Genomic DNA, 253,726 nt, shown 5'->3' with positions numbered 1-253,726 from the left:
CTACAACACCTGCACACACAGGAGTGGACCCTGGGTGGGCGGAGGGGATTGCCCAGGGACGCTGCAGAGGGGAGGTCTAAGAATAGAGGCTCCTCTCTTTTTGTTTTTAATCCTCACCCGAGGATGATTTTCCATTTATCTTCACATAGAGTATGAGGGAGAGAGAGAGAAACACTGATGTGAGAGAGACACATCGACTGGCTGCCTCCCACGTGATCCCAACCAGGGCCAGGGACCAAACCGCGACCCAGGTACGTGCCCTAGACTGGAATCAAACCCGAAACTCTTTGGTCCGCAGGGTGATGCTCTGACTACTGAGCCAAATTGACCAGGGCAAGAGGCCCCTCTTACAGGGTAGACAGAGGAGAGCTTGTGGGGCGAGGGGGAAACACCCCGGAGGGACCAGGAGAGTGTGGGGTCGTAGCTCAGAGCCGTTGGGAACGGCCACCATCGTCACACAATACACACCAACCAAGTGAGGTCCAAACAGCTCTACGCCTGGAGTCGGCCCTGCGGAGGGCGTCTGCTGCCCCGGGAAGGTAGAGGCAGCGACTAGACAGTGAGTGTGTAAAGTCCTCGTTCCAGACACGCACGAAGGAGGGGCTGTGTCAGAGCCATAGGAGGGGACGTGAACGGGGGACGGTTTTTGATGCGAGTCACTTGAGCATGTTTGCACTCGGGACAGGTGGCGGAGACGGAGATGTCAGAGACACTCAGGGAAAAGGACGTGGAATTAAGTCCTTCGGGAAGACAAGGGGAGCTCCAAGTCCCTACAGTTAACAGGCAACAACACTAGTTCCGGTCGGTGGGGAAGATGGTTTTCATCATCCCCATTTTAAAGACAGAAAAATGAAGCCCACGGGGAAGAGACTTGCCTCGCGCCACGCAGCTTGGGCTCGGCAGGGCCAGTCCTGCACAGCAGAGGACTTTCTGCCCCAGAAAGCGGCCCTGTGCCCGTCCACAGCACGGCCAGCCCTGCGGGAGCCCGGGCGACGCGGGACATCCGGGCTCACAGAGGGGAATGCAGGGAGGGTCCCGGAGCACATTCTGGGGGGGCTGTGGGAGAGGCGCTGGGGAGGAGAAGGCAGGGCCAGGAGGAGAGCGAAGGCATCTCCACCCAGGCAGCAGCTGCTCCCAAATATGTCACAACTTGTCAAAGAGGCAGAAATAGAAGCTGTCCAAGGAGAAGGGGGTGGTGTGGCCTACTCAGGCTTCTGAACCCACAAGGAGGACAGAACGGGGTGGCTGGAAGGGAGGGGGCAGGAGGGGGTTGGAGTCCAGAGGTAAGTGGGACAGTTGGGTGCCAGGCAGGTCTAGGTGGGCCGGGTCCAGAGAGCCACCCGGTGGCCTTTAGAAGATGGACAGTGGGGGTGGACGGGGAAGGAGGAAGACACCCAGGACACGGTCCTCACTGACCCCGTGAGTCCACGCTTGGGCCAGGCCTGGCCCAGACCATTCTGCACGTCCTCGTACTGGGCCCCACAAGCACTGATTCCCAAATGGGGAGACCACGAACCAAAGAGGAGAAAGGACAGCAACGCACCGGGGTCCTCGTCCAGCGCCCCTTTCTCCACTGGCCTTCACCCAACTGCTCACCTCGGCCGCTGAAGGCCCAGCCCCGGGGACCACGCCAGTCCTCACACACCTTCCGAAGCCCGGGTTCGCGCACACTCTGCTGAGCCCTGTGGGTCATTCTGAACCTCGTTCTGTGCTTTGTGACCACCGCCCCCTCCCCAGACCCCTCTTCCCAAGGACCCTTCCTTTCTGTCTCCAGGCTTCCTCACCTGCACCAGGTAGAGGCCCAGAGATTGTTGGTGAGTAAGCCCAGCTCTGAGCTGCAGAGTCCAGGCAGGGACGGGGTTTCCCTGTGGTCATCTGATGCTTGTCCTCATGGGAACAGTGGGGCCTCCAGGCCCCTGCCCTCCCTGCTCCTCACCTCTCTGCCCCCACCCCAGTTCCCACTGGCCTCCAAATCCTCCTCTGGTCTCAAGCCCTCAGGCTTCCATCTCCCCGGCCCAGGCCCCCTGGCCCTGGTACGTCTTCTTCCCATCCCTCCATCACTGCTTCTCTGACGTCTCCCTGAACTGTCCACAGAGCTCCTCCAACACCCTGCCGCCTCCGACCTGTACCTGAGCCACCTGGAAAGCATGTGCTCACTGACAGCTGGGCCTTCTCCACCTGTCAGCCTCAGGGAAGGAGAGGAGGCACCTGTCATCGCCCCAAGGCTCAGCTCAGGCTCCGAGAGCCAACACCCCTCACACGTCTGACACCGCCTTGTGCACCCTCGGGTGAGCCACTTGCCTGCCCTGGGCCCCAGGTTCCCAGTGTGTAGGAGAAAGGAGGTGGACAGCTGTTCTCAGGGTGCACCCAGCTCAGACTGACTCTGTGCTCTGCACTCTCTGCAAAGCTGCTGCCCCAGGGGCTCTGTGCTGGTTTGCTCTGGCTTCTCGGGCCTGTGGCATTTCCTACCCCCAGCCAGGGCCCAGCCCGGACAACAGAAGCTCGGGGTTGTTTTCAGCAGGCAGAGACTCTCAGCTTCCCAGCCTCCCCAGGTCCCAGCACGGGAGACTCTGGAACCTGCGTGGATGTAAGTCGGTCAGCCTGGCAACCTGGGCCCGCGCACCTGAGAGGCTGGCTGGACTGGGAGATGCTGGGAGTCAGAGAACCGGTCTGGGGGAGCAGAAGGGGGAGGAAGGAGCAGGGAGCACGTGAGGGGGGTTTCTGAGATCATGCAAGCGAGGTCAGCCCAGCGCACAAGCTGACCGTCAGGTAGGGACAGTGGGTTGGGGGCAAGGGCTTCCTCTGAAGGAGGCTGGACTGCTGGAGCAGGAGGCTGCCGCGGGGCAGGGGCCTGTGCCCAGGCCAGTAGGGTGGGATTAGGGCCCGACGCCCTGCTGTCAGGTTGCGGCTGATGGATCTCCGCTGCTGGAGCACAAAGACCGCTCTGTGGTGGCCCCAATGTGTTCCTGTCCATCAGAGGGCACTTGCGGGGGGCGGGGGCACAGGGGAGGAAGGCCAGGCCTCCAGGTGCCCTTCTCCACCGCTCGGCTCTGAGAGGCGCAAGGTCAGCAAAAGGGACAGTCCCCCCATCGGGGTGTTGAGGTCAGAGACACCTGAGCTGCCCTGTCTTCTCAGTCCTAGGAGGACCTGTGCCCTGAGCAGGGCTGGGACATGGTCCCCAGGCCACTTAGCCAGACGCACAAACACACCTACCGATGCATTCCCTGAAACGCAGTCACGCAGAGCACCCTGCCCTGGGGAGCTGAGCCCTGCCGGCCGGGAGTGAAGAACGCACCTTCTGGTCCCGTCACACCTCCCCGGGCTCCCGTCAGCACCAGACACGCTCTCCCTCGGTGAGCGGCTGCTGGTGCTCCTGACTCCACTGTGAGCCCGTCGCAGGCGTGTTCATGTCTGACTCACAGCACTGACCCCACACCAGCACACAGTGGGCAGAACGTGTTTCTTTTTCTCTATTTTTTTTCTTTGTTGATTTTAGAGACAGAGGAAGGGAGAGAGAGAGATAGAAACATCGACTGGCCGCCTCCTGCATGCCCCCCACAGGGGATCGGGCCCACAACCTGGGCATGTGCCCTGGCCGGGAATCGAACTGGTGACCCCTTGGTGCAGGGTCAGTGCCCAGCCGCTGAGCCTCACGGGCCGGATGAGACACGTTTCTGGGCGGAGTGAAGGAATGAACATACACCGCAGGCAGGACGGACCAGGCTCCCTCCTTCACTCCTGCTCGGTGTCCGGGAGGCCGTGAGGTTGGCCAGGGAGACAGGTCAGGAGAGGCCAGGAGTGGAGGACAGGGGCTCCCATGAGCTGCACGACAGCATCGCTCTGCCAGCTGAAGGGCCTGCCTCGCCCGGGCAGCACCCTCCTCCTGAGTAGGCTGTTCACACAGGACCTCGGCGCCCACTCCGAAGGACCGAGCCTCACGGTCTTCCATGCGCTGTCCCTGCCTCAGCTGTCAAGTCCCTGCATGCCAGCCGGGTGTCCCCTACCTGCCGGCTTCTCCTGGACCCTGAGCTCCATCCAGACCCGTCCACCCTTCCCCGTCCATCCGGACCCTGCGTATCCTCCCCAGCCCCCGTGAGACTTCCTGCCAACCCGCCACACCTGCTTGATGAACCCACTCAGGGTCAACCCACGGCACCCGCGCTTGCAGCGGAAGTAACGTAACTCGCTCCCACTGTAATTTATCATCGCGTTTCTGTTCAGGTCCAGCCACTAGAGAGCAAGATCCCGAAACCCCCACGGGCCACGCCTGGGTCCGCTGCCCTGTTTTCAGAGGGTGTGGACATTTGGAGGCACGCTGGCTCCCAAAAGGATACAGTGATGCAGTTTCTAGGTTTCCATGGTAACTCCAGCATCATCCCTGTGCTCAGAGCTCACAGGATTACTCTGTAAACTGAGGCCAAGTTTTCTGTTTCTTTTTTCCTTCTTGGTGTGTGTGGGGGGGTGGGGATGTTAGAAACATTCTTCCTTGATCCAGCTGGTTGGGGCAATGCAGGGTTTGAGCCCACGGCCCCCACGGGGTGCTTTCGATCTCACTGGTGAGGCCAAGAGCCAAGGGCTGACCTCTCTGCTCCCCCTCAAAAGCCGGGGTTTTGTCTCCTCCTCATGTCTGTTCCCCACACCAGTGTCTTCCTGGCTCCTCCCCACAGACACAAGCGGAAGGGACGCTGGGTCCCTCAACCACCCTTCAGATCCTTCCGCTGTGACGTCTCCCCAGAGTCTCCCCAGTTTCTCTTCCTCTGTCCTCACTCCCATTGGGGACTGATGGCACCAGCCTCATCTGTCACAGAGGAGGGATCAGACTTGGGCCACGGGGTCCTGGAGAAGAAATTGGGACCAAAGGATCCACGAGACAAGGGGCGGGTTGCAGCTGGGAAAACCGAGGGCCTCCCTGTGGCCAGAGCTGGGGTCAGCAGAGCTGGACAGTGGCCACCGGAAGGGGATTCTGGTGTTGGGGGCCGGGCAGAACTAGGTGACCATCGGGGTCTACTGGACGGCATGGTCCTTGGCGAGGCCTGTCGTGGGCATCCTGCAGCCGTGCACACCTACACCGTGAAGCTCCACGGCACGGAGCACGGGTCCTGTCACACCCCACGGCCTCTGCTAGACGGGACCACAGGCTAAGCCCAGAGATTAACTCGTCCCAGCCTGGCCACTGCGGCTCAGCGGCTGAGCGTCGACCCTGCACCAAGCGGTCGCCAGCTCGATTCCCGGTCAGGGCACATGCCCAGGCTGTGGGCCCGTCCCCAGTGGGAGGCGTGCAGGAGGCGGCCAGTCGATGTTCTCTCATCGATGTTTCTGTCTCTCTCTCTCCTTCTAAAATCAATACAGAAACTTGACTCGCCCCCGCACCCAGCGACTGAGACCCACAGTGTGTGCACAGCTGGAGGCGCAGAACCAGGGGGCGTTGAACTCAGTGGACGGCTCTGTGCCCCACCCCCACCCTGAGTCTGGGCAGAAACAGGAGCAGATGACCAGGAGGACCCAGACTGAGTGAGGAGGAGACGCAGGGCTCATGGCACCGGGACTCCCCACGGAGGGGACCGTGGAGACGCGTCCAGAGTATCCGAGATTCCCACTGACCTGCCAGAAGGGAAAGCAAGACCTGAAAACCCCTTTCCTCAGTTTACCCCCCTCCCAGGAGCCTGAGAGACACGGTGTGGAGGCTGCTGTGGGAGCTGGAAGGGGAAGCCACGCGCCCCCTCAGTTTCGGCCCTTCTGGTGCCTGGACAGAGTCCCCACACCTGCCCGACGGGCAGCAGCCTCCCCTGGGGAGGGGCCTCGTGGCTGGTGGAGTGTCCCTCGAGTCTCCCTCGGGAAGCCCGCGAGGAGGGACTCACGTCAGACCTCTTCCAGCCCACACCCGCGCCTTCTTGCCCCCCAACCCTACTTCTTTGGGACCAGCAAAGAAAGAGCAGGCAGGCTCCCCGCCAGGAGTAATTGAAAGGAGCAGATGAGAATGTGTCCCCCACCACCTCCCCTGCCTGCCCCGTGGGGTCTGCTGAGAAATGAAAACTAATCAAATTACACCCGACAGCCTCCCTCCGGGCACAGGAGCCGCTGGCCAGGGCCGGCAGGCTGGATGGGTGGGTGGAGGCGGGGGTTCCCGTCTAATCCACTGTGAACGTCTTGATGTGCAGCGACAGCTTAGAGGGGCTCAGGTTTCCGTGGCGTTGGCTATATTTATCTCTGGTTCCATGCCAGCAGGGAGGGTTTAAATGGCACCCAGCAGTTGGCGTGAGGGGCTGCAGGAGCTCAGGGGCCGGTGGCAGGAACAAGCCTCTTCCGACCCCATGGAGCTGTATGAGACACCTCCCTACTTCTACCAGGAGCCCCACTTCTACGACGGGGAAAACTATCTGCCCGTCCACCTCCAGGGCTTCGAGCCAGCAGGCTATGAGCGGACTGAGCTCAGCCTGAGCCCCGAGGCCCGGGGGCCCCTCGAAGACAAGGGCCTGGGGACCCCCGAGCACTGCCCGGGCCAGTGCCTGCCGTGGGCGTGTAAGGTGTGTAAGAGGAAGTCAGTGTCCGTGGACCGGCGGCGGGCGGCCACGCTGAGGGAGAAGCGCAGGCTCAAGAAGGTGAATGAGGCCTTCGAGGCCCTGAAGAGGAGCACCCTGCTGAACCCCAACCAGCGGCTGCCCAAGGTGGAGATTCTGCGCAGTGCCATCCAGTACATCGAGCGTCTGCAGGCCCTGCTCAGCTCCCTCAACCAGGAGGAGCGTGGGCTGCGCTACCGCGGTGGGGGTGGTCCCCAGGCGGGGGTAAGTGGTTGCCCCAACCTGCCCCCAGGGGGGCACAGCCTCAGGCCCCCCTGTGAGGCTCGTCTGACAGTCCTGTGTCCCAGTGTCCTTTCCAGATAGGACCGAGGCAGAGGGAGGAAAAGCAGAGATGGGGGGGCAGGGGACAGAAGGAGGGGTCAAAGAGCGAGTCCAGCCAGCCAGGTGCAGTGCATGGGGATGGGGCCGAGCACACAGGTGCGGACAGCTCCGCCCCCACCCCACCCCTACCTGGAACCCCATCACCTGCACAGAGAGGCCTTGGTTGGGCCAGACACCCTGACCCCAGGGTCAGGAAAACCATACACCCCTTTAAACTGGTGTCCACTGAGACAGAAGCCAGGAAAGGCCTGGAAGCCGGGGCCCTATGGCCAGGTGGGGGCAGAGAAGGGGCTGATTGTGAAGATCCAAGGTTGGGGTGTCCTGGGCTGGGGGCTGCGGCCTCAGCACAGGAGCTTCTGCCCAAGGCACTGGACAGAGGACACCACCAGAGACACTGCCTGACCTTGGGCCTCGGCATCTTGCAGGTACCCAGTGAATGCAGCTCCCACAGCGCCTCCTGCAGTCCAGAGTGGGGCAGTGCCCTGGAGTTCGGCCCCAGCCAAGGGGGTAAGTGAGGTGGGACCCTGGTCAGCTCAGCTCAAATCCCTCAGCCTGTGTCCAGCCCAGGTGGCCCCTCTTACCTTATTCCCTGCCCCTCGCGTCTTCCCTTGCCCCCTGCAGGGACATGCGGACCCCAGGGCCCCAGTGGTGGACTGGGGGGCCCTGTGCCTCTCCAAAGCCCTGACCAGCTAAAGAGGCCCCGGCCTCCTGCAGCTCCCAGCTGGGGTATGGTGGCCGGTGGCCGACCTTCCCCAGGGGTCCCTGGGCGTCACTGAGTCAGTACTGCTGAACTGGCCAGCAAGGACAGGTCCACCTCCCAGGACATGTCACCCAGGCTCCACCCACCTCCACCCCACCCCCACCCCGACCCTGACCCCACGAGGGGGCAGCTCACAGAGGAGGCACAGGTGTCGCAGGCGTCCACCGGGAAAGCACAGACCCCGAGCCCAGCTGTCCGGTGTGGCCCAGGTAACACCCTCCCACCTCTCCACAGACCACCTGCTCACCGCCGACCCTGCCGACACCCACAACCTGCACTCGCTCACGTCCATTGTGGACAGCATCGCCATGGAGGACGTCTCTGTGGCCTTCCCAGACGAGACCATGCCCAACTGAGGTTGTCTGCCGGGCCGGCGTCCGGGGGCCCACAGGCTGGCCGCAGATGCCGCCGCTTGTCTAGCGGGGCTGCCTGAGGTCGGCTGTCCTGATGCCAGAAGCCAGCCTGGCCCCCCTCAGCCCAGCAGGCTCACTCGCCGCCTGGGTTGGGAGCGGATGCTCTCACCTAGCTGACTGCTCAAGCACAGGCCCGCGGCTCCAGGGAGGTGACGCTGGGACCAGAGGGCCCGCGGTGCCCGGCTCAGGGCAAACCCCGGAGCTTCCCCTTGATGATCACTCAGCCTCAACTCCACCCTCTGCAAAAAAACAAAAACCTTTAGATGAAGACAGTGTCCTGACCGGGACACGCTGTCCGTGTCTCTTCCTGATGCCAGTGGCCGGGCTGGGCCTGCCCTGAGGGGAGAGAAGACGAGGACGGTCCTCGGTTCCCAGTCCCCGGGGGCCAAGCTTCTGCAGTGGACACTGGGAACCTTCCAGTTCTATGTTGTTTGTTCTGCGTGTTGTTTGTGACGCTGCGATCTGACCAAGGTGTCCCGTGCGAAGTTGCCAGGGACAGGTGGGGGTGGGGGGCAGGAGCTCTCGGGGTGATTTCCTTTGATAACTAAGCATCGTGTGGTTTTGCTACTGTTTTGTAACTTTTTTGCTAACTTATTTGGATTTCTTTTTTAAAAAATGAATAAAGACTGGGTGCTAGATGTCTGTGATGTAGGCAGAGGGGTGCCTGCTGCTCCTGCCCCTCCCCCCTCAATCCAGACACCCCCAGGGACGGGGCTTCCAAGCCTGTGGCTATCGGTCACCAGGCCCCGGGACTCCTGTTCCTCCTGCCACTACAGAGACGCCGGGTCCGGTCCACAGGCCTGGCACAGGCCAGATCCCACAATGCTGCGGGACATACAGGGAAGCAGAGTGTCCGCCACCCTCTAATTCATGACGCCGCACCCACTTCACCTCCCACCAGGTCCCCCAGTTAACGGAGCACATGCCTAGCGCTCAGCCGACGGCCCAGGGCAGGGTGCAGCTGGAACTGTGGGTTTCCCTCCCGAACCCCTGCCTCTCCCTGGTGTGACCTCAGCTGGAGCCCCAGGTGGAGGTGGAGGTGGTTAGGTCAGGCTGGCTGGAGTCAGGAAGCGCACCTTCTGCGCAGGCCAGCCTCCCCCTCGGGGCAGAGGGCTCTGGCCTGGAGGAAACTCCGCCGGCTGCAGGTGCTCACCTAGAACCACCACAGGAAGAGAAGCCCAGGCTGCTGTTCTGCAGGCTGAGGTCCCGAGGGAGCGAGATTCTGGGCAGATCACACAGGGGCAGCTGGGGAGGCAGCAGGCACTCGAAGCGTGAACATCCACTAAAAACCTTAATTCCAACTCCTTCAGGCTAAGTTTATCTGATTTATTGCCAATTATGAGCTTCAGAACCTTCACAGAAGTCTGGGGATTCAGAATGCGGTACATTCCAGACCCAACTCAGTTCTTTAGGGCCCGCAGGGGACAAAACCCAGAGTTACCGACACGCTTTGCTGCCCAGGCCCAGCCCTCCTGACTCATCCTGCAGAGGGGCTGAGCCCCCAGACAGAAGCCGCCGGGGAAGAGGAGGCCACCTCAGAGCAGGTTCAAACTGTGGGGAGGGCGTCAGGGCTGACCTGCCCCGTGAGCGGGTTCTCCTCTGAGTGTGCATCATGGTGGTTAGTCTCGCCTTCTGGGACTGGGCTGCAGGGAGCACCTGGGTCATTCCCAAGGCTCCCAGCCCTGGCCTTGGTGAGGAGGCCTGCTCAGGCCCTTTTCCTCGGCCCTAGCACCTCCCAGGCGCCGAGGGGGACACGCCCTTCACCTGTCCCCTGGCTAGGGGCTGGCGCTGGCCAAGAAAGCTCCCCCACCCCCATCTGCATTAAGAAGCTGGTAGGCTTTAGGGTTGCTGGATATTTTTTAAAAATTTATTTCATTTATTGATTTTTTAGCGCGAGAAAGGGAGAGGGAGAAATAGAAACATCAATGAGAGAGAACATCGACTGGCCGCCTCCTGCATGCCCCCACCAGGGATCAGGCCCACAACCTGGGCACGTGTCCTGAACAGGAATCGAACCGGCGACCTCTTGGTGCAGGGTCGACGCTCCACCACTGAGCCACACTGGCCGGACTCTGGATATATTTTTTAAGTTTATTCCTCTTCAGTTATCATATTCATTGGAAACTGAAGTTCATGTTCATGCTCCGGTAAGAACAAACAGTCCTTAGCCACAGCTCTTCAGGTTGGTGGTTCCCGGCCATGGCCAGGCGTGGCAGCTGCCCTGGGACTGTCTCCCACCAGGGAGAAAGCAGCTGCTGGATGTCACAGGTGTGCTGGCCAGCTCTGCCCAGCCTCACAGCGCGCACCCTCCTCCAAGCACAGGCAGCGCCCGGCCTCCACAATCACATTACAGATAAGGACTAACGACTAACAAGTGTTATTCTTTAGGGAAATTAGCTTAAGTTCCAGTCTCCAGTGCGAACACCTGCAGTAACTCAAACCGTTAATCAAATGTTACCACATAACAGACTTGGGGAAACAGGCCAGAAGGACAAGACAATTGCTGGGAAGAGGATCAGCCTAGCAAGTCAGGCAGCTCCCGCCTGCTTCTCTGCCCCAGGGCACGGGCAACCCAACAATCCTCTCTCCAGCCCGGGGATGTGAGTAGACAGGTCACTGACCGGCCAGTTCTCACAATCTGGTACTTACTTCCGAGAGCGCACTGGCCCTGAGGACTGCGGAGGAAGCTGGACATGTCAGGTGAGCTCCAGGTTAAAAAAGGGCCAGAGCCATTGTTAAGTGGTCTTAAAACCAGATTGTTTATTGGCACGAACACACACGCCCACTCCTGGTGCACGCAGCCAGCACAGTACCGGAGGGGCCTAGGAGACAGGAGGCTGGTGAGGGCTCAGGTCGCTGATGACTCTGCAAACACACATACTGACCGAGACAATGGGACTCGTCTGGTCAGCAGACAGCAGCCTCCCATCCCTGGCCAGGCCTCTCTCCTCCATCACCTCCCTGAGACTCTTCCAAGATGCCCTGAAGGGATCCGTATCCTGCCAGCTGCTGCCTTATGACACACCCACCTGCAGGGTTAGGGTGCAGGGACGGGCTGGGCCCATCTCCCACTTACTAGCCCATAGAGTCCCCTGACAGTCACGTGGCCTGTGGTCCCCAACTCTACCAACCTAGGGATCTGGGGTCTCCAGATCTTCATGTCTCTGGCCCAGGCACAGGGAGGGCCGGCACAAGAGGTGCCACCCACCCCCCGCATGGAGACCCCTCCTTCACAGAGAAGCTGCCCAGGCGCTGAGCCCTGAGACAGCCCCAGCGGCCAGCCTGACCTCACTCAGAACCCCGGTCTCTCGGGTCAATGCCAGCCATTCGGACACCTGCAGGGCAGCGTAGCCTTCTACACAGCTGCCTCCTTCTCACCGGATGAAGCCCTGGGTTCCATCAACTCATCCTGAACTTGGGTCCCAAACACTCCCAGGCACCGTGATGGGGAGAAGAGGACCTCTCAAGAGTGGCATCTGCACCACACCAGGGCCTGCTCCTCCGCCTGGTGGCCACCGCGCTGCTGGCACAGCTGGTGACTTGGCGGAAGCTGGTGGGCCTCAGATCTCGGGAGGGGGCCGTCCCTCTACACCCAGAGCCCTGAGCGAGGGGCGGGAGGGACCCACCTGCCATAGCCTGGACCTGGGGCCTCACTCACCTAAGGGGAAGCGTTGCCTTATTCCCAGGAGGTCAGCGGAAGGAAGCCTCCGCCTACCTTTCTCAGGTTTGGTGATGGGGCTGGGACTACTCTAGACTGGGCCGGGGGCCGGGGGCCGGGGGCCGGGGGCAGGGGGCGGGAGCAAACTGGCAGTGCCTGGTTGGTTAGCTCTGTTCTGTGCCAGAGCTGAGGCCCCCAGAACCCCCCCACCCAGCACCTGTGCCCCAGGCTGGGCAGGAGGCATCCCCACTGCCCTTGGGGGTGAGGCCACCACAGACCTCTGGCTCCTCTCCAGCTGGCTGGCCTGAGCCTCACTGAGTGGGGAGCTAAGAGGTCCCCCACCCAGACCCTCAGCCCAAAGCTCAGAGGCTCGTTTCTATTTCTCTCAAATTCTTGACAAACTCACATGTGGGATTCAGCTACGCCAGGGCCTGGGATCATCTCCCCAGCCTCACCTTCCAGGGGGACAGGCCTTCTGCAGCCCCCCAGCCCTGAGGTGGTCCTGGAAGCAGACGCCACAGGTGTCAGGCTGCTGGGCAGGGACAGGGACCAGGAGGCCCACAGCTGAGGCACAGCAGGGCCTGAAGTGCCCTTTTCTTGGCAGGCCGTCCCCAGCCCTGGGCAGTGTCTTGGTCGCCCGTGGCGGTCACAGTGTAGCCCAGGCCCGGACCAGGAGAGGGAGGCGGCTCACACCCACCTGGGCTGCCGCGCTGTCTGCTCGGAACCTCTATGGCTCCGGAGGCCCAGCCACACCCACGGGAGACTGACCAAGGACACGCAGCAGACCGGGTGCTGCCGAGGGGTGGACGAGTATATTCTGAGGTCCAGGGCAGCTGGAGAGTCGCCGAGGAGGCTGGGAGCCATGGAGGCAGGGGCCAAGCAGGAGGGGCCGGGCTGGCGGAGCCTGAGGAGCCGGGGCCGTGGCTAGTCCCGGAAGGCAGAGAGCATGTGGCCATAGAGATAGTGGGAGTGAGCTGAGGGAGAGAGAGGGCGGTGAGCGGGCAGGCGCAGGGCAGGCGGAGGGCGCTGGCAAGCCAGCGTGAGTGCCAGGCGGGAGGCACGCCCCAGGGCCAGCCGGGAGGGCACGGGGAGGCCTTGCAACGGGGCCTGGCCCACTTACCCCGCCACAGCCCACTGGCCGGCCCGGGCGGGAGGGGTCAGCAGGAGTGGGTCCGGGCGGTGGCGGTCTCTGGTCTCTGCCCCGGCCATCCCGGCTGGGAGAGGTGGCGGCCAGCCGGGGGACACACAGGGCGGGGTTAGTGTGAGCTCGTGCTGGGGCTGTCTGGCCTCGGCCACAGCGGGGCCCCCCGTGCAGCGCAGGGAGCCAGCCAGGCCACAGCCGCCACTCACCTTCTGGGGCCATCTTCTTGGGCGGGGCTGGCGGAGGCTGCAGGGGCCCCAGGGCCGACACGCTGAGCACGCCCCCTGAGAGTTCCCGAGGCCGGAAGCGCTTCCTCCAGGAGGGGGCCCGGCGGGACACCTTGTCCTCCCCCTGCAGCGGGGACACACTGGGAATGTGCCCACGTCCACACCCGCCCTCCGGCACAGAAGGCTGCCCCCAGCCCTGAGGTCTGGTCTGAGAGCCAAAGACCAGGTCTGATGTCCCAGGGAGCCGGGCCTGGGGTTGGGGCAGGGCTGAGGAGGCTGTGCCATGAGGAAGGGGTTCTCTCCATGCTGCTGCTAGCCTCCCCACCCAAGGTCCTCCCCTTGCATGCCCCGCCCCGGCCACCCACTGACACAACCCCGCAAGCCAACAGAACAAATCCCCAGGCCCCCAACCCGGGCACTCACGTCATCCAGCGTCCGGTCTGTGCCCAAGGCCAGCAGGTTGTTGAACTCTCTCTCCATCACCTGGCGAGCCTGGAACCACAGGTGCGAGGGGGAGGGGGGTGCTGCAGTCAGTGAGCTCCGGGCCCAGGTCCAGGGCAGACATGGGTTTTCCGGGAATGTAACACACTAACCGGTCTGCCCCTCACGCCAACCTCAGGGCCCTCCTACAAGTCCCTGTGGACCTGGGCTCCTTCCCATGGAGCAAATCAGGAAACTAACTTTTAAAAAAGTAGGATCATAGAACATACTGATGGACAGGCTTCACCTGTTGGGGAAAAGAATGTTTTGTATTAAGTGGAATCATGCTTTTCTGGGGGAGACAGATGAGCATGCAGGCCATGGTAACAGGGACTCAACTTATTTAGGTTAAAGAAACATATTTCTCATGGCTCCGCCTCAAAAGCTTAACTTTGGAAGACAGTGCAGCCATGGATTCTGGGAGTTTAACTCGAGAGATTAGGAAAATGCCAGGAATAAGCATGTTTTCAAAAATGCCGCCAGATATTAGTGACCATTTTTAACGACGGGTCCCATTGGTTCGGACCCCATCTCTCCCAGCAGCTAAGCCATGAAGGCATCAGGCAAACACGAAAGGCAGGACCCTGCTCCTGTTCCAGGGGAACTCTGTCCACAAAAGCTGGGCGCAGACAGGAAACCGAAGTTGGGGACGCAGGCCCCCTCCCGGGTGAAAACAGTCACCACGCTGCTCAGAGGACAGTCCTTCTCCGTCCTGGGAGCACAACCTTTGTCTAAGGGACCAGGTACAAGTGGGGTGACTTTCCGGCACCCAGATGGCACTTGCTCTGGACAGTGGCAGGCGAGGCCACACCCAGATGGGACACGGGGCAGCAGACCAGGTCGGAGGTGGGCAAGTCCAGAAGAAAGTGCATCTCGGGGAACCCCAGCTCCCCCAAGAAAACAGGGGCTGCACCATCCGCTGAGACCACAGAGAACCTCATGGACACACTGGCCCCATGCGCTGCCATGACCCCAACAGGCCACCCACCACCCAGAACTCCGGGACCACGGAGCCCCACCCTCACACAAGCCGAAACGCATCTGCTCCCAGAATAGCGCCTGCGGCTCTGGGGCTGAGGCTGGGGCTGAATTTCCAAAGGCCGACAGCTGCGCCCGCCCAGACGCCCAGACGCAGGCGGCTAAGCGTGAGTCTATATGCGGAAAGGCTGAAGGAATTTAGAGTCTACAGAGACAAAGGCTAGGGCCAGAGGCTACACAGTCAGAGTTATGGAATCACAGAACCGGTGAATGAAACGCTGGAGACTGGGAGTGGCCACTCCCTCCCCTGGGGCCACCGGGGCATTTTCAGGACAAATACAATCAGGAAGCACTTTGCACAAGAGGCAGCACTTCTAGAGTCCATCATCCACAGGGGTAGGAAGGCTGATGCACCCTCAGAGGGGAGACCCAGGGTGCTGACGACATGTGACTTACGGAGAGGTCCAGTCTCCGAGCTGTTGAAGGGGAGGCAGAGCCCTGGCTGGAGAGGCTGGGGGCTGGGTTATTGGTCTGTTTAGTTTCTCAAGCTGGGGGCCCAGAAACACACCCTGAGGTGAGAGACAGGAGCTGTGGACTGTGCAGTCCCTTGGGCTCAGGGCAGGTTCTCCTCTAAGAAGTCAGGTCAGAAAACCACACTGAGGAACAGGAAGGAGGAAGCATCACTGAGCTGGGAGGATGGTGCCTGTGGCATCAACACGGTGCCAGGCTCTGTGTGCCGAGCACACCTGTCCCCTGGGGCCTGGTGATGCGCAGGGACCACCTGGAAGTGGGGGGATGTGATCCCTGGAGACGGGCCCCAGAAGAACCCTCCACACTCCCCAAGCCTGCACGAGAGGAGCAGGAGTGGGGTGACTGAGCGGGACACCAGTGACGCGCACCTGGGTGTTCTGTGTGGGAATCTGCAGGACCAGGGCCAGAGCGCTGTGGTCGAAGTTCTCGTCCAGGGCCAGCAGGGCGCCGTGCACACCGCTCTCCTGCAGGTTCCCCGCGTAGTCCCGGAGCCCGATGGACTGGACCCAGCGCACCACCTGCTCGTTGGTCCAGACCAGCACGTCTGGAGGCGCAGAAAGAAGGGTGGACGGGCCTCCAGGAAAGCGGTGGTGCTCCCCAGACCGGAACCTGCCTCCCGCCCTCGGCTCCCCGGCCCTGGGCGCATGGGCACCGGCTGTCCTCTGCTGCAGCCCTGGCAGCCCACAGGGCTCAGGGAGAGGCCCGCAGGCTCCTGACTTCTCCCCAGAGCCCTGACTAGGCCACACCCCTCCCCCAGGGCGCAAAGGCATCTTTCTGCCTTGCAGGTCTCTTTCCAGTCCAACCCCACCCAGACCACAAGCTCCTGAGCACTTCCTCACCCGGGGCCCCAGGACTCCCTGCATTAGTGTGGGTGGGCCCGTGTGTCTGGTGTGGGGGCGAAAGCTGAATGGGCAAGGGCGCCTCCTTCTCCACCAGAGGGCAGCACCCTTCGGCACGTTCCGTGTCTCCCTCAGTCCTGGAGCCCCACCTCCTTCCCTCTCAGCTTTGGAGGGAGGCCCCCCAGGCCACATGCTCACCCCTGATCTCATGCTGGCTCTCCTCCCGCCTCCGCTCCAGCTCCTTTCGGTCGTAGTTGAGCCTCTTCAAACACATGATGCCATACTGCAGGCTGGTTCTGCAGGCAGAGCCCCAGCCAGCCTCAGGGGCTGCGCGCCTGCCCACGTGCCCACGTCCACACCCGCCCTCCAGCACAGCATGCCACCCCCACGGCCACTGTCCTCTCTGCCACGTCCTCTCAGCCTGGTGTGGGCCTGGGGAGAAAGTTCTCAGGATGAAAGCGTGCGTCCCTCCCTCTCCAGAGCTGAGGGACAAACACTGACCGCCCACCAGTCCTGGGAAAGCATGAACAAGATGCATTCTGCGCCCCCATTCCACTCGACCCCTCACAAAAGCCTCTAGATGCTACGGGTCTCCCCACGGCGCCTGAGCCCCGATGACACTCCCTGCCCTCAGCTGCAGGGGCACAGGCGCCTCACTGTCCACAGGCCTCGGGGCCTTTGCACTGGCTGCTCCGCGGCCTGGAGCCCTCCTCCCAGTCTGCTCCTTTCCATCTTCGCTCCCATGTCCTCATGCCCACCGGACCACACGACCATCACCACCCCAGCCCACACTCCCAGCCCCCGTACCCGGTTCTCATTTTTTCCTACCACTTCTTGGGAGCTAGGATGTGCCCTGAAGCTCTGTGAGGGCAAGGACCTCTGCTGTGCTCCCTCGTGGGTCTCAGCCCTAGAACAGTGCCCGGCACAGGGCACATCCCAAATGCCTAGTGATGGAAGGACTGCAAACACCCCTGCAGCAGGCACTCCTGGAGCCGGCACTGAGCTGAGCCCCAGTCCGAGCCCCCGAGACCCCGGCCAGCACTCCTGGAGGCGGCACTGAGCTGAGCCCCAGTCCGAGCCCCCGAGACCCCGGCCGGCACTCCTGGAGCCAGCACTGAGCTGAGCCCCAGTCCGAGCCCCCGAGACCTTGGCCAGCACTCCTGGAGCCGGCCTGAGGCAGGAGTCAGAGCACCTGTGCCTCTGCCCTCTGGCGACAGGACTCACTGCCCTCAGGGCAGCGACCAGCAGCCGGCTCCTCCTCAACCTCAGGGCCCTGTCCCGAGGCCGCATCATCAGCTGTGAGGCTGAGGAACAGGGAAACTCCCTACCACCCCAGCTTCTCTTCACTCCACTGCTGAAGCCACTGCTTCGTGGGAGTGGGTTTCGTGGGAGTGGGTTTGCGGACAGCTCCCTCCTCTGCCCCTCAGCTCCTCAGCCCCCCTGCCTGGAACGCTCACCTCACAGCCCCCACAGAGTCGGGAACTGCCGGCCTGCGCCCTCTGAGGCTGGTGTTGGAAAGGACTTCCAAAACCCTGTCCTTCCTCAAACCCTTTCCAGATGCCAGCTGGGGCCGAGCAGGTATTTACTGCAAAGGGCAGGAGGCTGGCGGGCAGGGCTGCCTCACCCTGGGGGAGCCGTTATCCATGCTACAATGTATCCACGGAGCTTTCAATTTTCAAGGAGCCAGACATCCAACATTTTGTGTAAAATTTCCTAGTGCTTAGAAACTGGCAACTAAATCCATAACTTCAGGACTATCATGTGGGCCAAACCAAACACATCCGGGCCAATCCACCCGCAGTCTCCACAGCAGACACCTCTGAACAGGCCTTCCCAGCCGCAGAGGGGAGGCTGCCTGACGTCCTGCAGCAAAGAACACGCGCTCACAGCTGAGCTCCGACCTGGGACATGGCAGGCGAGGACCCAGCAACACCCTTCCTCCAACGCAGGAGGAATCGGCCCCCTACACACTGGGTTGTTGGGTCTTCCCAGGGAAAACAGCTCCGCAAGCCCAGGACAAGCGACGACATTCAGCCCCGGGAGAAACCCCCAAGAAAGTGACGCTAAAGAGAGATGACTTCTGGTGTCTTAGGGCTGAAGGGCCGTGGAAGCCGCAGCCCCTCCATGCTGGAGACAGCGCCCGGGGCAGCCTGGGCCCCGCTCACCGGTGGAAGCTGTCCACCACCTTCAGGTGCACCCGCAGGTCCTTCTTGGTGAGGTGGTCCAGCATGCGCGCGTCCACCAAGCACTCCATGAAGTAGCTGCGGTACTGGGGCAGCCCCAGGCTGGGCAGCCACTCGTTGCCGATCCACTCGTGGTTCATGTCCCCGTAGGCCAGCGTCTGGGGAGGAAGGCAGGGCCGGGCTGCAGGGGCCTGTGGCTGGCGGAGCAGGGCTCCCCCACAGCGGCTCAGTCCAGTCCAGCTCACTTCCCTCAGGGCCGTGGGGGAGGCGGGGGTTTTAAATGGAACTTCTCAGGGTCCAGAAACCACATGGCTCCCCCCAGGTACCGACTCTCTGCACTAACGACAGGGCGACTGCCCAGAGCAAGCGATGGACCCTCGTCCCCGGAACGTGCCAGGGGCTGCGTGGCCCCAGGGAACCAGGGCTGAGCTGCGTGCCCCTCGCCAGAACACAGCGTCAGTGGTTTCTACGAGCACCATGTGCCTCTAGGGCAGTGACCGTCGACCTTCCCACCTCACGGCACAGGAACTGAGGGCTGCCGGCCGTGTGGCTGAGCATCGTCCAAGCACCGAAATGTCACCAGTTCGACTCCCGTTCAGGGCAAACGCCAGGGTGGTGGGTTTGGTTCCCAGTCGGGGTGCATGCAGGAGGCAACTGAGAGATGGTTTCTCTCTCACACTGATGTCTCTCTCTCTCTTCCTTTCCCATCTTCTCTCTCTGAAGTCAATCAAAGAATATTTTTAAAATACTAATTACTGCCCTGGCCGGTTTGGCTCAGTGGTTAGAGCGTCGGCCTGCGGTCTGGAGAGACCCGGGTTCGGTTCCCGCTAAGGGCACATACCGACCCTGGTTGGTCGTGCGGGTGGCAGCCACTCGATGTGTCCCTTTCACGTCGATGTCTCTCTCTCTCTCTCTCTCTCTCTCTCTCTCTCTCTCTCTCTTCCTCTCTCTCCCTCGAGGCCACTCTACCTGAACAAAAAATGGAAAAATGTCCTCAGGTGAGGATAAAAAAAAAAAAAAAACTAATTACTAAAATTCTGTGGCACACCAGAAAATAGATTGTATTTTTTGCAGCTCTGACGGAAACAACGGGTATAACTGTGATTCGTTCACCCTGGGCGGCTACCGTTGTGCTGGCTGTCGTCATGTTTCATTTGACAATCGGAGGGGAAATGGCTGCTGAATCGTCAGGCAGTGCGCATTTAAAAACCCTGCGGAACACCGGATGAAAATTGCTGCCCTGACCAACATACTGTTAGTTTTGCTTCTTACTGAGCTTCAGTACAACGTTCTGACGCCGTATTTCTAGGGCGCAGGCACCCCTCTGCGGCTGCGGACGGGCTTCCCGGGAGCATGGCTGTCTGCCCCGAGCCCCACTGCTCTTCAGGACGCCACCGGACGCCCTGCCCGGACACAGTGGTCTGTTGGCTGCCTGTCTCCCCAGAACAGCTCCCTCCCGGCCCGAGCGCGGAGCGGCTGGTGCTCCGCAGCTGCTCAGGGCATCTGCTCACAGAGAGTGCACAGGAGGGGGAGCAGGAGGGGGCGCCGCCCTCAGGGCTCCTCACCTGCCAAGGAGGAGCCAGGACAGTAGCTAAAGGAATGAGGAGTGAGGGTCCTCCGCGGGAGGACCACCTGCCGGGACAACACTGCCCTGAACTCCCACGCCCAAGACGAGGGGCATCTTACCTGAGCCCAGCTGCCCTCCTCACTGTCCTAGCAGGAGCCGTGCAGCGTGAGGGGAAATGGGTCACGTTAAGCACCTGGCAGCATGCACCAGGCCCCACAGGGGAGCCAGCACCCTGAGGCTGGGCGGACGAGCAGGGTGGCAGGGTCAGAAGGTGGGTGTGTGCCACGTCCCGGGGGAGGGAACAGAGGCCGTGTGGCGGCAGCACAGTCCCCACCTGCCCTGCACGGGGAATGAGCATGAGGCAGGACCCAGGCCCAGGCCCAGGCCCAGGGCGGCGCAAAGTTCTCTCTGCAGCTCAAGCCCCTGCAGCCTGGGCCGCGCTGTGACCATGGACTGGACACCCCCCCCCAACACACACACACACACACACACACACACACAGCTCCATCCCATGTCAGTCACACATCAGGGATGCTCATCTCACACTGGGTCAGCTCCCACAAGCCTCCCCTCACCCCTGGGGACATCAGCCCTCACCCAGGTCCAGGGCCGACTCACTGTTTCAGTGGATGTTGCCAGAGTTTCCATCTCTTCATGGGTGACCCAGACATTCCCGGAGGACTGTAGGCAGAGAGGAAACCTAGCTGGTCCTGAATGTGGGTCCCCAGGGGTTCCCGTCAGGCTGGGACCCCAAGGACAAGGACAAAGCTCCCTTCCCGAGTCCTCCTGCAGGCCCGGCCCAGCGCTCTGCTCACTGTCCAGCTCTGTGTCCCATGGCTTAGCACAGGGACGTGGTCACTAGCACCCAGGTCACAGGGAGGGCGTGGAGAGGTGGGAGGACTGGGCATTGCCCACAAACACCGTTCCCTCCGCCACCGCCTTCCGACAAGACAGAGCCCAGAGCTCCGTCGTGGAGGCTCTGCCAAGGCTCCTGGCAGAGAAGGGGGGAGACAGACCCCAGTGGGGTGGGAGGCAGAAGCTGAGCCTGCTGGGACCCCAGAATCCATGTCACTCCCCCTTCGTGGGGATGGGAGGTGAGGGGAGGACACAGCTACCATCTCCCCAAACACCTACAGCAGACTCTGCGAGCTATGCCAGGGCCTCGGAAGACACCTGGGCAAGGGCGAGGCCACTCACAGTCCTGGAGGTGGGTGGGGCGGAGGGGCTGGTCAGCGACACCATCTCCTGGATGGCCAGCCGCAGCTTGAGCCGGTGCAGGGCGTTGCTGATGCCGATCTCCCGCTGGATCTCCGTGTCCGACAGGGCTGACATGATGGCCCCGCTCTTGACGTTGGCCCTGCACGCGGCCACGTACCAGGCCGGCATCCCCACCCAGAGCTGCGGGTATGGGCCGGGGTCACTCGGCGCCTTTCCAAGAGCTTGCAGCCCCCAGGGCAGTGTCAGGCTCCAGCCAAGCTCTCAGAAGAGCAAACGGAGACGCCCAGCATCAAGCCCATTTCCCATCTACAGCGGAAACTCCGAGGTCCGGGAAGAGGAGGGTTCCCCAGCACTGCGTGGGTGGCCAGCTCCCAGGGCAGCCGACAGCAGAGTCAAACTGCCTGTGGACATCCCTGGCCCAGCGATGACTGGCTGCCCTTATCTATCGAGATAACCGCTGTGTTGCTGAGCGTGGGGGAGGGCGGGCAAATGCTAGGTCACGTGTGCTTGGCAGGGGAGAAGCATGCTGGGGAAGGAGTGCCCGAGGCATCCTTGCCCCACCTCTGGACCCCTGCATACACCCCTCTGCCTAGCTTACCTCTAGCCAGGAGACCACAGTAGGGCCGTCCCACTGGGCAAAGGGTGTTCCTTTCCTGCGGGCATCTTCAAGCAGCTGGTGTCTTGCAGGAAGAGGAACAGACTCAGCAGTCCTTCCCGGTCTCTCCTCCCTACTGACTCCCAGGGACCAGGGGCTGTGCCCGGGTTGATCTCTGCTCCCACCCCCGGACGGCCAGCTCTGCTCTGCACCTGAGCAGTGAGACACCACAACACACAGGAACCCTCTCCAGCCCAGACCCTCGGTCTGCTCGGCCAGGACCACAGCCCCGACCTCCGTCCTCGGCTCGCCCTAGGAACCAGCTCCCAGCCCCTCTGACCACACGACACAGGCCGTCCCCGGCCAGAAAGGGCCTTGCTGGGCTCTGGCCACCTGAACTCAGTCCCGTGGCAGCCCAGGGGACAGGCAGTGGACGGCACCCAGCCTGGCCCGTGGCTCTTACTTCTTCTTCAGCCGCCGGTCCTTCTCTGCCTGGGTCCCCAGCTTGGCAGGCACCATGGGCTCCTGCACCCCGAGCTCGAAGTCTGTCGGCATAACTAGAAGGGAAGCAGTGGCATGTCAGCCAGACCCTCTGCTGGTCCCCCTGGCATGGTCCAGGACTAGGGAGCAGACCGGAAGGTGATCCTCAGCACATCAACCCAGGCCTGACAGGACCACCCACAGTGCCTAGACCTCAGCACCCGGGCCCTGGCCCTCCCAGAGCGGCTGCGACTGGAGGGCCCCTCGGCCCAAACGGTCTTCCTGGAGTCTGCTCTGGGGATGTTTTCGGAGCCAGGATGTGTGACCCTAAGAGCGGCAGAACCCTAACCAGGACGAGCCCCTCCACCAACCAAGGTGCAAAGGAGACCGAGAACCGGACACAACGGGGCCGAGGCTCAGAGAGGATTCTCCTGACCCGGGTCAGAGGGCGAGACGGGCTCTTTCAGGGCCTCACTGCCAAACCACAGAGGGACACGCACACATCTGTCCTCTTCCACCCGTGGCCTCCCGAGCGAAGGCCAGAACCTGAAGCTCGGGGCACCGGGTGGGGGGGTGGGGGGCTGCAGGTGTGGCTGATCCAGAAATCTGAGATGCCGTCTTAGCTGTAGGTGCCGACACAGTGGGAGGAACACAGGAAACCAGAAGCCTTTACAGAAGCCTCTTGCACTGAGCGGCCTCAGCTCCGGGCTCCTGGCAGGTGAACTCCCCTGTGCAGGAGGCAGGCCGCCCACACGGGCTCCCGTGTTCTGATTCACACCTCCCCGGGGTGCAGGAAGGCATAATTATGCAATTATGCACTGGGTTCTCTGGGATCATGCAAGTTCTTCCCCTGCATGAAACGTCAATGTTCCCACTGCCCTGGGGGTTCTAAACCTCTCGGCTGATTCTGAGGAAGCCGCACCCACGGCCCCCCAGCCCTGGCTCAGTCCTGCGTCCAGAGGCCCTTTGGCCCTGCTCCTGTCTTGGAATGTCTCCTCCTTTCTACCTGTCCATCAGAGCTCCTTTATTTTTTTATTTTTTATTTTTTTTATTTTTCTTTAATCCTCACCCGAGGACTTTTTTCCATATTTTGTTCAGATAGAGTCGGAGGGAGAGAGAGAGAGAGAAACATTGACGTGAAAGGGACACATCGAGTAGTTGCCACCCACACGACCCAACCATGGCCGGGGACAAACTACAACCGAGGTATGTGCCCTTAGCGGAAACAGAACCCGGGTCTCTCTGGACCGCAGGCCGACACTCTAACCGCTGAGCCAAACCGGCCAGTGCCATCAGAGCTCCTTTAAAAGATGGGCCTAATGCTGGGACTGTGTCCAGTCACTCAGTGAACATCTGCTGAACGCAGAGCAGAGGAGATGCGGGAAGGAGGGAGGGAGGGAGGACAGCTAACTCGGACCGCGTGCCCACCACTTGCCCGGCGTGGACTAGGGCTTTACACATCATACCACGGTCGGCCACTCACTTGAACACTGTCTACAAAGCCACAGCGAGGTATCCAGAAACGTGGAGTCCTGCAGGCCTGACCAGCTACAAGTAAGTTCTAATCAAGAACAGACTCTCCTAAAGAGCCGAGAAACTTCTAAAGGTCCCGAACACGGAGTGTCAGACAACCTCGGAACTGGAAGAGACCACAGAGGCCCAACCTCTCACTCAGTGACGCCGAGTGGGCGCCCCACGGGGGGCAGCCGGTCCGCTGCCGGACAAGCTGACAGAAGCCCTGCCTGGCTGTGGTCCCTGCCGCCGCCCCACGGAGCCCACCCTCCTGCCTCTGGCCCCCCAACGCGGACTTTGCTAGTAAGGGCAGAGACCGTGGCCCGCAGCTCCATCCCGGCTCAGCTGGCTCAGCCTGCCCTTCTCCTTCTTCCCAAACAGGCGGCCAATGGACGACTTGATGCCTTTGCGCTTGGCAGCCTTGTGCAAGGAGTCCTGGCTGCTGTTGCTGCTGCTGGGGTCGCTGCCCTGGTCCCCCAGAGCACTGCAGGGCGGCACCCGGAGGGGGGACACTGAGAGCACAGCCGAGGTGGAGACCTCGGGGAGAACTCACAGTACCTCTCGGGAGGGGGCCGGGGCGGGGGCTGGGGGGAGATTACAGCCGAGGTGGAGAAGACCTCGGGGAGAACTCACAGTACCTGTCGGGGGGGGGCCGGGGCGGGGGCTGGGGGGAGATTACAGCTGAGGTGGAGGCCAGACTCGGGGAGAACTCACAGTACCTGCCAGTGGGGGGGGGGGGGCAGGAGGGGGGCAGAGGAAGGGAAAGGGAGGCGGGACTGTTCTTCCCTGACGGTGTTTCAGAGCGAAGTGGGATGTGGAGACACCTGGACAGGTGAGGTGGCCTTGGGGACGGACAGCTGGGGCTGGCTCCCCTTACCTCTTGCCATCCTCCTGGCTCAGGGCTGGGTGGCCAAGCTTCTCGGGCCGCAGGGTCCTGGGTGAGGAAGGAGGAGAAGTCTCACATTTTATGGTGGCTTTATCCTCCCGGTCCTGTTCCCGAGACACTGGTGACTGAACAGACAGTGGGACCATCAGGGGTAGAGGGAGCCTCTGGGGCCCTGGGGGGAAGCTGGGCGAGGGGCTGGGAGAACTGACCCAAAGGACCTGCGCTCAGGCCACACCCACCTGCAGCTTCCTCCGGTGCTTCCGCAAGTCACTGGGCTGGAAGAGAGGGGGACGGTGAGCTCAGACTCACCCTCTGGAGCCCGCGAGTCCACCCCAAGGGGAGCCCAGGCCTTGAGGGGGATTCAGGGGCCTGCACAGGTCCAGACAGAACATCACAGAACAGAGCTGGCCGGAGAAACAGGTCAGGAAGCCTCTGGGAGGGAGAGGGGTGCGGGCAGCAGGTGGGCTTCCTGACCTTATCGCCCTTCCCCGAACTCGGACCTGGTGCCTGACACGGGGTGCGCGTTGGCCGCAAAGCCGAGCCCGGCAAGGACGGGGCTGCTCCTCCACTGTCCCAACACGCTTACCAGCGTCATGACCCCCATGCGGTCCAGGTCCTGGGCAGCGCTGCGGGAGGTGCACCGCAGAGTGGAGAGGCCGCTGAGCGCGGGGGACGCACTGGCCAAGGACAGGGCTGTCAGCGAGGTGGGGATGGGGCCGCGCCTGTATGGCTGGGTCAGGTTGAGGGCCTCCATGCTACTGCTGGTCACTTGCGTCTCGATCTCCTCCGCGCGGAGCTCCGTGGACTCCTTCTCCTCCTGGATCATCCTGCAGGTGCAGCCCAGCATCAGCCGGGCCCCGGCAGCCGGCAGGTGTTGCCAGGCATATCCTTCCACAGCTCAGAAACATTCTCCTCTTTCTTGTGAGCCGAATGAATGTAACAAAACTTCCCAGTGTCATAAAAGCAGCGGCTGGGAAGGAGGCAGTCTTGTCGGAATACAAACCACCCCGGGCGTCAGAAGCCCTGACCAATCACCAGCTGAGGGCTGACCGTGAGTCAGGCTGCCGCTCTGGCCTCAGTTCCCCACGTGAGGAGGGGTCTAAGTCCCCAAACGCAGGACCTTTCACTGCCGCTGACCGATGGCGTTTTCCCTGTCCTTGGAAAAAGGGGAATAGTGCCCTGGCCGGTTTGGCTCAGCGGTTAGAACGTCGGCCCGCGAACCAGAGAGCCCGGGGTTCGGTGTCTGCTTAGGGCACGTACCTCGGTTGCAGTTTGTCCCCGGCCCCAGACGGGGTCGTGTGGGTGGCAACCACTCGATGTGTCTCTCTCACATGGATGTTTCTCTCTCTCTCTTCCTCCCTCTCTCCCTCCCGCTCTATCTGAAGATAAATGCAAAAATGTCCTCGGGTGAGGATAAAAAAAGAAAGAAGAAGAACAGTGGTAACCGTGGAAGGGGCCGGTTCCCAGCGAGGTGTGTACACGCTGCCACACATGCACTGAGGCAGAGACACCAACTCAGAACCGGACTCGCTCCTGCCTGTGGAGCACGCCTCCCGGCGTCGGGCATGAAGCGCCGTCTGTCGCAGAAGGAAGCCTTTCATACTTGGTGGTGAACAGAAGCCAGCGGCCGGCCAGCACCGTGTGTGTGACGTTTGTGGTGAACAGAAGCCAGCGGCCCAGCCAGCACCGTGTGTGTGACGTTTGTGGTGAACAGAAGCCAGCGGCCCAGCCAGCACCGTGTGTGTGACGTTTGTGGTGAACAGAAGCCAGCGGCCCAGCCAGCACCGTGTGTGTGACGTTTGTGGTGAACAGAAGCCAGCGGCCCAGCAAGCACCGTGTGTGTGACGTTTGTGGTGAACAGAAGCCAGCGGCCCAGCCAGCACCGTGTGTGTGACGTTTGTGGTGAACAGAAGCCAGCGGCCCAGCCAGCACCGTGTGTGTGACGTTTGTGGTGAACAGAAGCCAGCGCCCGGCCAGCACCGTGTGTGTGACGTTTTCCTTTTAATGGGCCTCTGATGGCCCAAGCGTGGGAGCCACTGAACCACAGGCCCTCCGTGGCCCTGAAAAGCTCTGATGCTGCCTCTCTTGCCGTGGGTCATGCACACTAACACACTCTCTAAGAGCAGTGAGTGCATCCGTCCCGGCCACTCTGTGGGGCAGGGAGTCCCAGCCTGAGCCCTGGCTCCGCCACTCGGGCGCTGCCTCGGGTGCGTCGGCTCTGGTTTCTGTTCCTGTCTGTCAAGTGGAGGTGATGCTGCCGCCCACAGAGAGTGGGGCAGGACTGGCAACAACGGCCTGGCTGAGCGAGAGCTACTCCATCAGTGTCCACAGCCTCCCGGCCCCAGGAGGTCAGTCTGAGATCCTCCCTGTTGGGCCCAGGGCTGGGCCACACCGCAGGGTCCCTAGACGGTGGCCCTCTACGGAGCACTTGTCAGAGACACGCACACACGCAGACTTTCCCGCAGCACGGACCTCACCTGATCTCCTCGTTGATAGCATCCAGCTGCTCCTGCAGCATCATGGCCAAGGTCTGCGCATCGGAGTGGTTGCCGGGGGAGACAATATCCACGGAGCCCGCCAGACCCCCTGGCCCATCCTCGTCCACGTCGGATATCTCAGGGTCACTGTCGAAGGCGGGCGCAGCCATGGGGGCCAGCATGCCAGACAGCGGCGACGGCTCCCAGTCCTTGGCAAAGGGGGGAGGAGGAGCAGTCGGACCCCCGCCCAGAGCAGCAGCAGTAGCGGCTCCTGGGAGCCCGGAAATGCGGTCTCAGGCCCGGCCCACACCTACGGGTGTGGAGCCTGCACTTCCACAAGGGCCTCGAGTGACTTGTGTGCACATCACAGTGTAGGAGACGCTACTGGACTGCGGAGAAGCTGGGCGGCAAAGCGGTGAGCAAGGGCTCCAGACACACAGGCTCCAGCGACCCTGTGTGCCGTGGAGAAGCCGGTTCACCACCGAGCTCAGTCTGCAGAATGAGGTCGTCACAGCACTTACGCCACAGGCAGCTGTGAGCCCCGCAGCCCTCAGCTCGGTGTCTGGCACAAAGTAAGGGCCAGTAACCCACACAAACGGGGACGAGACCCAGGGCTGTCCTGTGTCCCACCATCTGCTCAGAGCAGGGCTCTCTGGTCAACCCCGAGGGGCAGCTTCTCAGAAACCAGCCTGCACACCTCTCCGGTGCAGAGGCCGTAGCGGGCACAGAACCCGGCTGGGACAGGGGAGAAGAGGAGGGGCCGGGCAGCGGCTGTGTCCTCATGAGCGGAAGGAAGAGTGAGGGGAGAGAGGAAGAGGCGCCTTTGGACGGTGACTCCCCTTCACAGGAGGAGTTCCTTCCTTCTCCACCTGTGTCTTCTGGTCCCTGGGGCATGTGGAGGCCTGGGCTCAGGTAGCAACCAGACTGCCCTGCCCTTCCTGCTCCCTGCAGACTCGGTGAGAACCCACAACGGCTTCTCAGGAAACTCCCAAGAGCCAGCGAACCTGCCACCCCTCCCATCTCCCCCATAAACCACAGCTTTGTTCCATCCTGCCCCCAACCACAGGCCCGCACACCCAGGCACACGAGCGCACGCCTCCCTGGAGCCCCAGGGACCGGGAGTCTGGGGGGACAGCTGCTGCAGCTGCCGCGGCCCCACCCAGGGCTGCAGCTGTCGCTGACACGGGCGGGGGAGGCTTTGCACCGCATGCCAGCCGGCGGTGCAACTGGAGCCAGGCACGCGGCCCAAGTGACCCCACACTCCCAGGAGACCCCACCCTCACCCTCCACCCCTCACCTTGGCAGGCTCTTCCCGCAGGGAGTAGCGGCGTCGCAGGCCGGGGGGCGCCGTGCTCAGGGAGAACCGCAGGTCCACGGCGCTGCCCGTGTGGGACCTTACGTGGGGGCAGGGAGAGAAGATGGGCCTGAGCCAGTGCACACCCATGGGCCCGGAGTCGGGGCCCCGCTCAGAAGAGAAACCTCTGCAGGACACGGGGCTCCCGTCAGTGGTCTTGGGGCTGCTACGTAGGCCTGAGCGTGATCTGTCTCTGGTGCTCCAGGGACCAGAACGAGCCAGGGGAGCAAGGTCAAGGGAGGCAGCTTTCCATCTGACAAGAAACCCCTTCCGGGGCGAGAGTCGGCTGCGAACAGCGGGCAGCTTCGAAAGCTCAGGTCCTCGCCAAGAGGCTGCCGTCTGAGGCGCTCGGGCCCCGGGACAGGGAGCTTGAAGGGGTGATCTCTTCCGAGCCTTGCAACTCTGAGGGTCTCTGCTTCTTGGTCCCCTCCCCAGCCGTTTGCCTTGGGTCTCCCCATAATCTGGACTGAGTCTTGGCTGAACCTCCACCCAGCATGAAGCCCTGACACTGCCCAGGGGTCTGCTCCTACCCTGAGAACCCAGGCCCGGGACGACGCCTGCGTGTCTGGCTGCCGACCCGGCCTGTGCGCCTCGAGTGCGCCCACAAGGCAGCTGCAGGGAGAGGGGTTCTGCTTCCCCCACCTGCTCCCCGGCAAGGCAGCCCCGGTCTAGAACAGGCCCCGGGTGTCTGTCAGAGCCCAGGACCCCAGCCAGGAGGAAAGCAGCCTGGCGCACCGCAGGCCACGTTGCGCTGGTTGGAGGAACGGGCTCCCCTGAGCAGCCTGTGGGACAGCAGGGCCAGCGACTGTTCCGCCACAGCCACAGAGACGCCCGCGGACCCCTAAAGACGGCGTCTCAAAGGAACGGGAGGGAGTCGGACACTCTCCATGGGCAGCTGTGGGCGGCTGAGCACGAAGCTCAGCAGGAAGCCAGAAGCAAGGCCTGTGCCCACGGCCTGGGGAAGGGCACCCCTCGGAGGCCAGGGGCTCCCTTCTGCACCGCCCAGTGAGCTGGGTGGCTTTGACCCAGCTCCCCGGGCCTCCGTGTCCCACCCTGGATGCAGGACGCTGAGGTCCTGGACGGTCTTTCGGTAGGAGGAGGTCTCTCTCCTCAGGTCCACCCGGGGTTCCTCCCAGCACACCAGCCTCTGTGCGCCAGTACCTGGAGCGGACGCCCTCCGCCAACGGCCCCCCACGACCCTTCAGCTGGTCCACCTCTTGGCGCAGCTTCTCAATCTCTTCGGACAGGCGGTCCTGTGCCGGGCAGACCCGTGGGGGGAGGCCAGGGAAGGAGCAGAGGGGAGAGAGGGACAGAGAGGACAGCAGCGTTGGGAGAAGCAGCAGGGACGCACCAAGAAGTGCAAAGCCAGGCCCAGGCCAGGCCCACAGGCCAACAGAGACCAGGGCCAACTGCAGAGCAGCGAGCAGAGGCCAGGCCAGGGCCAGGGCAGGGGTCTGCCTGGGGAAGGCCCTGGAGCCCTCACACCTGGCAGGGTCGAGCGGGGCAACAGAGGGCCTGTGCCCTCCAGACCTCCCAGAACCACCCGGTCTGAGGCCTCACCACACCCTCGGTGGACCCTTCACTGGGCCTGCGTCATGCTGCCCACTGTGCCCTGCGCTGGGCCTCGGTTCCTTCTCCTCGTGCAGGATAGTGTGCCTCCCAGGCAGGCTCAGGAGAGGGTGCGAGGACCACCGTGCACACAGGGTCCCGCCAAGGGGCAGGCTCTGTGCGAGGACCACCGTGCACACACGGTCCTGCCAAGGGGCAGGCTCGGGAGAGGGTGCAAGGACCACCGTGCACACACGGTCCCGCCAAGGGGCAGCCTCGGGAGAGGGTGCGAGGACCACCGTGCACACATGGTCCCACCAAGGGGCAGGCTCTGTGCGAGGACCACCGTGCACACACGGTCCCGCCAAGGGGCAGGCTCGGGAGAGGGTGCGAGGACCACCGTGCACACACAGTCCCGCCAAGGGGCAGGCTCTGTGCAGGGACCAGGGAGCTGCACCCAGCAAGGCCGCCCTCCCTGAAGGTGGGCAGCTGGGGGCAGCTGGGTACCTTGTGATGGTGCTGCTCCTCGATCTGCCGCTGGGAGCTCTCCAGCTCCTGGATCAAGGTGTTCTGAGGGAGAACAGAGGTGAGCCAGGGACCCTGCTGGACCTGGCCCTTGAGTCTGCCCTCCAGGGACCCAGCTCCCCCTTTTCCAGCCGTACTGCAGGCCACACACAGGCGCCTGGCCGGCTGGCCCCTGCCCCTCTGCAGGCCCCGCCCCGGGCCCCCGCACCTTCTCCTCCAGGGCTGCCATGCGCTCCTTGAGGTGGAGCTGCAGGCGCTCATTGGACTCGCTCAGCAGCCGGTCCACGGTGTCTGCCAGCCGCTTGCTGTGGTCCTCGTTCATCCTCTCCCGCTGACGCACCTGCACAGCCAGCCTCACAGCAGGCGCCCAGGGAGCAGTGGGCCACACGCTCACCCGTGCCCAGCTCTGCTGACCACCTCCTCCGCCCTCTGCGGCTGTCCCCAGCCAGGGCCTTCCCCATGCCCAACCCCTCCCTGCCCCATCCGCACACAGCCCCGGGGTGGCAGAGGGCCTCACCCGCGCCAGCTCCTGGTCCCTCTCCTCCAGCTGGCCCTCCAGCTGCCGCAGCAGCTCCTCCACGTTGCCGTGCCGCTCCTCCGCCTGGGGGGGCAGCAGTCTGAGACGTCTGCCCGCTCGCCGCTCGCACTGCCTGCCTCGGGCGTCCTGGTGCCAGGGTGGTCTTTGGGGACCAGCGCCTCAGGGACCAACAGAGCTCAGCCCTCCACCTGCCACCCTGGGGCAGAGCAGCCAGCACCAGGCCTTTCTCCCGGGCACACGGACCCTGCCAGTTGCCCGCTTCCTGCTCAGGGCCTGCCTCAGAACATCTTGGCCCCGGCCAGTGTGACTGGGCTGAGCGGCATCCCCTGCACCAAGAGGTCACAGGGCACATGCCCGGGTTGCGGGCTCAGTCCTCAGTGGGGGCGTGCAGGAGGCAGCTGATCGATGTTTCTGTCTCTCCCTTCCTCTCTCTCTAAAAAATAAATATTTTTTAAAACTTAAAAACATCTTGGAGCTGAGATCTCAAGAGATTGGAAATTCTCTACACGCTTCCAGAAAACACTCCACTCAAAGATGAGCGGCACGTAGGTGCATGGACTTGAGACGGGCGGCCGGGCGCACAGCCTCTCCTGCTCCCCGCTGTGTGGCCCTGAGCCTCCGTTCCCTCGACTGCGAAAGGTGCCCCAGGGCAGCTCTGAGGCCCGCTGCCTGCCAGGATGGCACAGCGAGGGCTACGACCTTTGTCATCAAACCCACCAGCTCCCCCCATTCACGTGTCTCCAGAGATGGAGCCGCCCTGACTTCTGCTCCCAGGATGTTCCAGACCATCCCTCAGCGTGCAGTCAGGAAGACCTCCTCAAAGCCTCCTACCACGACTCACGGGACACACTGACCTCTCGGTCAGTCCTGGGCACGCCGGAGCTGACCGCTAGCACCACGCATGCCCTGGAGCACGTTCCGCCCAGCCCTCCACCCGCAGACCCCGAGTCCAACCATCACAGAGATGGTGCCGTCCAGGTGGTCACCCTGCACGTAACAACTCTGGTGTCTGACCAGGCGGGCAGTGACTTTTCCCTGGTCACAAGCCAGGCAGAGACACCTAGTCCTGGGCCTGCCGAGGTGCAGCCAGACTTTGGGTTCCACCCCCAGAACTCCCCCCAAAGCTCCCAAGCTGCCACACAAGCAGAGGCCCGGGCCTGAAGCTCCCGGTACTGGTCCCCGTCTCCCCACGGGTGGGGCAGCTCCGCCCGCAGGCCCTGGACCAGTCCAGACACGCCCATGGCGGGCGCTCTCCCAGACGGGTGTCCAGGCTGCACATGGCTCACGAATCACCTTCCAAAGCTGACTGTCCTCTGGGTAAAACTGTACCCCCTTCTCTTCATCCTGAAGCTGTGCCCCTCTCAACCAGAGTGGCCCCTAGGCCCAGAGGGCTTCCACTTGATAAAGGCAGACAAGCTCGGCCTGAACCCCACCCCCTCCTCTCAGATCTCAGCTTTCCAGAGGGAAGTCCTCCTTCCCTCTCCAGACACAAACCGAAGCGCTAACCACATGGTTAAATGGTCAGTAAAGTGATGGGCATGCGCACAGCGTCCTCCACCTCTGAAAAGGGCACACCCTTCCAGGGGCTGTCCCCCCCGTGGGGAGATGAGGGCAAGGACAGGTGGGCTCTCTGCAGGCGCAGTAGGGGGTGGGGACAGGCAGACTCGCCTTGGTGAGGGCTGCGATTCTCTGGGCCAACTCGACCTCCACCTCCGGCAGCGTCTCCGCCCTGCGCAGGGTCTGCTGCAGCTTCTGCTCCGAGAGCTCCAGTAGCTCCTGCAGGTGCCGAGCCTTCTCCTCACACTGGGGGTGCAGCAGGCAGCACGGTCGGGGGGGAGGCACTGCAGCCCCCGCCCCGCCATCTCCGCCCAGCGCCAGGCAGGCGGCAGGAAGCGAGACAACCCTGGTCCTTGGCTGCCCAAGGCCACCTGCAGGACCAGGGGCGCCTGGGCCACCGGGGTCCAGCACAGTGCCTCCCCTACCTCCCCAGAAGCAGCTACCTGGCGGTGCAGGGACTCCTTATTGGCCAGCTCGTTCTCCAGTTTGTCGTTGAGGTCATGGATGGATGTGGCCTCACGCTGAGCCGCCAGGTAGCGCTTCTCCAGTGTGGTGATTCGCTCCTCCATGTCCTCCTTCTGGGCCAGAGCCTGGGCAGGAGAGTCATTAGCTCCTCCCGGCCCCCACCCTGTCTGTGCCTCCCTCCCCACCAATGCCTGGCCGGGGTCTGACCTTAACTCATCTGCCCCAGCGGACCCCCCAAGTGCTCAGTCTTACACTCCCCAGCACTTCCCCGGTGCCCTCTGCACCCAGGGCGTTGAAGCAGCTCCCCTCCTGAGCGGGACACCCGCACCCAGCACCGGGGCAGCAGGCCCTGCTCACCTCCCGGAGGTCCCGCTGATGCTTGCTGCTCAGCTCCTCCGACTTGATGAGGTCCCGGCGGGCTGTGCTGAGGTCTTCCTCCAGTTCCAGCACAGCTGCTGTCAGGGTGGCCAGCCGCTCCCGGGCCTGGCTCAGCTCAAAGTTCTGCTTCTCCAGCAGCTCCTGCAGCTCCTGCAGCCGGCCTGCGTCATCCTGCAGAGACAGCAACAGCGAGCTGTCAGTCTCTCATCGGAGCCCACGAAATCCCACTCCCCGGTGCCACCCCAGGGAGGTGGGAGGAGGGACAGCTCTGCCCCAGCTTCTGGGCACACCTCCAGGTACACCGGCCTTCCTCCGGGCCCCGGAGCTCACACCCGACAGTGCCCAGACACCCTCGCTCTGCTGTGCACCACTTGAAAAGCAATGGTTTCTCATTTGACCTTCTGTCAGTGTGTGTGACCTAGAGAGGGTGTGGCTGCACACGGGCAGGCGGGCCCTGGCACTTCAAGCAGATGAGCACAGTGCCGGCAGTGTGCCGGGCACGGAAACAAAGGCCTAGACTTCTCTGCAGGGGGGAGGGGAAAGCAGGACAGACCAGCGGGAATACTGGAGAAACCCCAAATGTGCTTCGAGCAGTTGCCCCACAGGAGGGGCCGCCGGGGGACACATGCCCCTGCTGTGCGGCTCCCATGACCCACCTTCCACAGGCGCTTCAGTCCCAGGGGTGCAGTCCCCTCTTCTGCTGCTCCGTCCTGGCCCCCTGCCCCCTGCTGCAGGGCAGACACCTGTGGCACAGCCCAGCACAGTGCGTCAAAGACGAGAGAACCTCCCACACCCTCCAGACCTGCTGGGAGCCCAGCTCCCCTCAGCCCGCGTCTGCAGCCAGGACAGCAGGCAGCAGGGAGCACCGACCACCGACGGGGAGCCTTGGCTTCCAGCTCAGGCACATTCGAAGGGTGTGCAGGCGCTTACCTGCTGGTGGGCACCTGCCAGCTGCTCCTCCAAGGTGGTGACTCGCTCCAGGGCGGCCCGGAGCCGCTCTCGCACCTGCCCGAGGTAAGAAGGTGAAGGGATGGAGGAAGAAACCGAGGCTGCACTGGATGCAGCTGGGGAGCCTGGGCTTGGCCACCACTGTTGGCGTGGGGCAGAGAGGCTCTGCCCAGCAAGCCACGGAGCGGGGCCACGCGGTCACAGGTCGGGAGGAGGGGCGTTCCCAGCTAGAAGGCAGCTTCCCTCAGCACAGGGCAACAGCCACACAGAGGGGTGGAAGGCTGGTACCTTCTCATCCAGGGCCTTGTGGTGCTCGAACAGCGACTTGAGGGCCTTCAGCACCTCCACCTCACTGGAGACCCCCGATGGGGACTGCGCCTGGCGCTTCACCACCGTCATGCGCAGGGACCGCTCGTGGCGGGACACCAGGCACTCCAGGTGCTCCAGGAGCAGCTGGCAGTGAGCAGGGGGGAGAGGAGGGCTGTGAGCATGAGTGTGGGGTTCCTGGGGGCCACACCATCCAAGGTGCACACGTGTGCGGCCATGTGCGGTTAACACGTGGAAACACCTATGTTCTACGCACCTGCTGTTCCAGCCGATGACTGCCCCGCGCAGCTGCCCTGGCCTCCCCCAGGACCCTGACCCCAGGTGAGAAGCCCAGCATGGACGGGGGAATGATCTGACTGTCAGGGATGTGCCTGGGCTGCCAGGGCCTGTGCCCATGCACAGGTGCGCCGGCCCCTCACCCGCGTGTTGTTCCGCTCTGCCTTCAGCTCTGAGATCTCTTCCTCCCGTTCGAGAAGCTGCTCGCGACACATGCTCAGCTCCCGGGTCAAGGTGGCAAATTCCTGAAACCCACAGCCCCTCAGTGTGTGGGACTCGCCCCGAGAAGCCTGGGGAGCCTGGCGTTCTGCCCCAGCCCCCTGGTCGCTGCCTCTCTATCAAGGCCACGGCCAAGGTGGCCAAGTATCTCACACCTGGCAGGCCTGGCCCTGGTGCTGGCTCACTCCTCAGCTCTCAACGGGCACACCCGAGGGGCGAGGGGCGAGCCGAGGGGCTCGGAGGTATGCCCCAGTTAAGACAGAGGCCTCCCCTCACACGGGGCGCTGCTGGGTTTCCCACCTTTGCTCCATGGGCTCCCTCCCCCAGAGCCCAGCCCTGTCACCACCTGAGGAGATCACATCCTACTCAGGGCCTTCCCAGGCTCCCCAACTCAGAAAACTCTTCAGAACAGCAGTGAGAGTACCTCCCGGAAACCCAGCATTCGCCCACAAGCACTGTGAGCAATACCCCAGACCAGGTCCTGGGCTTGTCTCCAGGAACACTGACCCCTGCCTCACAAAGCTCCCAGCTGGGCTGGGTCCAGTCTCAGCTCTGCCCCACTGGTGTGTGACCTTGGACAAGTCACCTAACCTCTTCGAACCTCCACCCGTTAGCCTGCAAGACAGGGGCACAGTCCTCGGGTGTCACTACAAGGACCCGACGAGCCGATAAACGAAAAGCACTCAGCCAGGCCACGAAGGGCAGAGGTCTGCGTCGCGGACGCTGCTGACAAGCCTCTGGGACCCTCGTCCACTGCCTCCCAGTCACTCGGTTTCTCGTCTGTGCCCAGGTGGGACGGGCGACCTCCCACCTCACTTCTGCTCTGGAGCCCCATCTTCCCACTGGCAACACTGCCTCTGAGCCTGCGTGGTCCCCCACACGTGGACAGGCCCACAGCTGAGTCCTCAGCGCCTCCAACTCCGGCAACCCCACAGCGGGCGGCCATGAGCCGCTCACCGATCTCCAGCTTCGGGGCCGTCGTTTTCGAGACAGAGATGATGATGGTGAAGTGCCAGGTCAGAGCTGTGAGGATCAGGGGATCCCACCCAGAGTGCTGAGTGTGCAGAAGGGACACCAGCATGCTGGTGCTGGGGGGCCCAGGGGCAGGACAGGGGTGCGGCTCCTGCCTGTACTTTTTTAGGGACGCCTCTCGTCTTTTCATCTGAGCAGTAAGAGGGGCGCCCTACCCGCCACCTCCAAGAACAGGGTCTGGGGAGCAGCAGCCAGTCTGGGACGCCACCTGCTGGGCAAAGGGGCTCACTGCACTGGCCCACTAGGGCTGGTTTTCTTCTGCACCAGCTCCATCCTTCCTCCAGACGCTGGGGGTGACAGAGAAGGGATTCTGCAGGGAGGTGAGGGGCCATAGAGGCTCTGTGGGTTCACCTGTGGGTGTGCCACTGCGATGCCCTGAGCTGGTGCAGGGCCCTGAGGATGCTGGGTTCCGCAGGGCTGCAGGAGGGGAGAGAGGAGTGCGGAGTCTTACCTGGGGGAGGGCAGAGTTCAGGTGGCGCTGCAGCTGGTCCCGCTCGTGAAGGGCGTCCTGGAGCCGGCCCTGGGTGGCCACCAAGGTCTCCTGGCTCTCGCGAAGGGACTCGAGCAACTTCTCACGCTCGTCCAGCATGTTCACCATCAGCTGCTCGAAGTTGGCATCCGCATCGGCGCCATGTTGGGGCCCCAGAGGGTCCCCCTCGTTGATCGTGGGCATCACCTCACACATGGTGGGGGAGGGCAGGGCCTTCTCAGCATGGGGGACAGGGGAGGGGTGCGCAGGGCTGGCACCTCTGGGGACCCAGTGCACAGGACTCAGAGCAGGCAATGCCAGGCCAGCAGACAGGTGGGCCGGGCTTCTCCCAGGCCATCAGCCGCTCTTGCTCTGCAAGGGGCCCGGTGCCTGAAGCGCTCCTGTGGGCTGGAGCCAGAGGACACGGCTCACCCCCTCAGGGCTGGGGCTGGGTGCCCTATGTCCCCAGGCGGGCGGGCGGCAGCTGAGTGTGGCCATGGCACGGGGCGAGTAGGACAGGAAGAGGGCCCTTGGCTTCGACTGAGCGCTAGGGCCTGGCAGAGCCCCAGCTGGGTCCAGCGACGCCCATGGTTTCTGGAGGGCAGTGGTCTGCGGGAGAAGAGACTGCTGTGAGGCCGGGCGGAGGGGAGAAGGGCACAGGGAAGGGCGCAGGACGGAGAGGAAGGTGTGGGCACACGCCCTCTCAGCTTGCTCAGTGCTCCCCAGGAACGCACCGCCCACCACAGCCTCGTCCCGCTTCCCCACCCAGCTGTCAGAAGTGCAGCCGCAGTGGAGTGGTTCTCCCACCCACGTGGCTCCCTGGCCAAATATAGAAATGATTCAGTCCGTGGCAGGCTGCCCGGAGCCCTCCTGAGACCTGAGGTAGGAGAGCTCGAGGGGAGGAAACAGAGTCTCTGGCCCCTCTCCCACCGCTCTCGCCCCCACGCAGGCCGAGGCAGGCAACGAAGGGGTTAAAGGGCTCTAAGGGCCTCAAGTCCCCCCCGGGTGGTCCTGCCCTGACCACTGGTATAACTGGGCTCCTCGAGAGGCTCCCTGGTGAGGCCCGGCTGGCACTGAGGCTCAGCACTCAGGGAGGAGGCCCTGGCTCGTCACCCCGTCCCTGAACCCTGGCACACAGCAGGCGTCCGTGCTGCATTCGCGACTGGATGATTCGAGGAACTGGAGGAACCCAGGAAGCGCAGGGTGGATGTGGGGTGGGCTGTCACTCTCCTGGGCAGGGCTAAGAGGTGGGGCCTGCCCCAGGCTTGGCATCGACCCCCATGCGCCCCCCACGAGAAGGCCCGCTGCTCAGCAACGCCCATCAGCAGTGCTTCCCTGCCCTCTGCCCCGCCCCTCGGCAGACACAGGGACACGGGTGGCAGACCGGAAGAGGACAGGGCACGTGGGGACCCCGCACAAGGTCAGAAGTCAGACACTGGGCTAAACCAGCAGAACCAGAGAAGAGCCAAGCCTCTTCCACCTGCACCCACCTGTCAGCCCCGCCTCCAAAGTGCTGATGCTCTGGGCGGAGACGGGCAGCTGAGGGAGGCTGGGAGCAATGGGCCTGGACCCATGGAAGTCAGAGGGCTCCCGGCTCACGCCACAGCCACTCTTCGAGGGCCCAGTGCTCCAAGCAGGCGTGTGGGTATTACCCACACATAGGTAGACGCGGAAGCAGAGACCTCAGACATGCCTACAATGTGGTCACACATATTCCCAGACACTCTGACCCAGGGGATCCTGTCAGCCACCCTGGAGGTAAGAAGTAGCACCCTGGTCTGCACCTGCCCCCCTCAACATCCCTGCCCCCCAGAACAGCAACAGCCAGAGCTGCTATCTCACTGACGCTAACAGCAATCCTTCCCACCCCCCACCCACTGTGCCTGGGACCCTGCACCCTGAGTGCTCCGTCCGTGAGGCTGAAAGGTCACAGTGCCCACCCTCCAAGCTCAGCACAGCCAGGCCCTCATGGCTCCCCGCCATGCCCACCCCAGGAAGAAAGAGGAGAGCAGAAGAGGACTCAGAAGAAGGGCCCCTGGTGGCAGAGAGCATGTGAGGAGCTCAGGGACACTGATCCCAGCAGCCTGCAGGGACTGCAGAGGGATCCAGAGTTGGCCCTGAGGCGGCCAGCTGGGGGGTCTTGGGCTTGTCACCACCCACTGAGACCTCTGCTGTGAGATGGACCCCACGACACTTGTTTGCCCACCTTGGAGGGATGAGCTTGGAGGATAAACAGAGCCTGGAGAGCAGAGAGCACCCAAGACTGCAGGGGAGCACGAGATACCCAGTGGTGGGCGAAGCTGAGCATGTGGCGGGTTCTGTAGCTCCTTACCGGAAAGGGCTGGGAAGGCCTCGGCCCACCCCCTGTGACATGCTGGCTACTTGGTCCAACTTGGCCTCCCCCAAATCCTCCTGGTCATTCTGGCAACTGAGAAGCTGACTTCACTGCCACCAGACCTTCCCTAGCCCCCTCCAAACCAGGTGCCAGGTAGCAACTCCACTTCCCCTGGTGAAAGGCCATCACAACGCATAGAGCCAGGCGCCCTGCTGAGGCACCAGTGTAGTTGGCAGAAGGGAGCCCTGGGACAGGGACACCTGCTCCTTCTGGCTCCGGGGCCATCTTTAAATAGCACAGTTAACATCTCAGCCTAACGAAGCCTCCTCAGCTCTTGCACTTCTCAGTAACACACACAGGGACTGATTCAGAGGGGAAAGCTAGCCGCCCCCAAAGCAACCTTTTGTAGGGGATTTACCAGAGAGAGGTGTGGGCAGGCTGTGAGCCGGAAGAGGGCTCCCGGTCAGCAGGGGTGTGTGTAAGGACAGAGGGGTCAAACAAAACCTGGCCTCTGGGTTCACAACACAGAACATAAAAACTGAGGCCTCCGGCGCGTCCCAAAACTTACCCCATCTCTTCCTAACAAACAGGAGGGATGGGCCCTTGGGTCACACAGGCAGGCTGCCTCCCCGCTGCCCTACCAGATGGCACGCCCCACCACTGCGAGAGAGCACAGCCAGGGACAGGCTGCTGCCCCACAGAGGCCACAGGGCCAGGGCCAAGCTGCCAGTAGGCGCTCAAGTCTCAGTGCCCATGAGCCAGGCCCAGAGGGAGCCTCAGGGTGGGAGCCCCTCAGAGCAAACAGGTAAGAGGAAGGCCATCCACCCAACTCGACCACAGAAAATGGGGAGGGAGGAGTCACCCAGGAAAATAACAACTATGATAGCAGGTATGATTTACTTAGCGTTTACCACTGTTAGGCACTGTGTTGTAGGTTGACATATCAACTCACTTCAATCCTCATGACTTCTTGAAAAGAGACATAATTCCCGTTTCACAGATGTCAGCATCGAAACGCACATGGTTATGAGACTCCAGGTTCCCGCCTGGAAGGGCTCTCTGGGGCCTGCACGCCAGACTCCCACAACCACGACAGCCAGTCTCTACTTACCATCCAGAAAAAGAAACTCAACACTAAGTGAAGAAGCCCTCTGGCTCTCTGGAAGCTTCTTACATTTAATGGAAACCTATCTCCCCTTTGAAAGAACAGTTATCTGAAGAGAGTGGCCATGAAGTTACATCATAATGGTTTAATTTACAAGATCCTAAATGCAAGCCAGCTACTTCATCTAACAACTAACAACATCTACTACAACTAACTAACATCTACTACACCTAACAACACGATTCTATTGTTCATTCGTACTCCTTTAAAATCATGGTAGATGTTAGATATTTATGTACTGATCTACAGTGGATACTGTTTCTGTATATTATCTGTTATAAATCTAAACCCGTACACATGTTTTATGAGAGATTGGGGGATTTCACTGTATCTACTGCCCACAGAATGCAATTCCCTGCTGAGATGTACCACCACTGTACTGGGTCCCCAGAGGCTCCTCTGCTCCCGGTTAAACAGTTCCAGGTACAAGGAGGTCCTGCTTCCCTGAACCCCAGGGATCAGAAAGCAGACCTCTTCAATGCAATCCAACAATTCTGGATGGAGTCGATTTCCACAACGCCAGTACTGAGCTAGGACTTGTTACGGCTATGAAAGGCATGCAAGATGCGGTCCCAACCCTCCAGGAGTTCACCGTCTACTGCAGAGAACAGATACGTAAGTAATGGTTGGACAGGAACACAGACCGAGTAGCATGTCCAGCCACAGGCACAGCCAGGGCGTTGGCTGAGCCCCTCTTGCAGTCTGACCCACTGACTTGACTCCTCCCACTCACTCAGAATGAAGCAGCACCAGCCAAGGCTGCCTAACCCTGGAGCTCACTTCACCTGGAGGAACAGAAGACCCTTGAGGAAGGCAGGGGCTGCAGTAGCCAAGATCCCAGGGCAGAGCCACGAGCCCACTGTGTGACTGGTGAGCCAGTGGCCCGGTGGGTCTTCAGGCTCTGCCTGGCCCCAGAACTACACCACCCCCACCCAGAGCACCTCCCCCCACAGCCCTGCCCCACAGCACTCTCAGTTCCCGAGACTCCTTTCAGTGCAGCAAAGGCTGAGGGAGCAGCCCCCAAGTACACTGATGGCCACCCAAAGGGCCACGTTTGTTCCTATGAGCCAGCACCGTATGCCTTCCAGAGCTAATTATAGGTCAGTGAGCCAACAGGCCAGAGAGGGACAGATGGTGACTTCCTGTGGCTGCAATGCCCTACCCCCTCCCCTCCATTTCTCCCAATTCTCTACCTGGGACTTGGGGCCACTTTCCATCCCTCCCTGTTCCATGCCAGCCCATTCTCTCCAGCACACACATTCCACACCACACCGGGTTTCTACAGCAACCCATCCAAGGGCCTAAGCCCCAGGGGAGAGTATCCCTGGCCTGAAACAGCCTCACATCCTAAAGCCCTCGTGGCCCCCAGGTCCCTGGCCCTGTTGAGCCTCACTGCCACCAGTCTGACTGCCTGTCCTTTCCCCAGTGCACCATTACGCTCAGAGGCTCGGAAAAGACCACAGAAATCCCTGGCAACCCTTTCCAACTCCTAAGATTTTAGCAATCAAGAGACCCATGAACCTGGCCTACCTGTCCCTCCAATGCCTCCTTAGCACCCTGTTGCCAGGTCACACACCCCTCGAGGTTCTGACGTCACGGCGTGAGCATGTGCCCACACGGCACTCACTGGATGGGCGTTCCTCCCACACCCTGCCCCACACTCTGCTGTCTTCCAGAGCTGGTCTCCCACTGTGCCAGGAGTTTTCAGCCCCCAGTGACCACTGGGCTATTCATCATCTCATTGAGATACCATTTACCCAGGCAGCCTCCTCAGGCCTCAGGACAAAGTCCTAGAAAACAGCCAGAGAAACACACTCAAACTTCCTTCTGCTAAAGCAGCTACCCCTGGGAATGCCAGGCTGCTAACAGAGGTAGGGGTGGACTCACTGGAATCCAGACCAGACAGCTCTGTCCTTTTCTAATACAATAGTCCTATAACAAGGGGGGAGGGGAGCTGTTAACAGAGTGCCTACTGGGTGACTGTGTGTACCTTTCAACTGCCCCATGGCCCTAAATTGCCTTCAAAAGACCCAGCACCTAGCATCATCTGGATACAGTAGGTGCCCGATAAATGAGTGCTGAATGCCAAGCAAAGTACTAAGTACCAGTTCCAACACCTCTGGAAAGACTGAGGGGAGTCCCTGAAACCTGGCTGCTGGAGGGACCCCTGAAGCTCCCCCCAGGACAGAGTGGGTCCCCACACCAAGTAGAGCCTCATTAGCCTTGTGGGCACCACGTACAGCGGCGGGGCAGCAGCCGCAACTCCCCTGCCCTGGACACCACTCGGATGTTTCTCCTCAAAGGTGACATCAGCACCTAGTGGCACCTTGTCCTCCACCCCCCATCCTTCTCAAAGGAAAGCACCTACACCGCCTTTCCAAGTCCTCCGACCGGACTAGGCCACTCTCTTCCCACACAGCACCAAAAGCCGCAGGATCTGCCCTGGAAAACAAACTGCGTGGTGGCAAGTCAGCTCCGCACCCTCACCCTGTCTGCGCAGGAATCTCTATTCCCGCCCTCTTTTTCGGGTGCGCGCACCCTCGCCCCCACCTCAGTAGACCTCGGGCCAGCACTGCGGGGATGGGCATCTCAGGCTGTTTGCAGCTGACAGTTGGAGGATGAAGGGCTAGCGACATTAAGGGGCACTGTGAGCAACGCAGGAAGGTTGAGGACCCCCCCCCCCAGGGGAGCGCAAAGTCCTCAGCACCTCTGGTGCCTCCTGTTATCTCTGGAGCGGAGCTGGCCCAGGACTTGCGCTTCTTCTCTGACTCCCAGGGTGGGGGTGGGGGTGGAGGTAAGGGAGGAGGAATGGGGGCCCAGTCCCTTCGGTATCCACCAGACCAGGCAGCTCAGCCCCCTCCTCCGAGGCCCATGGATGAGTGCGAACTTTATCCCCCACCCCCGCAAATTGGGCATCGCCTCCATGTTCACCCCAAGGGCACAGCACTGAAAAGGCCAGTGAGGGGCGGCAGAGGGGCAGAATCTATGCCCGCGGAGTGGAAAGGGGCTGATGCCAAAGGCTCCAGAGACCCCTCCTCAAACTGCATAAGCTGGAGGTGGTAAGAGACATCTACCCCCAGCCAGGGCTCTGGACGCTCACCTGCCTGCAGTCCTCGAAGACCCGGCTTGGCAAGGAGCCGCCTGGTCCGCGGAGGCCCACGGTCCCCAGCCGGACACCGAGCGGCTGCAGCCTCCTGGGCACGAGCCCCGCCTCCTCTGCCGGGGCCACGCCCCTGCCCGGGCACTTCCCACCCCCACGCAGCCAGCCCGCAGCAGCCTCCTAGCGCAGGGCTCCGCCCCCTCCTTGGAAGGCCTGGTTCCGCCCTCGGAGGCGGGGCCTGCAGGCCCCTTGGCCGTGCCCCGCCCCGGCACGTGACCCGAGCCACGGCTGGGAGGCTGCGTAGTCTCGGCTTGGCCCGCAGCCTCCCTCCCAGGTGGCACCGCACCGGGGCCCCTCCTTTGACCACCCAGTCCCAAATCCAGCCACCTGCTCCCCGAACCGGCTCCAGACTTGGCCTTGTTGCCAGTGGTTGGCCACCTTTCACACCTGCTCCCTCGTGCCCATTTATTATTTTCCTTTGGTCACACCCATTTTTCAGTGGAGCATGAAAGCGCGAGCCTAGGGAATCCGCCTGCCGCACTTGGGGCGCCTGGCAGCGCTCACTCCAGGAGACAATCTCAACCCGACACTGCCGCCTGGCACAGGTCCGAACGCTCTCCACCTCCCGAGCCCTCCCCCGCCCTCGAAGCTGTGCGCACCCGCAGTGTCCCTTCGCAGACGACAGCCCAGGCGGTAGTTGGATCAGCGGCACATAGAATCTTTTTTTCTTTCCTTTCCTCCAATAGAGTCACCATTTGGCTTAGTTTCCAGGTATCTTTGGTAGAAAGCAAGAAAATCCTAGTAATCGTGATTTTTTGGGGGCTGAGAAATGAAGCTAAACCTATGTTTTGTCTGATGGTCAGAGCAAAATCAAGGTATGTACTTAAGGGAGTGAAAATTACAAAACAAATTTTACAAAAGTAGTCTGGAAGAACCCAATTCTTCTCCAAGCGGTTTGGGGGTCCCATCCGAGAGAAGTCCCTGAGACACGCCACATGCTTTCACTGATAACCCCGATCCGTCCCAGAAAAGACAGCTCAGCTGGTGAGAAAGCTAATACCAAGTGTATGTCAACACTGTGCTGAGAACAGCCCAGACAGCCTGTTCGATCAAGCACCACACACGGAGTCTGACACAGAAACGCAGAAAGTGAGTCAGAATGCAAGTATCACGCAGACGCACCTCGCTCCTTTTCAGACTCCTACAGTGCAGCAGGAGCCCCCCCCCCCCCCCCCCCCGCGGGCTCTGTACGGCTCAGGGAACCAGGGATCTGTGACTCCCTTCTGCCTCAGAAGCAGCATCTGACTACAGATGTGCAGGGTGCATACTGTCTTCGGGTCATGTTTGTTTTTACCATGTAAATGCCCAAACTGTTCTCATGGACCCGGGCTCATTTCCCTTGTGAGCAGTGTTAGTGCCACCCTCCCTCCGTGTGGGCCGAGGTTAGCTGTCGGCAGAAATATTCAGCAGTTGCTCCTTAAAAACAGCCCTTAAACAGCAGGGGGCAGGGAGGATGGTAAGGAAAAAATACACCAATTTAGCAGGCTGGCAGCAACTGCAGCCACAAGACTTTCCTACCTCGTGGCAATATTAGCTTACGGTTAATCTGGGTTATCTCGTTAGCAGAAATAAAACAAAACATCCCAGCCATGATGTTCTTCTCAGAGCACACCAGCCATAGCAAGTCCTGGGACAACAGTATTTCCTCAGGAACGACACCCAGGGTGACAAGCCACCTAGGGCAGAGCAGAAAAGTCACAAAGTGCTAGCAGTTCAGGAGGCTGGTTTCAACATGGATGTATTTCTTTAATGACCTTTCGTATAATAAATGCCCTTCTAACAATTCAATGAAAATACCATCTTTCCTGCAGTAACTCTCCAGGTACGTTTTATATTTTACTTGGAAACACATATTGAACAGATTCTTTCATCAATCGTATGCAGCTTTAGGCTGAATGGGGATAAGGCATACCATAATCAGACGTTTACTCACCTTGACTTTCTCTCTGTGTGCACTCTGCCTACTCCCCTTCGCCATCATCTACAAGAAAAACAAGACTGACCTTCTAACTGTGGGAGACCCAGAGTCCTGGGTAGGAATCTTGCCTACATCACTGGTTCCGTTTCCTCAACCACAGAATGAAAACAGTGTCACCTATCTGGCAGGGCTGTGAAAATCAGAGGCATGTCAAGCTCCTAGTACAGGACCAAGGACACAAAGTCATTTATCATCACTGCTCTCAGCCTTGTGCAAAACATACCTAACCTCCAAAATTGGCAAAAGAACATTTATGTGATAAATATCCAAAAATAATTATTCTTTAAATCCTCACCCAAGGATATTTTTCCATTCATTTTTAGATGAGTAGGAGGAAAGGAGGCGGGAGGGAGGGAGAAAAACACTGATGTAACTGGTTGCCTCCCACATGACCCTGACCAGGGCTGTTGACCGAACCACAACCAAGGTATGTGCCCTGGACCAGAATCGAACCCTTGACTCTTTGGTCCTCGGGCCGATGTTCTAACTGCTGAGCCAAACAGGCCAGGGCCAAAAATTATTTTTAAAGAAAAATACACGAGTCAGTCGCATAAGATTCTGAAAACCCTGTCACCTGCTTTATTTCTGAAGGAGGGTCAAGGGGGAATATTCACTTTATTTTGAGGGGCTGGTAAACTGGAGCAACAGCAGCAGCGATTCTGTGCCTCTACAGAGCCTCTGATCCACAGGGAAAGCTTAACTTCCATGTTTGATTCAAGAGTCTAATTTTTTCCTAAAGCAAGATCATCCATTTTCATTGGGGTAAAAGAAGAAAGAACAACAAACTCAATAGCACCAAATGGGGTTTAACGCAGAAAATAGGGCCTGGTTTCTCCTTTCGAATGAAATTTTTACATTAAAGTGTGTTTAGAAGTCAGAGTTGTTTTTCCTCTTGATTCAACCCTTCTCCTTCCCCAACAGGAGCCTGAAACCTAGAGAGCAAAACACTCCAGCCGCCCCTTCCACACAGGACTCTGACCACCAGTGGGTGGCCCAGCTCAGCCTGCCCACAGCAACAGGACAGTGACTATGCTCTCAGGGAGAAGGGGTACTGAGGATGCCACCAGTCAAAGAGTCGGACGCTGTGCACTGGGTCCAGGATGACCTGCACACCCTGCTCATGGCGCAGTTTCCGGCCACCGTGGACAGGAGAGTCTTGGAACACCAGCCTCACTCGATGATGCCGCATGTCCGTGCTCACATTGATCGTAAACTGGGAGAGGAGAGTAAATTATATTACATTCCCAAATTAAACAACCTTGTTCTCCCACAGCCCACTCTGAAATGCAAATCTAGACACAATTTACACTGCCAAGACCACAAGATCATCTCTAAGTAATACCAAAGCCTCTGCAAAACCATAAAAAAGTAAGGGTAATTTTATAAGTTCTTAGCATTGTATATTTAAACTATGCTAAGGAACGCCTCTCAAATGGCTAAATCTGGGTACACGCACATGGATTACCCCCAAAGCCAACTTTTTCTTTAAATATTTTTTTTTATTGATTTTAGAGAGGAAGGGAGAGGGAGAGAGATAGAAACATTGATGAGAGAGAACATCGATTGGCTGCCTCCTGCATGTCCCCACTGGGGATCGGGCCCACAATTTGGGCATGTGCCCTGACTGGGAATTGAACCGGCAACCTCTTGGTGCATGGGTCGACGCTCAACCACTGAGCCACACCGGCCTAGCCCCAAAGCCAACTTTTAAATAGTGGGTTAGAGCTAGATGACTTGAATGAATTTTGATCAGATATTATTGAGCAAGTCAAAGCAAGATTCATGAAACACAAATCATATCCCCCCCGCTGTTTTGTAAAATACACCACAAAATCTCTACATATATCCATGCATGTGTAGGTCCGTACAGAACTGTGTGAGTATGAAGCACATGGTGTGAGTATACACAACTAGGTAAGCAGGGTGGCCTCGCCCAGAGGGAGGGAGAGGTGCCTCCAATGAAAGCGTGAGTGTGACATAATCCCCAGTATACAGGAGGACTGCAGAGCGGTGTGCACACGGCACACTGACACACAGAGAGCGATTCCCAAGAGGTATGTTGTAGTTGCAGGATATCGGAAGTCTAAGCCACTTCTCTCAATGTATCCATGCATTACTTACATTCTTTAACAAAGTATGTAATATGTTACCATTAAAAAATAGGTATTTTGGCCGGGCCAGTGTGGCTCAGTGGTTGAGTGTCAACCCATGCACCGAGTGGTCACCGGTTCAATTCCCGGTAGGGGCGCATGCCCAGGTTGTGGCCCAGCACCCAGTGGGGGCAGGGGGGTATGCAGGAGGTGGCCCTACTTACCAGGGTGAAGATCATTCCCATGACAATTGGAATAAAGATGAAATTGAGGGTGGTGACCTGCAGGAGGCAGCAGTCCTGGTCAGGGTTGGTGTGAACATCCTGGTACTGAACAGGAGGCTGCAGCCCTCCCATGCGCTTGCTCTTTAACCTAGGAGACTGAGGAGAGCGGGTATCAATCTCATGGTTTGGAAGACCTGTTTATGGCTCTGAGACTCCCCATTGAGAATTAGGTGGCTCGAATGATGCCATGCTGCTCTGTTACTTCCTCTCTCTATACACACACTGGTTTCCATGCAGATTAAGGAAACCTGCCCTTTGAAAGAAAGGTGACAGCTCTGGATGAGCAATGTGGCAGTGGATGCAATGCTTCCTTCAGATGGGGTTTCCCGCCACCTAGCAATAAATGGGGACACACAGCTCTATCAGAGGCTCTCCAGCTTTTGGAAGACTGCACATTCCCTGCAACCTGTCAACTCGAGAACACGTGCTGCACAAAGGGGAAGCCCAAGACACGGTGCACGGCTCTGGACTCACTCCAGGGTCACTCTCTGCATCGAGCTGCTGTGTCCTGTGTGTCTGTCCTACGAGACAGCTCCTTCTCCATTTTCTCTTCATGACATTATAAACTTTGACACGTATTTGATTTTAATAAGTCAACTTTATGCCTAGTTGAATTTATTAGAGCAAAATATCATCTGAAAAACAAGAGGAGATACAACTACATACTTGTTTTTTGAACTTGAAGTTGAACTCCCACAATGGTTCCTGCCTGTTCCCAACGATCTTTCTGCACCAGAAAAGTAAGCACTGTAAGAAAGTAGAAATAAACAAAAAATAAGATAAGAAAAAAACAAAAGATAACAAAAAATAATCATCAGAAACCTTTCTGTTTGCCAGCGCTAAAGCCAGCCAGACCCAATGCTGTGACTTCACTCTGGCACAGAAAGAGAACCCCGCCCCCGCCCCACATGACTGGTGCAACATGAAGAGAGACAGTGCCAGGGCGATTCAGCAACGAGAAGAGGGACCAATGTGAGTCAACCTCAGAGGCTGTGAGGTTGTTCCCTGCTGTTCTCATCTTTAAAGACAGAAACATGGTCTTTAGCGACTGGGGCCTTCCGATTTGGCAGGCCACTCTTCTACATAAGTAGCCCAGGCAAGATGTTAACAGGCAGGCAGAGAAGGCCAGCCCTATAATAGACAGGAGTCAGCCACTCGGGACCCTCTGGGAGCAGACAGCGGTGTGGACGCTACAGACCTGGGCTGAACCCAATATGTCCCTCAGTGAAAGGCAGGCTACAGCTAAGGTTAAGCACAAGAAGTCAAGTACCTCCCGGGGAATAAGGGGTGGGTCGTCCGCCGTGCCAGCTGTCCTGCCCTTCAGACATGCCCTGTACGTCCTGATGTTCCATCAAAAATAATGGGCTGGGCTTTAAGGGGCAAACACTTCTGCTGCCATCACAACGGCTCCAGTGTCCCACACAAGCTATGCTACTGAAACGAGAGAGAGGGAGAATCACATACGAAAAGCTGGAGTCCGGGAACATGGGACCGCTCCTTCAGGCGTGCTGGCAGCTCCCTGAATGCCATGCGGCTGTGGCTGCACAAGTGGCAAGGCCACGCATGGGACAGCTGCACTGCAGGTCCCACGTCTTCTTCAGAAGACCTCAAACAACAAGGCACGAAAGCAGCAGCCAGGTGGCCTGGGCATCTGGTTAAACATTAGCTATCATTCCACGCTGGGCTTTTAGAATCCACTTCAAAAATTACTATACAACAATAAGAGTGAGAAGACACGGGTCCTTTAGGGTTGGGCACTGGAGCCGCTACGATGTGTCAGCACAAGTTTGCCGATGCTGCTCTGCTTCCAGCAACCGACCCACGCCTGGCTGCTCAGCTCTGGGATGATGCCCTCCCTCATCACAGTTTCTCTGACACTATCACTGCTTCTGCGGGCAGGAGCTGTAAATGTGACCCAGTGCACTGTCCACTCACGTTCCAAGCAGCAACAGCTGCTGGGTGAAATTCTATCCCTGCCCTGTATCCATCGGCTGGTGTGGTATTAAACTGAGCTCAGGCCATGGCCCTGACCACCTCCATTTGCAACCCTGGAAGAAACCTGGATAAATCAGCAGTACCCTCTAGTCAATATGTACCAGGTGATATTATCCTATTTGGGCTACACTAGGGGAGAAGAATCATTGTACCATCCTAAACATAAAAACAAAATACAAAATAGGAAGTGCTACAGAACACCAGATTTTGTGTAGGCTGAGAGTAATAACCATTACCCACAGAATCAAAAGATACAAAATTTAAACAATATTAGCTCAGGGGAAAAAAAACAACAACGCGATGACAACGTGCCTGAATTGTCATATCTGCTACACTAGCCTAGCTGGGCGAAGGGGCATTTGCTAGAGTTTCATTCTGGATCAGGGAAGGAAGAGAATGGACACAAGGCTAACAGACCTGTGTACAGATCAGAACGCCAGCAACTTGAACATGACGTGTGACTATAAACTACTGGGGTATCAGAAGATACGAGATTCAGTGTCCGCCTAGTCTCTGAAACCATCTACTACTACAGGCCTCGCAGCAGTGGGTACTCAGCAGATGCTAAGGGGGCAAAGTCTACACCAGGACCTTACAGGAAGCCAACAAGGAGGAGGAATCCCAGATGTCAATGTCACAACAGAAAGAGAAAACTAGGAAGCTGTTCATGTTAGATTTTTGCATTATGATTTAAAGCACCTCTTAAGAATTACAGTTTAGCCAGGCCGGTGTGGCTCAGTGGATTGAGAGTCGTCCCATGGACTAAAAGTTCTGGTTCGATTCTTGGTCAGGGCACATGCCTGAGTTTCGGACTCAATCCCCAGTGGGGAGTGTGCAGGAGGCAGCCGATCGATGTTTCTCTCTCTCTCTCTCTCTCTCTCTCTCTCTCTGCCCTTCCTCCCCCTATAAAAAAAAATTAGCCTGGCTGGTGTGGCTCAGTGGTTGAACATCAACCCATGCACCAAGAGGTCGCCAGTTTGATTTTCGATCAGGGCACATGCCCAAGTTGTGAGCCCAATCCACAGTGGGGGGCATGCAGGAGGCAGCCAATTGATGTTCTCTTATCGATGTTTCTCTCTCCCTCTCCCTCTCCCTTTCTCCCTCTCTTAAATCAATCAAGAAAAAAAAATTAGGAAAAAAAAAAGAGAGAATTACAATTTAGACCTACCATTTGAGTTGTGTTCTTCCTAGCCAAACCATCAGACATCTAACGTGATCCAATGCACAATGCATAGAAATAAAGTTAAACAGAGACTAAGGAATATGCCAACAGCATGAGGAAGACGGGCAGGCATAGCAGGGAGTCTTGGGGAAGTGAAGGCCCTGAGCCCTGGAGTTTACGCTGGTCCCCTAGCAGCATGGCACCCGCAGCCCTAGTCCTCTCCATCAAGGAAGCTGGAGACAAGTCACGAGAACAGGCCAACCACACATGAGCCCAACACCAATTCTCACTTACTTTGGAATTCTTTAATGTGCTGGGCGTGCTCTCTGGAATGGCTGGGTTTTTGGAGATTCGGGCAGCAAAGGGCTCATACATATGGTACAGAGATCGGATCACACACGCCCGGAGGCAGCGAAGCTTCTCCATGGACTCTGGTCGCAGGCGCAAAGGCAGAGAGGCATCCAGCGTGTAGTGCCTGAAACACGACACATTACCTACCAACATGTGGCCTGTCTCTCCTGCTCCAGGTCAGTCTCCTAGGACTCCTGGTCTCTGTGTGACTTCACTGACCAGTAGTTAGCTTGACCCCAGTGCTCTTACACACTCATCACCTTCTCTTCTCAGCTACTTTTGCATCTTTGCTGCATGCAACCCAATTCACATATATCTTATAATCCTATACTTCTCCATTCTTTTTAAAATTTCCAATCCTCAGCATTTCACTCTAAAAAGGGAAAATCTTTGCCTTGACATGAGAACAATATCCTGCACAATGTCCTGGGTGGGAGCCACCAGTTCTCCTGCCGCACATCTCGGCCAGTTCTTCACGCCCTCCCCACCATCCTCACTGACGTTCATAATCTCACTGCACCTTCGCCCCAGTACCAAGAGCTTGCCTGAGTGATCCCACTGCTCACCCTCTCCTCACACAACTGTATACAGGCAGCCTAAGTACAAAAACAATATGGTACCTCAAGACGACTAGCAACTAATCCCATTGGAAAGGCAAATGACAGGCATCTGAAGCTTTTGAAAATTCTAGCTAAGACAACCCCCTGAGGAAGAACCAAAGACAATTCTTCTGGAACCTGAAGAAAGACTTTTTGCTGCAAGTGGATACTGGATCAGGGGAGGGACAATCCCAGGGAAGAGTTACCTGGATGAGTTAGTAATATCGATTTTAAATGAGAGAGGGACTCAAGGAGTCCAAAGCCAGGCTCATGCCAGGCATGGAGTAGAGAAAGTGCAAAGATCACCATCCCGGGAGCAGGTCCACATCACAAACAGCATGACATCAGCTACACAGACAAAAGTGAGCTCCCCGTGGCCGCACCTTCGGTACAACCTGGTCCAAAAGGCAGCAGTGCAAGTGACAGTCCAGGCATTCTTACAAATCAGGGAAAAATTCACAATGTCCTCAGGACGAATGTAGGAGGCCAGCAACAGCCAAATATCCATGGGGTATTCTTCCCCTCCAGCCTCATCCAAGTCTTCTGAAACAGAAAAAAGAACTATAATTTCTGACCTTTTTTTTTCAAAGTTACATTTTATTGGAGTGCCATTGGTTAATATGGTCTTACAGGTTTCAAGTGTACATTTCTAGGACACATGATCTGCATATTGCATCGTGTGCCCACCACCCATAGTCAAATCACCGTCCGTAATCTCTGACCTTCTATTACACACATATCTAAACATCCCCCATCACTTAAATTCTCCCAGGGCTTGCACAGCTAAGAAAAAGGTTTTATATAGGTCCAAGACAGCCTCTCAAACTCATCATTTCCTGCTTCCCGTTGCCCCAGGGAACAGGTCTTGTTTTTAAGGCCTTTAACAATTATTTACATGCTATTTTGAAGCTTTCAAAGTAACTTTACATACATTAAGTCGTTCAATTCTAATAATTCTTTAACGGAAATAAAAAAAATGTTATTGTTCCCATTTTACTAATAGGAAAGCATAATCTCGCCATTTAGTCAAGGTAAACAGAACCCAGGTTTTCTGACTCCAAATTCCAGCTTTACCCTGGATTTTCCTCATAGTCCCCATCTACCAAATATTTCCTTCAGTTCCGTCATTTAAAAAAACAAAACAAAACTAATTTTTAAGATGGTCAAGTGCAAACCAAATGAAAAATTAAATAGGTCACAGTGTTATCTTCATTACTCAATACACATATTTCTTTTCTTCTAGTTTTTCCCTGTTTCGTTGCCACTCTGGCCTATGATCCTGGCTAAAGGCATTCAGTATTCAAACACTGTAATAATAAGCCCCACCTCTTCCTCCCTCAGACCTCATTAATGTTGATCCTCCTGACTCTGAGGTTCAGTATACATCTCAGGTTCGAGTGAAAACTCACACTCCATTCAGACACTTGAATCTGAACTAATCCTAATGCTAACCTTTAACTCTGACCTTGTCATATACTATCCAAAACAAGCTTTTTTCCTTCTCTTTCCTGGGGCAAAAGCCCCTACACCACCTCCCCAAAGCTGCCTCTGCTGTTCTAGGTAACCGCTTTCAGCAGTTCTGTGACTCGAACAGGTTTTGCATTGGGTTCTTCATACTAGAGACCAATGCCTCTAAAGTAACATTCCCTTTTATGGTTCCTATCCTTTCTTGCAATCACTTACGGCTCAGTCTACCATGTTTGGACACCACCCCATCCCATATTAAATCTCTCTCTGAGCCCAGCCAGTGTGATACAGTGGTTGAGTGTCAACCCATGCACCAAAAGGTCGACAATTTGATTCCCGGTCAGGGCACATGCCTGGGTTTCAGGCTAGATACCCAGTAGGAGGGTGTGTGGAAGGCAGCCAATTGATGTTTCTCTCTCATCAATGTTTCTATCGCTCTCTCCCTCACCCTTCCTCTCTCTCTAAAAATCTATAAAAACATTTTTTTTTTTAAATCTCTCTCTGAAAAAGAAGGCAAATGACTACAGCATTTCATCCACTAAGACCCATCAGAACTTTTCCCAAAACAGTACTATTAAAGTTTGTGTTTAGTCCTAGCTAGTTTGGCTCAGCAGTTAGTGCACTGGCCTTAGGACCAGAGTCACAAGTTCGATTCCAGTCAAGGGCACGTGCCTTGCTTGTGGTGCGGTCCCGGCCCTGGTCAGGGTTGTGCAGGAGGCAACCAGTCGATATGTCTCTCAAACATCAATGTTCCTCTCTCTCTCCTCCTCCCTCCCTCCCACCCTTCCACTCTATCTGAAGATAAATAAAAAAATATCCTCGGGTGACGATATAAAAAAATAAATAAAAATTTTGTGTTTAGGGTCAAACTTCAGTAATTACTGATGAACTGTGTTTTAAACATAATTATTAAGGAATTTCAAAACGTAGAAAACAGAATCAGTAAAAAAAAAAAAGCTTCATGGTATATAAAACCCTGCTCTGTTACTGAGATCCAACCTTGGATTCTCCACTGCTGTCACCTCTGGTGACATGAAGAAAGTGACAGCTTCAGGTCATTACCACACGAGGGACAACACACCAGAAGAGAGCAAGCCTGTACCTCTGTGCCTCTTGCCTTTCTTTTTTCTGGAGACAGGTCTCTCGTGGATGCTCTCCTCCTGCGCATCCACCTCGTCACTGCTGTCGACATCACAGGGCTCACCAGCCCCAGAAAGAGCTTCCACTGCAGGAACCTGAGAGGCTTCCAAGCCACAAAGAGACTTTACTAAAAGGAAATGAGGGAAAAGTGAGAAGGCAGAGTCCCATCCAGAAATACAAATGGCTTAGACAGGACATTATCATCCATGAAGAAAAAGAAGAAATCTGCTGAGGAAAGCTGAGACTCTGGCCTGACTGGTGTGGCTCACTGGTTGAGCGTCGACCCTGCACCAAGAGGTCGTCAGTTCGATTCCCAGTCAGGGCACATGCCCAGGTTGTGTGCCCAGTCCCCAGTGGGGGGCATGCAGGAGGTGGCCAATCTATCGTGTGCGATCTCTCTCTAAAGTCAATAAAAAAATATATTAAGAAAAAATAGCTAGGACTCAAAATAGAAAAAAAACTGAGCATTTTAAATACAAAACAATTGGAAAACAATGGACAAACTGACCCCTGAAAAGTGCCAACCTCAGACTTGGAAAACCAGATTGCATTTTTCTCCCACCCTAAACCCCATGGGGCAAAATGAAAGGTGAATGCTGTCCTCATTTGCATAACTTCTGCGGACCAGGACCAGCGTTTGAGAGACATTGAATTCAATTTAATCACGTTCCTGGGTTGGAGACACTAGAAGTCATAAAAACAGGAGTCTCGGGGATACATGAGTACAAAGCTTGAGAGTAAGAAAAACGTGGGAGAAGGGAAAAAACACTTCATGGTTCTTACACTAGAAGCAAACTGCACGGCACGTGGAGGACACGTGTGAACTGCAAGAAAAGGACCAAGAAGGGAGTGGGAACGACAGAAGAGCGCGCAGAGGTTTTTGTAACGCAGAGACACAAGACAGACATTTCCGCTCCTGAAATTGCTAGCTCTCCAGGCTACCCCGCGCCCTCCCCGGAATCCACTGAGTCCCACGGAGGAAAGCAAACACGTTTACGTAAGACGCCCGAAGGGCTGCAAGAAAAACACTGACGAAAGCCCGGGAACAAAACACCCGGTTCCTCTCCGCGGCCAGGTGGAGGCTCATCGGAAGCCTACCTTCCTGCTGAACGGCATTGACGACGGCTTTCTTGATCCGTCCAGACCTCACGACGGCCGGGTCCGAGTTGGCATAATCCGCCACGGTCACTGCAACAAGCATAACCATGAGAGGAGGCGGCCTTCGCCCGTCAGCGTCCCCCGCCGGCCCCGCAGGCCCCAGCCGCCGCCGCCTCAGCCCCCCGCCTTTCACCGCCCCAGCCCCTCGCCCACCTCGACCCGAGCAGGCGTCGTGGGCTCGGAACTTGAGCCGCTTCCCTCGCTTAGGCATGGCGGCCGTGTCGGGGCGAGGCCGGCCTAGCGGGCCGGGACCCCGGGCCATGTCTCGGACCCCAGAGCCGGCTCCGGGAGCCGCAGGACAGCTCCGCCCGGCTCCGTGGCCATCCCGCTCCGCTGGCCGCCGCTCTCGCGATGACTCAGTCAGGGCTCCGCGTCGCGCTGGCGGCTACGTCGTCTTCAAACGCCAATCGCCGCCTGGCGTGGTGATGTCATCATCCAGCGCCGACGCATCTTCGCTTGGGATGCACGAGGTTACGGGGGTGGGGGGCCGTGTGGGTCTTCGCGATTTGTAGCCCCTTGCGAGGGGTTTGCAACCTCAGGCCCGGAGCCCACACCGCGTGGATTAGAACTGAGTTTTCAGCGTGATCTCCGGGTTTTTCTGATACCGCCCGTGTCCTCGCTCCAAGTTCATTCCCCCCAAACGCGCGTCCATTGTCACCTCCGTGCTGCTCAAGCCTCATGGACGGAGTGCCTACTGCCCCCACGAGTAAGAGTTTTCACTCTCATTTCTCCTTAAAACCTATAAATTAATGAACTTCAAAATGGGGAGAGGGGTTCTTAAATTGTTCTACTTATTGCCATCATGCAAACAAAACAGTAGAAGGATCGATGAGGAAAGAATGTTCTTTCGCACTTGAGCGAAGGTCCCAGTGAAGGAGCAGATACTGACTGCTGTCGCCCCCGGAATAAGAAGTTACTTGGTGTCCTGAGGTTCGTTCTTTCCTGCTGGGTCCAGCACAGTTCCCCCTTTTTTCATCCAACCGACCTCATGATAGAGAAACATTGATTGGCTGCCTCCCATAGGCGCTCCCACCGAGAATCAAACTCACAACCTAGGTATGTGCCCCGACTGGCAGTCGAACCCGCAACCTTTTGGTTCAGGGGAGGATGCTCCAGCTAACTGAGCCACCAGCCAGAACAAAAGTGATGGTATTCTTGCCCTGGCCGGTTTGGCTCAGTGGTTGGGGCGTAGGCCTGCGGACCACGCTCGCCGGTGGTTCGATTCCGGTCAAGGGCAGGTTCCTGAGTTGCGGGTGGGCCCCTGCCCTGGTCAGGGCCTGTGGGAGGCAACCAATCAGTGTGTCTCTCCCATATCTTGATTCTCTTCCTCCCTTCTACTCTGTCTGAAGATAAATGGAAAAATATCTTAGGGTGAGGATTAAAAAAAAAAGTTATAGTATTCTTGTTGCTATGTGCTGTTGAGTCTTACTCTTAGAGACCCAAAGAATGAGTAGTGTCCTCAATGTCTTATCCTCACAACCCTGCTTAGCTCCTAGAGACTCAAGCCTATGGCTTCTTTTATTGAGTCAACCCATCTCATATTTGATCGTCCTTAGTGACTAAATGCATATGTTATTCAGAGCAGTCCAAGGTGGAAGGGAGATGAGGGGTTGGAAAGAGATTTAGGAAAAGATAAAGAGGAGCAAGGTTTTTAGGGGAAAAGCATGTCTGGGATAAGTGGGAATTGGAAGTTGCCTAAGGAAACTGATTTTGGTAAGTTTGTAAAGATAAGACTTACCTATTCTCAGACAGAGTCATAATTGGTAAGTTTTGTCACCTAACCAGATGTTAACCAAAGATTATTTTTAACTATTGGGATTTTGAGTAATTCTTACTTTTTTTTTTTTGGTAATTGACTTGGTGTTTTACGTCGAATATATATTACATTTATATTTGGGAAAGTATGTATAAAACTATTTTTATTTGGAGAGAAATGTGGCCCAGTTACAGTCCAGTCTTAAATCTAGGTCAGAAACCCAGGAGCTTGATACCTAGGGACCTTCACCATGGAGCCCAGCGCTTGGTGTGAGGCTGAAGTGGTAGGGAGAACAATGGTTGTCAGGGAATGTGTCATATGAGAGCAATAACCAACTTTGTTTTGCCTCAGAGGCTGCATATTCTGGCCCCATCCCAGTGCGCCCGCCCTCCCCCCCCCCCACACACACACACATATTTTCTTCTTCCTGGCTTTGGAAGTCACCTTGTGACCAGAATCTTTCAGCAGAATGGATACATGAACTGTGGTACATTCATATAATGAAATATTATTCAGTGCTAAAAACAAGTAAGCTATCAAGCCGTGAAAAGACATGGCACTACCTTAAATGTATCTGACTTAAGTGAACGAAGCCAATATGAAATAGCTAAATACTGGATAATTCCAACCATGTGACATTCTGGAAAAGGCAAAACTATGGAAACAGTAAAAAATAAATAAATAAATAAGTGGTTGCCATGGGGTTGGGTAGGAGGAATGAACAGACAGAGGTCAAAGGATATTTAGGACAGTAAAGGTACATGTATTATAATGATGGATCCATGTCATGTCCAAACCCTTAGAATGTACAATACCAAGTGAATCCTAATGTATATGATGAACTTTGGGTAATGATGACGTGTTGATGTAGGTTCATCAGTTGTAACAAATGCACCAGTTTGGTGAGTGGTGTTGATAATGGGGAGGCTGTGCATGTGGCAGGGGGGCAGGAGGAGTGTGGGAAATCTCTGTACCTTCCTCCAATTTTGCTGTGAACCTAAAACGTCTCTAAAAAAATAGTCTTTTAAAAAAGAATGGTATATGTAAAAGTAAACTGTACTTCCTGGAGTCATAAAAAAATGACTGTCAAATTTAAACTTTACTCAGGTGCGTGTAATTGCAGACACCTGAGTGCACACCCCAGCTCGCAGATTACGAAGCAGCTGTACAAGTTCCTGCTCAGCACCATGAAAGATTTCCTATGGGTGCTCCTCATCACTGCAGGAGTGGTGTTCTCAATCTTCTTTTTTATCACTGAAAACCCTTTTGACACTACAAGTTTTCTGTCTTTGGTGAGTACCAGAAGGTATGGGTCAGGCAAAGTTGAAATCCCTGGAATGAAAAAAGGAGACATTATCTAAGTGTCCATGTGTGTGAAATTGTCACTAACGTTGTAGACACTCAAAGAACACAACATATTTTCCTGTGATGAGGCAATAAAGGATGTCGCACTCTGGAAGAGAGAATTCAGGACTGGGAAGAAATTATAGTTATTTCCTATGGTTTCAAAGTTACACATTTTATCCCCATTTCATACCATAGGATCCTGAACCTCAAAGAAATTAAGTCATTTCTCCAAGCCAAGAAGTTTTGAGGGGTTGAGAAAATTCCACCAGAATGCAGAGAAAGCAAAGAAAAAAAGGGAGAGGGGTAAAGGAATTTGGAGGGTGAACAATTTAGACAGGCATGGGGTAGCATCACCTCGTCTCCTCTCTTCCATGTCTAACACAGGCTTTGCCCTTCTTGGGATTAAGTGACTCATATCAGACTAATCAGAGAGATGCCTCTTGGGGGGTGGGGGGGTGGCGTGGACTGATACCATCTCACTCCCTACATGTATCCCAAAACCCCCTTTACCTCAGGACCCATAACCTGTACAAGAACCCCCAAGAACTTTCAGAAGATAAGGAAGAAACTGAATTGAGCCCTGAGCAACCTGCCCTGTATTCTGGAGATATTTTATTATGCGATGCAAAGGGGAACCCACCCAGCCATTATTCCCAAAGGGCAGGACTCAGAGCTGAAACTTACTCTTTTCTCAGGAGGAAAAGGAGCTGGTAGCTTGGCAGAGAGCCCGGATGCAGCTCATCCCTGGTAGAACACACCACCTGCAAGCCTTCAAAGATATGCAGAAAAACTCAGAAACACTAAAAAATGTGAACTCCCATATCTTGATTGGAGCTCCTCCTGTGGAAAAAAGTGAGTGTATAAAGGGGTCTAGACCATGAAAGGGCAGGTCAGGCAGGTGGAGAGCAGGGACAGCAACTGACACCGTAGACCACTCTCTCCAGTTGCTTCCAGGGTCCCCAACTCTGGTTTTCCTCCAACCTCACTGGTAGATCCTCAGTGTCTTCTGCTGGTTTATCTTCTCCAACATCTGGATGTTGAGGTGCTCAGAACTCAGTCCTTGTCTGGACTGCCTTGGTGACCTCGCCCAGTCTCACAGCTGTAAGTAACATCTGTATGCTGATGACTTTCAAAATCTCAGCTCCAACGTAAATCTGTCTGTGGTCCTCACCAACCCCTGCAGTATCCTTTTGCCTGTGTTGGTAGCCATGCTGGTGTCTGTAGCTGAGATCTGTGTCCAGATGATCTGTGGCCTTTAACCTGTCAGTTCAGTCAGACTTTGGTTCTCCCTGCTCAGCTAGCTCCCCTTTGGCACTGCGTACCCTCCTGAGGTCCAACTGTGACACTCATTTGATCCCCGTGAGTTGCAATGGCATTTGATTAGAAAAAATAAATCTTAAGACAGAATAACCATTGTCTGACTCACATAGTTTAAGAATTCAAAACACAAGACTAAGCTACTATGTTAAGAAAATACAGTTAAGTTCAAGGGGGCTTAAGTATGTTGGCCTTACTAGCCCAGGCCAGTTAGAACGTTGTCCTGATATCAAAGGTTGCAGGTTCAATCCCCAGTCAGGAGTAGCCAGTGAATGCATGGGTGAGTGGAATAACAAATCGATGCTTCTCTCTCTCTCTCAAATCACTAAATCTAGAAAATGATAATTCAAGAACTCAATAAGAAAAAAACTAGTTTTTTCTTTAAGTTTAAAGAAAACATTCCTTTCTTTTGGTGGCTCGAACTTAGACTCCTCTGAGGTTTTGTATGAATGTGCATCTGTGCACTTGTTTTCTCTGTATGTCTTCTGGACTGTGAGTTCTTCTCAGACTTCTCCACCACGCCCATTCATATTCCCGCCTTCCAGGGAATCTGCAAATATTGTGGTTGTCTAATGGCAACCTTTCTGGTTTTTCAGTGGGATTTTGGGTGTGAGGAGGCATAAATGCAAATGTATTTAGTTTATCATCTTAGTTTATTTCTTCAACAATAGTTTCTCAAAGGTAATGATTTTTTTTTAAGACTCACAACTTATGATATATTAACTCCTAACATAGTCCATACTTAGGCCTGGGGGAGAGAAAATGTAAAGTAACAATAGGAACACATTAGGTTGACATATGGAAAGACCTGAGAGTATTATAACCTTACCCATAGCAACTATTTTTTTTACTTCAGTAAGTTGATAAAGGTCCTCTCTTCTCCCCCACCCTAGAACTGCTGACCATAGGGATTTCCTCAGTGCAGCATCCCCAAGGGAGAGACCTCGTGAACACTCTGCAGTCTCTCTTCTCTGCTTCCTCCTCATCTGAGCGGAAACACTTCACTGTTCTGGTCCACCTGGCAGGTCCTGAGCCCAAGTGGCTTGTTCAAATGATCTATAATCTCTCAGCCCTGTTTAAAGCACACATCCAGGCCAGAGAGCTAGTAGTGATCACTACTCCTCTCAAAAGCTACCTTCCCTTGAGGGACCTTAAGAAAACCTTTTATGACCCTACCGCCCGTGTAGCCTTCCACTCCAGGCAGAACATGGACTATGCCTTCCTCATGAACTTTGCTACCCACCACTCTGACTATTTCCTGGTGGTAGAAGATGATGTGAAATGTGCCTCCGGATTTGTCACCCAGATAGCTACTGCAGTGTCTGCCTGGGCAAACAGGCCTTGGGTGACCCTGGAGTTCTCCCAGCTGGGCTTCACCGGGAAGCTCTTCCGCACAGGAGACTTGCCCCGCTTTACCCACTTCCTTCTCCTCTTCTACCGAGAGATGCCCTGTGACAGCCTCCTCTCCCACTTCCATGACCTCATGCAGCAGACACCGATCCAGTTCCTGCCCTCCCTCTTCCAGCACCTGGGCAACTCCTCGTCCTTTGAGGAAGAGGATGTCGGCTCTCCCAGCAACCCTGCTGCCTCTGTCCACACCAGCCTTCAGGTTGCCAATGACTCTGTTCCCTCAAACGCATACAGCCTGGATGAGAATTTCTTTTACACCAAATCGGCTGAGGCTGGCAGCCATCTGACTGTGGTTTTGGACGTACCTGCCCAAGTATCCCGAGTTCAAGTGCTGACTGGCTCTGACCTGAGAGATGAGAATCAGCTGGAAGAGGGACAGGTGGAACTGGGCTGTGATTCTACAAATAGGGTCAGTGACTGTGATGACTACATTCTGCTGGGGCTACTGGTAAATGGCATCCTGAATCAGCAGGTGTTATCTCACAAGTCTGGGAAGAAGGTGAAGTGTGTGAGATTGCTCGTGACCGCCACTGCACCCTCTGGGATAATGGTCAGGCACATCAACCTCTGGACCAAGTGATATTTAAGTGACAACGTGGAGAGGCCCCGGGAGTTCTGGGAGTAGTCCGATTAGAGGTGAGTCCACAGAGGTTAGAAAACAAAACAATACATTAAAATGTTGAAATTGGTGGGAGCTTTGAGGATTCTTAATACAGAATACTCAACATGTTGAAAGGCAGAGTAGTCCCAGAGCCACTGGTGCACGAGGTGGGCTTGTGAAACCCTTCTTGGTTTTCTCTCCAAAAGGTCTGTCATTCAGAACTCTTCTCTTGGGGCAGGAATACCAGACTCCCAGAGAAAGCAGAAGCACGAGGGTGGAACTGAGTGATGCTCATATCACAAGGCTCTAGCCGTACACTACTGAAGATGGGGGTCCCTCCAGCAGCAGAAATGGACTTATTAAAAGCTGAACTTCCTGTGATGCCTTATGGTCAGACAGAGTCCTCTTCTACATGATCACCCAGTATGCTTTTTATGTTGTTGTTTATCCTAACCTGAGAACATTTTCCCATTGATTTTTTTTTTTTTTTAACATAGAGTGGAGAGGAGGGAGGAAGAGAGAGAGAAACATCAATGTGAGAGAGATGCATGATATGAAAGAGACACACTGATTGGTTGCCTTCTGCATGAACCCCAACCAGACCTGGGGATTGAACTTGCAACCCAGGTATGTGCCCTTGACCGGGAATCGAATCAGTGACCTTTTGGTACATGGTTTGATGCTCAACCACTAAGTCACACCGGCCAGTCCAAGTGTTCCTTTTTAAATAGCCTCCAAATTACTGAAAATCATTTGCTCTGATCTCTTGTAGCTCCTATCTGCAGCACAGTCTTATCCCTGGGACTATAAGGTAACGTGGATGTTTCTGAAGGAAAAACTTTGGATCTTTCACTAACTTTTTTAGCTCAATTTGGTTATGAGATCTTCCCAGAAAAATCCGAGCCCTGAGCTCAGCTAATGTGCAGTGTCTGGTCCTCACTAGCTTGAGAACTTTGATCCATGAAGGCAGGGAGAGGAGAGAAGGAAAGGCCAGCTCTAAGAGTGTTGTTGGGAAGAGCCCAAATCAAAAGCCAGGCAATGTGTCCAAATGAGCTGAAATCCAAGCAGATACAGGGACTAGAGAATCTGGAAGCAGGATGGCAGGACATACACAAGGAGAGGGAATTGGGGGACCAAATGAGTTGGGAGGGAGAAGCTCTGAGCATCAGGCAGGCGTGACAGCATGGTCAAGTCTCCTGCCACAGAATCCACCAGTGTTGGTGGCAAGGCCTGCTCCCCGCAGAATGCTCCCAGCCAGTGGCTAACCAGAGGGCACCAGCAGGGCCTATTCTTGCAAGATGGAGGGTGCCTCTGACAGGTGACGTCAGCCTTTTTGAAACTCCCTGACCCACACTGCAGTCCTAGGCTTCCTGGTCAGTCCTTTCTCTGTCACCTTCCACCCTTGTCAGACGTTGACGGCAATCTGAAAACTCTCCCTGCCTCCTCCCCTCCACTAATGAAGCTCTGTGATGTCTAATCCCATGTTTGTGTCAGCTCCTTGGCAGGTGTGAACTAACATGAGGGTGCTGAGAGTATTCTGAGGAAACTAAGGCGGAGATTTGGGACTAGCTTCACGATGCTCAAGTAGTTGTGGAAAGAGGTTAAAATAGGTTCACAGCACATCATCACTATGGGAAAACAGGCAACTACAGCCACAGAAAGCAAAAAGGGAGGAGCAGGAGGTTGAGGACAGTCATCCCCATAAGTCAGCCCCTTGCCAAGTTTCTGGACCTGAGCCAGTTTTCAGGTCCATGTGCATTGATGTGGGCAGGTCCCTAGAAGGAAGGACCCCCACACCACCAATCCTGGAATACTTCCCAGACTGCCTCCCCAAGGCACCAGAGACATTTACTTGGGTAACTACAACTGGGAAAGGGAAGTGCCAGACATTTAAGGAATTTAGGATCCATCTAGGAATGTAGGTTTGGGCCACACCTCCAGGGAAGCCACAGGACCCTCCGAGGTGATTGATAGCTGAAGGTTATAAGGGTGGGCCCATTCCAAGGAGATCAGGACTCCCAGTGGGTTCCCCACAGGCCTGTCTGAAGCTATCTTGAAACTGCATGTGCGTACGGTACCCTTTCTCCAGCCCCTCCCTTCCCCTTCTCCATTCCTACGTGTCAAACCTGCATTGTGGCCTCAAAGGCTGCATAACCCCCCCACACCCACACACTAAATCCCTTGCACATCTGATCCCATCTTGGTGTGGGATTTGCGAGTGGGTTCAGCCGATGCATGCTGCGCTTTGGTACAAACTAGAAGAAGGCACTCCTTCCTAAGGTGGGTGGCTTCCAAGGTGAAGAGCCCAAGCCGGGGCTTATAATGGCGACTTTAGTTCCCACCACTCCCCTGTGCAGAACACAGTCTGCGCAAGCACAGAGGTTCAGTTCACAGATGGGGTGAATTTCTGGTAGAAAACTGGGTCACTCCACCAATTCTATTTTAAACAAATGAATAGATCCTAGTCATGTAAAAAGAGCACTGGGCTCTGTTTCACCTGAGGCAGTCACTTGCTCTTCCTGCAGGGTGGTGAGACCCAGCCCTGCTGCAGGTGTGCCAAGAGCACAGGTCACTGGCCAGGGACTCAGCTGGTGGGGACGTGGCCCTGTACACCAAAAGGTTTCGGGTTCGATTCCCAGTCAGGGCGCAACCAATCAATGTTTCTAGCTCACACCGATGTTTCGCGCTCTCGCTCTGTCTCTCTCAAAAAAATCAATAAGGAAACGTGTCTTCAGGTGAGGATTTTTTAAAAAGTTAGCCAAACTTCAAGCTCAGGTGCCCACAGGAGGAAGGGTACAGCTTGCAAGGAAGGAGAATTGTGGGTTTATGCCATCAAGGGTGCCTGGGCCTCGAGGGCCAGTCAGAGCCAGGCCCTACCCAGGCTAGGGTTTGTATAGGCAAGAGAGTGGTGAGCTTAGATAGCCAAAAGGGCAACTCTTTGAGTCAGGGGTGACAAACATTGCCAAAGACAGGACTGACAAGCCGGAGACCTGGATCTGCTTTATCCAAGGAGTTATCTGGAAGCGGAAGTTGGAAAGTCCAGATTGGGGTGAGGTGGGAAGACTTCCCAATAGTCTTGTGTGGTGACTATTGAGTATTGGAGGGTGACCCTGTTTAAAGGGTTGTGATCATACAAAATACACCCTCTAGCCATAAAAAGGAATAAAAGTAGAAACAAATAATTATGTATCTAGAAAATCCACAAACATTTGGAAATTAAGCAACATTTCTAAATAGCTCATAGGCTGAAAAGGAAATCACAGTGGAAATTATAAAGTATTTTGAACTGAATGATAATGAACACAAGTCTGAATTACTTACCCTATAACATGGATGATTTCTTCAGGGATCATCTGTGGGGCCTCTAATAGGGGAAAGGTCGTTCAATATGCACCTTGTCAGTCTGATTCAGACTGACAGTTAACTTGCAGCTTCTGGTTTGAGATAAGACTAGAAAACTGGCTTTGAAACCTTATTCCCATTGTATCCAGAGACAGGTGCTTGATGTGAGCAGCCCCCATTCAGGGTGAACAATGGTTGTCAGGCAGGGCCTCCTAGGAGGGTGGTTTCTGCCACCTCAGAGGGGCCACTCTGGGCCCCCAGCCTGCAACACTGAACTTTTTTCTCTTTGGTTTCAGAGGAATCCCTGCTCTCTGATGGTTTATGAAACCACATTGTCTGTTAGACAAAAAGCCTCCAATTATTATGGCTCTGTAAACATGGTCAAGATTTCCACAGGATTAGAAATTTCCAGTCACTTCTAGGTTTCCACCTTCCTACCTGTCCAGGGTGGGGAAGACATATAAGAGTTTCCCTTTGTCCCTCTGACTTGATTCAAAACCTTGTAATCTGTCCGGAATCCCACGTGGAGACTTTAGCTAGAATTTGGATTTCGGGAAGGGCACGACTAACCCTAACCCTTGATTTTCTCTTCTTGGAAACACATCTCTATAGTGGGGCCTCTGTTCCAAAAGTGGACAAACAAGAAGCTGTTCCAGTTTCACCTAGAAACCCAGGAAGAAGGTGAAGAAGGTAGAGGCTGAACAGAACCGGAACCAAAATCCATGACATTTGTCTCTCCTTAAACGGTTTCAGTGGGAGAGGCGAGGTCAAAGTTGGTGGGAAAGGGCGGCTCGGGAAGTCAGTTGGCTGAGGTGTCCAGGACGCAGGGCGAGGGGAAGTGGGGAAGCCTCAGGCAACAGGAGGACATCCTGTCTTCTCTCACTCAGGGTCCAGCTCCTGCTCACTTCCTGCCAAGCGGCCAGGCCCAGCACCATGTCCCTGTGGAAATACGCTGTCATGGTTGTCTCCTTCATCTCCCTGAGCTTGTTCCTCCTGGACAATAAGAAAGAACTCGAATACAGCATATCATTGGTACGTTCCAGAAACTGAGGCTGCACTACTTGCCAACACGTCAGCAAGGAGAATGTTTCCATTATGTAGACACTCGAGTATTACCACAGAAGTTCTAAAAGGAGGGCACTTGGCCCTGGCCAGTTTGGCTCAGCGGTTAGCGTGTCGGCCTGTGGATTTGAATAGGGGAAGGGAGGAAGAGGGCATTTTAAGGGGGCAGAGAGCCTTGCACTGACCTGGATTGCCATGCTGATGGGCAGGCCCAGCGTGGGAGGAACTGTCTGCCTGCTGCCCTCCTCCCACAAGAGAGAGGGTGTTCCTCCCATTTGCCCTTCAGAGACGAGACTCAGAGCCCTAGGATGACTCCTCCCTGGTGCAGAGCATCTGCAGCGGAGAAGGCCATGCTCAGGTTCCGGGGTCTGTGTTCTTCCAACGTGCCTCAGACCAGCTAGAGCAGAGCGTGAGGAAGTGCGAGGTCAGAGCTGAGCCAGAGAAAGGGCTTCAGCATTGAGGCACCTGCAGGACAGGACAGCTTGGTCTTTAGCAGCTGTCACAGCACAGTCCAAGGCAGAGTCAGATGCTCTGGCAGCCTGTGATGGTGGACAGTTAGACATGGAGCAAGGTGGGACAGGCAGGTTCTTACTCTGCAGAAGCCTGCACCTTCCCATAGGCATTCCACACAGAACTGGAGAGCCCCACTTCCCTGACCCCAGGGCCCACCACTCCTAGAGCCACGTATTTTCCCTGGACCACAGGTCAATGCTGTAACTGCTGAGCCAAACTAGCCAGGGCCACATATGTTCTCTTGACGAAGTGGAGACAGTGCTTCACTGGATCCTGGGGCTGGCCTGGCCTGGCCTGTCCCAAAAGGAGGATTTGCCTTCATTTGTGTCCAGAGCAGCTGAGGTGAAGCTCAGGGCTGATGCTTATCCATCCTCTGCAGGAGGAAAAGGAGAAGGTACTGCAGCAGCTGGACCAGGAGCAAATCAGCTCTGAAAGCAAGAACCACATGGAGACCTTCAAGAAGATGCAGATAAACTCCCCTATGCTCCAGCACGCCAACTACAAAGTCATGGCAGGAGCCCCTCCGTGGGAGAAGAGTGAGTACATGGGAGGAGGGTCAGACCGGGCGTGAGTAACCAAGGCATCCCAGCAAGAAGACAGGAGGTGGGAGCAGAGGGAGGCCATGCTCTGGCACTGGGTGCAGGCTCTAATCCCACCTGCCATCTTGCTTGCCTAACGAGGTGGGAAGTCCATTGTGATCCACTAAGGAGCCATCCCACAGTGAAGCTCACTGATGCCAGCCTCCCAGGGAGAGGGAGGGAAAGGGCTCAGAGGGAGATGAGTTCACTGGGCACAGGACTGTGGGAGCCCTCGAGTTCCTATAGATCCTCCCATCCAGGTCTGAGGTCAAGGCCAGGCTAATTTGCCATGCCAGTAAATTTCCGTTTGGTAGGTGGCAGCCTCCCCATCAGAGAGCCTTGTCCTTCACAAAGTTTCCCCCAATGGCCTTGCAAAGTAGTGATCAAATAAAACCACTTCACAACCTCTGACCATAGATTAACCTCTTATCTGACCACACTCCAAGGGAAAGGAACTGTGAATTTGTCCCAGGTGTTCATATTAAGGGGAGAGTGTGTGTGTGAGGGGGCGGGGGTCTTACCACCTCTTTCAAGTGCCAACAGTGCTGTGTCCCCTCACCCTCAGAACTGCTGACGGTGGGGATCTCCTCAGTGCAGCGTCCTCATGGGAGGACCCTCTTGCGCACCCTGCAGTCCCTGTTCGAAGCTTCCTCAGAGCCGGAGCTAAACTATATCGTGGTGCTGGTCCACCTGTCAGATCCTGACCCTCAGTGGCTCAGCCAAACAGTTGCCAATATTTCAGGCCTCTTCCAACCTCATATTGAGGCCCAGAAGCTGCTTGTGATCCATGGTCGTCTTGGTGGCTCTTCTGTCCCAGGAGATCTGGGTAACACTAATGACGACTCGCCCTGTGAAGCTGTCTATTCCAGGCAGAAAGTCAATTATGCCCTCCTTATGAACTTCGCTCTCAGCCTCTCTGAATACTTTTTGATGATAGAAGATCATGTTTACTGCATCCCCGGATTTGTTTCTACCATCTATTGGGCCCTGTCAGCCTGGAAAGAACGACCCTGGGTGACTCTGGAGTTCTCCAGCCTGAGCTTCTCTGGAAAGGTTTTCCACAGCAGTGACCTCTCCCGCCTGGCTACTTTCCTCCTCCTCTTCCCCAAGGACACACCTACTCACTTGCTTCTCTCTGAATTCCGTCTTCTCTTGGCCCAACACATTCCCATTCGTTTCGGTTCCCCAGTCTTCTATGCCATGAGCAGTTATTCTGCTGAGGACACCTGCTTTCCTGTGCAGAAGGAAATGGTCTTTGGTGAACCGGACAACCCCATAGCCAGTGTTGTCACTGACATGATGACAATATCAGATGTGATTCCCCAATACGCTTATGTTCTGAACGATGAGTGCTATTCCACCTTTGATCCCTTAAGAGGCAACTACCTGACGGTGATTTTGGAAAGGCCACAGAAAGTCATCCGCATACAGGTGCTGACAGGTTCTGACGAAGAAAGGCTGTACTGGCTGCAAAAGGGCCAGATAGAACTGGGCTACAATACCCTGGAGTATTCTGAAGGCTGTGCTCAATATACCCTGCTTGGACCACTGGTGCAGGGAAATCTGGATCAGAGGGTATTTTATGGTGAAGACGCTGTGGGGGAGTTGAGCTGCATACGACTGCTGGTGCTGGCCTCTCAAGACTCCTGGCTCCTAATCAGGCAGATCAGGGTCTGGACTCAGCCCGAGGAAGAGAGCTAGAGGCACAATGGGAATTCTGCAAGGACTGGTCTTGGGAATGCAGTCTGCATGGCTGGCAAGTAATAAAACTAGAAACTGGTCAAGGCCTGTGCACTCTGACTGGGGTAACCATGTAGGTTACTGTCCAAACTGGGGTACGTGTGAATGAAAGGAAGCACTATTGCCTGACCAGTGTGGCTCAGTGGTTGAGCATCGACCCATGCACCAAGAGGTTGTAGGTTCTATTCCTAGTCAGGGCATATGCCCAGGTTGTGGACCCAATCCCCAATGGGGGGCATGCAGGAGGCGGCCAATCAGTGTTCTCTCTCACTGATATTTCTATCTCCTCACTTCCTCTTTCTCTAAAATCAATAAAGAAAAAAAAAAAAAAAACACGGGGGACCAAAAAAAGGAAGCACTATTAAAAATCACAGTACAACCACAGATGTAAAGCAGGCTGTCCCAGGCAAGCAGAGATGTTCGTCCTGATTCTAATTTTTGTAGGGCACTTAAAATAGATGACAGTCTGATGTGGGAAGAGAGAGAGCCTTTTGGCTTCCAAGGGCCAGAGAGAGAAGTCACCACGAACTGTGTTGGTTCTTATCTGCACACAAATGTTACACCCTCAGATCTTTCCATGGAGTTATTGCCCTACCTAGAGTGGCAACAGTCTTGATGGGACCATGATCACGGAGGTGGAGCTGACTTGGGCTCACATCTATGCATCTGTCAGGCTGCTGTAATGGAATTCCACAGGCTGGTGGCTTATAAACAACAAATTTATTTCTCACTGTTTTGGAGGCTGGGATGTCCAAGATCAAGGTGCTGGTAGTCAGTGTCTGGTAGAGGCCCAAATCCGGGTCCATAGAGGGCTGTCTTTTTGCTGTCCTCAGCTGGCAGAAGTGGGTGACGCATTCACAAGGGTTCTATTCTAAAGGCCTAATCATGTCCCAAAGGCTCTGCCTCCTAACACCACCTGGTGGGTTAGGATTTCAACGTATGAAGTTGTCCGGACACATGCAGACGACAGGACCCAGACCGCTCATGTGCCAAGGCTGAGATCTTGCTGCAGCAAAGTTTGCTTAGCCATACTCATTTGTTTATATATTGTCTAGGTTGCTTTCATGCTACAAGAGCATGGTTGAGTCGCTGCCACACAGGCTGTAGAGTTCACAGTCAAAAATATTTGTGTAATAGCCACAACTTAGAAATAACCAAACATACATCGGTAGCAGAATGGGCAAATAAGCTTGGTCTAGTCACACAACGGAACACCGTGATAGAAATGAACAAAGTACCACTAGCACAACCGCGTGGAGGAAAATCTCACATAATGCAAAAGAATACATATTGTGTGATCCCATTTGCATCAAGTCCTAAAGGAAAAAACAGATTTGTGGCGTCGGAAGTCTGGGCTGTGGTTATGCGGTAAACGAGAGGCTTGCGTCCCGGGGCGACCCCAGCGCACGGCGGGGACAGGGCTGGGGCTGCGCTCTTAGCAGACCCGCTACAATTTTTTTAGCAAATGCGTCACAGCTCTCCTTCGGCCGCCTCCTCACCGCCTTTCCTGGCCGGCTCCGCCCGGGCTGCACAGTCTTCAGCCCCCTTCCAAACGACCCCTTGCGCCCTGTGGCCACTCCGCAGGCCCCGCCTCCTCCGGTCCCCTACTGCTGTGGGCCCGCCTCTTCCGGCACCTTCCCGCCCACACCTCGCCCTTTTATCGGCCCCGCCCCTGACAGCCTCGACCCCTCCGGCCCCGCTGTTGACAGGTTCCACACTTCCGGCGCCCTGCTCCCGTCAGACTCGCCTCTTCCGGCTCCACCCTTGTCGGTCGTCCCAGCGAGGCCCCGCCTCTTCCTGGCCCACCTTGGCCGACCGCTCCTCGCCAGGCCTCCCCTCTTTTTGGCCCGCCCCCCTCTGTTAAGCCCCGCCTATTCCGGCCTATCTTTTTCGGTTCTGCCCTTTGGGGCCAGCCTTTTTTTTTTTTTTTTTTTTATCCTCACCCTAGGACACTTTTTTCACTTTTTGTTCAGATAGAGCGGGAGGGAGGGAGGGAGAGAGACATCGACGTGAAAGGGACACACCGAGTGGCTGCCTCCCGCCAACCAGGGCCGGGGACAAACTGCAACTGAGGCACATGCCCTTAGCGGAACCGAACCCGGGCCTCTCTGGACCGCAGGCCGGGCTCTAACCGCTGAGCCAAACTGGCCAGGGCGCCCCCTTTTTTTGGAGTCAGCCTTTTCCGCCTCCGCTAGTGCCTAGCCCCCCACCTTTCCTGGGCGCGCACTAGCCCCGCCCCTTTGGGGCCGCCCCTCCCATCCTGGGCTTTCCCCAGGCCCCGCCTCCTGCCCGTCACGCGACCTGCTGTGGGAGCCCCGGCGGCGCGCCGGTGGAGGACGCGGTGCGCGGTCATGGGGTTCCAGCCGGTGAGACCAGTGCTCCATGTCCTGCCCCAGGGAACTCCGCTCCAGCTGGTTCTGGCCATTGAGCCGTGGACCTGGGGACTTCACTGCCGCCCTCGCCCTGGATGCTGGGGTCCCGGCCCTGGCCCAGGGGGCCCCTCCGGCCTGAGCACGCTCCCGCGCTGGAGCTCGGGGTCGCCTCCCTCCGGGCGGCTGGGCGTCCGGGACGGTCACCACCTTTTCCCCCGGGTCCTCCCCCGCGGGGCCGTCACACCACCCCCTCTCCCCACAGAGCCCAGGCCTGCTGGCCTCCCTGGGGGCGGGGCTGCTGACTCTGCTCGGCCTGGCGCTGGGCACCTACTTGGTTCGGAGGTCCCGCCGGCCACGGGTCACTCTCCTGGACCCCAATGAGAAGTATCTGCTGCGACTGCTAGACAAGACGGTGAGTTGTGCAGGAAGGGGCTGGGTAGAGGAGGGACCAGAGCGCCCCTCCTGGTATGAAGCCAGGGCACCCACTGCAGTCGGGGTGTGCTGGTGAGACACTGTCCTCCATTCTCCAGACTGTGAGCCACAACACCAAGCGGTTCCGATTTGCCCTGCCCACCGCCCATCACACTCTGGGGCTGCCCGTGGGTAAGGAAAGTGTGTGCTCCTTTCCCTGGCATCCTAGGGGAGCACTTCCCCTTCTGGAGTCTCCTGAAACATAGGCTTTAGTCTATGCCCTTCACACTCTCCTCCCCTTCCTCGCCGGCTGGATCCTCCAGGCAGTGAGGTGCCACTGGGCCATTCTAGGGTGTGGCTTCTGTGCCCCAGACATCTTTAACACTCAGAAGTCCTCCCTCCTTCCTGCAGGATGTGCTCGTACCAACCCCTAGGCAAACACTCATTTTTTTCCCATTGCCCAAACTCATCTCACCTGCTGCTGCTAAGGTTCTGCTGAAAAGGGTTTCCCCAATGGGGCACTGGAGAGGGATCCAGCTGGGGGCTCAAAAGGGTAAACCCTCCCTGCATGGTAGCTTATTGGGACCACAGTGGGAAGCAAGACATCCTTGTTCTCTCAAACCTTCCTGGGTGTTTTGAAAGGTCCTGGAATGCAGCACGTCCACAAGCCACCCTTACATAGTTCTCTTCATGGTCCCCAGGCAAACATGTCTACCTCTCTGCTCGAATTGATGGCAGCCTGGTCATCAGGCCATACACTCCTGTCACCAGTGATGAAGACCAAGGCTTTGTGGATCTTGTCATTAAGGTGAGAAGGTAGGAAGGAACCCCAGGAGCTCCTTACCCTACTCTTTTTGGGATTTGTAGAAACTTCCAAATTTTTGTTGGCAAGCAGATGTGTGTCTTTTGTGGATATGGAGAGAATATGTGGACTGGGGAAAAGATAGCACGTGCATATCTTGGCCCCAGCTCAGGGAAGCTCAAACAATGGGGCCTCAGAAATCAGTGACAGTCCATGTAAAGTATTTTCCATACTGTCTTATCAGGTGTACCTGAAGGGTGTGCACCCTAAATTTCCTGAAGGTGGGAAGATGTCTCAGTACCTGAACAGCCTGAAGATTGGGGATGTGGTGGAATTTCGAGGGCCAAGTGGGTTGCTCACCTACACAGGGAAAGGTAACAGCCCCTCTGCTTCTTGAGCCTCTCCCAGTTCCCCAGGCCCACAGTCCTCTGGGCACACATGCATGTGTGGAAGGGCCGAGCTGCCCTCCCTGTACACATAGCTCTGACAGTGTAGAGAGGCAGATTTCTTAGACCCATTTGTCACTGGGTTCAGTTAGCATCCACTTAAATTCGCCAACCATGACCGTCTTGGAGATCAGTAAAGCAGCCCTGCCTCACAGATTTGCCCCTCAAGCTGAGCTGTTTAGACCAGAGAGAGCTTTTAGCCCTTCCCAGGGGAACAGCTGGGCACATTAGCAAGCCTCAGGCTGCTCTGTGCACTTGGAAAAGTAGATTTCACACTGGCCCCAGGCCTCTCGCCCTCACTAGAGGTGACCCTTTGCCAAAGGCAGCTGCTGACTCACTGTGGGCCTAAACTGACGGACAGTTGATAATATAGGGCATGTGGTCCTGGTCCTATTGTCCCTCGTGTGTATTACTCAACTCAGACGTTCACCCAGGCTCCAGGGTCAGATTTCACTGCAGCTGCTAAACTGACCTGGGACACGTTTGCAGTTCTGCTTGTTTTCTTAATTTCCTGTGTTAACTTCATTCTTCCATCCCTTCTGCACTCGACTTCTCAGGGAATTTTAACATTCAGCCCAACAAAAAGTCTCCACCAGAGCCCCGAGTGGCGAAGAGACTGGGCATGATCGCCGGCGGGACAGGTGTGTGTTGCTTGAGGCCTGTTCTCTCCCACCATTGTTGATGTTACCATGAAAGCTTCCCAATGGCCCTCGAAAGGTTTGGGAATCATGACCAAGCTGGTAATCGGGATTCCCAGCAATTCCTAGGGCTCCCCAGTACCTGAAAAACAAAATCATAATCCGGTGGAGACCAAAAACAATTTAACTGATAGAATAAGAAATAATTTGTGTGCGCTCTCTCAACACCTCACACTGAATGGCTCTCTTAGTTTTTAGGTGAGAATAGGGAAGCAACTAGAAATGGGGTACTTAAGAAGGAAGAAAGTTAACATTGGCCATTTCTATAATTTAGACTCTATGCTAGTCTTTCTTTTTTAAATATTCACTCAAGGGCATTTTTCCATTGATTTTCAGATAGGGTGGGAGGGAGGGAGAGAGAGAAACATCTATGTGAGAGAGACAGATCGATTGGTTGCCTCCCACATGACCCCAACCAGGGCCAGAGATTGAACCACAACTGAGGTATGTGCCCTTGACCGGAATTGAACCTGGGATTCTTGGGTCTACGGGCCTACGCTCTAACCACTGAGCAAAACTGACCAGGGCAGACTCTATGCTAGTCTCTCTATGTCTGTATCTATGAAGTAGGTACTTGCTTTCTCCTTTACAGATGAGAACATGCAGCCCTGGCCAGTTTGGCTCAGCGGTTGGAGCATCAGCCTGCGGTACAGAGAACATGCAGGTTCAGAGAGGTTAAATGGTTTCCATAGGGTTCACTGGTAAAGGATTAGTATCCAGCTCTGCCTGGGTCCAGAGCACTTGCACTTAGCCTGCAATCCAGTGTTCAACACTGTCACACTGAGCACCTGTGATTTCTGAGTCCTAGCCAAAAAAGGGTATTCAGAGGAAGAGTCTTAGAAGGATTTTAACAATATGAACTTAATGTGGTAGTAAGCATGACTATAGTTTGCCTACCAGATAAGAAACTTTGTGAGCTTAGGGTAAAAGCCATATCTATCGAGAATTGTGGGTATTAGAGAATACACAGGAGGAGATTAGATGATTTGGACACTGAATAAAAGTGGGGTGCAGCCCTGGTTGGTTTGGCTCAGCGGTTAGCGCGTTGGCCCGTGGATGAAAGAGTCGCAGGTTGGATTCCAGTCAAGAGCACGTACCTCAGTTGCAGTTTGGTCCCCGGCCCCATTTGGGGTCATGCAGGAGGCAACCAGTTGATGTGTTTCTTTCACATCAATGTTTCTCTCTCTCTCTCTCTCCCCCTCCCATTCTGTCTGAAAATAAATGGAAAAATAGGCTCAGGAGAGGGTTTAAAAGAAAGAAAGTGGGGTACAGGGGTGAATGGATAGCATTCAGATGAAGGCATTGGTTGGCTAAGGAGCTTGGACAGGTACACTGCAGCTACCACTTCTCACTGTGGGGTATCTTTATGCAGGAATCACCCCAATGTTTCAGCTGATCCGGGCCATCCTGAAAGACCCCGGAGATCCAACCCAATGCTGTTTGCTTTTTGCTAACCAGGTTGGTTTGCTTTTCTCAATTCTGGGACTTTTCAGTTGCATGGGTTGGCTCAGAGATGTGGCACCAGTGGGCAGAAATGGGCCAATACCTGTTCTGCCCTCTGCCCAAGGTTCTCCCACCCCGTAGGTAGAGGACTCTGCTACAATCAGAGGACAAAGCCCTGAGCCGAATCCTTCCTAGCCCCAAGGAAAGAGGAAAAGAAAACATTTTTGGAATCTAGTCTTGAGCATAAAAACTTGCCCCTTGGGTTACCTTGGTTAAATGTTCCATCTTTATTTCTTCATGCTGTTGTAAATAAAGGTTGTTCCCCCTCCTTCTCCTCATCCTAACAACCTTGAGAATCATGCTTATTCCCTAAAACAGAAGACATTCTTTTTCTCGCGTGGTTGGAAAGTATTATGTGGGGCTGAGAAGGCTCCTGAAGACTTTGCTTCTCCTTTTCCTCTCAGACCGAAAAGGACATAATTCTACGGGAAGATTTGGAGGAGCTGCAGGCACAATATCCCAGTCGCTTTAAGCTCTGGTTCACTCTGGATCATCCCCCAGAAGGTACCCTCCCCATTCTGGATAGCCCAAAATCTGGTTTCTAGTTTCAGTGGAACCAACCCTCCCCGACACTGCTAAATTCCCAAGTCTGCATGCAGGGACACAGTGGTCTCCGGCCCTTTCCTCCAGGTTCCTGTTCACCAGGGGAGTGGCAGGAATGGCTGTGCTGCTGAAGCAGGCTGAGTGGAGCCATCCACCTGCTGCTACAGCTTGATACTTTTTCAGGAGCCTTTTGGAACCTCCCTACCTTACGGCTCTATTCCCCTTGCCAGCATGGGTCTGGAGTGACAGTTCTCTCCTCTCCCCCATACTTCAGATTGGGCCTACAGCAAGGGCATCGTGACTGCAGACATGATCCAAGAGCATCTCCCTGCTCCAGGGGATGATGTGCTGTTGCTGCTCTGTGGGCCTCCCCCAATGGTGCAGCTGGCCTGCCACCCCAACCTGGACAAACTGGGCTACTCACAAAAGATGCGATTCACCTACTGAGCATCCCCTGGCTCCCCTGGTCCTGTTCCCTGCTGTCGTCCCCATCAGTACTCAGATACTGTAAGCTCTAGATTTCTTTCCTGGCAGGATCAGCCTTTTTGTCCTTGGAAGCTGAAATTTGATGGTGCCTACAGGAACAGCGTCCTTGCAGCCCTGGGAGAAAGCCGAGACTGAGTCGTTCCCTAGACGGCCCCCAGATCTCCCTGTGATAAAAGGTCCAGGTCAGGCCATGCAGTTTCTTCCATGGGTCTGAAAGAAGGAGGCATGTATGTTCACTCCAAGTCTAGCTAGTTCCTGGGTAGCATCACGCTCTTCTTTGTGTATGTGATGAAAGGGACAACCTGTGTAATGGGTTTTACTTACTACTAGGTACTTCACCCGTTGCAGATTCTGTGTGTGAATGCAAGTTGAATAGACTTTTGCAGGAAAGGAGGAAATGGTTTCTTCAGACCTACAGACCTCAGAGAGAGGAATCTGAAATATGTATTTGCGTGTCTGTCTCTCTCTGCCCAGCCCAGGATGGAGGGAAGTAGCTGTCCACAGTCTGCTTATGGCAGGGTCCTCTGGCAATGCAAATAAATTGGGCTAAGGCCCCAGTGTTACACCTAAAGAGCTGTTGTGTCTGGGGTCCTTGTGTTCACACCTGATCATTTTGGGAGGACAGGTTTCCCGGCATAGAATTTCTTCCAGGTCTTCCAAAGAACCTGTGAGCAGTTGTACCGTGTGTTGAGATGTGAGCTGCCACCAAACAGTGATCATCGTAGCAGCTGTCTCAGCAGAACCAGAAGCTTAACTTCTCCCTGGAGGCTTTTCAGGTGGGGGAAGGAGTACAGATTAGAGTGGATCCTTTTTGGGCCCAGGTCCCCTAAAGTGGTCCTTTGGTTTAGCCACTCTTCTCTTCTCCCTTCTGATCCTTCCTTCACCACATTCATCCTTCAGGGTACCTGGCAAACAAATCAAAGTATTGTCTTTCTGTTTTAAAGAGAAGCTTTTGCTTTTAAAAAGTAACATGATATCACCAGCCTCAGCCAGCCTTGTTGGTACCTGGACAGAGTTGGCCTCCCCAGCCCATCCATCCTGACTGCCCTCTACTCTGTTGTGATATCATGACCCAGTCCACTGCCATCTCCCAGGGTGGACCAAAGCAGCTTTTTTTTTTTTTTTTTTTTTTTTATCCTCACCCGAGGACATTTTTCCATTTTTTGTTCAGGTAGAGTGGGAGGGAGAGAGAGAGGAACAGAGAGAGAGAAACATCGACGTGAAAGGGACACATCGAGTGGCTGCCACCCGCACAACCCAACCAGGGCCGGGGACAAACTGCAACCGAGGTACGCGCCCTTAGCGGGAACCGAACCCGGGTCTCTCAGGACCGCAGGCCGACGCTCTAACCGCTGAGCCAAACCGGCCAGGGCCCAAAGCAGCTTTTTAAAAAAAATTTTTTATCTTTATTGATTTTAGGGAGAGGGAAAGAGAGAGAGAGAGAGAGAAATATCCATGAGAGAGAGAAACATCGATTGGCTGCCTCCTGCATGCCCCCCACTGGGGACTTGGCCCACAAACTGGACATGTGCCACGACCAGGAATCGAACCGGCGACCTCTTGGTGCAGGGGTCGATGCTCAACCACTGAGCCACACCAGCCGGGCCTAAGGCAGCTTCTTGAGATCTTTGTTTGCCCCATTGAGACAGACAATACATCAGTCTTAGGAGGAAAAGTCAACATTGCTTTTTACATGGAACCATAGAACCATATATGTATTGCTTTCTGTGAGGCCCCTAAAAGGAAGGCTATGGGACCCTGAGAATTCAGCCCTCCATGGGGCAGAGTCACTGGTAAATTGTGTTATTGGCATTCTATCAAACATGTCTTGATCAGCTAAGGATGTGTGTATCACTAGCTGTGTTAACAGTGACAGACACTTCGCTACCTCACCTCCGAGGGGAAATCTTGCTTAGGACTGTTGGGCTCAAGCAGTGAAGCAGCCCAGCAGAGAGTTTCACACAAGTTCACCATTCCTTGTCTGCACGGGTTTCTGTCCCGTCGACTCCGTGCACAAACGTATTAAGGGCTGCCATGTGCCAAGCACGGCTCAGTTCAGAATACAATTGTGACCAAGACTGGTCTTAGACCCCAAAAAGCTCATAGTCTAGAGTAGTATAGACACGTGGTAAAGAATTACAAAACAGTGATTCATACAGAGGTCCAAGGTGTGGATGGGGGCAGGACTCAGGAGGGGACGGAGAGAGAGAACCTGCTGAGCTCATCACAGCCATGGACCCGCACTGGCCAAGTACTCGCGACTAACTCCTTACCTTAGTCCTGAGTTTAAGGGTGAGGACTGCCCGGGGTCTGCAGCTGGTCCTGCCGAAGAAGATTAAAGTCAGCCCTGAGGGTCTCAGACAGGGGGCGACACCAGCAGCACTTGTGAAGCATTTGCCCTGTGCCTGGCATCACACGGGCCTGCGCACGTCATCGCGCTCAGTCCTGACAAAGACCCGGTGCGGCAGCGCCGTTTTCCTCCCGGTTTCAGGTGAGGCCATTACCCGGAGGAGCTCGGCAAGGGCTCAGGTCGGAGACTGGCCGGGACGGAACCTGCGTCTGTGACTCCGAGCCCGGGCTTCTCGGCGGCGCCGGGAAGCGCCCCTGCGGGAGGCGCCCGGACCGGCACCAGCGGGCACCGTCCCTCGGACGGAGAAGGCGGTACCCCAGACCAGCACTTTCCAGCCGTCTCCGTCTCACGCCGTATAAACCAATTGCTGAAGTTCTGCCACACACCATAATACATGTTTTGCCAACCCGGCACACCCCTTGGGGAATCGCGGCTTCGGGTCCGTTTCTGTGGTTCAGAACCGCCCGTGGGCTCCCAGACGCGCGCGGGCCACGGTGGGCGCAGGAGCGGAGCAGAGTTCCCACGCGAGACCAGAAACCAGCGGCCAGACTGCAGCCGCCCCTGCACCTCGCGCGGCGGTTCCGGGGTTCCAGGGTTCTGGGGAAGGGACCGCGGGCTTGGGGAGGGGGACTAACGCGTGTGAGGGTCAAACGCCGGGCGTGGGTGCGGGTGCTGGCCCGCGGGAAGGCCCCGCAGGGCTCGCTCTGACCCGGGGGCGGGGCCTCGGGCGGCGAGGGGCGGGGCCTCGGGCGGGGCGGGGCTGTGACTGACCCTCGGGAGGAGGCCGGGCGGCGGGCGCAGGGAGCGCAGGGAGCGCCGGGAGCGGGGCCGCGGCGCGGAGGTGACGTAGGGTGGGGGCACCCTTTCCGGCATCGGGAGCCTCGAGATCGGGGCCACTCGGCCGCAGGCCGCCTGCCGCGCCGCGGAATGAAGCGCGGGGTCCGCGGGGTCCGCGGCCGCAGCTGAGTCGTGCCCGGCGGTGAGTTCCCGGGGCTGCTGCAGCGAGCGAGAGGGCAGGGGTCGGTGGAGCGCGGGGACCCCGGGCGCCTCGGCCCAGGCCTGCGGCGGGGCCCCCGGAGCCGAGCCCCCCGCCCTGGAGCCGGCCGCGCCCCCCGGCTGCTCCGCGGCCCGTGTGGTAAACATTTCCGGCCCCTCCCAGCTGCGCGCCGCCTCCGAGGCGACCTCGGGAGGCACTGAGGGGGACGGCGCTGCGCCCGGCTCTGCCCAGCTGCCGCCGCGCTGGTGAGTGCCGCGTCCTCCGGCCCGGGCTCGGGCTCGGGCTCGGCGTGGGGCCTGCCGGGCCGCCGCGCAGCCTGGGCTCGGGCCGCCCGTCGCCGCGCAAGGCAAGTCGGGGCGGGGGCGGGGTGCGTGGGGCCTGGCTCGCGGGACCGCCGGCCCTGGCGGGGAAGCCCTGCCGCGGTGGGCCGGGAGCCCGCGCCCGCCTTGGTGCCGGCCGCGGGGAGGCTAGTGGGCCGTGCGCTCGATTTACGGCGACGCGACCGCCGGAAGGCAGCGAGGTCTCGGCTCCTGCGGGGAACCGGGATGTTGCTCCCTCGGAGCCTGGTCGCTGCCCGCCGTCCGGTGTGGAGGTCTGTTCTTAGCAAAGGGGGCAGACGCGGGCCCCTCGGTGTGTCCTGCTTCGCAGGCAGTGGGCACGCAGCGCACTTCCGTCTGCACGGGACCGGCGGCCCCTAGTCCTTCCCTGGGTCCCCCGGTATGTGCCCCGCAGTCGAGAGGACGGAGGGCACTGTGTGGAGGGATGTGGACCAGGGCGCCGAACGGAGGCCTGTCCGGTAGCAGTTCCAGCTCACAGCGCTCAGGTTCTTCGTTCCAGGAGCCTGTCCCCGGTCGTGGTTGGTGCTTGGGGACGAGTCTGAGACGCCGCGTGCTGCCCGCGAAGGGTCTCAGAGCCCCGCCACTGCGCCTGCCCGCAGGTGGGAGCTGAGAGCACTTGTTCTCAGTGGCCACGGAATTATGGGATTCCCAAGCGATAAAAAATGTATATGTTCAACCACTTTCCCTGCAAGTAGGAAGGGATCTCAGGCAAGTGTCAGGAAGCAGTATGAATCCACTGGGCTCCCCACTGCTAATGCATAAAGTGCATCCCCTTAGGCAAGCCTAGGGCCACCTTCCGTTTCTTCAGTCTGGCCTCATTTTACCTTTCCAAGAATTCTTTATGGAAAAGTGAAGAGGACTTATAAAAGGAAAGAACAAAAACACAAGAATTTGTTTCTTTCCAAGCAGTGACTGCTCTCTCTTTCCCTGGGAGGTCTTTACTTGTAACCTGAAGCCACACTGACATTCCTGATGCATCCGGTTGTTCTGTCGCATCTCCTTGTGATCACACTGTTGAGTTAAACCATCATCTTTAAATCTGAAGCTTTATTAATTATGGTGGGGGGGTTTTCTGGTGCTGGTGCTCATTAAAGTCATTACATTTTGTTGTTCATGTCCATGGGTGGCTAACGTTGCCCAGTTGGCTTTCTTCCTCTCTCTGCACTGAGTGGATTCTCTGCGTGCTCAGCAGTGCTGGGGGTGATTACTGTTTATGAAGTTGCTATCTTGCATTTAGAGGTCCCTGACAGTGCCCTCTGGACAAACCAGTTTCCAGTGATTGGCTCCTAGGCACTTCGTTTGCTTTCGTTTAATTGGGGCTTCTGGGACACACAGTCTAAGGTGATCAGTGCTGTGTAACTACTGACCATGTGCATCTGGAATGTACTTGCCGGCCAGGTGTTAAACACAGGGGCTGGCATGAAACTCCCGGGTGCCTGTATAACACCTACTTCTTTTTTTCTCATCATGGCATTTGAAAACTTACTGTCTGTCTGAGTTCAAAAGAGACCTCTTCTACTGGGATTGCTTTAACTGGAGAAGAGCCACAAAGGACATTAGCTTGTGATTTTCCACTTCAGACTCTAGATCAGTGATTTGGCGTCAAGTAGGGAAGATGAGGCCGTTACTACGATTTGGTAATTTTCAAACACAGGCCTTTGCCTGGGCTCATTTTTGCCCCCCGGTGCCGTGAAGCCACCTTCTCTGACAGTGCACAGAGGAGAAGATGGCCGTGTTTTCTGTTTGCTGCTCGACGATCTGGCTTTGAAACAGCCGTGCTGCTTTGGCCGCACGTGTGCTAAACCTGGGACGATACAGAGCAGGGTAGCATGGCCCTTGTGCGAGGATGGCATGCACATTCGTGATGCGTTCCGTGTTAAAACCAACAGTGAGAGTCAGGTAGGCCAAGATAGGGCCTACCTGTGGGGTGTCTGGGGTCCAGGGACCCCAGGCTAAGAACTTCTAGTAGCTTGTACCTTTGGCTTCAGGGAAGGGGAGTGTGCTTTATCCTGGAAAATTTGGAAACTGGTCCACAGAATAAATTTCTCAAAAAACTGTGAGGAAAATAAACTCGCTAGCTAGCTGGCTAGTGATACAGAAGCAGTCCTTTCCCAAGGTTGGCACGGGGTTCTGGTTTAGAGGAGCACAGACACCTGCCTCCACAGTCCTGTTCTCTGATGTAGGTTTATTCAGTTAGAAAGCTCAGTGTAAAGACTTACTCACTGGAACTGAAGAAATCCCATCAAAAAAGCACTCTGGAGTTTGGCCCACTTTGCTCTGTTGGGTGTGGTGAGTTTGAGGGGAAATGTTTGCTCTAAAATACATAAGGATATAGCTGGCTGAAGTCCTGAGCACTCCCAGAATCTGTCTTGACAATTTAGGGATTTATGCTGATGTTATATCATAGAGACTAAGACTTTAATAATTCCCAGTTGTTTGTCAGTGGTCTGCCATGTCAGAAATTATATTTTTAGGTTCTGATATTACTTGCTCTTCTTTCTTGCCAGACTCTTGGTCCCTCTTTCTCCCTTTCCTATCTCTGTGTTGCTACGGTTTAGAAAACCAAAGTGGACAGTGGACTTTTGCTCGCGATGATGGCCTCCGTTGTATGTATTTCATTGCATGGTGACATATCTTGTATGATAAGTTGTAGCTGTTGGCGGGTTTGTGAGTTAACTTAGGTGTTAGGTTTAGTGACCTGAGTCTAGGAAATAATGCTGAGGGCGTGGAGGAGGGTAGGAGCCAGTAATAGAAGAGATGGAGAAAATCCAAAAAATTGGCAGAAAGTGATTTGAACAGAAAGGGGAAAGACTTTGATGATGGCCAAGAAACTGAGATCATCCGAAGAGAACACTAGACTTGAGGGCGTCGAAACTTTTGGATCGAATGAGGAAATTATAAGAGTACAAGCTGGGTTCTGCGTCTGATCTCTTGACCCTGACTGCCCAACTTAAAGTTTGACTTTATTATTCTCATTGCTTCTAGTAAAATAGTTACACGGCTTTCAAAATAACTGAACTTTGTGTGTGGGCGTTCAAACTCAGGGGCTCTCCCTCCACTGCCCTCCTAGAGCAGTGACATTATGCCACTGACTCGTACACCCCACAAGTTGCCTTGTGTCCTCTGACTGTAGGCTCTTTGAAGAAAATGAGTTAACTTGGTATTTTGCACCTTAGGGTGCAGCACTAAGTCTATCTGTTAGATAGTCAGTGAAAGGAGAAAGCACAGAAAGTCATAAACCTTTAGAGAGTGATGGAAAGTTAATGCATCCTGTGCTTGCTGGCTGGCAGGCTGTCCCATTCATCCATTCATTCCTATTGAAATGCGCCTCTGACCAAAATCAGAAATATGTATCCATTTGTTACCTAGGTAGTATTGTAGCCCACACCGAGAATAATTTTTCTGGCCTGCCTCTGAAGTACTGGCAGGCGTGTTCTGAGCTAAGTGTATTCCCCTTTTGAGACTGACTTCACCAAGATGCCCAAAGCTATTTATATTTTTCTCCAGTATAAATGATTTCTTAGTAACGCTGTTGAGTAGGTAGCACTTCACTTTGAGGAAACATGGTTTGTGCAGCATATTAGAAATGATGCCCCAATGATGTCCCAACGTTTCTTCTCACGTGGGTTGCCTCCCTCCTGAGGTTTTCAGGGGCCTCCAGTTTCCTGTTCTTCATGGGCTCAGTTGTTGCCTAACTGACACCGGTCTTGTCAGTCTTGCACATTTGGAGGAAGAGGAACTTTGTGTTGACTCCATGTGAAGGTCTGCTGCACAGTGAATTTGACCCAAATCTGCCTGCCTCTTTCAGCTGTGCCTGTGAGTTGAGCATAGATGACTTTTGAAACTTGAAGATTGCCCTCACCTGACTACAGAAACCCAATTATAATCCCTGAGAAGAAAGTGTGATTACTCTTGGATTAAAAAAAAAGAACTGGGTCCTGGCCGGTTTGGCTCAGCAGTTAGAGCGTCGGCCTGCGGTCTGGAGAGACCCGGGTTCGGTTCCCGCTAAGGGTGCGTACCTCGGTTGCAGTTTGTCCCCGGCCCTGGTCGGTTGTGTGGGTGGCAGCCACTCGATGTGTTCCTTTCGCATCGATGTTTCTCTCTCTCTCTGTTCCTCTCTTTCCCTCCCACTCTACCTGAACAAAAAAATGTAAAAATGTCCTCGGGTGAGGATAAAAAAAAAAAGAAGAACTGGTACAAGATATCACAGAAGTATGTGTAGTGAACAGCAGTGGGGGAGAGAGTTTCCCTCGGGACCAGTCATGCCAATTGCTGGTATACAAGATTTAGGTCCCGCCCTGGCCAGTTTGGCTCAGTGGTTAGAGTGTCAGCCTTCGGTCCAGAGAGACCTGGGTTCAGTTCCCACTGAGGGCGAGTACCTCGGTTGCAGTTTGGCCCTGGCCCTGGTTGGGTCGTGCGGGTGGCAACCACTCGATGTGTCCCTTTCACATTGATGTTTCTCTCTCTCTCTCTCCCTCTCCCTCCCACTCTATCTGAACAAAAAAAACTAAAAAATGTTGTCGGGTGAGGATTAAAAAGGAAAAAAAAAAAGATTTAGGTCCCTAAACGTCAGTTTCCACGCCTTAAAGCAGCTTGCTCCGTGGGCAGGTGTGACCTGGCCCTCTCAGCATGCCCTGTGGTTATTGAGACACAGGTAAGCAGTGCAAGAAGATGCTAATATTCTGGCTACTTTAGTTGCTATGAGTATTAAAGTCCTTTGATTTGGGGAAGGGGGAAAATTAGTAATTTACAAGATAGTGGAAATCTTTGGGCACTTTTCAATATTATTTTCATTTCCCAGAGGCCTGATTAAAGACTACTTCCTGAAATCTAACTCAGGAAAACCTGAAGATTTTGAGACTTCCTAGAAAACTGAGTTCTAGGTTTCTCTGGTTTTCCTAAAGCATCTATGGGCCTGTCTCTGGCTTCTGAAAAACTAATTTGAGTGGGGCTTAAGTTATGATCTGTGCTGGTTGGCCAAGCTTTAGCTGAGCCAGTTGTTTGGTATGTGTGTGGCAAAGGGCATGGCTACCTCTTGTCTTCAGCTTCCTGCTTCTGGGTAAGTTAATGGTTACTTTAAGGGAAGATTGTGATGAAGCTTGTTATCCAGGTGTTGAACCCATGCTCTAATCCTATAACAGAATCAGTAGACCTTGCAGAGAAATTCACCACCGGGCATCTAGCCACAGCAGGCCCCTTTTGCATGCAGGGCACACTGCTCAGAGCAATTGTAGGTAGAACCCAGCTGAATTCAGTTTGCATTTAATTCCCTTCTAAGCCTGGGAGGTCTTGTAAGTTACAGCCAGATGTTGACTACATAGTTTTGCTCCACAATCACAAAGCCAGACCTTTCTTGGGCAGAATAGCTTAATTTGGGGAGGATGGACTACTTCTTCTCACCAAATGGGCTCCATACCTGTGGGAGGGAGTTGAGGATGGATACTTGTTTTTCTGTGGTGACAGTTTGGTACAAACACCACAGGTGCTTTGAAGACAAGGAATCAGGTGTTCTGTTTTCAGCCTTACCTGTGAGAATAGCAGGGCTCTGAGTAAGGGGTGGTATTAAAGAGGGAGAAGGAATAGATTTCATTTTAGCAATTAATTGGCCTTTAGACTTGGAGACAGGATGTGAGTTGATTAGCTGGTATCTTAGTATTAACTTGTGGAACTGGAATTATAAGAGGAATAAATTGTCAACACCCTTCATGTTTGTGTTTGTTTTAGCGTTTACCGTCACAAGGAGATCTCTGCCCCCTGGGGCTGAGACCCTCAGCCCTTCACCAAGCTGAAGCTGCCGCGTATTGAGGTACCAGCTAGATGTCTTCTCACAAAGGACCTGTGGTGGCACAGGGCATTGGGGCTCCTGCCAATAACAGGGAGACGGACACAGTGGAGCTGGCTGAACTGGGACCCCTGCTAGAAGAGAAGACCAAACGGGGAATCGCTGACCCAACCAAAGTGAGTTGTCTTCTGGGAGCCATTCCCTCGATCAGCATTTCTCCTAAACCTCTGTTGGTCTCCGTTTTTTAAGATCTCCCCAAAGGAGGAACCAGACACCCTGGGAATGTCTCGTCTCAGTCCTTATCGTGCTGTATCACAAGTATCTTTGTTTGTTCACTGGGAGCTCTGATGAGTTCACTCATCTTTATAACTCAGTGCTGAACACAAGGCCCGAAACCCAGTAAGTAATTAGCACATGTCTGAGTGAATGAAGGATGCAGTTAGGATCAGGTTTGCTTCATATAACACAAAAACCCCTGTGACTCCGGCAAGACAGAAGTCTGTTCAGTAAGAGAATTCTAGAAGGAACCAGGCCAAGGTGTGTGGAGGCCGCACCCTGTCAGGCACCTGTCTTGCTCCTCTTTCATTAAAAAAAAAAAAAAGTGGAGTTTTTTTGTTTGTCTTTGTTTTTTAGTTTACTGGGTGATGTTGGTTAATAAAATTTTACAGGTTTCAGGGGTACAGTTCTATAATACATCGTATATCTATTGTATTGTGTGTGCACCACCCAAAGTAAAGTCTCCTTCCATCACCATTTATCCCTTCTTTACCCTCGTCTACTCCCCACTTTCTTCTGGTAATCACCGTGACTCACAGACACAAGAGAGTAGATTGGCAGGTGTCAGAGGGGAGGAGGTTGTGGGACTGGATGGAAAAGGTGAAGGGGTTAAGCAAAAAAAAAAATCTCCTTCTTTCTTAATGTCACCCATTATGCCCACACACCGGCCACCACAAGGGGGAGGGGAAGGAGAAGGACCCACGCTCTCTGGAAGTGTCTCACAACACTGCCATCTGCATCCCATTTGCAGAGCTCCTTGTGTCGTCACATTCATAAGTGGAGGTTGGGCAGTTCAGCCTTTCACTGCACAACACCACGGACTCTGCTGCGGGGACAAGAGAGTGTGTGGCGCTTGGAATAGGCCAGCAGGGGTCTGTGTCACACGGTCAAAGAGGGGCCATCTGCTTATCAGGGACCATCGACAGGAGAGAGAGGATAGCTCAGGGAAGGAGCTGAAGTATCGGGCTCTCCTCCATGGTTTGGAGTCTTAGGAGAGAGTTGGGAAAAGTTGAGAACCACTGTCCTAGAGACTGGAGAGGCAGGGGGAGCATTCAGACTTAAAGAACATTTGGGACTGCTGTACTCCTCCGTGGCCGGTCTCTGTCAGCCTGTCTCCTGCATGCTGAAGTGAACTTGCACTCTGGCATTTACACAATATTAGTACACCTTGTTGTTAATAACTTATTAACTATCATGCTTTTGGAGAAGAGGCCACAAGGCCCTGTGCACAGTGTTGAGTTTGGGTTTCCCTGGATATGTCTGATCTGAAATATTCAGCACGGTTGATGAGAGAGCCACTACTATTGGTGCGTGTGTTTGTTCCTGCAGGCTGAAGAAGAGCAAGCATGCCCAGGGCCCCAGGAGGAGGAGGAGGAGGTCCGGGTGCTGACACTTCCCCTGCAAGCACACCACGCCATGGAGAAGATGGAGGAGTTCGTGTACAAGGTGCGTGCGGCCTGAGGACTGTTGTGCTGGAGGGAGCTGCGGCAGGCTTACTGGGCATGTCCCGGCTGGTGGGCCTGCTGGGCTGAAGACCTTTTACTCTTGTATGTAGACTTCTTTTTGCTTAAGGTGCAGTCAGTCAGTTGAGGGCTAGCAATTTTTTATTGCCTCATGTGTTAAACATTGCTCAAAACATATCCTAAAACAGGAGATCTTAATTTTTTGCTATGGATCCCTTTGGCAGTCATCAAAATATTAAAATGTGATAGAGTAGCCCTGGCCAGTTTGGCTTAGCAGTTAGAGCGTCGGCCTGTGGTCCAGAGAGACCCAGGTTCAGTTCCCGCTAGGGGCACGTACCTCGGTTGCAGTTTGTCCCCGGCCCTGGTTGGGTCATATGGGTGGCAACCACTCGATGTGTCCCTTTCACGTCGATGTTTCTCTCTCTCTCTCTCTTTCTCTCTCTCTCTTTCTCTCTCTCTCTCTCTCTCCCACTCTGTCTGAACAAAATACCGAAAAATGTCCTTGGGTGAGGATTAAAAAAAAAAAGTGATAGAGTAGTGTGGGCTCCTTTATTAATACATTAAATATGCATTAATGACAAGCTATAAAATATTTTATTAAAATATATTTTTTTACTTATTTATATACTTTTATATTGATTGATTTTTTTTTTATTCCTCACCTGAGAATATTCTTCTACTTATTATCAGATAAAGTGGGAGGGAAAGAGAGTGAGACAGAGAGAAACATCAACATGATAGAGCCACGTTGACTGGTTGCCTCCCGCACAGCCCAACCAGGGCCAGGACAAGCCGCAACCGATGTACGTGCCCTTGACCAGAATTGAACCTGTGACTCATTGGTCCGAGGGCCAACGCTCTAACTGCTGAGCCAAGCCGGTCAGGGCTATTTATTGATTCTTTTAGAGAGAGAGAGAAAAAAATATGGATTTGTTGTTCCCTTATTTATGCATTCATTGGTTGATTCTTGTCTTTGCCCTGACTGGGGATCAAACCCACAAACAACCTTGACATATTGGGACAATGCACTAACAAACTGAGCTAGTCGGCCAGGGCAAAATTTATAAGTTCTAAGTAGTGATGAATAGAAATATTTTGATATCTGCAGAACTAATGTATGAAAGTAACAGTGATTTCTGCTGGTGATAGAGTCACAGTTCTAATCCTAGTGTGGTATGTTGCTTACATTTATAATTGAGGGAAATGTTAAATTTTAGTTACAGGTAAGTAAAAATGAAGATAAGTTTTTTCCATCTACTCCCTGATTCTGCCCACTGTCCATGTGTCCTAGGTTCAGAACCCCTGCTCTAAAAGACATTATTTCAACCTGGTGAGAATTTAGAATCTGCTGGGGGGATAGAGCAGGGAACAATCAGAATCTCCAGGAGAGGGGCCAAGGAGGGCTGACATGTATGGTTTTAAAAAGCCATATGTATAATTTCTGTTTCTTTTTATTCACTGTATTTACTTAGTTTTGACATTTCAAGTAGCTTAAAGGAGGCCCTGCCATATCTTCTTCCATGTGGCCAGGTGAGCTGCATGGGACGGGAGCACTGCTCACTGAGAAGGTGGTCGGGTCAGTCAGGGCCCTGGACCTCCAGATCCATGCCGGCTCCCCTCACCTAAGCCCATTCAAAGCCTGGCCGATGTCCTCCTCCACCCTGTGTCGTTAGGAAAATTAGTGTTCTCTAGGGCCCTGCTGAAAGAGCGTGTGTACAGTTGACCCCTGAATGACAGGGGTTAGAGATGCCCACCCTCTGCAAAGCTGAAACACCCACGTATAAGTGGACTTGTACATTTCAAACCCACATTGTTGAAGAGTCAACTATTCTAGGTCTGGGAGGGACGCTGGAGGGTCATCCCGTATGATGTGCTCCCTGACTGGCTGAAGGACAACGACTACCTGCTGCACGGCCACAGGCCTCCCATGCCCTCCTTCCGGGCTTGTTTCAAGAGCATCTTCCGCATCCACACAGAGACAGGCAACATCTGGACCCACCTGCTTGGTGAGTCGTCTGTGTGGGATTAACCTTTGTTTCTGGGAAGGAAGAACCAAGTTGTTCTGATGGACTGAAAACTGGCATTGTGCCTCCAAACTGCCAGCGGGGTTGGTTGACTCTTGGTCACTGGTCTTTAAGACAGGTGGCTGGGAGGGGGAGCTAGAAATGGGAGGAGAAAATGCAACTAGGTGTTCTCTTGTGAGACCTGGAAGAACTGTCCAGCATGGAGGTAATTCCTTCCAGTTCACGAATTCGTAGCAAAATGCCAACTTTTGTTTTACATGATCATTTTGTCTGGGTTTATGTGACTGGTGCCATTTTCTCCTGACATATTGGACTGCAGCGTGCACAGCCCGGCCGGCGGGCTCAGCCCTGACTTAACGCCATCGGCTGTCGAAATGCACACATTCTTCAGCTTTGTTTCTTCCTCCTCAGGTTTTGTGCTGTTTCTCTTCCTGGGAATCTTGACCATGCTCAGACCAAACATGTACTTCATGGCCCCCCTGCAGGAGAAGGTGGTTTTTGGGATGTTCTTTTTGGGTGCAGTGCTCTGCCTGAGCTTCTCCTGGCTCTTTCACACCGTCTACTGTCATTCAGAGAAAGTCTCTCGGACTTTTTCCAAGTGAGTGAGACTTGACATCACGGGAGGTGGGGGGTGGGACCAGGCCCTGTTGTCACACCCTGTGATCTGACTGCCGGAACCCTGGAGCCCAGTGACTCCTAACGATGCCCTGCAGGGTGATGAGCTTCCCTCATAAATTCTTCAGGAAACTGCCCTGGCCGGTTTGGCTCAGCGGTTAGAGCGTCGGCCTGCGGTCCTGAGAGACCCGGGTTCGGTTCCCGCTAAGGGCGCGTACCTCGGTTGCAGTTTGTCCCCGGCCCTGGTCGGTTGTGCGGGTGGCAGCCACTCGATGTGTTCCTTTCGCATTGATGTTTCTCTCTCTCTCTCTGTTCCTCTCTCTCCCTCCCACTCTACCTGAACAAAATAAAACGGAAAAATGTCCTCAGGTGAGGATAAAAAAAAAAAAAAAAAAATTCTTCAGGAAACATTCCCGGCAGCCTCCTCAACAGCTGGAACCCAGTTGTGGAATATATTTCCTACCTGCACAGTACTGTCCTGTGTGAAACTGGGTGCCAGTGGGCTGCTCTCGGGGACCAAGTGCCTGAGCCAAGCAGGGTGTGGTGCCGTGTCCTGGGCTTAGGTCTGCGTTGCTCCTACCCACAGCCATGGAGCTTATCTTTGCCGCCCACACACGGCTGGAAGCCCCAGATGTCTGTCATCTGGAGCCTTCCATGACCCAGCTCTGAGCCTGCGGTTCCATGCTGCCTGTTTTTGTTGTTGTTATGGGTTTTGGTGGTGGATTATTCTGTTTTTCCCAATAACACCAGTGACAGGAATACACTTTAATCATCTAAAAGTCGATTAAAACAGAGCAGTACCCCTTAACACTACTCTCAATTTAAAGTTTTGTTTTTAGAACTCAACCTGTCAGAACTGGGGTACATTCAGAGCCCTTCCTGAACATAAAGCTGGGAACCAGCTGGGCTGTGATGGAGCTCCTGATTTTAAGTGCCCTCTGGGGGGACATGGCTCTTAATGACTGAGGGAGAGAGAAAGAGTTCTGTGACTGGGACTCTTAGCAAAAATAAGTTCTTGACCTTGTGGGATTTCAATCCAGGACATAGACAGGAGATGGGATGGTCAGATGTGCAAGCAGCTGAAGAATAGGAAAGAAACAGTCAAACAAGCCATGGGAGGTCTTCCTTTATCCAGCTGATGTGACTCCATGTTGTGGCTCTTTTCAGACTGGACTATTCAGGGATCGCTCTGCTGATTATGGGGAGCTTTGTGCCCTGGCTCTACTACTCCTTCTACTGTTCCCCGCAGCCGCGGCTCATCTACCTCTCCATCATCTGCGTCCTGGGCATCTCCGCCATCATTGTGGCACAGTGGGATCGGTTTGCCACTCCTAAACACCGGCAGACACGGGCAGGTGGGTATGAAGACAGTGCTAACCTCACAGGTATTTCAACCTTAACCCTAGTAGGCTCAACCTTAAGCCCTAAGGTTTGCAGTTTGAGGACTCCATGCAAACCCTGATTTGTGTTTAGAACTCTGAGAGCAGTGTGGATTTTTTAAAAATATGTTTTTGTTTATTTTTGAAGGCAGGGAGAGAAAGAGAAATGTCGATGTGAAAGAGAAACATCGATCGTACACACTCCCGCAGGGGATTGAACCTACAACCTGGGTATATGCCCTGACTGGGAATCGAACAGGCCACCCTTTTTCCCCCTCTTTATTGATTTTTGGAGAGGGAGAGAGAAGCATTGATGAGAGAGAACATCGATTGGCCGCCTCCTGCACGCCCCCCACTGGGGATCGGGCCCACAACCTGGGCATGTGCCCTGACCGGGAATCAAATCGGTGACCTCTTAGTGCATGGGTCAGTGCTCAGCGACTGAGCCACACTGGCTGGGCAAATGACAACATATTTTAAATTGACTTAGGCTTTTTTTGTTATTTTTTTAATGTACCAAGCATGGTCATTTTAGTGACCTGAGTCCTAAGCACTCAAAACAAGGAGTTAACATGAAAACACCCAGAGTTGTTTTACTAGCGAATAGAAGGCTTGGTTTGAGCATAAACACTGGTCACAACTGTTGTAATGGCTACAAGCATGAACATCTTTTTTTATTTTTATTTTTTAATGTTTTACTGATTTTGAGAGAGAGGAAGGGAGAAGGAGAGATACATAGAAACATCAATGAGAGAGAAACATTGATCGGCTGCCTCCTGCTCACCCCCTACCAGGGATCAAGCCCACAAACTGGGCACATGCCCTGACCAGGAATCAAACCAGCAACCTCTGGGTACACGGGTTGATGCTCAGCCACTGAGCCGCCCTGGCTGGGCCAAGCATGAACATCTCTGGGCTGTCCCATCTACATTCTTATTTTAAGCTTTATTATTTGCAGTAACACCAGTGACCTCTCTAGATTTCTTATTACCTGGTGTATCATAACCTTCAGTTAAAAGAATTAAATGTTCACCAAGCATCAACCATGTGTCGGGGATGGTGCTTTAAGCATGGCGTATCTGCAAAAGTGAAGGTGCCCCTGCTGTCCCGTCGTGTGCGCTGCTGTGGCGTTGGGACAGGTGCCCATTTTTCCCTTCCTCTTATCTCACTAGTCTGTCTCAGCAGCCACGACAGCTTCTAAGCTGGGTGTTTCTGCCTGCTCAGGGGGTCAGAGTCTTGGGAACTTAAGTCTTTATGCTCTTACTGGGAAACTTGTCCACTCCTCTCTGCTTGAAGCCACCGGAAACTTTGCCGTCTGGGTTCTGTACCCAAGTCAGCCCCTGGAAGCTTTGGTCTCATCTTTGCCCAGCAGTGATGGAGAGTGTGAGTGTTTGTTCTCCGAGCCGGTTGGAGGGTCCTGGTCATAGCAGCACTGGCACAGCCTACTTCCCATCCCATGTGTCAGAGAACTCCCTGCTGACTGTTCTCCATTTTGTGGCCAAAATTCCTGAATAAATAGCTAATTATCATAGACACCTGAATTTCAGAGTGAAGCAACAGTGCACCGGTCCCCTCCCTGACAGTCTTGTGTGCGCTCTGTGCAGGGGTGTTCCTGGGCCTTGGCCTGAGCGGCGTCGTGCCTACCATGCACTTCACTATCGCCGAGGGCTTTGTCAAGGCCACCACTGTGGGCCAGATGGGCTGGTTCTTCCTCATGGCTGTGATGTACATCACCGGAGCCGGCCTGTATGCTGCTCGCATTCCTGAGCGCTTCTTTCCTGGAAAGTTTGACATCTGGGTAAGAAATGGCTCTCCCGGCAGTCTGGTCAGGGACCAGCCCCAGTGAAAGGTGTGCGCAAAGGCAGCGAGAGGCGTGGGCTGTGTGGTGTTCGGTACATACGTGTCCAGAGGAGGTGGGGCTGGGAGCAGCCAATGTGAGCATTTTGGTGCATTTCTGATAGAACTTTAAAAAAATTTTCTACAGCAAATATATCACTTTCATGATATAAAACAATGTTTAAGGAGAAACTAGATAAATGAAGAGCTTTTTCCTCCTTTCCGATCCCTCCTTGCCGTTACCTAAGGGTCATCTCTTGTTCTTACAGTTCCAGTCACATCAAATTTTTCATGTCCTGGTGGTGGCAGCAGCCTTCGTCCACTTCTATGGGGTCTCCAACCTTCAGGAATTCCGCTACGGCTTGGAAGGCGGCTGTACTGATGACTCCCTTCTCTGAGCCTCCCGCCTGAGGCTGGAAGGGGAACTTCCCAAGTGCTTTCAAAAATAACTTCTTTGCTGAAGTGAGAGGAAGCGTCTGAGTTGTCTGTTTCTAGAAGAAACCTCTCGGAGAACTCAGTGCCGGCCTGGCTTCAGCCCACTTTCCCACCTCAGGGTGGGGGATGAACTCTCCACATCCCTCACCGAGGAAGGGGGGTCCGCTTGGCCATGCCCCTCCTCAGCAGCCCTTCCTCAGCAAGGCAGCTCTGTCCCCTTGGCACAGAGTACTTTGAAGCTCATGTTGAGATTTTACCCTCCTCCAACCATTTTGGGAAAAAATGATAGACTGGGACTCTTCAGAAATTCTGTTTCTGGAAGAAAATGTCCCTCCCTTACCCCCGTCCTTACTTTGTAACCTGGCTTAGAACAGGCCGTACATTTTGTAGCACACTTTTCAGAAACAATGGTAACCCAGGCCCATGCTCTGAGGCCTGGACCCACTGACAGCAGGAGGACAGTCACCAACTGGGACGTAGCTGGCCAATCATGGAAGTGTGTCCAGGCTTCAGACAGCCTGAGTTTTAATTTTTTTCTTGGCAGAGTAATGTAAAATTAAAATGGGGAAAGATATTTAATATTTAATACTAAGCTTTAAAAAGAAGTCTGCTATCATTGCTATGTATCCTGATGCAAAGGCTGTGGCGATAATAAAAGGAAGTACAGAAGACAATTAGCATTCAGAGATTTAACGTGTGGTCTCAACTATCTGCACATAACGCCAAAGGATTAAAACTGGGAAAGTAATTTCAGATTCTGCTGAGGCACAAACGGAACCACAGGCTTTGACAGGCTGGCATTTGGGAGCCAGTGAATAAGCCCAGTAGAATTCCTAGCATCAATTCCATACAGCCTTAGTTTTCTCTACTTGTTGCACAGAATTTTACTAGATAAGTGATTATGCTAAAAATGATTTAATTAGAAGATTTTCAAAGGTGTTGGGATATATCCCTATGAATATCAAAGGTCTACTGCATATTACTCTAGGGTTTAGTTCTTTTAAGACTGCCTTGTTTAGGGTTGTCTCATCAAGAGATCCCAGCTGGTGTGGCTCAGTGGTTAAGGTCGACCCTATACCAAGAGGTTACCGGTTCGATTCCTGGTCAGGGCACATGCCCAGGTTGTGGGCACATGCCCAGGTTGTGGGCCCATCCCCAGTGGGGGCAGGCAGGAGGCGGCCAATCGATGTTCTCTCTCATCGATGTTTATCTCTGTCTTTCCCTCTCCCTTCCTCTCTCTCTAAAGTCAATAAAGAAAGAAAATAAGAAGAGGTTATTCCCTGCGTTTCCGTGCCTTTGAAATTACCTTCACCCGGCATGAGTTGTGTGCATAGTGTGTGGCAGTCATTTCCAGCTAACACAGGCAGTGAGAGGGCAGTCTTCCCAAGTTAGGTTTGTTCAAGATTGTACAACTGGGAGAATGGATGATCCTGTTGAGAAGTAATCCAGATAGTCTGATGAACAGGAAAACATGCTCAATCTCAAATGGTAATTGGGGAAATGTAAATGAAAACCAGTGATAAACCATTTCACCACCACTGGATCAGCACACATTAAAAGGCCTAACACTGAGTGTCATGTTGATGTTGAGAAGACCAGGAACAACGTTGGTGGGACCAGTTTTGTTGAGGTACATAGAGTAGGTGCATGTGTTGCAACATCCAAACACTACCTTACAATGAGATGCATCTAAAATTCATCCTAGCCCTGGCCGGTTTGGCTCAGCGGTTAGAGCGTCAGCCTGCGGTCCAGAGAGACCCGGGTTCGGTTCCCGCTAAGGGCACGTACCTCGGTTGCAGTTTGTCCCGGCCCTGGTTGGGTTGTGCGGGTGGCAGCCACTCGATGTGTCCCTTTCACGTCGATGTTTCTCTCTCTCTCTCCCTCCCACTCTATCTGAACAAAAAATGGAAAAATGTCCTCGGGTGAGGATTAAAAACAAAACAAAATAAAATTCATCCTAAATTCATTTTTTAAAAATGTCGGTTCTGGCCCTGGCTGGGTAGCTCAGTTTGGTTAGAGCATTGTTCCAACACGCCAAGGCTTTGGGTTCAATCCCCAGTCAGGGCACATACAAGAATCAACGAATGCACAAATAAGTGGAACAACAAATCAATGTTACTCTAAAATCAATATATAAAAGGGGTTTTTTTTGTTTGTTTTTATCCTCACCTAAGGAAATTTTTGCATTTATCTTGAGATAGAGCGGGAGGGAGAGAGAGAGAAACATCAATGAGAGAGACACAACGAGTGGTTGCCACCCACATGACCCCAACCAGGGCCAGGGACAAACCGCAACCGAGGTACGTGCCCTTAGTGGCAACCAAACCCAGGCTTCTCTGGCAGGCTAACGCTCTAATCGCTGAGCCAAACCGGCCAGGGCAAAAGGGTTTTTTGGTTTTTTTTAAGCGAGTTCTGACCCACTAAATGGTTTCATAATTCATGAATGGCTCACAATCCACACTTTGAAAACCACTACCCTTGAGAAATAGCTGGCATCAAAAGATTCACTGCAGCCCTGGCTGGTGTGGCGCTAGTGGATTGGGCATCGTCCTGTGGACTGAGAGATCCCAGTTCAATTCCCAATCAGGGCACATACCCAGGTTGAAGGCTCGAATCTCAGAGGGGATGTGCATGAGGCAGCCAATCGATGTTTACCTCTCACATCAATGTTTCCCTCTCTCCCTCTCTCAAAAAATCAAAAACAATATAAAAGTCCAGCCAGTGTGGCTCAGTGGTTGAGCATCTACCCATGCACCAAGAGGTCCAGTTCGATTTCCAGTCGGCACATGCCCAGGGTGTGGGCCAAATCCCCATTGGGGGTAATGCAGGAGGCAGCCAATCGATGTTCTCTCTCATCAATATTTCTATCTCTCCTTCTCCCTCTCTCTCTCTCTAAAATCAGTAAAGAAAAAGAAAGTTGCTGGTTCAATTTCAGATGACACATGCTTAGGTTGAGGGCTTCATCCCCCCAGTGGGGGGCATGCAGGAGACAGCCTATGGATGTTCAATTCAGCTCTTACACCTCACATTGATGTTTCTTTCTTCCTCTCTCTAAAAATCGATAAAAATATTTGTTTGTTTTTTATCCTCACCCGAGGACATTTTTTGATATTTTGTTCAGATAGAGTGGGAGGGAGAGAGAGAAAGAGAAACATCGACGTGAAAGGGACACATCGAGTAGTTGCCACCCGCACAACCCAACCGGGGTCGGGGACAAACTGCAACCGAGATACGTGCCCTTAGTGGGAACCGAACCCGGATCTCTCAGGACCGCAGGCTGACGCTCTGACCACTGAGCAAACCGGCCAGGGCGATAAAATATTTTTAAAAATTCATTGCCGCTTTATGTAGTTGCAACGAATTGCAATGAAGCCAAATGTCCCAAACTGTTGAACGGAAAATAAATCTTGGTTTATTCACATAACGAAACACTAGCAGTGAAAATTTAATTACAGTGACAACTTACAGGACCTGTCTGGTCTGATTGCATTTAAGTTCAAAATTTTCAAAATTAATGATAGTATAAGGATACAAATATGGTAAGATTTTAAAAAGGAAATGCTAATTCAGAAAAAAATAGTTACTTCTGAAGAGGTGAGAAGAGCAGGAGAGGAGTACACAGGATATTTCAGAACTGTAGCTTGTATATATTTTTAACTAGACAGTGAGGGCCCAGGTGTTTCTTAAACCATGATTATTTTTCTTGCACATATATAATAAGTATGTCCTTTAAAAAAATTTTTTTTTCTTTATTGATTTTAGAGGAAGTGAAAGACAGAAACAACGATGAGAGAGAACCTCAATTGGCTGCCTCCTGCATGCCCCCCACTGGGGATTGGGCCCACAACCTGGGCATGTGCCCTGCTGGGAATCAGGGCTCTTTGCCCAACCACTGAGCCACACAGCCGGGGACACACACACACACAAGTATGTTCTTTTAATAAAATACTTTTTTAATCCCCACCAGAGGATTTTTTTCATTTATCTTCAGATACAGTGGGAGGGGGGGAGAGAGAGAGAGAAACATTGATGTGAGAGAGACATGGATTGGTTGCCTCCTGCAGGTCCCCAAACTGGCTGGGACCCAACCGCAACCCAAGTATGTGCACTGGACCTGAATCCAACCCGGGACTCTGGCCCGCAGACCCATGCTCTAACCACGGAGCCAAACTGGCCAAAGCAAAACACCATCTTAAGTTTTTAAAAAGACGCAGGCTGATAGCGGGAGCCCCGTGGTTCCGACGTGCTCGGGCCTGCGGCGGGAGTGGGCAGCTGCGTGCTCCCCGGAGGGTGCGCGCCCGGCCCGCGGAGTCCCCGCTTCGGAGCCATCCGTGCGTGTCCCACGGGCGGAAGCGGAGCTTGGCGCTCAGGGGCGAGGCCCCGGAGGACGAGGCCCCGACGGCCGCAGGGGAGAACAGCTGACACTCCGACCCTGGCCTTTCCTGTCCGTGAACACAACGGAGGGGCGCTAACATCCGTCTACAGAGCATCCTTCCCAGTTCTAAGTTAGGGCGCACGACACATCCAAGGAAATGGCTGAACGCTGTCGGTCCGGCCGGCCGGGAGGCCACAGCCCAACGCTGGGGACGCTCGCGGGGCCGGGGCGCGAGGGCGGACGTCGGGGCTCCGGGACCCGGGCCCGCCCGAGGCCGCAGAGAAACGGCCTCCGTGCACCGCAGGGTCGCCGCGTCCCCGGCAAGGATGCCACCGCCACCTGTGCCGGGAGGCTCGCCGCTCGCCGCTGCGCCGACCTCCCCTCCGGCTCCGGGGGGCGCGGCCGCGGACGGGCGCGCCGCGCGCTGACGTCATCACGTCGCGCGGTCGCGGGGCCGACGGAGCCTGGCCAGCGCGGGGACGGCTCCGGGCCACCGAGGGCGGCGGTGCGCCTGGCTCCTCCCGAGCCGCCTGTGGCCGCGCGCCCTCTCCCCCCACGGCGGGCGCAGGTGAGCCGACGGGCAGGGAGCCGCCCGCCCTCCCCACCCGGCGGGCCTGCCCTCCCCCCACGGCGGGCCTGCCCCGCGCTGTCCGCCTCCGCGGCGCCGAGCGGCGGGACTCGGCTCAGCCCCGGGCCTCCGCGGCGCCGCCCGGGTTCGTCGGGCCGCCGCCTCCCCCGCCTGGGCGGAGCGGTTCCCGAGGCGCCCGCGGCGCGACCCCCGCTCCGTGGTCTGGGACGTTCTGGGGGGTGTGACCAGCTGGACCCTGAAACGGCGCAGCCCGGTGCGGGCCGAGGCCGGTGGGCCCCCGCGGTCCTCACGGTGAGTGCGCGTGGCCCCGACCTGCGGCCTCGCGGAGTCGCACCGGGTTGGGAGACGTGCGCGGTGGCGCTGCGCCCGGCCCGCCGCGCTGGGGCGCCCGGGGTGCCGGCCGCGGGCCCGCCCGGGACCCTGTTCGCGGCTCAGACCTCGCGGTGGTGGGTCGTGGAGTCTTGTGGTTTTACTTTCCCTTGAATCTTTTCGGAAAATGTTGGACGGGATGCCAAACCAGATAGTCTCTCAATAACCACCCGTTTCATTCCCCGGAAGTTGTTGTTAAAGAAAAAGAAGTGGCTCCAGCCTGTCAACAACCCAGAAAGCACTTCTTAGGGTGATGTGACGGGTTGCTGAGCTCGTTCGACGGATGCATGCGAGTGACGACCGGCAGGACCTGGGCAGTGCCTGTCCTAATGAGGCTCTTTTCTGATTCTTCGTGTAGAAGAACTTCTGCAAGTACCGATTTGCTGGTGTTGATGGACGTCTACTAGTGACGTAGAGGGGAAGACCCTTCTGTAGAACTGCAGTAGCTTAATCCAGTGAAAGTGCACAGACCAGCTTGCTTGGTTTCCGTTGCTTAGGGTAGGTGCTGTGTCCTCACTGGGTCAGGTGTATTTGGAAGTCTTCACAGATCATTCTCTGCATATTTTTTTAGAAAAAACGTTATTTTCACTGACTCTGGCTGTACTGCCCTAAGTTGAATACACACTTCTTTTTGCATTCATTCACTACAAATTTCTTACACCTGCTATGACAAAATATATATATATATATATATACACACATATATATATATATACATACTACAGATCACTCTCTAAATACCCATTTAATCTACTTATGGATGTTCAGTATAGTGATACACACATTTAAGCAATTTTATTTTTACATCACATCATTTCAGACAACAGCCTGTGAAGGTGGGCAGAGCCTGATAGTTTCTATGTACAGTGCAGTTGAGTGTTGATGACGAGTAGCAGGGGACAGGGGCACTCTATTGGGATTCAGAGACGGGGAGATCATTCCTACTTGGGACAGTTAGTGGCTGGATTGTGGTGGTGCCAGGGATAGGTGTGCTCTCTGTTCCATGTTTGACTCCAAGGAAGCCTCCTTCATTTGTAAAGCTACTTGGAAATGTTCCATTTCTCCAGTCCTTTGAATACGCTTATTGTTTTTTCTTCTTGTATTTCCAGAAACCGAGGACCCCTTTCCTTGTGTCTCCACATTGCTTAATGGGAGGCATTATGGCCCCCAAAGACATCATGACAAACACACATGCCAAGTCCATCCTCAATTCAATGAACTCCCTCAGGAAGAGCAACACCCTGTGTGATGTGACTCTGAGGGTGGAGCAGAAGGACTTCCCTGCCCATCGGATCGTGCTGGCTGCCTGCAGCGACTACTTCTGTGCCATGTTCACCAGTGAGGTAAGACACACACCCTGGTGGTGGTTTCATAGCACTGAATAAAAGGAGAAGTTTGACAGGATGGTGGTCAGTGGGCAGGCTCTGGCACAATCAGCCACTTGCTATGCCTTATTAATTCACCTTAAATTTGGGATGAAGTCATACATAATAGCATTGTTATTGTAACAGTTACTTGGGAAAATTACCCGCAAATTGCTTAGAATAATGTCTAGCATGAGATGAAACACACTAATGTCAGCTTTCAGTTTTAATTACTGCTTTTTAAAAATATGTTTTTATTGATTTTTTTAGAGAGAGAAGAAGGGAGAGAGAGAAAGAAACATTGATGTGAGAAAGAAACATCAATGGGCTGCCTCCTGCACACCCCCAGCAGGGATCGAACGCACAACTTGGGCATGTGCCTTGACCGGGGATCGAACCAGAACCTCAGTCCACGGGATGACGCTCAGTCCACATCAGCCAGGGCTTATTTACTGCTTTTTAAATGCTTTCCTGTTTTCGTCCTTCTAGAGTTTAATATTTTAAAATGAGTACTGGTGGGAAGTAGGGAGGGAGAGAACGACCAGGAGTGGGGTCAGCATTCACTCTGCCAGTGTGGACTGTGAAGTGATTCCCAGTGAGAGGAAGAGGACTCGAGTGACTGTGCATGTGTATGAGTCTCTCGTGGACAGATGCTGACCTGGGCATCAGCAGTTAACAGAGGGGCTGGGAAGAAGCTGGCTTGACCAGAGACAGGGCAGTGCTCACGAAGTTTGAGGAAGGCTGTCAGTGATCGAGAACACTCAGCACGTGCAGGAGGCGGCTGGATGGAACAGGTGTTCTTAGAAAGCTGAGCAGAGGAGAGCACTGCTGGGGAAATCTCCCTGGACCGAGAGACCAAACAAAGAAGCTGGCGACTCTGTCGTTATCAGTGTTTATTAAGGGACCTTACGTAGACGTCCTCCACATGGCAGGGCTGAAAGGGTCTAACGAACAGGCAGCATGGGTCAGGGGAACACACCTGCCCCATGGAGGTCTAGAGCTATAACCCACAGGGTCCTCTGCAAGCATGAAGTCACGTTACAATGTTGAGTTTTACCTTGAAAGTTCACGGGCACGAGCGTAGCGTTCACGGCGCTGCCGCATCCTGCTCTGCGCTGCATCTGTGGTCCCAGTACAAAGCAGTGCTCAGACTATTCGCTGCTGAAATTGATAGTCCAGCCCGGCCTGTGTGACTCAGTCATCAAGTGTCGACTGGTGCTCCGGAAGGTCGCCGGTTCGAATCCCAGCCCGGGCATATGCCTGGGTTGCGGGCTCTGCCCAGTAGGAGGCATGCAGGAGGACCTTGATGTTTCTCTCTCATTAATGTTTCTTTCTCTCTCTCTAGAATCAAAACCTTTTTTTTTTTAAATGATACTCCAAGATGTCACCTCACTGTGCTCTTGGGTTACATACAGTTCTTTCCCCATTGGAGCACTGACAGACATGTGCCATGTTTGCTTTATACAAATCAAACAGAGCAGACCATGCCTTTTAGAAGATGTGTATTCAGTTATTATTTTTTAATGTCTTTATTGGTATTTTAGAGAGAGGAAGTGAGAGGGAGAGAGAGAGAGAACATCGACTGGCCGCCTCCTGCATGCCCCCCACTGGGGATCCAACCCACAACCCGGCATGTCCTGACCAGGAATCAAACCAGCAACTTCTTGGTGCAACTTCTGGGTTGACCCTCAACCACTGAGCCAGACCAGCCAGGCTTCAGTTAATATTATTAACATCCCTTCAGGCTCTTGATTATGAGGTGCTACCTTTATCTTGGGGAATTATAACCACCAGTATTTCACACCCTTTGAATTTCCAGCTTTCAGAGAAGGGGAAACCCTATGTCGATATCCAGGGTTTAACAGCCTCTACCATGGAAATCCTGCTGGACTTCGTGTACACAGAAACGGTGCATGTGACAGTGGAGAACGTGCAGGAACTGCTCCCTGCAGCCTGTCTGCTCCAGCTGAAAGGTACTGGTGTCACTGTTGTTCGTGCCAGGGTGGCCCTGGCACGTTTTAAACAAAGGGTGTCAACTTCACCATGAGCCGATGGAGAGAGCAGGCACTCACACTGACTGCCCGTGGCACAGAGATCGGGTGTCAGGTGTAAGACAGGGCCGCTCCTGATGTGAGTGCTTGGCTCCAGACCATTCGCACCTGTTCTGTTCTCAGAAGAATGAAGGAGGAGACGACAGGTGCATTTTCACGCACACAGTGCCCCTGCAAGATGACAGGGGCCCGATGCTGTTCGTTGCCACGTAGAGGAGGCAAGGTGCCCAGGGGAGTAGGGAGGCGAGGGGGACTGTTCATGGGAAATCCTTTGTACCTTTAATTTTCTGAACCATGTAAACTGTATTAAAAACCTGACACACAAAAATGAAGATGTCAAGTTTTCACAGAATTAGCGATGAAGCCCCTTCCAGGGCCAGTCTGCTTTCTCCGCCTCCAGTGAGGTTTCTGTTTTCACTTTCACGCCCGGTTGGAACAGTGATGGTTTTCATCACTGCACAGCCATGAATTAGGTTCATGCTGTGATTTTCCCAGGTCGAGAAATAGGAGACAAATACCAGTATCCTACTTTTCTTCGCTGGAGTCTTTTAGTAAATTTAAAATTTTTTTTTCAATCACAGTTGACGTTCGATATTACATTAATTCCAGGTATGCAGAGTAGTGGGCTCACACTCATGCAACTTACGAGGACATTGTCGTGTAGAGTAGAAATTAGGTACATTGTGCTGAATCAGAATCAGTTTCCCAGCCTGATCCTCAGCAGTCTTTTTGTTGTTGTTGTCGTCCTCACCCGAGGACATTTTTCCATTTCTTTTGTTCAGATAGAGTGGAAGGGAGAGAGAGAGAGAGAAACATCGACGTGAAAGGGACACATCGAGTGGCTGCCACCTGCACAACCCAACCAAGGCCAGGGACAAACTGCAACCGAGGTACATACCCTTAGTGGGAACCGAACCCGGATCTCTCCGGACTGCAGGCCGACACTCTAACCGCTGGGTCAAACCGGCCAGGGCCTCAGAAGTCTTATCGGCAGTTTTGCTAATGGCCTGTGTCTGCCGAGCTTGCGCAAAGCTGGAGCAGAGACTGGCGCAAAGGCCTGTCAAGGTCCCACCACACAGAGCACGGTGTAGGATCTGAGTTCCTTAAGCGTAAACTGTCTGATCTGGTCTGTAGGTTTTGAACCAGGGCTTCTCTGCCTCTGTGTAGATAAGATGTGATCAAGAATAAAGCCCAGCGCACCCCTGCTCAGTGCCCCACGTGTCCGTGTCCGTGTGTCTGTCCTAGGTGTGAAGCAAGCCTGCTGCGAGTTCTTAGAAAGTCAGCTGGACCCTTCCAATTGCCTGGGTATCCGGGACTTCGCCGAAACCCACAGCTGTGTCGACCTGATGCAGGCCGCTGAGGTTTTCAGCCAGAAGCACTTCCCTGAAGTGGTGCAGCACGAAGAATTCATCCTCCTCAGTCAGGAGGAGGTGGAAAAGCTCATCAAGTGCGATGAGATTCAGGTACAGCTCTGGCTTTGGACTGGGGCTTCTTCAGCATGGGCCATTATAGCACATGGGAGAAGCAAGGTGGAGTTGTTGTGTCCATAGCACGGTTCTTAATTAGCTGTCCATGGTGACTCCACAGGTTTTATGAAATTCCCCTGAAATTATATGCCAAATTTATTTGCATGTTTATGGGAAGGAGTTCACCATCTTCCTGAATGAAGTGTATGGTCCCAGTGGTTAACGACCACTGCTCTCCAGAGTGGATGAAGCAGAAATTGGAAAGAAAGTGGATTTCTCTGTTACCTATTCACTTATCTTACAAACACCTATTTCGAATATCTGCAACAGAGCAGTCCATGTGCCAGGGTCTGTGGATCCAGAAACAAGATACAGTTGTTGTTTTCAGGGAAGTCACAGTGCAGTGGCAGAGATGACAGAAAACAAAAATGACTATCGTGGGATGTGATGAGAAAATGAGCCTGTTCACAGTGAGGACGTTGTGTAGAAGAAAGAAGAGTAAACCTAGATTTAAATCAGATCGAGGAGAAGGGGACAACGGTTGGAGACCGTGAGCAGGAGCCAGGTCCTGAGTGCTGTGTGGGGGACGAGAGTATGGGAGGAAGGGGCTTGTGACCTGGGCAGTAAGGCACCGTTCAGTGCGGAGCCCTGCAGTCCCAATCCTCAGTCGTAGTTCCGCTACTTCTGTGCAGTTTTTATTACACGTACATACAAGATTTGTGAGAAATCCAGCATAGAGCCGGTCGATGTCAACAAGCCCAGCCTTTGTCTCCTAGCAGAGCTGCATGGTTGGTTTTGTTCCCCCAGTTAGAAGAATTCGATTCTCCAAGAAGGCTGAGTTCATTTATTTCCCCTCTTACTCTCCTTGAATAGTAATTAAAAATTAATTTTAAATTAATGGGTTCCTAGACATTAGTGGCTCCTCCATTCAAAGGGCTCCCGGCTCTGGGCTCTTCTGAACTGCTGTACCCATGGTCCTCAGAGTGGTCTTTACAGTCGTGGTGATCTGATCACTGGCCTGCTTGGACCCTTTTCATGGTTCCCAGTTGCTCTAGGAGTAAAACCGTCTCTGGCGCTGTGACTGGCCCTCCTTGGCTTCTGCAGCTGCTTTTACACTGGCATCCCCACCCCTCCCCCATCCATTCCACTGCACCAGCCCCTCATTCCCCAGGTGGTCAGTGCTTCGCTCTGGGACAGGCCTTGAACACAGTACCCTGTGAAGAGGGAAAGGACCCGTGTCTGAGCTGTTCAGCTCACTCGCCACTGGAGCACTTGAAGTGTGACTAGAGAGAAGCTGAGTTTGGGGTTTAACTTAATTAATGTAAATGCAGCTGCCACACAGGGCTGGTAGCTCTAGGTTTGTGCTATGCTTATCTGTCTGGTCGGAGGGCTCTTGCATCCTCCCTGACAAACTGATCTCTTGCATGTACTGGGAGGCCTCCCTTGACCCCGGGCTGGAATGAAGAAGTCTCATGAGTTTCTGTGTCACGACCACTGGCTCCTGTGCCGTGTGTAGCTACAAACAGGATTGTTCCTTTCTGCTTTAACAGTGGTCATCCCACTTAAGATCTGGGTCATGTCTGACTTGTCAACACTGTTAACCAGCCTCCAGCACAGTGCCTAGCACTCTGTAGGTTTTTGGAAAGCCATCGAATGAGTGGACATTTGGAACATTTTCTGTATTTTCAGTTCTTAGGGAAAGTTCACAGAATGGTTTCTTTTCTTTTTTTTTTAATCCTCATCCGAGGACATTTTTTGGTATTTTGTTCAGATAGAGTGGGAGGGAGAGAGAGAGAGAAACATCAACATGAAAGGGACACATCGAGTGGTTGCCACCCACACAACCCAACCAGGGCCAGGGACAAATTGCAACTGAGGTATGTGCCGTTAGCGGAAACCGAACCCGGGCCTATCCAGACCACAGGCCAACGCTCTAACCGCTGAGCCAAACCGGCCAGGGCCAGAATGGTTTCTTTATGTAGGTGCTGTCACACTTGGAAAGGTGTCTATCAGGACAAACACACTTGGTGTGGGAGAGACACAGGACTGTACTCTGTGCTCTTTGGAAGGCCCCAGGTGTTGTTATGCCCGGTGCTCCTCATGGGAATAGTACTGGTTTCTTAGGGTGTCTTACCTGACCCAGTCTGTCATGTGCAGGCTCAGCCCAGGTTCCCTGGTGATCGTTATGCGTGCTGTCTTGATGCCCGATGCAAACAGTGGCTTAGTGCTGGCCCCACAGTGGTGCAGAGAAGCCTGGAAGTCGTTCACGGCACTTGGGAGTGAACGCGTTCTTAGAGCCGGTTCTGACTAGGGCAACAGATTCTCCCCCACGCCCCGTAGAGGTTCAGAAATGACCAGGAAGAGTTCAGGAGTGGGGAAAATTCTGAAGGAAAAGCCAGCCATCTTAGATCTTTCACCCAGTTTAACCGTAATCTTTTTCTTGGACATAAGCAGTTATGTGTGAAAAGATTATTTTCCCAAGAACCTAGCTATTTCTGGAAGATGGGAAATAGTGGTGGGGGGTGGGGAACAGGAAGGAAAAGTGGGTGTGGCTCCTTGCTGAGCACTCTGGGTGATGGACAGAGCAGAGATCTGTGACTGCGCACTGACAGGTGGATTCTGAAGAGCCAGTCTTCGAGGCCGTCATCAGCTGGGTGAGGCACGCCAAGAAGGAGCGAGAAGAAGCCCTGCCTGACCTGCTGCAGTATGTCCGGATGCCCCTGCTGACCCCTCGGTACATCACAGACGTCATAGATGCTGAGGTGAGTCATGGAAGGCGCACAGGATCACAAACCTTGAATATCTCTCACAGCTTGGTGTCATGGCCTCAAGTTTCTTGACTCATTTCTGGAAACCCACAGCGTAGTTATTACCAGCAGCTTCCTAGAACCACAGAGTTTTAGGAATTGGTTTCTATGTTAAGAAGTTAATTGCAGCTCAGTCATGAGCGTGCTGTTTACACTTGCAACATGCGCTGGCCTGTGGCTCTGTCTGTGTTCCAGCCCTTTGTCCGCTGCAGCCTCCAGTGCAGGGACCTCGTCGACGAAGCCAAGAAGTTCCACCTGCGGCCTGAGCTGCGCAGTCAGATGCAGGGACCCAGGACCAGGGCTCGTCTCGGTGAGCTGGCATCTGGCAGAAAACTGGCCCTTCCCAGGTGGCTTGATGTGGTTGAAACAAACATTCTATAAAAAATACAAAGACCGCCCTGGCCAGTTTGGCTCAGCAGTTGGAGCATTGGCCTGCAGACCAGAGAGTCCCAGGTTTGGTTCCTACTAGGGGCATGTACCACAAAAAGAAAAGAAAAAAATAAAAATACAAAGACCTTATTTCAACCTGTTCTTAATCTTTTATTTATTGTGCCATCTCGGACAGGTCACTTTACCAACCGAGCTTTCTTCCTTATCTTACACAACTGTTTGGAGGGATAATTGAGATAAAGTGTGAGAAAGCATTATATGAATTGTCAAGTATTATTTCAACGCGTCTGGAGTCTATGAGTTGGGAATTTTTTATTTTTTTTTGGTACATACCCCTAGTGGGAACCGAACCCAGGACTCTCTGGTCTGCAGGCCAATGCTCCAACCGCTGAGCCAAACGGGCCAGGGCAAGGGAATTATTTTAAAAATTTTTTAAAAATATGTTTTCACTGATTTTTTTTTTTAGAGAGAGAGAGGAGGGGAGAGAGAGTTAGAAACATCTCTTGGCTTCCTTTTGCATGCCCCCTACTGGGGATCAAGCCTGCAACCCGGGCATGTACTCTGACCAGTAATTGAACGGGACCTCTGAGTCCACGGGACAACGCTCCATCCACTGAGCCACACTGGCTGGGGCAAAAGCCTCATTTTATGATTACCTGGCAGTTTTGATGAACTGACAGGGAACATAGTCATATTTAGTTGGCTAAATTGGGAAAATAAAGGTTGATGGAAAAAAAGATGTTTTAAATTTAATCTTCAATTAGAGGCTATTTAAAGTGGTGGTATTGTTTTTTTCTTTATTGATTTAGAGAGAGGGAGAGAGAGATGGAAATATTGATGAGAGAGAACGTCGACTAGCCGCCTCCTGCATGCCCCCCACTGGGGATCGGGCCCACAACCTGGGCATGTGCCCTGACCGGGAATCAAACTGGCAACCTCTTGGTGCAGGGTCGAGGCTCAACCACTGAGCCATACCAGACGGGCTAGAAAAGAGATTTTTAAAATTTACCACTTGGTGCCTATGCCACAACTCTCAACTTTTTTGAAGCAAGGTTAGGAGAGTGGTCTTACATTACCAAAAAACCCTCCTGTTTTGAAGTACAGGCTGGGAAGGGCAGGGAGCTCTGCCAGGCTGTTGTCAAGAAATTAAATTTCAGAGATTTGGGTTCTCAAGAGCTAGAGCTTCAAGAAGAAATCATTATTAGGCAACCTGACAGTGAATCTTATATTTCAGATGCAGTCTCTGGGCCACGTAAAACAAGACAGTATAGAACTGTTTCTACTTTTTTTTTTTTTTTTTTTTTTTTTTATCCTCACTCGAGGACATTTTTCCATTTTTTGTTCAGATAGAGTGGGAGGGAGAGAGAGGAAGGGAGAGAGAGTGAGAAACATCGACGTGAAGGGACACATCGAGTGGCTGCCACCCGCACGACCAACCAGGGCCGGGGACAAACTGCAACCGAGGCACGCGCCCTTAGCGGGAACCGAACCCGGGTCTCTCTGTACCGCAGGCCGACGCTCCAACCGCTGAGCCAAACCGGCCAGGGCGAACTGTTTCTACTTATAATCCCTGTGAGCATTTACCAGCCAGGGGTGGAGAGTGACCTGCCTTTTCTCCCTGTCTCCTCAGGAGCCAATGAAGTACTTCTGGTGGTCGGGGGCTTCGGAAGCCAACAGTCTCCCATCGACATAGTAGAGAAGTATGACCCCAAGACTCAGGAGTGGAGCTTTTTGCCAGTAAGGGTGGAACCAGTTGTGGGGAAATACTCACCTGTCATCGGTCCCTGGCACTAGGTCAGAAATAGCCTGGCCATAAAACGGGGAAGCCTAGTCACTGCGCAGTGTCCCCCACAGCAGTGTCATGCGCACAGTAGGTGCTCCGTGGACAGCGGACTACTTACTCTCTATTAGACATCAGAAATGGCAGTGGCGTGTCAGCCGCCACCTACTTCAGCACTTTCCTGGGCTGTCTGTAACTCCCAGCCTGCTCCACTGGTCGTGCTCTGTTACCCTGAGCTCGATGTGAAGTTGTGTTAAATTGAGCTGAAGAGTGTGTCTTTCTCACTTGGTGTGTCTCTGTTTCAGTGGTAAATGAACAGTAATAATTCTGAGAAAATGTGGAAATCTTTCAATCAGTCCTCCAAACTTTTACAGTCGTTGAACCCTGGCCCTTTGATTAACAGTGCAGGGAAACTTCCACTTTGTGGGAGGATCTGTCTCTGGCCCAGAGCCCTGTAGACTAGAAAGGACAGAGACGCTAGCTATCAGAAAGGCTGGGAATGAGGCAGTGTGCAGTAGGCTTGATGTTAGGGCATCACAAGCAAGAGGGCATTTGTTCAGCAGGCAGAGAGCTGGCGGCCACTGAGGATGAGCCACTGCCTGAAGGGTTCCTGCTGGCAAGTGAGGAGGCAGAGTTGCCGATAGAAACAGGAAGGAGAGCCAGAGGGAGGCCTGAGGTTGCGGTACTGAACTGCTCTGTACTTCTTCTCCTGAATCCACAGAGCATCACTCGGAAGAGACGTTATGTGGCCTCCGTGTCTTTACATGACCGGATCTATGTCATTGGTGGCTATGATGGCCGTTCCCGCCTCAGTACAGTGGAATGTCTGGACTACACAGCAGATGAAGATGGGGTCTGGTATTCTGTAGCCCCCATGAATGTCCGACGAGGCCTTGCCGGGGCCACCACCTTGGGAGGTAGGCTGTGTGCAGGGCGTGGTTTCCATGCAATTAGGCTGCATCGGGCTCATCCCTCCGTTGTTTGGCAGTAGCTTGAGACATGGAGGGTGCTGGTGAGGTGAAGTGCTCCTTCTGGCTTTGGAATAGCGGTGCCGCCAGAGCCACGTGGTGCCTGCACTGCTTCCACAGGGGCAGTGTCTGGGGCAGGTGGCAGCTGAGTGCAGGTCGGTTCTGGGCTCCTGGGACCTGCAGCTAATCTTTAGGGTTCCATCCAACCCGTTTGTGCGTGTCTTGACTACGCTTCCTATCTTATTGATAAAACTTAGTTGAGCCCTGGCCAGTTTGGCTCAGCAGTTAGAGCATCAGCCTGCGGACCAGAGAGGTCCGGGTTCAGTTCCCGCTAAGGGCACGTACCTCGGTTGTAGTTTGTCCCCTGCCCCGGTTGGAGTCGTGTGGGTGGCAACCACTCAATGTGTCTCTCTTTCTTCCCCCTCCTCTCCCTCCCACTCTATATCTCAAGATAAAGTGCAAAAATGTCCTCAGGTGAGGAATAAATAAATAAATAATAAATAAGTCTTAGTTGAATTATTCCATTAGAAATACTTTGTGTTTGTTCCCAAATATTTGAAGGACTTGTGGGAAATTTTAGAGAAAAGAATGATTAGAAATCTTTCTGAGAATTTGTGATCTGTTTATTCTGAGCAGATATGATCTACGTTTCCGGCGGCTTTGATGGGAGCAGGCGTCACACCAGTATGGAGCGCTATGACCCCAACATTGACCAGTGGAGCATGCTGGGAGACATGCAGACAGCCCGAGAAGGCGCGGGGCTTGTGGTGGCCGGCGGAGTGATCTACTGTCTAGGTGTTGAGCCCGGGAGGCAGAGATGGGAGAGGACATAATGGTGGCAGCCTTTGGGGGAATCTCTTTTTACCAGAATTAGATAGCCTTCAACTAAAACCCTGGTCTATCCCAGTGTAGTTCCATTAGCTGGAATTATCCTTTTCGTGGAAGCAGAACATGGGATACGATTAGATTTCTCTTTGGATTATTAGAACTCTTGAGGGAGAACTGAGATTAAAGAATTAGTAAGGCCCAGCTGGTGTGGCTAAGTGGTTGAGCATCAACCCATGCACCAACAGGTTGCTGGTTTGATTCTCGGTCAGGGCATATGGCCAGGTTGTGGGCCCGATCCCCAGTGGGGGCTATGCGGGAGGCGGGCAATTGATGTTCTGTCATCGATGTTTCTCTCTCTCTCTCCCTCTCCCTTTCTTTCTCTAAAATCAATAAAGAAAAAAAAATTTTTTTTAAATAATAATAATAAATAAAGAATTAGTAGGGCCCTGGTCGGTTTGGCTCAGCAGATGATCATTGGCCCACGCACCACAGGATCTCGGGTTCAATTTCCGGTCAAGAGCATATAGCTGAGTTGCAGGTTCAATCCCTGGCCCTGGTTGGGGTTGCGTGGGAGGTAACCAATCGATGTGTCCCTCTTGCATTGGTATTGGTATTTTTCTTTTCTCTCTTTCTCTAAGAATTAATGGAAAAATATCCTCAGGTGAGGATTAACCAAAAAAAAAGAATTAGTTGGAACACTCAAAGAAAGGTAGGCTGGGAATGAGCGTCAGGATTTGTTGTTCTTTCTGGAATGGCCTCTACTTTGTCTTTCAGGAGGATACGATGGCTTGAATATCTTAAATTCAGTTGAGAAATATGATCCCCATACAGGACACTGGACTAATGTTACACCAATGGCCACCAAGCGCTCCGGTAAGACACATCGGATCTCAGGGAGGGTGGTACTGCTGTCACATCTGTGCTGTGTGGCGGTGGCTCAGTCATAGGACCGGCCCGCTCAGTCAGAGTTGTAGATCCTCTACCTGGACTTCAGCAAAACATGAGTCAGGCTCCATCCTCCTTGCCTCTGTGGTGAGAATGAAAACAGCTTTTCAAATAGAGGAGACATTTGAGGGTAGAAGCCTTCTTGGTTTATTTGTTTTTTTATGTTCCCGTCCCCTCCCTGCATTGTCACGTCCAGTACAGTCTTGTGTGTTCAGCACATTTACATGGACAAGTGCTGATAGTCTAACACACACCGAAGCTTCCTGGAACAGAGTAGCTGGGCTCTAAGACGGGAGAAAAACTGCTCCAGAACCCAAGTTAGAGCTCCTTTCCTTCCTCCTACCCTCATTGCCTTCTTTTTTCCACTTTCCTGCTAATGAGGGTTGGGTTCTGAATTGATGAAAGCGGAGGTGAGGACCATTTTGTTTTTTCTCGTTTCAACTCCTACCAGTGGGTTTACAGATGGTTAGCCTGTGCTGACTGACTGCTTCAGGCGTGTCTGCTCTAGTGCACACCCCTGAGTTACCGAGGATTGTGATCACGTTTTCTTTAGAACTCAGAGCCTCAGTTCAGTCATGGTGACTTGCTGTACCTTTCTTCTCAGGAGCAGGAGTAGCGCTGCTGAATGACCATATTTATGTGGTGGGGGGATTTGATGGCACAGCCCACCTTTCTTCCGTTGAAGTGTACAGCATCCGTACCGACTCCTGGACAGCTGTCACCAGCATGACCACCCCTCGATGCTACGTGGGGGCCACAGTGCTTCGGGGCAGACTTTACGCAATTGCAGGGTGAGGATTTAAAACCAGGCTGGAGCCCTGGCCGGTTTTGCTCAGTTGTTGGAGCGTTGGCCTGTGGTCCAGAGACCCAGGTTTGGTTCCTGCTAAAGGCACGTGCCTCATTTGCGGTTTGTCCCCGGCCCTGGTTGGGTCCTGCGGGAGGCAGCCACTCGATGTGTCCCTTTCACGTTGATGTTATTCTCTCTCCTTCCCACTCTATCTGAACAAAAAATGGGAAAGTGCCCTTGGGTAAGGATTAAAAAAAAACCAGGCTGGAGCCCTGGCCAGTTTGGCTCAGCGGTTAGAGCACTGGCCCGCAGACCAGAGACCCGGGTTTGGTTCCCTCTAAGGGCACGTACCTCATTTGCAGTTTGTCCCTGGCCCTGGTTGGGGTTGTGTGGGTAGCAGCCACTTGATTTCTCTCCCTCCTGCTCTATCTGAATATAAATGCAAAAATGTCCTTGGGTGAGGATAAAAAAAATAAATAAAACCAGGCTGGAGCCCTGTTAGAGCATCGGCCCATAGACCAGAGTCATGGGTTCAATTCTGGTCAAGGGCACATACCTCAGTTGCAGTTTCGTCCCCAGCCCTGGTCAGGGTCATGCAGAAGGCAACCAACTGATGTGTCTCTCTCACCAATATGTCTCTTTCTCTCCATCTGAAGATAAATGGGAAAATATCCTCTGGTGAGGCTTTAAAAACAAAAACACTCTGGAGCCATCATACATCAGGGCAACGTGATTCGATCTGCACTGCTGAGTGGAGACAGGGTGTAGGTTGGGGAGATGTCTTCGTAGCAGCGTGGGTGTAGGAGGTGCTTGGAGAGGAACAGAAAACTCATCTCCCTCTTGCTTCTTCCCCACTCAGATATGATGGGAACTCCCTGCTGAGCAGCATCGAGTGCTACGACCCAATCATTGACAGCTGGGAAGTGGTGACATCCATGGGAACCCAGCGCTGTGACGCCGGCGTGTGTGTGCTACGGGAGAAGTGACCCCTGTTGGAGCACCATCTAGAGCTAGCGACCAGTCCCGGGCCAGTTGACGGAGTATCAGGGCCCGTTTCCAGAATGTTTCCCACTGTGTGCTCAGGGTGATTACAAGCACCGGTGCCGTGCTGATGGTCTTTATTTGACACATACTCCCCCTCGCACTAGTACTTGTCCCCGAGTTGAGTGGTGAATGGACGCTCACAGGAAGAGAATGCACTCAGTGGATATGAGGCCAGGTCCCTTCTGGTCTCCGCAGCACTTTCTGGTCATGTCTAACTTACTGTGTGTTTAGGAGGATAAATGTGTATGTTGCCCCTCATGTGTTGCAGAGTGAAGGTGAGTGTAACCTACTAGATTGGGCAGTATCCAACTTACATCTGGATTGGGAGGATGCCAACTTGAGTCGGCCTGATAAAATCCAATTATTGTTTTCCAGGAATACATTTCCTAGTCTGCAGGTAGCTAGTGGCAACATAGTTCCATTCTGGAGGGAGACAAAGGAAAGCTCCCTGTCACAACTTTGAGGCTGGGGAGAGAGCTGTGTGACACCCCCAAGTGTGGACAGAGCTCTTGTATCAGAACTGGGCTTAGAGTGAGTGAAGTGGCCTGACTCAGATGGACTGAGCAAGCCTAGACCTTCACTGCAGTGTGACCGAGAAGACTGAGTTATCTGAAGGCTCTTCTGATTTCACCACGTCTCTGGACTGCACTGTGGCTTACCGGGGCTCCGGCGCCTGTGCCAGACAACAGAGTGAACAAGTGTCAGGTGGGCGGAGGTGGAGTCAGTGTGGCAGTGTGAGTGCCTATGATTTCATATCCTCTTACCTCCCTGCCAGGTTTCATCGCTCTAGGGCAAGGTTCGCCTCCAGGGGGTGAGAGATTTTCTTTGTTGAATCGGATACTACTATGCTGTTACATTTCCATACTATTTATTTGGGGATGGGGTGGGATGCAGCAGCCTGGAAGTTCAGCTACTTGATATTGTTCCATTCCCCCATCCTTTTAAATGCATACTTCCAGTAAGGGGTGGTTTCTACTGCTGTTTGGTACATTTCATCCTTTTCCTACTAGAGGGTTCCCTATCTGTCCTTAGAGTGAATTATATTCATCCCGGGACAGAATAATCAAGACAACCAGAGTTCCTGTGTTATGGAGTGAAATTCTTGCTTTGTGGGTGGGGGAATGTGACACCCTGAACAAGGAGGCACTTTCCCTTTACTTTGAAATTCCATGTTTTCCTCCCTGAATTGAATTGATCTGAAGAGTTCATTTCCTTTGTATTTTTTTAAGAAAATATTAAAAACAATCTGTCTCAAATGCCTTAAGCGAGTTTGTGGCGAACCAGCACTGCCCTCACATCTGGGGGACCAGGCACAGAGAGCAACCATGGGTCCGAGTCGTCAACCCGTTCACCTTGTGTTTGCCAACCAGCGCCACTGTTTCTGTTAGACACAGGTAGGAGTCCCACCAGGAAAATGTTTATCTGAATTTGCCATATTCATTGACCCCCCTCTCACACTTGGGGTGTCCTTGGAAACCTAAAAGGAATCAAGAAGAGGTTCATTTAGTACTCGCCTCAATTTCAGGGTTTTAATCACTCAAGCCCTTCTGTTTGCTTCAGTTTGTGGCACATGATAGAAACAGCTATGCAGGAGGCCTGGCCCGTGTGGCTCAGCAGTGGTTAGAGCTGGGCCTGTGAACTGAAGGGTCATGGGCTCAATTCCCACATGGGTTGCAGGTTTGATCCCTGGCTGGGTTGGGGTCATGTGGGAAGCAACCAATTGATGTGTTTCTCCCATGTCCATCCCTTCCATTCTAAAACATCAATGGAAAAATATCCTCCGCTGAGGGTTTAATTAGTTAAAAAGTGGTCAAGATGGTAAATATTTTTAAAATGCAAAAAATCCAAGATATTCCCAGAGTAAAGGGAAGGGGGAGTCAAAGAGTTGTGTTCACTAAAGCCTGTCAATCTTTCTTTAGCAGAGGACTGTGCCTGCTAATGAACTACGGCTAAGAAATAGGTACCTGCTTGGCCGGTGTGGCTCAGTGGTTAAGTGTCGACCCTGCACCAAGAGGTCGCTGGTTCGATTCCCCGTCTCGGGGCACATGCCCGGGTTATGGGCCAAACCCCCAGTGGGGGCATGCAGGAGGCAGCCAATTGAAGTTCTGTCTCATGAATGTTTCTATCCCTTTCTCCTCCTCCCTCTCTCTCTAAAATCAATAAAGAAAAAAATTTTTTTAAAGAAATAGGTACCAGCAGCAGCCTGGGGGAGGTAGATGGGTGGCCCCCAGAATGAGCGTCAGACCAGGTTCCCAACAGTCCTGACATGACACCCACAACCGAGGGTCACACCCTGTCCACTGCCCCCAGTCACGTAAGCATCGCGCAGTCGTGGGCAGGGGCCTGATGTCCTTGCCTCTTGTCTGTCTGCCTGTCCAGCCCCTCCATTTGCCGCGTGAACATCCCAAAACACAGGACAGCTACAGTGCCTAACAGCCGACTTCTCAGGAAATGCTAAGCCACCTGGTCTCTCAAGCCCCGCGGGTCCCTGCGTGGGCTGGGGCCCGGCACCGCGACCTCTGCCTCCGGGTCTGCGGCCTTCGCCCTCTCGGGCACGGGTCCGGGCCACGGCTCCGCGCCCCTCCTGCTCTGTCCACGGCCTGGTCCCCTTCCGCCGACCCGCGTCGCCTTGGAGGGCCCTCCGCGCTGCCCTTGGGCGCGGTCTGCGGCTGCAGAGGCGACTGGACGGCCCGGGCAGAGCGGAGGGCGGGCGGGTGGCAGGCGGGCGCCGGCGGTCCTGGGACCGGCCCTGGGACCAGGCTCAGAGGAGACGTGGGGACAGCGATGCCCGGCGCGGGCCCGGGTGGAGCGGCCCGGCGGCCCCCGGCGGCCAAGCGGTGCGTGCGCCGAGCTCCTGCCGCTCGAGCCGGGCCGCGTTCCCTCTTCGCCGCCAGGAACGCCCCTCGCACTCCTGGCGCTGAGTGCGAACCTCGGGAAGCGCAGTCGGGCCGACTTGAAAGACTCGATCACAGGGGAAGCCGGGTGACGGGAACTGGTCGCCGCTCAGACACCGGTCCTGTCACAAAGCCGCGGACGCCTGCCACTCAGAGGCCGCCTCCAGTGCCTGCGCGTGCGCAGTAGCGTGCGGGGCGGGGCAGCGGGCGCCTGCGCAGAAAGGGGTGGCCGTCCGCCCCGCCCTCTACGAGAGCCGCGCCGCCGCAGTTGGACAAGACCGGGCCGAGTCGCGCCTGCGCGGTCCAGGCCCCGAGGCTGTGGCGGCGGCGGCGGCGGCGGCGGCGGCAATGGAACCCGCGGCGCCGCGGAACGAGCTGGTGTCGGCTGAGGGCCGGAACCGGAAGGCGGTGCTGTGCCAGCGCTGCGGCTCGCGAGTGCTGCAGCCGGGGACGGCGCTCTTCTCCCGCCGGCAGGTAGAGCGGCCGGGGCGGGGGGTCGGGGAGGGGCCGGGAGCCGCCGCTGGGACCGGACGGTGCGGGACGAGCCGCACTGCAGGGCGGGAGCCTCGGGTCCTGGGAACCGGTTTCTCTTCTCTCCAAGTCACGGACCTTAATACCCCTCCTTCCGCCGTCACCCCGACTGAGAAGGCGGAAAAAGTGCGTTGGTGAACCAGCCGCAGGACAGCGCGAAGTGAATCCCAACCACGTGCGGGCCCGTCACCCAGGCTTCTCCGCAGGGGCCCCGCCCCGGGCCTCACGCTGGCCCCCGGGGTTTGGCCCAGCACGAGGCGCACACAGCGTGTGGCGGGCCAGGTGACACCCCCGGGGGGAGGCGGGGCGCTGAGCGCTCCCGCACCTGTGACCTCGGCTCCTCCTGTGACATGCGCCCTGTTCTCACCGCCAGACCCGAGGCCTGTGTGCTGCCGGCTGCCTGTCCCGAGTCGGCCTGTGGGCGGGGATTCAGACGCCTGAGCAGGGCACCTGGCGCTCGCTCCCGGAGCAGGTGTCCCCCCAGGCTCCCGGAGCAGGTGTCCCCCCAGGGCGCCGTCCTGGGCCATCCCCAGGGCGCCCAGGCTCCAGGGCGCAGGCTCCACCCCTGGGTGGGAGGGTCGCGGCAGAACTTGTGGACCAGAAGTACTCAAAACGGGGGGAAACTGCAAACAAGTTTACCCTGTACTGGAACCGTGTCTGTTAGAGAGAAAGGAACGGAGAGGCAGAGAGAAATATCGAAGAGCGAGAGCTCCTGCACGCCCCCTACTGGGGATTTGGCCCGAAACCTGGGCACGTGCCCTGCGTCCAACCGGCGACCTCCTGGTGCCTGGGGCTGGTGCATGGGTCGGTGCGCAACCACTGAGCCGCGCCGTTGGAGCTATTCTCATCCATATTGTATCATGCTTGCCAAGTTTTCTACAAAAAGAATGTATTTTCTACGAAGAAAATATTCTTGAAAATGCGACCCGAAGCATCAATAGAATCTCACTGAGCTGTGTTTATCTATCCCTGAGGAGCCCATTCAGCATTAGGGGCACAGGCTGGGGACCCAGAAGCAAAGTTAACACACCTGGTCAGAGAGTTGACTGCAGTTCCCATCCCAACGGACTTCGGACTGTGTTGGCTGCCTCAAATTAGATATTACTGTATTGATTTCCACCCTAGAAATCTATCCAGAAAACCTCCTCGTGTTCCATGTGTTACACCCCAAACCTGACCCTAGCAGTTATCCTTGGCATTGCAGTGAATGCCGAGACCCTGCTGTGCAGATAATTATGCTTGCTCACATTCATGTAGAGTCTTGTGGGTCTGGCAAGATTTGAATATGGGTTGGGCCAAAGTAGACTTGCAGTTGTAATACAAATAAGTAATGTAATAATTAATAAATAATAATACAAGAATAAACTCTGGCCCAGCTGGTGTGGCTTGGTGGATTGAGTATCATCCGCGGACTGAGAGGTCCCTGTTGGATTCCCGGTGAGGGCACATGCCCAGGCTGTGGGATCCATCCCCTGTAGGGGGCATGCAGGAGTCAGCCGATCAGTGTTTCTCTCTCACATCCATGTTTCTATCCCTGCCTCTCTCTAAAAAAAAATCAATAAAAATAAATAAACTTTTATGTAGCCACAACTGTAAACCTACTTTTGCCCACCCCTGTAAAGATGGGAATCTGGGGGAAGAGAGGGAACAGTTCATTGCTATTTCCCTTGACACTAATCAAACGAGAGATGAAGGGGACCTAGCAGAGATCACTGGTGCCCCTTTGCTGGATGCTTCCTGAGGGCTAATGCTCAGGTGGTCTTTGATTTTCTCCCCTTAGGTGAAGCTGTGGTGTGATCACACTGACAGGACAGGGGATGGGCCAGAAATACTGTTAGGGAAATTTATATCCACAGGAAGTTAGAGTTGGGACTGGAATGCAAGTTTCCTGGCACCTGAATTTTTATCCCTAACTTTTCCCGTCGAGGGTAGAACAAAGAACATCATTACACATCAGATGAAGCAGGACTGAGGAGAATGACAGGAGGAAGGACTGTCTTGTTCTGTGATGTCCTCGGGTGCTTCCCTGGTGGCACAGCACAGATACCTGTTCCCATAAGCCAAGTGTTCGGAGGACGGGGAGTAGGGATGTTCTGGGTTGGGGTCCCTCTTTCCCATCAGGGTTGCCCCACCAGCTGCACCGTGGTCCAGACTTACAGTGCAACTCCATGGTGGGCGAGTCACACTGTACCATTGAGGGAGGGGCTTATGCATCTCTGCCAAAGCCTTTAACTTTTCTGGACTAAAGTTAGTCTGTTTTTATGTTTGTTTGTTTGTTTGTTTTTTAAGAGAGTGAGTCTTGGCCTGTTTGGCTCAGCAGTTAGAGATTGGCACTCAGACCAAAGGGTCATGGATTCGACTCAGGTCAAGGGCATGTACCTGGGTTTCAGGTTCATCCCCAGCCCTGGTCAGGGTCAAGTGGGAGGCAGCTGGTCAATGTCTCTCTCTCACATGGATGTCTGTCTGTCGGTCTCTCTCTCTCTCTCTCCCTTTCTCCTTTCCACTCTCTCTAAAATTCATTGGAAAAATATCCTCTAGTGAGGATTAACAAAAAAAAAAAAAGAGAGAGAGGAACATCAATTTGTTGTTCCACTCATTCATTCATTGCTTCATTCTTGTATGTGCCCTGACTGGGGATGCAACCCACAACCTTGGCGTATCTGGACAATGCTCTAACTAACGGAGCTGCCCAGCCAGAGCCAATTTTTTATTTTTGTTATTTTTCAAGCCACCCTAGCTGGTTTGGCTCAGCGGTTGGAGCGTCGGCCTGCGGTCCAGAGATTCCCGGGTTCGGTTCCTGCTAGGGGCACGTACCAAAAAAATAAGTAAATAAATGAATGCATTCTGCTTTTGTTGATTGCCAATGCCAGACTGACACGTGGAGGCCGTGTATTTTGTTAAGAGTTTGGGGAGCCCTGGTGAGGTTGGTTACTTGGTTAGAGCGTCATCCCAATATGTCAAGGCTGTGGGTTCAATCTTGGGTGAGGGCACATATAAGAATCAACCCATAAATGCATCAGTAAGTGGAACAACAAACTGATGTTTCTCTCTCTCTCTCTCCCCCCCTCCCCCCCTTATAAATAAGTAAACAATAAAAATACAGTGGGCTTTATGGGAAGCTAATTCAGATCGTTTGGTTAGGAAAACTTTCCTGAGGAGGTTACTTCTGAGCTGAATGTCAAGAACGAGCTGACTTTGCCAAGACCTGAGGGCAGAGCAGACTTACCCTGTCTGAAGAAGGCAGGAAGGCTCGTGTGGCTGGAGCACAGTGAGCTCAGGGAGATAGGAGCAGGTGGGACCTTGAAGCCCAGGGTCAGGATAGCAGTGAAGCCAAGTTACCACCACAGCTGGTCAGAGTTCCTCTTCCGTGTCTCTTACGAATCAGGGCATGGACCACAGGCAAGAGGGGAGCATCTCGTCTGCAACCTGATAGGCCTGCGTGCTTTGTTTGCGAGGGCGCCGTGTGGAGTCCATGGTGAGCGGGGTGCCGGTGACGGGCACTCAGCGTAGCGTTCCATGTTCTCTCCCCTGCAGCTCTTTCTGCCCTCCATGAGGAAGAAGCCAGCCCTGGCTGACGGCAGCAGCCCCGATGGCGACCTCCTCCAGGAGCACTGGCTGGTAGAGGACATGTTCATGTTTGAGAACGTGGGCTTCACCAAGGACGTGGGCAACATCAAATTCCTGGTCTGCGCAGACTGTGAGATTGGACCAATCGGCTGGCATTGCCTTGATGACAGGAAGAGTTTCTATGTGGCCTTGGAACGGGTTTCCCACGAGTAACAGGAGAGGGGGCTCAGCTCCACCCCAAGTACAAGAGCTGCTGCTCACAGGAAGTGGTATCTAACCTGGTGTAATGGTTCCGCTGCTGCTTCTGTGTCCTAATCATGAGCACCGATGCGTCCAGCAGAGCGTGCAGAGGCTAACCCTGCTTCCTAGATCCTCACATGCGTCCTCTCGCCTACTACTCTGCGTCACATCTCCTAAGCTCCCTCTCCCCCAGGTTAGGACACTGGCACACGTCCACACATCTCAGCTGCCATCTGCTGGGCTCTTCTGCCTGGGGCTCCCTCGCTGCCTGCTCTGGAAGAGCGTCACCCCTGCAGCCACGGTGACACATGACGTGATGCTCGTGTGCTCGCAGTTGAAGCTCCACCTTTTCCTCTCGTTTACGAAAGCACACAGGTGTCTGAGAGTGACTGTTGTGTGGCTCGCTTCACAGGAACTTAATCTTTTTAAGAGTATAGCACTCACAAGCTCTTGTGTTTGAGCTGCTCGTCCGAAACACTGCCGGGCACCTCTGTGCCAGGTGTGAGCGCCTCGGCTCTCGGCTGACAGACCTTTTCTCGTGGAGATGAGTGTGGCCCCTTTTCCCTTCGAACCCTGATGAGCTGTACCGAGATTCAGATTTTCACACCCATCGGGAGCCCCCCAAGGAAAGCTCAGCCTGGGCTTTCCCCAGGATCTCCTGGAGGATGTGGGGCGAAGGAGGAATGGCCGTCGCCATATGACCCAGGAGTTTGCAGGTGTGTCTGATCTGAACAAGTCAGTGCTTCCTTTGTTCTCAGGAAAGACTTCCTCGTGGGTAATGTCATTTACTGGGCCTGCTGAGCGTGGTTCTCGGAAGTTTTGGTTCATGTGGAATCTACACCAGCCCAGAACACTAACCCCGTCCGATGCCTCTGCTGCTGCTGCAGCCATGGGGCTGCTCGAACAGCGCGTGTCAGCCCTGTTCAGAGGACCTGTGCTGTCTGTCACTTCTCTTCTGAAATGACTCACCAGAAGGGATCTGTGTAACCAGGTCCAGGTGTCCTTCCCACACCCCACCTCGATCCAGGACGCCTGGCATTGCAGCAGGACTGACTAGAGACCTGGCACTCTGCAGTCTGTCTGCTCCCCTTCTCCCACGGCTCACTCTAAGGGCTCCCCAACTAATGTGCAGGCCTGGGCATGGCTTTGCAACCAGCCTACTTTCTCCATCCCTGGTCAGAGCCCCATTGAGCTCTGGCAGAAATGAGAGCTGTTTTCCAGACCAGTGGTCCAGAGGCCATGATTATGGCCTTTGCGGAAAAATAGCTGTGAGCATTATCCACTCAAGTCAGAAGGAGCAAAGCCAAGTAGATGCCTCTGGGGCCAGCGGCCCCTCCCAGCACAGCCCAAGCAGGCAAAGCGTTTTCTAAAATTAGGCTTTGACTTTTCTTCCCCTTTTTAATCACAGAAATAGTACACATTCATTGCAGATAAGTACAAAAGTGGGTATAAAGACTTTTTTTAATTCCTTGTATTTCCACCATCTAGAGATTGTAGTGATGATGTGTTTTCTGTGTGTATATACACGTGTGTTTTTAAAACAAACATGAGCTCAGACTATTCTTGTTTATAACTTGCTTTTTCCATTTGACAACATACTGGCTTCTCCCATATGTAGCTATTCCCATATGTAAGCCTTGTTTTTAGTGTGCCCTTGTATTTGTGTTTATTTAAACAATCCACTGTTAGGCTGTCTCTAGTTCCTTACAGACAATGTGACAACGTGCAGCTTTGTGATTAAATCTGGACGCACATTCCTAGTTGTTTCCTGGGGCAAAAAGTGGGATTGCAGCTGTACTGCTTACCTCCATGGGAACACAGACTTGCTTCTCTGAACCTTTCTGACACTGGGTGTCTATTATCATTGAAAGACTTTGGCCCTGTCGCTTAGAGTTGTCCAAATGCACCAGGTTGTGGGTTCGATCTCCAGGACATTCACAAGAATCAATGAATGCATCAATATGCAGAACAACAAATTGATGTTTCTCTCTCAAAAAAGAAGAATATTTTGCCACTTTAATAGAAAAAATAGTATCTCATTGTTTTGATTTGCATTTATGTTATTTCTAATGAAGTTTTTATATACTTACTGATAATTTGTATTTTTTTGAGAATTGCCAAACATTGTTGCCCAGTAGCCAAAAATATCAAGTTGTTGTCTTGCCTTTTAGTTTGATTTGAAAAAAATAAAGACATTTAAACATTGGAAATTAGATCCCTGTGTGTCTTAGAAAGCCACAGGCATGAGAACATGCGGATGAGGAGAATCGGGCCAATGGCAGCATCTGCGGCTTCCTTAGACGCCACTCAGCCCAGTTGCCCTGATGTGTCTCTTCCCTTGGATTGCCATCAGGGCAGGGGCAGTGTGGTGCCCTCCCATTCACACACCAGGGACCAGAGGGCAGGCTGTGGAAGCCCAGGAGGGCCTGCCATTCAGAAGGTGTGCATGGAGACCCTTCTGTGAAGTACTGAGAAGAATTTGTTCATACACTACGCTTTCATCAGTTCACATTCCCATAGGCTCCTGGGCCTGTGACCCAGTTTGTTTTATGGGTTTTGTTCCAGGGTGAGGCCAGAAAGATGAAAGGTGCAGCCTGGCGTTCAGAAAGCACACACTCCTGCCCTGTTTTCCTGCTGTGGCCATGAGCACGGCAATAGGAGGCAGGGACCCCTGATCACGAAGATAATAGCTGCTGAAGGGCAGTCCTGGAGCACAGAACAAGACAGGACGTCTGGTGGCTGACTTAGTTTCCTGGCTCCGTGTTAGGAAAAAGGTTCAGCTGCCAAGAGGAAGAAGGAGCTGCCTTCGGGAAGCTGTAAGCTTGCTGCCCTTAGAGGCATGAAGGGGAAGGTGACCTTTTCTAACCCTGAAAGGAAACATTTATATATTCTGAGTAAAGCAATGTCTCAAGGTGGTTAGTTTATGTACAGGAGATTGTCACGAGGTTTTAACTGTTAATTGTCAAAACTACAGGAAGTAAAAGAAATACAGTTCAAACCATAACCCATCACTTAGGTTCAACTTCTGACTCTCCTGTGTTGCCTGAGTTTTTGCTTTGCTGACCCATAAACCTCACTTTAGCTAGTATGTAGCACACAAATCCATTTTTGTGCCTAACAATTAGTAGTATTCCAAAATGAGAATAGCTAATCAGTATTCAGCCTTCGCCGGTGGCCACAAATGTGTTTTATAGTCAGTTTTTTCGAAGTTAGGATGTAATAAAAAACCAGGCCCCTTTCCGGCGTCCAAGATGTCCAAGCAAGGACGTGGTGGGTCCTCCGGGTCGAAGTTCCGGATTTCTCTTGGTCTTCCGGTAGGAGCTGTGATCAACTGTGCTGACAACACAGGAGCCAAAACTCTGTACATCATCTCTGTGAAAGGCACCAAGGGACGACTGAACAGGCTTCCTGCTGCTGGTGTGGGTGACATGGTGATGGCCACAGTCAAAAAGGCAAACAGCTCAGAAGGAAGGTACATCCAGCGGTGGTCATTCGACAACGAAAGTCGTACCGGAGAAAAGATGGTGTGTTTCTTTATTTTGAAGACAATGCAGGGGTCATAGTAAACAATAACGGCGAGATGAAAGGTTCTGCCGTCACAGGGCCAGTTGCAAAGGAGTGTGCAGATCTGTGGCCCAGGACTGCATCGGATGCTGGCAGTACTGCATGATTCTCCAGTGTATTTGTAAAGAAAAAAAAACACATTAAACATTATTTCCTCCCCCCCCCCAAAAAAAAAAAATAGGCATCATGTTTTTTCGTCCCTTAAATCTTTTAATATAAAACAATCCACTCTTTTTTTTTATTGTGACTTTGAAGAGACTCATCTCATCTCATCTCGAATGTCCCACATTCTGACCCATTTCCGTGTGGTGGTTCATTTGTTTCTCTGTCCCCGTGTTTCTTACGGACTGACAAATGCCAAACACTAGGTGACTGCCCCCCAGGGAGCACAGAAGTAGGCCTTATGCTATGGCTATTTCCCCTTTCATTGGCACCAGCTCCCAGCCCCCACAGGGGCACCTGGGGACTCGCCCAGGGGCAGGGCGTGGTCTGCCGGCAGAGGCCTGGGCCTGCCCACAAGTTGTCTGAAGTGCACTGGGATCTGGGGGAGGGACCTGGCCTCCTGGAGAGGGACGGTAAAGGGGGTGCAGAACCTGGACAGCAAGGATAGGACTGGGGTATTTTAGGAGTCCTGCACCTACTCTATCCATCTCTTATTCCACTGTTCCCCCAACACCCCACAAATGCAATCCACGTCCCACGTGACACTGTGGGCCTTCTCTCCCTTCCGCCAGTGATTCCAGTCAGCGGTTGTCCAGTCTCATGGGGGGTCAACCCTGCTGTCCTGTGTGAGCAGACCACCCCGACCAATACTCAGGGGCTCAGGCCCTGGGCTTGGTGCTCCGACGTCTTTGGTGGACCCCAGATACCCCTGATCCCCAGCGCACTTCGTGGATTGTAAGCCTTATGGAGGTGGTGCTGGTGAAAGCATCCAGGACAGGCAGTCTCCATTTCCACGTCAGCGAGCAGCACTTTGCCTGTCCTCCCGCCTGCGGCCAGCAGAGGGCAGTAGAGGCTGAAGCCCACAGGCCAGTCTGCAGGGACTGTCTTCCCAATCAGGGGTCTGCCCTCATGCTGTCTAGTCACAGGGTCCCAGAACCAGGCTTCTGAAGGACAGGGGTCTTTAGTCTGGGGCTACAGCTACGAACATCGGTAATAACTTTTTTAAAATTTTGTTTTTATTGATTGTTTTAGAGAGGAAGGGAGAGAGAGATGGAAACATCGATGTGAGAAACATTGATCAGCTGCCCCCCACCACCAGAGATCGAGCTTGCAACCCGGGCATGTGCCCTGACTGGGAATGGAACCGGGACCCCTCAGTTCATGGGATGACGCTGGCTCCGCTGAGCCACACCGGCTGGGCTGAACTTACTTCTAAAGATCTTCATGAGCCATTGAGGCAAGAAGGTCTAACCCTCTTATTCTCAAAGGGGTCCCCAGGGAGATAAGACCTAGCCTAGTGTCTGGCTACACGTCATCCTTAGAGATCCAGGTGTCAGTCAAAGGACCTGCAGCAGCTAAGAGCTGACTGTGTCGCCCTGCCCAGCACAGCTTGGATACAGTGGCTTTTCTCCCATGTGCTTGAAAAGGCCCCTCAGCCAGGCTCTGTATCTCCCCAGGGGCCAGGTTGCTCCTCTGGCAAGACCCCACAGGGCCTGCCCAGCCCCCACCTAGAAGGTAGACTGGGTTGGCCTGGACCTCCCTGCTCTGATTCTTGGACAATGGACGCTAGCACGTGACTCAGGATGTATCTCTGTTCTTTTGAAACACCAGTGAGCCTCAGGGCTGCCTGGGGGTGTCAGCAGGGGACTCACGGTTAGCAGTAGCCTGGGAACTGCTCCCAGCACCCAGGGCTCCTGCGTGATGCATCCCTGGGAGGGGCTGCTGAGAGCATGGAATCGGGAGCCCATCAGCACAGCCCAGACCCTCGGACTCAGACCCCTCCATGGAGCCACCTGCGTTTCACAGGGGCAGTGGCCTGTCTCTGGGCTTCCATCACCTGTGTCACGGCAGCTCTTAGTGTGGAGGCCCGACTGTCTGCAGCCTGGCTTTTCCCCGTTCTGTTCCCTCAGCCTCGTCGTCCCAAGAAGACAGGCCCTCAGCCTGCACCGTCTGTCTGCATTTCTCACCAGCCCTGCTACAGCTATTGGCTTTCTGTTTTATTTTTTATTTTATTTTTATCCTCACCCGAGGACATTTTTCCATTTTTTGTTCAGGTAGAGTGGGAGGGGGAGAGAGGAACAGAGAGAGAGAGAGAAACATCAATGTGAAAGGAACACATCGAGTGGCTGCCACCCGCACAACCGACCAGGGCCGGGGACAAACTGCAACCGAGGTACGCGCCCTTAGCGGGAACCGAACCCGGGTCTCTCAGGACCGCAGGCCGACACTCTAACCGCTGAGCCAAACTGGCCAGGGCCATTTTTCCATTTTTTGTTCAGGTAGAGTGGGAGGGAGAGAGAGGAACAGAGAGAGAGAGAGAAACATTGATGTGAAAGGAACACATCGAGTGGCTGCCATCCACACAACCGACCAGGGCCAGGGACAAACCGCAACCGAGGTACGCGCCCTTAGCGGGAACCGAACCCGGGTCTCTCAGGACCGCAGGCCAACGCTCTAACCGTTGAACCAAACCGGCCAGGGCTTGGCTTTCTGTTTTAGAATCTTTGTCTGCAAAGCTGTTTGTGGCAGATGTCACCCCCCCAGGTCCCCAGGACCCAAAGGGCTCGGGTGAGAGGTGGGTTCTGGAGGAAGGGAAGGAGGTTAGGGAAACTTGTCCGGTGCGTATTCAAGGTTCTGCATGTGTCTGTTCTGTTCGGCGTGTCCAGCCAGCTCTGCTGGTGCTTCCCCCAGAAACCAGGAGCTGACGTTTCTTCCCTGTCTTCCCTGTGGATACCACCTACGGTGAGGGAGGTTCCAGTGGGCGGAACAAGCTGAATTATGATTTGCATACCTTCTCTCAGGGCCCCAAATCAGACAAGAAGTGGAGACCAGGAGGCTGCTGAACATTCTACAAGACGCAGGACAGACGTGTGGTCCGAGGCAGAAGTCCAAAGTCATCCACGACTCCCTGTCCATGTAGGTCACGGTCACTGTGGTTCCAGCCCGTCCCTCCCATCCTGACTGGGGCTGAAGCACTGTCCTTGCTACTAGTGCCTCTGTCCCCCCAGCACTGCGCCTTGACCATCCCCTGATGGAACCTTCCGGCTGCTGCCGCTGAGCCATCATCTAAGGCCAGGTTTTCCATCTCAGTGCTACGGATGAAGATGGGGGGCGGTGCTTTGGTGCTCAGGATCCCTGTCAAATCTGACCGCGACAGGTGGGGAGTAGGGCCCCTGCTTCTATTTCTTACGTAACAACTCGTCTTTCATTCACATGAATGGGAAGAAAGGAGCGAGATGCTACTCAGGACTTTTGATCTAGAAAGAAGCATCTCAGGGGCGACAGACCCCACCAGGCACCCTTGAGGGCACAGTGAGTCTAGAAGCGGCCAGTTCATCAGGCAGCACCCCTCCCCAACTCCAGGGCCCTAGACCCTGAACACGGCCCCTGCCTAGGGGTCCTGTACACAGCAGGCAGGAAGCCTCCTGCCATGGAGCCTGGAAGGGAAGAAACAGAGGAAGACAGGTGACCTGACCACAATACAACGTGACACACCTGAGCAGAAACATGGAGTCCAGGCTCCGTGGTGGAGACGCTCACCGGGAAGGAAGGGTGGAGGGCACTGCGTGGTGTCTCAGACCAGGCTGGTTTTCCCTTGCTGGGGCCAAAGCCAGGTGGCAGAGAGTGGAAATGGGTCAAATCCCCAGAAGAGGAACATCCTGACCCAGACAAGAGGTCACGGGGGCCATGGGAGGAGAGCAGGGTCTGTGTGTGTCGGGCACACGGAGCTGCCCCGAGGGTCCGGAGCTGGCGGAGGGACTCCAGGGGGAGGCAGGAAGTGGGAGCTGCTCTGCCCAGCTGCGGGCACAGAGGTGGTGACCACCTGCAACCCCAGGAGTCCGGGAGTTTGGGTTCAGGAGATGGCGTCCCTGCAACCTGACTTCACCGCCAGGCTCATTCTTACCTCCCAGGGACGGAAGGAACAAGGAAACGAAGCCAGTAGTTGGGTTCCAGGCCTCAACCTGGAGCTAAGAAAGCCTCTGCCGCCAGCTCCGGGAGGAGGAGAAGACGCCCTGGGCCTTCGGGTGGGAAATCGGCCCTTCCCCACCCTCCTGGGGCGGGGCCAAACATCCTACCTGCCTGGGTCCGTCCTGTCTGCCTGGGCCTGTCCTACCTGCCTGGGCCCTTTGAGGCTCTAGGGCAGGAGGGGGAGGCGCACTGGTCCGTGGGCAGAGTGTGTGCTGCCCCCGGGGCCCCTGTGCCAGCTGGGAGCAGCCCTCAGGCAGTGAGCTGCAGGAAGCGGCGGGCTTAGCCGCGTGGGCTCTCCACTGAACCTCATTACCCAGTGGACAGAGCGCGCTGCCCACAGAGGCCTCCTGCAGATGAAGTTGGCACTGAGACCCTCGCCCCAGGTGTTCCAAACTCGGTGGGGACTCAGGGAAGGTTTGGGAAATGAGAAGCCTGGACAGAAAACAGTTGCTGGTGGGGGTGGGGCCCAGGGAAGGCAAGGATCTCAGCTGCGGCCTGGGGGTAGGGTGGGCTTCTCCCAGCTCCCAGGAGTGATGGGCGGCAAGGCCTCCAGTCTCACCTGACCTGCCAGACCCTGGCCCCAACACCCCACCAATGCTGGACCGAAACTGGCTACCAGGACCCCCAAATACCATTCCCCTGAAAGGCAATTTGAGAGGCCAGGAAGCATCTGCTTGTGCTGAAGGCTGTGGCAGACGCAGGGGGAGAGAAGGAGTCAGCAAGGACGACCTGGACCAACCTGAGGGCCTCCAGGAGGGCCAAGAGGGTGGGGCTTGTGCTCCTCCTTCTAATCCTCCCCACCCCCAGCGAGCCCCCTGAATGCCCCTGGGCCAGGTGAAACCACCTCAGGGGAAGGCAGGCTGGCACCAGCTGGGTGCGCAGGTGGGCGCTCAGGTGGGCGCTCAGGTGTCTGGGGTTCTGTGAGCCAACGGCTGGGCCCAAGGGGGCCGAGGTCAGGGAAAAGGCTGGGCCCAGCTGGCAGCTGGGTGGAGACTTCGTGAGTTTCTCAGACGCCTTCTGTGCACCGTGCCCACCTTTGGCTGCACAGAGAAGACCAAGGCCTAGGGTGTGGCATTTGGGGCTACTGCAGTCTCCAGGTAATCAACATCTCTCTCTTTTTTTCCTTTAGAGAGAGAGGAAAGGAGAGGGAGAGAGAAATAGAAACATCGATGAGAGAGAACATCAACTGGCCGCCTCCTGCATTCTGCCCACTGGGGATTTGGCCCACAACCTGGGCATGTGCCCTGACCGGGAATCAAACCAGCGACTTCTTGGTGCAAGGTTGATGCTCAACCACAGAACCACACCAGCTGGTCTCAATCTCTATCATGTATGCTTTTAATCTGTAAAACAGGGATCACCCCTCGAGCGTGTGTCCAAAGATTAAATTACATGATGGATTCCTATGAGCTTTATGAACTAAACTTTAGTTCTCAACCTGTGGGTCGCAACGCCTTTGGGGGTCGAACGACCCTTTCACAGGCGTCGCCTAAGACATAATGGTAGCAAAATTACAGTTATGAAGTAGCAACAAAAATAATTTTATGGCCCTGGCCGGTTTGGCTCAGCAGTTAGAGCCTCGGCCTGCAGTTCAGAGACATACGGGTTCGGTTCCCGCTAAGGGCGCGTCCCTTGGTTGCAGTTTGTCCCCTGCCCTGGTTAGTTGTGCGGGTGGCAGCGACTCAATGTGTCCCTTTCACATCGATGCTTCAAAAAATGGAAAACTGTCCTCAGGTGAGGATAAAAAAAATAATAGTAAGTAAAAAATAATAATTTTATGGTTGGGGGTCACCACAACACGAGGAACTATATTAAAGGGTCGTGGCATCAGGAAGGTTGAGAACCACTGAGTGACGGGGAAAAGCCAGGGTCATTCACTCGTTTGACAAACAGCCGCTGAATTTGAGCAACAGATTTGGAGGTTACTGTGCAGACAGACCCAGCTCAGAGGCCCTGGGAGCTTTCTCAAGGGCAGCTGAGTGGATCTGGCCAGGGAGGGGGGCCGGCAGGCAGAGGAGTGGGGGGCTCCGGGAACTCTCGCGTCTTTTGTCTTTTCTCTCTGTAGTCACACTGGTGATGGCTGGCACTTGCCCGGTGCTCACCTGTACCAACCAGTGTTCCAAGTGCTCAGCGTGCTTCCCACCCCTTCATCTTCACAGCAGCCCTCCATGTCACCCTCACTCCAGATGAGACACCTGAGGTCTGCTGTTCAAAGTAACTCCCCAAAGTCACTGGGCAAGTCCATGGCGGCTGAGCTGTGTACCTGCCGGGTGGTCTCTGAAAGCCAAAGTTGTAACCACTCACCAGGAGACCTCCTTTTTAAAAAGCCTAAAGAAGTTGGGCCGGGCCCCTGTGGCTCAGTGGTTGAGCGTCGACCCTGCACCAAGAGGTCACCGGTTCAATTCCCGGTTAGGGCACATGCCCAGGTAGGGGGCATGCAGGAGGCGGTCAGTCAATGTTCTCTCTCCCTCACCCTTCCTCTCTCTCTAAAAAATCAATAAAGTAAATAAGTAAATAAATAAATAAAAGTTGGGATTTCCAGCTTCTCCCAAAATAGCCAGACCTGGCAACACCATGTGAACATCCCTGCCTGACTCCCAGAGAGACCTGGGCAGGAGCTTGCTCTTCAGATGGGCATTCAGACCTCTCCCCCCTTCTCCCAACACGGAGGCTACTGAGTTCTTCCGTGTGACCTGAGGTCCCTGGTGGACACGCGAGCAAGGCCCCAGCCGCTGTCCAGGGAGAGGATGCCCCATGTGACCTTGGACCCCTGCTCACCTTATTCACCCACACTTTTCTGTTTTTAATGTTGTTTCTTTATTGATTTTAGAGAGACAGGCAGGGAAAGGGAGAGAGAGATAGAAACATCGATGAGAGTGAACATCAATTGGCCACCTCCTGCACGCCCCCCACTGGGGATCAGGCCCACAACCTGGGCATGTGTCCTGACCAGGAATCAAACCGGCAACCTCTTGGTACACGGTCGACGCTCAACCGCTGAGCCAAACTAGCCAGGGCTGCTTTTTTTTTTTAATGGACACTTTATTTTATTTATTTATGCTTCAACAGTTTTTTGAAGAATATCTGCTTTATTGATATAATTCACATACTACAACATTCACGCTTTTTGAAAGTATACAGTTCAAAAGTGTTTAGTATATTCAGATTCGTGCAACTGTTACCACGATCAACTTGAGAACATTACATCACCTCCCGCAGAAATCCCGCACCCACGAGGGCCGTGTCCTTCTCCAGCCCCGTTCCCGTGGTCCCCGACCTGCTTCTGTGTCCAGGCCGCCTTCTCTGCACGTGGACATTCGGCTGAGAGCACTGTTCTCTCACCTCATCTCAGGGAAGGATTTGTGTGTTTTGTGTCCTGTCTCAACGCCTGCCTGTTCTCTGGTCTGTTCCTGTGACCGGAAAATCTTCCTGCCCTTCTTTCCACATCGCTTGCCTGCAGTCCCTAATTATCTGGTAGCTCTAGGCTCAGATGTCGCTTCTTCCACAAAGCCTTTTCCAAGCCCCCAAGAATGTTTTAGGGCCCTGGCCAGGTAGCTCAGTTGGTTAGAGCATCGTCCCAATGAGCCAGGGTTGCAGGTTTGATCCCTGTTCAGGGCACACCCAAGAAGCAACCAATAAATGCATGGAAAGCCCTGGCCAGTTCAGTTCTGTGGTTAGAGCACCGGCCCATGGACCAAAGAGCTGTGGGCTCGATTCACGGTCAAGGGCATGCACCTCAGTTGCCGGTTCAATCCTCGGCCCCAATAGGGGTCTTCCTGTGGGAGGCAACCAATCAATGTGTCTCTCTCATATCCATGTTTCTCTCTCTCTCTCCCTCTCTCCTGGCTTCCTTCCACTCTATCAAAAATCAGTGGAAAGCCCTGGCTGGTTTGGCTCAGCGGTTAGAGCGTCGGACTACGGACCAATGAGTCACGGGTTTGATTCCGGTCAAGGGCACGTACTTCAGTTGTGGTTCGTCCCTGGCCCTAGTTGGATTGTGCAGGAGGCAACCAGTCAATGTGGCTCTATCACATCAATGTTTCTCTCTCTCACTCTCTCTCTCCCTCCCTCCTTCCCTCCCACTCTATCTAATGATAAATGGAAAAATATCCTCAGGTAAGGAATTAAATAAATAAGTAAATAAATAAATAATCAATGGAAAAATATCCTCAGGTGAGGATTAAGTAACTAACTAAATAAATAAATAAATGCATAGAAAAGTGGAACAACAAATCAATGTTTCTCTCAAATTAATTTTTTAAAAAGAATGTTTTGGCCCTGGCCAGTTTGGCTCAGCGGTTAGAGCATCAGCCCTCAGACCAATGAGTCACAGGTTCGATTCCGGTCAAGGGCACGTACCTCAGTTGTGGTTCGTCCCCGGCCCTGGTCGGGGTCCTGCAGGAGGCAACCAGTCAATGTGTCTCTATCACATCAGTGTTTCTCTCTCTCTCTCTCTCTCTCTCTCTCTCTCTCCCTCCCTCCCTCCCTCTCTCCCACTCTATGTGATAAGTAGAAAAATACCCTCAGGTGAGGAATAAAAATGAAAAAAAGAATGTTTTAGGAACAGCAGGTCTGTGCTCCAGGTTCGTGCTCCCTGTACTTAATGCCAACGGGCTTCTTCATGCCTGGCTCGTGGCAGGCACTCGACAGCAGCCAACAGGAGGACAAGTGTTGGAGGCACGAGGAGATGGTTTCGGGAGGAAGACCGATCACACTGTGTGTGGCTGCAGAGCCGAGGAGGAGGGGCAATGCGGCTGGGCCTTCATTGGCCCCCCTCACAGGTCGGGAAGAGCCCAGCAGCACCGGGCATGGGGATGCCACTGGGGGTGGGGGGCTGAGCTGGGTGAGAGGGAAAGTCTGCCAGGAGAGGCGGGAGCTGGACTGGCGTGACGGACACAGCTGAGCGGGCTCGAGTTAAGGGGTTCGCTGGATGGCTATGGGTCCATCTGCTCCTTTCCTGAACGTCACTGAGTGTGACTTCGAATGACAGTCCCTTTCTTGCCTTGGCCATCATGGGTGGCAGCGTGGCTAGAGCGTCAGCCCGCACAACGGAGGGTGACGGGTTTAATTCCGGTCAAGGGCGACCCATCAAGGTGAGATGTTTCTCTCTCTCCCCTTGCACCCCTCTCCTCCTCCCCTCTTCCTTCCACTGTTTTTAAAAACCGATGGAGAAACTACCCTCCGGTCAGGATTAACAACAAAATGAATAAATAAGCTAAGAGAGTCCCTTTCTTGGCTTCTTGTAGCGTCAACCCCAGGGATGCCCCGTGATTCCCAGGTTCACCCCAGCCGCCCTCACGCCACCTCTGAGTGCGTGTGGCTCTGCACACGTTTGCAACATGTTTGGTCGGAGCTCAGCGTCCCGAGACCCAGATTCTGGGAGTGACCAAGGCTTCCCCCAAGCTGGGCTGAGGTACGTCTGCCCCAGAAAAAGGTACGTTTGAGTCGCTTGTGTGGGTGCAGAGGGGAAGGGACAGGCCTCCTGACATCTCTGAGGCACCGAAAGCATGACCGAGTCTCCTCCCCCTGCCCCTCCTTCCCTGCACCCCGTCCCTCAGACAGGCCGGAGCGAGGTGGTGTCCAGGCTTTATTTCCCGTCCCTCGCTGACCTATCTGCGCTGCTTTCGGCCTTGGTGTGCTCCTCCCAGAGGGAGATATGCCTGACTATGAGCCCGCCCGGCTGGTCAGCATCCACCACCAGCTTCACGCAGCTCACTTGGCACCTCATCCGTCTCAGAAATATCTCCTGATCCATCTGCCCTTCCAAGAGGCGGCCCAGCACGGTGAAGCTGGTGCAGGACTGGGGCACCCCCTCGGGCTCGTAGCCCAGCTCCACGTGCCCCCTCTCCAGGGTGTACTTTCCATCCATGATGGTGCCTGTCAGCACTTGGACTCTGCTCAAGTTCGCTGGGTGGTTCAAAATGACTGTCAGGTGGCTTCCTGCACGAACACTGTGCGTCCAGAAGAAAGATGCGTCCAGGGTGTAGGCCTCCCAGGGGAAGTGGACACTAAAAACCTTCATGTCCGTGAACACGGCTCCGGGCGGGTTGTCGGGACTGGAGGGGGCCTTGCTCCGAACTGCCTGGCCCGTGCGGCTGCCCTGGGCGCTGTAGTAGACCATCCGGTGGTAGAACAGGAAGGGCCTGCACAGGACCGGGTCTTTCTGGGCCATGAGGGTGCGGAAATGAGGGATCAGCCTGTGGAGGGGCTTCTCCTTGTAGAAGAGGAGGAGGAAGTGGGCCAGCACTGGGAGGTCCTTGCTCCGGAAGAGCTTGCCCAGGAAACCCATGTTAGAGAACTCCAGCAGCACCCACGCGTCCGAGCTCATGGCGTTCACCTTCTGACGAATGTGGCTCATGAAGCTGGGGGCACAGAACACGTCGTCCTCCAGCAACAGGAAGTAGTGAGAGCGCTTTGCAGCGAAGCTCAGGAGGAAGGCGTGGTCTACATTCTGCTTGGAGTACACCTCCCCCTGATAGGCCTCATCCCTGACGTCACCTAGCGCGGGGTAGGCGTCAGCCGGGGCGTGGATCAGGATCAGCTGCCCTGCCAAGATCTGTGGGCTGAAGAGGTGTGCCATCTGGACAACGGTTTCTCTGAGCCAGGTGAGGTTAGAGTCAGCCAGGTGGACCACCACGGTGAGCTGTCTCCGCTTCGCCTTAGAGGAGGCTCGGAACAGGGAGACCAGGGTGTGCGAGAGGCTGTTCCGATTCGGCCCTGGCACTGAGGAGATCCCCACCGTCAGCCACGCTAGGGAGGTAACAGAGGGACAGTTGTCAGTGTTGGACGGCGGTGAGGATGGTTGGGGGTTGGGGCGGAGTTGTTCTTTGGGACCCCTCTCTTCCTTTCCTCCCTTCCTGTTTTCCATCAAGTCTGCCTTCTGGTGAAGAGGATGCTGAGTCCTTGCTACTGAAGTGCGATCCTGTCCCGGCAACACCAGCCTCAGCGGGAAGCTCACTGGAGATGCAGTTAGGGCCCTGACTCAGATCAACTTAAACAGGATCTGAACTTCTTTTAAATCCTCACTAGAGGGTATTTTTCTATTTATCTTCAGAGAGAATGGGAGGAAGAGCGAGAGAGAGAAAAGGAGAGAGGAGAGAGAAACATCGACGTGAGAGGGACACATCGACTGGTTGCCTCCCGCATTACCCTGACCAGGGCTGGAATGAACTGAAACTGAGGTATGTGCCCTTGACCGGAATTGAACCCAAGACTCATTGGTCTGTGGGCCGACGCTCTACCGCTGAGCCAAACCAGCCAGGGCCAGAATCTGGACTTTACCAGTATCACCAGGTGCCTGGCATGTACATCTCAGTTTGCAAAGAGTAAGTAGTGTGATGCTGGGTCCCTGTGGGTCCCTCTGAGCTTCTCTGAGCCAGAATTTGATGGCACATGATTCAAGTGCTCAATAAATACTAGTTTTTGGTTTTACCCAGTCATCTTCCCAAAGCTCTCCTCTGAAGATGTATTAGAAAAAGCCCTCCTCCTAGAAATCAGGAGCCCAGGCTCCCACTTCTGCCACTGACTGTGTAACCTTGAGCAAGTCCCTTTACCCCTGACCTTTGTTCCTGATCCATAAAACTGAGGGAGTGGGACCATGTGGCTAAGGCTCTGTCTAGTCCCAGCGTTCTCTAACCCAGTGATTCCGCTTCCCTATAACTGGTAACTTTATCTTTCCCGCCTTCTTCACTCCTGATGCACAAGTGTTTCGGAGAAAACTGCTTGCCAGGTTCAGACAGTCCAAGGACAGTCCTGCCTCTTCTCTCCCTTCTTTCCTTCCTCAGTCCCTTACTTCCCTGATGTCCCTGCCTCCCCGGGAGACCCAGTTCCCCTCCTTGGAACTCACTCTTTCTTCTCTGATGGACTGTGTCCATATACTTGAAGTGGAGATCCTGCCATTCTTCTAGTGGTCTCAGGTCGTTCCTTCTGCTGTGATTGTCCTGGGGCATTGACAAAAGCTAAACATGTACCTCCTTTCGTGAAAAGAACAAGGTTCAGCCCTGGTGGCTTCCTGGAAGCTTCTCTAGGGAAGGGAGAGGTGGAGTGGACCACTCTCCCTCGGGGAGCCCAGCACATTCTCAAATGCCTGACCACGGCCCCAGGACCCAGGGCTCCAGCGGTCTCTGCTGCCTTTCTTACCTTGGCACATGGGGCGGGGGGGGGGGGGGGGTGTTGCAGATTCTTTTTTTTTATCCTCACCCGAGGACATTTTTCCATTTTTTGTACAGATAGAGTGGGAGGGAGAGAGAGGAAGAGAGAGAGAGAGAGAAACATCGATGTGAAAGGGACACATCGAGTGGCTGCCACCGCACGACCAACCAGGGCCGGGGACAAACTGCAACCGAAGTACATGCCCTTAGCGGGAACCGAACCCGGGTCTCTCCGGACCGCAGGCCGACGCTCTAACCGCTGAGCCAAACCGGCCAGGGCAGGGTGCAGATTCTTTATGGACCAGTGGGTCCAGGCCCACAGCCCAACTCCCTTTGGAGCCCCTGCTCCCCGCAACAGGCATGCTTGAGAACCTGCCTGTCCACACCACTCCCACCCTCTGACCTCAGTCCCCACGCTGAGAGCAGGGGTTGCTACGTGGCCTTTGGTGGCCTTCATGTTTCGATCCGCTTCGATTTCCCAGGGGGCCTTCAAAGTCACGAGCAACCACAGGAATCCGATGGCCACGGAGGCTACGAAGCAGAGCCTGATGGGACAGCGCATGGTGTCTGCCGGGGTGAGGTTCCTGCAGCCAGAGGTCAACGTGCACACTGGGGATGGCCCCATCCCCACCACCCACTTCCCCTTGTCTCCTGAAAGCCTCCCCTGAAAGCCCCGGGACTAGTCTTTCTCTTCATCACTGTTCATTACTTCCCGAGCCTGCCTTTTCACTGAGCTGGGGACCTGATGGAATGTAGCCCTACTGTCCTGGGATCTCTGCTCACTTCTCTTTCGAGCTTTGCTTGGAGATCTAACTTTCCTGAAGTTTTTCCCTTTCAGAATGGCGAGTGTTGGCTGGGGCTTTGGTGATGAGGCCCACTGAGCTCAGAAAACAGATGGTCACCAGCACCACCGGCTCCTCCAAACAAAAGTGAAACTATTTATTAAAATAGCTGAACTTAAAGGGTTGCTAAGAGCTAAGCAGTTTTGGTGTCTTTCTTTACTTTCTAATAAATAATATCCTTGATTTATTCCAAGCTGTACTCTTCTTCACAGACCTTGATTAGAACAGGATTCTGTTGACTAGGAAAGAAAAACCCTTTCGTGAGGGTTGGGCTATTGGAATTCAGGCTGGCTCGGCCTCAAAAGCATTTGTTTGCTTTCTTCCTGTGTCTTCCCTCTGGAGGGAATGTGTTTCTCTGTTTCTAAATGATCAGAGGAAAAGCCTTTAATGTACTTGTCACCAGCTCTTGATTCTTACCGGGCATATTTGGGGCACAAAAGCAATCGCAGTCTGTAATTTCTATGCTCCCGAGGCTGCGACATTCTCTAATCTCCCTCATTTTCATGGACCCTGACAGTTTAGAATTTCAGTGGAGCCTAACAAGCTTCTTTCCCTTAACCATTTAGCTTTAAAAAAAAATGTTTTTTCTTTATTGATTTTTAGAGAGAGAGAGCGAGCGAGCAAGGAAGAGGGAGAGAGAGATAGAAACATCAATGAGAGAGAATATCGACTGGTCGCCTCCTGCATGCCCCCCACTGGGGATCAGGCCCACAACCTGGGCATGTGCGACCGGGAATCAAACTGGTGATCTCTTGGTGCAGGGTCGACGCCCAACCACTGAGCCACACTGGCCAGGCTTAACCATCTAGCTTTCTGATAAGAGTTACAAAAAATAATTATATCAGTAGTAGGGCTTCACAGATTAAACTTTTCTTACCTGGTTTCCTTAAGCTAGGGCTTGTAGTCAGGGGTGATTCAAATACAAACCACTTGATGTAAAAGAAATGGTCCTCTCTGCTCTAGAACAGACATGCATGGGTATACATACTGCATTAAAAAACTCCGCTATTACACTTGGAGGCATTCATCACAGTGTGGCTCTGTCCCCCTCGGCACCTCCTGTTCCCCTTTCCAGTCACTTTGGAGCACACCCTCATTCAGTCCTGACCTCCACAGGCGTCTGGAACAGGTAGGAGAGAAATGGAATCAAGGAAGTGAGTGCTGAGGACCAGCTACTGCAGGTGTCTGAACAGAGAGGGGAGGCCAGAGACTTGGGAAAGCACACAGAGGCCTCCCCAGGTCTCTGCCCTTGAGCTAAGCTGCCTCTGTGATGTTACTCTTGTGTGCTGCCTACCTGCTCATCATCACAGGTGCGCACGGACAGGACTCACATGGCGCAAAGCATGCGCAGTGACTGGCACTGCACACTGCGATGCTTCCAGACAGGCAGCACCGGCATCAGGGCTAAGAGACACCAGCACTGAGGAACACGTCATCCTGCCCCCGCAGGAGGTGCCCGACTTCCCTCCCCTCACCTCATTCTTCACCCTGACAGTTACCCTCTTCTCCTCTGCAGTATTCATCCCTCCCTGAATTCATGTTCTCTCCACATTTTGCCCCTTTTCTCTGCAACCCTACTCAGCATAACTCCCTGAAAGCATTGTTATTAATTAGTCCCCTTCATCGAACATTCCCTCCCCTTATCCTACCCAACCTCTCTGCAACTTGGACACAGTCTGCCTCCTCCTTGGAACACTTTCTTACTTTCTTCCCTGACATCACCTGCCACACTGACCATCCTTCTCAGCTAGCTATTTTTTTTTTTTATCCTCATCCGAGGAAATTTTTGCATTTTTTATCAGATAGAGCAGGAGGGGGAGAGGGAGGAAGAGAGAGAAACATCGATGTGAGAGAGACACATCGAGTGGCCACCACCCACATGACCCCAACCGGGGCCAGGGACAAACTGCAACCTACGTACGTGCCCTTAGTGGAAACTGAACCCGGGACTCTCTGGTCCGCGGGCTGACGCTCTAGCCGCTGAGCCAGACCAGCCAGGGCCTCCTCAGCTTCTTCCCTGGCTCATCCTCATCTCAGCCTGGGGTACTGCTCAGGCTCTTCTTCCTCCACACCCTCCTTGGGTGATCTTACCCAGGCCCGTGGCTTTAAGGATTTGTCTATATTGAATATCAGTGTGTGTGCGTGTGTGTGCATGTCACATCCAGTGTGTGCATATATATACATACATCATCTCATATAGAAGTGTGTACACACATCTTCACCAACGGCCAACTCCAGGTTGATCTGATCTTCCAGCTCAGACCCCAACCCGAGCTCCGCATCTCCCATGGGATGAGTAAGAGATATCTCAACCTTAACAGAGCAAAAACAGAGCGACAGATTCTTCTCACCTCCGAAGTCTTTCCCTGTCTCTGTAAACAGCACTGCCGTTGACCCAGTTACTCAGGGAAGAAATCTGTCATCCTTGATGCCCCTGTCCCCTCAACACTCCAACCTATTTAGTCCTGTTACCTTTTCCTGCAAAATGGGACCCTTTTTCACCATCTCAGCGCTACAAGGTTAGTCCATGCCACCTCCTGCCTGGACAACTGCAATCCCCTTCTAATTGGCCCCTCCCCTCCAGTCTGGAGTCTGCCCCACCCTGGTTCTGCCTTTGCAGATCAGCTCACACCTTGACCAGTCCTGCAGTCTGGTCTCAACACGGCAGTCAGAGACCTTCTAAAATTGTAAGTTAAACGGTGTCCCTTCCTGCCTACAAGTCTCTGATGACTTCCCCTTGCCAGTAGGATAAATCCAAACTCCTCATCAGGGCTGATGAGATCCTGAACCCCAGTTCCTTATCTAGAAAGTTAAGGTAATGATGGCTACTCTCAGAAGTTCCTATGAGGATTGAGACCATTCACCATGCACCATGGGAACCTCCCACTTGCCACTGTCTGTTGGAGGCTCCCTGGAGAGGTGGCCCACACCCAGTTACCTGGAGGCCCTGGACCCTGGATCCCCTTGGGCTGAGCCAGCAGAGAAAGGGGTCCCAGGACTGGAGTGTCTTCCCTGGACCCAGACCTAGTTTCCCAGGGACAGAATCCCAGAAAGGAGACCCTCGTCAAGGTGTGAGCTGATCTGCAAAGGCAGAACCAGGGTGGGGCAGAACCGGGAACACAGCAGACCAGTCCCGCAGAGAAGGGGTGGCTGGTTCCAGGGCAATGCAGGGCAGGGCAATGGGGGAGGACAGTTCCTCTCTCTACTTGTGCTCCTGACTTGCTATCTCTTCCTGCTCCACCTGGGAGCCAGATTCTTCTCCAGTGCAGCCCCCAGCTCCCTCCTTAGCCCGCGGGAGCCAGGGATGCTCAAGGCCACTCCCCACCCCCTCAACAAATATTTGTGGCTCTTCTACTTCGTGCCTGGTGCAGGGCTAGAGACCACTCCTCCTCTCCGGCAGCTTAAACGCGGTAGGGCGCGTGGAGGGAAGGGGGCAGGGGGGGGCAGCGGGAAGACACACACCGACTTCGCAAGTGCAGCAACATCACGTCGGGGGAAGACACGGTAGACAAAGCAGGGAGGCCAAAACGGCTGCAGCTCATCGTGACGGCCGCTCTGGGGTCTCCAGAGGGAACACCTGGCAGCAGGGACCGCGGGGCACCGAAGGGTGGGCGGGACGGCGGCACTGAATCGGAGAGGAACCGAGACGGACGCGGGCAGGGCGGAGGCCTGAGCACTGGGAGACCGCGGTGGGGGTGGGGGCCAGGGACGGGGGATCACGACCCACTGCCTGGGGGGGGGCGGTCTCAGAAAGGCCGGAGCACCAGGGAGGCGCAGACCGGAGGTCCGGGCGGAAGGGAGCCCCGGAAAGCGGCGGGGGGCCGCGGGCGCCGCGGGCGGGGGGTGAGCTCCCTACACGTGCGCTACGTGCTGCGCGAGCGCCTCCTCCCCCGCCCGGCCGCTGGAAGCGGGCCCGCCCCCATCCACCCGAGCCCCGTCCCCGGAGCTGCGCAGGGACTAGGGCGGGGGACAAAGTCGGTCGCCCCCCAAGTTGGAACCCTAAGCGGCCAAAGGAACGCGGGGAGCGCCCGTCCCAGGCCGGCGGACCTGGGGCGCAGCCCGGGGTGGGGTGGGCAGGACGGGGCCGGGCGGGCCGCGTGAGGATGGAGACCCCGGGCGTGTGTTCCGAGGGCGCGGGCGGCGCGGCTGGGGGCCGGCGGGGCGGGGTGTCGGCGTAAGGAGGGGCTCCTGGGGACGTGGCACTCAGAGCGGGGCTGGTTCCGCCCGGGCCGCGGCCCCGCTGTCCCGGGAGCCCAGCCGACCCCGTCCCGGCCCGGCGCCCCGGGCTCTGGGAGCCCTGGCCCCGGGCCTGCAGCTGCGGTGGCCGGTCCGGCCTCCGGCCGTCCCGCGGCCCAGACCAGACAATGCGTCCGGGCCCCGCCCCCGCGGCCGAGCGGCCAATCGGCGCCCGCGGCCGGGCTCTTTAAAAAAAGAAGGGCCGGCGCGGCCGTGTCAGCTGGCGGATCCCTCCGCCATGTAAACACGCATCATAAAGGGCGGAGGCGTCGCCCGAGCCCTGCTCGCCAGGTCTCTCCCCGCGCGGCGACCGCCCCCTGACGTCACAGCTGCCGCTCACCTGGGAGCGCGGTCCCCTCGCGGCGGCCGCTGCCGGAAGCCGGGGGCGAGCTCGCGCCGGGGCGGGCGTTCCGGGGCTGGTGCTGCGCGCCCAGGTAGGTGGCAGCCACGACTCGTGGGTCTGCAACTTTCCTCCAGTGGTGCCTGCGGGCCCGCAGACGCCAGTGCAAGTGTGCGCTCGTCCTGAGAGCGAGCGCGGGACCTCCACCAGCACAGCCCGCCGCTGACAAAGGGTCACAGGGTGGTTTTCTTCTCGTTTTAGTATGAAAAAGTGTCAAACACTCAGCAGAGTCAAATTTTGCAGCGAATCCTACGTGCTCACCGCAACACCCTGAACATCTGATAGCTCGCCCCATCTGTACCCTGCACTGGTGACGCTCTGATTCGATGCCAGCTGCCCCTTGGCTTGTCTCGGCGAGGTGTTCCTGCAGGGCTAAGAAGAGCTGCTTCTCCAAGGACCTGTCTCCACTCTGTTTTTGGAGAGGAGGGGCAAGCATTTCTAGGAAGTTTATTGATGAGGCTTCCCCTCGCCCCCCTTTCTACGTGAAGAACCCTTAAGGATTCGCAGGGCTAGGACTCTGTAGACCCCTCCTAAGAGGTCCTAGCAAACAGTCCTTCCATGGGTGTGGCTGCTGTCTGGATAAAAGAGGTAATTTTAGTCTCTTACCTTTTTAATTTCCTCTCGCCCCTCTTCTGGGGCAGGACACTACATACCCCTCCATTCCCCTCAAAAAAGTGCCTAAAGTGTTCATGTGTCTTAAAGTTACTTAAGCTCCCCCAGCTGGTGTGGCTCAGTGGTTGAGCTTTGATCAATGCACCAAGAGATTGATGGTTGGATTCCAGGTCAGGGCATGTGCCCAGGTTGTGGGCCAAATCCCCAGTGGGGGCATGCAGGAGGTGGCCAGTCCATGTTCTCTCTAGTGGATGTTTCTCTCTCCCTCTCCTTTCCTCTCTCTAAAATCAATAAAGGTAAAAAAGAATGTTTAAAGTTACTTAAGCTCTTTGTGTGTCGTCGCCAGATCTGCAAAACGGGGATAATAGCAATTTCTACCCAACAGGATGGTTGTGAAGATCCATGAGCTAATATACGAACAGAAGCAAAGCATTCCTTACACACAGTAAGCATCAGATAAATAGCTATTTATTATCACTATAAATACATGCCAGTAACTCCCAGACTGACATCTCCAGTTCTGATCTCTCCCCTTGAACCTGCTGATATCTCCAACTGTACCAAAGACCCCTTGAAGTCAACACGTCCAGAAGGGAACGCATTGCTCATATAATCCAATGCCTGGCAATGCCAATGGCCAGCACCCACTCAGGCCTGTACCCCAGACACCTGAGTCATCCTGATGCCTCGCTGTCCCCTCCCCAATTTATCGCCATGTCCTAATTTTCCTCCTACATTTGCACCCCTTCCCCATAATGAATAGCACCACTGCCTTACTTTAGGCGTATTTCTAGTCTGTCGCTCCTCTCCCACGCAACGTCGCCCTCACATTGCTGGTAAGCCCCCCTTTTCCCTGCAACACCCCCACCTCCCCTGAATAGAGGCTGCATCCCTTCGCCGTGTGGATTTGGGCCAATGGTCTCATCAACCCGTGCCTCGCTGTCCTCCTCTGTGAGATGGAAATCGGGGTACGTGCCTCCCGGGATGCTGCGCAGATTACGTGATTAACCATGGACGCTCTTAGGAAGGTGCCCAGGACACTGGAGCGCTCAGTGTGAGCTCGCGGTCCACGTCTCACGACCCTCTTCTCGCCTCGTGGCTGTAACTGCGGGGAGCTGCAGGAGCGTCTGCCCCCTGGGGCCCCTGGGGGTGCAGTTCCACCGCGGCACGTACTCCCGAGCGCGACTCCCCGGGCGGATGCGACCCCGGGTTCCCGCCGCCGCCGCCTGTGGCTCCTGGAGGGCAGGGCCCGGGGCGCGCAGCCAAGGGCCCGAGGCCGCCGGCTCGCGGGACCTCGGGGTCCAGCCGGCCGGCGCAGGCCCGCCCTCCCGCTCGGGGGCGGCGGGTGGGGGCGGGGCGGGACTCCTTTTCCTGCCGCGGCGGCGGAGGTGCACGGCGTGGCTGCGCAGACGCCGTCGCGGCCGGCCGCGGAGGAGGAGGAGGAGGAGGAGGAAGGCTGAGGAGCCGCGGAGCCGAGGAGCCCGGGAGCCCGGAGCCCAGCTGCCGACGCCGCCCGGAGCCCGGACCCCGTCCTCGTCCTCGTCCCCGCCAGAGTCGCGGCGATGGATCCGGTCGCCGCGCCGCCCCCCGGCCCGCGCCCCGCGCCGCCGCTCGGGGGCCCCGGCCCGCTGGGCGAGTTCCTGCCGCCGCCCGAGTGCCCGGTGTTCGAGCCCAGCTGGGAGGAGTTCGCCGACCCGTTCGCCTTCATCCACAAGATCCGGCCCATCGCCGAGCAGACGGGCATCTGCAAGGTGCGGCCGCCGCCGGTGAGTCAGGCGGGCGGCGGGCGGCGGGCGGCGGGCGCGGGGCGGGCGGCGGAGTCCCGTGCGCGCAGCAAAGTTTCAATATGGCGGCGGCGCCGGCTCCTTTGTGTGGCGCGGCCGGGCGGCCTCACCTGGCGCCGCGCTGCGGGCCGGCTCCGGCGGGCGGCGGGCGGCGGGCGGCGGGCGCGGGGCCCCCGCCGGGAGTGGGGCCCGGGCTGCCGCCGGGGCCGAGGCGCCGTCGCCCACCGCGGGCCGGGCCGGGGGCGGGGGCTCCTGCAACGGCCCCAACGGCCCCAACGTCCGCGGCGCCGACCCCGCCGGAGCGGACGCGCTCCCGCCCCCGGCGGAGCACCCTCGGCGGCCGGGCCCACTCGGCCCGACGGCGGTTGGACGGCCGGACCGTTGGGACGGGGTTTAACTGCCGACGCGCCGCCCCGCCCCGCCCCCGCCCCGCGGCCCGGCCCCTCCCGCCGCCCGCCGGGTCCTCCTGCGGCGACTCCGCCGTGACCTTCGGACCCGCAGGGATTCCCTGCGGCGCCCGCCACGCACCCGACCCCGCCGACCGCACGCCGGCGCCGGGCTCCGGGCTCCGGGCAGCCGCGGGTCCGCCGGACGCGGGCGGAGGGGAGGCGCCGGCGCCCCGGGGACGCGGTGGCTGCGAAGGGTCCGCACACGGGGTCAGCGGGCCTGGTCGGGGCGCTGCCTCGGGACCGGGCGCCGCGGTCCAGACCCCCGGCGGCCTCGCGTTTGGCCCGGTGCTGGGAAGGTGCCAGGGAGCGGCGTCCGCTGGCGTCAGCGGGGTTTGCGCCATCGTCAGGCAGCTGGAGGGGTGCTTGGGAACGGGGTGCGCGGTCGGGTTGCGGGGGGCGAGCTGCCTGTCGTAGGCGACGCCTCTCGTCGGCTTTTCCCCGAAGGTGATGCTGCCCAGGTGGGGCTGGGCCCGTCCGGCCCGCTCGACGTCCGTGGCGGCTCTGCGGGGTGCGCGGCGGCGTGGGCTTCCCCACTGCCGCGGGGCGACACGGACGCCACCATTTTGTGTGGAGGACGCCCCGCACCCCGCACCCCGCACCCGGCCTGCTCTGCGGGCCTCGGGCCGGCTGGCCTCCCTCCTTTGTCTTACAAACTCCTGGGCCCGTGTGCGCGGAGTTGGGGGCAGTGTTTGTTGCTGTTGAAATCACACGACGAAAATCTTTGCACAAGCGGAGCTCTTAAGAAGGGTCTTCTGGGAACAAAGGCTTCTTGGGAGATGTAAACAGTCCGTTTTAGAAACTGGTCTGTTTTAGGAAGCCAGCTGTGAACAAGTGGTTTCATGTAGCTGAAATAAAGCAACAGAAACAAGAGGTGTGTCATTTTCCGTGGCCGTGGTTATATGCGGTCTGTACTGAGTTTCTGGTATACAATTGGCTGTGTTCAAATGGGGGCTGGGTCTGTTGGTATTTTGTTGTTAGGAGGTAAGGGGAAGAATTATAAAGCATATCTATTTCCTTTTGTTCTCTGTGTCTGTAATTAATGGCACTTAACGTAGGTAGCCCTGTATAGATTTCTTTGGTTTTGAAAACTTGGGGGTCTGTTTCACAGAAATTTGTGAAAATATAGTAAGGTAAATCTGATAAAAGGTAATTAAGCCTATTCAATCCTGAGTTAAAAGTTTAAAAAGGAAAATGAACGATTGATTTCAATTACATCAACCATGTAGGATAACCTGGCTTGTTTCCTGTGCTGCTTTTTTCTTTTAATTTTCGATTAATCTCACTTCCAGTTTTGTTACCTTTAAAATACAAATTTTCATTTCCTTCTTGATGTATTTAGGTATCTTTTTTTTTTTCCCGGTACATGCCCCTAGCGGGAACTGAACCCAGGACTCTCTGGCCCACAGGCCGATGCTCCAACTGCTGAGCCAAACCGGCCAGGTATCTTTTTAAGGACAAATTGTATTTTCCATGTCACTTTGTGGTTATGTGGAGATGATTAATTTTAGGGATGTCACCATTAGGAAAAACATTGCTGCTCAATAAATAGTTTTTTGAGTTTAGTTGGAACACATTTGATGACTTTAATAACTTTTCTTTGTTGTCCTCAAACATTTGGCCATAGGTAGGCAGATTTTACAAATTTCTTCTTTGGCAATGTCCAGAAGTCCTGGATTTAAATCAAACCCTAGATAGCACAGTAGACATATCTTTCAACCTGAATTTCCTGTGGTCTTCAGTTTGATCACTTTGTCTCAATAGCCAAAATGTGAAACTCTTAAGTGTTTTAACACAGAATCTTGGAGTGAGTCTATCAGTTCCACCCTTAGGAATGGGTAAGAACTTAATTCTTTCTTTGTATAGTAGAGATGTTGGCCGTATGGAGCTCATTTACTCTTATTCCAGCCTATTATTCTTTCTAAATTTTGGTTTATTGACTTTGGCCTAACCTCCTCTGGTTTCCTTCTCGGTTTTTTGGTGTCTGTCATCAAATTTTTATGTAATTATGGCCCATTTAAACCCTTAACATTTGGAGAAAAGGCTTCTCAATAGAAACATCCTTGAGCAAAGGAAGCATATATAACTTCTTTTTAAAAGATAACAGCTTTATTGAGATATAATTCATATACCACGCAGTTCATAAATTTTTCATGTTTTTGCCGAGTTGTACAAACATCATCACAGTCACTGTTAGAACATTTCCATCACCCCCAAAAGAAACCCCGTACTCATTTGTAAATGACCTTTTTTTTTTAATACTCAGCTGAGGATATGTTCATTAATTTCTGTGGTTTGTTTTTAAGCGAGAGAGAGAAACATGGATCTGTTGCCTCTTTTATGTGCTCCGACTGGGTATAGAACCTGCAACCTAGGTGTCTGCCCCGACTGGGACTCGAACCTGCAGCCTTTTTGTATTGGGCTGATGCTCCAGCCAGCTGAGCCACCCAGGGGCCAGGGCTGTAAACTACCTTTTTTTTTAAATCCTCACCCGAGGATATTTTTACATTAATCTTCAGATAGAGCTGGAGGGAGAGAGGGAGGAAAAGAGAGAGAGAGAAACATAGATGTGAGAGAGACACATTGACTGGTTGCCACCTGCACAACCCCAACTGGGGCCGGGGATGAACCACAGCCAAGGTATGTGCCCTTGGCTGGAATTGAACCCCGGGATTCTTTGGTCCGTGGGTGACGCTCTTACCACTGAGCGCCAGGGCTGTAAACTACTTTTTAAGACAAATGTAGGACTGTACTGCGCAGGAGGAAAACATTACATTTTTTTCTTCTCATTTTGTGAGAGGCTGGATTAAGTACTGTAGTTCTACTTCAAAGGAGGCTGCCTTTGAAAACAACTTGATTTGCTGTAGTCTTTGCATGGTGTTCAGTTGAACTTGACTTTTCCAGTGGTGAGTTGGTTGAACTGGGAACCACAAACATTCATCCAGCTGCACTCTCAGGGAACAACTAATCCACAAAATCAGGTTTTAGATTAGAATGCAATGCGAGTGGTATCACAGAGATTCCCATCCCGTTCCCACTGGGGAAATTTTTCTTCCTGTGAATATAGTATTTGTTTTTAGACATGCCATCTAAAACTTCTTAAAGAGCCAAATGAATACAAAATTGTCATTGAAAAGTGTTAATAAATGCCCTGTATTAAAACTGGGTTGTGAATTATTTTGTTATTGGGAGACACTGATAAGAAAAATTAGACGTGACTGGATAAAGAAGGCGAAGAGATTAGCTAAAGAACATATACGCACACCACATGGACACAGACAATAGTGCGGTGAAGGCCAAGGGGGGGTACATGGGGGAGGGTGGAGGTGGGCAAAGGAGGGGAATGGGGACACCTGAAGTACTGTCAACATTGAATATTTTTAATAAAATAAAAAGGAAAGTTAGAGAAAATTATTAAACCTCTGTTTTATTCTCTGTCTCTAAGATATTAATTTTCTGTTTTAGATTTTTAGAGAGGAAGAGAGACAGTGCCCCCCTCATCCCTCATCTGGCGCATGTGCCCTGACCTGGAATCAGCAACCCCTTGGTACAAGGGCTGGTACCCAACCAACTGAGCCACACTGGCCAGGGCTCAATTATCGTTTTGATGTCTTGGCTTAGAGTGTTTCTGATTGACAGATTAGTAGTAAAATCGTTTGTTTGCTTGTTTCACTTGGGGACAGTAACAAAGTCCTGAGTGTTTAGTATACTTTAAAATAGGTAGACAAGCCCGGCCAGTGTGGCTCAGTGATTGAGCATCAACCCCTGCACCAAGAGGTCGCCAGTTCAGTTCCCAGGGGGGCACACAGGAGGCGGCCAGTTGATGTCCTCTCTCATTGATGTTTCTCTTTCTCTCTCTCTCCCTCTCCCTTCCTCTCTCAAGCCAGTAAAGAAAATGAAATTAAAACAGGCAGACAGAACTCCGTCAGTGAGAGCACTTCCTTTTGGAAAAGGCACAAAGACACCATCATAAACTGTGGAGTAAGAAAACTCTGGTGTGTGTGCTGTGAACAGGATCCTTTTACAGACTTTGGAACCACTCGTCATCTTGGACCACATTACAGTTTGACTATAGAAAAGGGTAAAGGGAGAGCTCACCCCCCCCCCCCAATGTGTACCTCTTTCTAAGGGCCATCTATAGATTTAAACAACCAGTAACCTAGGAAATGCTTGCTTTCCTCCTCGCACATTCCTTTCATCTTGGTTTGTGTGGAGCTGGTGATAGGATTTTTTTTCTTCTTTTTAAGACACTTAGTCTCTGGAGATGATGCTAATATATCTTTCAAGTGGCAAAGATCATTGCCAACCTCAAGAAATTAAAATTAGCTTCGGTGTGCCCTGGCTGGTTTGGCTCAGCCATTAGGGTGTCGGCCCGTGGACCGGAGAGTCCCTGGTTCGGTTCCCGCTAAGGGCATGTACCTTGGTTGCAGTCTGGCCCTGGCCCTGGTTGGGTTCATGTGGGTGGCAACCAGTCAATGTGTCTCTCTCACATTGAAGTTTCTCTCTGTTCCTCCCTCTCTCCCTCCCGCTGTATCTGAAGATAAATGCAAAAATGTCCTCCGGTGAGGATAAAAAAAAAAAAAAAAGGCCAGATAGCTCAGTTGGTTCTAGTGTCATCCCAGTACTTGAAGGTTGTTGGTTTGATCACTGGTCAAGGCACAAGAACTAACCAGTGAATGCCTGAACAAATGGAACAACAGGTCGATGTCTCCCCCCCTACTCGCTCTCATTCTCTCTCTCTCTCTCTCTCTCTCTCTGTTTCTGTCCCTTTGTTCCCCTCTCTCTCTAAAATTGAGTAAAAAAATAAAATTGGGTGGAGTAAATGTTGGCAATTGAAGGCTGCACTTCCAGAAGTTTTTGTTAAGTTTGCCTCACCTGAAAAGGAATCATCAGAAGCATACTGGGGAGTCCCTTTGGGGTGCGTGGGCAAGGGGGAGTGATGCTTCAGGAAAGCTGTGTCACTGGTCATTCCCGTTTATCTAGATTACTTAAACTTTGAGAAACGAAGTAACTGAATCTTAAAGAAGAGTTTATTGATTTTTAGAGAGAGAAAGGGAGGGGGGAGAGAGAGAAACATGCACGTGAGAGCCCAACAATGTTGGCTGCCTGCTGCAGCCCCCTGTTGGGGATGGATTGGGAAACCCAGGCATGTGCCCTTGACTTGGAATCAAACTGGCAACCTATTGGTGCAGGGGACGATGCCGACCCATGGAGCTACACCTGCCAGGGCGCCGGCGGGCTGAGAGTCTGAGCTGTGGGAAGGGGTGTGGACGTGCCAGCTGTGCCCTGTGGGACTGGCCCCTTCCACAGGGCTCCTCCTCTGTCGCCGACGCGGAGATGAGTGCTGTGGGCCTTTGCTCTTTTACGCTTCCAAGTCCATGAACCAGGCTGATGAGGAAAAGCTGCTTCTGGGGCATCGAGACTTTTCTGTTTCATAATTGTAAGACATTTGGAACAAAGATGTGGAGTTTGACTTAATACATTCTTGTATGTCTTTTTTTTTTAAACATTCAAATTTTTCGTTGTAGATCATTTCTTTTTTTTTTTTTCCTCCTTCAATTCTTACCCAAGGACATTTTTCTATTTATCTTCAGATAGAGTGGGAGGGAGGGAGAGAGAGAGAGAAACATCGATGTGAGAGAGACACATCAACTGGTTGCCTCCTGCATGACCCCGACCAGGGCCAGGGATGAACCGCAACTGAGGTGCATGCCCTTGACTGGAATTGAATCCTCGACACTTTGGTCTGCGAGCTGACGCTCTAACCCGCTGAGCCAAACCAGACAGGGCTAGACCGTTCCTCTTAAAGCATCATTGCCATATACCTTCAGACATAGCCTGAGGTGGGTGCTTCTTCTGCCAAGGGCCATTTGGATATTGACATCATCATTCATGGGCTATACAAAATTATCAACTTAAAAATTAGCCTGCTCTGTTTCGTCAGGCTAATTTGGTGAGGCTTGTGTGATGTTAGCTGGTATTGATTTCTCAGGCCTTATGCTGCTCGTGGGTTGGACATTCTTCACCCCTGACTAGAGGCGTCCCATCTGTTTATCTGTTTTATTTAGTTTTCAACCATTTCAGCTCTCTTTTGAATGTAAAGATTAGTTACTTTCTTCTGCCAGAGACATCACTCCCAGGGTTTAAATTAAACACCTTTTATTATGAAGACATTGAAGCGTATGCATAAAGAAGCATACAGAGTGTGATCCCTTTAGCAGTTTTCCTGAATATAAGAGGAGGCAGAAAGCAGAGTGCACCCTGGGGATTGAGAGTGGACCAGTGCCCTCCCTCAGCCAAAGAGAAAGTGGGCTCAGCTCTCATCTGTGAATGAGGGAGGCAGTCAGGAATGGGGTGTCTGGTCTCCATTGAGTGACGGTCACTCTCAGGCTAAGTCTGGCTTTGTTGCTTGGTTACACACTTGTTGGAACCTGTGTAGACACTTGACCATCTTCAGGCCAACTCTCGGCACACACAGTTTGGTGGTGGTGGGTAGAGGGTGTTCTCCATTCTCTACTGCTTGTCCATGTTCCTACTGCCAGACTTGGTCTCGACAGAACACAGCTGGGAGTCAGGAGTAACCAAGAAATGGAATGAAGTCTTTTTTAGAAAAGGATTTCGAGGCAACGGGAATTGAAAGGCCCTAATGAGTTGTTGGTTAGGTTGTTAGGTTCACTTTTCGTGAAAAATGGTGGTTTGACTTTCAGCCTGGATGGCAGTTTCTGCCTCCCCGAAATTGCTGCCTCCTGTTTATGCACGATCGAGTGTTCAAAGTGAACAGCTTGAAAGTCAGGTCATTGGAAAATATTTCCTGTCAATAACCCTGTAAAATTTAAGGGCTCTTCCCCCCAAAAATAACTTCGTTTCTCAGATGAAAGACTAGTTAAACACTGCCAGGCAGAAGGCCACATAATAAGTGCTTTCAGGGCGTGTTGACTTCATTTCACGTGGTAATCTGTTATTTTGCAACAGATGTAAAATTTAAGGACCATTTGCAGGGATGAAAATAAGCTCTGTCAGGTAGAGAGAGAGTGGATTCTTATGTATTACTTTGTTTTTTGTTTTTTATTAATCCTCACCCGAAGATATTTTTCCATTTATCTTCAGATAGAGTGGGAGGGAGGGAGGGAGAGAGGAGAGAGAGAGAGAGAAACGTTGATGTGAAAGAGACTCATTGGCTGGTTACCTCTCGCACGACCCCGACCTACCAGGGCTGGGGACTGAACCGCAAACCCAGGTATGTGCCCTTGACCGGAATCAAACCTGTGACTCTGGTCCGCAGACTGACGCTCTAACTGCTGAGCCAAACTAGCCAGTGCTCTTACGTATTACTTTTTAAAAGTCTGTTTCTCTTATTTAAAAGAAGGAGTGTTTCTAGATTTAAAAAAATATATATGTGGGTAGAATCTTGAATCTAATTCCATCATGACCTTGGACAAAGTTATTTTTCTCCAGAGTATGCCTTCTCATCTGCTCTAAGGGGATCTGATAGTGACCCAGGACTGCTGTCCAGATTAATTAATGGCTTACAAGGACCTTAAATTCCAAAGCTTATTTGCTCACTGCTATGAAGAGTCTGGGTACAGGCTTAGGGAGATGGGTTAGTGTCAAATACATGTCCTTCATTTTCCCTATAGTGAAGGGAGTAAAACCTGAGAAATCAAAAGCCTACCCAGCATCAAAACTAGAATATACAGAATGCAATTCTTCTATTGGTTTATGTGAAGCTTTTCTGTACCTGAATATTTTTATTTATTTTTATTTTTAAAATTGTTACCCAAGGACATTTTTGTTTTTTTTTTTTTTTTTTTTTTTGTTTTTTTTTTTATCCTCACCCGAGGACATTTTTCCATTTTTTTGTTCAGGTAGAGTGGGAGGGAGAGAGAGGAACAGAGAGAGAGAGAGAAACATCGATGTGAAAGGAACACATCGAGTGGCTGCCACCCACACAACCAACCAGGGCCGGGGACAAACTGCAACCGAGGTACGTGCCCTTAGCGGGAACCGAACCCGGGTCTCTCTGGACCGCAGGCCGATGCTCTAACCGCTGAGCCAAACCGGCCAGGGCGACATTTTTGTTTTTATTTTCAGATAGAGTAGGAGGGAGAGAGAGAGAAACATCGACGTGAGAGAGACACATCGAGTGGTTGCCACCTGCACGACCCCAACCAGGACAAGGGCAAACTGCAACCGAGGTACGTGCCCTTAGCGGGAACCAAACCTGGGACTCTGGTCTGCAGGCTGACGCTGTAACCGCTGAGCCACACTGGCCAGGGCTGTACCTGGGTATTTTTAAAAATTAGTGGGGTAAAATAAATTTTTTTCCCCAGTAGAGTTGTTATACATTATTTCAGAAAATTTGCAGGTTCATGTGTGTTATGTGTATTTTGTGTAGTGTGTGTATGCAAGCAGGAGTTTGTATTTGGTGAGCTTTGTGTTAAAAATGATTTAACATTATTTTAATTTTCCCTAGTATAGAACGGTTATGATGCTGTGGAAGCCCTGCAATTGGAGGGCTTTATATCTTAACTGACATGATTTAAATAACCCCAATTCTTGCTTGACGAGAGGGTAAATAGATTGAATTTTTAACATTCTACAATTATTTTTCTTGTAAAGTGGGGAGAAAGTAGAAGCAGTGACTGGGATAATGTTTCCATGCCATATTATATTTTATCCTTTGCTAACAGTCAGGCAAACTGAAAGAAAAAAAAATTAGAATTTCTTTTTTTTTTTTTTAATTTTATTTATTTAATTTTTATCCTCACCTGAGGACATTTTTTCATTTATTTTCAGATAGAGCGGGAGGGAGAGAAGGAGGAAGAGAGAGAGAAACATCAACATGAGAGAGACACATCTAGTGGCTGCCACCCGCACAACCCCAACCAGGGAGAGGGACAAACCAGCCAAGGTACGTGCCCTTAGTGGAAACCGAACCCAGGTCCATGGGCTGATGCTGTAACCGCTGAGCCAAACTGGCCAGGGCTAGAATTTCTTTAAAAAAATGTTTTTTCTTCATTGATATTAGAGAGAGAGAGAGAGAGAGAAAAACATCGATGACAGAGAACATTGATTGGCTGCCTCCTGCATGACCCTCACTGGGGATCGGGCCCACAACCTAGGCATGTGCCCTGACCAGGAATTGAACCAGCACCCTCTTGGTGCATGGGTTGATGCTCAACCATTGAGCCACACTGGCCAGGCAAACTAATTAGAATTTCTATATAATTATACAAACCTGGATTTTCCAGTGATGTATTCATAAAGATCTGTTGTTGTTGCACCTCATAACATTGCCTCTTGGGTGGATCCATATACACTATATTTCCAGTGTATGTGGTTTTTGTTTGTTTTTTACTTGAATCGTTAAAACACTCTTCCAAAGGTGTGTATATCAAGTTTTAAGTCTTTAAATGTTGAGTATTTTAGTTGTGAATATACAGGTAGGCTAAGATATCTCTTCCCAGTTATGTGTGCTTTTTGTGTGGCTCTAGGCAGGTTTTTGTGCATTCCTCTGTTAATTCTTCCCATCTCACCAGCTTGACCAAATTGTAATGTTCAGAGAACTGAAACCTAAAAACCTTGTGTGTTCTGAACATTTGGATGGTGTTTTTATTAAGCACATATTCCTATGAGGCATACTACTCCAGACTACAGATGCCAGAACATTACCATTTTACACTAATCGCGCAACTCCAGAAACAAAGAACAAATCCCTATCGAAACCACATAATTACAAGGTCTTTAAGGCAAGATCCTCCCAATATTCTGTGTGGTTGTACCAGCTCATCATTGGGTAATCTTTATTTTATTTATTTATTTTTTTTTGAATCCTCACCCGAGGATATTTTTCCATTTTTTGTACAGATAGAATGGGAGGGAGAGAGAGGAAGGGAGAGAGAGGAAGGGAGAGAGAGAGAGAAACATCGACGTGAAGGGACACATCTAGTGGCTGCCACCCGCACGACCAACCAGGGCCAGGGAAAAACTGCAACCGAAGTACGTGCCCTTAGCGGGAACCGAACCCGGGTCTCTTTGGACCGCAGGCCGACGCTCTAACCGCTGAGCCAAACTGGCCAGGGCATGGGTAATCTTTAAACCAGATTGTAACATCTCCTCGTGGCCAGCTCTGGAGTGAAGAGATGGTGAGAGCAGGATCTCCTAGGATTTGTACTCTGGGGTCTTCTTATTTCTGGGTCAAGGGAGAGGGGATGGAGGTGAGAGAGAGGTCTATAAAGAGAATTTTTGGCCCTGGCCAGTTTTGGTCCTCAGTGGTTAGAGCGCCCACTCGCGGACCAGAGAGTCCTGGGTTCGGTTTCCGCTAAGGGCATGTACCTTGGTTGCGGTTCGTCCCCGGCCTGGGTTGGGGTCCTGGGTTGGGGTCGTGTGGGTGGCAGCCACTCGATGTGTCTCTCTCACATCAATGTTTCGCTCTCTTTCTGTTCTTCCTCCCTTTCTCACTCCCACTCTCTCTGAAGATAAATGCAAAAGTGTCCTCAGGTGAAGATTAAAAAATAATAATAAAAAATAAGAGAATTTTTGGAGAATAACCTTCAATTTGTAAAGTTTCAGGTGTTCCAAGATTTTTCTTCTTCCAGAGGAGATCTTGTCCAGTATTCTGATGCGTTTCGGATCAACTGAGAGCAGCTGCCAGGCCTTCCAGCGGGAGGCTGGCACCGGGGATTCGTGGGGGTGGGTTTGAGGTTTTAGGGGATTGTGCTCGATGGCGGCACATTCCTCTGGGCTCTTCTGCAGCTGCTTTTTCCCTGCCGACCTTGTGGCTTTTCCCAGCCTTCATTTGCAAAATATATATTTTTCTTATATAACAGATAATTGCTCATCAAAATTGTTTGAGGGGGACAGGGTTTAGAATTTGATTTATGATCCAAGATAATTTGGTTTTGGAAGTTGGTTGGTGTTAGAGAATAGATATTTCATGGAAAGAATGATGAGGTAAGAATAAAAACATTTGGTGTCTGACATGTGTTCCGCTTTGCTGCTAAGGTCTGACAATGCTGTAGGTAAGGGAGCTGCTGAGAGAAGTTCAGTGAATTGCTCACAGCATCACAGCTTTCGAAGGGGAGGCTGGAATCCAAACGGAAGTCGGTGTTCTAGCATGCAGTGGCTCCCTTGTAGATGCCAGAGATGGCCCGGCTGCTCTTCTCCCTCACAAGCACTTTGGAAAGGAGAATGCGTTTCCCCACAAAACTGCAGGGAAATCAGTAAACAAAAGCAAGATGCCCATATATGATGTCAGCATACCACTTCTTTTTTTCCCTATGTGTATGTTTTTTTCCATCACCATATATCCCCTCCCATACCCTCTTCCACCTTCACCCACCCATCTCCCCCCTGTAATCACCAGACTGTTCTCCTTGTCCATGAGTTCTTTCTTTCTTTTTCCTTTTTGCTCAGTATACCATTTTTTTTTTTTAATCCTCACCCGAGGACATTTTTTGTTCAGATAGAGTGGGAGGGAGAGAGAGAAACATTGTTGTGAAAGGGACACATCGAGTGGCTGCCACCTGCACAATCCAACCAGGGCCGGGGACAAACTGCAACCAAGGTACATGCCCTTAGCGGGAACCAAACCCAGGTCTCTCTGGACCGCAGGCCGACGCTCTAACTGCTGAGCCAAACTGGCCAGGGCTTTATTGATTTTTTTGGAGAGAGAGGAAGGGAGAGAGAGAGAGAAACATCTATGTGAGAAACATGGATCGGCTGCCTCCTGCACGCCCCCTACTGGGGATGGAGCCTGACACCCGGGCATGTGCCCTCACCAGGAATTGAACTAGGACCTCTCAGTCCATGGGAGAGCGCTCCATCCACCCAGCCACACCAGCCAGGAAAAATTATTTGTACTTTTAATATTAGACTTATAGTTAATAAATCTTCCAGCAGGGTTAAATCGCTGTTAAATATTTGCATCTAGTAGAATATATGGCTTACTATTTACTTGAAAAAAATCTTTTAGTGTCTTCTCTGAGGCTTAGGCTGGACTTTAGTGTCACTACTGACCCTTTCCTGACATTGACTTGCATCTCCTGAGTGGTCAGTGTGTGAAGTGCTGGAGAGCATGTGTTTACAGGTCTGAGGCCTTCAGGTGAGGGTGTGGGGTGTGTAACTTATCCTGCCCTTGGTGCCCCGGTAGGTTTGGGTGTTGCTGAGGGAAGGTTGACGGGGCAGAGTCCACCCTCTTTCCTAAACCCCTTCCCCTAATACATCATTTTGGAGCTGTTCTGAAGTGTGTGATCTCTTCCCAGCCTTCACAGCCTCATTCTTCTGAGAAATTGCTGTTTTGTCACTAGGATCCTGAGTGTGAAAGAACACACTCAAAGCTGTTTGTTAGGTCATCTCCTTGGGGAGAAGCTGGCAGTGCAGCTGTTTGGTCACGACCAGGCTGGGGTAGGTGTGTGGAGTTGGTATTTGCACCAGTTACTGCTGTGGGAGGAGGTCTGACCTTGCTTCTGGCCCCGTCCAGTGCTTCTGCACTGGGAGGTGTGTGAATGACCAGAAGGAGACTGCTCTCCTGCTGCCTTTTATCGCGACCCATCGTGATATCAGCCGTTTGAGTGCTTTGTGGCTTGTGCTTGGCATTCAGCTTACAATCCTTCTTGACTTTTATTTTTTATTTTTTATTTTATTTTTTTTAAATGAAGACTTTATTTCTTTTTTTTTTTTTTTTATCCTCACCTGAGGATATTTTTCCATATTTTGTACAGATAGAGTGGGAGGGAGAGAGAGAGAGAGAAACATCGACGTGAAGGGACACATCGAGTGGCTGCCACCCGCACGACCAACCAGGGCCGGGGACAAACTGCAACCGAAGTACGTGCCCTTAGCGGGAACCGAACCCGGGTCTCTCCGGACCGCAGGCTGACGCTCTAACTGCTGAGCCAAACCGGCCAGGGCCTTCTTGACTTTTAAAAGGTGCTTTCGTTATAGGCCTGGTAAGACTTTAGGGATAAGACGAAAATTTGTCTGGATCACTCCAGTAGGTAACTTTGGTAGACATGTATTGGGGCATTTTGGAAGAGTGAGAAGGTCTCCATGTGACCTCCTGTTCCTTCTTGCTCTTGTTTATAGACAGGATGATGCTCACCTGCTTCTGTAAAGTGACTCAGAAGGAAACTTGCTTTGATATTGGGAAGCAGTTTTGTATTTTCACAACAATAAATGTAAGTTAATTTAGAGGCCCTGCAAATACAGATTATTTTTTCTAAGTTTTATTAAACAGGATCTTACTGGGACTATGCTTAATACCCTGGATGTTCATTTTTTATCAGTATATTTTCTTTTCCTAACAGGTGATTCACAGAAACAGTGCTTTGCCTGAGTCTTTTTTTCTTCTTCTTGAATGTTGCATCATCATGATGGACTAGAACATGCGATGTCCTTTTTGTTTATTATTATTGATTTGAGAGAGAGGAAGGGAGAGAGAAGAAACATCAATATGTTGTCCCACTTATTTATCCTTTCATTGGTTGCTTTTTTAAAAAATTGATTTTTAGAGAGGAAGGGAGATGGGGAGAAAGAAACATTGATCGGCTGCCTCCTGCACAACCCCCACTGGGGGTCGAGCCTACAGCCCTGGCGTGTGCCCTGGGAATTGGAAGGTGCCCTGTTAGCATGGGGTGATGCTCTGTCCACAAGCCACAGCGGCTGGGCCATTGGTTGCTTCTCGTATGTGCCTTGACCAGAGTCGCACCCACAACCTTGGCATATTAGGACAATGCTGTAATCAACTGGGCCACCCAGCCAGGGTACCTTTCCGCGTACTTAATATTTAAAATTAAAACATTCTTTTAAATAAGAACTTCTGGCCCTAGCTGGTTTGGCTTAGCAGTTGGAGCGTAGGCTCGTGGACCAGAGAGTCGCAGGTTCAGTTCCATTCAAAGGCACATACCTTGGTTGTGGTTCGATTCCCAGTCATGGTTGGGGTTGTGGAGAGGCCACCAATCGATGTTTCTCTCTCTCTCTCTCTGTCTCTCTCCCCCTCCCCTTTTATCTGAAGATCAATGGAAAAATATCCTTGTGTGAGGATTAAAAGAATAAATAAGTACTTCTGTCCCGGCTGATGTGGTCAGTGGCTTGAGAATCGTCCTGTAGTCCGAGAGGTCCTGGTTTGATTCCTGGTCAGGGCATGTGCCTGGGTGTCTGGCCCTGCAGGAGGCAGCCCATCGTGTCCCTCTCTCACATTGATGTTTCTCTTTCCCTTCCTCTCTAAAAAGTCAATAAAAAAATATTTTTAAATAAGTACTTCTGTAAAACGGAACTAGTACTTTTACTAGGCCTGATTTATCTGAAGTTAAACTTTTTTTTTATCCTCACTTGAGGACATTTTTGCATTTACCCTCAGATAGAGAAGGGGGGAGAGGGAGGAAGAGGGAGAGAGAGAAACATTGATGTGAGAGAGACACATTGAGTGGTTGTCACCCACACGACCCCAACTGGGGCGGGGACAAACTGAAACCAAGGTACGTGCCCTTAGCAGGAACCGAACCCAGGACTCTGGTTTGCAGGCCGACGCTCTAACTGCTGAGCAAACTGACCAGGGCAGACTTAATATTATTATTTTTAATATGTTGTTATAATGATGCTTATTGAGTGCTAAAGGCAGTGTCCTAAGTGTTTAATCATTTCTTTTTTTTTTTTTTTTTTTCTATTTTATCCTCACCGAAGGACATTTTTTGCATTTATCTTCAGATAGAGCGGGAGAGAGAGAAGGGTGGGGAGAGAGAGAGAGAGAGAGAAACATTAATGTGAGAGAGACACATTGAGTGGCCGCCACCCACACGACCCCAAATGGGGCCGGGAACAAACTGCAACTGAGGTACGTGCCCCTAGTGGGAACTGAACCTGGGACTCTCAGGTCTAAGGGTCGATGCTCTAACCGCTGAGCCAAACTGGCCAGGGCCAAAGTTAAACTTTTAACAAATATTTTATGTCCTGTACTTACTGTTGTAATACTATGTATGTTTGCAAATGATTGTGTTGGTATTTTGGGGATCTTTTTGGAGGTCAGCGTTTAGGAAACACTGATTTGACGTAGGTATGTCAGGAATGTTGGCATCGCACAAATAGGTTAAACGATTGTAATTTCTGAATGGAGGAAACACTTGAAAGGCTGCTTTTAAAATCTAGGTGGACAGAGTTTTTGGAGGGAGAGATTGGACGGGGAGCCTGCAGAAGAAGGGTGGGGGCAGTTGTTCCAAGTTTGGACCGAGGACTGTGGGAGAACTCACAAGACCCTTCCAGCAAGTCCAAGGGGACTTCCTCTTCCCACTACGTGCAGTGACCACACTTTCCTTTTTTTTTTAAATCTTCTCCCGAGGACATTTTTCTCTTTATCATCAGGTAGAGTGGGAGGGAGGGAGAGAGAGAGAGGGAAAGAGAGAAACATCGGTGTGAGAGAGACACATCGACTGGTTGCCTGCACGACCCAACCAGGGCCGGGGATTTACCGCAACCAAGGTACGTGCTCTTGACCGAAATCAAACCCGGGACTCATTGGTCCACGGGCTGATGATTTAACCGCTGAGCCAAACTGGCCAGGGCTGTTTTTTTTTGTTTTTTTTTTTTAAATCGTCACCCGGGGATACTTTTTTCCATTTTTATTTTAAGATAGAATGGGGAAGAGAGAGAGAAACATCCATGTGAGAGAGACACATTGATTGGTTGCCTCCTGCCCGACCCCGACCAGGGCTGGGGGACGAACTACAACCGAGGTGCAGGCCAACGCTCTACCGCTGAGTCAAACCAGAAGGGCTGATTTTTTTTTAAGGGGACATCTATCTCTTCTTACTGTCTTTCCTGTCATCTGTGGAAAGATTTAAACATTAAACATTAAAAGTGGGAATTTTTGTATCTCTGAAGGGAAACCCTGTGCTCTAGTATGAACCTCAAGTGATACAATTATCCATCTCTTTAAGGAGTATGGTGTTATTCTCTCTGTTCACAAAGTCTTGTCACTAAGTTTTCTTTTTTATTTTTTTTTTAATCCTCACCCGAGGACATTTTTTCGATATTTTGTTCAGATAGAGTGGGATGGAGAGAGAGAGAGAGAGAGAAACATCGACATGAAAGGGACACATTGAGTGGTTGCCACTCACATGACCCAACCAGGGCCGGGGACAAACTGCAACCGAGGTACGTGCCCCTAGCAGGAACCGAACCTGGGTCTTTCCGGACTGCAGGCCAACGCTCTTAACCGCTGAGCAAAACCGTCCAGAGCACTAAGTTTTCTTGATTAGCAGATTTTTAGCAGTCAGAGCTTTTGATTTTATAAACATTTAAATTTAACTTTCTGTATTTGAATTTTCACATGTTCAGTAACATTTATTGAACACCAATAGCACTGTTTTATGAAGGTTGTTGTACTTTTTAATTCCTCTTTGAAGACCATTTTTACATTTACATGCAGCTGGTGTCTCTCAATAGAGCCATATTAAGCCCTATTTGTAGGAGTTGCAAACTACTGTCAGCACTGTGATCAGGTTGGTCTCTTTCCCCGCAAAACTGCAGTATGTAAGATGTGACTATTGAATGAGGCTGAAACAAGCTTCCTGAAAGGTATGGATGTTTTGTTTATAATGAATACCTTTGAAAAGTGTCCATACAATGAAATACAGTATAATACAATACAATGAAAGATTAGATGTTAACAGCATAGTAAAAGGCAATGTAATTCTTATTTTGGTTTAAAATTATGAAGATAAACATTTTCTAACATTTTTTGACCCTTTACTTTGTAAATACCAGGCACATGTTTAAAGGTTTTTCCTGTGTTACTTTATTTAAGGCTCATAGTTTCCCCCTTTCACGTGTGCCTAGGGGTGTGGAGATGAACTGACACAAAGCCGCACAGTAGAGTCAGGGTCAAATCTAGGCAGTGCCCCGGAGCCTGCTTCCTCTCACGTCTACTTGACTGTGGTGTCACTGCTTTGAAAATGAGCATTGGCCCAGCTGGAGTGGCTCAGCGGATGGAGCGTGATCCGTGGACTGAGAGGTCTCAGTTCGATTCCAGGTCAGGGCACGTGCCAGGGTTGTGGGCTCAGTCCCCAGTGGGGGGCATGCAGGAGGCAGTTGATCTGTGTTTTCCTCTCACACCGATGTTTCTGTCTGTCTCCCTTTCACTCTTTCTAAAAAATCAATAAAAAATAAAAATGAGCCCTGGCCAGTTTGGCTCAGCAGTTAGAGCATTGGCCTGCAGTCTGGGGAGACCCGGGTTTGGTTCCCACTAAGGGCACGTACCTCGGTTGCAGTTTGTCCCCGGCCCTGGCTGGGTCGTGTGCGTGGCAACCACTTGATGTGTCCCTTTCACGTCGATGTTTCTCTCTCTCTCTCCCTCCCACTTCATCTGAACAAAATGTCAAAAAATGTCCTTGGGTGAAGATAAAAAAAAATAAAATAAAAATGAGCATTGGGCCCTGGCCAGTGTGGCTCAGTTGGAGTATTGTGCTGTACATCAAAAGGTTGTGGGTTCGATTGCCGGTCAGGGCGCACCGATGTCATGGGTTTGATCCTTGGTTGGGGTGTGTGTGGGAAGGCAACCCATCGGTGTTTTTCGCTACATCGATCCCCCCCCCCCGAAATCAATAAGCGTGTCCTCGCCCTCCGACTGGTGCTGGGATGCTGTGACCAGGAGTGCTCCTGGGCAGCGTGAGTCAGGCTGGATGGAGGGTCCTTAGAGGTGAAGGTGGGGGCCGGCCGGATGCTCCTTTAGAGTCAAGGCTAGTGAGGCTTTTTGCTAGAGGAAAGTTACATTCCATTCGTTAAAACTTAGTGTAAGAGCCCTGGTCAGTTTGGCTCAGCGGTTGGAGCATCGGCCTGCCAACCAGAGAGTCCTGGGTTCGGTTCCCACTTGGGGCACATACCAAAAAAACCCAAAAGAAACTTAGTGTAAGAAATTGTCATTTTTGCATTACAATGAAAATCTTTTGTATTTGTGATTTTAAGTCTTTCCATCATCCTAAAGGTTGCTGTTTTTTACATTTTTCAGATCTAGGTCTTCGTACTCGAAGAGCGTTGCTCTTTCTGCTCTGTGCTCTCTGTGGCCTGCTGACACTCTAGCAGGCGCCTTCGTCCACTTCATGTCCCTGGTACCAGGAGAAGGGGTGGGGGGGAAGTAGGTGGGGCAATGAGATAAGAGCTTGAAGGTGTGAACATTTTTACGAGCCAGACGTACTCCCGGTACTCCGGTACTCCCGGGACTTTTGAGACCTGACGAAAGCTGTGGCCCTTCCCAGAGAAGTCAGCAGCCATGTCCGTGTGCCGTTCGAGAGCCTCTGGTCTAAGCATAAAGTGTTATTCCACAGTCTAAAAAGGAAGTCTTCAAAATAAGTGTTTTTACTAGTGGCTCCGAAGGATGGGAGATCTTAGACTTTGAACTAGTGGGTGGCTGATTGAAGCTGCTTGGCACCCAGTCTGCCCTGAGGGAAGGAAGTCTCCTGGGGGAGCAGCAGCCTCAGCGAATGCATTTTACTTCCCTTTGGAAGACACTGAGTGTAGTCTTCTGTGTCAGCAAAAGACACCCCTCAGGGCATGGCCATCGGACTCCATCGAGGGGCTCATGGTGGCTCTGCTCATCTTCTCATAATCTGTACACGGGGACCTGTCATTACGATGTGCCTCGTTCTGCCTCTTGCACTTGTGCGAGTGTCTTAGGGACATCCTACTGACATAAAACCATTACCCTGATAAAGTCGTTTTTAATTTGTATCTCACACTTTACTTCAGTCTTAGAAACTACTACCCTGTGTTCTATTTTGTTTGACTGCTTAGAGATAATGTGTGATTTATGTAACCCACCGGGGTTTTAATTTAAAACAAGTTTTAAAATGTCAGAGTTATAAATTCTTCTGAAAACCTTTGCCTCTTCTCTAGGATTGGCAGCCACCGTTTGCATGTGATGTCGACAAGCTTCACTTCACCCCCCGTGTCCAGAGGCTGAATGAGTTGGAGGTAAGGTGTCCACTGCTGTCCTGGTGCCTGAGCCCCAGGGCTGCCGTGAAGAGGCTCCGTCCATCACAAGTCTAGTGGTTCTAGTGAGACTGAAGTATGGCAGATAGCTGATAATCATGGTAAAGAGAACGGCAATGAGTCCTTTGTAGCAAGCCAATTTTTATTAAAAACACTGATTTTGTCACTTGTTGGCCTATTCACTCATTGAAATTCTTCTCAATTTAGGTGAAACCACTAGAATTTAGGTTTTTGGAAAGAATGTACTTTGAGAACCATCTAAAGGAAATTCCTCAGCTTTAATTTACTTCCAAGTACAGATCTTCACTCCGGATTTAATGACACTTTAATTTACCAAGGATTGAGCAGGGGATTCTCTAAAGAGGTCATTTTCCTTCCGTCCCTGTGCTGCTGGGCCCTAAAGTACAGGCTGCATAAGGTTCGGGTACTGGTAGCATAGGAGGTGGGTTGTTTACAGTAATGTTTTGCTAATCTGGTTTTTGTATTCAACCAAGTGATTTTTTTTTTTTTTTTAATGCTAAGCAAACATCATTCTTAACTTAAATGGAACGTGTGCCCACTGGAATTCTGTGGACAATGGTGATGATAGGGTCTAGGGTATGTATTTTCAGGTTGAGCTTGAAGGATAGGAGATGGGCACTAAGTTTGAGGTCTTGGAAGGTCATTGGGAATATCTGAACACTGCTCTCAGTTCTGGTCTTTCTTAAGTTAAAACTTCTAAAATTCTGACATTTTACAAGGAAGGAAAAGAAAAATGACAAAACATTTTTAAATGAATTGTACGCAACGGTAATCTGTTAAAGGAATAACATTTAAATTTCCCTGGTTTTCTTTGATCTTTAAGTTAGGACTTATTAAAGCTTATATAGAATCACTGTGGCCCATCTCATTTTAGAGTTGTGCTGGAGCAGATAAGAAAATTTGTACTTTGAGAGAAGAGGCCTTTAAAGTCCCTAACTTGTAAAAAGGCTGGAGGGAGGGGAGCATGCAGAGATCACTTGTCGTGCAGTTTTGACCAGTAACAGCAGGTGTTTGCAGTACTTCTTCGGTGACTACTCCAGAGGCCTGCTCATGTTCTGCGAGGGTTTAATGGGTATTTAACTTTTTGCTGGCACATAGCAGGTGTGGAGTTAAATTTTTGTTGAGTTAATATTTAATTATTTAACCAGCTTTATTTTGTATATTTTTGGTAGTTTCTCTATTGAATTCAAGTGGTATTGCACTTAAATATTGGAAGAATTCCACAGGCATAGGTAAAATGCATAGGCAAGAGCTTTAAAATAACATTAAAACACAACTCTTTGTCATGTAGGCTCAAACCCGTGTAAAATTGAATTTCCTGGACCAGATTGCGAAGTACTGGGAGCTGCAGGGAAGCACTCTGAAAATGCCACACGTGGAGAGAAAGATCTTGGACTTGTTTCAGCTCAATAAGGTGAGAGGCGGTGGCCCTCTCCTCATTGAACAGTTGTCCTGACGGCATGGATGGATCTTCTTGCCGTAAAGCACAAACTCAGTGGTTTGAAATGTGTAAAATGAAATTCTTCATTTAGTTTAGTTCATTGGCTGTTATTTGGTAGGTCTTGAAAGTCTTGTGAAATATTTTTCTGCCAACTTTTTTTTTTTTTAATTTCACAATGGTCTTGTAAGATCCGCTCTCTATTTTATTACAGATAAGGCATCTGACACTAAGGGAGAAAAGTGACCAAGCTGAAAAGGCCGAGTCACGATTAGCACCTTAGCTCGAGTGTCACGGTGTCTGGGGCCTGCCCTGGTGCCACGCACGGCCGCCGTCCTTCTCCTTAGCTTGTGCGGCCTTTTGAGGGTTACTGATTGAACCTTTTCTTTATGAAGAGATTTCATTGTTAATCTAGTCTTTCCTCCCAGAAAATCTTGACTGCTTTAGGGAAGTGGTTTTTGGGAAACACAAAATGTTTATGGACTATGCTCTCAAAAGCGGTGTTTTAATTTTCTAGCTTAAAAACAATAGTGCAGCTCTGGCTGGGTGACTCGGTTGGAACGTCATCTCGTACACCAGAGGGTTGCAGTTCGATGCATAGTCGGGCACATACCTAGATTGTGGGTTTCATCCCTGTTTGGGGCATATACAGGAGGCAACTGATTGATGTTTCTCACATCAATGTTTCTCTCTCCCTTCCTCTCTAAAAAGGAAAAAAAACAATGAAAAATCATATCCTCTGGTGAGGATTAAAAAATATATTCCTAAAAAATACATATGGCCCTGGCCGGTTTGGCTCAGTGGTTAGTGTCAGCCTGTGGTCCCTAGAGACCCAGGTTCGGTTCCTGCTGGGGGCGCGTGCCTCGGTTGTAGTTTGTCCCTGGCCCTGGTTGGGTCATGTGGGTGACAGCCACTCGATGTTTCTCTCTCTCTTTTTCTCTCCCCCTCCCTCCCAGTCTATCTGAACAAAAAGTGGGAAAATGTCCTCATGTGAAGATAAAAATAATTAATAATAATAAAATATATATATATATTTCCTTTTGGCTTAGAAAATGTATTTTTAGCCCTGGCCGGTTTGGCTCAGCAGTTGGAGCGTCGACCTGAGGTCCAGAGAGACGTAGGTTCGGTTCCCACTAAGGGCACGTGCCTTGGGTGCAGTTTGTCCCTGGCCTTGGGTGGGTTGTGCAGGTGGCGGCCACTCGATGTGTCCCTTTCACGTCAGTGTTTCTTTCTCTCTCCCTCTTGCTGTATCTGAACAAAAAATGGAAAAAATGTCCCCTTGGGTGAGGATAAAAAAAAAAGAGAGAGAAAATGTATTTTTAAAAGATTACCTTAGCTAAGAACATTTTGTCTTTGGAATCATACCTAGGCACGAGGGAGTTAGAAGTGGTTTTCATATAGGTGTTTCTGATTTCTTTTAACAGTTAGTTGCAGAAGAAGGTGGATTTGCAGTTGTTTGCAAGGATAGAAAATGGACCAAAATTGCCACCAAGATGGGGTTTGCTCCTGGCAAAGCTGTGGGCTCCCATATCAGAGGGCATTATGAGCGAATCCTCAACCCCTACAACCTGTTCTTGTCTGGAGACAGTTTGCGGGTGAGTATTGGGGCTGGCCATAACCAGTTTTATTTCACTGCTTATTGGTTCATTGTCTCTGTGGGGAATGAAAGGGACTTGATTATATGTAGAAGACATTGTTTTGCGAATTATTCTTCCAGAGTTTTTTGTTGTTTTTGTTCTGAGAGCAACCATACTTAGGTGTTTGTTTTGGGAATAAGTAAGGTTGTAGAGGAATTAAATACCCCTTTGCTGTCAAAAGCTGGAACCTGTATTAATTTTCCTCTGCACGTTTCTTCCTCTCAGCGAGGAGCTGGTCTTGTCCACGTGTGTGGCTCACGCTTCTGCACCCACCTGCTGGGCAGAATGTGTTTCTGGTTGGCCCAGGGAAGCACAGTGTGTGGATGACTTGCCGACCTGTTCTGTTTTGCCAGATGTTAGAAATAGATTTTGTTAGATGATTTCTGGGTGGTGGTTTTTTGTCCTTCTGCCGTTCTCTGGATCCCTTCTACAGATGCTACAAGGAAAGAGCCAGTGTTGTTGGTGAGACTAGATGATGGTAATGGTTCCCATACAGCCAAGAGTTCTAGGAGATTACTATTTCAGTGTATCTTATTCCCAGTGTCGATGATATATACACAATATACCCTTCAGTAGTTGCATTTTGGAACCTGCTTTAAAAAATGCTTGTTGATGTTTGTGGATTCGTTTATGATGAGGTGGGAATTCATCTCAGATTCCGACGTCACTATGTTGTACTGGCCTTAAACACCCTCTTTCAACAAGCTTAGAATCAAAATATAAAGAAAAGCCAAAGCACGATGAGACTCTTCTCTGATGAAAACCAAAGTTATAAGTGTGGGCTGCCTAACCTGTTAACCTTTGCCTGTGGACTAGACTACATAGGAATCCCTAGTAAAGGAGAAGACTTGAGTCAGATGAGCTGTCTTCTCAATTCAGGTGATACCTTTTAGTAACAGAACATTGCCACTTAACCTATAGGATTTCAAATTTTAAAAACCTACTGGATTCTATATTTTGTTAATCTAAACACTTTTAAGATATGAAATATTTTCAGTATGGGAAATTAATTTTTAAGGGACCTTTTTTTTAAATTGGACATTTGATTAATTGACAATTACAAGCAAGGATAATTACAGCCGACTCACTGGGAATGCCTTGAGCCTGCTGTAACCTGATCAGCAATTAAATGAATTGAAGCAATACCATTCACTTGCTAAAAAAATTTTGTGGGGTACAGTCCGGAAGAAATGGCTCCTCAGTTTACAACACACCCAAGAATTCAGGGTCATTGTGACAAGGGACACAAAACTTGTGGCTTCCTGTGAACAAACACACACCCTATATGTGTCCCCCCTGTACCTGTACCTTCTCACGGCTGCTGGTCAGAACTGATGGGATAGGGCTCAGTGTTGGAAGAAAAGCGGTCGTCTTTAGTTGGGTGGGGGGATTTCTATCTAGAGCTTGTCCAATTAAAAAAATTTTTTTGAGCTGCTATACCTGTGTGCGCGCGTGTGCGTGTGTGTATGTATGATTGCCACCTGCAGGCTTGTGTTTGTGTTTGTTTAGATTTTAAAAATTGTAGGCCTGTTAATGTATGTACATAAATAATTGTTAAATATACCTTTAAAGAGGTCAGTAAGCCCTGGCCGGTTTGGCTCAGTGGTTAAAGCGTCGGTCCCCTGACCAAAGAGTCATGGGTTTGAATCCGGTCAAGAACATGTACCTTGGTTGCAGTTCATTCCTAGCCCTGGTTGGGGTTCTGTGGGAGGCAACCAGTCGATGTATTCCTCTCATGTCGATGTTTCTCTCTCTCTCCCCCTCTCTATCTCCCTCCCTCCCACTCTAGCTGAAGATAAATAGAAAAATATCCTTGGGTGAGGATTAGAAAAAAAGGTCAGTGAAGTTGTTTAAGATTAAAAAAAGATGGGAAATCCACCAGTACAATTGTGTTTATTTCCAGTGTCTGCAGAAGCCTAACCTGGCCACAGACACGAAGGACAAGGAGTACAAGCCGCACGACATTCCCCAGAGGCAGTCTGTGCAGCCCGCAGAGACCTGCCCCCCAGCCCGCCGAGCCAAGCGCATGAGAGCAGAGGTGAGAGTTGCGCCGTCCGACGCTGGGACTCTCCTCCGCAGCTTGCCCTGTCTCCAGCCCTGCGAGCCTTGCACAGGGTGCCGTGTGTGTTCTAGCTTTTACGTTTGGGGGAACTGGGATGTCAGAAGGGTGAGGAATCCAAGAACCCGTGTAGGTTCCTGCTGCCTGGACAGACACCTGCCTCATTGTTAACGGAGCCCTGGGAAGAAAAGGCGCTCACTGATGTGTCTGGTCAGCTGGTCACCCTCGTGAATCAGGCGGTGTTTACAGGGGTTAAGGCTAGGAGGCGTGAGGCTTGGGATTTTTGCTGAGAAGAACTTTTTTTTTAACAGATTAGAAGATAGTGAAAGCTATTTTTCTCATGTTTCCTCAAAAGGAATGTGGAATCTATGGCAGTCATTGGTGCTAAGACAAAAAAATCACACAGCGTTGGGAGAGGGGGAGTATTGAATGAACATGTAAGATGAAATAAACATGAAACACGGGAGGTTGGGGCCTGTCACTCGAACACTTTGCTGCTGGGAGAGGGAGAGGTGCTGGGCCTCACCTCAGGGGGAGGCCACGGGTCCCTGGCTGGACGGGCACCTGGGGTGTGAGGAGTCAGTGGTGCGTAGAGTGCGAGGGGCGTGCGACCTGGGGAGGCTCTGCACTGGTGATTCCCAGCTAGTCTCCGGTCATTAGTGATTGTGGGTGAGAATGAAAAATAACCATTTTGTTTTCTGATGAAACAAGTGAGTCAGAGAACTGTTTTTACTTAGATAAGATGGAGATAGGAAGAATCCTCGTGACTCCATTTTTCTGAATTGAGATGGCCTCAGAATAGGAAAATGTGGTTATTTGAAGCCTGTTAGTATGCGTAAAATTAAAGTTTCATTAGTCTAAAAATAAGTTCTCGTTTAGACACATCTTGGTCTTTAAATGTTTAAGACATGCCCTAGTCCTAGGTCTGCCTTAATGACACGCAGTGGTGGCGATAATCGCCCTGGAAGAAATTCTGTGAGCAGCGGACATCCTGAATGTGCATGGACAGACACGGGGAATGTGATCAAGTGTCGTTCACAATTACAGACCACAAACATTGTTTCACTTTATCAATAAGTATTAGCACTTGGAGAATTAATGGATGTGTGTCAACTATGAGTGAACAGTGATGGAAATGGAGACTGGCTCATGTCCCTCGGCGATAAGGGAATCCTGAACGGTCTAGCAGCGTCAGAAGAGTAGTGTATAGTGAGCTGATTAAAAGAATTAATAGAAAAACGGAGTTTTCCACAAACACTGACAGACTTTGGAAGAAGCCAGGAAACACGTCCAGGCTTGTGGAGTCACTCTGGGGTGTCACTGCTCAGGGTCTGGCTTCGTGGTGACCGAAGCAAGAACTGGGAGAACAAGAGCTTGCTCACACTTCAGTCTTAAGGGTAGAGAGGAGGATATTTTGAATGTCCTATTAATAGAGTCAACTTACAGGATTATAGTCATCTTGAGAATCCAGTTGGATTTTAGAAGATGTATTTGTTTTTAAAGGAAATATTTATGTATATGACAACTCTTTTTAAGGCCATGAATATTAAAATAGAACCAGAAGAAACAACAGAATCCAGAACTCATAATCTGAGGCGTCGAATGGGCTGCCCAGCTCCCAAGTGTGAAAATGGTAAGAAATTTTATCTGTCAGTAGGATGGTGGTGAAAGGAGATACATTTTTTAATTAAGAAAACATGGGAGCAGTTATTACCTTGTAATCACTGGGCTAGGCTTTGAGAAGTAAATCTTCATACATCAACGTCCTTCAAATAGTGCAGTGTGACCCAGAACAGGAGTGAACAGAGAAATGTGGGCACATTATTGGGCGTGGGATTGAGTTGTACCTTCAGTGTGGCTCAGCAGCCTCCATCGAGAAGTGGTCAGTGAGAGGCATTGGTGTCTCGGACTGACTGACACGTTTATTTCAGCTTCGCAGGCAGACCTGCCTTCTGAACTTGAGCTGTAGTTGAGATTGCTTGATGTCGGTTTGGGACTCTCAAGAGAAATTCTGTATCCTGTATAGGCAGGCTCATACAGATGAAAGAGTCACTGAGATTGGTTGTTAGTGATTGGTGAGTTAGCCAAAGATGGCACAGTATAATGAAGTAGTTTTTAAAAGTACAGATCTGCCCTGGCCGGTTTGGCTCAGTGGTTGTGTCGGCCTGCGGACCAGAGAGACCCGGGTTTGGTTCCCGCTAAGGGCACGTACCTTGGTTGTAGTTTGTCCCCGGCCCTGGTTGGGGTCGTGTGGGTGGCGGCCACTCGATGTGTCTCGCACATCGATGTTTCTCTCTCTCTCCCCTTCTCCCCCATCTCCCTCCCTCCTGCTCTGTCTGATGATAAATAGAAAAATGTCCTCGGGGGAGGATTAAAAAGGAATAATATTAATAAAAGCCTACAAACCTGAGCAACCTCTCAAGTTTGCATTTTGTCACAATCAGTTGAACATAATAACTGGGTGCTACTGCTGCTACAGTGCAAAGAAACGTGATGTATGTCTGTCCTGTGTGTGTGCTGGGAGGGAGGTGTGAGGTAAGGGAGCTGAGAAAGAACAGAAAGAGCGAACATGGATTACTTCTTGCAGAGAAAGAAATGAAAAGCAGCATCAAGCAAGAACCCATTGAGAAGAGAGAGCACGCTGTAGAAAGCGAGAGGGAGAAGCCTAAGAGTCGACCTAAGAAAACCACCAGTGCTGTGAGTAGACATCTTTCAGCACATTTATCCCAAGTTTATACTTTTATTTTTTTAATTCTCACCCGAGGACCTCCTTGCATCTGTTTTCAGATAGGGAGGGAGGGAGGAACACCAACGTGAGAGAGACACATTGAGTGGTTGCCACCCACATGACTCCAGCTGGGGTTGGGGATGAACCACAACTGAGGTACGTGCCCTTAGCGGGAACCGAACCCAGCACTGTCCGGTCAGCAGGCCAATGCTCTAACTGCTGAGCCGATCTGGCCAGGGCCCCAAGGTTATACTTTTGTGCCTTACTTGGGACTGCTTAGCTCAGTGTCTGACAGTGAAAAGACCTTTTCAAGTCGGTTTATGGCATCATTTATAAGTGAGGAGGTGCACGGATGCCCGAGGAGGAGAGCAGGAGCATCGGGCACTGACGGCTGCTCTGGACAGTTGAGCACTGCCTGGCACAGTGAGCTGGGTGCCACACAGACTTGCTCATGTATCACAGGCTCACCTCCAAATGAGCTGAAGGCCAGATCAGAAATCAAGCGGATGGCCTGGCTGGTGCGGCTCAGTGAATGGCGCGATGTCCCATGGACTGAGAGGTCCCAGTTCAATCCCCAGTCAGGGCAGGTGCTCAGGTTGTGGGTTCAATCATCACTAGAAGGCAGCTGATTGATGTTTCTGTCACATTGATTTTTCTGTTTCTCTCCCTTTCTCTCTCTCTAAAAAAATCAATAAAAACATATTCAAAAAAATCAAGTTGATGTTTTCCAACTTTCTAGCTAGGAAGGAGAAGGGAGAGGAGTGGAGAACAGGTCTTGGCAGTCTGTCACCGAAGGGGGAGTGTGTCATTTGAAGCAGTGGAGGGGCTGGATTATACCTCCGATTCAGTTAATTCTTAGAATTTCACAGTCGGATGGGAGCTCATGTCCTCTGTTCTGTGCCATGTCCATGGCTGCAGGTGGACCTGTACGTCTGCCTCTTGTGTGGCAGCGGCAGCGATGAGGACCGCCTCCTCTTGTGTGACGGGTGTGACGACAGCTACCACACTTTTTGCTTGATCCCGCCCCTCCACGATGTTCCCAAGGGAGACTGGAGGTGTCCTCAGTGTTTGGCTCAGGTGAGAATGAACAGCAGAGGTGGCGTAAGAAAAGTCAGAGTGTTTTCCTTTGCTTTGAGACTTAGTCTTGGGAATTGACGATGATGAGGTCCTTAGGGAAACTGGGTTGGCTCTCAGTGGAAAGGGGCTTGGACATGCGGCCGCAGCTTTGCAGGGGCCAAGAGGCAGAACCAGGTCTAATAACTGCACTGGAAAGTGTTCTCATTAACTAAACACTGTGCTCGGCAGAAAATCGTAAACACGGAATGACTATTAATACTTTGATGTATGTTCATCCAGGCTTTTTTCTATGTTAAATTTTAAATGAATGGAATTATGTTATGTAAGCAATTTTAGGAATCTGCTTTTTTCATCCATATAGGTAGGTAGGTAGGTAGCTAACTAGCTAGCTAGCTAGCTAAATAAATAAATAAATAAATAAAATGTGTCTTCTCTTTTTCCTTCTCATTTTGGTCAGGAGTGTAGCAAGCCACAAGAAGCATTTGGCTTTGAACAAGCAGCCAGAGACTATACCCTTCGTACTTTTGGGGAAATGGCAGATGCATTCAAGTCTGATTACTTCAACATGCCAGTCCACGTATGTACATGCATACTGCTTTGATTTAGGGTTTTAATAACTTGGAAAAGGTGGGTCTGGAGACAGATTTGAGATGGGACTTACCTGAGAGAGTGCACAGTGAAGCCTTTAATTTGTTCCATGGATTAACATTCCACGGGCTTTAAAATGCATTCCAGTTTTTTATTTGATTTCTCTAGAGATGGGTTTTCCCGCACAAATTGTACCACAACAGCCCAATATTAATGTACGAAGTCTCCAGTAATTTAAAGAAAACTTCACAGAATTTATTGAATGACCTCGTGTGTCACTTACAGTGTGTGCATTGGAACACATTTACATTTTGTTAGGCTGTTGTGAGTTATTGAAATTCGGGTTATTCACTGCGAAGCATGTTGTATTCAGCACTTATCATCCCATGAGCACATCAAAATTAACGGTTTTCTACCATGATGCTGGCTACGCACTGCGAACGGGAGTGCCACAGGAAACACTGCCTGCGTGTGGATCTTGTAGCTGGATTATATACTTGGGGTGATTACTGATGTCAGATGAGAGTAATGCATTTTCTCCCACTCTGACCCCTACATCACATGCGGGCCCTCAGCAGTGTCTGAGTGAACCTGTTTTCCCTGCCATCACTAACATTAGCTGTTGTTACTTCAAATGCTTCTTGTTATAATGGGATTAAGATCCAGATGACGCTCTGTGACTTCGCGGCTCTTTGGACCCTTGTGCATTATTTCCCAAGCCTTTGCTCTCCCAGTCCTGGTGACTGTACATGACCTATCCCAGCTGCGGCTGGCTCTGTATCTTACTTAAACATGAGGACTTTCGAGGGTGGCCATTGAAGTGACTTGCTCTGGACACAGACTCACCACAGACCTGGGACCCAGTGTGGTGGCCCCGTCCTGCAGCTGCAGCCATCGTTGTTCTCGTCTGTGCCCTGTGCATCCTCTCGTGCGTGGTGCTCAGCCAGGGTGGGGAGGAAGGGGCGGGCGGGCTCAGCTAACGTGGCTGAGCACTGAGTCATCATCCAGGCTCAGCCAGCCGTATGGCTCTTCTCTCAGAACAGAAAGACATCTCCAGTTCTTGAGTGGCAGTGTGCTGCTTTCCTCGAACCCCTGTGCCAGTAGTGGGCAGGTGGTGGTAGGAAACACTAATTCTTAGTCACTTATTACTCTTTTAGTTATTAAATACCTTTTGAAAATAATGTTCCCTTCTGAATGAACGGCCTGGAATCAATTGTGCAACATAATAGAGATGATGTTCTTTAGGGTGCTGTCCTGTGATTCCTGTCACTTAGCTTATCTAGCCGGATTGTCATTGGCATTTTATGTCTGAGGAAATGCATTTTTTGCTCTTGTTAATGGTTTTGTTTCCAGATGGTTCCCACAGAACTGGTTGAAAAAGAATTTTGGCGCCTGGTGAGCACCATCGAGGAAGACGTCACGGTTGAATACGGAGCCGACATCGCCTCGAAGGAGTTTGGCAGCGGCTTCCCTGTCCGAGGCGGGAAGGCCCGGCTTTCCCCTGAGGAGGAGGTAGGTGCCAGTGGGAGTCACCTACATTTTGAAGGGACCTGACAGTTGAACACATCCTTGACCTAATGGGCGTAATGCTGGATTAGTAGCAGCCTTAACTGCAAAAAGTACATGTAGCTTGGAACTTGTGTTATTTATTCAGTTTCCATTTTGTTGCCTTGAAATGATTTATGGTTAATTTCAGAAAAATCTTTAATTATCTAGTTTTTAATGATTTCAAGAAAACCCACAGGAGAATTCCAGTCCCAGCGGTGCCTCTGCATTGTGACGACGTAGGGAAGTTGCGAGCCTCCCTTGGCCTCAGATTCTCTGACATTGTTTCTCTCTGAAGGAGATCTGAGCGATTGGGACCAGCCTGCTTGTCTTTGAACTGGAAGGTTTGAGTCCATCATTCCCGCACTAGTAGGCTTGTGGAAAGGTTTCCGTTCCCATCCTAGTGAGAAGGCAGGCTTTTTTGGGGGAGGGGTAAACTTTCTTTGAATCTAACATATGCACAGGAAAGTACACAATCATATGTATACAGCCTGATGATTTTCACAAACAATACACTGTGTAACCGCACTGGAAGAACCTGGACAGTGCCGCACTCCCTGGCCGCTCCCTCACTACCTTCCCTGTCCCAGGACAGCCACTGCCACCCCAGCCTCCAACAGCACTGTCCTGACTTGTAACGCCATCAACGAGTTTGCCTCTTTTTGTTAAACTTTATATAAACCGACTCATATTGTCTGTACTTTTCTGTAGCCAAATAAAAAGCAGATGCAAAAACGTGCACTGTGAGCCCATGTATGTATGTGTGCTGTATGAGTCCAGGTATATAGGAATGCTCTGTGAGGCCACGCGTGTACGTGTGCTCTGTGAGGCCAGGTATATACAGCTTAAAGGGGCAGAAGTCACACAGTGACCCCCCCCCAACATTTTTATTTTGAAGGAGACTATTTTCACCCATCTTTTTGAAAAAATTCTAAAATGTTGGCATGACACGGCTAAACCTTTATACTTTTTTTACGTTCATATTTTTAGGAATATCTTGACAGTGGCTGGAATTTGAACAACATGCCCGTGATGGAGCAGTCTGTCCTTGCTCATATCACCGCTGACATCTGTGGCATGAAGCTGCCCTGGCTGTACGTGGGCATGTGCTTCTCCTCGTTCTGCTGGCACATTGAAGACCACTGGAGCTACTCGATCAACTACCTGCACTGGTGAGACGCTCCCGGAGCTGAGGGGTGACGTTCACGCTTTTGGAAACTGCCCGTCTCAGAAGTGTCCTAACTTTTTTTTATCCTCACCCGAGGACATTTTTGCATTTATCTTCCGGTAGAGTGGGACGGGGAGAGGGAGGAAGAGAGAGAGAAACATCGATGTGAGAGAGACACATCGAGTAGTTGCTACCCACACGACCCCTACCTGGGCTGGGGACGAATTGCAACTGAGGTACCTGCCCTCAGCGGGAACTGAACCCAGGACTGTCCAGTCCATGGGCCGATGCTCCAACTACTGAGCCAAACGTGCCAGGGTAGATATTTGGACTTTTAAACTCTTAAACCAAAGCCATTTTTCTCGAATGTGCCCGCCCTCCATTTCCCTTCTTTTCTAAGTACAAAAATATTTGAAAATCTGTAACTCACTTAAACCACAACACAAGGAATTGAAGGATGTACCACAGAAAGAGGTAGCTGTCATATGTTTGTAGAGTATCTGTTCTGCTTCCCTAGCAACTGTCCAGGCTCTCAGCTGTAAACTGAGGATTGCATTTACTGCACCTCACAGGGATGTTACAAGTTCATTGGTTGACAATTTAAAGTGCTTTTAAGAGTAAGAGCTCTTTAGAGTTGCTAATTACCTTATTAGTGTTTGACTTAACCTTAGCTGTAAGACTGGACCAGGGAAACGGAGGGTGGAGAGCTGCCATTCCTCGTCAGACTAGGACATTGGTAACCATGCATCCTGTAGCTAACTTGGTACCTGATTCTCAGAAATTCTAGAGTCCTGCATTTTCCCAAGGAACAGACCAAAGTGGAGAGAGAGGACAGGGACCTCAGATAGAAAGCCCCATGTTTGCCCTGATGCCTGAAGGGAAAAAGCATCGCACTCACTCAGGGCACACTCTTCAGCGTCAGCAGCCCCGTGTGGCCTGCGCCCAGAGCAGGCCTGACTGAGCTGCTGCCGTGGTGAGTGTCGGCGCTGCAGGTTGTTCTGGGCATGCGCGTGACTTGAATAAGCTACTGAAATGTCATGTTCACATATTCTTTTGAGATTTGTTTATTTTTGTAATTTATTTCCAGGGGGGAGCCAAAAACCTGGTATGGAGTCCCAGGGTATGCTGCCGAGCAGCTGGAGGATGTGATGAAGAAGCTAGCTCCAGAGCTCTTTGTGTCCCAGCCGGACCTCCTGCACCAGCTTGTGACCATCATGAACCCCAACACCCTGATGACTCATGAAGTGCCTGTATGTCTCCGTCGGCCCTCTTTCTGTGTTCCCCTGGGGCTCACTCACTGTCAAGTTGATTTGGTTATGTTTTCGATAGCCTGCCTTGCTGTACAAGCAACTGTTGGTGTGACTGGTACATATTGCACTGGGACTCCTCAGACACTATGCAAAGTAACTTGTTGCAGCTAATAACTAGATTGCCAAGCAGGCTTACTCTAAAAGTCACAGATGTGATGCTTTCTTTTCGTGTCCAATCCAGTGGTTTTTAGTCCATTCACAGGTCATGCAGCCGGTACCACTTACACAGTGATTTTTGTTTATAACTTATTCCTTCATTGTAACGAAGCAAAAACCTTGTAAAATACATGTTATTTGTCAGTATAAATTACTGTGAAAAAGGCAAGGTTCTTTTATAATTAGATCTGAACTCTAATGTCAGAATCCTTCATGTTTTGTTCCTACTCTAAACAATAATTTGTTGAACCTGTAGCATCTTATGTTTGGTAGATTTTGTTTCTATTAACCCCCAACTTTATTTTATTTTATTTCATTATTAAAGCTGGGGACAGTGAAACAAGGACGGACCTAGGATAAAAGAAGCAACAGGAGAACCTAGGAGGGGCTGCTCTGGCTCACTGGAAAGTCAGAGAAAGGGGCTTTGGAGACAGGTTCAGGGGTTTATTCGGGATGAGCTGCTAATGTCATTGCTTCTCTGGTTGCAAGTCTCAGGAAGAGCCTTAAGAGTTTAGGAGATGTACATCTGTGTACAAGAAAGGCATGGGCATCTTAAGCTTATTTTTTAAATTGGTTTTAGAGAGGAAGAGAGAGTGGTGGAGAGGAGAGAGAGAACCATCCTCAGTTGGTTGCCACCCGCATGAGCGCCAACTGGGGATCGAACCTTTGATCCTTCAGTCCATGGGGCAACGCTCCAACCAACTGAGCAACATTTAAACTGATTTTAAGCATTTTTAAAATCCTCACCCAAGGATATTTTATTATTATTATTATTATTATTATTTTTAGATGGGGGGGGGAGAGAGAGAAACACCGATGTGAGGAGAGACACATCAATCGGTTGTCCCCTGCATGATCGGGACCTGGGCCAGTGATCAAACCTGCAACCAAGGTGTGTGTCCTGGGCCAGTGATCAAACCCTCGACACTTTGGTTCGCACATTAACACTGACTGCTGAGCCTCGGCCTGCGGTCCTGAGAGACCCGGGTTCGGTTCCCGCTAAGGGCATCTACCTCGGTTGCAGTTTGTCCCCAGCCCTGGTTGGTTGTGCGGGTGGCAGCCGCTCAATGTGTTCCTTTCACGTCGATGTTTCTCTCTCTCTCTCTTTCTCTCTCTCTGTTCCTCTCTCTCCCTCCCGCTCTACCTGAACAAAAAATGGAAAAATATCCTTGGGTGAGGATAAAAAAAAAGAATTTATTTCAAGGTCTTGAGCTTGGAATTCAGGGTTCCTACTCTAATAGGTGCTGTTGGTGATATTTCCTCTGAAGTTTCTCTTAAGTGACACTTATTTGTATACTGGCTTGCTTTTGGAGAATATTTTGAAGATATTTGGGAGGCCAGGTTGAGATATATACGAGGTTGAATTAACCCATTTTAGCTAAATCGAATGTACACGATACATTTCCAGTGTTAAGTGAACTGATCTTACTGTGCCGTAAATTTTTATGCTTTGGTTCGTTAATGGGGGCAGATGGAAAATACGTTATTTGAATGATCATAAGATATTTATTGACCATAGCTTAGAAAATAATGACCGGTAACTACCAAAATACCACCATCTCCTCATTGTTGATATTTCCACATTGATTCCCCTACCCCCATATTGATTGATATATCCAATTTGTCCTGAGTAGCTTGCCCCAAACAATACCTCTGTCCCTGGCTCTTTAACAGTTGAGCAAACCATGCTGGGCTAGAGTCCTTACTTCCAGAGGAATGCATGTGTGCATTCGGGGACCCACCTTGAAGGGAAAAGGTGGATAATGGAATGTGGTTTGGTTTGGCTGTGATGTCGGGCAGGATGACCTGTAACCTTGGGAGAATCCGAGGCTCAAAATGACATTTGAACTGGAGCTTGGGGCTTTGATAAGGAATATGTCCAGGGGAGATATATATAATGAACATGTAAGGAAGAGTTGGAGGGGGAAGGATGGGTCCCTGTAGAAGGAGCTGGGCACATGTGCTAGATGGTGGTCTCCACACTGCCCAGTATCAGACCTGAAGGGCAGTTACAACACAGGGCTGAGTCTCACTCACCCCCAGAGTTTGCTGTTATTTTGATTTGGGTGGAACAAGTTCAGTCTGAGGATTTGCATGCCTAGAACAACGCAGGTGTTTTCTTGGGTGAGGATAGTGGGAGGTAAGTCTGAGCCCAAGTCAAGGAGAGCTTTATGTGGGATGAGATTCTTGAAGTAGAATGGAATTTCTTTCATTGGTAGGACATCTTGTTTTGGTTTAATATCACACGCTATTCTTAACCGTGGCTGCATTTAGAAAGCTGTGTCCTGACCCCGGATGTAGCCAAGTATTTTTTGTAGCGTGAGCCATGTTTTCTTTTCAGAGCCTAATCAGCCTCAGTGTTTGGGACACTGCTCCATACTGTGTTCTACCAGAGTGGTTTGTTGTTGTTTTTTTCTGGCTCACTTTTTTTTTCCCTCACCTGAAGATACTTTTCTGTTTATCATCAGATTGAGTGGGAGGGAGGGAAAGAGAGAGACAGAGAGAAACATCAATGTGATAAAGCCACATTGACTGCTTGCCTCCACGCAACCTGACCAGAGCCGGGGACTGAACCGCGACTGAGGTACGTTCCCTTGACTGGAATCGAACCTGAGTCATTGATCTGCGGGCCGACACTCTAACCACTTAGCAAAACTGGCCAGGGCTCTGGGTCACTTTTAATTGGTGGGAAACTACCCCTTCCGGAGAATCATCTGATAGTCTATGTCCAGATTGTCTTTTGTGAGAATGTCACTAAAACCTCCAATTCATCTCCTTAGGTTTACCGGACTAACCAGTGTGCTGGGGAGTTTGTGATTACGTTTCCGAGAGCCTATCACAGTGGCTTCAATCAAGGCTTTAATTTTGCTGAGGCTGTTAACTTCTGCACTGTTGACTGGGTATGGCACTATGACTTAGTGAACCTCTCCTGCAGAGCACAGAATGTTTTACAGACTCATGTATATAGTTGCTTAAAGCTATTGTCCCTCAAAAGGCTGGTCTGCAGATTGGTGACTGTCTGTGAGATCAGGCACTTGACCATGTGGTGGATCCGGCCTGTACTAACTAGCACGCTGCTTGGTGCAGCTGACACTTCTTTCTCTTGTAAAAGACTCGAAGAAAAGTGTCTGAGTCTTGATTTACGTTTCGGCTGAAGCTAAGTGTCTCATTGTGAACTGAAAACAGACAGTCCAGTCTTAAGACTGCTCCTTATTAAGCACTAGCTTGACTTGTCCACAGAACAGCAGTTCTCAATGACACATTTGCTTTTGAGTTATTTTGTTTTTGTTTTTTTTTTTTGTCCTCACCTGAGGACATTTTTCCATATTTTGTTCAGATAGAGTGGGAGGGGGAGAGAGAGAGAGAGAAACATCGATGTGAAAGGGACACATCGAGTGGTTGCCACCCACATAACCCAATCTGGGCCGGGGACAAACTGCAACCGAGGTACATGCCCTTAGCGGGAACCGAACCTGGGTCTCTCTGGACCGCAGGCCGATGCTCTAACTGCTGAGCCAAACCAGCCAGGGCTGCTTTGATTTACTTTGTAAAGGAGGGTTTTTATGTTAATATTAATACTTTTCATTTACCTAAAGACTGTCTGGTTGAAGTGTGTGCAGTTAAATCTAATGAATTATAATGTCATTCATTGTTTTTTGAAATATGATGCTACCTGCATCTGCAATTACTGTGTTGTTGTTTTGGAGCATTTCTGCTCCTTGAAGTAGGTTAGCCACACCCAGTTCAGCACAGTTGTTTCAGAAGATGTCGATTTGTATGCAGTTAGATTTCACATTGTTGTAGAGAGTAACGCATTGGCAGTGCATGGGTTTCTTAAACAGCCTTGTAATTAGGGCGCCTAACGTGCCAGGTCTGGGAGGTGCAGACACGGGAAGAGGCCAGGGCTCTCAGAGCTGGTGTGTGATGTGTGAGGCAGGGTGTGACCTGTGTGGTTCAGAGTGAGGGTGGCAGCTCAGACAGAGGACGGAGAGGTTGGCTCATGGCTTCTGTCCGACAGCTGCCCTTGGGCCGCCAGTGCGTGGAGCACTACCGCCTGCTGCACCGCTACTGCGTGTTTTCCCACGACGAGATGATCTGCAGGATGGCGGCCAAGGCGGCCGTGCTGGATGTCGTGGTGGCGTCCACCGTTCAGAAGGACATGGCCGTCATGATCGAGGACGAGAAGGCTCTGAGGGAGACTGTCCGGGAATTGGTAAGGTTTCTGAAACCCCAGTATTGTGTTATTGGTGTTACTTAGTCAAAGTTTTAGGCACTTTAATACCATTTTGAAAAGTAAGTTATTTCGTAGTCTAATTTCCTTTAAGACCATTTCTTTTTTTTTTTTTTATCCTCACACGAAGATATTTTTCTATTTATCTTCAGATAGAGAGGAGGGAGAAAGGGGGGAAGAGAGAGAGAAACATCGATTGGCTGCCACCCACACAACCCCAACTGGGGCTGATAGACAAACTGCAACCGAGGTACCTGCCCTTAGCGGGAGCCGAAGCCGGGTCTCTCTGGTCCTCAGGCCGGCCCTGTAACTGCTGAGCCAACCTGGCCAGGGCTGTCCTGCTCCTTTCTTATTGGATTTATTTATTCTGAACACAGTCTCACTAGATAGGTGATCTGCAGGTGTTTTCTTTCTGTTGATGACTTTTCATTTTCTTAGCAGTGTCCAATTTATCTGTTTGTTCTTTTAAGGATCTTTTTTGTGTGTTGTCATTAAGAAATGTTTGTCTAACCCAAAGTCACAAATATTTTCTCCTATGCAGTCATCTAGAACTCCTCGTTTTAAGTTTGTTTTTTATTCTCACCCGAGGACATTTTTTGCATTTATCTTCAGATAGAGCAGGAGGGAGAGAAGGGGGAAGAGAGACAGAGAAACATCGATGTGAGAGAGACACTTCTACTGGTTGTCACCCACATAGCCCCAACCCGGGCCGGGGACAAACTGCAACCGAGATATGTGCTCTTAGCAGGAACTGAACTCGGGACACTCTGGTCCACGGGCTGATGCTCTAACTGCTGAGCCAAACCGGCCGGGGCCTGGTTTTAAGTTTCATATGTAAGTCTTTATTCTAAATCATTTTTATTTATGTGGGGGTCGAGAGCACTGCATTTGCATATGGATGTTTAATCGCTCCAATGCCATTTCTTGAAAAGACTATCATTACGCTATCGAATTGCCCTGGTAGCTTTGTCGAAAATCAGTTCACCACATGTATATGGTCTGTTGTGGATTCTGTTCATTTGCATTTGTCCTCTTGCTTATACCATATGGTCTGGATTATAACTTTTTTTTTTAATCCTCACCCAAGGATATTTTTCTATTTATCTTCAGAGAGAGAGAGAGACAGACAGACAGACAGACAGACATAGACATCGACTGGCTGCCTCCTGCATGACCCTGACCAGGGCCTGGGATGAACTGACAGACAGACAGACAGACATAGACATCGACTGGCTGCCTCCTGCACGACCCTGACCAGGGCCTGGGATGAACTGTAACCGAGGTACATGCCCTTGACCAGAATCGAACCCGCAACTCATTGGTCTGCGGGCTGACCCCGCTCTAACTGCTGAGCCAAATGGACCAGGGCTAACTTTTTTATTCCTCCCCATTTTTTTTTTTTTTTTTTTTCCTCACCCGAGGACATTTTTTTTGTTTTGTTTTTTGTTCAGGTAGAGCGGGAGGGAGAGAGAGGAACAGAGAGAGAGAGAGAAACATCGATGTGAAAGGGACACATCGAGTGGCTGCCACCCCCAGGGCCGGGGACAAACTGCAACCGAGGTACGCGCCCTTAGCGGGAACCGAACCCAGGTCTCTCAGGACCGCAGGCCGACGCTCTAACCGCTGAGCCAAACCGGCCAGGGCTAACTTTTTTATTCCTCCCCATTTTATTTGTTTATTTAATTTTTGTTAATCCTCACCTGAGGATATTTTTATTTTATTTTTTTTAGAGAGAGAGACAGACATTGATGTGAGAAAGATCAGTTGGTTGCCTCCTTCCAACTGGCGCCAGGAATCAGACCTGCAACTCGGGTCCATGCCTTTGACCGGGAGTCGAACCGGTGATCTCTTGGTGCCTGAGTCGACACGCAGCCACTGACCATGCTGGGTGGCCTGTGTGCCTCTTTAGTTAGAACTCGAGAGTGTTGGCTCCCTGGAGCTTGTTTTGGATCAGTAGCAGTTTACTCTCCTTTCCCGATATTTTGCAGTTAGGACAACAACATCCAAAGGGTTTAAGTGTCTTTCTAAGGTCTTGTATTAGTAATGGTAGCTCAGTTTTGAAACTTTGAGAACTTAAATTTTTTCCAGGTGTAGAAAATTGCAAATTAAGATTGGGTGAACTATGTAAGATTCATTTTCAGCTAAAATCCATAGAGTTGATTCTAAATCTCATTTTAAACAAAAATGTCAAGCATCTCTATTGCAAACTCCTTTTTAATGATCAAGTCCAGATTAAACCCAAAATTTATTTTTAGCACTTTCCTCATTGTTCTCTGTTTTTGTTTGTTTGTCGATTAGCTGGAAGTGAAATGGTCAAAAGGTTAAAATACAGAGTAAGGCCCTGGCTGGCTGGTTCAGATGGTTGGAGCATCATCTTGATGCGCCAGGGTTGTGGCCTTATCCCTGGTCAGGACACATGCAGGAAGCAAATAGTGGATGCATGGATGAGTGGAACAACAGATCAATGTCTTGTCTCTCTCTCTCTCTCTCTCCCCCCCCCTTCCTCTCTCTAAAGTAAAATAAAATAATACAGAAGAAAAGAGTAAAACAGAGGAGCTTGATGGTTCATGAACTGACTTCATTCTCAAGGTTGGGTTTTGGTCCAGGTCTGGATCAGGAGAACAGTGAAGGTCTGATCTTTCACTGCAGAAATTGACTCCTGGGAGGTCTAGATGCCCAGTGGCGTGCGCTGCAGCTGACACTTTTCCATTAGGAAACGCTTTGTCACGACTTGAGTCCATGCACAAATTGTCTAACCCTCTCAGATGCTGGGATCCCTTCAGATAACGTCTCTGTAAAGGGCCAGGGTTCTTCGACCGTTGGGCATCGTCCCAGTCTCAGCAGTTCCTGCGTGACGGCCTCACACACCACATCTTCCTTCCCTTTCCTCGTCTCTGTCCTCTTGGACTTCCCAGCAGTATTGCTCTGAAGCCCATATGGCACGCTCTCTGAGGTGCGGCGTGTGTGCATCTCCTTCGCTCTTATCGATGCCCAAGATGTGGGTAAGGCCCTTGAGTAGAATCAACAGCTGATTTCTAGTTTTATCCTCCTGTTAAGCACTGTTTTCTTATATCAAAATGGCTGTTCACGAGGACCCAAGCTTGTCCAAGAGCAGGTCCTCACTGCACAAGTGAAGTAGTCTGACTCCCGTGTTTGCTCGGTCATTGTCACTGTGCGTTTCGCACAGTCTGAACCCTGCGCCCCCTGTCTGGTCCAGCAGCTGTGGCGTGTTTGTCGTGGGGGCTGGTTATCACGTCCTTTGGAGGCTTCTGAAGTGCACTTCATTCTAGGGCGTGATTGATTCGGAAAGAGTGGATTTCGAGCTGTTGCCAGATGACGAGCGTCAGTGCGTCAAGTGCAAGACCACGTGCTTCATGTCGGCCCTCTCCTGCGCCTGCGCCCCGGGTCTGCTCGTGTGCCTTCACCACGCGCAGGAGCTGTGTTCTTGTCCTCCTCACAAGTACAAGCTGCGGTGAGTAGGAAGGATGGTTTCTTCCTGTGGAAGACACTAAATCTGTAATGAAAGTTCAGTGACATCTCTGATCCAGGGCTGAGATGTTGAGTGTAAAACATCTGGTTTTCTCCAAACCCACATGTCCTGTTTGCAGGTATAGATACACTTTGGATGACCTCTATCCCATGATGAATGCATTGAAGCTTCGAGCAGAATCTTACAATGAATGGGCCTTGACGGTGAATGAAGCTTTGGAGGCAAAGATCAACAAGAAGAAAAGTACGTGGTACAGACAGTAGGACTGTCAGTGGGGTGATTGTCAGTGGGGACTAGTTGTAATGAAGCCACGTCAGTCAGCCACAGACGGGCCAAGGCCTTGTCGCCGTCTGGGCAGCCAGGCTCGCCGAGCACGAGAGGAGCAAGGTCAAGTCCGAGAGTGGGTGAGGCAGATGCTCACACACCCAAGTGAGTCTGCATAGAGCGGTAGTGCAAGACCGTGTGTTTAACAAAGACCTTGTTGTTAGGAAGTAGAATAATCTTTACACCTGTCTCAGAAACTAAAGTATTTCACCTTTGTGTGGAACCTTAGAAAAACTTTTTTTTGTAAAGGAGATCTGACCAAGGCAGCACATTCCTAAATCAGGGTCTCTGGAGGGCTGGTTGGTCACATCTTGTTCTAACCAGAGTCTCCCGGGACTACTTTTGAAAGCTATTGCTTCCCTCCCCATCTCGTTCAGTGTTTTCACGCCTGCCTTCCTGTGACCTCACATGGAAGTGCCCTCTGTGTTTTGGGGACGGGCGCTGCGTCACTGCCTATGAGTGTGCTCGCTGCTTGTCAGCTGCAGAATGAAAGGGGGGCGTCCAAGCCCAGGAAGAGCTTGCCCTCACTTTGTTCTGACAAGGCCGCTGTTCCCACGTGAGCACTGCAGGCTGAGTGCCGCCTGCTGAAGAGCAGCCACCACCGCACTGACGGTGCAGAGCGCTGCTCACGCTGACGGCGTGCAGCCCGGGCCTCCCCTGCTGCAGGAGTAGGCGTGGTGGTCACAGCAGAGGTGACCTTCCCTTTTTTTTTTTTTTTAATCCTCACCTGAGGATATTTTTCTATTTATCTTCAGATGGGGTGGGAGGGATGGGGGAAGTGACACACACACATCATGTGAGAGACACATTTCCCTGGTTGCCTCCACCGGGGACCAACTGCAACCAAGGTATGTGCCCTTGACCGAATTGAACTGGGACTCATCGGTCCGCGGGCCGACCCTGTGCCGATGAGCACACCGGCCGGCGGTGACCTCCTCTCTGCTCCTAGGCCTGGCCAGCTTTAAGGCTCTGATCGAAGAGTCTGAGGGGAAGAAGTTCCCGGACAACGACCTGCTGCGCCACCTCCGCTTAGTCACGCAGGACGCGGAGAAGTGCGCCTCCGTGGCGCAGCAGCTGCTCAGCGGCAAGCGGCAGACCAGGTGTGTGCCTGCGGCAGGCTCAGTGGGCCCCTTCCGCCCTGCGTCTTCGGCCCTGGGCTTGGGCATGTTGCATGTGCATGTTCTCATGGGCTTCCGTGTCCTTTGTCTTCAAAGATACCGATCTGGTGGAGGGAAGTCCCCAAACCAGCTGACAGTGAGTGAGCTCCGCCAGTTCGTGACACAGCTGTACGCGCTGCCATGCGTCCTCAGTCAGACCCCGCTGCTGAAGGTACCCGCAGAGGCTCTGGGAGGGCTTGGCAAGCCTGCGTCTCGTAAATAAATACACTTGATGTGATTGAGTTGTCTTCCGTGACATCAAGTTGCAAATGTTACTGATAACACGTGAGTGTTGTGCGTGTATAGGTTATAGCAGACTCAGAGTGGTTGAGCTGGGATCTGTACTTTGAAAGCAGCCACCAGCTACTCCTCACCGTTGGCTAAGGTCTCATTTCAGCATCATCTAGCTTATGCACTGTGTCATTTACACATACTGTTACTTCAATCCATCAAGATAAAAAAGGGCCCCATTGAAATCGCATTGAAGATTCTTGAGTACAAAGAAGCCAGTCACTGTTTTGATGCAACAACCTGTGTTTTTTAGGACCTCTTGAGCCGTGTAGAAGATTTCCAGCAGCACAGCCAGAAGTCGCTGTCGGAGGAGACGCCCAGTGCTGCCGAGCTGCAGGAGCTGCTAGACGTCAGCTTCGAATTCGACGTGGAGCTCCCGCAGCTCGCCGAGGTTCGCGTCCGCCTGGAGCAGGCCCGTTGGCTGGAGGAGGTGCAGCGCGCGTGCGCAGACCCCAGCTCCCTCACTTTGGATGATATGAGACGCCTCATAGACCTCGGGGTGGGGCTGGCCCCATACTCAGCAGTGGAGAAAGCCATGGCCAGGCTCCAGGAGCTGCTCACAGTGTCCGAGCACTGGGACGACAAGGCCAAGAGTCTCCTGAGAGCCAGGTGAGGAAGCAGGCTGGCACCTCCCATGGGGAGAGGGCGGCAGTCCCCTGGGCGCCGGGACACAGTGCTGGGCACGTGGCAGAGCAGCTGCTGCCTGTGCCTGCCGCGCACAGGTGAGGTGGCTGAGATGCTGGGGCTGCCTGGGAGTCCCGCGAAAGAAGATCAGTGTTTCTCACGTTACTGGTTGTGAAATGAATGATTCGGGCGGACATGGCTCCTCTAGAGTTTTTCTGTGTGATGCTGTCTTTGAGAGGAAACAAAAGGACAGGTAATGGGAACTGTTGTTTCAGCTCACACTGAGTGAATGAGATCCCAAGGGGACTTAGAGAGCAAGGTCTGAGCTAACACTGTGTGGCAGGGGGAGCATGACCACGTGGCTGCTGTGCTGAGGAATCGAGGGACTGCGCTGGACCGCAGCAAACCACCGGAGGGGGCAGCGCCCTCCGCAGTCCTGCCATCTGTCTGACGGATCTTTATTGGTCTAGTTGACAACATAAAGTACAAAAAATAATCTATGCCCTGGCTGGTTTGACTCAGCAGTTAGAGCGTTGGCCTGCGGACCAATGATGCGGGGGCTCGATTCTGGTGAACAGCACGGACCTCGGAAGCGGTTCGTCCCCGGCCCTGGTCGGGTTGTGCAGGAGGCAACCAGCCAGTGTGGCTCTATCACATCAATGTTTCTTTCTGTCTCACCCTCCCTCCCTCCCTCCAACTCTATCTGATGATCAATAGAAAAATAACCTCGGGTGAGGAATTAAAAAAAATAAAGTAAAAAATAATCTGAGTCGTAGATATTCTTTGTGATCCTGAAATGGTGGTGGTTGAGCAGAGTACAAAAGTTTATTAGCCCAGCCAGTGTGGCTCAGTGGACTGAGCCGCACCGTCTCATCTCCCAGCTCGACTCTCCGTCGGGGTACATGCCTGGGTGTGGGCTCAGTCCCCAGTAGGGGGTGTGCAGGAGGCAACCAGTCCATGTTTCTCTCTCTCTCTCATCAATGTTTCTCTCTCTCTCCCTTCCTCTTTCTCTAAAAAGATTTTTTTTTTTAAAGTATCATACTGTGCTTTTGGTATGTTGATGTCCTAGGTAATTTTTTTAAAGGTTTTAATTGATTGTATTGGGGTGACATTGGTTAATAAAACTATATAGGGTTCAGGTGTACAATTCTATAATAATCATCTGTATGTTGTGATACTCTAGAGAATTTTAATTTTCTTAGTGAAACTGTATGAGTCTTGACAGTGTACCTAGGAGAGTAAGTTATCACCAAGGCAGCTGCAAATGGAAGTCTGTGGTTACACCAGCATAAAATGAGGGGAGAGTAGAACTTTAATGCTTTATTGAGTTATTTGCTTTATCTTAGATGCTCTTAAGTCTTAGGCAGCATTTGAACGAATTAATTGGATGTCTAGCAGTTACTGCCATCAGAAATACCTGTCTGCTGTGCTGAGTTTTCTTTGAGATGATTCTCTAGTGTCTTTGGTGAATCACAAGAGAAACGAGCAGAACGCTGAGAAGTCTGTTTCACTTTGGTAGACCTCGGCACTCGCTGAACAGCCTTGCCACGGCCGCTAAGGAGATTGAGGAGATCCCCGCGTACCTGCCCAGTGGTGCGGCTCTGAGAGACTCGGTGCAGAGAGCCAGGGACTGGCTTCAGGAGGTGGAGGCCCTGCAGGTCGGTTTATAAAAAAGTCCTGAGTGTGTAAGAGTGTCTGTTAAGAGCAGTAATTGAAAAATGGTGAAGGGTGATATGTTGGGTTTCACTACACAGATTCAGTATTTGGTGGGCCAGATCACTAATGTTCAACTGTGTTTAGATATACTTACCCACCTGTTGTCCTGACCAGTTGGCACAAATATTTAAAGCATTTCTTAACATGAGGATCGAAGAAAAAGAGCTAAAAATTAATTTGTGAGAGAAATGTAATTTTTATAGTCTTTGACAAGCATGGTTGTTTCTGTTTGGCTTGTCAGCAACTTGGAGTTGAGGGCACCTGGAGCAGTGGGATGCAGTGGGTCTGTAGTTATGGGATTGCAAAGCCACACCAGATCTCAAAGCCCAGAAGTCTCTGCAAGTAGTGGGGACTTCAACAGGGTGCCTCTCATCCCTGCAGAAGACAGGCAACAGAATCCCTGAGCAGTTCGCACCGAGGACTCGTGACTGTGCGAGGTGCTGTGCCCACTGACTTGTCACTTAAAGAGAGGATCACAGACAGTGCGTTCTGTGACTCACCTCGCTGAATACTGGCAAGCTGTATTTGAAAAGTGGTTGATGGAGAGTGTCTTCCTTTATCTCTCTAATCGTCATAAACCAAAAGGTCTTACAGACCTATTGAGAAAAAAGATCTTTGAATTATTTTATAATTTTTATAAAATAAAAATTTAAAAATTTTAATTTATTTTAAATTAAAATTTTATAATTTATTTATATTCTTGAGTTTCGGGTTCTGGTGTTTTTTTTTTAACCATCAGATTCTAGGAATAAAATACTACCTTGCTTTCTAAACATTGGTGTCTTTTTAAGTGGTGCTACTTAATCAATTGCTAACAAGAAATGCTGGACAGGACTGTTTTATTTATTTATTTATTGTTAATCTGCACCCAAGGGTATCTTTTGCCCATTAATTTTGGTGGGGAGGGGAGCGGAGAGAGAGAGAGACACATAGATGGGTTGCCTCTTGCACGTGTCCCAACTAGGGCCTGGTATCGAACCTACAAGCCAGGTCTCTGTCCTTGGCTGGGAAGTCACCCACGGTCCTTCAGTGTGAGGTTGATGCTGACCATTGAGCAACAGTAGCCAGGGCCAGACAGTACTGTTTTTCTTTTAATCCTCATCTGAGGATATTATTCTATTTATATTCAAATAGAGTGGGAGGGAGGGAGAGAGACAAAGAGAACATGGAAGTGAGAGGGACACATCGACTGGCTGCCTCCCCCATGCCCCCAACCAGGGCCAGGGATGAATTGCAACCAAGGTACATGCCCTTGTCTGGAATCGAACCCATGACTCTTTGGTCCGTGGTCCGATGCTCTGCTCCTGAGCCAAACCAGCCAGGGCCAGTATAGTTTTAACCAGATGTTTGCAACAAAACACCTGGGCATTTATCCCAGTTAATAGGGAAGAGGCTATGTATTATTGTATGATAAATATTAATACATAATTAAAGAGTGAGCCCAGCTAGCCAGAGAATGACCAAGAAAGTCTTTACTGTGTTCGTGACCTTCCATAGTGGGAGTTTCAGATGCAGCCTTTGTCTGAATGTTGGAGCTCTGCCGATTAGTTTTCGTCATGGTCCCCTCTCACTTGTGATTGGTAGCAGCCAGAAAGGTGAGGTCATTGCAGTGAGGAGAGGTGAGCATGTGCAATCAGGAAGACAGGACATGTTTCTGGTTAGGTTTGCTCCCTTCATAGTTTGTAATGTGTATATTGCTTAGTACTATGTCTGCAATAGTGCCCATAAGGCAAAAGGCAGCTTTTGCTGCATTCCTGCAATAATAGCCTGGCCTTTTCTGACATCATATATATAAGGACTAATAGACCTGACAACAAGGAACCTCTTCACATTTAATGGATTATTCATTTAAAAGTGTTATACATGTCCTGGCTGGTTTGGCTCAGCAGTTAGAGCGTCGGCCTGTGGTCCAGAGAGACCCGGGTTCGGTTCCCGCTAAGGGCACGTACCTCGGTTGCAGTTTGTCCCCGGCCCTGGTTGGGTCGTGGGAGTGGCAACCGCTCGATGTGTTCCTTTCACGTCGATGTTTCTCTCTTTCTCCTATTCTTTCTGAACAAAAAAATGGAAAAATGGTCCTCGAGTGAGGATAATAAATAAATAAATAAAAGTGTTATCCAGTATTCTGCTTTACACATAGGAAGTACTCCATATATTTTTAAATTGAGTATCATAGGAACAGCATGTAATTTGAGTCACCTTTTTTAAGTGTCCAACTGAACATTTATGCCCTTACAGTTTCCGTCCTACAAAAACAAACATCAAAAGCATGAAACATCAGTCCACCTGGTTTATAATCAGTTTTCCCAAAAATGACCCTTATTGTTTGTTCAATCACCACACACCAAGTCTAATTGATAACATCTCTTTAAGTTTCTTTTAGTCTTGAAGGGTTCTCTTCCCCACCCTACTTCTTTTTCATGTCATTGTCCAGAAAAGTTATCCTGTGGTATGTCTGACCTTTGGGTTTTCTGCTTGTTTCTTTGTGGTGTGTTCTATCGCTTGAATTTCCTGTAAATTGGAAGTAAGCATCAAAGGCTTGGTGGATTCAAGTTAAACATTTTGGACTTGAATGTGTATGTCAGAATATCCTGTGAGCCCTGGCCGCGAGGCTCAGTTGAGCACCATCCCTTGCACGGAGAAGTTGCAGGCTTGGTTCCCGGTTGGGGCACATGCCCGGGTTTCTGGCTCCATCCCCAATAGGGGGCGTGTAGGAGGCAGCTGATCCATGTTTCTCTTTTATCGATGTTCCTCTCTCTCCCGCTCCCTTTTTCTCTCTCTAGCAATAAAAATATTTTGTGGGGGGGGAGGGAATATCCTGTGATACTGTGCACTTTATATTGCATCGTATCAGGAGACCGCAGTGATGCCAAGATTCACCACTGTGTTAACTAACCTACCCCCACTCCCACCCCATCCTTGATTCTTCTCGTTTGGGTATTTCATTCTCCAGTTACGGCCCCAGTACTAGCAGCATTGGCACCACATGGAAACTTGTTGGAGCTGCACATTCCTGGACCTTCACTGCTGCTCTGAATCAGAATATCTGGGGATGGGGCCTAGGAAATTTGAAACTAACTTTCCAGATGACTCTTAATGAGCCAGCGGACTTTCTCAATTTATGTTAGTTTCCTGAATAATTCATTCTGAGTTACTTTAATTCATCGTTAGTTGAGTGGAGTAAAATATTGTTTTGTTGCTTTTATTTATCTAAGACAGTATAAAGTTTTTGAGCTATTACAGATTTACATTTATGTTGAATTGCTTTCAGATTGTCCATGGCAACCAGTGTGACAAATGAGTTTAAAAGGGATACAATCAGGACAAAGGGGCCACAGTGTATGTCATGTTCCCAGTTGTTTCCTTGGGGGTCGAGCACAAACTAGATTCTTTAATTATTTATTAGGTGAGAAAACACCCCCCCCACCCCCACTGTCAGCTGGCGGGTTTGCTGCTGTCTGTCCGACTCTCACTGGTTGATGTCGTGGTGCAGGCCCAGTCAGAACTGGGCTTTCCCCACCTTCAGAGAAGTATCCTTTCTCCTGAGTTGCTCTAACTTTTCTTGACTCGTTAGGTTGGAGGACGTGTGCCCGTGTTAGACACACTGGTGGAACTTGTCACTCGAGGCCGCTGCATCCCAGTGCATCTGAGTTCTCTGCCGAGACTGGAGTCACTGGTGGTTGAGGTCCAGGCTTGGAAAGAATGTGCCGCTAACACATTCTTGATGGAGAATTCCCCGTACTCGCTCTTAGAGGTAAGTGTGCAGCCCTTCCTGTCCGGACGTTCCATCACTGACCCGTCTATTTGTGAGTTGTTTTTTCAGTCGAGTCAGGGAGATCCTTCTAAGTTTCTAGTGAAATAACCTTTGAGTATTTTGGGGACATAGTGAGGATGATATTCAGTGTCTAGGGAAGGGCTGCTTTTGTTGAAGTTCCTCCATCTGTGTTGAGATTGGACTTTTTCCCACTTGCATTTAGTAAGCCTGACAATGGTCCCCTCCTTTCTCATAAAGTGTTATCGCTGCACTTTTTGTATTTTTTGTAAGCTGACTCTGGTCATGTATTAGGGCTGGAATCAAAGTCGGTGCTTTGCGAGGTTTGCTTCTTTCTCCTTCCCTTTCTCCTTCCTTTGCTTTCTGAGGAGACTTCTCCGTTTCAGGGCAGCATGTCACAGATAGAATGTTAGACAGTGAGAAATGTCATCCTTCCCACGGCTCAGGTTCTTTCTTGGGCTTCTCGGTGCCGTGTCTGAAACCGTGTGCCAATGGTTGTGCCTCCCTCATTAGGTCCTGTGTCCTCGCTGTGATGTTGGCCTTTTGGGATCGAAGAGGAAGCCGAGAAAGTTAAAGGAGCCCCTGCCCAGCGGAAAGAAGAGAAGCAGCAGGCTGGAGAGTTTGAGCGACCTGGAGAGGGTCTTAGCCGAGAGCAAGGAGACAGCTGCAGCTGTGCGTATGGCCTCTCCTGTGTCTGCTGTCGGGCTGGGCAGTCCCCTGGCCTCTCCTGTGTCTGCTGTCGGGCTGGGCAGTCCCCTGGCCTCTCCTGTGTCTGCTGTCGGGCTGGGCAGTCCCCTGGCCTCTCTCCTGTGTCCTCACATTTCCATGAATATTTGGAAGGCAAGCAGAAGAATAATGATACAAATACTCAGTTTTACCAAAAAGACTTTATGGAAATTGTTGAAAGTAAAGTTTCCCATGGAAGAGGCACAGACCAGGGAGGGCGTCCCAGCACCAGTCTCAGTAGCAGCTGTGGGCGTCCTGAGCACTGACGGCCTTATATTGAGAAATACCCCTAGGGGTGTGCTGGATGCTCGGGTCTGGCCTGCGTTCAGTAAGCATTGCAGATTCAAAGATTGTCTGTCTTCAGGATGAAGCAGTACCTAGCTCGTGTTCAGTGAACACAGTGTCAGGACAGAGGGAGACAGATAGCTGTGTGATCTGGGTACTTGAAAAATTTTTTATTGAGTTATAATCAACACATAATGTATTAGTTTTAGGCGTACGGAAGCATACTTTTGATAATGTGTGTGTGTGGTGCCGTGATCACGAGAAGTCTAACACCCCTCACCGCACACAGACTTTTTTTCTCATAGGAGAATTTTTAAGATCACTTACTTACTTTGCAACTTTGGCATACTCGGTGCAGTCACCGCCCTGCACAGTGTCCTGGGCCTCGCTTGTGTTAGAGCTGGCCATCTGGGCCTCTTGGCCCTGCACCCACGTCACTCACGCACATCTGCTTCTGGCCGTCACCCATGTGTACGTGAGATTGCACTGTTTCTCTGTCTGACTGACTTCACTTAGCTCATGCCCTCAAGGTCCATCTATGTTGCAAATGGTAGGACTTCTTCTTTGTGTGTCTAATACTTGATTTATTTTATTTATATATATATGTATACATATATATATATATATGTATCTCACACACACACATCTGCCGCATTTTCTTTTTTTAATCCTCACCCAAGGATATTTTCTCAAATATTTTCAGATAGAGTGGGAGCGGGGGGGAGAGAGAGAGAGGAACATCGATGTGAGAGGGATACATTGGTTGGTTGCCTCCTGCACGACTCCTGGTCGACCCTGACCAGGGCCGGGGATGAACTGCAGCTGAGGTACGTGCCCTTGGCCGGAATCAAACCTGGGACTCTGGTTCGAGGGCTGACGCTCTAACCACTGAGCCAAACCGGCCAAGGCCTGCCACATTTTCTTTATCCAGTCATCCACGGACAGATACTTAGGTTGTCTCCGTGTCTTGACATTGTAAGTAAGGCTGCAATGAACATAGGCATGCAGATCTTTTTTTATTGATTTTTTAGAGACAGAGGGAGACAGAGATAGAAACATCTGTGTGAGAGAGACATCCATGTGCTGCCGCCTGCACGTCCCTGCTGGGGATCAAGCTCACAACCTGGCATGTACCCTGATCGGGAGTCTAACCAGGGCTTCTCAGTCCATGGGACATGCTCAATCCACTGAGCCATACCATCCGGGCCAGATATCTTTTTGAGTTAGTGTTTTTATTTCCTTTGGATGAATACCTAGAAGTGGAATCGCTGAATCATACCACAGTTCTCATTTTAATTATACGATGTGTCTCTCTCTGTACTGTTTTCCATAGTGGCTGTACCAGTTCACAACCCCATCAACAGTGTACAAGAGTTCCCTTTTCCCCACGTCGTCCTCAACACTTATTCTTTGTCTTTTCTTTGGGGGGGGGACACATCAATGTGAGAGAGATACATCATCTGGTGGCCACCCACACAACCCCAACAGGGGCCGGGGACAAACTGGAACCGAGGTACGTGCCCTTAGCAGGAACTGAACCTGGGTCTCTCTGGACCACAGGCCGATGCTCTAACCGCTGAGCCAAACTGACCAGGGTTGTGCAGAAGCTTTTTAGTTAGATGTAGTCCTACCTGGATGCTTTTAACGCACCAGGCACTGCCCATCGTAGGATAGGAACATACCTGCTACCAGACCTGCGCTGAAGGCTCCATCTTTGGGCCAGGGCACCCTCTTCCCAGTCTCTTCCTTTGTAGTTGTCTCGCCTCTTGGAATTGGCAGGGACTGCCTTGATTTGCTTCTGTATTTTGACCTGCTCTTTTGGGCATGTTTGTGCGGTCAGGTTCTTTCAGGCTCTGCTGCCTGAGCCCGTCGTGGTGTTTCCACGGTGCTCCTTGCATTGTTCTGTCTGTGGCTCGTTTCTGTGTTTGTTCTAACGCTGGCGTGCTGTGTGTTTGAGCCCCTGAACCCTCCTTTAAGGACCCGTTCGTTGCCCAGTGGTGTCCCAGCAGAGCTCTGACGGTTACGCTTTGCTAGCCTGCAGCCAGGCGCCTCACTGTCTGTGCACGGCTTCTTATCACAGAAATAAGTGGTATTTTTTTAATATGCCAAAGGTGTATTGCCTGATTTACTTCTAGATCTTTGTGTTTATTCCTCAATCCCTCACTCATACATTTTCTTCTGCAATCCAAAAAGAGATACTGAGAATGATTCTGGCCTTTGGACTCAGGGGTGTCTCATCTGGTGAGTCATGATGAGCTGGTGGGCAGGTGTGATCATTTGGAATGGTTTTAACTGTGACAAATTCACATTTTAAGGACCTGGGAATAGAATTGGGGGGAGGCGTAGTTCCTGTGGCCTGTAGCTTTTGTTTCTGGAGAGGAAAGCTCAACTGTAAACTCTGTGGCTACCTGTTGATAAGCAAAGCGGCCGGCCGAAGAAACAGTGGCCCCGCCTATGCCTGAGGAGACTGCAGGTCAGGTTGGGGTGGGGTGACCAACTTGGACTCACCGTGCTTGGCTCTAGTTGCCTTCGGACTCTGCTTGTGCTTTGCACGAGTAACAAGTCTGTCTGTGGTACCTGGACTGACCCAGGTGTCGGATGCCTGGTCTGTTGTGTGAAATTCCCACCGGACAGCTTGTAAACACTATTTGGAAATGTGCTCAGTGTCACCCCGTTTCTCAGTGAGAGGTCGAGTCTGTTCTGTGTTCTCAAGTCACCCCTGCGGGTGAACTGGACTCTGCACTTCCTGGGAGGTGGCTCTGTCCACCAGACAGGAAAGCGCGTGTGCGTGCTGCCGCTCCGTGGGGCAGCCTGCTCTTTGCCCTCGTGGTGTTCTTCGCTCTGCCGTGCCCACGAGCATATGCGTGTGTAAGGAAGGTCTGGTACAGTGGTTTCTCTTGAATTTTTCATGAGGGACTCAGGGTCGCTGTAGTTGCAGTGTCCAGCACACAGGGGCCCCCATGTTGGAGACGGCAGAGACATGCCCGCGGCTGTGTGGCAGCTGCCCCGGGAGACCTCTCGTCTGAAGCTGAACACTGGAAACAGATGGGGAACCTCAGAATCAGTGCACAATAACGTGAAGATCGGGTGCCTTTCGAGAGCAGTGAGTTTCTGGGAGATGAATGGACAAGGAAGTTAGGGTTTAAGAAGTGATGTATGTGGCCCGGGCCACTTTGGCTCAGTGGCAGAGCATCGGCCCGTGGACCAGAGTTGCAGGTTTGATTCTAATCAAGGGCACGCACCTCAGTTGTGGTTTGGTCCTTGGCCCTGATCGGGGTCATGCAGGTGGCAGCCAGTCCATGTGTCTCTCTCCCATCAATGTTTCTCTCTCTCCCTCCTACTCTGAAGAGAAAAATGGAAAAAAGTATCCTTGGGTGGAGATCGAGAAGTGGTGTGTGTGAACCTGTCCCCACCAGTGGCCTCCACTGTTGTGTCTGTGGTGGGCGCATCCTCCCTTGCGCATTGTGCGGGTGGTGTTTCGGCCACAGCACGGTGTGCCGGCCAGGGTCCCTCACTCTCAGCAAAGCCGGCCGCATGCAGTCTGCTCTGAGTCCCGCTGACACTGTCTTCGGCTGTCCGTGCCTTTCAGATGGCAGCGCTAGGGGAAGCTCGTCTGCGGGAGATGGAGGCCTTGCAGGCTCTGCGGCTTGCCAACGAGGGGAAGCTGCTGTCGCCCATCCAGGGTGCGGAGACGAAGGTCTGCCTGTGTCAGGAGGCCCCAGCAGCCCCGATGATCCAGTGCGAACTCTGCAGGGACGCTTTCCATACCAGCTGCGTGGTGGTGCCCAGTGTTGCACAAGGCCCCCGGATCTGGCTCTGCCCCCACTGCCAGAGGTCGGAGAAGCCCCCTTTGGAGAAGATCCTGCCCCTGCTGGCCTCCCTGCAGCGCATCCGCGTGCGCCTGCCTGAGGGGGACGCACTGCGCTACATGATCGAGAGGACGGTGAGCTGGCAGCACAGGGCCCGGCGCCTGCTGTCGTCTGGCAGCCTCACGCCTGCGCGTGGCCGCGTGGGCTCAGGACTGCCATGCAGCCGGGGGCAGGCCTCAGCAGGACAGGCGTCAGAGACCAGCAAGGTGAGCCCGGCCTTTCTCTGCTGGCCGTTGGAGTCAGCTCTGCTCTGTACTTGTTCCTGACTGAGCCTGTCACTCTGGTGTTGCTGGTCCTGGTGGTCACTTCCTGTTACAGTGTTCACCCTGCCTGTAGCCCCGACTTTGCGGGTCCTGTGTCTGCACCAAGGCTCTGGTTTCCTCTGCTCCTAGTGGTCGGAGCTCTCAGCAGCTCTGCTTCTCTAGAGCAGATCTCGCCTTTGCACGTGTCCGTGTAAGTTTTCCATTTATGTGTATGAACCAGATACATATTTAACACGTATGTATTTTTAAACTTTTTGCTTATTTCTTCTGTCTTCTCATGTGCGTCACTGCATAGAACAGGAGCTTGCGTCTGTCTGCTCTTGCCCGGGGGACTAGGTGGGAAGTGCCCAGGCCCTAAGTTGCTTCAGAGGAAAGGCAGCAGGTGTCACTCCACCTGCGACTCTTCAGAAGCCAGGCTCTCCTGACCGTCACTGGACGGCAGAGCTCTCTGCGCTCTCCGGGAACGAGCTGCAGGAGGAGAGGGGAGACTTGAGAAAGGTGCCGGCAGGTCCCCAGCAGGGGTGTCATAGGTCCCTGAGCTCAGTAGGGACACAGACATACAAGTTATATGAGTTCAGTGTTCAGCAGATCAGAGAGAAGGACAGAAAATCGGTCTTCAGTGTTCCTTGTTTTTAAAATTTCTGTCCAGGTTTTTGAAACATTGCCTCTCACTTGGCAGACCATCAGTTCTGTGTGTTGCCAGGTGGGTAGTGCAGTCCGGGCGCCTGCAGTGGAGACGTTCACTTTCCCTGGTGGGGTGGGCCAGGACTCTGCTGCTGTTAGTTTACCGATTCGGGGTCAAAGGGGCATTTCTCCTGGCTCCTTCCTTAGACACGGAGGGAAGGCAGGAAGGCGGGTGTGACTGATGCGCGCAGGTCCCGTCCCGATCTACGCACTGTGGTCTCCGTCAGACAGGGCGGAGGACTAGCTTCCCTGGGTGCTCTTACCTTCCGGAGTCGGTCCGAGTAAAACCAGGGGCCTGAAGGCTGACGGGATGTGCATTGATCTGGTTAGATCTCAGCTGCCAGGGACAGTTTTCAGTTGGGAAAATCAAGTGTCTCTTTCCAGTTGCCTGCCTGGTGATCGGTGCTACTGCCAGTGGGTGGGTGGGAGGGTCCTGCTCTGGGAGAGCCTGACTCGACTCTGTCTGCCTCCCTGTAGGTAGCTCAGCCCCCCGGCACAGCGTCTGTTTCCTTGCCTGGTGACCGGGACAACAGAACCTCGTCTTTGCACTCTCCCTTCGCGGCGGGACGGAGTTGCATTCCCCTCCATGGTTTGTATTTTATTATTATTTTGAGGGTTGGATGGCAACAAGTGATCTTGCAGTGGGTTTTGTTGTAGATGATCAGAATCATGACAAAGAACTGTGTCTTCAGATGTAGGAGACGGTTGCTGTGTATTTGCAAGGTAGAGAAAGATCCTGTTGGAAGGTTTATCGACGTACAGGAAACCGAGGAAATCTTTATCCATTGCCTTCGAGGTGGAAGGGTGAAGCCCACGCCAACTGAGAAAACACAGCAGAGGCTAAACGATAGGCTCCCTTGTTACTTCATTACTTAGGAGACTTGTGGGGAACACTAGAGATGAGCCCCCTGGAGCCTGCACCTTCAGTGCCTGAGCCCTGCTTGAAGCTGCAACTGGAGGCCCGCTCCCTGGGCTCTCTGTGGCTTCTATAAAGCTGTCGAGGCAGACGGACTCCTGTCCACGCTAGAGTAGTGAGTAGGGTTCCGTGTAGATGAGCCCCCTGGAGCCTGCACCTTCAGGGACCACTGCCTGAGCCCTGCTTGAAGCTGCAACTGGAGGCCCGCTCCCTGGGCTCTCTGTGGCTTCTATAAAGCTGCCGAGGCAGACGGACTCCTGTCCACGCTAGAGTAGTGAGTAGGGTTCCGTGTAGATGAGCCCCCTGGAGCCTGCACCTTCAGGGACCACTGCCTGAGCCCTGCTTGAAGCTGCAACTGGAGGCCCGCTCCCCGGGCTCTCTGTGGTTTCTATCAACGCTGCCGAGGCAGACGGACTCCTGTCCACGCTAGAGTAGTGAGTAGGGTTCCGTGTAGAATTGGTCCGTTCCTAGTCGTCACAAGACTTAGGAAATCTCGTTTGGGTTCTGTTATACTCAGTTACTTCGGGCACAGTAAGGGAACCTAAACTTAAGTGAATGTCATTTAAAAGGACACAGTGCTAGTGGCCTGACCTGCGACCCCTCTGCTGGTGTCGCAGGTCTAAGTGTGTGCGACACCTTGGTTATCAGCATTGTGACTTGGTCTGGTCTGTGACAGGTGTGAGTCCAGAAGTCAGTGAGCTGCTGATGGAAGCGCAGCTGCTCCAGGTAACCCTTCCTGAAATTCAGGAACTGTACCGGACTTTACTTGCAAAGCCAAGCCCTGCTCAGCCAGCTGATCGACGCTCACCAGTCAGACCCAGCAGTGAGAAGGCGAGTGTCTGGGAGGGTGCGGGGGGCGGGACCACGCAGTCTGGTGAGTCGAGGTGCTTTTCACCCAGAAGGGGGCAGACTCTGCCAGGAGCAGGCAGGTGCCGGGGCGACTCTGGGCTCCCAGCCTGATGCTGGGCCCGCTTTCCAGGCTCTGAATGTATTTGTTTGTTTTCCTCAGCAGGGGACATTTTTCCATTTTTTGTTCAGATAGAGTCGGAGGGGCGGGGGGGAGGAAGAGAGAGAGAGAGAAACATCGACGTGAAAGGGACACATCCAGTGGCTGCCTCCCACACGACCCAACCAGGGCCGGGGACAAACTGCAAACGAGGTACATGCTCCTAGCGGGAACCGAACCCCGGTCTCTCTGGACCGCAGGCCGACGTTCTAACCAGTGAGCCAAACTGGCCAGGGCAAGTCTCTGCATTTTTTTCTTTTTAGCAAGGTGCTTCTCACCACTTCCATGTAGCGATAGCAGGAAGCAGGGCTGTTTTCTCTGTGAGAGAGACACCATAGAGATGGAAATGCATTACAGTGGCAGGCCTTTTAGGATAAAACCTTCACAATCAGATATTCTTGGAGTTAATACTTAACATAACTTCTCTAGCCCTAGCAAGACTGCCGGTGGGAGGACTGGATGTAACTGGGGGTGTCCGTGTTGAGGGCTGACTTACTTGAAGGGGACATGGTAGAATGTTCTGTGTGTAGCTGCTACTTCTGTTAATGAAGTAACTGACCTGTGTAAGGCCCCTGATACTATAGTCAGGGTAGGGGAGAATCTCACTGAAGAACATGAAGGCAGATGTTGGCATTTAGAATTTTGTCTTTATGATGCCGGTATGGCACTGTTACACATTGACTGTGACTTGGTCTGATCTGTGACAGGTGCACCTGCTCCTCCGGGGGGGGGGGGGGGGTATGTTCTTAAAGAAGGGAGGCCTTAGCATGGTTCTCTAGAAGCGTGTAGGTCGAAGGGTAAGCAGATGCCTGGATGGAGCTCGGTGGGAGTCAGTCAGTCACTCATGGATTTGGCTGAAAGAAGGGTGGAGGCCTCTCCCCACCCCCTGTGCTGGTGGAATGATCTGGGGGTCAGTCGTGTCTGCAGCCTCTTCTCCACAGCTCCTTGGACAGCACTATGTGAGGCTGGCTGTCCTGCAGGACACGAGGGAGGTGGTGACGGTGGGTCTTGAGATGCAGGATTTCCCAGCAGGATAGGGCTCATCTGGCTTCTCTCATAGCTAATACTCGGCCTCATTAGTCTTAGTTTTAGGCAAACTGAAGGCTAAAACTGAGTTTGCTCATCTCCCGCCCAGAATGACTGCTGTCGTGAGAAACGAGATGGAATCAGCAGCCTGGAGAGGAAACTGAAGCGACGCCTGGACAGAGAAGGCCTTGCCAGGTGGGACCCAGTGAGGAAAGTGCGGACCCCCAGGAAGAAGAAAACCAAACTGAGCCACCCCAAGGACATGGACACTTTCCAGTTGGAGAGAGAGCGTAGCTGTGGATTAGTCCGCTCTGCAGAAACACATTCCCTGCCCTCAGACACATCCTACTCTGAACTGGAAGACTCTGAGGATGAAGATGCCATCTGCCCGGCTGGGAGCTGCCTGCAGCCAGAAGGAGATGAGGTCAGTGAGGTTTGGGCCTAGAGGACGAGCTTTCCCTTAACTCCGAAACCCTGTGAGCGAGCCCTCACCTCGCCAGGTCTCTTCTGCTTACCTGCTGTGAGCTGGTCTGAGTGGTTCTCAGCCTCCCCACTGGTCTCTGTGCTCTTACCATCGTTCCTGGGTCTTCTCCCTTTTCTTGAAGAAACTCTCATTCTTCCCTTTTTCCTATTCCTGCTCCTCCAGCTGTCACCGTCCCGGCGCTAAGAAGGTGGGAGGGATGCTGACGTAACGCCCTTTGCTTGCTTGGCACAGGGCGGCACTGTCTCAGTCCCAAAGCAGTCACAACTGAAGAATGGCTCTGACTCGGCTGCTTTGGCTGTTGTGCCAGAGGTCCCAGTCGCGGGCCGGCCGCTGGTGCCAATGGCTGGAATGTTCTCAGGCTGCCTGCCCAGACCTGAGTCCCCACTTTCCTCTGAAAACCCCGTCTCCCTGCTCTTTGTAACCAGGTGGACTGGGTCCAGTGTGATGGCAGCTGCAACCAGTGGTTCCATCAGGTCTGTGTTGGTGTCTCTCCAGAGATGGCAGAGAAAGAAGACTACGTCTGTGTGCGCTGCACTGGGAAGGACGCACCAAGCCGAAAATAAGCCCAAACACACCCCAGTTACTGTCATTCAGGACTCAACCAGGATTGATTCCGTTTCTCAGCAAAGCTGCAGGACTGGAGTCCAGACCAGCCTGTGAACGGTGCTATTTCTATTCCTTATGGATCATTTTTCCAGAACTCTTTGAAAAAAAGGAAAGAAAAAAAAAAAACAACTAAAAAATTTTTTGACACCTTTTGTATTTTTTTCCTTAAGAGCTATTTGTGGTTGTGGAGGTTTGAAATGCTGACTGTTTTTGCAGGTTTCCCACCCATTTGGAGGCATTGGAGCTCATACCTTTTCATGCACAGCATCAAATCTGGCCTGCCTGGGCCTCAGCGGCCACAAGTCCAACTCAGTGTCAGTGCCCAGAGGGCACCAGAAATTCCAGTTAATCCTCCTTGGAGGAATTTCTCTCTTGTTTACTGTTACCATATTGGGGAACTTAAGTTTTTCACTATTGGGGTTTTGTTTGTTTCTTTCTTTATCCACTTTTCTTTTTCCTCATAGACTAGGTTTATTTATCTGAGCAATAACTTCTATGTTGTTTCAGTGGCTGGAATTAAAACTAAACAAACTTCCAAACAGCGTGTTGGTGCTTCAGCCTGTGGCTGGCGTGCAGAAGGCAGGTGTCTGGCTCCCCGTGCTGCCGCCGAGCTGGTGACGCAGAAGGAGCTCTGAGCTGGCCGCTGCCGTGGTGGCTCGGCTTTCTCCCGCCCTCCTTCCTCTCCTGCTGCTTTGGTAGCGTGTATCCAGTGTTGCAGTTTATATTGTGAATAAATCCTTGGTCCTCCTAGAACACGAAATGCTGGTTATTTAGAGCACCAGGCTGCACCAGCCGTGGACGGTGGCCTGCAAACACCAGGGACTTGTTCTGGGTCCCGCTGCACTCCGTGGGCCCTTGCCTCCAGTCCCTGCTCATAAGGACCCTCCTCCCACACACCCACCCCCTGCCTCAGGTCTTCAGGGAATAGAAACTTACTTAAAGTCATGCTTCCTCACAATGTGGGCACATCATTCCCAGACTCAAAAATTAGTTCTCCTTGTAGAAATGACATCTTCATTGCATTTGAGTTGACAGGGAAATTTGGTGACGCGTCAGAAGGAAATCTAAGGGCTTGGAAAGTACAGGTTGAGGGAAGCTAGGGAGCACCTGGGCTCTGCATTTCCGATTTCCTTGTCTCTTCCTGACGAGTTCCCCCTGCGGGCAGCCATCCTTGCTTTCCCCTCCTTTCTTTTTCAAGGCTCTGTTCCATGTGAGGAGGGCAATGGGCACATGGAGCAGCTTCTGGCTGCCCTTCACCGTCCTGTTGCTGATGCTTGTTCCCCACATTCTGTAGCCATGACCCTGAAGGTGGTAGGACTAGTGGGTCTTGAATAAAGCGAAACAACAGAAACAGCCGTTGGTAACGTAGCAGAGATTCACACGCACTGACCCTTCATGCAGTGGACACAGACCTCTTCAAGAATGACTCCTGGCTGCCTGCGCTGCCCACAGTTGGGATGTTTCTCCTGTCTGATGGCTCCGGGGCCAACACGGAGGGCTCTCCAGAGTGCAGTCTGGAGCACTAGTGGTTTGGCCTTTTTAAATGTGCACATTCTTAGAACCCCTGGCCTTGGGACAGGATGCCATCTGTCCCCACTGCGTTGAGAGAGTGAGCTTAAAGGAAGCCTGTGCCTTCAGAGAGCTTTTGCTGTGTGGTGCGCACCTCCATGCCCCACTGGCTCTCCTTCCCCTGTAGGTCGGACACAGTCCCTGACGATGCGCTGTGGTGAGGTGGGGTCTGCCTCGCCGAGCGCAGGGAAAGGTGGGAGTGTTAGCGCCACTGATCTGTTTGTGATGATGCCGAGGTTAGAGCACCCGCTACTGATAACGTGACACGGCTCGGGCAGTGTGTTCAGTCCTGCCTTGTACACTGATACTGCCGAGGGCTGCAGAGGACGTCTACCTCACAGTCAATGGCTCTGTTTCATACCCAAGAGGACTATAGAGGGGTGTTATCTAAAAACCACGTGTGCAGTGTTAACCATGAAGCCATGCTGTATCCTAGAGAAATGCCTAGACACGGGGATCAGATAAAACACACAGCCTGACACACTTCCTTTCAGGCCTGAGGCTCTCTGAGCAAGGGGGAAAGAGGACCACTAGAGTGGAGCCTGAACCCCAAGGTCAGTGGGTAAAGAAAATCTGGTGGGTGAATGCCCCCAGCTCACCTTTCAAAATCAGACTTGGAGGATTTCTGCACTGCGGCTTCCCTGGAGGTCACCTCGAGGTGACGTGAGCGCAGCTGCCACCTGTGGCCGTGGAGGCCAGTGGGCACCTGAACTTACCCACTTGGTTCAGCCATGCAGAGCTTCAGAAAGCAAGATGTGAAGATGTTGAGATTTTGGATCTTACACTTTGGCAGGAGTATCTGAGATGCCCACCATCAGAAGCAAGCTGCCCCCCTCTGAGTATTTGTGTAGAATAAGCCCAAGAGCAGAGTCGACACCTTCCAGGAAGGAATGGACTGGGCTTCACATCCCACCTTTTGTTATGCTCCGAAGGCCCGTTTGTCATGGGTTTCTGCCTCTCTCTTTCCTGTACCCTTTGCATTCTGCTTGGGTTAGGCGTTGATTGGTGTTTAGCCGCCCATAGTTGTTTTTCTGGGCTTGGTCCTGCCAGGTTTCCTGCCATGTAGCCGATGGATGGATTATAGGTCCTATATCCCTCTAACGGGAAATAGAATTGGACAAGTACTTCAAGAATCATTGCCTGTTGTGTCAGTAACACTGCAGGTCTGCTCGGCTGGTCTTTCTCCACATGATGATGCAGCAGCTCTTCCCACGAAACTACCTGTTGGGAAGAAGGGCTGAGAACCACGGATCCAGGGTCGTTTCAGCTCCACGCACGAGTTGGGTCCTCGACTCCTGGTGAGCACCAGCACAATGGCCTCGCAGCTTTGCCGGCTCTTTTAGCCTCAGTTTCCTCTGGGAGGTGCAGTGTGGAACTTGTAACAGAAATGCTACAGACAAGCGGCCTAAACAAAACATTGTATCAAGTAGGAATTTACACAATGTAAACCTGTTGTAAATACATTTTCAAAGCTTAAAGAATCAATTTGTAAAGTGTATATTTCACTTCTGGCAGGTTTATGTAACAAGTTTTTACTGTTTCAAGGTTGCTTAAGGAGGAATGTATCTTTGTTTTTATCAGTGTAAGTGAATGTTCAAAGCCAGCCAACAACAGAACGGAGCATCCAGCCCTTCCCTGTTTTGGTTCAGGGTTCACTGTACAAGGATGAAAGGCTAGGACGTGATGAGTTTAGATACGTCTTTTGTTTTCAGGGTAACCTGCTGCATTGCGACAGAGGAATGGATGTATGAGGTCATTGATCTATTCCAGGTGAGTGGAAGCCGAAGGCTTGTTCTTCCTCCTTTCCCTTGGATGGGAAAACAAATTGAAGAATTGCCTTTCTGAGGAAACAAAGTTACTTGCTCTGTTTGAATAAGTGCCAAAGACACCCTCTCTCCCCAAGAAAATCTAGCTCCTGGCAAACGTCCCTTGTAAGCACGGACTCTGTCTGCCCTTGCCAGTACTTTTCCATAATTCTAGTAGGAACACAGACAAAATCCTTTTGCATAGGACCTGGATAGGTAGGTTGACAAAGAATGAAAAAGATACATTTAATTTAACCCAAACCTAGGTATATTCATTGAGTAAACTCTAAAATTGAGAAAAATTGTAGTCTGGAGGCCAGGGCCTTCATCCACAATGAGCATAACGCATTATCAATGTTCATCTTGGGCTTCCTTCACAATGGATGGGTTTAGACAGTGAAGGAACTTAGCTGCTTTATTATTTATTAACTGTTTTCTTTATAAGTTTCCTTTGTACCTAATTTAACTGAGTCTCATAAGCAACTTGGTCTGTTTTTTTTGGGGGGGGGTTACGTGCCCCTAGCGGGAACTGAACCCAGAACTCTGGTCTGCAGGTCGACACTCAACCGCTGAGCCAAACTGGCCAGGGCTTGGTCTGTTTTTTATATAACGTCTTTCCACACTCATTTTGTTGGTTTATGTTTTTTGTTTTTGTTTTTTATCCTCACCCGAAGATATTTTTCCATTTTTTTGTACAGATAGGGAGGGAGAGAGAGGAAGGGAGAGAGTGAGAAACATCGACGTGAAGGGATACATCGAGTGGCTGCCACCCGCACGACCAACCAGGGCCGGGGACAAACTGCAACCGAAGTACGTGCCCTTAGCGGGAACCGAACCCGGGTCTCTCCGGACCGCAGGCCGATGCTCTAACTGCTGAGCCAAACTGGCCAGGGCACATTTTGTTGGTTTATGTAATAAAACAATCACTAACAGATCAACTGTTAAACAGCAGGAACAAATCCCACTGAAGAGAAGGGGCTGCGGAGGCTTGATGGGCCCAGCCGGGGAACATGTCTAAGGAGTGCGGGCTTGGTTGGGGTTGACTGTTGGAAGCCCGGTCTAGTGCTGGCTGCTGGGCTCCTGGGAGGTGGCTGCTGTTCGGGGTGCCTGGAGCTTCTGGGGCTGCCCTGACCCACAGGCTCCTGGCACATGTGGGGTCCTGCTCTTGCTGTTCCTTAGGACGACCTCATGGCACATAGATAGGTAGTACCCTGTTTCAGTAGCGAGGTGGCCAGTGGTAGGAGAGGTGGACTTTGGAATTAGGTGAGAATGATCTGGGCCTGCTCTCTGTTCTAGGGGAGAGCCCGTCTGGGTTGGCTTTGCTGGTTGTCTCACAGGCTCTGTGGGTCTTGCACTGAGCCAATGGGCCCCAGCATTGTGAACCTGCTTCCTGCCTCTGTCCCTGCCCACACCTTCCCTTGACCCCAGACAGAGTGGGGAAATGTGGCTTGTGGCCCAGGTTGTGAGGTGCTCCTTGAAATCCAGCAGCCATCGTCAGCCTGGAGGTGGCCACAGCCCCACAGGCACAGGTCCTTAAGGGTCCTCCTCACCCAGGCTGAGAATGGGTGGCCAGTGCCCTGTGTTCTGTAGCAGTGCTGGCCTAACCAGGTACCACTGTGCGCCCTCAATTAGGCCCTTTCACAAGAGGAGGTACGACCTGGGCCTCGGCCTGCCCTGGAAGGCACAGAGGTGGCAGCCAGTGCCCAGCCTGATTCAGTCTCCTCTCCCGCCTGCTCCACTGCACCGTCCCTCCCCCTCGTGAAAGAAATTGGTAAGGCGTAGAGTGAACAACTGGGAGTGGGGCCTGTGTCCAGGGAGCAGGGTCAGTGTGGAGATGGACTGAGATGCTCTGCCTGGTGGAAAGCTGTCCGCTTGGCCTCATTTCCACGGAGCACGTCCAGAGCCTGGCTGCAGGCGGTTCTGGCTGCCACTCCAGGCTTGGCCACCAGAGGGTGTCATGGAACCGGTTTCTGTAAGAGCCGCGGGTCTTTCTGCCACAAGGGGGATTTGTCCAGCTTGGACTGGCCATTTAGAGGGAAGTACTAGAATTAGGCCGTCTTCAATGTTTGTAGGAGTTACAGGGCTCCACCCCTTCCTTTCACACCACCTTCCCCAAGTTTGGTTTTTATAAATAGGTTTATGGGAAGAGTGGAGATTAGAGACAAAGGTCCTTTGGGTGCCAGGAGGCCACGGGGAAAGGCTGACCCTGATCAGAGGTCGATGTGCTGCCCCCAGGGCGGCCTCATTAGAGAAGGGCCAACAGGACCTGCAGGAGGGCTGCTAGTGCTCAGGGAACACTGATCATCCGCCCAGAAGTTAAGCGTGAGGAAGTGAGCGGGGGTGGGGTGCAGAAAGTGTAGGATACACCTAGGACTTGTAGCTGGTTGCTGAGCCTGACAAACCCATGTCCTATCAATGCTGGGCCATGTGTTTCCACCGCACTGATCTCTGCCACGTCGCTGAGCTCCTTCAGAGCGTCCATGGCTCTACGTGCCAGGCACTGCTTGTTCTTAGGGCTCTGCATAATTGTTTAATCCTCCCGACACACGAGGTCCTATTTTCCTGTGGGTGTGAGTGGGTGGCTAGAGCTTTGGAGCAAAATTGTGCCCTTGTTGGCTTTAGAATTTGAAATCCGGAGCGCGGTGGCCCTTCTCTTGCTGCGCAGCTGCAGGTCCTTGGAGGGCGAGACGGTCAGGGTGCCTGAAGGGCAGCTGTGTCCGAGGCTGTGTGTTTCTGCCCAGGAAGAGGGTGACCTATTTCCTAGCTGAAGTGAGGCAGCCACAGTTATCTTCTAGCATGTGTCTCCTAATACACTGAGACCGTGGGGTGGCTTGGGTATTGGAAGGAAGGGTGAGAGCTCCCAGGTCCTCCAGGACAGGCCAGCAGGGGTTTGTCACAAGCAACGGAAGAGGGCAGCGGAGCACAGAAGTGGATGCCCAGAGCTGGGACAGCCCACCGGAGGGGAAGCCGTGGTCTACGTAAATGCCCAAGGTCAAGGTCACTCTCCATTCTAGATTTCTGCAAGGTCAAGCCCCTTAGGAAATGCAGTTCTCTGACTCGCCGTGGAGGAGGAGACTCAGCTGTAGACTTAGGGCTCCAGAGCAGGCTGTGGGTCCCCGTGCAACAGAGGCAGAGCAGGCACCTGAGCTGCCGTGGGCCTGGCGTGTGCCTGGCACATTGAGCACCTCCTGTGCCCACAGACTGCACCGAGTCTCACAGGCCCAGGACGTGTGGAACCCGGGCACAGTCCTGTGGGGCCTCTGACTGGGTGGTCAGTCCCTTTGAACCCTCCATCGTCAGACCATTGGCTATGCTAAGGAGTCTGCAGCCATCCAGTGGTGGGACCATCATACACTTGTTGGCTGCCGGGAGCTAGAAAATAATTCCTGTAATACTCACACTCAACAAGGACGAGCTGAGTGTCAGGCACTGCTGGGTGCTCTTTAATTCGGTGGATCTCACCACGTCCCTATAAAGTAACTAAGTTGCATAGTATCATGGCCTGTGAGGTGAGCTGAGCTTTGAACCCAGACAGCCGGCTTCCAGAGCTGAGCTGGAAAGCATTACCCAGTCGCACCCTGACAAGCCAGCAGACAAGGTGCTTCCCAGGACCTCTAACCAACTCCCGACGACACCACTGTCTTTTCTGAAACAAAATTGATGAACTCCTCTTATGCTGACATTCTTTCCACCTTCCATCGTTCCCGTCTGTCTCTGAAGGAACTGCAGGCAGCCGGTTGGCAGAGCCCATCGTGGTCTTGCCTTTGCCATCCACCGTTCACTGTTCCACACCCACCCCATTGGAGCCCTTGAGCTGTTTTCCTTGCCCTGACGTGATTGCGGCTGCCTTGTGCTGAGACCCTGCTCACTGTTCATAAACGTATTGTTTAACCGTCACAGTACTTTAGGTGCCGAGAAGTCTCCAGTAAACAGATGAAGAAGTTGAGGCTTAGGAGAGGTTACAAAACATGTCCAAGGTTGCAGTTCTCTGACACCAAGCACCTACTCCCTTAATGTGCTATTGTCTCTGCCCCAGTGCCTTGCTCTTTGTTGCCTACCTGGAGGCAGCTGGCAGGTGGATCCTGGCCTCCTACCAGGTTGGGTTGGTGCTCACTCAAGTTCTCGTCACCTCACTTCCTTGTGGTGACTGGTTTCCTCTATGCCTGTCTCCGCAGCAAGTCCGAGCTGCTCCAGGTGTGTGGTGTGCACCTCCTCGGGGCCCTGGCAGGCAGTATCCCAGGAGGTGGAGTTTTTTGACTGGACAGACGATAGCTACTGAATGAGTCTGATGTTTGTACCCAAGGCCCAGACAAGGGTGGCAGACGGCCCTGGGACACCCGTGAGTGCGTGAGTCCTCTGCTCCGGTCTCTGGTGCTTGGCTCCCACAGCTGGGCACATCCAAGGGCAGGTGTGTGAATAGGACCCCCATCTATGAATGCAGGGATATTAAAGGGTTAGTTATTCAGAAAGGGTTTCAACTGAACCTGCTTTCATCCCCTGGATGATGGGTAGTTCCAAAGCCCACTGCTGCATTCCACCCTGGCCTGATCTCTCCAAACCAGCCCCAGGTGCCTCGTGCCCCTCCCCACCCCTCCTCGCTGTGCGCACTCTGGTCACCGAAAGGGTGGGGAGGGAATGGCTGAGCAAGTGGCAGGCTGACACTGGACAGACTACTCCAGAGGCACCCTCTCTACTAGAGGAGTGGACACAAGCTCAGGGACTGACGGGCACGAGGCCATGGGAGTGGTGCCTCCTTGGGGAGGGCGGATACTCTGCTCGGGGCTTGAGATTACTATTCCCCTCAAATCTGAGGAGCAAAAAAGCCTTTTCAGAAGGTTGAGGTAAAATTTGGGGTGGTGATTCAGTAGTGACTTGGTGGCTTTCTTCTGCCAGACATGGTCCTGAAAACCCGAAAAGTCTTCCCTGCCATGAGGTGTGAAATTACAGAGAAGCTGTTTCCTCTGCCTCCTCCTCCCTCCCCGTTCTGCTGTGTCGGAGAGTTCTATTTGAACTCAGTTTTCAAAATTGCTTTTATTGTTTTGTTCGTTGCATGGGGAGTGAATAATGACAGTCCACTTCATCAGCTTCCTCCTGGAGGAGTTGGTCTTCACTGGCTTTGTGGCTTTTTGTTCGTCTTTGGTGATAAAAGCACTTTTTATTCACTAGCTAAAAGTTAATGGACTTTAGTATGAAATATATTAAGTAAAATTTAAAATACTTTTAAGCTTGGTATGTCCACAAATTCCGATGAGAAGAAAACCAGGACCTTTGGTGACAGGAGGTGCAGGTGAGTTTCTGAGCCTTTCACTCAGGACCAGAGGCAGGTGTCTGGCTTCAGTGTTCGGTCTTTGTTCGCTCAGTTGTCAGGCAGGGATGACACAGTGCTCCAGGGGAGTGACAGGGCTGTGTGGGGCAGGAGGCTGGGACCACAGCCCGAGGATCAAAGTCCACGCAGGCACCACGGAGGGAACGGAACAGGGCTGCCCAGTGCCTGCAGCATGGACACAGGCTGGGCTCAGGACAACCAATGCTGTGAGAAGCTTGGCGAGGACACGGCCCTCACAGGAAGAGGAGACAGTGACACAGGTGCTGCGGAAGTGAGTGGCCAGGGTGGCTCTGAGCAGGAGATGCACCTGGTAGGGAGGGTGCAGGCACTTGCACCCCAGGAAGAGCCCCGGCAGAGTGCGATGCTGCAGTCCCCTCGCCTGTCCAGGGAAACCCAGTAGAAAGAGCAGTCGAGAGGTTGCAAACCCCTTCTCCATGGAGAGCTCTTGGAATCAGTAGACAGCCCTCCGTCACCCTCGTGATCCAGAATGATGGTGTGTGGAGGTGGTGCTGGTGGAGGTGGTGCTGGTGGCCTGAGACCACAAAGGACCCTCTTCTGAAAGGACAGAGTTTGAAAGTCTGGATGTGGGTTGTTTCTTTTTTCTTTCTTTCTTTCTTTCTTTCTTTCTTTCTTTCTTTCTTTCTTTTTCTTTCTTTATTGATTTGAGAGAGAGGAGAAGGGAAAGGGAGAGAGAGAGACGGAAACATCGATGAGAGAGAACGTTGATTGGCCGCCTCCTGCATGCCCCCCACTGGGGATCAGGCCCACAACCTGGGCAGGTGCCCTGAGGAGGAATTGAACTGGTGTCCTCTTGGTGCAGGGTCGACGCTCAACCACTGAGCCACACCAGCCGGGCAGTGTCTTCCTTTTTCTGACTCCTGAGGCCTGAGCAATGAGCTTCTGGTTCGGTTATAGCCCAGGCACTCCTGGTCCTGATGAATTAAAAGAACATTAAGGCTGCAGCCAGGGACAGCACATTTTTCATTTAACCAAATTGATTGCAGCATTGACTCCCTACTCAGAGAAGGTAGGCTGTTCTTCTCTGTCCTGCGGTCCCCAGGCGGGCTTGGAAGTTGGGCGGCGGATTGACACAGCTTCAGCTAGAATGGGGAGCAGCGAGCCGGCAGTGAGCTCGGCTAGGCTCTGTGCCAGGGGCAGCAGCCTGCCTTCCAGCCCTGCGTCCTGCAGATGCACTGTCAGTGTGGGGAGCTGGGAAGCAGAGGACAGGGTAAGCAGCCCCCTCTGGGCAAGCGACAGTCCTGGGATACGCCTGGCTAAGGGTCCCATCATCCTAAGTCATGATGACAGACTGGACTCCTCTCTTCCTCCTTGCCCAAGCTGCTCTGCGCCTCAGGGCTGTGGGCACAGCCTGTCTCATTTAGGGCTCCCCAGAGGTCTTCCATCACCTCTTCCTGACAGCCAGGGAGGTGAGCCATGGCCCTGTTCTCGGAGGCAAGGCTGGTGGGGTGGCCTCCAGGTGCCACCTGGTATCACTGGCAAAGGGATAGCACACCGTCCACTGCTCTGCACTCCCCGGATGGGAGCCTCTGCAGCATTCGTGGGGAGGCAGGGGCTGTGCTGCTAGTGGGTATTCCAATTGTGCTGCAGGGAATGGCTGGCCCTGCCCCCTCCTGGGGGGGGGCTCCATGTTGTCTGTGCAGCCCCACCCCCTTCTCCCAGGCTCTTCCCCAGCGCCACACGTTCCTCTGCAAACCGCCCATAATGCCACTTTAAAGGGACGTGTGAGCATCGAGAAATTAACACGTGTGGGAAACCCTGGTATTTAACCGATGGTGGTTTCCTCTTTTCCTCCTCGGCCACCTCCCGGCCCCTCCTCTCCCCCACCCACCCTGGTCTCATGGGCCCTGCACCTTCAACTTCTCCCGAGGATCCCCCTCTTCTTCACCAACCCTTTAGGCTGGGTGACCACTGTAGGTAGAGGTGTTCAGTAGGGGACGGGGAGGGGAGGAGCTCAGAGATCACAAGTGACTCTTGGTGGTGGGGGCGCTCCTGTAATGTAGCCTCAATGGGACCATGAGGTCTGACTCTCCCAGACCTGCAGGAGGCTGGGGCGCTGGGCGCCGGTGGGCTGCAGGAGGCTGGGGCGCTGGGGGCCGGTGGGCTGCAGGAGGCTGGGGCGCTGGGCGCTGGGGGCCGGTGGGCTGCAGGAGGCTGGGGCGCTGGGGGCCGGTGGGCTGCAGGAGGCTGGGGCGCTGGGGGCCGGTGGGCTGCAGGAGGCTGGGGCGCTGGGGGCCGGTGGGCTGCAGGAGGCTGGGGCGCTGGGCGCCGGTGGGCAGCGCTAAAGGGAAGGCCAGTGTGGGTCCAGCCCCTCCTCCCCCTCGACCCCTTTCCTCCTCTTGGCTTTCCCTCCTCCTTCTGCCTCCTGCTCGCCCCTCCTCCCGGCCCCTCCTTTTCCTTCTCCTCCCTTTCCTCCCCCTCCCCTCTCCTCCCGGCCCCTCCTCCGCCCCGCCCTCTCCCTCTCCAGCCCCGCCCCGCGCCGCAGCGCCACCACAGGTGCTCCTCCCCCTCCCCTCCTCCCCGCTCCTTCCCCGCCCCTCCCTCCTCCCCCTCCCTCCTCCCCCCGCCCCTTCCTCCCCCGCCGGCTCCGCTAGTCTGCGGCAGAGCCTCTTGGCCGAGTTGGGGCCGGGCCGGTGCAGGGACTGGGGCCAGACTGTGCCAGCCCGCGTCCTCCCGCCCCTCGTTGCGCCCTCGCGTGGGGCACCGGCCTCTCCTGCTGCTTCTGCCGCTCTGGGTAAGTCCGCCCCCCGCCCGCGGGGCACCCCTGCCCCCCAAAGTTTCTTCTCCCTGCGGGCTTTCTGCCGCAGCTCAGGGGTGCAGAGTGGGCCCCTGCTCTGGGCTGGGTGGTCGGGAAGTTGCGGCCGAGGGGAGTTTGGACGCGTCCGGATGGAAGGCTCGTTTTTTGGGGACCGGGCTTCTCTGCGGGTTCCAGGCGGAAAGGGGACGCAGACTCCTCCGGGTCCCGGGATGAGCCGCAGAGCAGGACGTCCCGGGATCTTCTGCCCTCTCCTCAAACTGGGGGACCCCGGCCCGTCGTGGTGGGAGGGCAGAGACCCAGGATCCCCGAGAGGGTGGGAGACAGACGACAGGGCTGAGAGGCGCTGGGACAGGGACTTGGGGAGGATGGCGGCCCCTCTCCTCTCTGCAAATCTCATGACTCAGCAGGACTGGGGCGTCCCGTCTGCGCCAGCGGCTCCCCAGGGCTGTGCCCCCCACCCCAGAGCGCAGACGCCCACCGGCTCCTGGACTCCTTCACTGACCTTTCCCATGTGGGGTCCTTCCTCTGCCTCTTCTCTCCCCACTCTGTCAGGGCACAAGGTTTTAAATAAAAAGACGTAATTTATCATCCCGGCACTTTAACCCGGGGCCCCTTCCCCATTCTTCCCACATTCTGAGGTGCCTCCAGGACCCCCCACCCCTGCTGTAGGGGCTGCCAGTGCCCCCCTGTCCTCTGCAGCATCCTCCCCTCCCCCGTCAGGCAGAGAAGTAAGCGCTCCCAGGCCAGCCGGAGGAAGGGAGTGTGAGGGGCCCACAGGGTGGGCACAGCAGATGGGGGTGGGTGGGCATGAGAAGGGGGAGTCCTGAGGACCTGGATGCCCAGAAGGCAGGAAGATGGGCTGGAGTTTGACCTGGAGATGGCGGGTGTCCTCTCCCCTCCTCCCTGGTGCTGCCCCGATTGGGGGGGGGGGGTTCCATGTGTGGTAAGGGTTGTCCTCGTCCGGACCCAGGCAGCTCTGGTAACCCCGGCACTTCAGCAGAGGGGGTGGCTGTGAGGGGCAGGGCAGCCCTTCGCCCTTCCATCTGTCGCCCCCTGCTCAGGTCCAAGCCCAGCCTTCAGGCTGCTGGAAACAGCTCTGTGGCCACCAGAAGAGCTGCAAAGAGCTGCCCAGTGCTCCTAAGGCCAGGCCCGAGGGCCAGGTGGAGGGGCCGCGGCTCTCTGGCCTGCCTCCTGGTGAGCGGCGGCCTGTGTCAGGGCCCTGGGGGTGAGTCAGCGTCGGGGGTCCACAGCAGGCTCACTGTGGCCAGGCCCTGGGAGCCCAGCCTGACCCTCCTCTGCCCCTGGGGAATGGCCAGTGCTACCTGAACCTCGTTGCTGGCTTTCTGCCCTCCGTGTGGCCTGCCTGTGCCTGGCCTGGCTCTTGGACAGATTGCTGGCCTCATCCTCTAGGAAGCCCCTTGGCTTTTTCTGGGGACCTCTTGGGCTTGGTCCTTACCCCCCTCCTTCCTGTTTTGCCCAAGGAGGCGCTGGGGGGCTTTGGAGCCTGGCGGAGGGAGGTGCCTCATGCAGTCCCCCCTGGTCTTCATCCCAGGAGGAAGGGCCCAGGCTGCTCCCTGGTGAGTCGGCTTTGTTCAGCGAATCCTGAGCTTTCCAGGCAACTTTGTGTATTTTGGGGGGAGATGATGCTAGCACCCTTCTCACTGTCTCAGCGCTGCAGCCTGACACCCACAGGTGGGACGCAGGGAAGGGACAGGTACTGGTGTGTGCAGATGTGCTCTTTCCCCACAGAAGAGTGGCACCTGCCATCTCCCGCCTGGGATTGGCTTTCTCCCTGGGCAAAGCGTGGGCAAGGTGAAGACCTGCCAGGGCCAGGAGACCCTTTCTGGAGCTGGGTCTGGGTTCTTTGGACCTCACCCTCAGGCAGCTTCCGGCAGATGTGACAGGGCTGTCCTTGCCACTGCAAAGACCTGGGGCGGGTGGGCTGGAGGAGCCTCTTCTGTGCCCTCCCAGAGCCGGTATTCACCAGCCCCAGGCAAGCCCGGCTGCAGGGAGCGTCCCTTCTTCGTTGCCCTGGATCTGTCCCCTTGGTGGGGTCTCCTGTCTTCCGCACCCGAGTCCGTGCAGCCTTTGGACAGTAGATAGAGTGGAGCAGGTGGTCTGGGAGCGACAGTGGGACGAACAGTGAACATGGAGGGAGCGGGGGGCTCAGTGGGTGGCAGGAATAGCTTGTCACCCCTCCCTGGACAGCCACGTCCTGATAGTCAGGGCTGGGCACAAACCGAGATACTTTTTCAGTCGCTTGGAATTTGGCGTTTGGACTTCCCTGATCCAGGTTCTAGCTGAAGCTGGGTTTGGTTTCCTTGAGCCAGATAAAACAAAAGCCGGGGTGATGGGGATGCTCTTGAAGAGCTGGAGCAACAAGCCAGAGGGAACATAAAAGGTGTTTGCTCAGTGGGGCGCAAAGGGCTCTGCAGGCCTGGGTTCGAATCTCTGGGCTGCCAGTCACAGAGGGTGCGGTTTTGTTAACTCGGCATTGTTTGTTGGTAAACACCTGCTGGGTGCCAGCCTGCGCTGGTCCCTGTGGGTCCAGCAGTGAGCGCCACAGACGGAACCCCCCTCCCGCCCCCGCCATCGCCATCGCGGTTTTGCATTCTGGCCGCGTAGGCAAGTCACTCAGCCGCGTGAGCACGTTCTTCATTTGCCCAGTTGTTCGTGTTTGCGTCCGTGTGTGCCAAGAGCTAAGCTAGGCCGTGGAGACCTGCCCCGCAGCACTCAGGATGCAGGGAGTGACACCCCTGAACGAATAATTGCATAGAGGGCTCGTCCACCTGTGGCAGTCGTCGGGCAGGGTGCGTTGCGAACATCGAACGGGGCAACCTGACCAGGTCTAGAGAATTTCATCTGTACAGCAGGTACCAACACTCACCCCACAGTCGAGGGTAACTGTGACGATAGCCCACGGGACAGATGCACCCCGATTCTCTAGGTGAGTCCTCTTTACACTGGCGAAAGCCAGAGAAGTCAGGGTTCAGTCCTGGGTCCTCGGGGAGCAGGAACCCTGTGGTGAACGACAGTTTCACTAGAGAAAAGTCAAGTCGCAGCTGATTCGCTGTGAGCCGTAGGGTGACCAGCCAGACGGCCCGGGCTCCGTCCAGCTGTGCTGCTCCCTCCGATGGGGGCAAGTTCCTCAGCCTCAGTCGTCCCATCGGTAGAATAGAGATAGAATTCATGCCCTGGCCAGTTTGGTTCAGCGGTTAGAGCGTCGGCCTGCGGCCCTAGGAGACCCGGGTTTGGTTCCCGCTAAGGGCACGTACCTCGGTTGCAGTTTGTCCCCGACCCTGGTCGGTTGTGCGGGTGGCAGCCACTCGATGTGTCCCTTCACATCGATGTTTCTCTCTCTCTCTCTCTGTTCCTCTCTCCCCCTCCCACTCTACCTGAACAAAAAAAATGGAAAAATGTCCTCGGGTGAGGATTAAAAAAAAAAAAGAGAGAGAGAGAATTCACGTCTGACACAGGTGGTTTGGGGGAGGATGGAATGAGTCGCTTCCTGTGAAGTAGTGACAGCATGTCCAGCACGCGATGAGTGCTGTCATCATTAGGGGCCCCTTCCCCACCCACACAGGGCTCTCTTGGGTCCCCAGCTTGGGGAGGACTTTCCACCTGTGTTTTCTCAAAGACTCAGTGGAGGGAGCTACTCCAACTCCTTGGTGGCTCTCCAGCATCCCGCCCTCTGAACCAGGCAGGTCTGTATGCCTCATGAGCTGCATCTTGCCAGAGCTTAACTTCTGTGAAGGGTCTGTCCCTGCACCCCCTCCATCCCTGGAGCCGACCGTTCAGGGCAGCAGCCCAAGCGATGGGACTGGACTAGTCCTGCACTGCAGGGACGGCCTGGCTGCCACTCTACCCTGAAGAGTCTGAACTTCCACCTGGCCGGTTCGCGACCCCTGCACCAAGAGGTGGTGGAGCGCGACCCCTGCACCAGGAGGTCGCTGGTTTGATTCCGGTCAGGGCACATGCCCAGGTTGTGGGCCGGATCCCCAGTGGGGTGCATGCAGGAGGCAGCCAGTTGATGTTCTTGCTCATCAATGTTTCTATCTCTCTCTCCCTCTCTCTCTAAAAATCAATAAAGAAGAAGAAGAAAAAAAAGAGTTCTGAACTGTTCAGCAAGGGTTCCACAGTTAAATGGCAGGACACCCCAGATGCATGGGACACAGAGGGGACACGCAAACTTCCTCCCCAGAGAGTTTCCAGACTAGGACAGAGTGCCCACCTATATGGTCTGGAGGCATCTGACTGAACACTGGAGCAGGGAGGCTGAATCCCAGGTCCCTCCCAGACCTTGCTAGTTAGGAGTGCAGGATAACAGCTCCTGAACCCTCCTGAACTCAGAGGGTCTGATGCTACCAAGCAGCCCCCCAACTGGGGGTTGGGGCAGGAAACAAGGGGGGTTGCCCTGCTATTGTAAAGTTAGGAGAGGGCCTCCTTCGACTGCTTTGCTTGGGACTCAGGATATCGGCTGCCCCTGTGGGCATCGCCCACCAGCCAGCATAAGAGAAGGCAGGGCCCTGGCCAGTTTGGCTCAGCGGTTAGAGCGTCGGCCTGTGGTCCGGAGAGACCCGGGTTCGGTTCCCGCTAAGGGCGCGTACTTCGGTTGCAGTTTGTCCCCGGCCCTGGTTGGTCATGCGGGTGGCAGCCACTCGATGTGTCCCTTCACATCGATGTTTCTCTCTCTCTCTCTCCCTCCCACTCGATCTGTACAAAAAATGGAAAAATATCCTCGGGTGAGGATAAAAAAAAAAAAAAAAAAAAAAAGAGAAGGCAGGGATGGGACGGCTGGTGTTGCCCTAACTCTGTCCCACCCCCAGGGAGCTCCTCCCTCCACAAGCTCCTCCCTCCCTTGGCCATCCCACCCAAGCCCACTGTGGGACGAAGCTTTTACATCTCAGGGCTGTGGCCCTCAGCCCCACCATGAGGTCTCAGTCACCGTCCCCATTTTACAGAGGCCGAGAGAAGTGATGTGACTTGTTCAAGATCTCACACCACCCCCAGGGCCCAGGCCCCCAGGGCAGTGCAGGCCTCCAGCTGATTGGTCAGGACTTTCTCCCCGGCCCGCCTCCTTCCTCTGCCCCTTCCCACCAGTTATAGAGTCCGCGGTCCGGGTCCTTGGGCGGGCGTGAGGAGGGCAGTGTTCTGCATGAGCAGGAGGTGGCTGAGGTCCGACAGCAGACTTGCACAGAATTAGGAGGGACCCTGAACGGATGGGTCAGCGGCCCTGGGGTTGGGTGTCTTGGGAGCACCAACTCTGAAGGGCCAGGCAGAGCCATGGGAGTGGCCCCGAGAAGACCCCGGGCACCAGGCCGAATCTGCCCCACTCCACGGCCTGATCCCAGTGGGGCGCTGACATCATCAGTGCCCGGAGCTCCTGCAGGCTCCCAGCTCCCAGTCTGTAGCTAAAGGCTTCCTCTGAAACCCAGCAGGACCTAGGTGGGCGCACATGCAGGGTGGGGCATGGGTCCTGGGGCAGGACAGAGAGGCGGGGAAGGGGGATCCAGTTGGCTGCTGCTTCTCTGCTTCAGAGTCAGGCTTGAGAAGCCCGGCCCGGAGGCCTCTGCTCTCCTCCCCACCCCCCACCTCTGGTTCAGGCCCAGAGGCCTCTGCTCTCCTCCCCGCCCCCCACCTCTGGTTCAGCTCGACTGGGCCCTTCTCCGGTAAAAGGCACCAGGGGTCAAAGGGAGCTCACAGCCTCCATCCGCCTGGGAACACCCCGAGGGCGGCCCCCCACCCGCCCGTAGCCAGCAGGAGGGCTGGGCTCCTCCATGCTGCCCACATTCTTCCTCCATTCCCTATGCGGAGAACCTGGGGGGCCCAAGGACACTTCCCTGGACAGTCAGGGACCAGGTAGAACAGCGGTTGGGCAGGGAGGTTCCCCTAAGGCACCTGAGGGGACAGGGAGGCCTCAGGCGTGGAGGGGCCTGATGGCTCCCAGAGCCAAGCTGGCTCTGGGCTCGGGGTGTAGTGCCCGGGGGGTGTTGCATTAGCCACGCCGTCCCCGTCACTGCATCTGCTGCAGTGTCCACAGTGGACTGTGTGGTCCTGGGACTGGACATAGAAGGAGGAGGAGCAGGGGCTCTGAGGCTGAGGACAGGCGTTGGAGGGACTCAATCCCTTTCTGCCCGAGTAGACTGAGCTCATGGCCTCAGGTGAGGTCCAGCAGCCCCCGCCAGAGGCCAGAGGCCAGAGGCCAGGAGGCAAGACCCTGAAGGCTCTTCGGGTTGTCCTGGTGCTTTGGCAGCTCAGGGGGTCCGAGGAAGTTCGCCTGTCCGGGCTGCAGGGGAGGAGGGCTGTTCTCCCAGGATCCTGCAGGTGCGGGCGAGAAGGGAGACGGTGCACCTCTCTCTCTCTCCCCTGTTTTCCTTTTCTTCCCCCTCCTCACTCCCACTTCCAGGTTCAGCTTGTTCTCAGGTCAGATGAGGCAGGACGGGGCTAGTTAAGTGCGGAGCAGGGCTTGGGCCCCGAGATGGTGCCTGCTTCTTCCCCCCGAGAGCAGAAATGGCCCCTTGAGGTCAGCTGGGACTCGGCTCCAAGGACCCTCCCCGGAGAACCAGGTGCACCCCCTCCCCACTGACCCTGGTCTGAACGAATGGTCCACGTTGGGCATGTTCGTTTGCTTTTTAAAATAGTTTATTGATTTTTAGAGAGAGGGGAACATTGATGTGAGAGTGTAACATCCGTCAGCTGCCTCCTGTTCCAGGGGTTGAGCCCACAACCCGCAACCTGGGCATGTGCCCTTGACTAGGAATCAAACTGGGAATCAAACCGGCAATCCTCTGGTGCCTGGGATGACGCCCCACAACCCAGCCACACCGGCCAGTGATGGGGAAGCGGCTTCCTCGCCTTGTGTGGAGAGGAAGCCGTCCTGACCCGGACCTTCGGCTGCGGCTCCGCGAGGGGAGAGCCTGTGGGACCAGGGTGCTGGAGGGGGTCTCCCAGGACCCTCCTTATCTCTCACCTCCTGTGTTTATTTGGAGAAAAGCATATTTAGCAAACTCCCGGTTGTTTGTCTCTGACCTCTTTGGGGCTGCCTGACCCCATTTCCATTGTCAACCTCGGATCCCGTACTGTGCCAGCTGACACGGACCAAGGTCACAGGCCGGTGAAGGGGTCTGAGAGGAGAGGACGGAACCCCTGAGTTCTCTTGCTTCCACCTGGGGAGAGGGGTCGCCTGCTGCCTGCCCGAGGAGTGTGCGGAAGAGGGACAAGAACCAGGTGAGATGCTCCGGGTTCCTGAGACCCTCACAACTGTGACCCACAGAAAGTTAGAGGTGACCCACAGCAGGAAGTGTGGTGCTACCTGAGGGAGGGGAGACGCCCCCTCCCCAGCTTGACTGTCCCGCAGGAGGGGACGCAGGAGGGGACGGCATCACCGTAACAAGCTGCCCTGGTTCCAAATCAGTCCCTGCAGGAGGCCAGGGGAGCACAGCCGAGAATTGGATTAGCACTTTGATGCTGGGCACTGCTGTCTGGGTCTGGAGCCACTGCCGCTGGAGGCCGGAAACAGCCGGCAGGGCGGGCTCAGTCCGCCAGTACCGGAGCAGCAGGTCTGCCCGTCAAGATGTGACAGCCGGGAACTCACCGCTGCAGAGGGGGTGTCCTCAGCCTTCCCCTGGGGTGTCGGCAGGGAGGGCGACAGGAGATGCCCCGCGCCACAGGCCCAGCTCTCACAAGTGGGGGCTGGGAGTCCGGGACCTCGGGTCACACCCACACTGCCACTTCCTGCGGTGTTCCCACTCCGGCTCCTTAAACTGTCTGGAAAGTGGAGACACAGGGGTCAGGCCCTTGTGACGATTCCACAAGATGTCCTAGTCCCATGGTTCTCAGAGGGTGGTCCATGGCCCTGGGCATCCCCAAGAATTTTCAGGGGGTTCCTACAGTCGAAACTGTTTCCGTACTCAGGGTGACTGGCCATTCCCACCATGTGGGCAGTGATGGTCCCAGGCTGCCAGCACCTTGATGTAAATGCAGGGCACCAGCTCCCCACCGCACCTGCCCAGGAAATCAGTCAATCATCCCCGGCTGCACAGAATCGTTCTGATGAAAGAGCAAAGGTTACAAATGTCATTGAATCTTGACTCCCGAGTGCACGGCTCTGTGACCCCTGTGATGAAGCGAGGAGTCTGCCCCGTCCTCCCGCCGCCCATGTTCCCCTACTGCCCTTCCCAGCTCCTGCCCGGTCGTCTGGGGGTCAGTGTGCACAGTCCCGTGGCCGCAGAGGGCTGAGAGGCAGAGGTCGTTACGGACTGTCTGCCTAGACCACTGTGCTGTGATTAAGATTTAGCCCCTGCTCTCTGAGCCTGGGAGCTCGGGCACTCCTCATGCCACTTCTGTGGCCTCCGTGGCTCTGGTACTGAGAGAAGGTGGTCAGTTTGTCTCGGGGGGACAAGTGGAGGGTGGAGGAGGCGGCTCTGGAGGACTGTGGAAGAGCCGCCGTTGGATGGGGCCAGGTGTCTGCACCTGCACAGCCAGGCCAACAGGGGGCGATCTCTTGGCTCATCGGCGGCCCAGTGCTGGGCAGTTGGCTGCCCTGGAACATGGCTCCTTCCTGGCTCAGCCATCCCAGGCTGCCCACTCCAGAGCAGGAATGGGGAGGGACCAGGACACAGAGGAAGACAGGGGCCTCCCTGGCAGGAACTGGTTGCCCACGGCCAGTGGTGCCCCCCTCACATTCCTGGGAAGGGGAGAATGGAACTGAACCTGAGGACTTATGTCCAGGTTTGAAGGAGACTGTTCTGGTGACATGTGGTCTCCTTCCCCCACCCACAAACCACCTCTAGGCTTGAGTCAGAACTACCCTGGCCAGGGTCCTAACCTGGGGGCTGGCTCGGGGGCATGGCAGTTGTGTGGTCTGCTTGCAAACTTCGGACCTGTGGCTCCCCTCAAACCACTGCTGCCGTCCTGGTCCCATGGCAGCTGCCGTCCGCGGTCAGGAGCCAGTGCAGGCGAAGCTGCTCGGCTGTGACCGGCAGCGGCACCTTCTGGGGGTGGCACTGGCAGAGGCTGTGGGCTCAGAGCAGAGGGCGGGGTGGGAAGGTGGATGAGGCAGTGTGTCTGGGACCAGTCCCTGTCCTAGTTACAGAGGCGGAGACGGAGAGGGGGAGAAGGAGAGAAAGGTATGTAAGAAAGTATCCAGGCTGGTTGAATCCTTTCATGGACGTGGCGGCTTGCCTGAAGTAGGGGCTGCCTCAGACACCCCCATGTGGCAGGATTCCTTCTCTGTCCCAAGTTCTGCTGGTTCTCTGTTCTCAGGGGTGTGGCCAGGACAAGAGGCTGGACCCTGTCCTTGCAGCCTCTCACTATATCACACTGGCCAGGCCCTACTCATTCATTCATTCATTTATGCAACAAGGATTCACAAGCGAGCACTCTGCCGGGCCACAGTGGTGGTAGAGATGAGCTGACGTAGTTTCTGCCCTCGTGACCCTTACGGTCTGAAGGAAGCAAGACATTAAACAATAGGATCACAGCCTGGTCAGTGTGGCTCAGTGGTTGAGTGTCGACCCTGCACCAAGATGTCACCAGTTCCCTTCCCAATCAGAGCACATGCCCAGGTTGTGGGTCTGATGCCCAGTGGGGGGCATGCAGGAGGCAGCCAATCGATATTCTCTCTCATCGATGTTTCTGTCTCTCCCTCTCCCTCTCTCTAAACAACAAAATAAATAAATAAACAACAGGATCACACAATTGATTATTTAATTACAATTTTGCTGCAGTGTAAAAGATGCTCAATGTTCAAAGTGTTTACAGTGGGGGCACCTAGCAGGGTGGGACTTGTGGGTATGTGGCCACTGTGATTTGTGATCAGTGGGTGGGGGCACAGGCCCTCCTGGGCCTTGTTGTGGGACATCAAGTTGCTCCTGACACTGGTGAGGGTGGGGTGCACCTGTTGACAGCACCCCTGGCAGAGGGTGAGCTTTGACAAGTTCTGAATTGGGAGGCAGGATCTGCCTCTAATTCTCCAGTTGACCTTGAGCTTGTCCCCTCCCCTCTTTGTATCTGTTCCTTCCTCTGTAAAGTGAGGTTTGACCAGAAAGTCCTGGCAGTTCCTTCTCAGGGTCCCGGAAAGTCTTAGAGATGTTCGAAAACCAAACTGTACTCTTCCACTGGAGACAAGAAAGGGGTTTAGGAACAAGCTAGAGAAGGTTCCTGGGCCCCTCCAGAGAGCAGGGGGAAGGAGAGCAAGGGGCCAATGGCCTCTGATGTCCCGAGTGGGGAGCGGGCATGGCGGTGGTCACGGTGCTGCCACCACGCCGGGAGCACGGGTTGAAAACAGGCCAGTGAGCTTCGGGTGGATTAGGCAGTGCTTCCTGCTTGGGGCGCCGAGATGTCGGGCAGGTGATTGGAGGGGTGGACAGAGAGTGTCAAACAGACGGCCCAGAAAGGCAGAGTGAGCTTTCAGAGGGGTGGCAGGGGTGGGTGGACGGCCTTAGTCCCTCCCTCAGACCTGCCCCTGCATCTTTCTCCTCGCAGCACCACCGAAGTCAGCACCGTCTGGGAGATGTCAGGTCCTCTTGGAAATGAGTTTCTGGTGTAAACTCCCCAGTTCGCATTTCTTGATGACACGTGCTCACTGCACAGATGTCACATGCCATCAGATTGAGCCCGGTCGCCCTCTGCTCACTTGTCCTGCTGCAATAGAGACACGGCGTCCGAGATGTGTGTTCACACTGGCAGCATGACGGCTGGGGAGACAGGAAGGCCAAGGCCTTTGTGTATCAGACCCAAACAAGGGCCAGAGGCAGGCTCTTCGAGGGTGTAGGAGTTGCAGCCTGTGAGCCTTCTTCCCCACAGCTGTCCCACCTCTAGAAATGGGGGACCCTCTCAAGGGTCCTTCATGTCCTTGGAGTGTTTATTGCTGTTACCTGTGGTCACAGGCTCTCCTTGTGGATGTAGGTGGGGAAGTATTGCCCCAATGCATGTGTCTGCCTGCGGAGTGCAAAAGGTCCGATGGAACCCTGCTCCCTCCTTCTTCTGCAAAACGTACTCCATGTCATAAAAAATATGCATTATGTCAGAAAGGCAATAGGATTAGTCTGTAGCATGAAGGACTTCAGGTAGACACAAAGAGGAATTTCTGAACGGTCAACGTGGCTGGACATTGTGACACAAGACCAAACAGGTGCCAAGGCCTCCTTCAGAGAGAAGGGAAGCCAGGGACGGCGCAGGTGTGAGGAAAGGCTAAATCGACACCAGTAACCCCTCCGTCCCAGAGTTTGTGTCAGTGTGGGCGTAGACATGCCGGAGAGAGCTGACTGCACACAGTTGTCATCATCTACTTGTATTCAGTGAGTGTAGGGGAGACGAGGAGGGGAGGGGAAGAATGCCTCTTGGTGGGACCTTCCAGATTCACCCCACATCTTCTGAAGAGTCTGCTGTTGTCCACACACCCTCCCTTGGGCTCATCCTCCTTAGAAAGTTCCCCATTGGGATCAGCTGGCCACGCTCAGTTCAAGGTCATAAGAGGTGAGCCCTGGCCGGTTTGGCTCAGCGGTTAGAGCATCAGCCCACGGACCAGAAAGTCCCGGGTTCGGTTCCCGCTAAGGGCACGTACCTCGGTTGCAGTTTGTCCCCGGCCCTAGTTGTGGTCGTGTGGGTGGCAGCCACTCGATGGGTCTCTCTCACGTCGATGTTTCTCTCTCTCTTTCTCTCCCACTGTATCTGCAAAAATGTCCTTGGGTGCGGATTGAAGAAGAGGCGAGAGGTTATGATGGTGCACTGACCCCTTCCCCATGCTCTTGAACATTTCCCTGGCTGTGCCCTTGGATTCCGGCTCTACCTGCTCCCTCTGAACCCTCCCTAGCAACTCTTCTTTTTCTTCCTTTATTACTTTTTAGAGAGAGAGGAAGGGAGAGGGACAGAGAGATTAAAACATCGACGAGCCCTGGCCAGTTTGGCTCAGCGGTTAGAGCGTTGGCCTGCGGTCCGGAGAGGCCCGGGTTCGGTTCCCACTAAGGGCACGTACTTCGGTTGCAGTTTGTCCCCGGGCCCTGGTTGGTCGTGCGGGTGGCAGCCACTCGATGTGTCCCTTCACGTCAATGTTTCTCACTCTCTCTCCCTCCCATTCTATCTGTACAAAAAATGGAAAAATATCCTCGGGTGAGGTAAAAAAAAAAAAAAAAAATCGACGAGAGAGAACATTGATTGGCCGCCTCCTGCACACCCCCCACTGGGGATCAGGCTCACCACCTGGGCTTGTGCCCTGACCGGGAATCGAACCGGCAACTTCTTGGTGCAGATCGACGCTCAACCGCTGAGCCACACCAGCCGGGCTTCCATAGCACCCTTGATGCTGAAGCCCCAACAACGCTTAGAAATGCAAACCTTGCTGCTCTGGACCGAGGGTTCAGCACCACGGACAGAGCTCAGGCCGCCGCCGCCAAACCCTGGGCTCTGGCCTTCAGCACCACGGACAGCAGAAAACGCCTCGCCCCTCGGTGCTGCAGGATCCTAGGAGCTGAGGTCTGGCCCTGGCCGGTTTGGCTCGGCGGTTAGCGCGTCGGCCCGCGGACGGTTCCGGCCAAGGCCATGTAACCTCCGTGCGGTTCATCCCCGGCCCTGGTCGGGTCGTGCGGGAGGCAGCCAGTCGATGTGGCTCTATCACATCAATGTTTCTCGCTGTCTCTCTCCCTCCCTCTCACTGTCTGACGATAAATGGAAAAATATCTTCAGGTGAGGAATTAAAGGAAAAAAACTGAGGCCTGGCGGGCCGGTGTGGCTCAGTGGTTGAGTGTCAACCCTGCACCAAGAGGTCGCCAGTTCGATTCCCGGTCAGGGCACATGCCCAGGTTGTGGGCCCGTCCCCAGTGGGGGGCGTGCAGGAGGCGGCCAATCGATGTTCTCGCTCATCGATGTTTCTATCTCTCTCCCTCTCCCTTCCTCTCTCTCTAAAGATCAATAAAGGGAAAAAGAAGCACAAAAACAAAACAAAACAAAACAAAAACAACTGAGGCCTGACTGAACCACGGACAGAGCCCGGTGGGAAAGGTAGCGAAAGCGGTCTGGCGGTCAGCACCACGGACAGAGCCCCGTGCACCACCCCCCCACCCCACCCCACCCCACCCCCGGGCTGGAGGAGCCTGTGGTGGTGGGAGAGGCCGGGTACCAGCCTGGCTGTGCCCTGTCAGCCCCACTGCAGGCTCTTGCTCATCTGAACAGGGTCATTCCCATTCCAGGCCCCAAGGAGCTTTGGAGGAAGCTTTTCTCTCCTCTTGTTTCCCCCCTCTTCCCCCATCTCCATCTCTTCCTTGACCACCTTGTATCTTGATAAGCTGATAACTCAAGCCCTCCTCCTTTCCCTGACCCAGGAGGAGGGCCATTTGCTAGGGGCAGAAGGTGTTGCTGTCACCCTTGGGTCCTGAGAAGTAGCTGAGGCTCCGGGTACTGGGTGGGACCACTTAGGACCCTTCAGAACTCCCCTCACACCAGAGGGAGATCCCAGGTGATATTCATGTTACCTCCTGTCTCCCTTCAGGTGCTTCTCCCGTTTAGCTCCCCTCAGAGACACCCAATGCCAGCCTGCTCCTCAGTATCCCCTCTCCCCCACATCTGCTCATCTCCTCTCCTTTCCCAGCCCTAAGGGTGTCTTCTGCAGTCGCAGGCACAGATTCAAGCTGCCTCTCGCCCAACAAAGAGGACCTGCATGTTGAACAAGCAATGCTGCCCACCCTAAAGAGGCCGGGGTCCCAGGCGTGGTGGGGGCTGCTGGGGACGTACTTAGGCAGTGCTTCCCTGTGACATCTCAACGGCAGGTTGTTCTCTGCCTACCTCAGCAGTGGGCAACACGTTCTCGGTGGAGTGGGGGCAGGGAGAGGTGGAGGCAGACTTTGCTGGGCAGAGGAGCCTGTTGTGTGAATGTGTGGGTACAATGCTCTTGTGTGTGGGGGAGAACTGGAATCCTAAACCTCTAGCACCAGGAGTACCCAATGCTCAGGTCCAGTCCGAAAGCCATTGCCTAAACAGGGAGGCAATGGGGTGCAAGGCCAGCCTGAGGGAGCAACCTGGGTCCCACAGTCTTACCACAGTGAGCCCAAGAGAATGGACTCTGTGTCTCATTTCTGACTAGGTCCAGGGAGCACAGGACCCGTGGAGATGAATATGGGCCTACTCTTAGGCAGGTGTTCTAGTAGAGAAAGAACTTGGTCTGTTTGGGGTGTAAACCCAGGGTCTTGTTCAGTGCCTGGCATTTGGAAGATGCTCAGGAAATATTTACGGAATGTGTGTTGAAGGATTAGAACTGTCTGGACGCCCCATGAGACTTTGTTTTTGGGCGTGTCCACAGGGGCCAGGTGGCTGTCTACTGGGTGTGGTTGGAGCACCTGTGGCAGTTCTGGCTTAGCCTCAAGGGCCTTTTCTCCTCAGCTCTGAGGATCCATGGTTCTGGGACTTCTTATGAAGAAAGGTGACATTCAGGTGGGGCTGGAGCTGGGCTGGCAGTGGGGACACACAGCCCAGTGTCTTTTGCCACATCTGCTGCATCCACCCACCATGAAATATGCCTGTCAGGCTGGTAACGAGAGCGTCCGCTTTCTGTTCTTGGAAATCCTAATGTGAGGCTCCTGCATCCCAGTGTTAGCTCAGCCTGCGACTTGCTGGCCGTCCGTCCAGTGGCATGAGAGCCACTGACCCCCATGGACACTGCTCAGAGGCGGGCACTCGGGAGGACCCCAGGTGGGTGGGGGTGGGGGGGTGCTGGCTGCCCTGGTGGGCGTGGAGGCAGGGGGCGTGGTCCTGACAGCAGTGTCTCCCAGGCTGCGTCCCTGGCTCTGGCCCTGATGGGGATGAATAATTGATGGTGACTCATGGATCACTACTCCTGGATGAAATATTCAGCAGGGACCGTGGCGGGTATGTGTAATTAGATGTTTCATGCTGCCCTCTTGGTAGGTGTGAGACTCGGGTTTCCCTGACTCTCAGAACCATGGAGGGGGTCAGCCGTGAAAAAGAAGGAAACCTTACCCTTGGGGACGGCGTGTCTGGACCCGGGGAGCATTATGCTAAGTGGAATAAGCCAGTCAGAGAAGACAAGTACCATATGATTCCACGTACATGTGGAGTCTAATGAACAAAATAAACTAACAAACTGAATAGAAACAGACTCACAGATACAGAGCACAGACTGACAGCTGTCAGAGGGGTGGGGGGCTGGGGCGGGGTGAAAGAAATGAAGGGACTAAACAAGCAAAAACCACCTCATAGACATAGACAGCAGTTTGGTGGGCTGGGCGAGGTGAGGGGCAGAGGGAAAATAAATGGTGGTGGAAGGAAACTTGACTTGGGGTGGTGCACACACAATAAAAAATATATAAATAAGTAAATAAAGACCATGGAGGTGGGGTTACTTCCCCAGAGAGAAGTGGCTTTGTGCAAGGAAGCCTGGGGGTAGCCTTCTCAGACTGTGCTTTGCAGGGGAGGGGGCAGGGGTCCATAGTTCTTAATTCTTGAAACTGGAGTTGCCTGCTTTTTGGGGGTGTCTACACTGTCCACCGTTCAGAATGTTGGTGGATACCCAGGGAGGGTGCTGGGTGAGTAAAGTTACAGCATGCAGGCCTGGGGTGTCTGGGAGGGGCAGTTTGGGTGCTGATGGCATAGAGGGTGGCCCTCCTCTCCTGGGGTGCCCCCTGTCCCCTGGGCACTTAGAACCGCCCCGCAGAGTGGCCTCATGATGCAGTGAGGAAGCTGTACAGAGGGGTTAGATGATTTGCCTGAGGTCACACCACCAGAGTTGCGGTGCTGGGTTCTTTCCACGGGGCTCTCCCAGAGCCCTGTCTGCAACCACAGTCTGTGGGCCTCTTCTCTCCACCCCGCCCCCAGCTTGTCTCCTCCTCCCCTTCCCACTGACGCGTGGGAATAATGTCAGTGGGATCCCAGGATAGAATTACAGCCACAAGCTGTGCCCTGTGCCTAGAGAAGGCTGCCTGGTCCCCGATGGGGGATGGGATGATGGGAACAGCCGCGCGCGCGCATGTGTGTGTGTGTGTGTGTGTGTGTGTGTGTGTGCCCTTGCGTTTGTGAAGTAGTGTGCTCCATGCATGTGCTTAGGGGTCAGCATAGTCTCCCGCCCTTCCCTGGGGAGCAGCAGCCAGCTGTCCGCCTGCCCTGTCCTGGTGGTCTGGGCAGGGAGGGGTTCAGGAATTCAGCTGGGCCAGGGTTCACACTGAGGGCCTGGCTCCAGGTGAGGGGTTACAAGCCCCAGCACTGTACCCGTGTGGGCTTGGGCCCCTCGGAGTGGCTCCTGTGAGCAGGTAACCCTCCACACAGTCCCAGACCTCAGCGGGAACCTGCTCGATCGTCTCTGGGCCCCCAGAGGTGGGTGAGGGGCCACCTGAGGACAGGACCTTAGGCTGAACAACCTAGCTCAGCCCGCTCTCCATGTCCACATCTCTTAGCTCCTCCCATCCTCAGGAAGTCCCTCCTGCTGTCTAGGCACATGGGTTCCTCGGTCCCCACTTCCCTGCTAGGACGCCTGTAACTTCTCGGGTGTGGATCTGAAGGAGTAGTGCTTGTTTGACAGAGGAAAATGCAGCTCGGGGTTCTGGGTTTAGAGCCCAGTTCCCCTGTAGCTGTCTCATCACCACTTGACACGTTCTCGGCTTGAGAGCTGGGCACGGTCCAGGAGGCCAAAGCAGAAGGCCTCCCACGACGGCCCCTGCCTCATGCAGACCTGCTGAGCCCTCCCACAGGGCACAGGGCCGTCCCTGCTCAGGGTGAGGGGAGTCTTCACCACGTCCTCACAGGTCACCTGCTGAGGCCGGGCATCCGGGAGCTGTGGCACATGCATCAGCCCTTTTACAGAAGGGAAACTGAGGCTTGGAGTGCAGTCCAGGGGCTCTTGGGCCTGTTAGGGGTAGTTCTCTGCCTGCTCATGCCCTGCAGGGCGTAGGGAATAGGTTCTGGGGTAACTTGTCCTTGGCCACTTGGGGAACTGGCAGTGGGGAGCCCCTGCTCTGGACCAGTGGAGACCAGGCAGCAGGATGCCCCCTTCAGGAAGGAAAGAGAAATGGTGACCTCCCTGTTTTCCTTGAAACTCTGTCTGTCTTTCTGAGGTGGGGGTGACAAGGAACAGACGGACAGGCTGGGACAGGAGGGTGATGGGGGACCACAGTGCTAATGGGGACCGGGTCCCACCCCGGGGCTGACCCTGTCTGGTGGGTGTGCCTGTCTCCATCTCTGGCTCCCTGGCACTCACCCTGAGGCCTCCGTGCACCTGTGAACCCCACGCCCGGGACGCTCAGAGACCAGCTTCTGATGATCTCACCCCCGCCTGACTCGCAGGGAGGGAACATGCCTTCAGCGATGTGAGCCTGTCTCCCCAGTTAGTGGAGCTGGGAGATGGCATTCATTTCTCCCCGAGCTGTGACAGGCATTAGAAATGCGCCCTGAAATGTGCTCGTGTGGATCGAAATGAAGCCCCCGCCGCATTTGGCAGCAGAGCATTAGAAAGGAACAGTGCAGCAGCTCACGCCAACACCAGCTTCTAGGGTGTGCCCCCCAGACTCCCTCTCTGAAGGCCCCGGCGCACCCTCCACTCGGCCTTCCGAAACCAGGACCTGGTGTTTAACTGAATCCTCGTGTTCCCATGAGCCCCTCGCAGATCGAGGGTGCTGCTTGCCCAGGGTCTGGGCCGGTCTAGCTCAGCCCACCCCTCGCGAGCTCCTGCCTCTGGGCCTTCACCGCACTGCTCGCCCCCTGCTGCTTCCGGGGCACGTTTGGGTATTGACGTTTGGGTATTGACCTCCCGGCCCTGCTCAGGTTCAGGGGAAACCCCCCCCCATCTGGAAGGCGTGTAGCTCCAGCTGCTCCCCTGGCCACCTCCTCCTTGACCGGTGGCCCCATTAGGGATGACACATCCTTCTGGGGCGCCCTCACTGCACCCTCCCACCTGCTGTGTAGCTTTCTATAGTTGGGGGTGCCTGTTCCCCAGCGCTGGTCACACTGGGTGCTGGTTGAGCCGGGAAGAAGTGGTCAGAGGCCATCAGTTCCCTGGCCCCCGCGGTGCACCAGCTGTGTCCAAGGCTGGGGGTGTGGCCATGAGTGGCACCTGCCCTTCCTGAGTTCAGTCTCACGGGGGCCAGACGAGCCGGGAGCCGTGCACTGGACCTGGTGTTCGAACGGGTGGGGCCCTGAAGACCAGGGCGACAGGCTGAGTTCACTGCCAACGAGGTGCTGCAATCAGATTGTCCCACGTTCTGCCCGCTGGCTGAGGGGGTGGCTGGAAGGGTCACCGTCACAGCTGCCCATGTACCCCACTTCCCACCTCAAGAGGGAGACAGTGCTGGGAGGTGGGAGCCCCTCCCTCGGCCGCCCACTCAGCTCAGTGCCAGACGTGTGACTGCTGGGAGCAGTCACCTGAGTAGCTGTCTGCACCCTGTGGTCCTTGCACCCTGGACTGGAGCACAGCTCTGCCCACCCTGCTGCCCCACCTGGAGGGCGGCCCTCCCGTGGGGGCAGCCCGGCCCCTGTCCTCGTGGCTGCGGGTCCTGCGTTCTGGTCTGAAGCCTTGTCTCAGCCCTGGTGTCAGAAGGGTTCTCCGTGGGGCCTCAGAGACTTCACTTAGCACCCCGAGGGCTCCTGGCCGCCGGCCAGGCCTGGAGAAGCCACGGGCCCTGCTCTGGAGGCTCTCCTGTTAAGTAAGACCAGACGCCAGAGTGCAGGTGCAGGCTTACACGTGTTATTTCCTGGGCTCCCAGCAGGGACTCTGCCTCTCCTCCTCCCCCTGAGCCGTGGGGCCTGAGGGAGGAGCCCAGGGAAGGCTTGGAGTCAGGCTGGTGGCTGGGGTGGTGTGTGTGTGTGTGTGTGTGTCTGGGGCTGGGTGTGCAGGAGCCGGGTGGGCACATGGTCGTGCAGAGGACCTCACACCTCTCTGAGGCCTCGGCTGGTCTGCACCGGCCCTGCTAGTTCCGGGGCGTTCGAGTGAGGAAGTGGACAGAGCTCATGTTGGGGCACAGCGGGGGCTTTGGGCACCAGGGGTGTGAGGTCCCAGCAGCTGCCGAGGCTCTTTTCTCGCTGCTCAGAGCCCAGCCCAGCACCCACAAGGGGCCGCAGGTCCTCTGAACCTGTCGCACTCAGGAGCCGTGGGGTCACTCCACCTGCTGCCGCGCCCTGTGGCTCGTGGGACAAACCGTGTGACGTGGGGTGTTCTCAGATGGAGAGAAGCAGGGAAGGGCTGTTCCCGAGGGGGATGCAGATGCGGTGGCTAGGAGGATTTGGGGTAACTCTCCCTTTTCTGGACACTCTCTCCTTCCGTCCCCACCTTCCTGCCCAGCAGTTATAACCGCGATGCACCTCATGACCGCGGGGCCGGGGGTGAGGGAAGCGCCACTCACAGATTCCGTGGGTGCGTCCTCCTCATGCGTCTGCTAGAGGGGGAAGCTGGGGCGTTCTGGTTCCCTGTTTCGGCAGCACTTACGTAAGGGCCCATATTAATTAGAGTCCACAGAATTTTCATGTTTGATTTTATGAAGCTCTATATTTAGCCAAAATGTCTGGAGCCCCAACCAAGCGGCAGCACCGTGCTGGGTTCTGGGACGGAGCTGAGCAGCCACGGCCCTGCCTCCAGAGAGCCAGGAGATGCCCACACGAGACGCGTGACCCCGACAGCCAGGTGGACACGCTCGTACTGAGGTGGACCCGAGAGGAGGCGACATGTAGTCGAGTTTCGGAGGAAGAGGGGTTGCTGGTGGCCTGAGGGTGCAGACCAGTGGGGGCTGAGCCAGGTGGAGACGGGCCTGAGCTCGGGCGAGGGCGTGGAGCAGGTGGAATGGACCAGAAGTGCGTTTCCGGAGGTTCACGCTGCAGAGCTGGGGCTCCTGTGGGGAAGCGGGGAGATAATTGTGGAATCTAGGTGAGACGGGATGAGGGTCTGGGCCTCTGGGAGACAGAGTCTGCCTGTGAGAGCTAATTAGGAAGAATAATACACCAAACCTGACAACCAGTCACAGGCGGGAGGTGAAAGAGGAGGCTCAATGATCCCTTAGCCTCTGAACCAGGTGACAGGTATGTGTGTGCACACGTGTGTACATGTGCTCATGTGTACGCACCTCTGTGTTCACGTGTGCGCGCATGCGTGTGCACCTCAATGTTCATGTGTGTGCGTGTGTGAGCACCTCAGTGTTTGCGTATGTGCATGTTCGCACCTCTGTGTTCACATGTGTGCACGTGTAAGCACCTCAATGTTTGTGTGTGTGCATGTGCACACACCTGTGTTCACGTGTGTGGGTGTGCATGTGTGTGCACCTCAATGTTCATGTGTGGCACATGTGCGCACCTCTGTGTTCACATGTGTGTGCATGTAAGCACCTCAATGTTTGCGTATGTGCATGTGCACAACCTGTGTTCACATGTGTGGGTGTGCATGTGTGTGCACATCAATGTTCATGTGTGTGCATGTGTGCACACCTCTATGTTCATGTGTGTGCGTGTGTGCACACCTCTGTGTTTGTGTGTGTGCGCCTCTGTTCTGTTCACGTGTGTGCATGTGTGAACACCTCTGTGTTTATGTGTGTGCGCCTCTGTGTTCACGTGTGTGTGCACCTTTGTGTTCACGTGTGTGTGTGTGTGTGCGTGTGTGTGCGTGTATGTACAAATGGGGAAAACGCGAGTGTATCTGTAGATGGGAGATTGGGGAGGGTGTAGAGCATGCCCCTGGGGGAGGTGGAAGGCGGGGTCAGGGGACTGGCCTCACTAGAGCAGGGACAGTGTCCCCGGGAGCTGGGCCGGGCCAGGAGGAGGCCGAGGAGCCCTAGGGGAGTGGGTACCAGAGGAGCCAGGCTGGGTGCGCCTCGGAGTGAAAAGCAGAGAGAGACAAGAGGCGGCGATTTGTTGAAAGAAACAGACTCAGCCTCCAAATCACAGTCTCTGAAGCTGGGTTCACAGAGATCACAGAATCAGTCTTCCTAGGCTGCCATATTAAAAAAATAAAAAATAAAAAATAAACTGTTTTAGGAAAATAAAATAGCAGAAAAGTAGAACAAACATTCATTTTCATAGAACTCATTCCCTGCTGTCCACTTCCACGACAGCAGCCGTGGCCGGGTGGCCGTCCGTGCCCCCGGGCCAGGCAGTGCCGGCTTCTGTGGGGCCGCCGTACCTGACACAGCAGAGCACCCGTCACACTTGATGAGACGCCTGGTAACAAAACTGCAGAGTAGTGGCTTAGAACACCATCTGTGCTTGGGCGTTTGGTTGGAGCAGGGCTCAGCCGCAGTGGGTCTCTGCCCCACACGGTGCCAGCTTGCCAGGGCCTGAGAGGCCAGGATGGCTCACCCCGTGGCCAGCACGGTGGGGGGTGCGCAGCTGAGCTAAGGGCTGGGCCCTGTGACGTAGCATCGCTGTCATCACGGAAACCCACTCGGTTTCAGGGGGAGGGGACAGAGACCTCCTCTCAGGGTGCAAGTCCCGTGGGAGGAGAACAGGGTGGCTGGGAGGTGGTCTCCCTCGTGTGTGCTCACGTGTTCACTCTCACAGAACGTCCCCGTCTGTGACCTGCTTCCACTCCCCGGGCGTCATGCTGTGCAGCTGGGATGGAGCATCCTTCTCGCACATGTGGCTGGCGTTTCGGTTCAGGCGCAGGGGGAGCTGGTAGCAGCATCGTGACTGTGGTTCCGGCCTGACCTTCTCGTGCTGAGGCCAGACGCCAGCCGGGTGAAAGCTTCCGTTTTTTAAAAATATATACATGTTTTAATTGATTTTTTTAGAGAGAGAGGAAGGGAGAGAGAGAGAGGAACATCGATGTGAGAGAGAAGCATCGCTCGGCTGCCCCCTCCTGGGGATCGAGCCCGCACCCCGGGCATGTGCCCTGACTGGGAGTCGAACCGGGACCTCTCAGTCCAGGGGACGATGCTCGACCCACTGAGCCACCCTGGCTGGGCTGAAGCGTCTGTGTCGATGGGAGCTGTCACTCCGGGAAGCCAAGCCTGGGTCTGGTGACACAGGACTCACGCCTGGTTTGAGCCGCAGTCTGAGGGCAAGGAGACGTGGCATGAATCGGTGTGAATAGCGGAGTGTGTGCCGGGAGCTGGATGCTGGGGAAAGGGGTACCGGGCAGGGAAGGCAGTGCACGGGGTGGGGACAACTTTGTAGCCGAGTGGGGGTGTCCGGAGAGGGGGGTTGAGCGTGGAGAGGCAGCTTTGGGAAGATGCTCTGCCCTGGGCTCCCCCGGCAGTTGGTTCTCATCCACCCTCCTCTCCCGGCTCCTCGAAGGGCCCTGGCTCAGCAAGTGTGTTCCCTGCAGGACACGGACTGAGAGGCTCTGAACCGCGCGGGGCGGGAGGAGGCTGGGGCCGCGATGCTGAGGCCTGGCTGCAGGGGGCAGGCCGTGGCCTGAGAGACCAGCCCTGGCAGTGGTTTGACCAGAGCAGGCCCTTCGATGTCCCGGTGGTGAGGCAGACCCGTGCCCGCCCGCCAGCGTGAGGACCAGGCGAGGGGTGCAGAGCACCCGACACAGCCGAGGTCAGAAAGGGGCTGAGCAAGCGAGAGCAGGGTGCAGGGTGGAGCCTCAGCCCAGGGCTTCCTTTGGTCCCCCCAATTTGTTTCGGGTTCGTCACCTGGTCACCTGGCTGGCTGCCGGGTACAGGAAGTGGGGCGGCTGGCGGGGGGGCCAGGGGGCCATGAGAGAAACCCTTTTGGGTGCTGGTGAATGAACGTCATCTGCAGAGTGGACGTTCTTCCCGCGAGGTGTCCGGGCCGCCAGTGACAGCTGTGCGCACACACATGGTCAGCGAGTGCCAAGCTCGGCCGCGGCGTGGTCGCCCCAGCTGTCAGCCGTGCCCACGGCTGCACCCCACTGCCTCCTGAGGTATCCGGGGCAGCTTTGCCTTCGGGGTCCTGGCATAACCGTGTGTGTCTGGCTACTTCGTGCGTGTCCCCCACTCTGTTCAATGACCCCAGGGCCTGTCAGTACTGGGCCGGGGCTCGGGAGGTGTTCGTGGGATGGATGGTTGCACCTTAAGTGTGTGGAAGTACGGACTCTTTCTAACTCTTGGGTACCCCTGCCCGTTTCCTGAGCAGCTACGGCTGCACAGGTGCTGGCGTTCTGGGGCGGGGCTCACACTGCCTGGGGGTGGGGCAGACAGTAAGCAGGGTGAGCCCACGAGACAGTCTCAGCCGGTGCCATGTGCTCTGGGGAGAGACCGAGACCGAGTGTGTGTGTCCCCCAAACTCACACATTGAACCCACCCCCAATGGGATGGTCAGGAGGTGGGGCCTCTGGGAGGCCATCCACCCTTGTGAATGGGATTAGTGTCCCTGGGGGAGACTCCAGGGAGCTCCCAGGCCCCTGCCTGTGAGGACACGGCTCCCCTGACACCAGATCTGCGAACGGCTGGGTGTTGGACGTCCAGCCTCCACAGCTGTGAGAAGGAAGGTCTGCTGCTCACGTGTGGCCCATCTTCGGTGTTTTGTGGCCGCCGCCAGATGGACTATCCAACGGGTGATGAAGGGACAGAGCGCGCGGTGGGGCCGGTGCGATGGTGGAGGAAACAGAGGCTTTGGGGACCCAGATGCGTGGGGAGTGAGCAGGAGCCACAGTCGGTGTGGCCGGACCAGCGGCCACGAGGTCCCACAAAGTGCCCTGGGAGCTCAGAGGGTGTGCTGAGGAGAGGAACCTGGTTACCCGTGGCCGAGAACAGGTGTGGGTGACAGACGTGGACGTGTGCAGTCCTGGTGTGCCACGTGGTTCTGCCCTGGGCGTGCCCTCCCCGCTCACATGGCCTTCAGTGGACCCTGCTGTGGACCCTCAGTGGACCCTGCTGTGGACCCTCAGTGGACCCTGCTGTGGACCCTCAGTGGACCCTTCTGTGGACCCTCACGTGGACCCTTCTGTGGACCCTCACGTGGACCCTGCTGTGGACCCTCGCGTGGACCCTTCGGTGGACCCTTCAGTGGACCCTCACGTGGACCCTGCTGTGGACCCTTCTGTGGACCCTCACATGGACCCTGCCATCACGGCTGCCCAGAGCCGCCCAAGCCCCCACCTCCCACTTGTCACCCAGGCTCCTGACAGCAGTGAGATCAGATCTGAGCAATGTCCTCTTCGCTGGCAAGAACGTGCTAAATCGGTCTCCCTGCCTCGAATAAATCTTGTGCAGATGTGGGAAGTGCAGTGAAGGCTGCTGGAGACGGAGGCGGGAACAGAGGAGTAAATCTCTGCCGGGTGCGTGGGCAGCTGGGGCCCCGGGGCAGGAGCCGGGAGGGAGCAGGCGAGCAGGCGTCAGCTGCCGGAGGTCACCCCAGGATGGGGATGCGACCAGGCCTCCTCCCCATGCTCCGTCCTGTTGGTGGGAGCTGCCAGGATCCCCCCCGGGACATGGCGAGTGAAGGTCCAGACAAAGCAGCTGCCCCTGGGGCGGTTCTGGGGGGCTCAGTCCAGTGGCGCAGACACACTGGCCGTGTGCGGAGCTGGGGTTCATTTGTCGGGATCCCGCACACGCACATCGAGACTCCTTCCCGCGTGTGACTGGATTCCAGGCCGTGATCTGGGACGTTGTTGGGGCCATTCCACCCCAGCTCCGAGGGGGACCTGCCAGGCCTGGACTCGCTGCGTCTGGTCTATAGCTTCCCACTCCCGTGATGACGAGACGAGAAGGCGCCGTAGCTGACTCTTCAGCTGGTGGCCACAGTTCGGGAGGCCCGGGCTCTGCTCGGACATGTGGACAGATGCTCCTCTGTCGTCTCGCTTTGCCTCCGCCCCGAGGTGCTCCTGACGAGCCTGTGCCACCCACAGGCCCAGGTGTCCAGGCGAAGGTGAAAGTCCGCGTCCACGTCCCTCCCGGCAAACGTCTGTCCACAGAGGCCTCAGCGCCGCTCCTGCGCTCGGGACTTGGTTTGGTGGGTCTGCCGTGTGAGCCCTTTTCTTGGGTTTTCTGCGGTTTCTCTGAGACACAGCAGGAGGTGGTTTCTCTTGGTCTTTGTTTGGGATTTGTTGGTTCCTGAGCCTGTGGGTTGAGTTTTCAGTCAGCACGGAGTCATCCTCATCGTGTTAGATGAAACCTCTGCCCCTCATCTCTCTTCTTGCGGTAACCCCAGTTAAATGTGTTTTCTTCTCACGGTACCCCTCAATCTTTCATCCTTTCTCCCGAATTTGCCAGGTTTTGGCCGCTGCGCCCGGTCATTTCTTCCAACACGACTGATCGGTGCTCGGACTGGACGGGCCACGTGCGCAGACGGCTGTGCTGGCCCCGGTCACGGGAGGCTGCGACGGGCCAACGTTAGGGTCCAGAAAGGGGGGGACATGCCTGCGAGGGAGAAGCCAGAGTCAGCTCCCACCAAATACACGGCTTCTGCTCAGTCCGTGACCTGACCGTGCGGAGCTGGGGCGATGGAACCGGGCTGGAACCGGAACTGAGGAGGGACTGTCTGTGCCGAGCCATGATGGGCGTCTGTCCCTGCCGTCACACTGCGTCCTCGACACCTGACACCTGCCGCCAGACGTCAGGTGTGGAAGGGCCGGTCACCCGCCACGCCCCACACCTGCTGTTCAGAGCACACGTGGCTGCTACAAACAGCCGTGTAGGGGGTGGTGCTCAGCTTCCAGGCAGACAGTAATTAATTCTGGCGGGAACCACATCAATCTCAATTTCGTGCCGATGTCCTTGTACCCTTCTGCTTCATCGTCTGCACCTTGGCTCTGGGGAGCACATGAATTCACTGGGGGGCGGGTCTAGTTCTTCAGCTACTGGGAGCCCCTGGTGTGTCACCCAGTGTTCAGCCGTTAGCTCCCTGGGTGCCAAGGGGATTTGACGGGTGGGGGGTTAAAGGGCTTGGTGCCGGCTCTGCCCTGGGTTCCTCCATCTGTCCCAGAGCTCTCGTGAGCTGGGGTCACTCATGCGACCTTAAGGTGCAGGGTTAAATTCTTAAAAAACATTGTTTTTTCTTTATTGATTTTAGAGGAAGTGAGAGGGGGAGAGAGATAGAAACATGGATGAGAGAGAACATCGACTGGCCACCTCCTGCACGCCCCCCACTGGGGATCAGGCCCACAACCTGGGCGTGTGCCCTGACCGGGAATCGAATGGCGACCTCTTGACGCAGGGTCGACGCTCATCCACTGAGCCACCCCGGCTGGACAAATTCTAACAGTCAAGCCCACCAAGCACTGAACCCCTCCCTCAAAAGGCCTGGCTCACAGCCTGGGGGTTCTCTGGGTTGCCATCGACCCTCTGACTCGAGCGCTGTCCTGTGTCCATGAGAAACCTGTGCCGGCCAGTGCCTGGGGCAGAGGGTGACGGGCACCACGGTCTCGGCAGCCCACCCCCACCCCCACCCCAGTGGTTAGGGACGAGAGCTGTCCTGCACCCGGGCGGGTGGAGTCTGTGCTGTACCCCCCGGGCAGGAGCCTTGACCCACTGACCGTCACTACCTGGCAGGCTCCCTCAGGCAGGGCGTCGGGGTGTGGGCCCCACCTGCGGAGGACACCGCAGGTCCGGACGCCCTCAAGCCTGGCGGTCGGGCTGGTTCCGGTTCTGCCACCAGCCTCACAGCCTTCGCTCGCATGCCCTGCCCTCCCCCATGTGTGCTGCGTGACCCACTGTCCCTCTGACGCAGAAGCACCTTCCCCCTCTCCCACGCTGACCCCTGTGCGCCGGGAGCTGTGCAGTCGTCCTCAGCACAGACACTGGCCCAGGCGTGGTGTCCACGAGGGAATCGATGAGGTAGACGCACTAGCACTGAGCCCTGAGGAGGTCGGGGACCTGCCCGGAGCCTCAGTTCGCCCAGGGGCAGAATAAGGAGACGGGTGGTGTGGGTTCTGAGGCCCGAGTGTGCGTGAACCCTCCGGCGGGGTGGTGGGGACGGGCCAGCGCCTGCCGAGCACCCTCCCTGAACACCTGCCCCTTGGAGCAGAGCCTGGTGCTGGCAGCCTGTGATGGATGCTGGGTTGGGCTTGAAAAATCGAGGGCACCGGCTGAGCCACCCCTGCCAGGCGGCTCACAGGCCCCAAGTGTGCAGCGCCGCCGCGGGCGGTGTTATCGATGCGCTGACGCTGTGTTTGGGGTGAGCCCTCCGCACATGTAATTAGGGTTATGTAAAGGGGCAGGGCCGGGTGGGGGGAAGAGGGATATTGTCCCCCGCGGTGATGGCGTGTGAGCTGGGAGGCCTCACCTCCGGCTCTCCCAGACGGCTCCCCTGCACAGCACCCCCTCCACGGTCTGTGGGGGTGGCAGCTGGTGCCGCTGTGTGGGGGGGCAGCCATCTGACACTGTCCTCTGTCTTGGGGTTTGGAGCCGAGGGTCCCCAAGGGCCATCTCCTCCTGGGGTTTTCTCTGACCGGGAGGCTTCACAGGTGACCACCTTGACGCAGGCACAGTGCCTGGCGGAGAGTAGACAAGTGCTGGCGTGGATGGGTCAGTGAGGCAGTGAGGGCCGTGGCACGTGGCACGTGGCCCGCCGGGCGAGGACTTCCGTGTGCTCGCCGTGTCTGAGCCAGTGGCCGCTCAGCAGCATTTGCTGGCGGGAGGAGCAGGAACAGGGGCGCTGAGGGCCCTGCCCGCAGCCTGGCCGGTGTGCGGGGCCGACATCCACCCGCCTGTCCCGGTCAGGGGCGTGGACGCTCCCCGTTTCCTGTGTGCAGTGTGGTCTGTGGACCCCGCGTCACCCACCCACGGTGCCTGAGCCCAACCTGAGGAGTCAGAATCCCGGTGGGGCCTGGAAATCTCAGGTCTGGACGCTTCCAGGAGACGAGTCCACTGGTCGGACTGCGGTGGTGGGTCCCTGTCCTCCCACCCGCTGCCCGGGCGGCGTCCTTCCTGCCCCCTCCCGTGGCGGACGGGGAAGCAGAGGACTCGCCCTGACGTAGGTGTAGGACGGAGCTGCCCGAGTCTGGGCTGGCGAACCTTCTGCTGCCCGTCAGGGTTCCCTCCGCTTTCCTGGGGGTGCAGCCCGGCGGCTCACCCCACCCCTCCTGTGCCTGGAGCCAGCCAGCCCCGAGCTCAAGGAGGACAGCCGCGCTGGGATGGACGTGCACAGGCGGAGGGCAGCACCTCGGGTGCAGGGTCCGTTTGTTTTCATTTAAAGACCCATGTGCTGCCCGGACCTGGGGGCAGCTCCTGCCCCTCACCCCGACCCACCTGTCCGTCCGTGGCTGTCACCTGCTCAGCAGATGGCAGACTGGTGGCACCTCTCCCTGGGCCCTACCCAGATTGGCTCAGCCGTGTCCTGGCTGCCCCTGAGCCAGGCCATCTGTGCCTGAGAGAGACCTAACCTCGGAGAAGGACAGACGCTCACAACCCCTCCAGGGCATGGGACAGACGCAGCCTTAGCTTTCAGAGAGCCTCCCGAGGCGGGGCCACCCTCCTGCTCTCTGCTCAGGGAGCCCCCACCCGTCTCCCTGCAGCAGCTGGAGTCCCCCCGGGAAACCGAGGGTGGGGGTGCTCACCGGAGGGTTGTCCCCTGCCCCTGGGCTCCCCCTCGGGGCTCACTTGCAGCTGAGGGAACACATCACCTTTTCAATTGGGGAGCAGAGCTGGCCTGAAAATGAAACCCAAGAACATGAGGTAGAGCGTGTGTGTACCTAGTGTGGAAATGGGGGTCCCTCTCCCCCCCCAGTGAGGAAGGTGGCTCACCTGCATGGCTTTCCTGAGACCCTCAGTGAACTTGGCATTTGATCCTCCAAAGGGGCATTGTTGTCCCCACCCCCATAAAGTTCATTCAAAGAGAGAGAGAGATTCTTTTTTTTTTTATCCTCACCCGAGGACATTTTTCCATCTTTTGTACAGATAGAGTGGGAGGGAGAGAGAGAGAGAAACATCGACGTGAAGGGGACACATGGAGTGGCTGCCACCCGCACGACCAACCAGGGCCGGGGACAAACTGCAACCGAAATACGTGCCCTTAGCGGGAACCGAACCCGTGTCTCTCCGGACCGCAGGCCGACGCTCTAACCGCTGAGCCAAACTGGCCAGGGCGAGAGAGAGATTCTTGAACCTCAAAGGTGTCCTGGAGCCAGAGCCGTGGGACCAGGAGGCTGAGGGGCTCCCAGTCCACAGACCCTCAGGTCCCACCAGCCTGTGTCCTTGGGGAGGAGACCTGCCCACACGCTCCCTCCACCCTCACCTCCCACTTCCACCAGGACTGGAGGGTGGGTGAGGGGTGGCCCAGCCCCGGCTCCAGCCTCCGCCCCCAGGCAGTGGGGCGGCACATTCCCTGGGAAGTGAGGACTTTTAGGAAAAAAACTGACAACAAAGAATCTGAGCACCGCATTGCAGAGCCTCTGAGATGCATGCAGCTGCCAGCGGCCGGCGTGTGGGCTCCGCGCTCCTTGCCCAGCCTGCACCCGGCCAGAGGCAGAGGAAGTGGGTCACCAGCCCGTCACTGCTGGACTGAGGCATCGGCAGAGGTGACAGCTGGTTGGGGAGCTGGCAGGGACACGGTGGCCGAGCGGGGAGGCGCTCCCTGGGCCCTGGCCTGTGTCGCGGTGCCCTGGTCCTCCGCCATCGAGGGCACCTTTAGCTGAAACCTGCCTTTCCCACTCCTGACGCCATCCAGTGCAGATGCCTCTGCATTTCTCCTCTCTCCAGAACGGGGCCAGGCAGCCTTTGCATCACCCACCTCACTTCCCAGCTCACAGACGGGGAGCTGAGGGACCCGAGAAGCCGTCCCGTCCCAACCCCTCATTTTATTAACCAGGAACCTGAGACCCAGAGAGGTGACCTGCCCAAGGTCGCTCAGGGGCGGGGCAGAGCTGGTCTAGGCCCAGAGGTGGTACAGGAAGTGACGGGGTGTCCCGTCTGAGTGACACCCAGTGAGAGACCCTCGGGAGGGAGGGGCCGCCCCGCTGGTGGGCCAGCGCACTGTGGGTGAGCTGCTCAGGGGGGCGGCAGCGCCTGCAGCCCAAGCTCCCCGCGCAGCCCCCGCGAGCCCTCAGCTCGCTCTCCAGGGCCCTGGCCACGCTGGCTGGAGCCCGGCTCCCAGGGCCTCCGCCGGCTGCCGTTTCAGCTCTGGCCCCGGTGCTGCCCCACCAGGGTGGGAGGGAGGCAGGGCCGTCCTCAGAGGGGCAGACGGAGGGACACCGTGAGCCGCCCACACGGTCCAGGTCACAGCTGGCCCACTGCTCCCTGCCCCCCATCTGCCACCAGAGCCACCTGTCGGGAGAGCCGCTCTGTCCAGGGTCCTGACCCCACCTCCCAGGGACTGAGCGCAGGAAGGCCTGGTGGGGGGACCCCCCCCCGCCCCGTGCTGGGCATATCTTCCAAGGCTGCCCGCATGACAGGGCTCCCGAGTGGGGGTGTCAGGACGAGCTCCGCCCAGGGCTGGCCGGCCTCAGCCTGACCCTGGAATTGGACTGACCGGCTCATTCACCGTGGGCTGTCCCTCTCTGGACACCCCATTTCAAGGACACAGACACACTGGGTCCTGTCCAGGCAAGTTTGGCCAGGATGGTAGCGGCCTGGGAAGCTCCGGGATGAGAGTGGACGGGGCCCTTTCGGCTGGACAGTCGGGCAGCTGGTGGGAGCCACGGGGGTACAGGCTGGGTTCAGGACAAGGGCGAAACTCTAACTCTCAGCGGTGCACGCTGGGGCGGGGGCTGCCTGCCGCTGGGGCGCGCAGAGGCTGGTCCGGCAGGGACGGGGGCAGCACAGTGGCCTTCTTGGGTCACATGAGTGAAACATCCGTCGTTGGGAGCAATTAGGGAGGTTAATTAGTCATCCATTTAAGTAGCAGCTAAAGCGTCTGAAGACCGATTGGGGGAGACATCCGGTCATTTGCACCAGCATCACCTGCGTTTCCCCAGGAACTCGGCTATGGCTGGGCAGGGACAGATGGACACAGTCAGTTTCCTGTTTGGGGCCTGGAGTGGGAGGCAGAGAGGGGCCCCAGGACCCCAGGCTGCTGGGCCCCAAAGTCCCACAGACACCGAAGAATTTACATCATCTCCTCACCTTCGGATCAGGGCCCAGGTCTTCAGGGCTGGACGACGTCACCCCAGAGACAGCAGAGCCGAGTCAGGCAGCAAGTCAGCCCCGGACAGACACCTTCTCGCCTCCCTCAGAGCACGGAGTACCCCAGGAGCACCCCAAAGCCAGGCTCCCAGCCTCCCAGCCTGGGCCCTCCCCAGGGCAGGTGTGTGGCCATCACTGTGGTGGGTCCACAGAGACTCGGGGAGGTGTGGGGACAGGGACAGGCCTGGCTCAGCTGGGCGGCCACCTCCACCCGGACCCCGCCCTGTCCCTGTCCCCACCGGGAAGCGGCTCGCAGCTGCAACAGGCACCACCGCGGACTCCATCTTCAGCGTGTGCGGCTCATTGGAAAACGCACCTCGACTTGGTAGTTCTGTAAAATGGGGGCAGTGGTATCCAAACAGAAGCTCAGGCCTGAACGTGTTCGGAGGAAGGAAAGAGAGTGTTCAGGAGTCTTCATATCTCCTTGGACTTCAGGAGACACTCAGTGGTGGACGGGAACCTGCTGGGTGCAGAGCTCACCAGAGGTGTGGCTCAGTGGCTGAGCGTCGACCATGCACCCAGAGTCCAAAGTCTGGGGTCGGATCCGGTTGCCGCCATCCACTGGGTCATTAGCTCTCAGAGCCCGTGTCCCCAGGTGCAGGAGTCGTGACTCCACAGGCACGTCTGCCGTCCACCCTCCAGCCGGCTCCTCAGGGCTGGGCCTTCCTCTGAGGCTGGCACAGCCTCCAAACTGAGCTCACAGCCCACAGGCCTGGGCCCACACCTCTGAGTGACTTCACGTCCGTCCGCACTCACAGCCCGACTCTCCTCCTCCCGCTCTGGCTCCCCCTTTCCCAGGCGTCTCTCACCCCCTCTCCTCTGCCCCCTTGTGCTGGGTCCTGACAGCCCCATTGCCATTTGGGTCAGAGTGGCCCATGCGTGGGGAGATGGCTGATCTGCTTCTGTGTGGACAGTGGACCTGGATGGACAGCACAGGGTGGGGGGCCTTTGGGGCCCCACAGGCCAGGACTTGAATCTTGACTCTGGCACTTGCCAGCTCTGGGAACTTGGGAAAATCATTTGCATTTTTTGAGCCTCAGTTTCCTCAACTGTGAAATGGGCACAAACACTGATTTCATAAGGTAGTTGTAAGGATGAGGTAGGACCCGAATGTCCACAGCCCTGTCCAGCTTGTGGTGGGGAAAGAGGGCACTTGGCATCGATCAGCCAGGCAGCTCAGGAGCAGGGTGTGAGAGCTCATGGCCTGCGTGTCTCACGCCCTGGACTCTGCCCCTCTCCACCTCAGTTTTCCAGTCTGTAGAATGGGAATAAGAATGATCCTCTCTCTTTTGGCTGTTGTGTCAGAACTTTCTTTTTTTTAAAAATTATGTTCTTACTGATTTTTTAGAGAAAGAGGAAGGAGAGAGAGATAGAAACATGAATGAGAGAGAAACATCCATAGGCTGCCTCCTGCACGCCCCCTACTGGGGATCGAGCCTGCAACCTGGGCATGTGCCCTGACCAGGAATCCAACAGGTCCAGGGGGTGAAGCTCAATCCACCGAGCCACCTGACCAGGTCAGAACCTGGTTTTTAAGGACCAGTGTCTACCCCTCCCGCAGGACTGCAGTGGGGACATGATTTAGTCCCGGAGAAGCTCGGGGCTGCCGCTCATGAAGCAGGGGTGTGTGAGCACCTGTGACGGTCCTGGTGTGAGCACAGGGTTTGGGAGCTCTTTGCAGAGACCCCGTCGCTGCGTTTCTGGGCGGGAAGAACTGAGAGCCATTATTCTGTCTGGACAGGTCTGGGGGGACCGGGAAGACCTGGGTCTGCTTCTCAAGTGCCCACCTCTCTTCTCCCCTCGCTCAGCTGGGGCTGGGGGCTGCGGGCTGGGTTTCCAGCAAGGCTGCCTTTCAGGCACCAGCTGTGGGGAGCCCTGGAGTAGGGCTGGGGGGAAGGGGCTGCTGACTCCTAAGCAGCAGCCTGCACCGAGGCCCAGATCACTCCGATACAAAGGGGATGTCTGACAGGCCAGGGAGCCAGCCCAGTGCCCTCCTCCAACCTCAGGCACCAGGAGCCTGGTCCTGCTGGACCCGATGAGCCCAGATCATGGGCTGCTCCCGAATTTCTGTGCAGGGCTGGCCGAGGGCGGTGAGGAGACTCGCTTTAGCCTGTGGACGTGTTTGCAGGAGACTGGAGATGCTGTGCAGGCCAACCCGTCACTCGGCTGTACACAGGGCCAGCACGGACTGAGCGCGGGGTCCACGTTATCCCTGGAGCCTGTGGGGGAAGCGAGGTGGCGGGCGAGGAGAGGGGATGGACTGCACCTGGGGAGAAGGCAGGGCAGCGTCCCTTCGGCCCCATTTCCCCACCAGCAGGAGCCCCGGGGAGGCAGGAACGGCACCCTGTCTCCGCTGTCATCCCTTCTTGTCACTGAAATCCCACGTTGTAGGCAGCACAGCGGAGGCTGAGGTCACCCAGCATCCAAGGGGCAATGCCAGGATTCGGGGGCTCTGGGCCTCAGGACCACTCTGTGCCCGTGGGAAGGACGAGAGCTTACTGTCGGGGGGGGGGGCAGACATGACGGAGGTGACCAGCTGCAGAGAGGGTCACCGTGCGAGGAGGAGGTGTCAAGGGGCTGAGGCTGGCAGGGAGTTGGCGTGGTGATGTGTGTGTGTGTGTGTGTGTGTTGGGGGGGGGAGTTGCACCCGAAAGGCACTGTGGCAGGAGAGAGCACAGCCTTTCAGGATTGGAGGGCGGGGGGAGCCACCTGGAGATGCAGTAGGGAAGCCTGCCTGGAGGAGGAGGCCAGAAGGAGGAGCACTGGGGAGGAGAGCACAGTTACAGCTGCACACCTGGCTCATGTGGGGTGTGGGGTCAGCTCTGGGTCACAAGCTGGGCTCCATGGAGCAAACACACCATGGGGCCCTGGGAAGTCCTTGGGGCTCCCCTGCCACATGGAGCCACAGGTTGACCTTCCCGCCTTGTTGCCGCCTGGGCTTGTCGAAGGGGATCAGGTGAGGTCAGGCTGTCCCTGTGGCTACCACCTTGTGGGGGCGTCCGCCGGGGCCTCAGCAGCTCTGAGAATCTCAGCGGCCTCTTGTCCGGGACCCCATGACCCCACCTTCCTTTCTTGACCCAGCCCCCTGCCTGCGCACAGGTCCCTGACCTTTGGGTGTCCCCAGGCACCCCCCCCAGCATCCGCAGGAATCTCACACTGAACAGCTATTTTTAGAGGAGCAGACAGTCCTGCGTCGACGCTCGATTTTCTGTAACTGGACCCGTCCTGGAAGCAGCTTGGAGCGAGGCTCAGGTGTCTGGATGCATTTCGGAGGAGCTCTGGGGCCATTTCACCCGCCCCCCGCGTCCCGGGAAGCACCACGGTGCAGTCGTCGGGCGAAGGTCCCACCCGAGGTGGTGTCCGGGGACCCGCAGCACCAGGAAACCCCAAAGTCTGACCTACTCCCCTAAACTTGCGGCCCTTTCCGCCCCCCTCCCGGCAAGAGCGGCTTCGAAGGATTTCACGGGAGAGTGTTTCTCCCCTGGGAGAGCGGGAGGGCGCAGCCTCCGCGAGGGAGCCCGGCAGCGGGGGCGGGGCGGGGCGGGGGTCCTGACCTTGAGCCCCGGGCCCAGGTCCCTTCCCCCTCCGGCTCGGGCGCGCGCCGCCTGGAAATCCCGAGTCAGCGTTTCCGCGCTCGGGGCCGTGACGGGCGAGCCGGGCCAGGCTGCAGCCAGCACGGGCCGCGGTGCCGCAGCGCTGCAGTGGCCGCGGGGGCGGGGCGGGGCGGGGCGAGGAGGGATCCGCGAGCGAGCGGGAAACCCCGGGCTCCTCGGCGAGGCCCTCACCCACCCTCACCCGGGGGCTCGCTTCCCCGGCCGAACCCCAAACTTGAGGCATAGTCCGAGTGCCCGGAGCAGGAGCAGACAGGAGGGGGCTGCTGCGGGCGGGGAGCGGGCAGAGCGCGTGGGGCTGAGGAGCCATGGGAGGGGCGCTGTGGCCTGACACCCCAGGAATTCCACGCCGAGAGGGGTCCTGAGGTCTCAGCGGGTGGGGGTCGGGGACTGAGGCGGTGCCGAGGAGGGACACCCTAGCTCGAGAGGGTGGGACTGCCCGGCCTCCCCGTGCTGGGGGCGCTGGGCCCCTGTGGCAGAGCCCTGTGCGCGGCTCCTACCGGGGAGCCAGCGGGTCCTGTGCAGCAGACAGCCCGCCGCCCAACCCCGGGCCCCTCCGCTCCAATTCCTCGGCTCCCAGGGGGCCGGCGGGGAGCCCCGGCACCAGCCCGACTGAACCCTCGGGGACCGAGGCTTGGGCCGCGGGTGGTCGGAGTTCTGGGGCGGAAGGACCTCACCTCCCCGGCCCCTCCAGATCCTGTCCTTTGTCTGCCACTCACTCCACTTCTCCCTCCCCCTTTTTTTCTTCCCCGACTCCGGAAACCTTCGTCCGTATCCCCTGAAGCAAATCCGATCCCTCCTGCCCGATAGCAGTCCCCACCGCCCCCTCCCCTGCCAATCCGCGCACCCCGGAGGCTCCTGAAGCTGGTGGGCGGTGGGGGCGTCGCTGGAGTGCACAGGGCTGGCCGGGACCCCTCCGCATTGTCCCGCGGGCTCCGGGGGCGCGAAGCCGGCCCCGCCACCCCAAACTTCTCCAGGGGTGCGCCAGGTGGCACCCATTCCCCTACTTGCGTGTCCCTGCACACGCCCTCCCCCTCCCTCCGCAGCCACCGGCCGTCCCCGGTGCAAAGGGGCTCCGGGCGCGTGGGGGCGGCTCCCGCGGCCGGGATCGCCCTGGTGGGGCCGGCCCGCTCCGAGTGCAGACGGATGTGAGGAGCATGTCAATTGGCGGTGGGGGAGCGGCTCGGGCTGTTACTACCGCAGAGCGAGCGCGCGCGAGAAGCCGGCGGTGGAGCCGCAGCGGCCGGCGGCGCGAATAGAGGGGACCCCGGCCACCCCACCCTCCGCGCTCTCCACGACCTCAGGCCTCAGTGCGGCCGGACCCCCGGGTAAGAGGAGCCGGCGGGACGCCCGCCAGGGCAGCCCTCGGTCCCGAGCGAAGCCGCGGCGCAGCCGCCCGAGGGCCTGGGCGCCGGCCGCGCAGGCAGGGTCTCCAGACTGGGACACTCGCACTTTCTGGGCTTGGCGCTCACAGCCAGAAAAACTAAGTGCAGGGTGGAGCGGGTGGTGGGGACTGGGCTCCGAAAATCCACTCGCGTCGGAATTGCGCGGTTAGTCCCGCGGGGGTGTCCTGAATGGTCCCAGGGTCCCCTCGCCCTCGACCTGGTTCTCCTCGCGGGAACCAGGCACAGGCGGGGAGAGCAGGCGGGGGGCGCGCAGCGCAGTGGCACGGGGGTATCGGGGAGGCTAAGGCGCCAGGGTTGAGAACGTGGGAAAGCAGAAGGGGGTGCAGGGAGAGTGAGTGCGGGGCGCCTGGGACCTGCCCCGCCCCCGCCGCAGTGGGGAGGAGCCAGAGGGCCCACGCCTGGAGCCCGCGAGGCCCCTTGCGCAGGGCCAGACGCACCGGGGATCCTGGCAACACGCGGAGCCCACTTCCCCTCTGCGCCCTGCCGCAGCCACCCGGGGGGCGGCTTGTCCCGCCCCTTCCTCCTCCTGAAACTTTCTCATCCTCCAGCCAGCGGCGGGGCTGGGGGATTGGAGGAAGCAGGGGCCCGAGGATTCTGGCCCACGGCGGAGTTTGGAGAGACGGGTGGGGGTGGGGAAGGGGCCACAGGGCTGTAAGAGCGCATGCCCTACTCAGTTTGCTGTGTGACCTTGGACGAGCTGCTGCACCGCTCTGAACCTCAGGGCGGTGGAGGCGCTTGGGACGAGTTGGGGAAGAGTTGGGGTTGGGGCGGTCGGGTGAACCAGCTCCTGCTTCCAGCCGCATCTTGGTTGCCTTTGATGGCTGGCCTCTCTGGCGGAGCTCAGCGTCCACTTCCTGGGGACGGTGTGGCTCTGAGGAGCTGTGTACCCGCAGCGGTCCAGGCAGTCAGAAGCTTCCATTTTGACCCGGCCTATGACCTTGGACAAACACTTACCCTCTGGGCTTCAGTATCTTCATCTGGAAAATGGAGGATTGGAATATGTGGTGCCTGAAACCTCTCCCAGTCGCACACCGGCTGTCCCCAGCAAGGGAGGGTTACTGAAGGGCTGGGGTGGGCGCAGCCTCGGGGCAGCATTGCTGCCGTGACCTGGCCGTGGGGAAACTAGCTCCCCTTCTCCCAACAAGCAGGACTCCGCCGGCTCCTCCGTCTCACCCCTCAGAATCTTCGCGGTGGGGATATGCCTGCTCCAGCACATCCTCTTCAGGGGTCACAGCCTCCCTGGGGGAGCTTTCCCTAGACGGATAGGAGTCCCGGTGGTCAAGGGGGTTGTCAAGGACCTCCCAAGGTCGTGCAGTCTGGTCCCTGGCTCCAGGCAGGGCTGTCCCCATTGCAGACAAGGGTGACCTGAAGGAACCTATGGGAAGGCCTGCACCGCGACAGCCCACAGCTCCCCACTGTGTGACCTCCCAGCCCTTCCCCAGGAAAGTCTGGCCCTTCTTGGGGGGGAGGCTGCCTCTTTTCAGCTGAGACAAAACAAAGGCTTCTCACTGGGCCTCCAGGTGCTGTAGGAAGTCCTGGATTAAGGTGGGAGGCCCGAGTTTAAATCTAGGCTCCGCCTCCAATTGGGTGCCCTTGTGTGCCCTTGAGCGAGCCCCTGTTTTTCTCTCCTCACCTGGACTTTCAGAGTCAAACCAGATAACCTCCAGGGCCTTCCTGACAGCCACTCGGGTTGAGGTTCTGTGCTGCCTCCGGGCAGCAGGAAGTGGGCTGGGCTGGGGGTGGGGCGGGTGGTCTCCAGGATGTCCCCCTTCTCAATGGCCACTTCCAGGCCCTCAGACTCTGGGTCTGCTGGGGATTCGCTGTGTGACCTTGAACAAGTCAGTTGTCAGACCGCAGTGGTAACAGCAGGGATGTGTTAGGGTTGCCGTAGACAATTAGTTGAGCCCTCTGGTCCTCAGGGAGCGGCAGCTGCATTGACTGACAGTATAGGCTGGAGGCAGGCAGTGGGCACCGCTCTGCAGACAGAGGGACGGTGGCCTGGCCGTGGGGAAGTTTTGACGCTTGCAGGGTGGTCTCCCCGCAGTTTGCCAAGCTGCCCTGCAGCATGGGGACAGCAGCCCCCCCCCCCCCCCCCCGTCCCTCTCTGTCTCTGTCTCTCTGCAGCAGTATTTTAATGGGAAAGAAACTGCTCCACTTTGAGACAGTCTCACAACTCTTTGTCCTCCCACTCCATCTTCCTGCCCCTGAGCTGACCGAGGCCCTGAGGGTGAGGCTGGGCCTTCCAGTGGTGGCCGGAGGCCCATCTGCACCCAGGCAGGGGCACTGGCTGGGCCGCGGGGCACTCCCCGGGTCCCAGGATGCCAGCCCAGACGGGGGTGTTCTGGTGGGGTTGGCAGAACTGTGCTGTGTGACCGCACACAGGTCCCACACCTACGCCTGTCTCCTCATTTGTAGAGTGAAAGGTTGGTTTAGATAAATCAGTTCTGATCCTGTTGGTCCTGCCTTTGCTGAGGAGACAGGGAGGGGGATGGGAGGCTTGTGGTCATCATTTGGGCCTCGCTCACTGCCCCCAGTACTGTGACAGCCTGGAAAGGCAATGACGTGTTCTCAGTGGCCATGCTGATGGTTAAGAACCAAGGCTCCTCCGGCCGGTGTGGCTCAGTGGTTGAGCGTCGACCCCTGCACCGAGGTCACGGTTCGATTCCTGGTCAGAGCACATGCCCAGGTTGTGGACCTGATCCCCAGTGGGGGGCACGCAGGAGGTGGCCAATCAATGTTCTCTCTCATTGATGTTTCTCTCTCCCTCTCCCTTCCTCCCTCTCTAAAATCATTAGAGAAAAAAAAACAACAAAACAAAAACCAAGGCTTTGCAGGCAGACAGATCCAGGTTCTCACCTTGCTCTCTCTGTATTAGCTGTGTGACTTGGGGCAAGTCACCGAACCTCTCTGAGCCTCAGTTATCTCATTGTGAAAGGGGATCATTACCTACTTCCTAGGCAGCTCAGACGAACAGGAAGGTCGGGACGGAGCCTGCAGTCATCACTATCACAGGCTTTCAGGAAAGTGCCCTGATTCCCGTACCCTTTCTCGCTGTCCCCGGGCGGTGGGCTGCAGGAGTTCACCTGCCCTGGCCTTGTCCCAGGGCCTGTGGAAGGGGGCGCTCACCCCTGGGGCTGGAGCCGAGGCTAGGTCTGTCGGAGCAGAGCC

General features: G+C 53.9%; 10 protein-coding genes, 2 non-coding genes and 1 pseudogene across 24 annotated transcripts; 10 read left to right on the top strand and 3 right to left on the bottom strand.

Moving 5' to 3' along the window:
• The first annotated feature begins 6,239 nt into the window (after positions 1-6,239).
• On the top strand, positions 6,240-8,559 carry MYOG (myogenin). Its single transcript, XM_036277577.1, has 3 exons — positions 6,240-6,782; positions 7,325-7,406; positions 7,894-8,559. The coding sequence occupies exons 1-3, from the start codon at positions 6,312-6,314 to the stop codon at positions 8,013-8,015; spliced, it is 675 nt and encodes a 224-aa protein (XP_036133470.1). The 5' UTR covers positions 6,240-6,311; the 3' UTR covers positions 8,016-8,559.
• A 3,401-nt stretch (positions 8,560-11,960) lies between these two features.
• PPFIA4 (PTPRF interacting protein alpha 4) lies at positions 11,961-36,855 on the bottom strand. 2 transcript variants are annotated; one of them, XM_036277659.1, is made up of 29 exons: positions 36,463-36,855; positions 34,904-35,005; positions 34,446-34,610; positions 34,140-34,214; positions 33,866-33,952; positions 33,189-33,380; positions 32,810-32,956; positions 32,478-32,612; positions 30,789-30,872; positions 30,480-30,611; positions 30,254-30,316; positions 29,360-29,451; positions 28,142-28,238; positions 26,845-27,053; positions 24,954-25,194; positions 24,607-24,642; positions 24,359-24,492; positions 23,799-23,965; positions 21,953-22,046; positions 21,493-21,574; positions 20,874-21,074; positions 20,295-20,357; positions 19,796-19,822; positions 18,092-18,267; positions 16,125-16,222; positions 15,456-15,631; positions 13,522-13,590; positions 13,081-13,222; positions 11,961-12,704 (listed from the first exon to the last, which is right to left on the bottom strand). In XM_036277659.1, exons 1-29 carry the CDS (start codon positions 36,694-36,696, stop codon positions 12,655-12,657), a joined length of 3,570 nt encoding a protein of 1,189 aa, XP_036133552.1. In that variant the 5' UTR covers positions 36,697-36,855; the 3' UTR covers positions 11,961-12,654. The 2 variants fall into 2 exon arrangements, with proteins under 2 accessions (XP_036133552.1, XP_036133553.1); XM_036277660.1 differs by lacking the exon at positions 19,796-19,822.
• Positions 36,856-45,669: 8,814 nt separating this feature from the next.
• TMEM183A (transmembrane protein 183A) lies at positions 45,670-55,710 on the bottom strand. Of its 2 annotated transcripts, none has more exons than XM_036277499.1 (8): positions 55,518-55,710; positions 55,305-55,394; positions 54,169-54,333; positions 51,983-52,142; positions 50,944-51,124; positions 48,159-48,239; positions 47,433-47,588; positions 45,670-46,331 (listed from the first exon to the last, which is right to left on the bottom strand). In XM_036277499.1, the coding sequence occupies exons 1-8, from the start codon at positions 55,624-55,626 to the stop codon at positions 46,146-46,148; spliced, it is 1,128 nt and encodes a 375-aa protein (XP_036133392.1). In that variant the 5' UTR covers positions 55,627-55,710; the 3' UTR covers positions 45,670-46,145. The 2 variants fall into 2 exon arrangements, with proteins under 2 accessions (XP_036133392.1, XP_036133393.1); XM_036277500.1 differs by having other exon boundaries at positions 45,967-46,331; positions 51,983-52,139.
• A 1,660-nt stretch (positions 55,711-57,370) lies between these two features.
• LOC118640777 lies at positions 57,371-69,062 on the top strand. The gene is given in 9 exon segments (XM_036277784.1): positions 57,371-57,403; positions 58,244-58,308; positions 58,310-58,412; positions 59,163-59,319; positions 60,678-61,603; positions 66,025-66,054; positions 66,056-66,169; positions 67,092-67,248; positions 67,856-69,062. Coding segments are annotated over 9 exon segments (2,784 nt in total). The 3' UTR covers positions 69,055-69,062.
• A 2,136-nt stretch (positions 69,063-71,198) lies between these two features.
• On the top strand, positions 71,199-77,062 carry LOC118640659 (NADH-cytochrome b5 reductase 1). 4 transcript variants are annotated; one of them, XR_004961432.1, is made up of 10 exons: positions 71,199-71,396; positions 71,665-71,814; positions 71,933-72,005; positions 72,515-72,621; positions 72,860-72,989; positions 73,619-73,702; positions 75,132-75,217; positions 75,667-75,766; positions 76,080-76,473; positions 76,943-77,047. XR_004961432.1 is itself a non-coding variant. In XM_036277643.1 (9 exons), exons 1-9 carry the CDS (start codon positions 71,382-71,384, stop codon positions 76,250-76,252), a joined length of 918 nt encoding a protein of 305 aa, XP_036133536.1. In that variant the 5' UTR covers positions 71,199-71,381; the 3' UTR covers positions 76,253-76,876. The 4 variants fall into 4 exon arrangements, 3 of the variants coding, with proteins under 3 accessions (XP_036133536.1, XP_036133539.1, XP_036133538.1); XM_036277643.1 differs by lacking the exon at positions 76,943-77,047 and having other exon boundaries at positions 76,080-76,876; XM_036277646.1 differs by lacking the exon at positions 76,080-76,473 and having other exon boundaries at positions 71,201-71,396; positions 76,943-77,062.
• A 2,468-nt stretch (positions 77,063-79,530) lies between these two features.
• ADIPOR1 (adiponectin receptor 1) lies at positions 79,531-94,474 on the top strand. Of its 6 annotated transcripts, none has more exons than XM_036277637.1 (9): positions 79,538-79,620; positions 85,701-85,934; positions 87,364-87,480; positions 89,332-89,503; positions 89,933-90,119; positions 91,304-91,491; positions 92,740-92,898; positions 93,120-93,313; positions 93,621-94,460. In XM_036277637.1, exons 2-9 carry the CDS (start codon positions 85,794-85,796, stop codon positions 93,747-93,749), a joined length of 1,287 nt encoding a protein of 428 aa, XP_036133530.1. In that variant the 5' UTR covers positions 79,538-79,620; positions 85,701-85,793; the 3' UTR covers positions 93,750-94,460. The 6 variants fall into 6 exon arrangements, with proteins under 6 accessions (XP_036133535.1, XP_036133530.1, XP_036133534.1 ...); XM_036277641.1 differs by having other exon boundaries at positions 79,539-79,620; positions 92,812-92,898; XM_036277639.1 differs by lacking the exon at positions 79,538-79,620 and adding an exon at positions 79,809-79,883.
• LOC118640795 lies at positions 81,752-81,857 on the top strand. Its single transcript, XR_004961450.1, has one exon. It is a non-coding gene; the product is annotated as a U6 spliceosomal RNA (small nuclear RNA).
• A 4,442-nt stretch (positions 94,475-98,916) lies between the features above and the next one.
• KLHL12 (kelch like family member 12) lies at positions 98,917-114,805 on the top strand. Of its 3 annotated transcripts, XM_036277424.1 has the most exons (13): positions 98,917-99,041; positions 99,478-99,617; positions 100,229-100,462; positions 102,303-102,456; positions 103,780-103,997; positions 106,613-106,762; positions 107,003-107,117; positions 108,828-108,934; positions 109,699-109,894; positions 110,582-110,740; positions 111,548-111,646; positions 112,323-112,509; positions 113,365-114,805. In XM_036277424.1, the coding sequence occupies exons 3-13, from the start codon at positions 100,268-100,270 to the stop codon at positions 113,489-113,491; spliced, it is 1,707 nt and encodes a 568-aa protein (XP_036133317.1). In that variant the 5' UTR covers positions 98,917-99,041; positions 99,478-99,617; positions 100,229-100,267; the 3' UTR covers positions 113,492-114,805. The 3 variants fall into 3 exon arrangements, with proteins under 3 accessions (XP_036133317.1, XP_036133314.1, XP_036133316.1); XM_036277421.1 differs by lacking the exon at positions 98,917-99,041 and having other exon boundaries at positions 99,402-99,487; XM_036277423.1 differs by lacking the exon at positions 98,917-99,041 and having other exon boundaries at positions 99,413-99,617.
• Positions 114,806-116,785: 1,980 nt separating this feature from the next.
• Positions 116,786-123,554, top strand: RABIF (RAB interacting factor). Its single transcript, XM_036277703.1, has 2 exons — positions 116,786-116,917; positions 120,509-123,554. The coding sequence occupies exons 1-2, from the start codon at positions 116,792-116,794 to the stop codon at positions 120,752-120,754; spliced, it is 372 nt and encodes a 123-aa protein (XP_036133596.1). The 5' UTR covers positions 116,786-116,791; the 3' UTR covers positions 120,755-123,554.
• A 478-nt stretch (positions 123,555-124,032) lies between these two features.
• LOC118640695 lies at positions 124,033-124,451 on the top strand (annotated as a pseudogene).
• A 9,496-nt stretch (positions 124,452-133,947) lies between these two features.
• Positions 133,948-137,188, bottom strand: LOC118640705 (alpha-1,3-mannosyl-glycoprotein 4-beta-N-acetylglucosaminyltransferase-like protein MGAT4E). The gene is given in 3 exon segments (XM_036277724.1): positions 133,948-135,226; positions 136,323-136,446; positions 137,078-137,188. Coding segments are annotated over 3 exon segments (1,398 nt in total). The 3' UTR covers positions 133,948-134,063.
• Positions 137,189-144,278: 7,090 nt separating this feature from the next.
• On the top strand, positions 144,279-203,810 carry KDM5B (lysine demethylase 5B). The gene is made up of 27 exons (XM_036277367.1): positions 144,279-144,482; positions 163,832-163,909; positions 165,240-165,362; positions 166,811-166,981; positions 168,927-169,061; positions 170,619-170,715; positions 171,670-171,779; positions 172,729-172,887; positions 173,345-173,464; positions 174,829-174,987; positions 176,011-176,192; positions 177,276-177,438; positions 180,435-180,554; positions 181,673-181,867; positions 185,176-185,357; positions 185,494-185,618; positions 186,649-186,799; positions 186,914-187,028; positions 187,401-187,756; positions 189,291-189,429; positions 193,059-193,238; positions 193,770-193,928; positions 197,857-198,342; positions 199,561-199,672; positions 200,676-200,830; positions 202,141-202,455; positions 202,941-203,810. Exons 1-27 carry the CDS (start codon positions 144,279-144,281, stop codon positions 203,076-203,078), a joined length of 4,629 nt encoding a protein of 1,542 aa, XP_036133260.1. The 3' UTR covers positions 203,079-203,810.
• Positions 168,188-168,312, top strand: LOC118640802. Its single transcript, XR_004961456.1, has one exon. It is a non-coding gene; the product is annotated as a small nucleolar RNA SNORA11 (small nucleolar RNA).
• Positions 203,811-253,726: the final 49,916 nt, after the last annotated feature.

Source organism: Molossus molossus, unplaced genomic scaffold (genome assembly GCF_014108415.1).
Source record: "Molossus molossus isolate mMolMol1 unplaced genomic scaffold, mMolMol1.p scaffold_m16_p_23, whole genome shotgun sequence".
Lineage (NCBI taxonomy): Eukaryota > Metazoa > Chordata > Mammalia > Chiroptera > Molossidae > Molossus > Molossus molossus.
Note: the sequence above shows the minus strand (reverse complement) of the source record. Positions and strands in the feature narration are given on the sequence as shown.

Excerpts from the sequence above, each read along its gene's own strand:
- MYOG (XM_036277577.1), top strand. The coding sequence starts at position 6,312 with ATGGAGCTGTATGAGACACCTCCCTACTTCTACCAGGAGCCCCACTTC. Across the intron at positions 6,783-7,324 it reads GGGGTGGTCCCCAGGCGGGG|GTACCCAGTGAATGCAGCTC; the intron begins GTAAGTGGTTGC and ends GGCATCTTGCAG. Across the intron at positions 7,407-7,893 it reads GTTCGGCCCCAGCCAAGGGG|ACCACCTGCTCACCGCCGAC; the intron begins GTAAGTGAGGTG and ends ACCTCTCCACAG.
- PPFIA4 (XM_036277659.1), bottom strand. The coding sequence starts at position 36,696 with ATGTGTGAGGTGATGCCCACGATCAACGAGGGGGACCCTCTGGGGCCC. Across the intron at positions 30,612-30,788 it reads GGGACCAGGAGCTGGCGCGG|GTGCGTCAGCGGGAGAGGAT; the intron begins GTGAGGCCCTCT and ends CTGGCTGTGCAG. Across the intron at positions 27,054-28,141 it reads TGCGGGAAGAGCCTGCCAAG|GACTGGGAGCCGTCGCCGCT; the intron begins GTGAGGGGTGGA and ends CCCTTTGCCAAG.
- TMEM183A (XM_036277499.1), bottom strand. The coding sequence starts at position 55,626 with ATGGCCCGGGGTCCCGGCCCGCTAGGCCGGCCTCGCCCCGACACGGCC. Across the intron at positions 51,125-51,982 it reads TGGACCAGGTTGTACCGAAG|GCACTACACGCTGGATGCCT; the intron begins GTGCGGCCACGG and ends GTCGTGTTTCAG. Across the intron at positions 48,240-50,943 it reads GCACATTAAAGAATTCCAAA|TGCTTACTTTTCTGGTGCAG; the intron begins GTAAGTGAGAAT and ends ACTTTCTTACAG.
- LOC118640659 (XM_036277643.1), top strand. Across the intron at positions 71,815-71,932 it reads TGCGACTGCTAGACAAGACG|ACTGTGAGCCACAACACCAA; the intron begins GTGAGTTGTGCA and ends TCCATTCTCCAG. Across the intron at positions 72,622-72,859 it reads TTGTGGATCTTGTCATTAAG|GTGTACCTGAAGGGTGTGCA; the intron begins GTGAGAAGGTAG and ends CTGTCTTATCAG.
- ADIPOR1 (XM_036277637.1), top strand. The coding sequence starts at position 85,794 with ATGTCTTCTCACAAAGGACCTGTGGTGGCACAGGGCATTGGGGCTCCT. Across the intron at positions 89,504-89,932 it reads CATCTGGACCCACCTGCTTG|GTTTTGTGCTGTTTCTCTTC; the intron begins GTGAGTCGTCTG and ends CTTCCTCCTCAG. Across the intron at positions 91,492-92,739 it reads ACACCGGCAGACACGGGCAG|GGGGTCAGAGTCTTGGGAAC; the intron begins GTGGGTATGAAG and ends CTGCCTGCTCAG.
- KLHL12 (XM_036277421.1), top strand. The coding sequence starts at position 99,407 with ATGCGAGTGACGACCGGCAGGACCTGGGCAGTGCCTGTCCTAATGAGG. Across the intron at positions 103,998-106,612 it reads TCAAGTGCGATGAGATTCAG|GTGGATTCTGAAGAGCCAGT; the intron begins GTACAGCTCTGG and ends GCGCACTGACAG. Across the intron at positions 110,741-111,547 it reads CGGAGTGATCTACTGTCTAG|GAGGATACGATGGCTTGAAT; the intron begins GTGTTGAGCCCG and ends TTTGTCTTTCAG.
- RABIF (XM_036277703.1), top strand. The coding sequence starts at position 116,792 with ATGGAACCCGCGGCGCCGCGGAACGAGCTGGTGTCGGCTGAGGGCCGG. Across the intron at positions 116,918-120,508 it reads CGCTCTTCTCCCGCCGGCAG|CTCTTTCTGCCCTCCATGAG; the intron begins GTAGAGCGGCCG and ends TCTCCCCTGCAG.
- KDM5B (XM_036277367.1), top strand. The coding sequence starts at position 144,279 with ATGGATCCGGTCGCCGCGCCGCCCCCCGGCCCGCGCCCCGCGCCGCCG. Across the intron at positions 169,062-170,618 it reads CCAAGCGCATGAGAGCAGAG|GCCATGAATATTAAAATAGA; the intron begins GTGAGAGTTGCG and ends ACTCTTTTTAAG. Across the intron at positions 193,239-193,769 it reads CCCCGTACTCGCTCTTAGAG|GTCCTGTGTCCTCGCTGTGA; the intron begins GTAAGTGTGCAG and ends CTCCCTCATTAG.